Source organism: Chrysemys picta, chromosome 2 (assembly GCF_011386835.1).
Source record: "Chrysemys picta bellii isolate R12L10 chromosome 2, ASM1138683v2, whole genome shotgun sequence".
Taxonomy (NCBI): Eukaryota; Metazoa; Chordata; order Testudines; family Emydidae; genus Chrysemys; species Chrysemys picta.
The window spans coordinates 182929518-183194719 of NC_088792.1; the positions used below are offsets into that span (position 1 = coordinate 182929518).

Below are 265202 nucleotides of genomic sequence, written 5' to 3' on the forward strand. Positions count from 1 at the left end.
AAGGAAGAGGAAGACTGTGCCCTTCTCTCTCCTCTATCAAATCAGATTGGTATCCTCCACAGACACCACAGTTCTTTTTCCTACTCAGAGAAGTAACAAAGTGTCCTGACCCACAGAGGAATCCCATTGTGGCCAGCAGAATTCTTCTTATGGAGAATCCAAATCTTGTCACCCTCAGACCCCTTATTGCAGTGGTGCCCAAACTTTTCTGTCACGCCCCCACTTACCAGTAACGGAATCTGTCCGCGCCCCCCATTACTGCACTGTTGGTCAGTAGAGGAGCTTGGGCACAAGGTGCAGCTGTTCTGGGGGGGGCGGAGAAGGAATGAAGGCAGAGCTGGGCTGGGGGATGGAGTGGAGCTGCGGCTGGGACACACTCCATTCCCACCCACAGTGGGGGTTGGCCTGAGCCCCCCAACATGCCCCACCAAGCGTTCCTCTGTGCCCCCCAAGGGGGGCACGCCCCACAGTTTGGGAACCACTGCCTTAGTGTGTGGTGGGTGGGGTTGGAAAAGATCTACAGTCCAGATCTATAAAATCTCTCATATACTATAAAGTTACTCTACAACAGATCTAGTGATACCAAAGAAAAATGAATATACAGAAGTAGAATAACAGAAACCCATAATAAATAAGTGAAGAAACTTCCTGATACTGTCCAACCCCACCATTATTAATATCCTGGTATGTCATTATTCAGTAAAACTTTTTGAAAATAGCTTATTTAATGGAATTCTATCACTTTCAAACATTTTAATACAAGACAGGTACAAAGATACATTCAGTTTGAAATGAGGTGCTGAAAGTGCCGCGGTCCTGTTTAAAATAAGGATCTGTCAGTTAGGGTAGGGGTACAGTATTATCTAGTAATTATATGCTCTAAAAGTCTGATCAAGAGCCCGCTAAACTTAATGGAAAAACTCCCTCTGACTCGAAAGGGTTTTGGTTCAGAGCATGTGGAAGTACAGCATATCTTATTCACAGTCTGTGAGGCCAAATAAGAATAAAGGAAAAAAAGAGGTATTTCTACTTATATCAAAACTGCCGCCACTGTCAAACTACTTAATAATTCAAAGCTATTAAACAGCCTCTTTTTAGCAGCAGAGAAAGCCAAAAAGATTCAGTGAAGAGTCCAACTAAAGTATTATTATAATCCCTATTTAAGTCATACCAATATATCTTCAATTTTTGCTATCCAGTGAAGCAACAGAACCAGTGACAAGACACAGCCAGATTGTCTAGGATAAAATAAGAACTGACCCGAAATCTTTTTTGAAGCTTGGGGGGGGGGGGGGGGGATAAGGTTAACCTTCTCCATCCTTTCTCACCCACATCTACACTTCGTTCTGGTTAGGTCTGGAAGCAGAAGTGCTAATATTTCATTAGAAAGGCCACCCAGAATCACAAAGTACCAGAAATCTCATGAAGGTCTATTTCTGTAAGATGCCCAATTCAGTTTGCAGAGCTGCAAATAAGTTTTTGACCAGATAACTGCCTGGACCTTGGAGCCATTGGAGTTCTGCCACATCACTGTCTATATCAGGGCTAGGCAACCTATGGCATGGGTGCTGAAGGTGGCACGCGAGCTGATTTTCAGTGGCACTCACACTGCCCGGGTCCTGGCCACTGGTTCGGGGGGCTCTGCATTTTATTTAATTTTAAATGAAGCTTCTTAAACATTTTAAAAACCTTATTTACTTTACATACAACAATAGTTTAGTTATATATTATAGACTTATAGAAAGAGACCTTCTAAGAATGTTAAAATGTATTACTGGCACGCAAAACCTTAAATTAGAGTGAATGAATGAAGACTCGGCACACCACTTCTGAAAGGTTGCCAACCCCTGGTCTATATCAATGTGCAGAAGCTGTCTTATTCCACTATCATGTCACAGCTAGGGTACTGAAATGCAAGCACTCAAACTACAGTGATGAGGTTAGTGTAAGAACCTATAAGAATTCATACAAGCACGGCACACAGAAAAATGCATAACTGTGGTCAAACATTAAGACACTGTCTTTGTTACAAATTTTAGAACTTTATTTTTAGAAGTGAAGTTAGTGTTAATGAAGAAGTGGTGCATGATGGAAACCTGACCACCAGAAAATAATTCTCTTAAGAAAATGTATGGCCCAGACAGTACAAGTTTCCAAACACTGCACCATCACTATGTCTTAACTCTTCGACGGGCCTACCTCTAGGAATGAGATGGTGTGTCAGTCTCTAGGCCCATTCAGTCACTGGCCTCTCATAATAGCAGTCTTCATGGTGGTTTCTGTAATGCGGAGAAACTACACTTTGACCACCCAACTCATTTCAAACTGGCCATTGAACAATGATAATTACTTTGTCACTACTGATCTCAATTGGATTAAAGTAACCTTGAAGTGAAATGTTCTACTTCCAGTTACCAGTCCCCTGAGCTAGAGAGTCTCCCTTCTAATAGAATTTCTGAAAATTGCTGCTTCTTTCTCATGAGATTCTCTCACCTTATTAAAAAAAAAAAAACATTTTGTAAGCGAGACTTCAATTAATATAACCAAAAGGTGCAAGTCATTCTCTGCTTCATAACTGATTCCATTATCTAACACAAAACTATTGTTCATTTTAAGCACACACACAAAAAGAGTAGTAACAGTCGTATAATAGTTTAGAAGAAATGCCAGGTCATCTGGTTGAGGTCTCTTTGTCTGGTGCTATTTAGAATACACGGTTTGTCTCTCACACATACTCAGAAGTCAGAATTGATGAGCAAATTCAAAGACCATACAGCATGTCCATAAAAATGATAAATTTCACACAAAATCATGGCAGAAAAAACCCACACATGCATCTGATAAAACCATAATGACTTCTTTTAAAATTTGAAATGGAACAAAATTAGTAAGAATCCAAAACAATTCAGCTAGCAGTATATACTTTAATTGAATGATCACCACTGTCTAAGACAATCAGAGAATTGTTTGCTGTGTAAGTCAATGCCACAGGATAAGAAAGCCCTTGGGTAATTATGGGCCTTAAGACAGGAAATTCCTCAGGTTTTCCTAAGCACAATACAACTCGGTTATAGGCATCTGCTACTATTATGTGTCCCTCTCTGTCAAAGGCCAAATCAGAGGCATATATTTTGGAGGGAAACACTAGGTTTAGACCAAAACTATCCATCTGGCCAATGAGTTTCATGTCGGCACTGAATATCTTCACTCTTGTGCTGCTGTAGTTTGGTCCCTTAGCTATCAGGTGCTCTATTACAGCGATAATTCCAGAAGTCTGAGAAACTGCCACCTCTCTTGGGTTGCATAAGTTAGACTGGATCTTCTGAACCTTCTTTAGTTCTCCTTTTTTAAAATTGGCTGTCAAGCGAGAAAGAGCACCTGCTTCTGGATCAGACAGGATAATTTCATTCTCTGGGGTGGTATCCAAACCCCATGGCAAACAAAAGGATTCCCTGATAATTAGCTTGCCTCTTCCGTTAAAATCAAACACTTTCACAGAGCGATCTCCGCTGTCTGTGACAACCACGTGGCCATCCAATGTGACTGTCACGTCAAGTGGGTATTTAATATCATTGCCTGCATCTCCTCTTTCCCCAAACTGTTGTATACAGCTTCCACTCAAGCCAAACAGCTTAATCCTTTTTTTGCCATCATGTGCCACTACTACACAGTCAGACCCCCGACACATTGCAATCCCAGTCGGATTGATCAGCGTCCCCCAGCCTCCGAAAGAAAGGTTGAACGTTAAGCCAAGAGATGCTGATACAGCTGCTTCATCACCTGTCCCAGTTGTTGTTCCTGAAGCTAAAGGAATATTAGTTGCGCGGCTTAAGATCTCTATCAGGTGAAGCAATGGTAAGCAGTCACTTGTCTCTGAGGATTTGCAAGCTCTTCGACAGAAAGGGCACTCCAACCTAAAATTCCTTGGGTGTGCTAGAGAGAATACACACTCCAAGCATATAACATGTCCACAAGGCAAGTTCCTTGGCCGGTGTTTCTTCTTCTGGCTATATTTTTCAAAACACACTTTGCATTCAAGTAGACTGACCTCAGTTTCGTTGACCAGTTCTGTCATAATCTGCATTCTATCAGGGGCCCTGGCAGACATAGTTGCAGCTTTAAGAGGATTGTTGATTATACTGTGCTAGCGATGTGACGCTGCCATCTGGTCACATTGGACAGTCACAGGACTGTGTTACATCAGAGGCCTTCCCATAAATGCTGATGGTATGTTCCGTTTCAAAGCATTTGCTGTAGTCTCCTGCCCTCTAAAGGAAATTTGGGAAAATACAATGGGCTGACCAAAATGTATTTTAATATTTTCTTATTGTTATCTTCACTTTTTCCTCAAATATTTTGTTTAATTTAATTTGGCATGAAAATATATCTAAACTGTAAACTATAAATCCAGTCTCATATCATTTCAACCATGGCAATTTAGCATAGCAAGAATGGTTTCATAGTCCACATCAGTTTTCAAGAATCAATACGTGATTAAAGTCCAATAAACCTTGCAAAAGCCAGAGGAAGGGAGAGGAAGGGGGTAGTGGGCAATTGTGGGGTAGTTATTCAGGATGCAATGAATGAACAGGGTTGTGTTTATCATTTTCAGGAACCCAGGCAAGAGCAGGAATTCAATCTGTTAGAGAGGCGGTTCAGACCACTGGTTTCTTCCACCTCTTATCCTGCTTCTAGAGAGGGGTTGGGAAGTTAGACTAGATCACAAAGGCTTCCTGTTCTGACCTCCTGCTGTTTACATTCCTCCCATGCCCACATTGCCCGTCCAAGAGGGCCCTTCTCCACATGCTCAAAGAAAGTTAAAAGGTCCTTGGGGTTCTGCTGGAAGTGGACTAAAGCAATTAGAAAGTCTACCTACCTGTTCCTTTTAACACCATTTTACTGAACAATGCGATGACCAAGAAAACCATGTTTAATAAGATGTCGGATTGCATTTCTCATTGCTATTACTTGGCTAACCTGCAACTAGAGGCCAAGTCAAGATTCACTCAGTCAGGAGCAATGCAGTCACCGCTGCCTGCCTAGGGGTGTTTCTATCACAGATGTATGTGAAGTGGCTACATCATGCCCTCTGTGTGCCTTTACAAAAGTACTATTGCTTGGATTCAGCCTCCTGGGAATGCTGTTTCAGGGCTAGTCTACACTGGCAACACTAAAGCACTGCTGCGGCAGTGCTTTAATGTGGCTTCTGTGGTTGCAGCAGAGAGCAGAGAGCTCTCCCAGCACTCAAAAAAAAAAAAAAAATCACCTCAACGAGGGGTGCAGCTCCCAGCGCTGGTGCACTGTCTACACTGGCGCTTTACAGCGCTGAAACTTGCTGTGCACGGGAGGGTGTTTTTTCACACCCCTGAGCAAGAAAGTTGCAGCGCTGTAAATTGCCAGTCTAGACAAGCCCTCAGACTCACCATGTTCCAGAACTTGTTTCCAAGGTAGATGGGATCCAACTTCCCCCATGCCCATAAAGTGTTGATTTTTCTTTAGGGATGTCTCTTACATGGCTTAGACTGCCAATTTTTTGCATTGATTTTGTCCCTGATTACTGTCTTTGTTGGCAAACTTGAATGTTAGGTCCAACCCTGGACTTTTAAGGAGTAACTTGCTCCTTTTTTGTATTTATATTTTTTAAAACCTCCTTGTTCACACTGTAGGCCTTGGCCTTATTACTGCAGCTAACTTCAGCTTTACTTTAATTTTCATTTTCAAATATCCCTTGAGCATCTCATGGCCCAAGAGTGAGAATCGCACAGAGATAGTATCACTGGAGAAGAGAAAGAACTTCCTTCAACTTCTTCTCTGAAAATATCAAACTGCAGGACACTCACTTTGCTTGCCTCTCCTCAGTGCCTGGAGGTTGCTTTTTGAGAGTTGCTTTTCTCTTGATCCTTGTAGTTTATTATTCGCCAAAGCACATTGTTGATCCTCTGTAGTTGGCTTATCTTTCTGAGACGAGTGACTCTCTTGCAAGCAAAGGAACTGACTGGGATGCTGGGAGAGCAGTATTTACATAGCCAACCAGTAGGGGTCCTACTTTGCTCTCTACCCTGGGGTGGGCAAACTTTTTGGCCCGAGAACCATATCTGGGTGGGGAAATTGTATGTAGGGCCGGGGGTTGGGGTGCGGGAGGGAGTGTGGGAGGGGGTGCGGTATGCAGGTTGGGGCAGAGGAGGGGTGTGGGGTGTATGAGGGGACTCAGGGAAGGGGATTGGGGTGCAGGAGGGGTGCGGGAGAGGGCTCAGGGCAGCGGGCTGGCATGCAGGAGAGGTGCGGCAGGGGGCTCAGGGCAGGGAGTTGGGGTGGCAGTGGCGTGCACAGGGGCCAGGGCAGGCTTCCTACCTGCCTGCCTGCCCTGGCCCCATGGCCCCTGGGGGAAGAGCAGGGAGCAGAGGGCTCCACGTGCTGCCCTTGCCTGTGGGTACCTCCCCCAAAGGTCCCATTGGCCGTGGTTCCCCATTCCCGGACAATGGGAGCTGCGGGGGGAGGTACCCACAGGCGAGGGCAGTGCACGGAGCCCTCTGCTGCCCACCACCAGGTGCCACAGGGACGTGAATTGCCGTAATTTCCCGCAGGCTGTAGTTTGCCGACCCCTGCTCTACCCTGTCACCATCAACTTCAAGGGTTAAAAAAAACAACAACAAAACCTTAAAGTTTCATTAAAACGATCACTCATTACTGGCTACAACTACAAATATCCTGAAAGCATCAGACCTGAGTCTGCAGCTCTTTGAATACGTTTGCAACGAACATCAAAAGCTTGCCATAAACAGAAATGGAGGAAAACTGCCATGTATTTCAAAAGTCCTGCTAATCTGTGGATATCTGCAGACCGTGTTTGCAGAGCACTGATCGGATGTAGATACAAATACACTGAATGCACAGCTAAATCTTTTAAACTGGATAATCTCAAAATTTTCAAACAACTGTTTTAGCTATACCTGCCTCTAAAAAATAAAAATAAAAAAAATTATGAGCAAGAGACATACATACTTGATACAAGACATTGCTTCTACTTCCAACTCTAATGTTCATAACCCCTGGCTGAAGGGGCACATCCCCATCCCAATCAGGAGAAGGCTAATGAGTTCCTCTGGGCTCAATCCCTACCAAACAGACGTGCCTGCAGAGCCTACTCCAGCCGGAGGAAGCAAGCTTAAAAAGGAGAGCTGATAACGGGAAGGGGCAGCAACCAGGAGGAAAACTGCTGTGCCTCAGAAGGAGTTGATTCATGTTATGGAGTAGGTGAGAGGAAAACATCTGACTAGATTTCACCTCCCAAAGACTTTCCAAAACCCCAAAACACCCTTGAAAGGGGAAAAGGGCTTTGAAGCTGCCTGAGTGTGACCCCTGAGGAAGGCCTTACCCATCACACCCTTTAAATGTCATGTTGTAATACTGTAAATCAGCTTCGGTTTCAGAGACCCTTCTCCGCATAAGGTAATGGGGGATCGAGAAAGAACATTAGACTGTGTCAGCATCCTGGTCAATTTTAGGTGATTTAAAAAATTAATCTATTATTAGGGACTCAAAACTAAAACTCCCTTTTGCAAAGTTGTACTAGTGTCTATAAACTAGTGATGGGAGACCCTCAAAGATGTGAGTTCAGATAAATATCCTAAAGCTCATATGCTTATCCAAACCACAGAAGGGTCTCTATTAGGGCCCACAATCCACATTCTCCATACAACCCTTCTTCTTCCTGTGGCTGGACTCTTAATTGTTGTACAGAGGGGGAAGATTATCACAGTTATTGAAAATTTCAGGTGGCATCTACTCCCGGTGTCTTCTGCTCTCCTCTCAATTGATTTACTTTCCTTACCCCTCTTGCACACCTCTAGTTGCCTGTGTCCCCCTCATCCAGTCCTGGCTGCAGCTGAATATACTGCTTTGCTCTCTGCCAGCCAGTCTCTACTCTGCATAACACAGAGCAACAGAGGTAGGGAGAAAAAGACAGCAGCCACCAAGCAGCCTCCTGCCTCTTCTATTTAGCAGCCACTAGTGGCAGGAGCTCAGAATTACAAAAAACAAACAAACTTTTCAAGCTGCAGGTGTCAGCACTGCATAGTTCCTAGGTCACAGGTTGGAACTATGAACAGCTGGGATGGGACTGCAAAGCTCCAGACAGACAGACAGACATTGGTAGCTATGGAGAATGGTCATTTCTTTATATATATGACTTTTTAATTTTAATTATTTGAAATAATACAGGAGACAAAGGTACAAAGTTAAAATGATGGAAACTCTTTATAAACAATGTGGTTAAGTGCTATGCATCTTAAAATACAGATACTGTAAGTCAAATCAGATGTACAGTGTAATTGACTTTGAAACCATAAAGTCTTCAAAAGACAAAGATGTTCCATAACCCAGTTTTCATACCCTGAGGTGTTTCAGAATTTCCAAATATCCAGCTCATTTCCAAGTGAGATCAATATAATTCTTCCCGCCTTGCTAATAAATTTTGTCTCTCTTGTTTCATCAAGACTTTAAGGTAAGCAGATATGTTACCTCCAGAAAATAATCTAGTCCCCAGGCTTTGTGCTGGTCCGAGAAGTCATCGACCTTCTCAAGACACTTAATTTCACAGACTTTTCCTGAAAAGGAAGAAAAGCAAGGTACAGATATGATGAAAGATTATGATAGATTGTTTTGCTTTTTTTAATCATGAATTTTTACGCTATTAGGAAAAAATCTCGCTGACTTAACTCATTTGTAGACTAGCATAAATAAAGTGAGTAGGATTTAGCCCTCTCTCACAATTGTATGCCACTGTTAATTAAGAATAATTCATGGTGTAGACATTTCAGAGGTTTCAGGAGGGTGTAAACTACAGGAACTGTAATACCAAAGCTTAATGTAAGGCATATCAAGGATGAAATGTCAGCCTTAACTCAATTTTCTTGTTTCAGTAGCTTTAAGTTGGATCTTTAATTCCCTTAACGCAGTGTTTTCCTATCATCATACTTTTTTTTCCCTGCAAGTTAACTTTGGTTTCAAAATTATAGCAGAAAGCACACAGGTGGTGAGGAAGGTTCCTGTGTTAAATCTGGGTAAAAGGAGCAGATAATGGGAGTTGGGGGTGGTGGTGATGGGGGCAACAAACCAAAATGTTGGAACAGAAAGGACATGAGAAAGTGACTACAAGAGCAAGAGTGAGAAGCTGTGGGAATAAGAATGAAAATTGGGATCGAGTTTGAATGATTGGAGACTCAGCATGGAAAGTAACCTTGGGCCAAAAAGGGACAGTATATGTCTTACTGGTAGCATTGGTTCAAATTTCCTTTAAAATGTGTATTTAAACAATGAGCCTGTATACCTTTTAGGAAAGTGATGTTTTTCCCTGATATCAATAACCCTGGAGTGAAAAGGATATTTATTTTCGAACTATATGTCTATATTATCTCCAGATTTTGTACAAGAAGCAAACAACCTTACAGACTTCCCTATCATTTGCCTCAGGATGAGTCAAAACACTACAATATAAACACATTTGTCTGCCACATGTTTTGAGAAAAATCATAACTGCAGTGGAGATAACTTACCAAATAAACTTTTAATTTCAGAATCAGGAACATAAAATGGTGGACCTGGAAAAAAAAGGGAAAGCTGAATTGGCAAAAGTCACAATGACCCTTCTAATATAACAATGAAGCAAACACTGACCAAATACAAGGGAAAATATAAAAAAATATATATAAAATATAAAAAAAAATTATTCTAGGTTATTAATTATAAGACTTTTTCTTTCAACAACAATTACTTAGTGTAGTTAAAAAGCAGTGGAAAACTTATTTGTATTAAGTTAATAATTATCAAGGAAAACTTAAGGAGCTTCTGGGTTTAATAAAAATAATTAATCAGCCTGATGTAATGATACTTAATGCTTACATAGAGCTTTTCATCTTCAAAGCATTTACAAACATTCGTTAATGAATTATCATAACACCTGTGAGGTAGCCATGCTACAGTAAATTGGGCAATAATTCCTGATTTTAGGTCATGAGGTACTGAAAATCCTGAGTTAGCATCCATCAAAAATATAATATGATTTTCAGATAATGGGGGTGCAAGTGAGGGAGCAATGTTAGGGTAGGGGAAGGGTGCCAAGGAGGTGGACACAGCAGAAGGAGATAAACAGGACACACTATACATTATACAAAAAATAGCGAAGGCAACGTTGTTTTGCATTTTGTTTCACAATTCACCCCCACACACACCCTCAAAAAAACAAAACCCTTTGAATTGAGACCACGCATGAAAAGTGTCTGCCTTGTAGGAATTTTCCCCCCAAAACTGAGAAGCAAGTGGAAACAGGGTTATAAACAAATTTACATACTCCCCCCCCCCCCCAAATCAAATCACAAACTTTTGCTACTGTGAATGCCAAAATATAGTTAAACAGAAAAACATACTAAATCTGAGCACCAAGCCTGTTGACACGAACTGAGGCAAAATTGTTACCGTGTGTGTGTGTGTGTGTGTGTGTGTGTATAAATTCATTAGTGTAAAGGTAAAAAATTATTTTACTTAACTTCTAAACAAAATGATTCAAAGTTCTTACCTTTATGTTTATTTGAATCATATAAAACAGTAACCAAGAGATAACAACAGCTTCTCTTCATTAGAGACAACATCAAATTGGCATAGCTAAAAATAAAAAATAAATATTTGCATTTGTGATTATTTTGTAAATATATGGTACATAGAGTACTCAAAATGTTCAGCAAAAAAGAAACATAATGTATTCCTATGCAGAACAGTTCAAATGCATCTTTGAAATACACATAAACTAATTTAACTGAGGTACTTCTAATGTAAAATTCCATGCAGTAAACATGCAACATGAAATCCTAAATAAAATTAATAAAAATCTACCTTATGCACATGTACACACACACCATTTTTTAATATGAACTAACAAAAACAAGAAAATGTAAAGCTGAGATAGTATTTAAGTCTGCAATAGTCTATAGTTACTGTAGAATGGCCTATACAGTATTGATTTTGTTAATTCTTGGCTTTTTTTTTTTAAAACAAAGTAAGGGCCATGTATTCAACGTAACTTAATGTCCAGTAGTAGGGGTAGGGTGAAAAGAGAGGGTCATGGGAATGATTGGAGAAGGGAAATAAAGGGGAAAAGGAGAATAAAGAGGATGGAGTGAGGCTGAAAAGGCTGAAAATGGTAGAGGCCAAAAACAAAACAAACAAACATGGAAAGCAAAGAATAAAAGTAAAATTCAGATCTGCATCCTGCTCTGTGCAAATCTACCACTAGAAGGGAACAGCAGCTTTAGGTATAGAACACAATAAGCAACATACAGTAGAACCTCAGAGTTCTGAATGAACACCTCGGGAATGGTGGTTGTTCGTAAATCTGAAATGTTCATAATTCTGAACAAAATGTTATGGATGTTCTTTCAAAAGTTTACAGCTGAACATAACTTTACCATGCAGAAGAAAAATGCTGTTTTTAATCATCTTAATTTAAATTAAATGAGCACAGAAACAGTTTCTTTATCTTATAAAAAATGTTTTTTAAACCTTCCCTCTTTTTTAATAGTTTACATTTAACACAGTACTATACTGTATTTGCTTTTTTTTTTTTTGGGGGGGGGGGGGGTGTCGTCTCTGCTGCTGCCTGATTGCATACATCTGTTCCAAATGAGGTGTGTGGTTGACTGGTCAGTTGTAACTCTGGTGATCTTAACTCTGAAGTTCTACTATACTGTCCTTATGCCAATGGTATTATTTGCATTGGTGAGACCATTTCCGGAAGGGAGCTCTGTGATTCAGAACACAGTGTTCAGTAACTCTAGTCGCCCCACGTGGCAAAGAAGGACTGACTTGGATTACTCAGAGTTTAAGCTAAGCGAGGAATGGCTGATTAGTCAGTGCCAGGAAGATAGGCTGTACCTTTCACAACATATCAGAAAGAAAACAGTCATAAAATAAATACATTACTTACTGTTCTCTATCACATGGGTTAATGGCTACTAGAGATCCTCTGTCCCAAATCCCATCAAACCTGCCAGCAATTGTGCTACAAATAGGGGGTGGGGGGAAAAGAGATTTTATATTAAAAACTAAAATGATCTTGTTTTTTATAATTTGACTGAGACAAATTTGCAAAAGAAGTGAAAAATTTCTGATAAGCTGTGCATATACATAGAGGGCTGATATGCTCTTATTGTCTGGCCCCTTTATGCTATAAAACATTTTGAAATGGGCCTCAAGGAACATTTCCTGTGTAGAGGCCTTCTCTGGGTGCCACAGACATGGTGGAATGATTCTGTTGCCCTTTGACAAGGGGGTGCCAGGGGCAAGAAGAGATCTAGTTTGAGCACCGCTGTTCTTGGTTATGAGGCAGTTTCAGGCAGTCATAATATATAGAAACCCTGGGGATACCACTAATTTATGCCAAGGACTGCAGCAATCCTTGGGCACTTCCAGATCCAAGAGGGTCACAGAGGTGGTTCAAAGCAGTTCATGCCATTCTCCTCAATGTGCACTAAGCTCAGCTCACCTGCAACTCAGAATCAAGACCCAGACATATGCCCCAGATGTTTATTCTGAGGTATCTTTTCACTTGAGAAGAGCTAAGACTCATTGCTGCTTGCTTTAATCCAACAAATTGATCAGGACTATTTGTGTTGGCTGATGTGGCACTGGCAGCCAAATTCAGTTTGATAAAGTCTACTGCTAAAGAGAACTGTCCTCAGTAGTTGCCGGTGGGAATTAGCAGGGTGACATTAGGTAAGTTTTCCTTCAGGTAAATATGAAAATTGTGATTTAGTGTGCCGTGTAACAATGGAGTAAATGACATAATTCCAAAGAAGAGTTTAAAATAAATTTGCCTTAAAACAAAAAATATGTGATATCCTGAAATTGTGCAGCAGCTTTCCACCTGATACTGGGCTTCATTTCAGAGTCCACTAACATCAAAAATCACACTTTCTTCTGTTGTTGTTTTAAGCACAACATCATCAAGTTTTCGGCTTCTGACCTGAAACCCTGTCCTGTATTTCTCCGTCTGATGCAATGAGACATGAAAGATTTTAAAAGCTTGTTTTCTTTTAAAGGTCTGCAAGGAGAGGAGATCACACCACTTTGCCTTCTACATGCACTTACAATTGGCTTTTAAATAGAACATCTCACAACCAAGACATGATATTTAAGAGCCGGCAATGTAAGTGGGGGGGGAGGGGAAGCATAGTCCCGTGAACACAATCCTAGATTTGGATTAATGAGATTTGGGTTCCATTTCCACCTCTGCCATTGGCCTGCTGTATGGCCTTGGGGAAGCCACCTCACCTCCTTGTGCTTCTGTTTTTCCTCCCACCTCTTAACTGTACTGTCTACTTAGACAGTAAACTCTTTGGGGCAGGTGCTGTTTCCCACTGTGTTTGTACAGCACCTAGCTGTGCAAGGGCCCTGATCTTGGTTTGCAATTCTAGGCACTACTGTAATACAAATGATAATAAATAAAACAATCGTTTATATCAGGGATGTGACTCCTGGGCCATCCCTGGTTTAAATACTGTCTTTAGGCCCAATCCTGAAGATTAAATTCAAGCAAAAATCCCACTGATTTAAGGCAATATTTGCCTGAATAAGGGCTCAGGACTGGCCATAAAACCCATAAGTGTGTTTAGTAAGTACACAGATTATAGCACTCAGAATTGTTATGAGCCACAATTGATTGCTTAGTTTAACTGCTTTAGATACAACACAGAATTCCTGCAAAGAGTAATAATTCCTGTTACTTATTACCTAGCAAAAAAAAGTCTGACACAGGGCATGAACACATCTAGGTTCCCCTGCCCAAATTATGTTCTGAATTTAGAACAAAAGTGACTGATCACAGGCCAGCCAAGGCAAGCGTGAAATAAGCTTAACTGCCATAGTTACTAACCGAGTATTACCCATATTGCATGTGGACAGAAGCCACAATAGTATTGATGCATTTCTATACTCAAAGGAGTCTTCCAGTTGTTGTATTGACAGAAAGATGTTCACACTTTCATCACTCTTTTAGAACATTGCATAAGAGCATCTTATTCAAAAACAAAACAAAATGGGAATGTAGAGGAAAATTCACAACACATGCATGTGACTCCAGTTTATTTTGTCCTCTGTAGATAACAGACCACATCTCCTCACTATTTGGTCTAGTGAGTCCCACTGACAGCACTGCTAATGTGTTACATATTTTGTTTTGCTCTGAAACATAATTCCATATTGGTATGATGGAGGTTATACATTTTGCCATGTTACTTACAACTATATTTAAAAATCATTAACATTTTAAAAAATTGCTGACAATAAGCTTGAACATTTTCTGGCTGTGTATCCGACGATAGCTAGAAAGTTTTAAAGGTGCTTGTTGTGCAAGCAGCAACATTGTCTAAATCTTTTTCTACCTTGTCACTTTGGATGGAACAGAGATATTTTTTATATTAAAACTTCCATTCTTGCAAGGCCAGCTTAATCACACAAACAAAAGAGAATCAGCTAAGTCAGCAAAAGGTTTAGTGACCATCTGTTATGTTAATAACTTTGGATATTTTACCCAAAATATAAAATATCTGAGAGCCAACACCACATTCCAGTCTCCAAGTCTACAAATTATGCCTTCTCTCTACTAGCTCTGACACTCTTATCATTTACAAAGATAAATGATTGATTTCCTTAATAGTTCTGTAAAGCTATGGGTCAATACTGCTCATATTAACAGCCTGCTCCTGAGGTTCATATTGAGGCAAAACTAACCAATCCTAGAGGGAGTTTTATCTAAAGAAGAACTGCAAGACTGGAAAAAGAAGAACAGGAGTACTTGTGGCACCTTAGAGACTAACAAATTTATTAGATTTGTTAGTCTCTAAGGTGCCACAAGTACTCCTGTTCTTCTTTTTGCGGATGCAAGACTGGGACTATCCTGCAGATGCTGAGTGCCCTTAACTCCCTATGGGACAGATTTTCTGGTCGGGCTGAACTGTATTCAGCACATGATCATAGGCAAGGAAGGTGATTTAAGATTCCTTTGTATCCCTCCCTATGCTGGAGTCTGGAAAGTGGCATAGGTGGCTTTGTACCACCCAATAATTCACTGGCACAAAGGAAAGCCTCCACTGGCTGGATCTGGCAGTTTTGAGCCAGAAAACAGGTGCAAAGCCCCCTTAATGGACTGGTAAATCTGGCCCATTGACTGCTCTGGGTACTGAGAACATTTTGGCATTATGAGGGACTGAGCCCAGTCAGTAACAAGCAGGCAGGGCTTGATTCTGAGAGATGCTGAATAACTGCATCTCCCACACAGTAGCATGGTGGGGCAGATGACATGCCCCACTCCCACTGACAAAGCAAAGTTAAGGAACTCCTGTGGTCACAATCAGCCCCAACCTCTCACACCTGTGAGGTGGGTCAGCCCTGGAGGCAGGCCCTTAAAAGGGAGGAAATCAGGGTGGTAGAGGTGGCAAGCAAAGCTCCCAGACTAGGAGTCCTGTAGCACTCACTGTGGCTTTCACATGCTGTCTGCTGAGCCCTCTGGAGAAGCAGATGGCCTGGGCTGGTTATCTTTATTACAATTCTATCATGAGTAAGCCCTAACCTTTACTCATATTAAGGAACTGAGAATGCCTGTAAGGCTTGAGAAATTACTTCCTTCTCTCTTGCGCAATGAAGGGGGAGGAGGGATCAAGGAAGTATTTTCCTTTTGTATGGATTGCTTTATAGCCTCTGAAAGGGGGTAGATTCATACAAGGCACAGCTGCAGGGCTGTACTCTGTATCCCAGAAACAGACCACAGGGTTGTGGCTGTCTGTAGAACACAGGAGGTAATCAAGGTGCCTGCTCTCACCCCTAAGGGGCAACCTGGAGATATTCGCCTGCGACAGACATCAGTCAGAGTTGCAGATGCTCAGTGCTTCTTATGATTTGGTCCTTACTTCTCAAATGTTTTTGGCTAGTCCAGACAAAACATAACCTAACAATATTTGTTAAAAATGTGATTGTCAAAAAATGCTGTTCATTCCTACCTGGACAAATCATAGATACTGCAACAGTACAGAGAAATGTTCCCAGAGGTACTCTACAATGAAAAGCAGGGAAACAGCTTTTAGTGAACAACATATTTTAATATAGATATATTTTAAAATAAAAAACCTAAGTGGGGGAGGGATTAGGAGGAATGTTCTTTCACTTTTTCCTTATTGATGTATCTCAAGGCGCTGTGACTGCTGCTTCACCACTGTCATGAGGCATGGGCTTAAAGGTTCCAAGAGAGAGAAAAGGTGGGTGAGGTAATATCTTTAACTAAAGAGACTAGATTTATGGCTTATTACAACAATCTGTAATCACTAACCCCCCCCCCCCTTTTTTTTTTTGTCCTACCACTACAGGAGTGTTAACAGGCCACTTCACCTTGACTGGTCCCTTAGCATAAGTAGTTAGCACATCATCTATCTGTTTGATCTTGTATTTAGCTGTGACACTGGGAGTACCTTTCCCTGACCTGAAAAAGAGCTCTGAGTAGCTCAAAAGCTTGTCTTTCTCACCAACAGAAGTTGGTCCAATAAAAGATATTACCTCAACCACCATCTCTCTAATATCTCCTGGGATCAACATGGCTACAACACCACTGCATACAACTGATTCATTAGGGCATTTAAGCAAGTGTCTAATTTTAAGCATGTGAGTTGTCCCATTAACTTCAAAGTGTTTAAAGTTAGGCACTTAAATGTCTTGCTGAATGAGGGCCAAACTAAATAACAGCTTGAGAATAATTACCCAATACAAAATTCAACTTTGATGCTTCTCTCTCTGAATCCTCTTTAGAACAGGTGAAAGATGAAAAGCAAGGCAAAGAAGCTCTAAATGGCTAAAGAACAGTTTGGCCTGCTCAGCTATCCCTAAAATGCATCATCATGTATATAAAAATATTTGACTATGCAAGCACAAAACAAACCTTAAAAACTTTGGCTCCAGAAATCCCTGGGATTGTTTCTTCAGAATAAGAAAGATCGTGTTCTGTGAAAAATTCCTTCAGTGCACATTCGCTGAGTTCCACACCAACTACATAGTGTCCCATGTCAGCTAACCTATGCACAGCAATACAAGTTTTCATGTTTACTTGTGATTCATAGTTCTTATTACATAATTTTGATTTATACTCATCCATTCTCTACCTCAAGATGGGGCTCTGGTACATGTGTGTCTCCTACAGAACACTGGTTTATTACAGCAATTTTTTCAGAATCCCGGCTCTTGTCAGATAGGATTTATCTAGATCCTATCTGACAAGGTATTTTTAATCTTGGAGTTTTCACACTTTATTGGAAAAAAACACAGTATCTGATTTTAATGCAATTTTACATGGTTATTTTAGTAGATCTTGATATGAACTAAGGAATGCACTTTGTATGAACTTGATAAACTTTACATGCAATGGGTTATTCATTTTTACTATATTAATGGAAAATATGGGGGCCCTACAATGACCAATAATAATACTTCTCTCCCATGGTGGATGACCAAAGGATTCAGTCACCCCGTGGATAAAGTGTTTGCTTGATATTTCACATCCTGTTAAAGTTATTACAACATCAAGGTTTGAAAACCTCAAATGCTGTTGAATAGTAAGAAACTTTCTCTGGCAAGCATGAGGAGCTAGACCATCACTTTCTCAAACACTGGTTATAAAGAAAATTTTCCAAATTTGAACTGAAGATGGATGCCAACCCATGCCAAGGGACAGAAGTGAAATCTCTAGTAACCATGATCAATATTAATACATGACATGAGTTTAAAAAAAAAAAAGCAATCTTATACTGCATGCCTGAATGCAGGGCCGGCTTCAGGCACCAGGCAACCAAGCACATGCTTGGGGCGGCACTTGGTAAGAGGCGGCCAATCTTGGGGTGGCGGAGGGCAGCGCAGAGTGGCGCGGCATTCCGCGGGGGGGAGGGGCGCTTCGGCGGCGCGGTGCTCGGTGGGGGGGCGGCGCGCGACGCTCAGGGGGGGGAGGTTCCGGCGGCGCGGCGTTCAGCGGGGGGGTGGTGGAGGGAGCTCGGGGGGCGGAGGGGGCTCGGCAGGGCGGCGCTTTTTTTTGCTGCTTGGGGCAGCAAAAAAGTTAGAGCCGGCCCTGCCTGAATGACTCAGCATTACCACATTTTACACATTACTACTGTTCTCTCCTGTCTCAAGATACACAGCTCAAGACCTATGCTGCTGCCTGGCTTTGCCAAACAACAGCAGAATGAAATTAACAACACACTGGTCAGGTTCACTGTGCAGAACTCTCTGCAGCAGTTAAACTGATAAGAATCCCATTTCTTTCACACTGCTGCTGTTTGGCAAAACAGAGACCGTACTAACTAAGAGGCTATGTTGGTACAGAGTAGTAGCAGAGACACTCCACCCCCCTCCCCCAACCTTTTTTTGGGGATGGTGGGAGGGAGAAGGGGGACATGTTGGAAGGAGGCGAAGACAGAGCTTCTTCTCCCTCCTAGTCCCCAGAGATTGAAAAGCTTAAAGTTAAACAAACATTTACTAATGAGCAGATAGTACATACTATGATACTCCTGAAGTAGGGTCCTGGGAGAGCACCCTGGTAGGAATCCCAGCACCCTCCCACTTCCTAGCAGCCAGGTGTAAGGTACTGTGCTTCTTAAGAGGTCATTTTCCTTGAAGCTCATTGGTGCCCACTCTCCCTATTTCGATAATAGGTGCCTGGCAATTTTTTCTAGCTCTCAATCAACTTACCATACCAAAAGTTTTAAACAGTTTACTCTTTTGTAACCTAGCTGCTTTTGTGGACATCAAATTTTTATACAGCTGTTATTTTTCCTATACGAATGTTTGCAAACTTTGTTACTATTACCTCATCACTGGAAAACCTGGAAGAATTAAATGCTGCCTTCTTTTAAAATCTCTAGTGAGCATGTAAAAGCAAAGGAACTATATTTTATGGTGAAAATAGAGGAATGACTATTATGTTCACTTATTTACAGATATGTAAACAGGATAATGTGTTTTCCAAGAAAAATAACTTAGAAATTTCTACTCCTAAGGGCTGTGTTTTACCATTTCATTTCTACTGCTTTGCCACAAAGTGGAAAAAATATCCTTAGTCCACTCCTGCCATTAAGAAGAACATCCAGATACTTCCTTAAAATCCTGCAGAAGAAAAATAAATAATTATTTAATATTGGAATTGTTTCATGTTCATAGTTGAAAAGCCAGCGTTGCCAAGCATAAAAGGTATAAGATATTTATAGGCTATAAAGGTAAAATATAAGTATTAATTAATTATATAAACATAGGGCCTATAGGCCTTTGGCTGTAAAATATTTAGTTTAGCCAAATTAGGCTTTAGGATAAGTTATGCTAACTTACCTTTATAATAGAGCTAAGTAAGCTACTAATAAACTCGCTGAACTTGTGTCTATGTTTGTGATACACTGATTTTTTAAAAGAAGTGCTGAGTTTGGATAAAAACGTCTGAGAGCTCAGTAGACACCGCAAGATGACCATTGGCAGCCTGAGTGAAATGTTAGAGACTTTCTGTTACTATGGTGGTAAGGTGACGCAAACGTTAATGAGTAAAAGGGGAACTAACAAGTTAGCCTATGGAAAATGCCACACCCCAGAAGTAGTGAGGTATGGAAAGTCAAATAAGGAAAGGGGCTCCTAAAACCATCATAAATATGTATGAACCCCAGTGGGCATCAGCACAACTGATTATAAAAGCTGCATTGTGGCCTACGTGCCTTGGGTGGGAGGGAGAAACCAGGATGATGACCACTGGTGGTGGTGAGGATGAGGAGGATGACTAGCACTTCAGGTTTTTCCACAAGGCATGGTGTGAGTAATGCAAATACTATGTGTTTTGTATTGGTCTCTCTCTCCTTTAACAGATTGCAGTGTGTGTATTGTTGTTTGATTGCTAATAAAAGTAATTATTATAGAAAGAGCACTATGCAGTCTCTATTATTCACCTTGGGGGTCCTCTTTCTATTGATAACCTCTCTACTGTAGTCATTCTTGGAGGCTGAACTTTCAGAGATTAAGGTATAGGTGTAAACCCTCACCTTGGGATGGGTAATTGGTCAAAGTAACCCATAGCTATAGATACAGCGATGCCAGGCATAATGCAATAGCCCAGCTAAAAGCTTCCACTCAACCCCAAGTGTACTATACTTTGGTGTTTCAAACTGTCTCCATTAATTTACAATATAACATCCACTTTTTAATAGACATTTAATTAAACAAAAAAATGTAAATTCAATTACCGTTATAAATGGGCACAGCCTACTGCTCAGGCAAAAGAATTCCCCACCTCTGAAAGGGCTACTTTAGATTATTAAAATTGAACGAACCTAAAACATGTGAATTTACTCTACACTATTTACTTCTTGTATTTAACTCAACTTTGGCAATGTAACAGTGCATCATGTGGGTAAACTGCCGTGCATATGCACTACATATTGCAAGATTGGGTCTAAAACAATTCATAAATACTGCAGAAGTATTTCACATCAAAAAACACAGACCACATATAAGTTTCGGGGCCTAAAGATCTCATTTAAGATGTAAAAGTTTGACAAGCAAGGTGATCTTTCCATCTCTCCATTATCCTTCTGATGGCAGCTTAAACAACCATAATTATAGAAGCTCTGAACAAGACTAGTACAAAACACTTTGACGTTTGTACCCAGGCTACATTTTTATGATGGGCCTTATGAAAGTCAAATTATTCCATTATCGTTCATTACAGTTTAAGTAGAAGGAAGAGTTACATACGGATGTCCTTGTTCCTTATGAAATCCAATTTGTCTCATTTTCCATTTCTGCAGCCATTCCTCTTCAGTCACCACTCTGTCCTGTTGTTGCCCAATATCAGAGCTTTCTTTTATTCTTGGTACATCTGTAAAACTTTCCATAGTCTTGTATACTTATGTTGTCTGTGTAGAAGGTAAAAATATATATTCCCCAACCAATATTTTGTACCATGCACGGAAGTCCTGATCCTGCAATCAGGGAGAACTTTCATTAATTGCTATTATTAGCTTCAACTGGAATTTTGTCTGAATAAAAGCACTATTAAAAACTGGCATTTTAAAAGATCATGAAAATATTTTATTCATATCAGGTTTGCCTTTAGTTTATTAACAGAATTTAAATGTGGGTCCTAACCTATTGACAATATTTCTATCACCTCAGATCACTTTATTTTGAGCAGATATCATCTATGGGACGATCCAGAATTCCTGCATGGGTAGATGTTTAAGAAATTTTGTTCTATATTCTTAAACAAATCTTTACATACCATTTTATGCATTACCCTTGTGTTCCATTCATGCACAGTATAACACAGTAGCAATGAGATTCCAAAGAAATACACGAGGATTTAATTGGGGTTGGTTGGAATGTTTGAAGATAAATTTCCACAGCTTATTTTTAAATTGCCTTTTCACAAAGCATGGTCGGACTGAAGGGGGGCAAGAATGGTCTCCATTTTCCTGAAAGGAGGTTCAGCTTTCAGAAATGTGGAAACCACTAGGTTAAAGGAATTGATTATAAAGAATAGAAAGCATTATAGCAAGGCTGCTCTTTTCAAATTTTTCTCCTTTTTCTAGGTGTGGTCCCAGAAGTTTCTCAAACTGTACTTAATTTCAGTTTGCTGGACAGGACTCTGTAGGAAGCAGCTCTATTTAAATGGGGGGCTAATATTAAAGGGGACGTTCACCCATTTCCCCCATTGGGGAGAGAGGGAGATACTTTTACACTGAGAGCTTCCTCTCCAAAGCACAGCTACAATGCCCTTCTTCCCTGCTCTGTTCCCCAAAACAGAGATTTAACAGCTTGCTGACATCATATGCCAAATAAATCAACATGCAAAATCACATTTAATGCAATATTAATGTTGAAAGCTTAAAATTTACAAAGGTCATGAAATAAATAACATAAGGTTTCAGAGAAAAATAACATCTCATTTTTAAATTACTTTTTAGTAATTAAAACTGATTTTTTTCCTAAAAAACAAACAAAAAAACAAAACACACCAAAAACTGAACAGCAAATGATAGTTCCAGATTGTAGCAATCTTATAAAGAAGAAGTTAAATAATTAATTGCCTAAAGAGTGATCCAAAATACCACATGTGAGCAAGTGACCATCTCACAATAGGAAATTTACTAGTAATTTTTCTTGGTTTTTATTTCAGTTTGCAATTTCATTAATGTACTTTTTTTCCCCGGGAGGAGGAGGGGCAGCATCCAAGGAAATAAACTGTCAAAAAAGAACAGAAATAAAATAAAACAAAGCAGAAGGAGGAGAGACTGAGCTGAGAAACTGTGTATTGTACAACACTACGAGACTATGAGATTACACAATCAGTTAATTTGGGTCCTCTGAAGCACTCTATCCTCCTTTAACGCCTTAGAACAATGCGATTTCTCCACACTTCTGCTGGTCCCTGATGCTGCAAACATGTTCATGCTTAACTTAAAGCCCAAACAGTGCCATGATGGACAGCAAGGGCAGGAAATTTACTCTCCTGTCTAAAATAAAGCAGGCGCTCAAGCGTTTGCTGGATCAGGGCTTTAGTGGCTTGTCCGTATATTGAGGATTAAACAGCAGACCAGGAGCACCCCAGGGGACAACCAGTGCCAGGGCGATGGAGGCTGCAGAGCACCCGAGGGAACCCTAGAATCTTTTCTGTAAGAAGGGCGAGGCTGCGGAGCCGGACATGCTACCAGCGCCCCCCGTGTAAAGTCCGACCCGAGCGGTTGGCGCTCGGCCAGCCCCCTCTGGCTCCGTGGGGCAGGGACCCCGCCCCCCGCAGCGTCTTTCCGTCTCCCAACGCCAAAGCCCCGGCCCCCTTTCCCTCCGGCTCCCTGCCGAACCCCGGGCCCGGCCCCCAGCGCTGCACGCCGGGACTCCGAGCGAGCGAGCGCCCCGTCCTGACCTGGGCGCGGACCGAGAAGCCCCCGGCCAGACAAGCCGCCTCTAGTCTCCCGAGTCCAGCCAGCCCGGCCCGCCTGGCCGCGAGGGGAGGAACCCGCTGTCTCCTCCCCCTGCCCCGCACGCTACGCGCCGAGCAGAGCGGAAGCAGCAGCGGAGGGAGGCGGGCGGGGGTGAGAGGTGAGCTGCAGCCGCCCCGGGAGGAGGATGGTGGGAGCGGCGGCGCCCTGCGGTGAGTGCCCCTGGCCGGTTGCCGCCGGGGACGGGGTCGGGCGCTTGGCCGCGGCAGCTGCCGCCTTTCCCTGGGGAAGGCGGCACTGCTGGTGCTGGTACTGCTGCCGCCTGGGGCGGGGATGTGGTGACAGCGCCGCACAAAGCGGACCCAGCAACCCCCGAGCGGGTCTTTCTTTTGGGGGGTCCCTAACGAATCTTTTCCTTTGGGGGGAGGGTCTGTGGGTGTGGGAGCTTAGGCGCGCTCTTGGAATCAGGGATTTGGGGCTCCCTGGGGGTTATTTTGGGGGTAGGATCTCTGGGATTTTTATATGGTTGGTGAGGGGGAGGGTAAGGAGAGGGGTGTATCGGGAGTCTGGTGTCTTCCTACCTGGCAGGCCGTGGGAAGGAGTGTCTCTGTGGGGAGTAGGGAGTGTCTGGGTCGGAGCACCGCGCTAGGGGTGAGCAGGTGTCCGCGGGTTTGTCTCCAGAGTGCAGCTGGGATTATTTCCAGGGAGAGTCTATCGCTTGACCTTACCATAGTTTCTCTTTATTGCAGCTCTGGTTGGAAGTGCTTCGGACACATTAATTTAATATCCAGCTCCTGGGTGATTTGGATCCAAGGTGAGCAGAAACCAGCTCCTGCAGAGCATAGATAGATTTCTCTTCTTGAAGTTCCCACCTGTGCTCTGTAGCTTCGGGATTCTTTTGGAGCCTGCGGGACCCCAATATTTAGAAGAGGAACCTCAACCTGGCTATCCCCAGCTGCGGTGGTGACCCTTGACACATTGCCTTACAGCTGCTTATGTTGTCCTGTGTCTAAAAGGGGACTTTTCTTGCAAGGTACTTGCAGATAATGACATAAAATGTTAAATATGCTAATTTTATGTGATTTTTACCATTTTATGGTTAATGGGTTGAAATATTCTGTTAAATGGTTTTGTTGACATGTTTTAGTTAAAACTCCATTTGAATGTTTTCCCTAAATAGTTTATTTTAAAATGGATACATTTAAATATGTACATGTATGTAAAATTTTTGATTATCCAAAATCTTACCATATTAATGTCATTCAGATGACTTAGTTGTCACTGTATGTTTAAACTCTGAAATATTTTCCCATGTAGTAATATGTAACACATTTTGTCACATCATGTGACATTTTTAATGTATCATAAATGTCTCCCTTTCAGGGTTACTTTAGCAGCCAAAAAGCTACTATTAATAATAATAAGATACATGTAAAGTCTAGCATAGAATAATAGAACAACTTGCTACTGGAAATGAAGATTTTGTTTTTTTTGGGGTGGGGGATTTTCCCCCCATCCCTCCCGGATCCAGTAGTGTAGCTGAGGGTAAATGTGGGTAAACAGAGTTTACCCACTTCTCATTGGGGAATAGGAGTTTAGGATAGCTTACTCACTTAAAAAAAAATAAAAATTCACCACTGGCAGGATCCAATAAGCAGACTGTTTAACCAGAAATGCAAGTTCTCTATACATCTAAACAGATAAATATGCCAGCCATTCTGTAACAGTGACCTTGTACTCTTCAGGTGTGAAGGGTTATCTGTGCCCTAAATGGCAGAGGATAACTGCATCCTTCTTCTCCATGTCTGTGACCCTGTATACAGAAATAATTACCTTCTTTTCTCTTTGTCTCTTCTGGTCCACTAGTCAGCAGTTGTCCAGCTGGTAATAGTCAAATACCCAATTCAAGTCAGGTTCACCAAACTCAATATATATTGGTAATTTTTCTTCTGGATAATATAGTTTATAAACAGACATGTCTAGCCACGTACGGCAAAAGCTGCTCTGCTAAGGAATTACACTTTGTTACCAAGTAAGACTTACAAAGGATATACAAGTTACACCCCACTCCTGAAAGCAGGTTGCAGGAAAAAATAGCACCATGTCACAGAGAGGTGTGTGCATCCCTAGGAAAAGCCCCATACAATACAGACTGTGTTTTTCTATATGCAGGTGAGATGTTACCCAGTTCAGTACATCTGTGGTGTGGTGACATTGTTCTTTATTCAATACACTACAGATCACCATGCTTCTATTGATCTTATTCTAATTAATTAGGTTAGCTACATAAACAAAAGGAGGTAATATGTTGGTTTGTCTAAACTCCGTTCCCTTTCCGTTTTCATTTACACAGATATCTTAGTGTGATTTTTTTTCCCCCACTTCAGTCTAATCCTTTCACCTCAGGGTGAGGTCACTGTGTTGGTTTAGTTGATCACATCACGTCCACTTGGTAATAAATAAATCTCATTGTATGAACACCTATTATCTCTTCCTGTTGTCTAACTAAACTTTCTATTCTGCTACTTTCAGTGCTAAAATTTTAGTTGTTCAGGGGTGTGAAAAAACACCCCCCGAGTGACAAAAGTTTTAGGGCTGAAAAGCGCCAGTATACACAGCGCTTACCCAGCGATAAAGCTACCACCCCCATTTGGTTTTTGTTTTGTTTTTTATCGCCAGGAGAGCGGCAGCACTGTAACATGGGCAGTGTAGACATACCTACGCCTTAAATGCCTTCCCAAAAGGAAATTGCTATGAGCATTTCAGTGGCAATTAGTGCCTCATAATAATAAGATATAACATAAAAAGGGTAGATGTAGAAATGGCAGTGATTGATTATTGGAAAGGCTCACAAGTATATATATTATGAACTGCATAGGATTATAGTTGATTGTCACTTTTATATCTCAATAATACAGACTGAGTTCTCGGTTCAGTGGATTAATATAGATATCTTTCTGTGGTATCGCTTCCCCTTTGTATCTTTTTCTTTTTCTGTGTTCTCTCATGTTTGTACTTCACTCACTGGAGAAAAAGACATAGCATATTTTTAAATCTTTTGCAGCATGTTTTTATACACCAAGATCTGCTCACCTTATAACGTGTGCAATAAATGGTGGTTTCTTCCCCACTTCCAATCAAAGATTTAATCAGGGAGAATTATAGTGAAGCCTCAAGTTACTAAGACTATTATTTTTATAATGTATGCTACAATACATTTACTGGTAACTTATGAAGTATCATAACTACATATAATTACAATGCAACTACAATTGTCTAGACTCCAAATGAACAAGTACGTTCATATGTATGCAAGGTGGGCAAGTCTCGGAATACGTTTAATTTGTCCTTGACTTTAGATTAAATAAGAGTTCAAATACATTATGTTAAAAGTTGCTATACAATCCAAATTCCTCAGCCCTCCCCATAAATCAATAGGTCGGACCAGTGTCACTGAGAGTAACAGTGTAAGGCTTGCATTATGAGCTTATGCTTATTCACTTTTTGAACTATAATTATCAGCTAAGTCTTCAGGTGGTGCAAATCAGATTAAGTCCAATGAAATCAATACAGCTATAGAAATGAAGGTCTGGAAGTGACCTCAACAGGTCATCTAGTCAATCCCCCTGTGCTGAGGTAGGATTAAGTAATGCCTAAGTAAGACCATCCCTCTGCTGAATTACACTATTTGAGGATCTGCTCTTATATGTTCACATTGAGCTTAGTTTAAAATAAAGGTACTGTTCCTCTTTCCTGCCCACCCACTTTTTCTTTTCTTTTTTCATTAATGGATATGACTGAACGTAGCTTGACTAACTAGCTCTGACCAATGTGGTGGTGGTGGTGAAGGTTCATGTAATATCAAATTAGTTCACTCTCTCAAACCAAACCATTTTGTAATATTACTTAACAATCTTCTAACTTCATTTTGCAGATCCTATAAGACAATGTCAACTGGAAGGGTACGAACAAAAAAAAAGTCATCTTCTTTGGACCAGTCTCCAGATAACCTTCCTTTGAGGAGTTCTGGGAGACAGGTACTTAAGTGTTAAAAATGATATATTTAAAGCTACATAGAAATTATTATTGGAGTATGTATTTGTTTAAACATTTATTATAAAAGGACTCCGCTGTACTGTCCAAAAGGGTTACACCCAGTTACCACAAACAGAGGAGAAGTATTTGGAATTGTCCAAAGAGAAGGTGAGAGCATTTTACAACTCCAGAAAAAGACAGGAAGGGGGCACTTATAAAGTATTGGACAAGACAGAGATGTAAATTTAGGCAAAGGCCCTGATGTTGCAATGGGCTCCACCTCCATGGGGGTGGGGTGGGGTGGGTCAGACCATTTGGAATTCTTCCACTTGTAGTAGTAAAACTGTTTGAATAATTACTGGCTGTATTTTGAAAATAAAGTAAATGGGTCTTTGGGGTACATCCATACAGAGTAGTTGGCAGGATTGAGGCCTAGATAGACCATACAAATTGGACACACAATGCCCAGAATGACCAGGAGGATGGTTCTGTATTGGAGTTTTGTTATTTTAAAAATTAATTGATAAATTTTAGGAGCCGATGACAATATCTTTATTAATGTATATTAACATTGATTGGTTCTGTGCAATAACGGAATTTTAATGAGAGATTGGAGTGATGGTGCTAGAAACACTGGGATCCATTAATTTAAACTGGAAGTCCTGCTTTATAAATTCTTTAAGAGTGTCAGTTAAAAGACTAAATCAAGAGTCCTTTAACTTAAATGGACATTGCTAAGATTGTTGGATCTTTAAAAGTGACCTTCCTTGACAGTTGTCAAGTTGTCCCATGCTGCTATGGATTCCAAAGATCTGATTTATATTATTTTAGCCAGTCATTGCTGTGCTCTGAATTATGAACCAAAGGAACCTTTGGGTGTTGCACTGTAGAAAATTCAGCGCCATTGTCATTTCCAGTCACAGATCCCATGAGAGTTCAATTCTAACTATGCTTTATTAGGTGAAGAAGAAGGCAGCTGAAGCAGCAGAGGATGATGATGACGCATCAGAGAAGAAATATAGAAAATGTGAAAAAGCAGGGTGCACTGCAACATGTCCTGTTTGCTTTGCAAGTGCTGCTGAAAGGTTTGTCTTTCTGTACTTACATACCTATGTTTTTGACAAAATCTCTTAAATCTACAGGCAAAACTGAGAGGTACTAGTGTAATGCTGGTTGTAGTACTTGTGAATCATCACAAACAGCATCTCTTGCAGATGACTTTTTGCAGTGTTTTGCCAATAATGTTTCTCAAAGATAAGCGTTGTCAATGCAGCATGTCTGTTGTGCCAGAAAACAAATTTTGTTTTTGTGGAATTAATGGCGTATTTATGAAACATACACAGAAGAGCTTCCCTATCAAAACACAAAATGAAACCATCATATACTATCCTATACTACTTCTGTATTGTTACAGTGTTCTGTAATCTCTCGTTAATGTGCTGAGTCTGCGGGATTGGCTCCGAAGCCTTACAAAACTATTTTCTTAATAACATCCTGTTTTCACTCAGGACTAACTTCCTGTTCAGCTTTTATATGAGTACTTTTTTATTTTAACATTCTGAATTTAGAGGTATGCGGAAGTAAAGCATTACTATATCGGCAGGGTTTATAATATGCAGCCATGTTACTCTAAATGTATGTGGCAATGTCCCCTCCCAGTATAATGTTGTGCTATTAATTTGACCATGATATACAATTATTTTATGCTGCCTCCAAGTTTTAAATTGTGTATGTATTGCATCGTTTTATATTGAGAGGGAATTTCTGCATTATAAAAGTTGTCACAGGAAAGCTGGAAGTTTTGGCAACTGAGTACGTGGCATATGGGACTTTTGATACCCAGGAAGCCATGGAAAGTGATTTCAAATGTTGGTATTCAGGAGGCAATTAAGGCATTTTAATCATTTTTAAGTCTTATTTTGTTGGTGTTATTTTTTAAAAATACTTCCATATGATCACTTATTGGAAATTAGGCCATTTCATGGCTAGCCAGCTCAGACACCATTGTGCTTTGCCACCACATAATTTTAATTTTAGAGGAATATTTAATTGACTTTATTGGGATTGTTGCTTGAATAAGGAGTACAGGATTAATTGCTTTGTCAAATAAATGTAATCCTTATATATATGTGACAATAAAAGAGAATGAACACTTGCAATGTGTAATTATATAGATTTTTTGTCTTAGGTTAAAATAGCAACCAAGTCAGTAATTTTATATAATTGAAAATAATTGGACAATAGATATTTCATATACACAGACCTAGACCTAGCAGCAAGTCATTCTATATTTATGGTTTAATCAACCTATGAATTTGGGCTTTGAGAAGAAAATGTCCCATGCTTGCTTTTTTTTTTTTTTTTTTTAATTGTAAGCTCCTTGAGACTGGGACTGAGTTTTCCTGTGTGTAGGTAAACGGGTGTTGCTACAGTATAAATAAGAGTCATAATTATCAATATTCAGCAACCTCCTCTGAGATCTGGCTCAGGGCATGCCCAATTGACCATACTAAAGAGAAGCTGCTGCAATCTCAGAGCAGTTATAAAACTGTACATGACATACATTTTGCCACCTTTGCATCTTGTATTGCTCGCGATGAAATATGAGATCTTTGATACAGTTAAAACTATTTTTTAATGATTATTTTTATTACTACTTTTGTTACTGTAGTGCTTAGAGACCAGTGCCCATTGTGCAAAGCACTGTACAAACATAAAAAGAAACAGCAGAGTATCAAACTCTCTTCTCCAATGCCCTGGTCTTAACATTTCTTTAAATTCTAAAATGAAGCCGAGTCCATGGGATTTTTTTTTTAAGTGTCATAATGCAATCTACATGTTTTCTTGTGTCCTAGGTGTGCTAAAAATGGCTACACATCTAGATGGTATCATCTCTCCTGTGGGGAACATTTCTGCAATGAGTGTTTTGATCACTATTATCGAAGGTATACTTACTGAGACCATGTCTTGTTTACAGAAGTCCTGGAGAGATTGACTGGATATTAAAAATGTGAAGTCTCATTTATTGAAACAAATATTTTAAACTTTCTCCTCTCTACTGACTTTATTTTGAAGTGAGACTTGGAGACTGCTGAGTGTAAGTTACACAAACTGCAGCTGATGTGTGGGCCATCCATCAACCAAAAAGTGGCAATCTGAGCTGCATGTCAGTTCTTCTGTGACTTGTTAAAAAAATGTTCAGGGCTTTTTGAAAAGAGTGTAAATAAACAGAACAAAACCAACAAGTAATGAGTTGTGAAGCTGTTCTTTTGGAAAATAATTCAAAAACTTCTTTATTTTTAAAGATACACTGTAGTCTTAGAAGAATTAGATTTTTATTGGTAAATGTTAGTAAATATCAATTTCACCATGCCCACACAAATCGATGAAAAACTGTTTCCGTCAATGAGCATCAGAATTTACAGATAGGCAAAGTAAGACACATGCTGCTTGAGAACTTGTTAGAGTTTGATTTAAAGGATATTTACTTTGTATATTTTGACATGAGATGTTAAAACACAAATTGTCAAGTTATAAAGCTTTAACTTTTTTGAATCTCAGTGTCTGCTGGCATTAATTAATTATTGTCGGACCCTCCTATAATTTCCCACAACTGTGAAAATTTAAACTAATACAAATAGAAAAAAGTACTTAATAAACATTGATATTATTTGTCAAAATTACAAAAAAAAAAAAGACTTGAATTCTACCAAGCCTAATTATAAGCAAGCCCAATTTTTACTTAAGTAAGTGCACTTGGAGTAAATCAAATGAGGGTGGTAGGAATTTGGTTTTACAAAGTGCCTTTCAGATTCAAAGTATCCCAAATCAGTGAAATAATTTGACGCTCAAAGTTAACTGCCATGTTAGTCCTTCTAGTCAGTAATGTGCTGAGCTGTAGTTCACCTCGACCTTGCATATTAGCCCCGGTATTTATTATCGAAAGGAAATGTAGGCCTACACACTTCCCTGATTGCTATCACATTTGTTTCTTTAAAGAAGTGCTATCCTCAGCCTTGTGTGTGTCTGTCTGTCTGTCTCTCTCTTTTTAAACATGATTTTTTGGAATAAGTATTGTTCTTTAAAATAGACTGGACCAGCTCACCTGCTAACTGCTTGCCATTTACTTTAACTTTCTTCTTAGTCATAAAGATGGTTATGAGAAATACACTGCTTGGAAAAGGATTTGGACCAGTAATGGTAAAAGTGAGCCCAGTCCTAAAGCTTTCATGGCTGATCAACAGCTTCCTTACTGGGTAAGGAATATAGTGGGGTTTGTTTGTTTGTTTGTTTGTTTGTTTGTAGATCAAGTAGCAGGTTCTGCTCTGGGACTCTAGGAGGATTTCTGGTATTAGGAAGACGGGATAAGGCAGACTCCGGATAATAATCCTGATCAGTTTCTCCACTGTCAGAAATCTTTCCCAATCCTTGGCTAAGTGCTCTCTCTGCAATACTCTATTTCTCAGTCTAATTATTGAGGCAGCAGGAAGCATTTAGGATGTAGTTCAGATGGAAGCAGATGTCAGGAGTGGACAGGTGGTGATGGTGAAGAGGATGGTAACACTAGGGAAAATGGAGAGAGAGGGAGAAAACCAGCCATAAGGGAACAGAGGGTGAGTAAAATGAATGGGAAGGGAGTATACCTTCACTGGATGGGGGTGGAACGGAAGGGAGAGTTCAGGCAGCAATGGACAATATAGATTTAATCCTGAGACGTACCGCATACTTTCAAACCCCAATGAAATAAGTGGGAATTGTGTGCTCAATACATCATAGAATTAAGTCCTATGAGTGAAATTCATCCTCATGCAGATGACCAGCACAAAGTCTATGCGCAGCTTAAGTCTTATTTACACCCTTTGGGCTTAGGTGGCTCATAGGCCTTGTCCTGGCCATCTGCATAAACCCATAGGGAGTAAGTAGGCTTAAACTGTGCATAACCCTTGTACTGGTCCTCTGCATGAGGATGAATTTCACCTTATGTGAATAATGTATTTAACAACTCCCTCGCATCTTCCTTCTTACCTACCCATTAGTTATGGTCCCAAAGTAGATTTCCTATCACGTTCCTTTGCTGGTGTTTGTTGCATCATGTAATTGACTCAGATTATAGATCAAGCTCAAGTTAAAACATGTTTGTTTTTTACTTCTAGGTGCAGTGCACAAAACCAGAGTGTGGGAAATGGCGTCAGCTGACAAAGGAAATCCAACTGACATCGCAAATAGCAAAAACGTACCGATGTGGTATGAAACTAAACAATTCTACTAAGGTAACAGCAACACTGTTTGTCCCTACTTAAGCTGCAGCTAAGGTGGTTCTTTTGTTATAGTCATTAACTTTGCTTATTTTTTTATTTTAACATTTATATTTGTTAGAATGATGAGTTGAATATCTTAGGAGCTGTATAGTTTGTATTCTACAGCAATTTAAATGTTTCCCTCATGAGAGTGAAAGTGCAATATCCAAAACATCATTTGTTGAAACGCCCATGCAATTAGTTGTAAAATCATGTTTCAAAATGCTAAGAGATCAGTCTCCATGAAAGTTGCTGCTTCCAAAATATATGTGTCTTTCCAATATCCTTTTTCGGTTTGATTTTTTTTTTTTTTTTTTTTTACTAGTCAAAACATCTGAAAATGTCCAATAGCTCTTTTTTTAGTTTTTTAATGTGCATCTGAGCTTGACAACTGAAATGAAAGGATTCAGATTTAATAGGAAGATAGTAAACTCCTAAAAGTCATTGCAGTATCTTACTAGCAGTACTACAGTTATGGTTGAGGAAGGACTTTTGTCGCGAGTCTGCTTTCAAACATTTAAGGTGAAATTCTGGCGCTATTGATGTCAGTGGGGCCAGTAGTTCATCCTTTAATTCTTTGGTCAAGAGAATTTTCTCATGGAATCTTCCTGGAATATCTGATAAAATTACATCTGGCTGTTTTTTGTTTTGTGGAATTTTAACATGAAACACTTTTTTCACCTGCTGAGACCCTTTTAGATATTTCTGAAATTGCTATTCAAACAAACAGTTAACTTGCTATTGACATAGTTCTCATTGAGGACAGGTGCCTTTAGTATGCATATGAAAGTAGTATACTGTGCATGCACAGGAAGTGATTTTATTGAATGTTTGTACAATGCTGCAGATACATGCATATGTGAAGAGGCAAGTATCTGGATTGCTGAGCACTGAAATGCAGTGTAAGCCGAAATGCCTTTCTGTTTCCACTCAACCCCCCAGCTATGTATATGTTAATGTGAGATCATTAGATAGCCAAGGCCATTCAGTTCAATCAGCAGTAACTTTATCTGTGGTGTTTGGCTTTTTAGTATTTTTTAATATGTACTGTTTAAAAAAAAAAAAAAAAAAAAAAAAAAAAAACTAAAATACTACCATATGGTAATTATCTGTGCTATGAAAGATTAAAATAGAGCACTCTCTTTTTTTTTTTTTTAAATACATTTTTAAATCTAAAGGAGTTGTACCAGAGTCTGATTGCTTCTTTTATGTAATATTCTTGTGTGGCTTTAGATAGTTAAATTTCTCTTTCAGATTGAGGGCTCGGACCAGTGTTCGATGCCTGAGGATCTGGTGAGTTGCCTGTACATGGCTGTTCATTTGCTGTATAGTGTAAAAATGGGATTAAAACATGGGAATGGGGTAGGTGTGTTTTTTCCCCTTTCTTGGCCAGAGATCACAACTGCAGCGTCGTCTTTTGGCATGTGTGCGTTTCAGCCTCAGGAATTGAGATTGCATATGCCTCATCTGGAGGAGGATCTATTTTAATAATGGGGAAGGGCTGGCCCTTCAACCTTCTAATCTTTCTTCCCTCTTAGTATAAATGTTCATGTGGTTCTCATAGTCTCTGACTTAAGGCCCTGATTCTAGGTCTACTCCTGATTCTAGGGTCTGATTGGGCAAAAATGGCATACAGTGCCTGCACTAACCATCCAGATTTGGGCAGAAAATTCCCTGGGGGGTTTTTGGGATCTCCATTTTCTTTCAGGCTGGTGTCCTGTTTCGTAAACTGTCTTCCTAAGTATGTGAAAAAATAAACTGTAATTTTTCCCAATTATTACAAAGGTTTGACTGTTTTGAAGTGTGGCATTAGATTTTGGTTAGATGGGATGCCATCATGAATGGCATGGTGACAGTGCATTGCAGTTTCTCTGCAAAACATCATGTGCAATAAACCAAAGTTGGCAGGTGTATGAACAGTTCCTTTATGCCACACAATTTGTTTAGGTTAATTCTTGTTAACACTTGTATGAGCTTGCCTATATATTTAAGCTTTTTGATATGTATTTGTTTTGCATTTTAACTATAGATCTGCAAGACAAGGTTCATTGTCGCAGGGAGGGAAGAATGTAAATGAAACTGATCAATTATGTATTGCCATAAGCCTCTTAAGACAGCTAAATTCAGCTGTTTTGAATCAGAAACAATTAAAAATGCCTAATCTGGATGAGTATTTCTCATTTTTTTTTTTTTTAGCTTGCAAAATGGATGCTGTGTTTGTGACTCTTGGCAGCTTCATTTCTGCTGTACATGGCAACAGTTCAGGCTTTCTAAGTCAGGCACAGGAGAGAGAGAAAGGGAAGAAAACTGTCTTGTCTCTGGGGCTGGTGCTTTTAGTGCTCTCAGATCTGAGTTTTGAGGGGTAAAATGGAAAAATGTGTTCAGAGTATTGATGCTTGTTCTCTTCTGCCTTCTCTCCTCCATCCAGAGAGTTGCTGAGGTTTCAGACCATTGGTGGTACTCCATGCTCATCCTCCCTCCTTTGCTTAAAGACAGTGTGGCAGCTCCTTTGCTCTCTGCGTACTATCCAGACTGCGTAGGCATGAGTCCCTCCTGTACCAGCACTAACCGATTACTTGGTGAATCCAACCCTGTGAAGTTAGAGCACATAAAGAGTGCACCTAATGTAGCTGGTAAGGGCTGTTTCTGTGTCTGTTTCAGGGATTCTCAAACTTCATTTCAGAGTAGCAGCCGTGTTAGTCTGTATCCGTAAAAAGAACAGGAGTACTTAAATTTGTTAGTCTCTAAGGTGCCACAAGTACTCCTGTTCTTCAAACTTCATTGTACTGCGATCCCCTTCTGACAATAAAAATTACTACAGGACCCCAGGAGGGGGGACCAAAGCCTGAACCCGCCCCAGGTGAGGGGGCTAAGGCCCGAGCCCTCTCACCCCAGGCAGGGGGACCAAAGCCGAAGCCCAAGGGCTACAGCCCCAGACAGGGGCTGATGTCAGAGACTGTCTAGCAACTTACTCTTCTTCAATGTATTCTGCATTTCAAGGTGATGTTTTATTTCAGAGAGAACAAAGAATTATATGAATGTCAGACTAGAACATCTATTGGTCTTGATTCCTTCTACTGCATCCATTTGTCCCATCTGGGTGTGTTACCCAGAAAGCCAAAAAACCCCTCTAACCTGGATAGATCCAGATCTCTTCAGCTGGAAGGATGATGTCTGCATTGCAGGACTTGGAGAGTGGAGGAGGGAATAAAGCAGTGAAAACTTGAGACAATCCTTAGAGTTGTCAGAGGTTTGAGGACTTCCTCATTACCACCCAGAGGATGGTCATTGGGCATGCTCAGTGTATGATCTTAGAGTGGCCAGGAACGGACTAGTCGATACAGCAGAGTACAACTGATTCATGGCCTGTCTTTATTCCATTTCAGGGATGAACAGATACTTCCAGCCCTTCTACCAGCCCAATGAATGTGGTAAAGCACTTTGTGTGAGACCAGATGTCATGGAATTAGATGAGCTCTATGAGTTCCCAGAATATTCACGAGATCCTACCATGTACCTAGCTTTGAGAAACCTCATCCTGTCTTTGTGGTACACAAATTGCAAAGTAAGCAAGGCTGAGAGTTAATGGTATACTTTTATATTTTCAAATAATGTGCTCTTAGGCACTGCCTCCAAGAAGTATGGGCAGAAGAGCCCTCACGGAGTCTGTGTTCTATGAAGAATCTTCATTAGACAAAGTAATTGCACTTTAAAAAATTGTAAGTAAATAAATAAATAAAAAACAGCACTAAACAAAAAAATTGCTTATACTTAATAATGCCAAGAAACTTCCTTTAAAGTGATCTGCAAATGTTTTTGAAACATTCCAACTTTAAGATGAAAGCCCTGTACAAGCTTGGTAAAGGGCAAGTTCAGAATATTTCTAAATGGCTTTTTAGAGCAGTTCAGTACTTTTTGTTTATGTGAATGTTAGGTAACTACTGATACCTGGGTAAGCATGAGAACAGGCTCATGACAAAACTATAGCTGAGGATGACTAAGGAGGAAAAGTAGAACATCAAAGCTAGCATTTTAGAAATGTAGTCCAGATTGACCATGTTATTTGCAACACAAACACTATGTAGAGAATAGGAGTCTCCCAGTCACCTTCTAGTGTATCTGCAGGGGCACAAGTGACCCCAGACATGGTTGTGGGTTTGAGTCTCTCTTTGTTTGTACTGATTTAACTCAGTTATCTTCACTGGAGTTACTCCTGATTTATAGGAATATAAATGAGAGCAGAAGCCCTATTGGTTTTCTCAAAACTAAGACTTCTCGATTTAGGTCTCTTAATACAAGATTTTTGAATATGATCCTCTTTTTACTTTGGCTGGAGTAGCGTACAACTTGCACAGGCCTCTACTGGATGGATCCAAAGGCATTCAGTGGAAAAGCTTGAATATCTAGCATCGCTGCAATATCTAAATGTACTTGACAGGCATCATGGATGTAGCTGAGGTCCATTGTACTCTTATCTCATTTGTTCTGTGTTAATTCGCTCTGTTTGGTTATGGGAGAATTGGAAGAATCAAATGGTCTAGAGATTCTCTTCCTGCAGTTGGCTGGCATACAAAATTGAACTTTACTCTTTGTTAATCTCTCTTAGAAACCTGTTTGATTAGAGGTTAGACTTCAGCATCTGAATTACAGTTGAAATATGTTTTAAGCCTGGGAAAGCATGGAACACTTTGTATGAACATGTCTTTATTTTATTTTTGTTTTCCAAAATGCAGGAAGCTCTTACCCCTCACAAATGTACTCATCGCATCATTGTGCGGGGGCTTGTGCGTATTCGCTGTGTGCAAGAGATGGAGAGGATACTTTATTTTATGGCAAGAAAAGGGCTGATTAATACAGGGATTTTGTCAGTCAGTCCTGACCAACATCTTCTTCCCAAAGAATATCACAATGTAGGTAGCCATAATATTAATTAGTAGATAGAATATGCTGCTGCTTAATTTCTGTTTTCATGTTTGGGCTCTTGTTTCAATCTGTAATTCCAACCATATTAACAAGGATCATGTTTAAACCTAGCTTAGCTCTTGCTAGCAAAGTGTTAACTCCCATTGACTTCAGTGGGCGCATCAGGCCTATGGTTTCCGTGGCCATTGTAGACAGGGATGAACTACGTTGTAACCTGTTTTATAAACCCATGGTATACACTCTGCTTTCCTCCACGTCCTAGCATAGTAATTCACCCCCGTTTACCCAGGCTAGAAAACATGGCTTTCAAGAACTGTCTTCTTCTTAGTGTATGCACAACATGCCTCAGGTGGCACATGACCAGGATTCATCACCGAATTTGGTCTGCTGGTTGGATCATTAGCTTCCCCGGCCCGGCCCAGGTACTGACAAGGAGCGTGACATGGACGCTGATCCATTTCCCCCCTTCAAGAACTGTGATCAATGGGTACTTGTATATGACTGTCAATTTGTGTGACACAACACTGAAATGTATTTCAAAAATGAATATGTGCTGTAAGGGCATATCTCCTAGAAATACAAACAAGTACAATTTTATGCTACATGTAAATGAAAAGTGTGTGTGTGTATTTTAAACTAGTTTTCATTATTTAACGGCTTTTGTGACCAAAGATTCGTACAAGATACATGGTACGTTTGATCTATGTCATTTAACTTGCTTGACTTTTTATCAGCACTGTTTTAGTCGAAGTAAATTGAGACATCTGCTTTTAAAGGCCTCAAATAAACCAGTTAGTATCCCCAAAGCAGTAACTGGCCTTCCGTGGACTCTAAATGAACCCTAACAAATCATGCCTTTCAAAGTTATCATTGACTATTTTAGAGGACACAGGCCTTATCCCACACCACTGAAATCAGTGGGAGCACAGATGTCACCCATAATGTGCAATGATTGATTTTTGGTTTTGCATCGACTGATTTCTTCTATAAGAACATTTGCTACTTTCCTTCTCTCTCTCTTTTTTAAAACAAAAAAGAAATCTGTCATTATTGTTGGGGCTGGTCCAGCAGGATTAGCAGCTGCAAGACAACTGCACAACTTTGGAATTAAGGTAAGAAGTTTTAGAATCAATTAATTTTTTTTCAACACATACAAATAGCAGACCTCCTACTTCATAGGATTTAGAAACCTGTCCTCAGTAGTGGAAAAATAATATTTCTAATACAGATGCCTCCATAGAAGAGCCCAATAAATGTACAAAATCTAGGGTTTAATTAGGTTAGGTAATATCTGTTGGTTGTTTTAGTTCAGGTCAAACAATAAAGCAAAACAGCAGTACATTTAGTATGTATTTTACATACTATTTTTAAAAATGACATATGAGAACAGTGTCCAGGACAGAGGGCCCCTGATCCTTGACTGTGGTTCTTAGGCGCTATCACAATGTAAATAATAAGGAAAAATTAACTTTACCAGAATTAAAAATAATTGACCCAATCTATTTCTAATAAACAAGTGTACATAAATTACATATATTTAATTGTATCCCTCTTCCCGCATTCATCTTGATTCTGCAATACTTTGCACACATGAGTAGTCCCATTAAAATCAGTGGAAATACTTCCATGTCTAAATGTTTGCAGGATTGGAGATTGAGTGGGAGTTGAGCACCTAGTTCCTTGATTTCTTTTGAAAATCCTTGTGACCAGATGCCTGGATGGGCCACACTGAGAAGGCCACACTCAGGGCAGACCCCAAGAAATAAGGCAGACAATCCCCAAAGCTGGTGGTTTACTCTATAATTAGATTCCCCAAGCCAGTAACAAAAAAGCTTCTGCAGTACCACACTGGTTAACCGGAAGCCAAACAGTCTCCTTTGGGCATTCCAGTCCTTGGCTCCCATCCAGACAACAAAGTCTAATATAGTGAGAGATTATTGAAAACCTATTTCAGCATATGTGAGGTTCTTACTGATCCCAAAGGATCAGATACTTACCCCAGATCAGGATGTATCTGAGATCCTACCCAAATATCATGCTGTTAGTCAATCCTTAGTAAACAAACTAAGGATTTATTAATAGAAGAAAAGAGAGTTATAAAGGTTAATAGATCATATACATACAAACGATTGCAAAGTCCTTATATCAAGTTTGTAGCAGTGATGGAATAGATTGCTGGCTTGCAAAAGTCTCTCTGGTAACTTCCAAAAGATTGGAAGGGCCTCAATCCAGAGTTCAAGATACTCCTTTTAGTTATAAATCCACAGTCCAAGGAATTAGAGCAGGAAAGAGGCAACATGGAGGTGTCTCAGGTGTCTTATATCCTTTGCCATGTGCATGGAAATTTTCTGTCCCAAGATGGAGTCCAGGGTCACATGTTCTCACATGATTTGCTGACTCATGCAGCTATTTGCCATATTCTTTCCAAGATGTCCACAGGAAAGGCTTACTGGGCAGGATGAATTTCTTCAATGACCCATTGTGAGCTGTGTCCTTAATGGGCCATCAACACATAGCTGTCTAACCCTGATGTAAATCTATCTGGAGGGTGTCACCCAGGAACAATACACATATTGGAGATACAAATACATGACCAATATTCGTAATTTTGGATACAAAGATCCTAAGTGGATTTAATCAGGATAATCATATGTGACAGATTGTAACTTTTTTCCATTGACACCTTATATAATACACTTTGTGCAAGACTTATGGAAATTGTGTAACAGAGTAACAACAGTGATATAAATGGTCACCTTTCTTATGCACAGCGTCACAATCCAGAAGGCTGGAATTCTGCCCCATTTTCAGCCCATTCCATGATTGCTGAATCAGGAATGCATGTTGTCCTCCATGTGCATTGTGTCAGTCATGCAGAAATGTATTTTGCAATGAATTATATTAATATCAAACAGCAAAAACAGTTTTAATTGAAAATATTGCTTATCCCTTTAGAAAATATGTATTTTCAGTATAGGAAATGTACATTAAATGTATTTTAAAAGAAGCAGCAAAAGGTCAACATATATTGACTTGGACAACTGGAGCACCTTTCCCTAAACCTGAAAAATTGGAAGTTTTTTCACCTTGTAGATGTTGAAAAAAGGAAATGATAATATGCGCAAGCCTAATTTTATTAAGGTATTAATTTTGGCTAAAGTTTAAATGAGCCTTTGTTTTATAACTGTGTGTAACTTTAAAGTAACTTTAAAATTACAATATGAGAAACATGAATAGAAGGTCTGCTCCATTAGTGTCCATTTATCAACAAAGTAAAGTATTAAGCTCAATAACATAACTAAGCAGCTTAATTTTGTCTTTATCCTGGAGCCTAGATAAGTGTTTTTAAAATATCTTCTCTGACAACTTCCTAAGCTATATTTGTGTTACAGGTCATTGTGCTAGAAGCGAAAGACAGAATTGGCGGGCGTGTGTGGGACGATAGGACTTTCAAAGGAGTCACTGTAGGAAAAGGAGCACAGATTGTGAATGGCTGTGTCAACAACCCGATAGCACTAATGTGTGAGCAAGTGGGTTTCTTCCCTGCAATTGTTATGCATTATTGTCAGTGAAAGTGGTCTAATTACAAAGCCATATAGACATGTGTATATATATGTGAGTGCCATGATTTTGCTCCACATGAGTTCATATTTCTGAATATAAAAGTTTCTTTCCAAGAATTAGGTGGGTCAGCCTCTTATAATCAGAGCAATGATTGAGCTAACCTTAAAATAATTTGTTTCTTTAAAATATCTCCATTTTAACATTAGTCATCTTAAAAAAAAAAAAAACAAAAAAAACCCAACACAAACCCCAATCAAACCAAATGATCCCTCACAATAGAATTCCTTGTGGTAAGGCTGCTCTTATTTATGATTGTAATTATTTCCCTGATACATTTAAGCCCTTTATGAATTCTAAAGAATAGAAAAAAATTCTTGGTTTCGACTACTACCTTTCAGATAGAGTACTATATATATATTTATTCTCTTGAATAGCTCTTTAAATACAGTTAAGTTTGATCTATGCCATGTTTTAACTATAAATAAAGCAAAAGACAAAGTGTTTTCTGAGTGCAAATTTTTAATTGAAGATCTTGCAGCACACAATTCAAATGAAATTATCGTCCACTTTGATTCAGGAAAGGAGGTGAAAAAATAACTAGCTCAGATATATTCTGCTCAAAGTATCTGTAGTCCCACCTCTTAGGTGAACCAAGTTAATAGAGAAAGTTCTCAACTTAATGGGTGAGAACAAGAGATTCTGATGAAATGCTATTCTAACTCGTAGCAACCAAATTGACCTCCATAGAAAAACATCACTTTCATAACCATTCTTAGTAGTACTAATACATATATGGAGAAATGGTCAGTCTGTAAAGCATAAGAGTTTATCAAGTTTGAGAACTTTAGGGCCCATCTGTATTGCAATAACAACCACATCTGGTGATGCAATTTATGACCTGGTTGAAGTGATTTAAAACATAATTCTGCCTTTTAAGTGACATCTGTGTGATAACCATGTCTTTGATTAGTGCTACAGCCTTGGACACAGCAGGGTTTTAGCACAGTGTCAGGCACATTGCTAAAATAAAAATGGCTAGGCACCAGCTGCAAGAAGAAGCCATGTTTTTGCCTGTAACTGCAGATAATGTTGTAACGGTCCCCAGCAGCTTGGTGGTTGTAGTATAGATACTCCCTTAAACTGGAGTTGGCAGTAGTTTTCAACTGTAAGCTCCAACTGACCTTAATGTGTGGTTTTGTGGCATTGTGGGGATTCATGTATATTTTCTCTCATTGACTTCCAGATGAAATTCACATAGGCTACCGTAAAAAGGTGTTTTTTAACTGCTAACATTGCAAACTGCAAAGCAGCTTTATGTTCAGATCCCAGGCTGAGTTTTTGCAAGTGGAACTTAGCTAACTAGTCTGCTGGAGACCAGGGGAAAATCCAGGTCATTTTCCTGTAATTGTCCAATGCTCTATGCCACTGGGAAGAATAACGGGGAAAAATAGCAAAACCTTATTTTAATCAGAAAAGTGAGAATGGCTTCTGAATACCCAGAGGGAGCTCATATGTTGAGTAATAGCGTGTGATCATTTATTGAGGGTATTTTTTACTTTTTTAAAAATAGAACTGTATTTTGAAAAGAGACCTGCAGTGGGAAGCAGCCCAGGGTCTCACAGAATAAGTGGGTAGAATGGGGAAATCTTAGGCCATATCTTTGACTAGGTAAAAGTGCACTGAAAAGAATTTGTGCTACATCTCCAAGTAACTGTTTCACTTGGACTCTTTGAAACATGTCAACTCTTTGTGTGACTTTTTAAAAAAAAATATTGACAGCTGGCCAGGTTTAACACTCAACTCAATGGCATCCCTCTGTCTGTCTTTCTGTCTATAATGCAATAATTATTGAATTATTGAACATCTGATCAATTCCAGAACATTTGGGGAATGTTTTAGTCCTCTATGGGCAGAACTATATTGATATTGGTGAAAACTGGAAGGGGCAAATGGTGGACACACAGAGCTCCTGGCTTCTGGTTGGCAGACTCAGCAGCATGGAGGATACACAAAGCCCCTGGCATGAGGGAAGGGGCCAAGAGGTTGCAGTTAGTCTCTGAAATAGACTGGGATGGAAGGGTGGGACACAGAGTTTGTGGGATATATGTGGAGGAAGGGAAGGAGCTCCTGCTGTGTGCAATGCACTCTGCCTACAGAAGCAACAAAGTGTGCGACTTTCTAGTTTTACCATTTCCTAATCCTTGGATTTTTGTACTGCCTTTGATGTATTGTTTCTTAAAAGTCATAGGCTTGGTTTAACTGCTGAGTTTCAGGTTCCATTCGGAACTAAATTTTTGTATTATTTTAAGAGGTTGAGATTCATGGCTAACCTGACCAGTTGTTTAAAGTGTGCAAAATCTCCATATTAGCAACAGTGCCTTATTCCTAAGGATTTACCCGTCTTTTTTAAATGTACTTGAGCAGCTTAGAAAGTGAAGTTTTCCCCATAGAAATTTTACTCATATTCATTTTTAACTTTCTTTTGAAGCTTGGCATTAAAATGCACAAACTAGGGGAGAGATGTGATTTGATCCAAGAAGGTGGAAGGATAACTGACCCCACTATAGATAAGCGCATGGACTTTCATTTCAATGCCATCCTAGATGTTGTCTCAGAATGGAGAAAAGATAAGACCCAACATCAAGATGTCCCTCTTGGAGGTAAGAGAGGAGTTGTCCTGGACACCAGATATGTTGACAGTGTTCATAACCATAAGAATAAGGGGGCTTTTATGCCAATTTGCCTTTCATTTTGTACATAATTTGGGGATTCTGAATATTTGTATGTATGGTTGGCCTTAAACTTCTAGGCTCCATTGAAGTCAATGGGAACTTTGCCACTGAATTCAGTGGAGCCAGAATTTCACCCCTCGATTTGTAGGCCATACCATATCTCATTTGAAGAATAATTTTTTCCTACATTGATAGTAACATAGGAGATTGGCGTGACGAAGTGGGAATGTTCTTAATGTTTTCTCTGAATACTGTGTGGGTGCCTCAGTTTCCCCTATGCATTTCTTAAGTATCAGGGTGGTGGGATAAGGGTGTGCGATTGTTGCAGAGCCCTAGAGGGCAGGGGTGTGCAAGGGTCTGCACAGAGAATGGCCGACACCCTGTCTCCTGGCAACTAATGGCCTGGGCCCTCCTCTGCAAAGGTGCCAATTGAAGGTGTTGGAGAACAAAGAGATCAGGTGACCTCCTGGCCTGGAAAAGAAACAAAGGGAGAGGAGGGGTTGAAGAGTTTCAGTTTGCAGCTGGCTGGGAAAATGGAGGGGAGGCCAGACGGACCTCCTGGCCTCCCCTGGCCCCCCAAGATGGACCTGACTAAGGGGGTCCTGTTGTCTGTACCTGCAAGACCTGTCTTGGACTGTTCCTGTCGTCTAAATAAACCTGCTTTACTGGCCAGCTAAGAGTCATGGTGAAATGCAGGAAGCCATGTTATACAGACAAAACTACACAGGATCTTTTTAGGGAGCAAGACAAAGATGCCACATTTATTATGATAACAGTTTGATTTATGACCAATAACATCTTAATTCTTATACACACACAGTATACCTAATATCTACACACACACCCTCATCCGATGTTCTGCAGCTGCTGCATAGTTACCAGTCCTGAACGTAGCTTGAGTCTGTGGCTTGGGTTTGTAGCTTATGGCAACTAACTGGCCAGGAAAGCCGGGCACAAGGACGAGCTGGGTCTCTGTTGGGCGTGCACCGATGCCCTTCCATGTTGGCAGCAGAATGTTACCCTCCTCCAAAGTTTTCCATCTCACCCATCCTTTTTGTAGGCTTTAGTTTGAATCCAGAGTCTATAGGTCTTGCTGTGTCACCCTGCCTCTGGGTTTGGTGATTGATCACGCGTCAATTGCAGATGGGACTTTCAGCCTGGGACCTGGTGTTGATCTTACTTCTATTGTACCTTTGTTCTTCTCTTTTTGGGGTGGACTCTTTTTACTTTGTTAGGGCTCTTGTCTGCATCTTCAGCCTTTGGTGTTTGAACTCTATTTCATCAGGACAGGCTGGGGCTGGAGGTTGATTCCATCATCCATATATACCTCATTCACACATCTAAACTAAACTAATAAGATTACAGCAGGGTTTGCAAAAAGGTTACAGCAAGCCCTTACAAAATGGAGTAAGCGTTTTAAAATGGGGTTTGAATTACAATATGGCAAACAGTGAACAGAAGTTACAATATAGACAAGTGTAATGAATGGTGAACAGAAGTTACAATACTGAAACAGTGCAAGTCTTTGGGTACGTCTATACTTACCTCTGGGTTCGGCGGTAAACAATCGATCTTCTGGGATTGATTTATTGCGTCTTGTCTAGACACGATAAATCGATCCCGGAAGTGCTCACCGTCGACACTGGTACTCCTGCTCCGCGAGAGGAGAACGCGGAGTCAACGGGGGAGCCTGCCTGCCGCGTGTGGACCCGCGGTAAATACCTTAAAAAGAAGAACAGGAGGACTTGTGGCACCTTAGAGACTAACAAATTTATTAGAGCATAAGCTTTCGTGGACTACAGCCCACTTCTTCGGATGCATATAGAATGGAACATATATTGAGGAGATATATATACACACATACAGAGAGCATAAACAGGTGGGAGTTGTCTTACCACCTCTGAGAGGCCAATTAATTAAGAGAAAAAAAAAAAAAAAAAAACTTTTGAAGTGATAATCAAGCTAGCCTAGTACAGACAGACAGAAGAACAGGAGGACTTGTGGCACCTTAGAGACTAACAAATTTATTAGAGCATAAGCTTTCGTGGACTATAGCCCACTTCTTCGGATGCATATAGAATGGAACATATATTGAGGAGATATATATACACACATACAGAGAGCATAAACAGGTGGGAGTTGTCTTACCACCTCTGAGAGGCCAATTAATTAAGAGAAAAAAACTTTTGAAGTGATAATCAAGCTAGCCCAGCACAGACAGACAGTTAGATAACAAGTGTGAGAATACTTACAAGGGGAGATAGATTTCAATGTTTGTAATGGCCCAACCATTCCCAGTCCTTATTTAAACCGGAGTTGATTGTGTCTAGTTTGCATATCAATTCTAGCTCAGCAGTTTCTCGTTGGAGTCTGTTTTTGAAGTTTTTCTGTTGAAATCTATCTCCCCTTGTAAGTATTCTCACACTTGTTATCTAACTGTCTGTCTGTGCTGGGCTAGCTTGATTATCACTTCAAAAGTTTTTTTCTCTTAATTAATTGGCCTCTCAGAGGTGGTAAGACAACTCCCACCTGTTTATGCTCTCTGTATGTGTGTATATATATCTCCTCAATATATGTTCCATTCTATATGCATCCGAAGAAGTGGGCTATAGTCCACGAAAGCTTATGCTCTAATAAATTTGTTAGTCTCTAAGGTGCCACAAGTCCTCCTGTTCTTCTTTTTGCGGATACAGACTAACACGGCTGCTACTCTGAAACCTACAGACAGACAGTTAGATAACAAGTGTGAGAATACTAACAAGGGGAGACAGATTCAATGTCTGTAATGGCTCAGCCATTCCCAGTCCTTATTCAAACCGGAGTTGATTGTGTCTAGTTTGCATATCAATTCTAGCTCAGCAGTTTCTCGTTGGAGTCTGTTTTTGAAGTTTTTCTGTTGTAATATAGCCACCCGCAGGTCTGTCACTGAATGACCAGACAGGTTAAAGTGTTCTCCCACTGGTTTTTGAGTATTTTGATTCCTGATGTCAGATTTGTGTCCATTAATTCTTTTGCGTAGAGACTGTCCGGTTTGGCCAATGTACATGGCAGAGGGGCATTGCTGGCACATGATGGCATATATCACATTGGTAGATGTGCAGGTGAACGAGCCCCTGATGGTATGGCTGATGTGATTAGGTAAATACCTTGTAGTTCGAAGCAAGATACTTCGACTTCAGCTACATTATTCATGTAGCTGAAGTTGGGTATCTTAGTTCGAACTGGGGGGTTAGTGTGGACCAGCCCTTAGTGATTTAAGCAGGAATTGGATTGACAGTGAAATTTACAAGAGCAACTGGCTGAACAGCTATGGATCTTAACAAGCATCTTAATTGTCAATTAGCCAGTTATTGGGGTAACCGGTTTAGAAACGAATGTTGTTTCATTCATAAAACTTTACTTATGAAGTTACGTTAATAAAGTGAACAATTAAAAACAATTTCATTTATCAGTTCTTGTTTCCCCCAACTCCATGACAATTGGATCAGTTGTTTTCATAGTTTGGCCATTTTTAATATACCTGTCCTTGACTTTGGTACTACCAATAGTTTGTCTCTAAGGGTATGTCTACACTGCAGTTACACACCCTCGACTGGTCCATGCCACTGACTTGGGCTCAGGTTAAGGGGATTTTTAATTGTGGTATAGACGTTCAGCCAACCTCTGGGATCTTCCTACATCATGGGGTCCTAGAGTACGGTCTCCAGCCTGATCCTGAATGTCTACACTGCAGCTAAACAGCCCCTTAGCGCGAGCCTAAGACAGCTGGCATAGACCAGCCGCAGGTGTCTAATTGCAATGTAGACATACCCTAAGTAGCTGATGCAGTTTTGGTTGGATAGAGATGGTCAGGGCAGCTGTGATTTAATTTTTTAAATTACATTTTCAGAATATAGTTCTGCTTTTTTTTTTTTTTTTTTTTTTTCTATGATGAGTACACACAGAGTAAGGGCCTGATCCAAAGCCCACTGGAAAACAATGAAGAGAATCCTTTGTTGAATTGGGTCCCAAGTCGCTCAAATCTTTTGCTTTTGTGAAAATTACACAGAATTCTATAGAAGGTGGCATTCGGAGTAGTATTCATAAGTTGTTTTCTGTTTGTTTTTTTTGTTTTTTGTTTTTGTTTTAATATTTTTTTTAATGAATTAGCCTTGGGGAATGAGCATGCTGCAGCATGATGTACTGATGGTAGCTGAACAATGAATTTTTTTGCTGTCTATGTTGGTTATCCCATATAGCTCCTTTTTTTTTTAACCAGACTTTTTTTTCTGCGGTTGACAGTAATATCTACTCTCTTTTTGAGGGCAGTTCTTGGGAAACATACACTGCCTTATCTGTATCTGAAATCAAATTATTTTAATCCTAAACCAAATTAGGGTTTCATCTGATCGTATGTGAGAGATCTTGCTATCATATATTCTGTAGCAGCTTTTTCACTACATAAGAAATAAATTTGAATGAGTATTAATAGCTAACTTGCAAACTTGTGAGATTCAGAGAACAATGAACTACGATCACCTATTTCTACATTTTTATTGTAAATCTGTTTCTGTACAGAGAAGATACAGGAGATCTATAAGGCTTTTATTCAGGAGTCAGGTATCCAGTTCAGTGATCTGGAGGAAAAGGTACTACAGTTCCACCTCAGTAACTTGGAGTACGCCTGTGGCAGTGACCTCCATCAGGTGAGTGCATGATTGATTAAATACACCTCTACCCCGATATAACACGACCCGATATAACATGAATTTGGATATAACGTGGTAAAGCAGTGCTCCGGGGGGGCAGGGCTGCGCTTTCCGGTGGATCAAGCAAGTTCAATATAATGCGGTTTCACCTATAACGCAGTAAGATTTTTTTGGCTCCCGAGGACAGCATTATATCGAGGTCGAGATGTATGTGATGTAACTTAGAAACAGAGAGAGGGGAAGGATAATCTAGTGTCTAGGGCACTATTCTGGAATTTAGGAAACAGGAGTTCAGTCCCTGCTCCACCTCAGACCTCCTGGGTTACCTCTCTGTGCCTCAGTTCTCATCACTAAAACTGAGATAACAACTCCCCTCTCAAAGAAATTCACCTCCAGTTTGAACCTTACACCCAAGTGCTCACTGCAAAATATGAGGTAAATTCCTCTGCTCTAGTGGAAACTGGGTTTTGCAAAGTAGCTTTTGATCCACATACCCAAATGATTACTGCAAGTGGTGATCACAGAATGCAAATGTCACTGTGTTGCTAAGTTTCCTCTAAGCCATGTGTCCGCACAGCTGCCTATTAAGCCCTGTGCAGGGTGTCAAGGCTGTGGTGGGGAGAGACACCCCTCCCCGCTGGCCACAGTGTGGACCTGCCCCGGACTTGCTGCTGCTGGAGGAGCCCCTCCCTCGGCCCAGCCCAGCCGCGCCAGAGCTGCTGCAGCTGGGGAGAGGCGCCTCTCCCCTGGCCCTGAGGTGCTGCGGCGAGAGAGGGCTGGGGGGAGTCTTTTCTCTCCCCACTGCAACCTGGGGCAGTCTGCACCCCGAACCCCTCATCCCCAGCCAGCGCCCTCATCCTCCCACACCCCAACCCTCTGCCCTAGCCCTGAGCCTCCTCCCACACGCCGAACCCCTCGGCCCCACCCCCACCACATGAATTCTGTTATGTGCACCAGTATGAAGGTGATGTCACACATCACCTCCATATTGGTACACCTAACAAAATTCATTCCTCACATGGATGTAAAAAATTAGAGGGAACGCTGCAGTGTTGTACTGGCAATATAGTGTATGTGAGTGCACGTATGTATTTACATGTATCATTTTACCTGCAGTAGTCAGTTTTCTAGTGCTGTATTTCTAAGAAAACTAGAACATTCCACGGAGATGGGGGTGAGGGGAAGGTGGGTGTGTGTGTGTGTGTGTGTGTGTGTGTAAAATCTGATGCAACTCTTTATATTCTGTTATCTGAGTACTAATGCTTAAAAACCCTTATTGGTATAACAACACTGTAGCATCTAATCATTTGAGAGATTGGATAGCTGTATACCCTTGTTTCGGTCGGAAAACACCTTTTACTGGTACCTAAAATGTTTTATGCCTATACACCAATCTTTTTCACTGTGCTCTTCTTGCACTGTGCCAAATGATGCTCTCAGTAGGGTATCACCTAGTAACCTATCCAGATTGTGTTATTTTGCTTAATTAGACAATTTGCATAGTGTAGCCTGTTGTATTCTTTCCCCAGGTATCTGCACGCTCATGGGACCACAATGAATTTTTTGCCCAGTTTGCTGGAGATCACACCCTTTTAACACCAGGGTATTCTACCATCATAGATAAACTGGCTGAAGGGGTTGATGTTCGACTTAAGCTTCCGGTGAGTTGTAAAATGGTGGTGTCAGGAGATCGGTCAAACTCATAGCATCATAAGAGGCACAGCTCCTAAGCTACAACCAAGGAGAGGAAGGGAAGGAGGGAGGGGAAAGCAGCTAACTGGAGAGAGATTTCAGAGTGCTAGCTGTGTTAGTCTGTATCAGCAAAAGAACAGGAGTACTTGTGGCACCTTAGAGACTAACAAATTGATTTGGGCATAAGCTTTCATGGGCTAAAACCCACTTCACTGGATGCATGCAGTGGAAAATACAGTAGAAAGATATATATATATAGAGGGAACGCTGCAGTGTTGTACTGGCAATATAGTGTATGTGAGTGCACGTATGTATTTACATGTATCATTTTACCTGCAGTAGTCAGTTTTCTAGTGCTGTATTTCTAAGAAAACTAGAACATTCCACGGAGATGGGGGTGAGGGGAAGGGGTGTGTGTGTGTGTGTGTGTGTAATCTGATGCAACTCTTTATATTCTGTTATCTGAGTACTAATGCTTAAAAACCCTTATTGGTATAACAACACTGTAGCATCTAATCATTTGAGAGATTGGATATATATATATATATATATATATATATATATATATACACACACACACACAGAAATACAGTAGGAAGATATATATACACAGAGAACATGAAAAAATGGGTGTTGCCATACTAACAAGACTAATCAATTAAGGTGGGCTATTATCAGCAGGAGAAAAAAACTTCTGTAGTGATAATCAGGATGGCCCATTTCAAACAGTTGACAAGAAGGTGTGAGTAACAATATGGGGACAATTAGAATGGGGAAATAGTTTTTACTTTGTGTAATGACCCATCCACTCCCAGTCTTTATTCAAGCCTAATTTACGGTGTCCAGTTTGCAAATTAATTCCAATTCTGCAGTTTCTTATTGGAATCTGTTTTTGAAGTTTTTTTTGTTGGAGAATTGTGACTTTTAGGTCTGCTTCTTGTTCTTTTTGGAGAGAAAGAGGCTTTTGGAATGCCTGTGCTAGCTTAAATGGGGGAAGAGGAGCATCTGACAATCAATCAGCTGGCTTTGCCCAGCCAGTGGCTAAGCAGAGGACTGAAGAGGGTATTGAAGGGAGGCACCTCACATCCTGCTATACATATGCTCTGGGTTTCTCTCATTCCCTGCTGCCCAGTCAAGGTTGTCCCCCAGTGAAGATAATGAGAGGGTATTAGCTTTGAAGCATACAGACACTCCCTCGGTTACGCAAACCCTGACTTACACAAATTTGCATGGAAAAAGTTCCATAAGCCAGAAATAGGATTTTCGAGTTGCGAAAAATTTTGTGTAACGTACGGGTATACGTTTCCAACTTACGTAAAATTCGAGTTACGCAAGGCTTTCCGGAACGGAATGATTGCGTAAGTCGGGGAGTGTCTGTACAAGCATCTCTTCATATTCCACAAACAAATCTGAGTTTGAGATAACTATAACTAGTTTTGATGTGACGGAAGAGGAGGAAGCTTTGTTTTTTAATTATTTCTGTATAATTTCAGTGTTTAGATTTCATCTCAATTGTCAGCAAGTGATTCTATTTATAGCAAACCTGTGATACTGGAAATGTAGGTGGATATCTGCATCCTAGAGGCATAGTCTAAAATTTATGACTAACTTAATCATAATATTTAGCAAGTACATAAAATTCAGTCTTGAAAAAGTCACTTTTGTAACTAACTTAACTTTAAAAAACATATATTTTCCCTTCTTTCATGTGTCAGACTCCTTAGCTTTAGCATCCTTACTAATGCACTGTTTGACTTCTAGCCTTACCATTTCTGGGAACTCGGGGATAATCTTGAGAGAACTGTCTATAACAGGGGTAGGCAACCTATGGCACGTGCGCCGAAGGCGGCACACGAGCTGATTTTCAGTGGCACTCACACTGCCCGGGTCCTGGCCACTGGTCCGGGGGACTCTGCATTTTAATTTAAATGAAGCTTCTTAAACATTTTAAAAACCTTATTTACTTTACATACAACAATAGTTTAGTTATATATTATAGACTTATGGAAAGAGACCTTCTAAAAACGTTAAAATGTATTACTGGCACGCGAAACCTTAAATTAGAGTGAATAAATGAAGACTCGGCACACCACTTCCAAAAGGTTGCCGACTCTTGGTCTATAACATCGTTATCCTCCTCATCATATGATGAGTTGCTTCATTTTAACAGTGAACTTTTGTTTCAGGTTCCCTTTTTCCACCATGGCTAGTTTTTCTGATGTAACGTGCCCTTCTGCATCAAATATGGGAGCTAACGTATCGGGAAGTGAAGTTTATAGACTTGTAATAATTTGCTGTCCTTTGAATGTGGATTGTATTATTTCATAGAATTTTTGGTGTATCACTATTACTTTCCCTTTGTAAATCAGGTACACAGTATAGACTATTCTGGGGAAGAAGTCCAGGTCACTACAGCAGATGGAACTGTGTGGACAGCACAAAAGGTAACCAGTATGTTTCAAGTTATCTATATTTAGATCATAGCTTCTTTAGAGGTTTAAAAAAAACTGTATATTTTTACAACTTAATTGTTCAGTGACCCATGTTTGGTTGATATAGTGACCGTTTTTCACTGGGCATGTTTGAGTTTGGAATGCTAATTTATATATACTGTGGAAACTTGCTCATTTGAACTAATGACCTCTTCAGAATCATCTGAATTTTGCAAGTAAGTGAAACAAACACAGTTTTAAAAATATCTAAGATTAACGGATGATGAAGTGTCCTCTGCTTATTTTGATGATGGTTTTAAAATTATAATGATATTTCATAATACACTAGTAAGACTAGTATATTTTTATTTAGCCTTAAACAACTATTTGTAAGAGTCTATCCAATATTCTGATGTCAGTATTAGGACAATATAAACGAGACAAGATGAAAAGCTGTTTGGTTACAATCCCCTATATCTAGCCTATTTACTCCCTTTCTCTGGGAGTAGGTCTTTACCCTTTACTACTGAATCTCCCCTCATTTCCTATCACTCCAACTACTCTAATCTGCCCAGTCTTGCTTCTTCTCAAATTTTGAGGCCGTGTGCAGCTTTGATCAAGGCTGAATTTACACCAAAGAAAAACCAAGCAGAATAAGAAATGAAGCTGTTGTGCAGGGTGTAGAGAAAAGTAATAAAAAAGCCACTTAGAAACTCTAGAACTATAACGAGCAGGAAGCATTACTACTGTTAGCATCGTTCATCACTGTGATGTAACTGTAAGTCACTCTACAGACCACATCTTGAGAACCACTGTATGGAGGAGTCTGTTCTCCCCTGAATGTGTGATATGGCTGCCATTAACGTGTAGTGACAGTAGACACCAAGTTGCCCTGGGAGAATTGTGCCTCCTCATCTTTGTTCTATTACAAGAACAATGGGTACTTACAATGAGAGATTAGTCTTAATTGCTTTGTTAAAGCTTTTGCTATTGTTGTGATCAGGATTCTTTATTCTTCCATAGGTTTTAGTTACCGTGCCACTGGCCCTTCTTCAGAAAAATGCCATTCATTTTAATCCACCACTGCCAGAGAGAAAAATGAAAGCCATTAACAGTTTGGGAGCAGGAGTCATTGAGAAGGTACATAATTAAAGTTACTTTTTAGTTATGGGAAAGAAAATGAGCATCAAGTGCTTTGAGCCTCTTAGTAGGATGATTCTGACTTGCATCCTGTAGCATAATTTCCTTTCATGCTATAAGCATAAAGCTGCTGTGGTATGCCTGGGTATGTATATTGTGAAATTTGCTTTCATAATTTTTTTTAACCTGCACAACATACATTTAAATAAATAAAAAAGCATAGAAGAGCAAAATGGTATCTGGATCCTGTATATTCATTTTTCTTCCCCTTTCTTTTTCCACCCTAATTTAACTACGTTTTTTGAAACAAATTATTTTGTAGAAAATCACTGCTGGTCTTTAAACTTTGTGCCCACATTTGAACAATGTGTATGGTAGAGTACTAAATCTAACAGCCATAAGGGGTGGAATCCACCCACTCCAATTCCTTTGTCAGATAAAAGGGCCAGAGTGGCATAAAGGGACACTGAAAGACCCATATTTGCCCTGGGGATGATTCTCCCTTCCCCCACTAGTGCGTAAGTCACACATAAGACTCTCTCTGAGGTTCCCGTCACATTGACAATCCTTGTGTGCTGGGGGTGGGGCTGGCAGGAGGACTGTGCCGAGGGCACACAGCATTGCAGAAATTCCAGGTATTGCTGCACCCTATAGGGCAACTGTCCCTCTGGGCTATGAGTTCTGTGTAGTGCCTCATAAGAGGTACAGCACAGTATCTTGCCCAAGGTTTTCTGTAGCTAAATTGATTGCCAACATTACTCAGATTAAAAAAAGCACAATCTGAGAGACTGCAACAGTTTTATACCACTCTTCTTTCTTGATAAAAAGACCCAAATATCCTACACTGAGAAACCTCTAGCATATTTGAGTACCTGAGGTTGAGGGGAAAGACAGAGATACATTTTAAATACAGAGGTACAAGGCAGGTTGCAAATTTCACATTACAAAATTATCTCTGACTGAATCTTTTCTCTCTCTCTAGGTTGCTTTGCAGTTTCCTTATAGATTTTGGGACAGCAAAATTCAAGGAGCTGATTTTTTTGGTCACGTTCCACCTAGTTCCAGCAAACGTGGGCTCTTCAGTGTGTTCTATGACATGGATCCACAGGTACCATATGCTGTATATGGTAGAATGTCAGTATTTTCAATTGACTCTTAACAAATTTCAGTTTGAAACCCAAGTGCAAGAATTACTGAACAATGGAGGTTTTCTTTGCTGTTTGCTCCCTGGCTGTTAGAAAAATGGCACCAGTATTTTTCTGTAGGAAAAGAACAGATTGTGAATTGACAACACTCTTTTTAAAGCATTGTTTTGTAGTAAGTAGGAGACATTTTTCAAGACTGGATGCAGAGCGATCCTTATGCAACTAGGATGTCCTTGTTTTAGGTCTGAAAGATTTGGGCTTCTGGGGTCAGATAAAGGCACTGGGGTGATATTACTGGCTGAAGTGCCGTAGAAAGAATGAGGAATTCAGTTTTCATCTTAGGAATTTAAGTCTTGGTTCTCTGTTTTCCCTACACCTTGTGTAATCTTTTTAAACCAGTAAGGGAGATAGAGAATCGGGCTCATAGATTGGACCCATAGACTGGCACCACTGCAGTCAAATTGGCTTTGCCCATAACAATAATAAGGCTGTAAGGTCAGTTCAAAAGCTATGGATTTTAATACCAACTCCAACCTGTGGATTGTCAGCAAGTCTTCCCCCACTCACCTTTACTCTCAGTGTACCTTGCCCTGTTATCTATTACTTTTTGTGAACAAGTAAAGAGCTTTCTGTAACTTGCTGGCTTTTCCAGGAGACCCTATGAAGACAATGTCCTGTAATCCTGTGTTCCTGGCTGACCAGTACTTGAACAGTTACTCCTGCAGAAAGATTCAGTGTGCTCGTGGTGGGAGCTCTTGAGGATAACTGGGGGCTTCTGGTGTGATTCTTAGGTAGCAGATTGTTCTGTAGCTTAGTAATGATGGTAGATTAATTGCCCCATAAAGAGGAGAGGGAGGAATGGCATACTGTGAGCAAGATGAGGCCTTTTGCGATATTCTGTAGCCACTGCTCTTTCACTTTTGAAACTCCTAACTGATAGCTGAGTTTTGTGGTAACAGAGGTAAGCAGGACCACAGCAGGTTTAGAGCAGAGCACTTGGTGCCTGAGCCAAAACCCAATGAAGTCAATATAAAGACTTTCATTGACTTCAGTGGGCTTTGTCTCAGGCCCATAATGACTAGAATCCTAGTTTCAGAGTAGCAGCCGTGTTAGTCTGTATCCGCAAAAAGAAGAACATCCGAAGAAGTGGGCTGTAGTCCACGAAAGCTTATGCTCTAATAAATTTGTTAGTCTCTAAGGTGCCACAAGTACTCCTGTTCTTCTTTTTGTAGAATCCTAGTGGGGCCTCTTCTTGTTTCCGTCTCTTGAAGTTAGCAGTGGAGCTTTAGCATTGAACAGGAGATTAGATCTGGCACTGAGAATGTGACTTGTATGCATGAATGCAAGCATGTTAACATCCTTTGTGTGTTTAGGCTGACACATATATGGGTTCCAGTAAATTCTGCACAGTTATAAAAAGGACTAAATCTACCTAATGAGGTTCTGTATTGTCCTCTAACTTTCTTCTAGTTTTTTCACATCTGAGAGTAAAAACTACAGAGGATAAACTTTCTTAGGGATCATAACTGACTTGGTCCAAAAAAAAAAAGTGAATTTCCCCTACGGATGTCTATTGGGGACAGTAGTAATTTAAGTAATTTCCAGACATTCTTAGTATTTCTGAAATGATATCAAATGTTAATGTTTTGATTCTAGGGTAAATATAGTGTTCTAATGTCAGTAGTTACCGGAGATGCTGTGACAACCATTAAGAATTTAGATGACAAACAAGTACTACAGCTGTGCATGACTGTACTTCGGGAGCTGTTTAAGGAGCAGGTAAGAGAAGTGTTTTTCTGTCAAAGAAGAATTAACTTGCCACAGATTTAAAGAGGGACCGGCAAAGAAACAAAAAGTTTGTGCCCTTTTATTATTTCACTATGATGTAGAAATAAGACCTGAAACGAGGTTTTTTTGAAGTGTGTGTGGGTTTTTCTGCCTTTTGTCTGAGAAATATCAGGAATGTCAAGTCTGATCTTCTGTGATCACAAAAATGGGAAGTGGGAGCTATCTTGGGCCTGAATTGAAGAAATAGGGATGTTAATTTGTAAACCAAATGGGAGTTTTTCTTATAAAATCTTCTTTTGGTTTGAGGCGTTAACAAAAAGCAAAGTTTAAACAGTCTCAGTAAAAATCACTTCCCAGTTAATCAGGTGTCATGTCCTTGATCTTTCTGATGTCATCATCCCACTAGTTCTCCATCCATACAGAAAGTTGTATAGGCTAGACAAGAGCTGGCTTTCTAATGTGAAAACCAAGCAGACTAAAAACTTTTGTCTCCCCCTTCTTTCCCCCGCCCCCTCCCCAAAAAAAGGCAAGCCTTCCTTGTATATCTGTTGGATACAAATCCTCTTCCCCCTCTTTCTTGGCAGGTCACCTTTGAGATAATAACTAATATCAAAGTTTATTCTAAACACTATTTGCCAATTCTGGAGAAGCAGGAGATCATTACTTAGCAGTACCATTTGCACCCAACCCGGGAGGCTGAACTTTTCTCTCATGATATTCTAGAGCGGCTCTGATTTTTAACAGCTGGACGCTAAAGAAGACTTAGTAGCTATACTGACCTCTGGATTCTTTGAGTTGATGCATAAAATAAATGTTGCCGCTGTTATGTCATATTATTTTGAAATTTGGATCTTGTTTGGAGCTTTCTATTCTGAATTAGCCATATGCAATTCCAGGAGTTATGTAATGCAGGATATACATTGGTGGCTCTAATGCTTTGAGTGAGCCCTGCCTAACAGTTGGTGCATACAGAGTCCATGCTCACTTCCAGCCCCCACCCCTTAGAGGGGAGAGATTTTAATGAAGCAGGCAGAAACCAGCAAGGATGAGGCTAATGGCCTCAACAGAATTAACTCTAATAGCTAACTTTTAAGTGACTCACCCAAAGGAATCCTGAGTTTCCAGTTGTTCCTCAGAAAATATACTTGCGTGAGCAGCTGTTAGATATAACAAACTATATTCATATTAAAAGTTCACCTACTTGCTATTCTGACCTCTCAAGAACTTACAGATGGCAAATTGATATTTGGTCTCCATGCCAGTCTGATTGTTTTTTCCCCATCTTTTACAACCAGAAAAAGAACCTCCTACAAAAAAAAAAAAATTATCTGTAAAACTTCTTTCAGGGTGGACCAGTTACTACAGTTTGTAAAGGCACGATGTACCAGGAGTCCTTTCTAAGATGTACCCCACTATTGTAGAAATCTCAGCATTATTTCACAAAGTTGATCTTTAGTCTCTTGGTTGTGGAAACTTTTGTGCATAATAACGTTGACCCTGAGGTTATCGCTGGTAAACTGATGCTTCTTGTACCTGTTCAGAAGAATATACAAAGCATATAGTCTGAGGGAAGAAGAGTTTCTTCTTCTCCAAATATAGCTGTATGCAGCATTACAACCCTTGTATTATGCAGACAAATTTGCTAAATTCAAAGCTGCATAAGTATATCCTGAATATTTCAAACATTAGGTTAAACATTTTAACAAATATAATTCTTCACTGGAGGTTCCTATAAACTCTTTTTTTTGGGAGGGGGGAGGGGTGGTAATATGTTTCACATTAGAAAAAATTACCAGGAATTTAGGCAAATGTGCACATCTCCTGAAAACGTAGTAATAAGAGGTTATTGTGTACACTCTAAACAGGAAACATTTAATCTTGTACAAGAAAACTAGAAGAAGCTGTGTTAATGGAGGAAAATTATCAAAAATGTGTTCTCTTCATTATACTGCATAATTTATTTCCTTGATAATTCAGGAAGTTCCAGACCCAGTTAAGTACTTTGTTACACGATGGAACAAAGATCCCTGGATCCAGATGGCATATAGTTTTGTAAAGACAGGTGGCAGTGGTGAGGCTTATGATGTTATAGCTGAAGACATACAAGGAACAATCTTCTTTGCTGGTGAGGTAAATGTCTTCATTATTGTCATTCTAAAATTGGTTCAAGAACTTAGTTTTTGTTTGTTGTAAAAAAGAGATTAAGTGCTGGGTAGAGTGGACAGACATTTTGTAAATACCCCTTTTCCAATGCACCTTGATTCTGACCTGCAGCACTTCCTGGCTTGTTTTGAGCTGGCACTGCCAGTTGTACCAAATTGCGGGGTGGCTTTGTGGAGTGGGTGGCTTTGTGGAGTGGATAAATGCAAACGAGGATGAGGCCACAAAATCTACTTACGTTTTTGATCTAATTGCAATTTGAACTTCTCTCTGCAGAAGTGTGTGTAGTTTTAATCTGTCTAGCCATATGAGCCAGAGCCTCTAGTTTTGACAATCTGCACCAAAATTTATACCCAAAACAAGATGCAAAATGGAAAACTGGGGGGAGGGATAGCTCAGTGGTTTGAGCATTGGCCTGCTAAACCCAGGGTTGTGAGTTCAATCCTTGAGGGGGCCACTTAGGGATCTGGGGCAAAATCAGTACTTGGTCCTGCTAGTGAAGGCAGGGGGCTGGACTTGATGACCTTTCAAGGTCCCTTCCAGTTCTAGGAGATGGGATATCTCCATTAATTAATTAATTTATGCTGGCGTGGCTATAACTGATTTCAGTCCCTGGGGACATGTTTTTAGGGATGTACAGTAACTATCATCTTGCCCTATGGAATACATAAGAACAATAGGCTCTTTAAAAGACAAGTCCCTGCCTATGTATGGAGGAATGTCTCACAAGTGGGTAATAATGATAAATTGTAGTTCTTCAAAAATAAGTCTTCAGGCATGCCCTTTGTTGTAGTTCTGTTTTGCTGGTTTTGCATAATTGTATTTGGATACATATGGTCAGTTGCTGATTTTATAAACAAGACAAAATGCATGTTCATATTGTAGATTGAGACTCATAATTGCCCACTGCATTTCAGATGAACTGCATAGTTGACTCACTACTTCTCCATTGGTCACTAATGCAGCTGTAAGAAACTCCTGCCATTGATACTATTGTTTGATATATGAAAGTGAATGAACAATCTCTCTGAAGTATTGTTCAAACTAGCAAAAATGACTACCTCTGCCAAGAGTCAAATTTCTTAGCTTTAATGGATGTATGACAACTTCAGAGCTTACCTTTTTGCTAAATTCAATACTTTAAAAAAAAAAAAGGCTTTTCTTTGGTTCATCTTTTTAACAAGCTATTTTTAAAATTTGAGAGTATTTAATAGTTTGAAAATTGGTATCTGCTTTAGAAAATATCTGTGTAAAAGCATATATCAAATACTCTTGCACTACACAGAACTTTTGTTTTGGAGCAGAATTTTATTTTTGTTCTTCTATAGCTGTTTCAGAAATTATGCAATTTTTATTTTATTATAGGCCACAAACAGGCACTTTCCACAGACGGTTACAGGAGCCTACTTGAGCGGCGTTCGAGAAGCAAGCAAAATAGCAGCATTTTGAATACTGACATTTGTGTCTATATATTTTTTAATTGTTTTCTGTGGGTAAGACTTTCTTCAATTTCCCCTTTGCTATCATTCCCCCAAGTGGTACTAAAAACAGTATATGGTATCTGAAGATAAAATCTTCATCTTTGTTTAATTTTTTTTCTTTCAAACCCCTGGTGCTACATGAAGTCATAGTTTTTCCTAATGTCATTTTTCCAACAAAGATATTAGTAACGTGTCAGCACTGACATTGGAGTCTCTTGCTACTGTGGCACACACAGGTCTACTAACAGAGCCTGTGTGAGGCCTTTTTCTATATGGTTCAGCCCACGCTATTGTAGTAACCCACCTGCATTGAAGTTCAGAATAAGAGAGCAATTGATTTCTATACAGTATTAAAACATGGTGAATTATTTGGTGGTGGGACTTCTAAATTCATTTGGATTCATTCAGGTTGATCATGATCAGAGTAGCACTTGAACAAACAAGCCAAATCATGGAATGATAATGGAGATGGTTGTAAGAGAGAACAAAATCAGTTACATCTCCCCACCCTACCCCCAATAACCTCTTCTGACATTTTTTCAATGTACTTACTGTCCACCAGTCAGGCTTTGGCAATGTGTTCTTTTTCAATAAAAACTGCTGGAAGTTTATAGTGCAATCATCAAAGGGTTATTGAAGCTAAAGGATTTTTCAAAAGGAAAAAAGCTTTTATGTTGCAGTAAAAATGTCTCTGAAATGTTCTCTGTGCTGCATATTCAGCATTGTACATGTAGAGGAATGATCTTTATGATAAGAGTAAGTTTAGGTTTGCTCAGTGTTGCTCATCATGTAAGTAGGGTAGCGAAAAAAAATTGTATGGGTTTAGATGTTTTTCCTTTGAAAGTGAACTTCCAAATTCATTTGAGCTGAGTAGGTGAATCACTTACACGTATAATTATGAGAGCTTAATTGGGGATAAAGAGGGTGTAAGTTATTAGTGGCTCATTCAGCTTTTGTATTTAAAATAGGTGAAGATGAATGAGGTAAAATATTCATGCTTTTTATGAAGGGCTGAAATAAGGTGGCTTGCACTTTGATTTAGTTTATTATTATTTGAAGGTATTATTAAAAAAAAGACTCTGGAGTAATTCAGTAAAGGATAAGCAGATACTTAAGAAGTTTTTCACACAGGGGAAGGCAGCAAGAAATAAAATACACAGCATCCACACCTGCCTTAATAACATCCCACAGAACAGGGTAAATGGAAAATGTTTTAAAATAAAATTAAAAATATACATATTTTTCCTCCTGTGATGTTACTGCAGAGTTCTGTGTGATTCTGGAAGGAAAATAAGCACTTAATTATTTTTCTTAGTCTCAAGTATGCACTCTTTTTAGAATGCTGTGTGTGTGACAAAGCAAGCCTTCTTGAGTTACAGTGCTTAACTCTAGAAAGGTTACCTTTAGAAAAGAAGCCTGCTGAAGAAAAGCAATTTTTTTACTCTTCTTCAATACCTAATTTGTTTTCTAGGGTAGAAGTGATGTTCAGATGTTAAATATTTTTATTTAATCTTTAATTTACAAGGTTGAAGATGTTTATACATGTAACTAGATCTGTTTTTCAGCTAAATATTCAGCTTTTTAAAATTGAATTGAGAATGTGACTGAAAGTGTAAGTGTTCCTAATTTTTTTTTGCTCTAAAGAATGCTAATATTTACAGTTCTGAAATACTTTCAAGTACTAAATTGTAACTGGCTTAAAGTTTATATAGAGCAAGGCTTGAAATCCTTTGCTTATAGAAGAAATGGTAATCACGGTTTGTTAAATCACTGCTACTTTGATAATTCCATGTTTGATAGACCAGTTTATAATGGAAGTGAGAGAGATTTCAATGGAAAATGAAAAGTATCCATGGTGGGTAAAAGTGAAAGGAAGCGCTCCCTTCCTCTCTCAACATACTATACAAGATAGGAAAGCAGCTTAGAAACGGAGTTAAATAAAAGAATCATTGGTACAAGCTTAGACTATAAACTCTATTTACAGGCCTTGGTCAAAGCTCCAATCAGCTTCATAATAGCATGGAAACAGTTAAGAGCCTGACCTTTCAGTTAATCCTTAATGTCTTCGATCCCAATTCAGCAGTCTATCCCTCTTCAGCAAAGCATTTCTGTACATGCTGAACTTTAAGTATGGGCCCAAGTCCTGTTGACAGCTGCATTGGAATTTATATACATTCTTAATAGGCACGTTTAAATGCTTTGCTGAATTAAGGCCTTATTAAAAAGGCAAGAATGAGGGATAATAAATGCAGACCATTCTTTATAATGGACTAAACAGTTTACCAAAGTAATAACAGACATGGTCAATTTTAATCAGGCATTTAGACTGTATTATGCTGCATTCAGTTGTGGAGAAACAAGCATAAAGTGAGTGTTTCATTTTGTTTATACTCATTAAAGAGCCTTAGAATTGGCCTGACTTAAGTGTTGGAGAAGTTCTTGGACTAATAATTATGTCAAATTTAATTAAGCATGACAGTTTTTCTAACTTGTGTACAGTTTATTCCCTGTAAATAAACAACTGGAGAATGGCTTTAAGTAAATTTGTTTAAAATATGACCAAAATGTCTGAAGGCAGAGCATGATCTGTTACACTTCAACTCTTCTGTGTGACTGTTATGACAGCAGAATAAAACTGGAAAGTGTCCACTGGATGTTGCACACTGTTTTTGAAACAGATGCTAAGCATGTACTAAACATGACAAAACTGAAACACACTTATTCTACCTCTAGATGTTAGTACTTATACACCTCTACCCTGATATAATGCTGTCCTCGGGAGCCAAAAAAATCTTACCGTGTTATAGGTGAAACGGTGTTATATTGAACTTGTTTTGATCTGCCAGAGTGCGCAGCACCCCCTCTCCCCCCGGAGCACTGCTTTACCGCGTTATATCATAAAATGCAACCCAATGTAACAAATTCAGAGGGTAGAGGTGTAGTTACTGTTCTAGAACTGTCTTTCAATTGCAAGTCCTGATTCTATTATCTATACAGTAATGGATCCAGTACTGGGTCTTTCAAAGGATCACAGAACACTTCACAAACCGACAGATTATTTCCTCACCAAGCAGTGACTGTAGTGGGGACAAGAGATGATACTCTACACACAAGCTTCACCCATAGACCATACCCCTAGTTAAGAACCAGTGGGGTAGAGTTAGATCATAGCATTAACACTTATGCACTCCAGCTTTCATTAGCTTTTTCCTACACAAGGATGAGGAAAAGCATTAGAGAAGAAATTCAGTAACTTCTATCTTGTCCACCTCATTCAACTAAGGTGGTGACTTGGCCATGAGTGTTATACATAAGGTTTAGAAGTACAATTTAAAAATAACCTATTGTAGTACTACCCAAGGACAAAACAAGATTCAGTGACTAGTAACTTACTGCTTTACCAGGATTTTGAAATTGTCTGAATGCCTTTGTTAAAGCTCGTAAGATTGTTCAAAGCAATTGCACAAGGGTCATTTATTGTAGTCATATTTTGATAGCAGGACATTATGGCACCGCTAAAGCAGAGAAACCTTTTCCAGAGTTTTGAATAGCTTCCTCTAGATGACTAGGTATACATCTGAGGCTGTAAAATTTTAACTGTACAGGTAAGTGAATATCAAAATTGATCTAAGTTTTTCTGAAAGACATTTATTGAGTACAAAACTGAAACATTCAGCCTTTTTTTTTAAAAAAAAAAGAAGGATTACATGCAAAGACGTCAAAGGTAAAGGTTCATTAACATCATGACTGGCTGAACATTCAGAATTTAAATTCTGACTCCTAATTTTGCAAATATAGAATACTAAATTTTAAAAATGTTTTGCTCTTGAATACTGGAGTCATTACAGGATTTGTTTTTCATAGCATTGATAGCAATACTTTGTTTGGCCTCTATAATAGCACAAAAGTATATGGTGCACAAAAACAATTTACATGAAAATTTCCACTTTGAACCAAAAGCAGTTGGCCAAAGTTTGAGATGTGATTCCAGAGTGGTAGCCTGTATCAGCAAAAACAACAAGGAGTCCTTGTGGCACTTTAGAGACTAACAAATTTATCTGGGCATAAGCCTTTGTGGGCTAAAACCCACTTCATCGGCTGTATGGAGTGGAACATACAGTAGGGAGGTATAAATACATAGCATATGAAAAGATAACTCTCTCCACTCCTTGAGAATGGCCTACTTCCAACTTAAATTGAATTGGTTCATTGGCACTGACCCCCCACTTGGTAAGGCAACTCCCATCTTTTCATATTCTGTGTATTTCTACCTCTCTACTGTATGTTCCACTCCATGCATCTGATGAAGTCGGTTTTAGCCCACAAAAGCTTATGCCCAAATAAATTTGTTAGTCTCTAAAGTGCCACAAGGACTTAAAAAAAAAAAAAAAAAAAAAAAAAAAACCAGAGGAGTACCATAGACCATATTTAAGCTCAGATTTAGAAAAGCATTCCGATTTGGAATAGCACTTAATCATTTACTTAAGTACTGTCCTGCTTGGGCTCCTAAATTTGGGGCATGATTTTCAGTTGTTAAGCCTGCAGGTGTTCATCACTTTAGGCACCTACTTCTGAAAGCTTTGGCCATAGAGTCCAAATTAGTATTATCAAGTCAGTTACTTTTTTCCCTTATCGCCTTCACTTTGAACTTTATTAATGTATTAGGTCAAGCCATTGGAACAAATACATCTGTAGCCTTTTATATAAAGTTAAACACTGAAAAGCTTAAGTATAAAATTACAGGTGAATCTTCCTTACAAGGCAAGATTAGACAAACAGTAAAACTTCAACTCTTTTGTATAAACTTTTATGGCGCTTCCCACTTTTCATCCCAGCATCACTGCTGAACACTGACATGTCATAAGTCTTAAGATAACTAGAGATTTAAAAAACTGATTTGCACAACAGAAATCTCCAATAACTTTATATACAGAGTCTTTAAAAGTACAAAAATAATATCTGCCAATTAGTTACCATGCTTTGATGGTTCTCAGTGCACACATGCAAGACAGTAATGTAGATTGAGTATTCTGAATTTATAGCATGTAAATCAGAATATAAACACTAGCATGAGTGATTTTCAGAATGATATGTATTCAATATTTGTATAACCCAATACTGCAATATTCCAGACAATCTCTGCATGTATGTGCAAACACTTAGACAACCTTTATCCTACTTGATTCTTAAAAAAAATTTATGCAAGGTATTAAAGCACATTAAAAGCTATGATGTCTTAATGAATCTACTACTACAAAGCAATTCAAAATGTACAAAACTATAAAAAGGGAACATTTATTGCCATGCACAAAAAAATGTAAGCAAGTTAACTAAAACCTGCATCAAATGCAATTATTAAAAAGGTACACAAAGCAATTTACACTGATACTCTGTCCGCAGAATCAGCACTGACTAAACATAATCACAAATATTCTTTTTGCTGGTGTCTATCATCTTCAAATCCATGGGACGATAAGTCAGCAGTTTTCATTTCCTCCAGTCAAATTAGATCATGAAATCAACTGAAATGAGACAGTTTCTCCTTTAGCCTTAATCAATTCCACACCAGTCTAATATTAAGATAAAGGCTGTTCAAGAACATGCACAAAAATGCTAGTTAAGAAATGATTATGCTCTTCTCTCAACCATCCCATTTACATGGAAGTGCCACCACAAATAAAATTCTTCAGTGCCATCTTGTGATAGGATATTCCACTGTGTTTTAGCTGGCATACATGACTGAGGTGTATGCATTATTTTGATTCATCTGTAATTTGGATTAGAGGGTTTGAATCTCTTATTTCACTTACAATTTTTCTGCATTCTTATTAACGGAAGTACTGATTCCCTTACTTCATCCCATTTTTATTTTAGGGAGAAACAAAATGAATGCACTTGAAATTATTCTTAAGCATTACTAGCTATGGACTAGATCGTGAGCTCTGCATTAAGGGTGGCATATTGCTTTAGCAGCTAAAGAAAGCAAAATTGCAATTCAGGGAGTCAGTTTCCTTCCTGTTTCCACTACTGCTGTGGGGCGGGAGTATGGGGTCTATATCAGATGCAGTATACTCTTCAAGACAGCATCATAACTCTCCCCACACAGCTGCATGGAGAGGGGACGTGAGGCTTGTGTTCTCTCCTGTGATGCAAGTAGCCAGTGCTTTGCATCCCTAAATTGCTGTGTAGCCTAGGCCACGATTTGGCCCTTTCGGATCTGTGTATTATTAATTATGCTAGTTAGATTAATAGAGGCCAGAGTAGTTTTACTATTTTAGTTCTTCCTCAGTAGTAACTCATATTTCCTAAAGATAAAGAAATTATTGAATCCACATGTGAGTGAAGTTCAGGTTTGACTGTTAAGAAAAAAAACAACAGACTGTACCAGCTTTTAGATGAAGAGCACATAGGGCAAAGATCCAGCTCTTGAATCAAGGTTGGCCTGAAAAATGTTTTTGGTCACTTCCCATACTAAAAACCAAGCTTTTTGAAACTCATACTATATAGTGTCCCAACCTCTGATAGATGTTTAAAAAAATACCATTGACTTTTTTCAGATAAGTTTTTACCTCTTTAACTGTCTTTTTGATGAAATCTTTCCTTTCAGACAAGTCATAACTGGGATAACTTTCATATACCTAAAGCAAACAATACAAAAGAGCTAGTGTGAGTGAGAAGTCTGTTACTTTTAGAACATATTAGCTTCATTATTTTAGTGCAGAATTGTATAAATCCAAATGTAAGCTGTACAATGTCATTTGAAGTGTCAAGCCTTTTATTTCCCACATTTTGCCTAAACTCAGTTTTTGAAAGTTTGTGTAGCAGTTTTTAATCACAACAGGGGTTACAGTTTTCATATTAATAAAGCACAATGTGTGGGTGACACAATACCCTGGGTCAAGCAACTCAGGCTGTTTTCCAGTGGGTGTGTTGTATCCTCTAGATCAGTAGTTCTCAACCTTTTCTCTTTGTAGACCCCCAAGAAACTTTGAATAGAGATGCAGACCCCTATTGTCATATTATATACATTTTACACACACACACACACACACACACACACACACACACACACAGCGCGCGCTGAAGTCTGTTCAGTCAGTTTTCAGTCTAAGTCTTTCATGGACCACACATTGAGAACCACTGCTTTAAGCTGTCAGCTGCATTCCCCATAAGTATGAAAGATACTAAAAGAACAAAGACCAGGTCCACAGTAAATACAGTTTTGGGTCCTTTAAATCAAGGACATAGTGCTGTTATTAAAAACAGATACTGTTTTAACACCATCAGTAGTCAAATTGTGGGGAAAAATAATCACTAAACTGGCAAATAATGGATTTTTCGACTTGCTGGCAATTCTGAAAAATTGAAAAAAGTTTCGTTTCAGGTCAGCTGAAAACAAAATTTTGGGCAAGTCAAAAAATACTTTGACTCAATTTTTTTGTTTTATTTTGGGTATTTTGACAAAAAGCAACAAGGACTAAATTCACAAAAGGGCCAGGGGCGGGACAGGTGAGACTGAGGGGAAAGAGGCACCCTCTGTTAACCGATAGCACCCTGAATTTTTCCTTGAGGCTTTCCAGTCAAGTGCTGACAAGATTCAATGCAGCCTAGTTCAAGATCAAAGTCTTAAGTAGTACAGCTTTAGACATTCACACATTTCTTTGAGTGTAATTAGTATACGAAATATTTCTATTTACACACAATACATTTACAATTTACAAAACAAAATGAGGCATATCAAAGTTAGTTTATAAATAGGCTTACATGCTTTAAACCATGGGGTACAGAACCCCTCAGGGGGTTGTGAGGTTATTACATAGGGGGGTCGCGAGCTGTCAGCCTCCGCCCCACACCATGCTTCACCTCCAGCATTTAAAATAGTGTTAAATATAAAAAAGTGTTTTTAATTTATAAGGGGTCACACTCAGAGGCTTGCTGTGTGAAAGGGGTCACCAGTACAAAGGTTTGAGAACCACTGCTTTAAATAAAGCTGTAGAATTATTATACATACCTCTTTGCAAATCTGTTTCATTGTTACTTCCTCCAAATTTGCATTGGCCAATAACTTCTTGACAGTTTCCTTAAGATCTTCATCTGTAGGTGGTTTCTTCAACTTTTTAATTAAAGGTTCGTCATCTGAACTATCCTCAGATTCACTTTCTAAATCTGGAAGATTTACTTTATTAGAATTCAAATGTTTGACATCTCCCTGCTGCTTCCTTCCTCCAGAAAAAAAAACACGGGACAGTCATCTCCCACAGAACACCATATGCCTCCACCCTGTTCCACATTATTCCTTGACAGTCTGCCAGATCATGTTTTGCTGATTTAGTTTTAAACACTTTGTTTATAAAATACCATCTAGTATTAATTTCTACCCTAACCCAGAGTACTGCAATTCAGCTTCTCCCATCAATCAGGCTGAAGAATGGCTGCAGACCAGATGACAAGATTCTGTTAAACAACTCTACAGGTCCTGTTAAAGACCTTGCCAAGGCCCCCCAGTAGAGAGGGGGTCTCATCCTGATATTAGCGAAACAAACTTGTGATTTCTACATCAGAGAAGCAGTAAAAAGTATGCAATGTTTTGCTGGACAGTTAACCTTAAGACTCCTCTTCTAAATTAAGCAACACAGTGAAAACAAGACTAAAACCTTTACCTTTTTTCGAACTGTTCTGATTCTTCTTTGTAGTGCTGCTATCTGCTTTCTTGACATTAGCACTTTTCACAGCTTTCTTGTTTTTCGAAGTCATCTTTTGCTTAGGTTTTTCTTTTTTAGATGCTTTCTTAGGTTGCTGTAGGAGGGAAAAGAATGGATTGAATCCTGACTTCTAGCACAACAGCTCTCACTCCCCACCAATATGCTACATGGGTGCGAGAAACATGTAATTGCAAACTGAATTATTACATTCAGATGTGAAATACTGGCAACTTATAGCTATGTACCATAGTTGATGGTAGTGAGGAAAATGCATAGGTACTGTGAAGTTAATCTGGACTCTTCAAGATTAGATTTTAATTTTGCATAAACTCTGGAGCTCAAACCAAGATAATCAAATTCTTGACTGTTTTAACAAACAGCTAGAACTTTTTCTAGCCTTATGGGTGATTGTACTAAGTATCTCCATTCATAATTATGTCTGATGCTACTAGAGAGCATAGGCCTGGTTAAAGTGCAATTCTACTCTGAAAAGGGACTACAATGGCAGAGGGTTCAATGGTTATTGTAACCTGAATTTATCTGTGAAGCAAGATGCATTTTCTAACAGCCAATCCTACAAACATACCCAGGAGTCATTCCACCTTAGAAAATCATGAAAGCTACATTTTTCCTGCTCACACAGCATCACCAGTAATAAAGCTTTTGCCAGCAAAATTTCAACCCCCCATACCTGGACAACCGCATTAGTCTTAAACAAGATGGTATGGGTGTAATGGAGGATCTGATTTGATATACAAAATATTTTATTGGTGACAAATCACCAGAAGGAAAAAATCCTGATTACATTTGTAGGTCTGGCAGTTAAAGTGTGACATATGGGATCAGTTCACAATAAATGATAGACACTGGGATTAAACGTGCCTTTTTTAATAATTTTAGAGTAGAATTACACTTAGTACAATAGTGTCCCATCAATGAATATTCCAAAGCAGATTCTATTTTTCCTATAAGTAGTGACTATCCTTTAAGACAAAGCAAGAAGTATGCATAATTGCTCCAGTCTGCCAAAAATAAGCAGAGGTGTTGCACTTAGAAAGCAACCCACGACTAACAGAATGCCAACTCCTATCCCTTCCACAAGGTTATACTTACCTTCCTTTTACTTTGTCAGTTTTATCATCCCAAAACTTTAGTCAATTCCTTTTAGAGGAGCACCAATACCTGAATGCTATGTCATCTGAATTCTAGAACACCCTAGGCACCATCTGCCCTACAACAGACTCCTTGAGAGTCTGATTAAAACTAAACAAGCAAACCATGGTATTCGATAAACAATTTAGTTTTAGTTTCCATCCTTGCCCACAATACTGCAACTTAGCATCCCTTCTCCCTTCAATCAGGCAGAAGTATGGCTGCATGGCCTCTATTATACATGGGTGAATTTTTACTAGTAGAAGTGAACTACATTAATGAATGCACACAACTGGCTCAGTTATGATGCTTTAAAAATAGACAAACTACAACATGTTTGCTGAAGTCAAAATCAACTGAGTGAATAGAAGATACACGATACACAAACTAGATGTGTTTGCTTTCTTTACACAAGTTAAAGATGTATTTAGGTCTACAGGATCAGAGTCTGTTTTACGGCCAGCCCTAGAAACTTCCTCTGGAAGTTACTGAGACAAGCATGGAACCCCACAACACTGTTTAGCATCAAATGATACTGCAAAAAGAAATAAGAACTTGGGAATTTCTCAAAGTCAAAAAGGTTAAGCATGTGCTGAAGTCCTGTAAATTGTAACTAGTAAATAGTGCAAAACAATTTGACATGAAAAAAACCAAACTGAATTTTGACTCGCATTACCAGTAACTACTTTCATTTACACCTGTGCAACCCATAAAACTTCGTTAATTGTGTTGGTCCCCCAGTCAGACTAGAATCCAGCTCACTGCTTCAGAGCTGTTGGCTTTGCAGAGGCAACAGAAGCACTGAGAACTTTGTCACTGCAGTCAGCAGGAAATACACACAGATCATATCCTTAAGTGGTTATTTTTCAAACTAGAATGCTTTGGTGTTTTAAGTGTTTGGCTACAGAGCAAGGTTAGAAGTTTAAATGGAACTCAGTCTGCCTTATAACGTATTGGAAGCGTTCTTTCCTCAGAATCTCGATTGTTTTCTAGAAATTGTCTTTGAATCCTGATAATTCTAAGAAGCTGTCTTTTTGGAATCTCAATCAAGAGAAGTATGCAGGTGTCTCCATCTGTCCCAACCACTCCTCACCTATGACTCCAACAGTTAGGCTATTCTGCTCTCTGTTGAGCTAACTAAATGAGGGCCATCTAGCTAGTTTTTATTGTGCTGTTAAGCACACAGCAAAAACAAACACAAAAAACAACCCACATTTTTTGTTGTTTTAAATATATAGGCAGTTTTTTTCCTACCTTTTGCCACAACTGAGCTAGAGAGACATCCAGTTTCAGTTGTCAATAAGCTTCTATTCCAAGCAGGTTCATCATTTCAATTTATTTTCAGTAACTTCATACATTTATAGCCTCATTCATCTATAGATTGTGAAAATTTACAATCAACTTGAAGATCAAACTAAGTGTCTGACTTCTCACTGTTTGGACAACTCTGGTTTGAATCTCATGGAATTTGGGGTAACTTGGATCTGGTCTACATTATGAAAGTATGTCGGTATAACATTGCTCAGGGGTGTGAAAAATCCAGGTACACCGATCTAACCCCCAGTGTAGACAGCCTGTCGGGGAGGTGGATTACCTGTGCTGACAGGAGAACCCCCCTGTCAGCATTTTAAATGTACACAAGCCCTTGGTTTGATGAAACTTCTCCTTTAAGACCCTCAATCAGGAGAGTTGCCCATGCAGGGCATAAGAGGTAGAATGTTTTAAGAGCAGAGTAGTTTTTCCATGAGCTAATCAAGTTTCCTTTGAAGTTCTCTAACATAATCCCTCGGAGGTGGGTCTGTAAACACTCCTTAGGAGTGTCAGCCATCTAAAAGTTTTCAGGTTTTGTCTGACAGCTCAGAAGGAACAGAGGGTTTAACTCCTACCTCTTGAAGAAAGGCAAAAAACTGAGGTGAGTGGGGCTTACCTATCTTTTATAGGCAGCTGAGCTCTCGGAAAAAGGATTTCTAAAGACTCCTGCCACAGAGAGCCAGATTCCTCTCCTCACAGCAGAAAGACTGTACTGGTGAACAGATGAACAAAATATAAAATTAGCTTTTAATACTCTAGCCCTCTCAACTCACCAGCTGGGAGTACCACCAAAAAAATGGCAAGTTAAGAATTAAGAATGTGTGGTTCCAATCTTGTTTTATGGAGAATGGTGGTGGAATATCATTTCCCATTTTATGACATTTTCATTTTGAAGTTATATGAATTTGCCTTCCAACAAAAAGTTTTCATGATTAACTACCTTCCATAGCTCAGACAATTCAAATATATGGCCTACCACACTTGTAAATCATAAATTTGGGTCAGTAGTGGCTGAAGTTCTATCATCCCCTGTAGTTCAGTGGCTTATATGAAATGCTGGTCTCAGTCCTGTAATTAGTGAATTGGTGTCCACATCACAAAACCCATAGCCATAACTGCCAGTAATAAATGATCTCATCTAAGAAATCAAGATGTCAAAGGATACAAAGCCTGAAGTCTCTTCACTGGTATACTGTAGGGTTGAGTCAATGTGAAGATGCTTGTATTGCCACTCCACATTTTGTACCTTTTCTGAGAATAGGTGGAAGAAAGGGATGAGGGGAAGCTCAAGCTGTGAATGTATGAGGAAAAATGCTAGTGTTTGAAGAAAACAATTATGTTTATGGAAAACTAAGGTTCTGAAAAGAATAAACAAAAGAGTAGAAAATTGAGTGTAGTGGGACTATCACCTTTTGAAATTTTGAAGAAAACCATTTAAGGTTGCTTAGTTTTGTACTAAAATATTTCAGGGACCACTACAGAACTACACAAGAATCTGGGAATTGATGTCCCAAGACCAATGCTAGATAGGTAGGAGTGACTTTACTTACTGAATTCTACAATGCTTACTTCAACTGTAGCTCACTAACAGTAATCCCCAGTCAAAAAGCAATGGTGTTTCCACTAGAAACGTCACCAGGAGAAACAAGAAAGGCAACGCTTAAATTTCTACCCTGGGCCGCACTGCTTGTTAGAGTCATCACATGCAGCAACCGATTTTACAAGACCCACATAAGCATCTGAGATCAGAACCAGGTCCTCTGATTTCTGTTTCTTCATCCCTCAAAGTTTTAGTTCTTGGATCACACCATATTTCTGACAGTGGAAGAAGTCAGCTTTTCCTGACATATAGTACCTTATGAACTTTTGTCTCAAGTTGTCCATATGGGAAGCAATCCTTTCAATTAACTATAGCTTACTTTCCACCTTAAAAAAACAAAGCCACCACCAAAACATTAACACGATATTGAAACCCCCTGCCAGTAATGTAACCAGTTAGTTACAAACTAAGCAAGACAAACTCATTAATTTTTTCTTGAAAAAGGAAGTTTTGTTATATTTACCTCCTCTTCACTCTCTTTATCTTCTTCAGAAGATTCAGCCTTCTCTTTCTTTTCATCCTCCTCCTCACTACTAGATTCATCCGACAAAATCTCAGGACATTTGGTGCGTTTTACTTTTCGTGCAGTTCCTGAGCTACTGCGTTCTTTTTTGCCGCCTTTGCTGGGAGTTTTTTTGGACTTTGGCAATGGCTGTTTAAGATAAAAGTATGGGTTAAAAAAGTAATAAAATTTAATTCAAATTTTTTAAATTTCCATTTCTGTCAAGTCATATGAATCAAGAATAAGCAAAGCTAGAGCCACCACTGACCCATAAAATGTAAAAGGATGTGCTTTTGGCAACCCCAGATGCCCGTTACCAGGTACCATCATTTTAAAGTGAACAGTTTACACTACTTAAAAAAATTCAAGGGATTGGTTTTATTTAAGTTCATGACAAAACCACAATTTAGAGCATAATGAAACACAATTACATTAAAATTGTAGCCACATAGTTGTCGGTGCCTGTGGTTTGGGGGAATCAGGTGGACACTGAATTTATAGTTTGTTGTGTCTATTTCCTCCCTGTCCCCCCCAAAAAAGACGGTCATTCATTGTGGATGAACATCTTGCCCTCCAATCACTTCAACCCATTATCTCAAAAATGGACTCAAGTTAAATTTTCAGTTTTAAAAAGCTGAGACTCTTAATCTTAAGTATTGCTCCATTATTTAGAAATACAACATTTTTGACAAGGACACCCTGGATTCTTCCAGAGTCTCCACCCCTACTAAAATGTCTAGATGGCTATGGTCTAATTTTTTTCTGCCAATCATATTAAAAAAATGCTACATCTTTTTCTTGCCAATAGAGACATTACCAAGCATACTTGCTCATTCTGGAGATAAGAAAGGTATATACTGTACTGTATTTTCTTATAAATTGGCATTAAAGACTGCCTCTCCCTTTGAGTCACAAAAATAACAGAGAACCCTGTAAGTTAAATGCTATCAGCAGAACGCTAACACTGACAACATTTTCCAGACTTGAAGAAGAGCTCTGTGTAAGCTCAAAACCTTGTCTCTCGCACTAACAGGAGTTGGTCCAATGCAAAATTACCACCTCACCTGACTTGTCTCTTTAAGTGCTCATATAAGGATTCTTGAAAACCAGAGATGAACATTTTCAGTAGATGGTCCCCTAATTGTACAATTCTCCCTCTGGCAGTCTGGTCAGCATTTAATAGCTTTCAGAGCATTGTGTAATCCTCATTTTTAGACAGAGCTTTGCCTGATAGGTTTAGGTTGGGGTGGGCAAACTACAGCCCGCAGACTGGATCCGGCCCATCAGGGCTTTGGATCCGGCCCACGGGATTGCCACCCCAGTGTGGCCGCGGGGCTAAGGCAGGCTCCCTGCCTGCCCTGACCATGCGCTGCAGCCAGCACCACAATCCTGTGGCCCCGGGGGGAGGACGGGGGGGGAGGAGGAGGCGGCGGCGGCGGGGGCAGAGGGCTCCACGTGCTGCCCTCGCCTGCAGGCATCGCCCCCTAGAGATCCCATTGGCTGGGAGCTGGGAACAGGGAACCGCAGCCAATGGGAGCTTCAGGGGAGGTACCCGCAGGTGAGGGCAGCACGCGGAGTCTCTCCCCCCTCCCCCCCCAGGGGCCACAGGGACATGGTGCTGGCCGCTTCCGGGAGCAGCGCGAGGCCAGGGCAGGCAGGGAGCCTGCCTTAGCCCCACTGCCACCCCGGAGCCGCTCAAGGTAAGCGGCGCCAGGCTGGAGACTGCACCCCAAACTCCCGCATCCCAACTCTGAGCCCCCTGCTGAACCCCTCCTGCACCCCAACCCCCTGCCCTGAGCCCCTGCCGCACCCTGTATCCCTCCCTGCACCCCAACCCCCTGCCCTGAGCCCCCTTGTACACCCTGCACCTCTCCTGTGCCCCAATCCCTTGCCCTGAGTCCCTTCCTGCACACCGCACCTCCTCCAGCACCCCAACCCCCTGCCCCAGCCCTACATTCATGGCCCTGCATGCAATTTCTCTATCCAGATGTGTCCCTCAGGCCAAAAACTTTGCCCACCCCTGTTTAGGTAAACATTTGTATTCCGTAAGAATGGGTTACTGTTGCTGCCTAACATGAACGGTTTTAGAGCTTACGTTTGGTGAAGCTACTTTGATGGGTGTTGCTGTAAATTATTTTACCACCTACACATTTCTCCAAATATGTCCATCCAATAATCTATGTTAGTGTTTCTCAACCAGGGATACGTGTACCCATGGGGGTATGCTGAAGTCTTCCAGGGGATACATCAACTCATCTAGATATTTGCCTAGTTTTACAACAGGCTACATGAAAAGCACTACTGAAGTCAGTACAAACTAAAATTTCATACAGAAAATGACTTGTTTGTACTGCTTTACATTCTATATCTGTTTCTCAACCTGGGGGTCATGATTTATTTTATAATTATATAGTAAAAATGAGAAAGTAAGCAATTTTTCAGTAATAGTGTGCTGTGACACTTTTGTATTTTTATGTCTGATTTTGTAAACCAGTAGCTTTTAAGTAAGGTGAAACTTGGGGGTATGCAAGACATATCAGCCTCCTGAAAGGGGTACAGTAGTCTGGAAAGGTTGAGAACCACTGATCTACATTGTAGAATCACATGCAAACAGCAGTATGTGTTGGCTATATAATGGAAGTTCCTCAAGTTGGACAAAACTCCAGATACATATTCCTCCCCTTGCAAACTGAGGCAAAGTTAATTTAATTCCTCAGCCATAATTCTACAAAAGCCCAACTTCAATTATTGTTGAATTTTTGTTCTCACTGTTAAGACTAACACCAAACTTCACAATGCCTGCCAACACAATGACACAAACCAGCTCATTTAACAGGTGATTATGTGTGTAGAAATATGTCAACAGGGGAGGGGAAGAATTTTGATCTCCGTTAATATGCAGACCTCTAAAGTTAAGCATTATGAGGCTGAAAGTACACAGTAAATTTTAGTGATGTCTGCTTCATTTTAGATTAACCTCTTCAATGTGTCAAAAGACACTTGTCTTTGAAGACTATGAACGTGGTCATTTAAAGTTTATTAGGAAGAGCTCCATATTTTCTGCTTTAAATAACAAATATCTCTGTATGGGGCACTCAAGTATTCTCTCCTTATTTAATTTGTAATCCCTCCTAGTGTGGTTCTACCCTGGAAAAGCAACTTTGAAAATGGCATTGGGGCATTCCATGTTTCTTTTAAAAGCCTTCAGTGTAACTGCACAAAAGTAATTCAAAGCAGATTTTTTTAATTATTATTCTTACTGGAGATGATGCACAAGAAGGAAAGAACCTAGACTGACTTGTAGGTCTGGAAGCTGTTAGAAGATGGTTTAATTTGCTCAGTTTATGAAGAAGAGTGGAAAACTATTGACAAACAAACATTAACTCCCCAGTGAAGATAACTTTCCAGGATAGAACAACACTTCAATAAGTTAACTGTTGACAGAAATGGAACCGTCTGGGTTGCTTCTCAAACAAACAAACAAAAAAAAAGCAGCAGAGAGAGAGATTCCTTATTCACTTCTGTATAAGACTTCACATTTGTAGCAATTATGATAAAAGGAATTTTGATAAGCAATGACAGCCTTTGACTATTTCTGTATTGCTTAGGTTAAAAAAAAAGTAAGGTGGAATAACAGGAGGCTAATTAAAGTATTTTGTGCAGCTGGTTTTAGTGCATTGTTACACACTCCAGTTCCAATAGAGCCGTGATCTGGTGATCCCCCCTTCCCCTCCTGCTTTGTGATGAATGGGCTGAAGGGTGTTTCCACCTTCAACGAGCTCTCACATCATCCCCTGATACAGTTGCCACCCTTTTTCTGTCCATTCTCATCTTGCTCCCTTCCCCCACCTCATTTCTATTTTTTTTTTTTTTTTGCTCACATTTCACAGCTCCCTTTCTGTTCCTCAAAGCAAAAAGGCTATATGCTGCTTGGGTAGGGATGTCCAATGGTAACTCCATGAGCTGGATACATATGCTTTTGCAGCCTAGCCAAGCATGATGGGAAAAGAGAACAGAAGCTTGTGGCTTCTGCTTAAGTCTGCGGCCCTATACATGTGATCTGCTATGGTCAGCTACACTGAGTCACTGTGGGAGCAGATTTAGAAAGACATTCACTTTCGAGGAGCCACTCACTTCTTTAGCTATGGTAGCAGAAGCACATTTAGGAGGAGGAGCATACGGCATAAGGCAACCTTGTAGGTCCCCATTGTTTTTTTCTGCCCACATCCCACCCCAAGTTGGAATCATAACAACGAATAAGCATAATAAAATTGTGCCTCACCTTGCCAGAAGGTTTTGGATGCATTAAGAAGTTTAAGATTCTGGTAACCAGTTCATTATTAACTCCCGATCTTTCCAAATCAAGAACCTCACAGATACTTTTCAACATGGCATTCCTGAATCTGAACAGAAACAAAATTTAATTATCTTAAACAGGTTATTAAAAAAAAGTCAATATTTAAGTATTGTGAGTTTGAGACACTTTTGATTAGATGTTGATCCTACAAACACATGCAGGTGTAGGCAACTTAAGTACTCCTATTTGCATCTATACTTATCTGTTACATACATAGGTCAGCATCAAGAATAAATGAAAGTAAGTCTCCCTTCTCAACAATTTCCTTAAACCCAACTCAGAGCTATATACTGTGGGATATAAATATACCTACATATAAGCAGCAGTTCCCTCAGAAAAGTCTCCCTAGTTACAATGTAAAGAACTTTTTTTTCCAGATTTGAAGTTATCCACTCCAGGACAAGTCTGATGAACATGACTTCTTAAAAAAACAAAAAACAAAAAAAAAAACAAAAAAAACCCACCCACTTGCAGGCAAGCCCCATCAAAAATGCCTCTACTATTTCTTCTGATTGCTTCTGCCTTTCCATTCAGCCATCTAGTAGTTATCTATGCCCCAAATATACAGTAGACACTGGAACACGTAGTCTACTTAATCAGCAGTTTTGGATAAAGAGAAAATAGAACTGGGTGTCATGTTACAATTTAGCGTTTGCAGGATCAGAAACTAAATGTTTTGCCTTTTTTAAACATAGTGGTCAATGAAATTTTCTATCCAGAAATTGCAACTAGATTTATGCAAAATAACCAGAAAGTGAAACTCATTGTTCTAGCTTCATTGTACAAGATGAGCGAAGAGAAGAGTAATAACCAAGGAAGATAGGTTCAAAGAAATTCTCGGCTCAAATCTAACAGGGTCCCTTTAATTTGGCTCCCGAAGTCCTTAAGGTAACAGGAAAAACAGTATTATTTCCCACTATACTTACTGAGTTTTGAATGACAGCCAAGAACAAATGATGGCTAGATCATATTGGGAGAGACAACAGAAAGTGTCTGTTTCTACCTTTGCAACATTCATTCCAAATCTTTCACCCACCAGACAAGATGGTAAGTAGACACACATATGCACCTAACTACTAGTGCTGACAGCATTCCAAGAATTTAGATTATCTCTGGTTTAGAAGTATTGATAGTTGCCCCAACAGCTATTTTTTTTTTTGGTCAGGGTCCACATTTTTTGGTGAAGGTATAGTCAAGGTCCAGACTCCAGAGAAAACAATACAAAAAACTACAACAAGATTTTTTTGGTCCATTCAAAAGCCTCTGGTGGTTTGGATTTGGCCCCTGGTCCGCCCAGTGACTACACCTGTTCTAAGCTATCAATACAGAGCTAAAGATAAGTATATTTATGAAAGGGTTGACTTAAGTTCTCGAGTTGATATGCTGTACTGATAAGGAAAACATGAGTAGATACGGCTTAAATACACTTCTTGTTGCATTAGTGTTGATTTTTTTAGCCTCACAAAAGTTAGAAAACTGATGAAGGCTTCTATGGCAATGAGCAACGTTACTGTTGGTATGCATTATGTTAGAGTCTTTTGTGATATGATCAAAAACCTCAACAACATATTGCCAAATATTTCATCAACATGGGTTTAAATGGTCTGCTATGAAATTATTCTGAATAAGTGTAAACACTGTTTTTTTAAATGCAAAGCTTCCACATTACTTATGAATTACATAACTCTATATAAGTGTTTATACTGTACTGGAAGAGGTATCTATGGATAAAATAATGATGTTTGGCAGGGTGCAAGCCAGTAAGTATTAAAGTGCAGCTGTATTATGAAGAGTGTTGAAGAGGTCACTGAGGGATTCTATGCTCATTTGTGTCAATACCTTCCAGACCAAGTCCAGCTTAGAAGTAAAAATGCCAGGTGCCTGTACTGTCAAACCCAATGTTCTGTTTGAAGCTCAAGCTCATTCTTTCTCCTTTGCTTTACCCTTCTTCACCATAAGAAATTCTGCAGACCAAATATTGTACTCGGTTATGCTTGTCCAACCCTGTTGAAAATAGTGAGGTTGCAAAGGTGTACAGAAGGCAGAGTTTGGTCCTGCAGTCAGAATGTAATACATACTACAGAAGAATTTCCCCACACATTTGTATATATAGACTCTTCAGTGCTGAAGGGGGTAAAAACTTGTCAGTAAAGCAAGCAGATAATCAGATGTACTAGGACCTAAAATAACAACACATGTGCAACTGCTTTTTCAGAGAAAGAGGATTTTAAGAATTAACATGGAAATTTTGTTGAAGAGGATTAGCACAGCAGATCAAATGTACATCAGCTGCTTTTCATATTAGTCACGAGTGTGAATATGCAAAAGTGTTTAAATATACCCTATAATATTTTGCATATCAAGGGTAATGCAAATGTTCTTCAAATCAACCTGTTAAAGATTAAGATTTTCATCTTTAGATAGGTTGCCATGATTTGTTATGTAGGTCTATGAATATTTGATAAGCACTAACTTTTAAAATTAAACTCCTGGAAAACTGCATGTCCTAGGGAACTAGAAATAGAGAGAGAACAAAAAACTCTACAAAGTTATGGGAGTCCTTTCACTGATTTTCAGCAGACCAAAGAAAGTAAAGGGCAAAATTTTCAATTTAAAAAGTCTGCTTGCTCTTTCCACTTACCAGAACTAACTTCAAAATGTAAGTCAGTAAATTGTCTTGAATTTGAAGCCAGACTGAAATAGCAGCACAAAGTAGGTGTGAACTTCTCCCATTCGTAACAGAGGAGTTAATTACAAATTTAAGTGCTAAAAATCAATCATTTTACAGTTACATTTCCAGCAGAAACATGCAGCTACTGTTCTTATTTGCACATATTTCCAGGTCTTGGCATACATTTGAAAGGAATAAGGCTGCAATTAAATATGCAAATAATCAGAAATGTTTTTTAGCCCTGAAAAGGGCTTCCTCAATCAGACGCAGAAGGATGAATGGGGATCCCTTTGGAGCCAAAGGAGTTCCTTGCTCAACTATAAGGACCAGTGCACAATATAGGTGTACCCCTTGTCACGAGTTGCATGTGGTGCCCTCAAAGCATTTTGCTTAACCTTGGGAATTAAACCCGAGTCGCTCACTGGTCAGACCAACATGCTACCCACAGCAGTCTTGCCATTCCTCGTGAAATAATTAGGTGGAGTGGAGAGCATTGGGGCCAACTACACCTAGAAATGTGGGGACTGCATTGTCCAAACCCAACATTTACAAGTGGTATAGCAAAAGAAAGATCAGAGGTACAGAAAACTAAGATGGCAGTTCTGCTTCTTGGTAGACATTTGCCAACATCCAGAGATTACATAAAATACAAGAGGAAATTATTTAAAGCCTTCTACATGAAGTTCAAGCCACTCTGGTGTTGAAACTTCATTAAATATGTTTTTTCTAATCTCTAGGAAAAAATTACAATACATAACAATTGCTTTCCAGTACAATCCTACACCATTAAGATTAAACCTGCATCAGAAGTTAAAGAGCGCATGTCTAATGAAACTACTTCTTTAGAAATGTTTAAATGTGATTTGAAACAATATTTAGAATCTATTAAGAAATCAAATTGTTTAAGCTGAGCTCAAGGACAAAAAGCAGAGCTCTAGAAAACAATCCCTCATCCTAAAACGTAGATTACTTGGAGCAAACCTTAGAAAATAAGAGTAACCAGCATGATTTAGCTATATTAAGTAGTTATAGAAGTCATTACTTTTTTAACATTTCTTCCTTTTTTTTATATTGATCACTTCCTTTTTCAAATGGAAACCCGCTGAACTGACCCACGTTCTTCTTTAGTGAGGTAACCTAAAAAACAGAACACATTGATTACGTCTCATTGGAAACTGTTTAATAGATTACATCCAGCAATGTTTATTCAACTAATTGTTATTACTATATGAGAAAGTTTGTTCAGATGCTTACATTCAAAAAGGCATACAGAATTAGGCATACAGAATTAGGCCATTATGATCAGCCATTGTATAGTGTGGTAAAATATATGAAAATACTCGAGTATTCATGTACACCGCTACCTTGATATAACGCAACGGTGGATCAAAGCAAGTTCAATATAACGGGGTTTCACCTATAACCCGGTAAGATTTTTTGGCTCCCGAGGACAGCGTTATATCGAGGTAGAGGTGTATTTGAGACAATGTGGGTAAGGTAATATATTTTATTGGACCAACTCCCGTTACTGAGACTATAAGCTTGAAAGCTTATAAAAAGCTCTTCTTCAGGTCTGGGAAATGTACTCAGGCCAGGTCTACACTACACACTTATATCACTATAACATCGCTCAGAGGTGTGAAAACCCAAGTTATGCTATGGCTTATGTTAGAGGAGGTCAGATGGTCACTTCAGCTCTATGAAGTACTAATGTAGTGGTTCCACCCCCAACATCTACAGCCTTTTGCTGGTCTGGTTTATTGCATAAGTTGAGTAAGCAGCATAAAAAGTAAAGAACAGAATGGTTTTGATTGTGCTGTTTTACTTTTTTTTTTTTTTTTTTTTTATTAAATATCACCTTACCTCTGCCCTATTTGAGCAATGCCGCAATATGCGCACACACACACTGGCCCTTGGCACCATAATATTCAGGAGTTTCTAGATCCTGGTGTATCTATACCAGGGGTGGCCAACCTGTGGCTCCGGAGCCACATGCAGCTCTTCAGAAGTTAATATGCATCTCCTTGTATAGGCACCAACTCCGGGGCTGGAGCTACAGGCACCAACTTTCCAATGTGCCGAGGGGTGCTCACTGCTCAACCCCTGGCTCTGCCACAGGCCAGCCCCCACTTCACCCCTTCCCACGCCCCCTCCTGAGCCTGCCGTGCCCTCGCTCCTCCCCCCACCCCGAGCCTCCTGCACACCACGAAACAGCTGATCGGGAGGTGCGGGGAGGGAGGGGGAGGCACTGATCGGCAGGGCTGCCGGTGGATGGGAGGCGCTGGAAGTGGGGTGGAGGGAGCTGATGGGGAGGCTGCTGACGGATTACTGTGGCTCTTTGGCAACGTACATTGGTAAATTCTGCCTCCTTCTCAAGCTCAGGTTGGCCACCCCTACTTTACACTCACACACTTAGACAACTACCTAGAAAGAATACATGTACAATTTACATATTGTACAATGCACATAAAATGTACAACCATTTTACAGACTGGGTGGTGTGATTCTGCTTGAGCTAGCATGCTAAAGATCAGTACATCAAGGATAGCACAGGCAGTGGCTTGTGGTAGCCACCTGAGTACAAACCCATCCAGAACTCCTGGATACGTACTTGGGCGGCTATTCTGATCAGCTGCCTCTGCTATTGCGGTTATACTGATATTTTTAGCATGCTAGCTTGCGTACATCTACGCGAGCTAGGAATCAGATCTCCCACTTCAAATGTAGACACACCATTACTGACAGGATACCATCTCAACCTACACTTTCACTTAACCATCATGACTCAATTGCCATCACAAAGATTTGGTGGGATGAATCTCATATTGGAATATTGGTATAGAGGGGTACGTATTGCTCAGGAAGAACAGGCAGATAAAGAGAGGTTCTGTTACATTATACATCAAGTATAGATATACTTGTTCTGATATCCAGAAGGTGAGAGGAAAACCAGTTGAAAGTCTCTGGGTAAAGATAAATGGGGAAAAAACAGAGGTGACATCATAGTAGACATCTGCAGACCCTCAGAACAGGAAGAGGAGTTGGACAAGGCATTTCTAGAACACACAACAGAAATATCCAAAACACAAGATCAGGTAGCAATAGGGAACGTTAACTACCCCAGACATCTTTTGGAAAAGGAATACAGAAAAAACACAAAATGGCCAATAAGTTCTTGTAATGTACTGGGGACAACTTCTGGTCTCAGAAGGTGGACCAAGTAACCAGGGGAACTGCAATTTTAGACTTGAATCTGACCAACAGGGAGGAATAGCTTGCAAGCCTGATGCTGGAAGGTAATTTGGGTGAAAGTGATAACGAAATGATAGATTTCCTGAGTCTAAGGAAAGGAAGGAGTGAGAGCAACAAAATAAGGACAATGGACTCCAGAAAAGCAGACTTGAACAAACTCCGAGAACTAGTAGGTAAGGTCTGTAGGAAGATGATCTAAGAGTTAAGGAGAGCTGGCAGTTTTTCAGGAGACCATATTAAATGCAAAACTGTCAACTGTTCCAGTGCTAAAGAAAGAGAGCAGGGTGGATAAAAAAATAAATAAAATCTGATTTTTTAAATTTAAATAGATTTTTTCCTCAAAAGAATCCGATCTAAAGATATCTTATCCTGGAATGGGGCTTATAAATTCTATTTCTATAGTATGAGACAATAGTCATGTAATGTTTAAGAAAAGTTTTGTAAATGAGTTCCAATAGTTTGTGAATTAGGAACCCAATCTTATGAGGTTCCAGGGGCTTCTGTATAGATTATTTAGGTTAATCTTTCTATCTACCCAATGGGACTCAGTGCACAGTCTAGAAGATACCATCAGAGGTGCTTAGTTTTGCAGTTCTCAAACTGTGGATTTGTGTCTCCAGAGATAGCATGCTTGTTAACAGCAAAAATGCTTTTAAATAAATAAATAAATAAATAATATAGAGGTGAGAAATAACAGACCTCAACCCTATTGTACCTCTGTAAATTTGTGTACACAGAGTCAATCCCTCTCTCTCTAAAAGTGCAAAGTTTCAAAAAGTTCAACGAATAGAAGAGTGGAATAGATCTGGACAGGGAGAAGAAGTCTGGAGATAAATGTGAGAAGGGAGGGACAGGCAGTAGAAACAAAAGTGAAACTGTTTGAGCAGCATATTCCAGAAGTCTTGAGGTCTTTCTGAGTGTAGCCTTGATTTGAGATCTACCATACCATTCTCTCACTAGAAGGGAAAACCTATAATGGCAGCAGGCTGTAAGAGACCCAGTTTGGGAATATTTTAATGAAGTTCCTCTACTTGTGGGTAAGACAGGCACGTGTGCAAAATGCAAACAGTGCAACAAAGAAATGCAAGACCTGGTTGCCCGAATGAAACATCATGAGGCGTGTTCCTTCTTAGGAGGAAGCTGCGTTGGGATGATGAAAGGAACATGTCTGAACATGCAGGATCTTCAGGTTGGTAAACTTTTTTATTTCATACTTAAGAACTGCCTGTCTTCCTTCTGGACTATTCTTGAATTCTCATGTTTGAGCAAAAAATACAGTTGTTACTCTATGGTACTATCATTTTAGATACAGTTGAGATAAGAATCCATCCTCAACATACAAGATTCTGAAGACTATCCACCTTCAAGATCATTTTCTATAGTTTCATAGTTATCTGCCAATGATAGTGTTTCAGTCACATCATGTATGTCACATAGCCACAGTATATCACTTATAGCAAAAAGAAAAAAAATCTCCATCATCTAGAAACAACCTTAGATAAGTCTGTGATAAGAACCAGCAGATTACAAAAAGAGGTCATTGATGAAAAAATTGCCCGATTTGTTTATTCAACAAACTCTCCTTTCTGTATGATTGAGAACACACACTTCATTAACATGGTTCAGTCATTAAGACCAGGATATAGTCCACCCAACAGAGCAGATGTCGCAGGCAATTGCTGGATAAAGCGTATGAAAGAGAAATTGAGCAGTGTGCAAAAGGTCTAGAGGGTGAAATTGTTAAGCTGAGTCTTGATGGGTGGAGCAATGTCCACAATGGTCCTGTTGCATGTGTTTGTGTGGAATGTCTTCCTTACAGAAACAACTGATACATCAGGAAATGCACACACAGCAGAATACTTACAAGAAGTAGCAGTAAAAACTATCACAAACTGAACAAAAATTCAAATGTCTAGTATGCAGCTTGGTTACGGACAATGCTGCAAATGTATCCAAGATTAGAAGAAATTATTTAGGAGGGAGTGAAGAGAGTCCCAAGCTAATAACATACGGTTGCAGTGCTCATTTGATGCACCTCCTAGCCAAAGACTTCAGTGTTCCAGAAATAAAGGCTAATGTTGTTAAAATTGCAAAATACTTCCGTAACAACCACTTTGCAGCTGCTGCTCTGAAAAAAGTGGGAGGAACCAAGCTAACTTTCCCACAAGACACGTGATGGAACTCAGTAGTGGACTGTTTTGACCACTATATCAAGAACCGACCTAATCGGATGATAGTTTGTGAACAAAATCGTGAAAAAAATAGATGGCACTGTCACAGCCAAAGTTCTCAACATTGGGCTTAAGAGAAATATTGAACACATGCTGAGTACCCTGAAGCCTATTTCTGTAGCCTTGAACAAAATGCAGGGAAATAGCTGTTTTATTGCTGATGCTGTTGAAGTAACTGAGGGCTTGGCTACACTTGCGAGTTACAGCACATTAAAGGAGCCCCGGGCACACTAGCTCACTACCTGTCCACACTGGCAAGGCACGTAGCGCGCTCCTCGTACTCCATCTCAGCGAGTAGAATAACGTTTGATGTGTCCCCGCTGGAGCGCCCCAGCGTCAGTGTGAACCAGGTGTTGCATTACTGCCTCTGGAAACGTCCCATAATCCCCTTAAGGCAAGTGGCCACTCTTGTCATTGTTTTGAATATGCCCTTTGAAAGCTCCGTTTGACAGCCAGCATGCTTATCTGCTCCGAGACAAAGCAACCATTACTGTGGAATGCTCTGTGTGAGAGAGAGGAGGGGGGGCCTGCTGCTGTCTGAACTTAAAAGACAGCATGCTGACATGCTCTCAGCCCCCCCACAAACCCATTCTCTCTCCCAACATACAGACAACACACTCCCTGTCACACTCCACCCCAGCCCCCCATTTGAAAAGCACCTTGCAGCCACCTGCATGCATTACTCTCTATGGCCGTTGCAAGAGCTGCTAATGTGGCCACGCCAATGCACTAGCAGCTGTCAATATGGACAGACTACAGAACTTTCCCTACTGCACTCTATGAAAGCTGGTTTAACTCAAAGCGCTCTACATCTGCAAGTGTAGCCATGCCCTGAGTGAGATCTTAAAAAGAAATATGCAATGACAGAGTTAAAATACAAGCATTAAAAAAACGAATGGGACAAGCACTATCTCCAGCTCATTTTCTTGTAAATATTCTCAATACTCAATACCAGGGTCAAACCTTAACTGCTGAAGAAGAGGAGTTGGCTATGACATGGACATCCAGCAATCATCCCTCCATAATGCCAACTATAATAAACTTCAGAGCTAAGGATGAACCATTCAAGAAATAGGTTTGCTGATGATGTTTTAAAGAAAGTCACACCAGTGAACTGGTGGAAGTCACTTAAGCACTTGGATTCAGAGACTAGTGAAGTGATGATCTCACTTTTAACAGCAGTAGCTTCTTCTACCGGTGTAGAAAGAATATTTTCTTCCTTTGGACTAATTCATTCCAAATTGAGAAATCATTTGGGACCTGAAAAAGCAGGAAAGCTTGTTTTTCCTTTTCCAGATTATGAACAAACAGGAAAATGAAGGTGAAGATGACTGAGTTAGCTGCAGAAGCCAATATTTTAAGTTTCTCACGTTGACCTGGCTGACAGTCTATTTAATTTTTTTTTAATATTTCATTTAACTATTTTAGTTAAAACAAATTTTAACAAAAACAAATCTGATTTTAAAAAAACTTGAATGTTTAACTAAATTCAAAAATTCATATGCTCGTTTTGTTAAAATATTATGTTTGCTGTTGAAGGCTAATCAGGAGTTTGCGATTTCAATAAGATATGAAAACTACAGGAAAAAACAACTGGGGGCAGGGGCATCCTATTTATGAATAAGGACAATGGATTGTTCTGATATATCTTGGGGTACATACCCCCAGAATATTTCACCTAGCAGGCAAGCTGACATCATGTTTGTCTCATGAATGGAAGGACCTGGCTGTAAAATGCTAGGACTTTGGGATGAGCATTGCTCTAAGACACAAAAGTATATAGTTATCATTCGAATCTCTATATTTTGTTAAGTAAACTTTACTTGTTTTCACTACAGAATTATCTAAGTCCTGTGTGTGTAAAACAGAGCAGTGATCAAAGATGTAACTGGTAAGTTGGGTTGTACTATTCCCCTGGGAGCTGCAAATCTGTAAATATTAGGACTGTCCAGTGGATCAGGGGCTGGATACTCAAGAGAGACATTTGGAGGCTGCCTATTGCTAACTTGTAAAGGGCAGTGGGGTCTCTGTAGGCCTAGATGGAAGTGCTTGTGTTGCCTGTGGCTGATGGGAGTTGGGGAACTGATACCCAGCAGGCAGAGACAAGGCTTCCTCATGCTAAGGGTAGGTGCTGGGTACCCCCCAGGAAGCGTCACAGAAAGGAACACAAGCCAAAATAGGGAAAGAGCAAGTTTAAAATGATATTTAGATAAATTAGATGTATTCAAGTTGGCAGGACTGGATGAAAATTTATCCTAGAGTACTTAAGGAACTAGCTGAAGCAATCATCTTCGAGAACTCATGGAAGCTGGGTGAGATCCCAGAGAACTTGAGAAGGGCAAACATCATACCTACCTATCTTTAAAAGGGGGAAACAAAGAGGACTCTGGGAATTATTGAGCAGTCCGCGTAACTTCAATACCTTGATTTTTTTTTAGTAGCTTTCAATCAATCAATTTGTAAGCACCTAGAGCAGGAGTTCTCAAACTGGGGGTCGGGACCCCTCCAGGGGTCGTGAGGTTATTACATGGGGGGGGGTGTTCACCAGCTGCCAACCTCCACCCCAAACCCTGCTTTGCCGCCAGCATTTATTATGGTGTTAAATATATAAAAAAGTGTTTTTAATTTATGGGGGGGAGGGGGAATTGCATTCAAAGATTTGCTATGTGAAAGGGGTAACCAGTAAAAAAGTTTGAGAGCCTCTGACCTAGAGGATAATACAGTTATAAGATCTGCCTAGAAAAAATCATGCCAAACCAACCTAATTAACTATTTAGCAGATTACTGGCCTAATGGATGGGGGAGGGAAATGTGGTTTAGACCAAATAACTAAGATGGGTGCACAACTGGTTGAAAGACCAAACTCAGAGTAATTATCAATAGTTCACTATCAAACTAGAAGCATCTAGTGGAGTCCCACAGGGCCAGTCCTAGGTCTGATACTATTCAATATTTTAATTAATGGATTTAGATAATGCAATGAAGTGTATGGTTATAAAATGTAGTAATGACACCAAGCTCGGAGGGATTGCTAGCACTTTGGCACACAGGACCAGAATTCAAAACAACCTTGACAAATTAGAGAAATGGTCTGAAATCAACAAAATAAAATTCAATAAAGGCAAGTGCAGAGTACTTCACGTGGGAAGAAAAAAAAAAATCAAATGCATAATTACAAAATGAGGAATAACTGACTAGGTGGTAGTACTGTTGAAAAGGATTTGAGATTATAGTGGATCACAAATTGAATACAAGTCAACAGTCTGATACAGTTGGGAAAAACACTAATATTCTTCAGTTTATTAACAGGAATGTCGTATGTTACACACAAGAGAAAATTGTCCTGCTCTACTTGGCACTGGTGAGGCCTCAGCTGGATTACTGTGCCCAATTTTGGGCTCCACACCTTAGGAAATACGATGGCCTCTAGAGGAGAGCAACAAAAACGATTACAAAGTTTAGAAAACATGATCGATGAAGAAAGAAAAAAATTAGGCATGTTTAATCTTGAGAAAAGCCGACTGAGGGGGACTTTCAAAGGGCTATTATAAAGAGGACGGATCAATTGTTCTCTATGTCCACTGAAGGTAGGACAAGAAGTAATGGGCTTAATCTGCAGCTAGAAAATTTAGGTTACGGGAGGTTCTGGAATCTCCATCAGAGGGTTTTTAAGAATAGATTGTCCAAACACCTGTTAGGGATGGCCTAGGGTTTACTTGGTCCTGCCTCAGCACAATGGGCTGCACTTGATAACCTCTCAAGGTCTACTCCAGCCCTACATTTCTATGATCATTAAAGCATTAGAATCCTTTCATATTCCACCAAACTGCTGACAATATCCTTTGTAATAAGAGATTTATGCCCTACTACGGATATAACGCACAATTCTTTACTGAAATTATGCATACTGGATCCTAAAGGTACACATAACAGCTCTTCTCTCGGAGGGTGCAAAACACAGATTTCCTCATATAATCACAATTCTGTCAAACACCTCAAAGTAATCCACAAATGTCCTTGTATCAAACACACTTTTACCAAGCAGGCCCAACTAATGCCTCCATCATTTACTGTTGGTACTCCTAACACATTGACTGCACCTGTAGTGTATGCAAATAAATCCCATTGGCTACTGCCAGCTCAGGGGACCAGAGGAAAGGTGGTGTGGGCAACCTCTTCCCCCACCCACGTTTTGTGCTTTAATGATGTTAGATGGAATCCTGTGGGTGAAAGTGAATGGGATATAAAAGGCAGTGAAGGACTTGCACGTTTCAGCAACTCTGGAGTCATTGCTAACACCAGTTCAGCTACACCATTGGTTACAGCATTGAGAGCTCTACTTTAGACCAGAAGCTGGTCTTTTAAACATTGGGTCATCTACAATTGCTTCAAGCAAATGTAGTCAACAGGATGCTTAAAACTACAGCATCTTGTCCACACTAGGGCTCCTTCAACATTGCTACCATCAATGAAGCTGACCCCAGTGTTGGCAACAATAAGAAATTTTTGCAAACATTTCCCTAATGCATGAGGCTTAAGAATAAGTGCCTCTTCCATATTTCAAAACATCTCCTTTAGAAATAAAGTCTAAAGTATTAGATTGATCTCCCTTCTCATGGGTGATGCACCCCACAACATGAGCCATGACCCAACCCTCTTCCACCCCCACATCAAAACTGAATGTATTATCATTAGCACATAAATAGTTCAGAAACAAATTTGCAATTGATGAAAGTTAAGATCATTTGGAACATTTTCTGCACTAGCAAATTATTTTTCAAATTTCAAGTTTATTTTACTTTTGTATTTTATCCCTTTAAAGAGATTAATCATGTGAATTATATTAGTTTAAAGGGGTAACACATCAGCTTGAAGTGTGATCAGCCTCAAAAGGCAAGTTAAGTTGTTTCAGTTACTTCATCTACCCAAGTCCTGCAAGTTTTTGTGGTTTTTCAAACATATTTGAGGGGGGAAAAAAGACTAGGGTTTTGTTTTGTTTTAAATAAAAAAGTGTCCTCTTTCCCTCAGTTGCTGTATGAAAGGGTCACAAATATGCAGAGACCACAGTGAAACCAACTATCATGTAGTGCTCTCAAACACACAGGTAAACAATTAGAAGAATTGAGAAAAAATTATTTTCTGTGTTCGTAATCTTAGATGTTGTTATAACAATGATAGATAAAGGATTTCACATGTAATTATAATTAAGTGACTATGTACCTTAATGCTAACATTCTGTGGGCAGGCATTGTAACGATGTAGCTTTTAAAAAGACACATGTCCACTTGGAAAAGCTAGGATACACTATACATGTTTTACTCTACCAAAAGAGCGTTAATATCATGCAAAAGATTGACTTAAGGGACTTACTGTGCCTGGCCTGTTGTAAAGGAGTTTGTGTAGATTTCTGAGTTCATCTGTTTTCTTCTTACTCAAAAAAAACTGTATCCTTTCAATTTCGCAAAGCTTTTGTCCCTTTCCTGAAAGAGTTAAAGTTATGTTGCGTCTCTCATTCATGTTCTTCAAAATTACACATTTGTTTATAACTTGTAGTATCTGTTTTAAATATAGCAAGTGTTTAAAACTGAAATATTTTTGAGGTAGAGGAGGAAAGTTATTTTACTACTAGACCAAAAACTTCAGATGGCAGATGACTGCCTGTTTACTGTGTCCATCATAATTAAATACTTGCTAGCCATCTTTATATTATTCCTTTGTTACCTGATGCTCTGTGTCCAAATAGATGTTACACACACTTGCACATTTATTCCTAGCAGCTCTTGCATTCACAACTGGTGTCTATATATCATGTGCCTGCCTGAGATCAGGTAAAAATGTACTTTGTTCAAGTATTTCAACATTGTTGATGGACAGTTACACAAACCTCTCCACATTTGTAATTTTAATAGCCACTCTTTCTGTAAAAAGAAATCAACACCCTATTTTAAGATTTATGGTGGCTCAGTTATCTTATCTAGGATTCATAATTTAGTCAACTTAAGAAATTTCACTATTCACTACTAGTTAGAACAATTATAGTTCTGAAATAAGTGAACAAACTTGCCTGGTGCAATTGTAAAAGGTTCCCTTTGTAACGAGGATACCTGCATGGTCAATCTCTCTACTTTTTTCTTCTCTCTCTTCCCTTCAACAATGAGACTCTTTTCTGCAAAAGACAGTTTCCCTTAAGTATAACATTTCACAAATAGTGAGACAAACACTGCAACTGCACTGCTATCATATGGAGAGAAGGGGGAGAATTTCAATATATCTCAAGGTATCAGCTATAGTATCCTAACCTGCAGTAGAAGTACCTAATTAACTTAAAAGAGACATTGTACAAAATTTTAGTGTAAAATGCTAGTCTGAACTAACAAGAAGAGCCCCAAATAACATCTTATAATTTACGTAACCAAGAGACTTACAGAACTGATTTACAACTAACTGGAGCCACACCTGCTGAAAACTGAGCTGAACTATACATACAAATATGATAAAAGTAGGTTTGGATATAATCTCTATACAAGCCTATTGATGAGATCTTATTTTAATTAAGTTGTAGCATCCCAGCCACACCCCAGGATTTAGACTCCATCTTGTACAGTAATTCCTCACTTAATGTCAACCCGGTTAACCTTGTTACGTTGCTGATCAATTAGAGAACATGCTCGTTAAAAGTTGCGCAATGATCCCTTATAACGCTGTTTGGCAGCTGCCTGCTTTGTCCACTGCTTGCAGAAAGAGCAGCTCATTGGAGCTAGCTGGTGGGAGCTGGGAACCAGGGTGGGCCAGCAGCCCCCTTAAGTTCCCTGTGCGGCAACCGCCCAGCAGGCTATTAATTGCCCGGCAGATCAGGTGTCCCTCCCCCCACTGCCGTGTGCTGCTCCTGCCCTCTGCTTTGGAGCTGCTCCCGGGAGCCTCCTGCTTGCTGTGCAGGGGGTGGAGGAAGGAGGGGTGCTAATGTCAGGGTGTCCCCCTCCCCTGTACCCCTTCTCCACAGAGCAGGGAGGGATGGATACGACAAGGCTCAGGACAGAGGGAGCTTGCTGGCAGCAGCAGCTGCTGCTGTCTCAACTTGCTGATCTATTTAAAAAGGCAGTGTACTTAGAGTGGGGTCAGCATACTTAAAGGGGCAATGTGCGTGTCTCTGTCCCACACACCTTGTGTGTGTCTCCTCCCTCCATTCGTGCTGCCTTTTAAAGTGTGAGGCTACATTAACAACAATGTGTTAACCCTTGAGGGCTCAGCCGACTACTAGATCATTTAGCAGGAAGGCATTCCCTGGGAAATATCCCACCCTCTGACTCCACCACCTCAAACAAGCTTCACAATCATCATTGCTGTGTACAGTATTAAATTGTTTCTTTAAAAAACTTATACTGTGAGTATATATTAGTCTTTTCTCTGGCAAAAAAAGTTTCCCTGGAACCTAAACCCCACCCCCATTTACATTAATTCTTATGGAGAAATTGGATTCACTTAACATCGTTTTGCTTAAAGCAGCATTTTTCAGGAACATAACTACAATGTTAAGTGAGGAGTTACTGTACATCCTCTTGGGATATGGAGCCCTATAGCGCCAGACCCCATAGAACCAGTGCTGACCTTCCAAGTCTCTCCCCAAAGGTCCACACATAATGGGCACTACAGTTTACAGTTGAACTGTTCAGAGATCACATGATAGTCAAAGCAAGGAATTCATAGGCAAAGGAAATTAACAATATACACTTTGTTCATAGATTTATGGATAAACAAGTATCTGAATGGAAATCCTTCCCTCTAGTGTCCTCACCACTCCCAAGTCTTTTGGGTTTTTGGTCAGTGTCCTCAAGGGGGTCCAGCACCATTCTCTTTTCTGGCAATGGTGTCTCTCCGCTTAGAAAGCCTCTCTCTTAAAGCCTACCTGAAACAGCTTTTACTTTCTCATGCAGTGATTTTCCATTATCCAGCCCTTGAGTAGAACTTACACATTCAACCCTGCGTGGGCTGCTGGTTTAACAGTTAGTCTCTGCTGGTAGTCTCCATTGTCCTGCCAGGGTAATGCCATTGAATAGTTAATGGCCAGTGATGACTCTCTCATTCAGGGTCAAACTCAGAGGTACCACGCTCTGCCTAACACAAGAGGACTGATGCAGTCCCACATGACAGTTACATTATACAGTGAAGCACATAATCAAGCTGACACTCAAAATGAAGGCTGAAATATAACATGGTATTCACAAAATCGGACTGGAGACCCACAGAACCTCCAAACTGTCAGATTTCAGATGCCAGCATAGTCTGACACGTTTATGTCATTTCAGTTACTGCTCCTGCTGTTAATTCCCCATGCTAATTTATGATTCTGCAACATACTGAAGAACTATTCCACTTAGAATTATCAGTCCTTGTAGAAGGCTTCTAAGATGCAAAGAGGATATAAGCTAACTCCTCAGTGACCTCGTGCTTACAGAGTTCCACCTTGTCAGGAAACAAGAAGGTAAAATGCGCTTCAGTTTGGGATGGAGTGAGGTGCCCTGGTTCTGAAAGATTATCTGAGGCTAGATTTCCAGTTTGACTGTATCAATATTGGCCATTTACAACAGAGTTGAGGACCACATCGGTCCAGAGCAGTGTGAAACTATTAGGATTGACCCTTAGTCAATACCTATAATACCGTAGGCAGTAATGGTGGGTAGACACAGATGAACTTTCCTTCTCGGCAGATGAAGAAGGCATCCCCTATTAATGTGGTCTTCTCTTGACAACAAAGAAGTAGCTTTTTGTTCAGGTGAGCTGCTCCTTATAGCTTCCACTGGATTCCCAGAATAGAAACTACTTGTAAAACTCTATCATGGAAAGACTCATTCTGTCTTCAACTGTAATCTCCCTCTCTGCCAAGTACATAGCAACCAGGAATTTCTTATCCCTGGACTGCCCACCACAATAACATCCATTACATGGATACAATGTAAGAGTCCATGTGATGCTTGCTTCCACTGCAACAACAGGGTCCACTGAGGCTCCTCTCATGTGGGGATGTGCCACAGGTATTACAAATACAGTTAGTCACATTAAAAAAGGAAATTGTTTCCTAAAATTAAGTTCTAGGGAAGCTTCATAAAATAAACTTAGATGTTCATATGTTAGACATTAGGAAATATCTGCACATAGAGCCATGCCCCCTTTTTCATTCCCAAAGCTATTCTACTTTGTTCCATTTCACTCATCCTTGAACACTGACTACTCCAAAGAATTATTGCTGAATATAATCTGATACTTTGACCCCTAATTCAGCCCTTTCTTTGCATGTATACCTACCTTTTTCTTCTTCCTCCTCCTCCTCATCACTTTCTTCAACTTTGTTTTCAGTTTCAGGTTCTCTCTCATCTGTTTGTTCAGCAGACATTGTATCTTCTTTTGAGGAAGACATAGTGAGTGAATCTGTGGAACACAAGGGAACTGTCATTGCTATTACAACATCTAAGAAAAATTCTTGAATCTATATAGGCATGGCAGAACTCAGATTTTTTATATAATTTTGATGGATAATATTGGGTTTTAAGCTTTATTTTAAACATTTTCAGTTGTAGAAAATTATGGAGGGTCAGACAATTATTTAATGACAAATTCAAAAAGTTAAAGCTTTGTAACCATTAAAATACAAACTGTCAACATTATGTCAAAATATACACAGTAAATATCCTTAAATCAAACTCTAGTACATTTTCAAGCAACATTTTTCTTACTTTGCCTATCTGTAAATTTATTATTATTATTATTGATGGAAATATTTTTTCATCCCTGTGTGTTTGTACAGTGCAACTGATGTTTACTGACATTTACCAATAAAAACCTAATTTGTCCAAGTCTAAGTCTACCAGACATCTTTGTTGGATAAAAGTCCTGTCACAATATTACTGGGATGTTTGAGTACTTTAGACTGACTATTTGATGCTATAAACACAAATTCAAGTAACCTAAAGAGGAATATGAACAATTTTTCACATCCTCCTAATGCAAGTCTGGTCATTTTTTGTGACTCTTCAAATACCCCACTAAAGAACAGCTCATTTTAAAGTAAAAGTTTTAGTTATAACAAATGGCAATGTTATCAAATCCTTCCAGACATGAAGGTCTCAGTCTGCATCCTGAACTATACAGCCATACCTACTGAAAGCAATAACAGTGCATTAACATAGCTTAAAGCTGCTGACAAAATATCAAGAGTTAGAAAATACAAATGCTTAAAAAAAACCACAATCTTCATTATGCCACACTTCAGATAGGGAATATTTACTTCTGCTTTTGGTTAAACATGAATATTGACCTACATTTATGTTGTCATATAGTAAGTACACACTCACATAATGTACGAACAACAAACAACTTAGAGGAGTACATGCTGCTTTTGGAACAATGATAACTGGGTGAAATTCTAGGTTGCATGTGTTATATACAAAAGATCAGATAAGATGATCTAGTCTGATCCTTCTGGAGATAAAAATCTATGGAACAACAATCACGTATTAGTGCGGAGATGGCCAACCTGAGCCTGAGAAGGAGCCAGAATTTACCAATGTACATTACCAAAGAGCCACAGTAATACGTCAGCAGCCCCCCATCAGCTCCCCCACCCACTGGCAGCCAATTAGCATCTCCCCATCCCTCCTGGTTCCTGGCATGCAGGAGGCTGGGAGGAGGAGGGGAGTAGCCAGGGCATGGCAGGGTCAGGGAGGGAAGGGGTAGAGTGGGAGCAGGGCCTGAGGCAGAGCCAGGGGTTGAGCAGTGAGCACCCCTCGGCACATTGGAAAGTTGGCGCCTGTAGCTCCAGCCCTGGAATCAGTGCCTGAGCTTTTAAAGTGAGGACAAACTTGCGGGTATAGAAGTCTGGAAAGGTTGAGAACCATTGGTACTCAGGGATGTGGCCTGCGATTTCAGGAGAGGAAGGGAAGTAGGAGGAGAGAAGGGTTTTCACACAGTTTGCCAAACGAGATGCCTAATGAGCAAATTGAGAAGTAACTTTTCAATCATTTGTGCTGTTACTCCAATACTAAACAGTAAAAAAAATCGAACTTGGCCCTGGAGGAACCCCTCAGGGCATTTCCAACTGTTCAGTTTGTTCACACAACTCAAAAGTAGCAACACTTTTAAAGACGTAGCCAAGCCTCCCCTTTGTAATAAGCAAGTCACTGAAGGTTACGTTGCTTAACCGACGGGACCCAGCTTTGGACAGCGCCCAGTGTCTGGGGATGGAGAATGACCTACACGAACTGAGAAGGCGGGGGCGGCGTTGCAGCGTGTGCGCGGCGCAGCCGGACTGATGACCCTGGCTCACGGGGATGCATCCGCTCGGCAGGGCTGGGACAGGACGGGAGGGCTCAGGGCACCCGGACGCTGCAGGGAAGCGCAGGTCGCCCCGCGCTGTGGCTGGGGAAGCAGCGACCCCGAGCGGGCGGGGACCGGGCCAGGACTGGGGTCCCCAGGAAACCCTTCAGACGGGAAACACAACCCGCCGCGGGGAGAAGTGAGAGCGGCCAGGCCCGGCCCGGCGAGCCGGAGGATCGGAGACCCTGGAGCGGGGGAAGGGCCCGGCTCCTCTCCCCGCGGGGCCTGGCTCCCGCGCAGGCCTGGCCGGGCTAGGTCCCTGCAGGGCCGGACAGTCGGAGTGACTCCGCCCACGCTAGGGATCCGGGGCTCCCACAGGCCTCTCGCCCCAGAGCCCCTGCGCCCTGTGATCCTAGCGGCCGCGGTCCCTTGTCGGAGCCGCGATTCACCCACCTCGGCTCGGCGCTGCCTGGCGGGGTCCGGCTCCTCTCGCCCGTGTGGGCGGCGGCTGGAGGCGACAGTTCACAATTACCGGGATGGGGGCGGGGACAGGCGCGCGCTTCACGTCTCGCGCTCACACTGTCCCCGGGCCGGAATCAACAAGGTTTTCAAAATGGCGGGTTCTCGGTAGGGGGGAAGGAAGCGGGAAGGCGGCAGCCAATCAGCGCCCAGAACCCAAGTCGCGGCTGGAGGGCGTGAAGCGAACGAAAGGCGAGCGCGCGCAGGTGGGCGGGACGATGGCTGTTCGTGAGCGCGCGGGCGCCTGCCGCTTGCTGTAGAGGGGGGTCGGGAGCAGCGCAGCGTGTCTGATGCTTCCCCCCCATTAACATCCGGGGGGATTTGTCACTAGCTTAATGGAAGCAATGAAATTGTGACTGTCTGTGTAGAGCCTGTGGAGATTCTCAGCGAAAGGAATGATGTGGGTGCTCAGTACGAGGGGGGTGTATCAAGGGTGCACACTTCCCCCTCTAATAGTTACTCACTCTAATACTCCTATCCCAGGACTTGTGAGGTGGGGCAATATTTTCATCCCCCTTTTAAGTCCGGATAAACCCTGACATAGAAAGAGGTAGTGCTTTTCCTAAGATCCCGCAGCCAGTCAGTGCAGAGCCGGGAACAGAAGCTGTGCTCACAGTCCTATACGTTAGCCACAAACAAATCCAGCCTTTCTTTACTGGTATCTGTAGTTTTCAAACTGTTTTCTTTCCTCTCTCTCTTTCCCAATCTCTTTTGTCTTTACATTCCACTTGCTTGTTTCCCCTCTTTTCAACTGGCCTTTTTTCCTACAATGATTCTGTTTCCTATCCACCATGGTTGCTTCCTTGAGATAGACTGTGCTGCTACTCAAAGCCAAGAAGCAGTCCTATTTTATCTCCTAGTTTCTTCCCTAAATGTGCTGTATTGTTGGCTCACGTGACCAGGCAACATGTGCAGTATCCTGGGGGTGGGACCTACTTCATGTCAGCCCTCTTGACATGAGGTAGGTGCTTTGCGCTCTTGCACCTTTCTCTGTCTCCCTCCTTCTTATAAGAGGGAGGCAGAGAAAGGTGCAAGAGCAAAGCACCTACCTCATGTCCAGAGGGCTGTGGGGAAGAAGTGCTCCACAGCAGCCAGAGGGAAAGACCTGGCTCTACCTGTAGCCAAGGGTAGGATCAAGCTCCTTAAGAAGCAACAGAGGGTCCTGTGGCACCTTTGAGACTAACAGAAGTATTGGGAGCATAAGCTTTCGTCGGTAGCCTGGACAGGACAGTGAAAGTGCTACTCCTGAGGGCATTCTGTGACAAAAAATTAAAAATTCTGCGCACATTATAAAATTCTGCAAGATTCTGCACATTTTATTTGTCAAATAAATGTGAAGGCTCCAGCATGGCATTGGGGAGCACAGAGCACTGGCTGCACAGAGGTGGGAGATCACTGTGCAGCTCCCCCTCTCCTCCCCGGGGCATGGACCCAGCAAAAAGGTTGCACCCAACCCTGACAGAGCGCAAGGATTGGGCCTGCCCCAGAAACACCCCAGTGCCCTGCCCCCCTGTGCCAGGTACATCAGGTGTGGGCAGGCAGGCTCAGCAAGACAGGATCCAATGTGGAGGGGCTTAGTGTGTGGGGAATCCAGGTGTGGGTTGAGAGGGTTCTCTGTGGGGCAATGTGGGTGTGGGCAGCTCAGTGGAGGATGCACAGGGGCTTGAGAGGTTCTGGGTGCAGCCGTAATGGGACTCTGCAGGGGGGTCCAGGTGAAGGTAGTGGGGGTCTGAGTACAGCTCAGCTCCCTGTACAGTGATCCCTCCCCCTGCAGCCGAGGAGCGATGTGTGCAGGAAGTGCTGGGATGGGGTGGGGAAAGTTTGCAGAGCTTCCTACAGCCTGGGGAGAAATCTGGAGGTGGGTCTGACCCAGCCCCAGATGCCATGCTGGGGAAGAGAAAGTCCTGTCTTCCCTAGCCCCAGGACTAGCAGCTGAGCCCGGTGCAAGGTAGGAGCCACCAGCCATGTCTTCCCCAGTCCTGCCCCCGCTCCACAGTTATTTACCTCTCTGCTGGCTGTCCTGGGTACCTGAAACATACTGCTGGGAAGGGCTGCATGACCCTTTTTGTGGCTTCCCTTTGCTTCCCTGTCAGAAAGTCATTTTTCTGCAGGAAAACAAAGAAATCTGCGGGGGGGGGGGGGACGGGGACATAAATTGTGCGCATGTGCAGTGGTGCAGAATTCCCCCAGGAGTAAAGTGCTAATGAGTGTCAAAGCAAACTGACATTTGTGCTTGCTTAGGGTTAGAAGGAAGTTGGCTTTCCATTGCCGTGCTCCAACAGGGCAGACTGCTGAGACCCACAGGATCTTAATGAGCTGTTGAGGCCAAATTACTAGGGGAGCAGGAATGTATAGCATTAAGTTAAACTATTTCTATGTTAATAAACCAGATCCCCAAAGGGGTGTTATTGACTCACATGAGAGTGTGGATGCAGTTATTGGGAAGACCAGAATAGGAAAACTGAGGCAGGAGTTGTGACAGATATTGCAACCCATGAAGCATCTTTGGGGGGCCATCATGTTACATTTATAAATAAGACAGTAAGAAAGTTGTGATTGTTGTTAATCTGAAAGTTGTGGCCAGTCTGTTCAAGTTGCGCTTGGGTTGAAGGTGCATATTGGCAGCTGGAGGGACAGGTTGCAGAGGATGGTGCAGGACCTAAACTCTTGTTTTGTAACTGAATAGATGTCAAGTTGGTAGCGGGTCCTTTACCCTCCCACAGGGGCTACATAATCCTGGCCAAACGTTCAACACTCAAGGCAGAATGTGAGCCCCAACACCCCTGAACCCTAGAGGCAGCCCCAGCTCAGAGACTGGAGAGGGCTGGCACTACCTTGGTTCCCCTATCCCAGTCCCACTCTGTATGGGAGGCATAAGCCACAGGTTGTGCCCAGCCCCACTCACTGGGGCCTCCCTGAACCTGTGCACTAGCACAGCCAGACAGCCGCAAAAGATGAAGTCCTCAAAGTTGCACAGGAGCCACTGCTCTTCAGTGGCCCAGCCCACACAATCTGAAGGAGATGGAATTGCACCTGGGCAAAGGCAGTAGCAGATTTGCCATGGCACCACTGGGCCCACATTCCAGGGGGGCAGAAGCTTGGTGCTCCTGGCACTGAGGCTCCTGCTGCAGTAGGGCAGCCAAACTCCCCCACCCCTGCCTCCTCTCACAGCTTGCTCTGTTCCCGCCCTCCCCCTCCCTGCTGCTGATCAGTTTGCCAGCAGGAGGGGTAGGCCACAGCATGCTCACCTGGGGAGAGGAGGCAGAGAAGGGGTGGGAGCTTGGGGAGGAGGGGGTGGAATGAGGATACCTACTCTGACTGCAGAGCTGCACAGCCAGGCTGAAAAAAGAAGGTGCTGCTCAGCTCTGGGGACTTTGCAGCTGGACACCACCTTCTGGGTTCTAGTGCTGGTTGAGCTCCCTTCTGTGTGCTGGGAGCCACCCTTCATCTTGTACAACAGTGAGTGCCCGTGGTGGGGCAGGCAGGGCAGGGGTCAGAGGCAAGGGGAAGGAAGGGGGTGGGATGGGGAAGAGAAGGGCATAGGTGAAGCGGGGGCAGAGAGAAAGAGGCAGTGGGGAAGGAAGGGGGTGGGATGGGGAGGAGATGGAGTGATGGGGAAGGGGCATGGGATGGGGAAGAGAAGGGGATAGGGCAGGGATCGGCAACCTTCGGCCTGCGGCCTGCCGGGGTAAGCCCCCTGGCGAGCCGGGCCGGTTTGTTTACTTGCCACGTCCGCAGGTTCGGCTGATCGCGGCTCCCACTGGCCACGGTTTGCCGCTCCAGGCCAATGGGGGGCTGCAGGATGAGGGATGTGCTGGCTGTGGCTTCTCGCAGCCCCCCATTGGGCTGGAGCGGCAAATCAAGGCCAGTGGGAGCTGCGATCGGCCGAACCTGCGGACGCGGCAAGTAAACAAACCGGCCTGGCCCACCAGGGGGCTTACCCTGGTGGGCCGCGTGCCGATGGTTGCCGATCCCTGGGATAGGGGAAACAGGGGCCCAGCATGCGGATTCCCTTGGCAGCAGCTGGGGCTCATCTGTTAAGCGGGCCCATCAAACCTTCACTCTGACAAACCCCACCTCCCCTACATCTGTACCCCCCGATGACCCCATCCCAGACACCCTCCCCACTGAGCCTGAACCACCTACACCTAGATCCCCACCCAAATGAACCCTGTAGATAAATCTCTTTCTTTTGGAAACACTCTCTTTGAACAGCAGTGGGACAACACCCAGAAGGAAGCAGCACAAAGGACCAACTGACACAGACACAGATTTTGAATCTGGTACAGATTTGCATGAGAGGGAAGCTGCTATAAATGTGAGGTGTCTTGCACAGGACCCTGGGTCTCGTCTTGTCAACATCGGAGCAACGATCCGGATCGGCAGAAGCCCGGCTCCACCCCTCTCCTGTCTAACTCACCTGGCCAGTGAAGTTAAGGGGAGCAATTAGTTGATAACAACAAGAAGACAGAGTGTGTTTGTGTGTGTGTATGTGAGTGCATGAGTGTAATATAGATGATATGCATATGATACAGTGTTGATTGATTCATGTATTACCAATGAATGTGGCGTTTGCCTTATTCCCCCTGAAAAGATTCTGTGCAGTACTTTAAATACAACAACCCCACCTCCCCTGCACCCAGACTCTCTGTCCCCCTGCTGAGCTCCAACCACTTTCACTTGGTCCCCCCTGCAGACTCCCATTGCCCATGCACCTGGCACCTCCCTGTGCATCCAGATCCCCCATTGAGCTGCCTGCACCCAGACTGCCCCCCACAGAACCCTCTTACCCCCATCTAGATACCCCCACACTAAGTCCCTCTGCACTTGGATCTTGCTGCCGGGCTGAGCCTCCCTGCCCACATCTGGTGTGCCTGTCACAAAAGGGGCAGGGTCCCCGGGTGTTTCTGTGGCAGGCCTGGCCCTTGTGCTGTGTCAAGGTCAGGTTCAGTCTCATCGCCAAGTCTCTGTCCCAGGGAGGCGGGGGAGGCTGCAGGGTATTCTCCCACCTCCATGCAGCCAGTGGCCTGTGCTCCCCACTGCCGTGGTGGAGCTTCCACATTTATTGATTATAAAACAAATTCAGAATTTTAAAATATTATGCACAGAATTTGATGCAGAATTCCCTCAGGAATATGGGGCACTGTACAGCTGTGATGGTGGGACTGTGAAGGGGGTGCTGGACAGTAGGGATCTGTGGGTGGGGGAGCTGGGTAGGGGCTGTGGTGTGCAGAGTGCTGTGTAATTGTGGTGGGAGGTCAGTGGGAGGGGTCTCTAGGCAGGGGGTGCTGGGCATAGGGATCTGTGGGGGAAGTCTCTGGGTGAGGGGGCGCTGGCATAAGGGGGCAGTGTGGGCAGTGTGGAAGGGGCACGCTGGCAGCGCAGGGCTGGGCGGGCCAGTGTGTGTCTAACAGTTTTGGGTTTGTAAACAGTGCCCTTATGCTGGGCTGAGTGGGGCCACTCCCACTGTGCCTCATTGCCCCCAATCGGCCCCTCGGTCTGCGGACCACCCGCCATCACATGCCCTATTTCCCCAATGGGGGACCACAAATATGTTTAGCGCCGGGCCACAAAAATTTAATCCGGCCTTGGGCAAAGGGTGAGGCCAGCACCAGCAGGGCTAAGTGCAGATGGTGGCAGTTGGTGCAGAGTCGGGGCAGCAAGTGGGACAAGCCCGCTGTGAGGCTGGGCACAACCCACATATGTCCTGGCCCCATCATCCTCCTGGATTATGTCAGATGGTTGGCCAGGCCAAATTTGACTGAATGGCATTGTGAAAAATTTGCAGTGAATGTTGAAAGTTCTGGTTTCTGCAGCAAAATCATGCCCCACAATTTTCTTACAGCCTTATTTATTAATGGTTTATGTATGATTATGTTCTTCTCCATGAAGAAAACCTACTGCAGTGGGCAGTGTGATATTACTTTTTAATAATATACATACAATAAATACCTTTACTCCTTAGTCTGACACTGATCCCCTTCGTGTCCTTGTGTGAGTCACTTAATCTCCCCTCCGTCAGTTTCCCCATCTGTATAACAGGAATACAAAAACTTGCTCATTTACCTCACAGAGGTTTTAAGAGAATTAATTAGTTAATGTCTGTAAAGTGTTGTTAAGCACTGAAAAAAATTAAAGACTCATATAAATGCTAAGAATTATTAACATTAGAAGCTTTATACAGCTTTTATACCTAAATGTCACATAATTGTTGTCAAAATAGAAATCTAAACATCAAAACAGTAGAAAATAGAAAATTATTGAAACACTAGCCAGTTACTTTATATCATGATTACTCAATAATTGCCTAATCTAGTAGCACAACTCCTCACTGCAGGCTTATACAGGATAATTTAAACTTGTTTTGGTTGTCAAGAATAATTGATTTGTGAAGTGTTTCCTCATGAGATTCTCCTGAACTCTAACAATGTCCTGAGAATGCGCTGTGTTTTTTCTCCTACATCTATTGTATATTTGTACAATAGCAGAATATAGTTGCATTCAAACTGTTCATGTGTATTTAGGTATTATCATTTACACGAAATAAGTAGTAAAACATAAACTGATGCAAGTAGTTCCAGCTGCAGCTGCTCCTCCTACTGCAAAGGACAAAACATAGATATGTACCATGTTTCAAGATAATCACATGCAAAGATCAAACTAGATCCTAAAGTGGTAAGAAACCCCAGATATAGATAATGAATCAAAACTGTAATTGAACTGGACATTTTCTAAGTAGATGCTACAAACCTTTCATTAGATTATATGATACATACATTGAAAATGAATGACAACACTAATTCCGGCAACCTGAGCTATCTGTGCTTGGGTGGTACCAGAAAGTGGCTATATATAACGTAATTGGCTCTTGCAGGATAAAGTGAAATTCAATCATATACTCTGAAGTTTGGAGATTACTGCAGAGTGTGTATTTCAAAATGTACACAAATTAAAGTAAAAACTCTGAAACTGTGTATTCAGGGAAAGCATATAAAAGTGTTATGCAGTAGGTCTGAGATTTAGAGCTAAATCTACTGTCAGAGAGCTCTGCACACAGATCTCAGTACAGCGCTCTTAAGAAATGCAGAGCAGTGGAAATTATTCTGAATCCCTCTTTGTTTGCTGCAAAGATCTGGGTGATGTGGATAAGGCTGAGAAATTGGTTTCTAGATCTGCATGGTTCAACACACGGGATCAAATTCTGTTCTCAGGTGCATTGTTTGCAATGATGTTGCACCAATGAGGTTTGGTTAATGCAACTATGGTAGGAGCAGAATGCTGCCCAGGATGAGCGTTCAGCCAATTGCTAGCCCCTTGTCACCTTTGGCATAGTTTTTGTAATGAATAGTGTGTTTGTATGTGTGAGTCACTTGTGCAAACATTATGTAACCTGTATTTAAGATAAAGGGAAACGGTTAATTTACATTTCTCCCTTCATTTAGGGGTATTTGCCCTGATTCTGCAAATCTTTATTCACAGATACTAGGCCTTTAGATTTTCTTACATAATTATAATTAAAAAAAGGTTTTACTACATCTAACATCAGGTGCCACAGGACCCTCTGTTGCTTTTTACAGATTCAGACTAACACGGCTACCCCTCTGATACTTGACATCAATAGAAAAGTTTCCATTATTATTATTATTATTGCAATCAAACAATTCAGTGCTGAGAATCATTACACCAGCTGTAATTCAAAGTGAAATTAACCAAAAACTGATTTTCATTGTCCAAAATGAAAGACATATATGAAGTATCAGGGGGTAGCTGTGTTAGTCTGAAGAAGTGAGGTTTTTACCCACGAAAGCTTATGCCCAAATAAATCTGTTAGTCTTTAAGGTGCCACCAGACTCCTTGTTGTTTTTATACATGAAGTAAACAGTGTAAAGAATGACAATCTGGATTTTAAAAAGTCTTTAGCATTTATAATCTAAGGTATGATTAGTAACAGGGACAATAATAAATGGTTTGCTGACAATACGTGATTTAAGCTGACATTCTCCAGAACACAAAAGGCTTTTCTTTTCAGAGTGAGCTTCTTTCTTTCTGCTCCCCCTCAAACATTCAGTAGCTGTGGGAATCCTCAGACACTGACCCCTGGCCTGGTTTCTATACTGTACTCATGAAATGTAAAAAATGAATTTTCCCTTTGTAAGAAGAGAAGGAGGAGGAGGAGGCGGTGCTTTCAGACACACACCGCATGTATGAATTGCAATGAGCAGACCTTGGTGGTTGTGTATCCCTTCCCCAGACTTGCTCAGGGCACAACTTTAGTCCGAGCCGGAGAGATGTATGTGGGCAGAGGTGGTCCTACAGCCGCCCACCCCAGCTCTTGTCAACTGAGATCCTGAACTTGCTGCTAACATCCTCCTCAGGAGAGGAGAAGAGAGAGAGCTGAGTTAGGGAATGATAGAGGAAAGAAAGAAGTGAACAGAGTAGAGGAGTGAGGAAGTGGAGAGAGAGGAAGGGGTATCTGCAAGAGAAAGGTTTTTCTTTTATTACCTGAAGCTGTTGTCAGTTCTCTCGCTGTTGTTACGCACCAAGAAACTATTGAAATTACAAGATAACAGGAGCTGGGTTAAGGAAGAAACAGCCTCAAAGCTTAAAACTTCATGCCATCCCCTAACTGCTGGGGCAGAGGAAGAAAGGTAAGAAACTAACCAGGGTTATCTCTATGCAGCTGGGCATTTCGTTCTAATCTAGACCTTTAAACAGGCTTTTCTAGAGCTGCTGTAGTATGAACCCACCCCCCTCTCGTCTGTAAAGCTCCCTTTTGCAGCATGTCAGCTTCACACGGCATCGGAAGACATTGCATTCATACTTGTGGCGAAGTGAGTTCGTGTGGCGGAGGGGTGCAGAGGCTTGTTACTGTTACACCACTGGCTTAGTGCTGCAGCTGCGCCCACAAGCTTGCTGCCTCTGGTGTCAGCGTTTCCATTATAGACCATGCTACTCGGCACACACACAGCGTCAAGCCAGCATTTTCTCATGAATTGGTTGAAGGTAGGTAGGAAGCCAAGGAAATTTCTCTCTTCCTTCTTCCCCGCAACAAACAAACCACTTTCCCCAGGCTTGTAAGTAAATAGTCAATGATTTCCTATTTAAGGAACGTAACCCCCCCACAGATTTTTCCGTGGTTTGCATTATTATTTGCAAAATATGTGCCTTTACTATGGCCTGCAGCTTGGGGATCTTTGCACAGCTTCCCCCTACTCTAGGAATTTTGCAAATAAAAGATGGATTTTCCTTATTTATCTTATGAATACATCTATAGACTCTTTCTTTTTTAAAACAATATACTGATTTGGAGATTTTATTCAGTTGGGAATTTTATTTTACATATTTATAATAAAGTATTAACATTTTACATGTAAGTTCCGTTTAAAAATAGCTTTGATTAAAAGTCCAGTTACATTTTGAAATACATAGTTAAAAATATAGATGACAGATATTTTAAATGTGTTTTGCATGTGCACTCCCTGCCTTTTCAGTATGCTTTTGTTATTGCATGTGCAGTGCCAAGTTAGGACCTAATCCTGCAAATGCTTCCTATCTGGGGCGAGCAGCAGACACCACTGTTTTGGTCTGCTTAATGATCCTCTCTACACATATGCGCGCCATATATAATTTGAAAGCTTATTATGTCTATTTTAAGATGACTGTGGAGTTGTTAAGTGGTGCTGCTACCATGGAAACGGGGGTAAATAATGAAACCGTCAACATGTTAAAAATGACCATTTTGAAATATTTGCATTCGTTTCTGTTAGATTAATGACTATATATTATTTCAAGACATAAAATTGGATTTCTTTGTGACCCTAAATATCACAACGATCTAAAGGTTAAAACAAAGTTAAATAATACATTTGTATTGGTATCATTGAATGTATTAGTGCTGGTAACATTACTAGTCAACATCATTATCATCTAGTTCATCATTATGATCTCTGTCAAGAGTGCCTGGGTTATCATTGCCTTGGCATGTACAGAGTTCTGTGCAGAGAAGATTGAACTGACTACAGCAACAGTTGATTGTGCAGTGATCCCTACTTGCAGAGGCAGAAAAAAGGTCTTGTAGAGGCTCAGAAGCCGTTGGGCCCTTGAAGAATACAGGAAGTAGCTCATCATCCACATTTTTCCATCCAATATCTGGCTTACCTATGGCAAGAACATCCAAATCTTTGTTTGCCAAGATACTCGTTTGACATGCTTTTCAAAACTGTCCTCACATGGTGGGTGTTTGGCCACTGTCTTGTCCTTTTTGATAGTTAGATTGAGATGCAAGCAATTCAGGTCTCTGTGGGGCTCCTTTTTTTCTCATTCTGGACATACAGCATTGCTACCAACTTCCTTGCTGGAGAAATTGCAGTTTGTCAGTTACCTTCTCCCAATTTGGTAAGTTCCCTTCATTGTGACAACATTAAACACACATTTTTTCCAGTACCAAATAGGGATGACACAGAGTCAAATGCTGTTAATGCATGTACAGCAGGAAGTATGTTATAGTAGTCAAGAGTGAATGCATCACAAATTGCATGCACAGGTATGAAGCAATGCTTGTCAGTTGTGCTGGTAATGGTGCCTGTTTTAGTCCACATGTTATCCAAATGTTCCATATGTGAAAAATAGTGAACAACAAGGACCAAACCATCTGTCTAAAGCGATCTAATTATAGGGTGACCAGATAGCAAGTGTGAAAAATGGGGACGGGGTGGGGATGTAATAGGTGCCTGTATAAGACAAAGCCCTGAATATTGGGACTGTCCCTATAAAATTGGGTCATTTGTTCACCCTACCTAATTACTATGGTTCCTTTGACACCAACAGCCCCAAAAGCCATATCGGCACATCCAGCATGCAGAAGCATCCTTATGTCTGCTTTCTCTTGAGTACTATACAAGTCTTGGGCTTCTTCAGCATCTCTGCTGGTGATGGACTTTGCTACTTCACCATTAGAAAAGCCTCCAGCAAGGAGTGTTTATGTTGGGAGTGCTCCCACATGCTCAGATGCATTTAGAACCAAATATTTACAGAAGAATTTTACAATTGACTGCTTATTGGATGTCAAGTTTAGAAACTTTTCCCATGGAGACACAGGGTGTCTGCCAATCACCTGACATTCCTTCCATCCAACCTTAGATCCTGTCTTTCTTCAGTTTTCACTGAGTAACTGTTGTCATATCTGTCAAAGACTTCAGTTACACAATGAGCTTTGTGAAATCCTTTAGGACCTGCCTCAGGTACTCAGCAGCCAAATTCAAATGTGTGGAATTTGTTTCCAGCCATCATCATGGCACCTCTGAGTGATGTACACTATGGTTTCTTTGTTACATACTGTTAGCTCATGGATTCTTTCAGCTTGAGCTTCCAGCTGATGCCCTAATTCAGCTTTGTCTGTTCCTCTCATTGTTCTATCAGCATGGAAGAGGGACATAGGCACAGGTCCTGTTGGGTGACTAATAACAGTTATCACTAAAACATCATTTCTGCATCTTGCGAAGGAAAACAGTTTCTGGAGTGATAGGTGCTGTGATTGTCCTTCCCTTGTCAGACTTAAATTTGGTCATCATGGCCATGTCAGCAAATGTTTTTAGGCCAGATTTTGTGAGTGGGCTGAAGAAGCTGCATATCCTATCAGAATCAAGTGCACCACTCACAAATCTCTCCATTTGCTCTTCACCAACATCTGCTATTTTCACTACACACTCTTGTACATCTTATGTTACATGCAGTCCAGTAGATATGTTGACAAGTACCTCTGGATGTGATTCAGGGTCTCGGTTTGTCCAGTGGTGGGTTAATGCATGGGCCCATGGGCCGTGCCCAGAGGCCCCGGCCAATTTGAGGGCCCCTGCAGGACTGCCAGAACCTATGTAGAAGTGTGTGTGTGGGGTCACTGGCACAAGAGCTTTGGCCGCGGCTGCACTCCTGGACTGCTTCTTCCCCCAAGACCCTGCCCCGAGTTGGGCAGGGGGGCTGGGGTGCCTGAGAGCAGCCCCTGGCCTGTATCCCTGCCTCCTGGGGCATGCCGTCCAGGACAGGTGGAGGGTCCGGGGTCCCTGGGTGGCTCTTAACACACAGCCTTGCTCCGGCTTCCAGTCTGGCCGGGGAGTGGCGCTTCAGGAGGAAGAAGAGGAGCAGTGGGTGGGGTCCCATGTGAAGAGCGGTGTGGGGGACCCAATAGTTCTTTAAGCCTAGGGCCCCAATAAATCTTAACTTGCCTTTGGGTTTGTCATATTGTTGATGAGATCTGTAACATGCTCCTCATCCCTTTTCAGTGCACAGGCAAGGAATTGCTTGTTGACTTTGTCTTTGTTACTTCTTGTTAGGCCACGGCTGTCTCTCATAGCTTTTTTTCATATTCATAATGCGAAGCTGTGTATTCCCATCTCTAACACTAATACTGACCTGTGCATAAGTGTCACTGAATTAAAAAACTAGTTTCTAGAATATTTCAAAGGCTAGTACTGCATGCATAGGCAATTACAAATGAAAACAGTGTATGTACAAAAGCTTACAAATGGAGAAGCATTACATTAAGAATTCACATATATTTATATCTACCCACTATGCAGTATAAACTATGGGCATGCAGTCTCTGCTGCTGGTACACAACCTTCAGCGTGAGCCTGATCTGATCAGCAAATTTCAGTTGAAAATGTAGAAAACTATTGTAATCACTTGTGAGATACTTTAACATTTAAGAAAATGTGATGTGAAAACATTTAATGGTAGTATTTTGCAAAATGTGGATCTGCACCATTTTTGCCACATGCTAAAAAGCTTAATCATTCCTGAAAAAAATACCTGCCCATGCAAATCCAACCCATTTTTTTAATATATAATTAAACACCATATTAAGGTATTGAAATGAACTTAAACTCTAGTCATAGTGATGTTGCAGTATTTCTGGAACTGTGCAACAATTGACATTTTCTCATTTTGGGTTCCATTGTTTCACCTCTCCTACAGGCTTACAGCACCATTTGACAGCTCCACCTCATACCTCATCTAAACATACGTAAAATAAGCTTTCAAATGATCTATGATGTAGATGTGCATAAGGTGCATACATTAAACTCCAAAAATATGGCCCTTTTTGGAGAATTGCCACACGTCTACTCAGGCAAAGAGTTTACTGCTATGACTAGTTCCAATGATTTTGCAGGACTCCATTCTTCGTGTGCATTCAGAAATACATAAACAATAGATGGTGACAGATGTCAACATTCTGAATAATAAATGCTTGCTAAGATTGTCTAAAGTCATACAGTATGTATATGATAGAGTGTACATGCTTCTTTAGTAATGTCATGGCCTGTCATATACATGTTTTCATCTGAGTCTTTTTTTTTTGTTGAATTAATGCAATTTCTCAATGGATCTGTGTTCACACACATATTAGAGTAATTTTAATGGTTTGGCTTAAACCAACAAAATCCAGAAAATTCAGCAAAGAAGCCAAAACAGTATCCTTAACTTACCTTTTTGTACTATGTATTATGTAAAGTTATCCATTGTTTGATGACCCTTGCAGTACTTAGATTCAGTGAAGTAAGCTAAGGGTAGTCAGACAAATTCTGCTCTCACTTACCATGGTATAAATCTGAAATATTGTAACTCCATTGGTTTCAGAGGAATAACTCTGGATTTACATTGATGTAACTGAGAGCAGAGTCTGGCCCAGAGCTTCAGTCATATTTTCTGGATTTTCTCAGTTTAAGCCAAACTCTTGACATTATTTTAATATAGGATTTATGTGTAAATTGAGTAATCCATGAATCGACTGGCTCTCCTCTTTGGTAGTCTGGGACTTAAATAATTGTGAGTACACATGTAACATATGTTTTTAATAGGGACAAAAAACCACAGTATTGTTTTGTGTGGCTAAAAGCTACAAGCATTCTTTTCTGAATACTTTTCTTCAATGGAAACTCTGATATGACAGGACTAAACGCTTTAGGGAAACTATTATATATATTTTTGTCTGAAGAAAAAAAGCCTTGGCAAAAAAAAAAAAAAGCCACATCTAGCAAATCAAGATAAGATGGACTCTTAAAATATAAGAGGTTTTTGGAGAATTATTATAATAAGATCCTAGAGTTGAGAAGTACCTGAATATAAAGATGGCCAAATTTGCCTTGGTAATTGCTGTACCTCAAAAGTTTCACAAATTTCTGACATCTAGCTGCCCTGTGGGCCTCTCTGTATTCTGCAAGCGGTAGAGTTTCTCAAACAGTGGATCACCATCCCCAAAGGTGTTATGGTGGGTCTTCAGGGACCTGGATCGTGAGATAAAGTTGTGACGTTGTGCAGTCTATATGGTTTTATAAAAACTTGATAATAAGTCAATATAATGTAACTGAGATAGTTTTAGAGAAAATACGGTAATAAGTGAATGTAACGTAACTGGGATATGCTTCATGCAAAAGGTCTTTTGTAAGGTATCATTACAAAGCTTATAATCTACTGAGTGTGATCATCTGATTTGTATAAATGTACCACTCTTGTATCTAAAACTAGAAATATAAAATGCAACTCTGAGGGCCTATTGTAATTGTGTAAAGTGTGGACCATTAATGATGGTTTGGAATCTTGATGACTCCCATTGTCTGCAGATGGCTGTATTACCTGTGAGTCTTCCTGTATATGTGTGTGCTGGCAAGTGAGTAATGAAGTCTTGCAGGGACATGTGATCATGTCACCTGAACTGGAATCCATCTTTAACCTGGTGCTTTTCCAGTGAGGGGGGGTGGAAACCCAGAGAGACAAAGAGTTCCCGCCTTATGCAAAAGATATATAAAGGGGGGAAGAGAACAGAGAAGGAGAGGAGCCATCATGAAGAATCCCCTAGCTACCACCTGAGCTGCAACAAGAGCTGTACCAGGGGAAAGAATTGTGCCCAGGCCTGGAAGATGTCCAGTCTGAGAAAAACTTACTGAAGCATCTCTGAGGGTGAGATTATCTGTATTTAGTTTGATTAGGCATAGATTTGTGCATTTTATTTTATTTTGCTTGGTGACTTACTTTGTTCTGTCTGTTACTACTTGGAACCACTTAAATCCTACTGTCTGTATTTAATAAAATCACTTCTTATTTAGTATTTACTCAGAGTATGTATTAATACCTGGGGGAGCAAACAACTGTGCATATCTCTCTATCAGTGTTATAGAGGGCGAACAATTTATGAGTTTGCCCTGCATAAGCTTTATGCAGGGTAAAACGGATTTATCTGGGTTTAGACCCCATTGGGAGTTGGGCATCTGAGTGCTAAAGACAAGCACACTACTGTGAGCTGTTTTCAGGTAAACTTGCAGCTTTGGGACAAGTGATTCAGACCCTGGGTCTGTGTCTGGAGCCAGACGGGAGTGTCTGGCTCAGCAAGACAGGGTGCTGGAGTCCTGAGCTGGCAGGGAAAACAGGAGCAGGGGTAGTCTTTGCACATCGGGTGGCAGCTCCCAAGGGGGTTTCTGTGATCCAACCCGTCACAAAAGTCACAGAGTTCAGAGTCTTAGAAATCAGATCCACTTTTTGGTTCCTGTTCTATACTAGTTCATCTTTAAGAAGTGCTCAGATAAGAACCTACATAGGATGTAGGACTAGAAAGGATTTACTGGGTCATCAAGTCCAGTCAGCTGCTATCACAGGCAACCCTGCCATATGATCCTGTTTGAAAATTTATCAGGATCCATCTTAAAACTAGTTAGGTTGTTTGCCCCTACTATGCCTATTTGGAGGCTGTTCCAGAATCTCATTCCTATGATGGTTAGAAACCTTCTTCTAATTTCCAGCCTAAATTTATTCATGGCCAGTTTCTACTTGTTCCTGTGTGAATATTGTTCTTAAGCTTAAATAGCTCTTCTGCATTCCTGGTGTTTATTCTCCTGATGTATATAAAGAGAGCAATCATATCCCCTCTCAACCTTCATTCTGGTAGGCTAAACAAGCCAAGCTCTTTTAGTCTCTTCTTGTAAGATCTCCATTCCCCTGATCATCCTAGTACCCTATCTCTGCACCTGTTCCAATGTGAAATAAACTCTCTTGAACATGGGTCACCAGAACTGTACACAGAATTCCAGATGAGGTTTTTACCAGTGCCTTGTACAATGGTAGTAATACTTCCCTATCTCTATTGGAAATACCTCTGATGATACCTCCTAGGATCACATTTGCTCTTTTAAAGCCACCTTACAGTGGTGGCTCATAGGTATCTTGTGTTCGACTAATGCATCCAGGTCACTCTCTTCCTCTGTCGTTTCCAGTTGATAAGTTCCCAGTTTATAGCAAAAATCTTATTGGTCGCTAGGTGCATGACCTTGCACATTGTACCATTACATTTGATCCCATTTCTATTATTCCATTTCTCTAGGTCATCCAGTTCTTCCTGTATAATATTCCAATTCTTCTCTGAGTAAATAATGCCTTCCAACTTTGTGACATCAGCAAATTTCATGAGCGCACGCCTATTTTTTGTGCAAATGTCATTAAAGGAAATATTAAGTAAGATTGGTCCCAAGACCAATCCTCGAGGAACTCCACTAGTAACTTCCCTCCAGTTTATTTTTCTTTTTTAAAGGAGAATCTAATTTATACTCTATTTAGAAAACAAGATATGTGACCTTACTTGGCACAGAAGATCACAGATCTTGTCTCTTCATCAGGGCAAATAATTCATCTGAAAAATGGGCCAAGTGATGGAAGTGTCTTTGTCATTGCTATGAGCTCTGTGCAAAAACATTAGCCTGGAAATGCAGTCATTGTACACTTCTTCATAAGACCCTTCCTGCCTGATGGATTAGTGCTAAAAAATGGTTCTCTGTCTTCACTGAACTTTATATCTATTAGGGAACTCAGAGAAAAACTGGATTAACTGCAATTTCTGTCTGCAGATTGAGAAACAATGGACTGTTCTCACCTGGAAAACACACAAACTATAAGTTTCATTATTTAAAATAAAAATAAAAAATTAAGTACATGTTTTCCTGACACAGAGAATCCTTCTCTATTCATTCAGGGGCAATATGCCCTTGAATATCATTACACACTTTCTAAATACTTTGAAAGCCCTTTAAGAAGGATGCTGATTAGCTGACTTGCTATCAGCCTTAGGATACTCTTCTTCCCAGTGTTGATATCATTGAGGTCATCAAAGGTGTTCATTTGGGGAGGCTGTTCTGCAGGTATTTTCTGAATAGTGACAGTAGTGCATAGAAGATGGAATCCCAAATGCAGTTGATGGTGTAGTAAAGGGAAACACTTTTCCTCTCTGACACTGTGATTAAGTTCCATGCCTGCTGATTTGGGGAAAACTATGGAGCTTCCATGGCCAGAACCCACACAACTATAAACATTTTGTACTTTTCAAAATCAGTATGTATTACCGCTACCTCAAAATCCTTCATAACCTTGATGTAAGTGGATATAATCTTACTGTCTTTTAGCATTCTATTTGAATCCAACCCTAATCTTCTGGAATTGGTCACAGCCTTTGTCAGCTTTGAGAGCTATAAAATAAACTGCAAAAAGTCCAAAGTTATGCCACTTCAAGAATTTCTGACTCTTCTCAAATAAAATGCTTTCTTTGAATTAACCAAACAGATCACATTCTTTGGCATGGAACTTATTCCTCACCTCAAAAAACCTTCTTTCCACCAACATCAACTCTCACTTAAAAATAAAGCAGTATGTCCTGGGGCTGATGTGGGCTCTGTAGTTGTGCCAGAAGATGTTGGTTTCCACCTTCTTCAGATTGTGCCTGGCTTTTCTGCAGCAGGTAGTTTTTGTGTTCATCTAGAAGAACCACATGCATTAATCAGAATTATTTTTGTTCCTGTAAATAACATTTCTCAACCTTTCAATAGGAATGAACTTTTATTTCAAATCAACTTTTTTTTTAAATCACTCTGGTACCCATTAGGCCATACTCTGCCTTCATTTACATCCTATGCAGCCTAAAGAGAGAGGAGAATTTGGCCCATTTTCTCTTTCTACAGACTATTTGTCAATAATTTTGTATACTTAAATAACTGTAGATTGTAGTTTTCTTATTATTTGAAAAATACTTGTTTCATGTATAGGTTATTTTAAAATACATGTACTGTTGTTCTTTTTGTTCTTTTTTATTATTTGTATTACAGTAGGACCTGGAGGCCCTAGCCAAGAATAGAGACCCATTGTGTTAGGCCCTGTATATATACAGAGCGAGAGGCAACTGATGCTCTAAAGAGCTTACTGTCTAAACAGAGAGACAAAGTTGGGAGAGGAAGCAGGCACAGAGACGTGAAATGATTTGCCCAAGATCACGTAGTACCAGATCCAGGAAAATAACTCAGGTCTCCTAACCCCTCGTCTAGTGCCCTGTCCACTGGATTAGGATTTTCCTTTACATTTTTAATGAAAAGTATGAGTAATATTAAACTGTCCCCAAAGTGGGAGAAGTTTAAAATATAAAAACAAAAATATACAGCGGAGGTTCACATCTAGCTGACTGCTAATCCACTGCAAAAATCCACTTAGCTACATTTTTCTGACGACTAGCACATTATCTGAACTTGTCGTATGCAAGACAAGTCTTGCTGATTTTACTAGATGAAGCTATTCTCCTTCATTGCTCATATTTACCAGTCCACTTAGGCACTTATCTGTCTCTGCCGCCTTCATGACTGGAGTATCTGAGTAGCTCCCAAATACTTAAAAATAAAAATAACAATTAATATGAGTAAAATGGCAGTTAAAATGGGCCTTTTCCCCCCTCACAATTGGAATTACTTGATTATAAAGTAGCGTTCTTTCTCCCCACATACTGGGTGGCCTAAATAGCCTAAATAAAATGCAGATGTTTTTAATTAATGCACGTCACAAAGAGGTATAAATGCTTGTGTGATTTTGCTTGTACTTTGGAGAAACTGAGGCAGAGATGCTCTCTGTCAGCTGTGTTCTTCCCTTGCAACTGCATGTCCTGAATAAAGCTGTCTCTGATTTTGTTGCTTCCAACCTAAGAGTGGAGTTCGCTTCTTCCACAACATTCCACAATCTGCTCGGTGTACCCATCCGGTACCCTTGTTTTGAACCTATGACCTTCACCTCAGTCCCTGTTTTTCTCGTTAGTTGTCCCCCGCATTCATTTGGTCCCTGGGTCCAGTGGTCCCTCCCGCTAGGCTGGGGGAGGGGCCTTTAGAAGTGGGCGGGCTTGTGCCCGCCCACCTCCTGGGTTTCCAATAAGACATACTAGTAAATGAGAAACAGAGTGAAAAATCAGAGCTCTGAAGCAAACATTAATAATATAAAAATGATAAAACATGCTCTTTGGAGCTATTCAACCATTTGATGATTCAATTTTTTACCTCTGTTATGAAATGTTTCCTTTTATTCTCTGTAAAATCGAGGTTTGTGCCTGAAATGTTAGGAGTACAACATTTTGCAATATGCAAACAGATTTTAAAATGCATTATGGCTCTCTGGGCTGACTTTTCAGGGCTTCACAGTGAATCTGAATAAAATAATTCTGATTTCTATTTTGTTCATTCAGATTCTGAAATGACATATTTGAGACTTTTTTTTATTACTTTGCCTTTTTTTAAAAGACAGCTGATTTTTAATGCAAATCATAATAACACTTATGATTTTTGAATAGGTTTATATTACACTTTAACTGATTCATAGGCTTATCAAACTTAGTCACTATCCCTGCTGAGTAGTGTTAAGTAAACAAAATCACAATTGCAAAATACTACAAAATATGTGTATTTAAAAAATAAATTCAGTAAAAATGTAAAAACTTGCAGTGTGTGCTCAACTTCACCATTGATTTGGATTGCTTTATTCATCATCTCTCAATTCTCTTGTTTTGTTTGTATGCAAGGACCCTCTCCTGCAAAGACTTATGCATATGAAGCAGTGGAATTACTCACAGGCCCATATGCACTTAAGCATTTGCTTAAATCCATCCCTATTTGGAAAGGCATTTATGCTGAAGAGTTTTTCTAAATGTGGATGCTTTGCTGAATTAGGGAGCTAGGATGTGAAGTTAAGCCTAGGCGTAAGTTTTTTGCATGGTCTTTGTCAACTCTTTAGAGTACGGCTCTTGTCTTCATACCTTCTGTAAAACACCTAGCATTACATGAACATAAAGTATCCAATTTCTGATTTACCTGCCTGTTCACAGTTTTGCATACATTTGGGTCTATTTCAACATCACTGAAAAACCCTCCAGAAGGAATGAACATTCCCTTTTTGGAGACTTTTTAGAGAAAATGTTCACTTTTAAATTCTTAACTAAAGTATTCCTTTTGAACCAATAGGAAAATTACAGTTCCCCAAATTCTCAGCACACCAACATAACTCACTGTAAAAACTGATTAAAAAACAAAACAAATTTGTTCAAGAAGATATCAGGTTGCAAGTGTGTTCCAAGGGAGTCCTGTTAACACCCCAAAAAAGTATGCATTCTTTATAAAAATTTTACTCCTTTTAGAAAAACCCCATACACTAGAATGTCTGGAAATGAAGAGTTAAGGGATCCAGCCTGGTCCCCACTGTCATATAATCCACATCACTCACTGTCACCCAACTTGAAGAATAATAAGGTACTGATAGGCCTTTGTTCTCCCTTGGTACTGATAGGCCTTTGTTCTCCCTTACGTAGCCTCATGATTCTGGTCTTCATCCTCTGGTTTTTCAATATATATATGAGGTCGCTAGAGCACAAGATATGTGTGTGTGTGTGTGTGTGCGTGTGTGTGTGCGCGCGCGCATACGTGCGCATGGAGTAGGGTGACCAGACAGCAAATGTGAAAAATTGGGACAGGGGGTGGGGGGTAATAGAAGCCTATATAAGAAAAGGACCCAAAAATCGGGACTGTTCCTATAAAATCAGGACATCTGGTCACCCTAGCATGGAGTTACCATTAGTAAGCTGATAATTCTATGCCTTCATTAGTAGCAGTTTGTTGTGTATCTCTTCCTGGTTCTCTGACAGGGTAGCAGACATTTTTGCTTGAATGTAGAACAGTTGGCTCCTGCTCAACTCAGATAAATCTGAATTAATGGTTGGGAAAAGTGTTCTGAGGAACTAAAGAGTACCTTGTTCACTACCATTATTCAGGGGCTGGCGCTAATTCTAGTACAATGTATTAGTACCAGTGTAGGGAGGGCCAGTGTCGTTTTTAGCACAATTTTTTGAGCCCGGTGTTTTTCGCTGTGCTGGGGGAAAAGGGGCAGTAGCTTCCCTAATATATTACTGCTACAGAAAACTGAGGGATATATGTTATGATTCAGTAATGAATAGCTCTGTTAAAAAAAAAATCACCATAGCAAGTCAGCCTGGGATACAGAAATACACAAAGAAGTTAGTGTGAAACTAGACAACTTTTCAGACCACTTATTTCACTTTTCATTTGAGCAGAGAAATTTTGAGCAGAGAAAGCCAATCTGTATCAAGAATACTTTAACAAATAACATTATTAATAGAAAATGTCACTTGCTGAGTGTTGAGAGCCACTATAGCTGGCACAGAACAGCAGTCATGAGTGAAAGAAGAAAATGCCCCTCTGGGGCAGCATTCAGAAAAAGAAAGAAAGCAAATGAAGCTTTTCTATCTAAGCTGGAAGAAGCTCTCCTGAGATACATAGACACAAATGTTCACGGTGAGCCTTTTGGCCCCAGTGAGGATGAGAGTGGTGAGGAGATGCCTGATCTTCTAGTTAGTCAGAGTGCAGGTGACCTGGCAGCTACTGCAGCATCCATATCTCTATCTCAAATGGATGTAACCATGCACATTCCTGAAGAAAAGTGTAGATCAGAGAAGAGTGTGGTGGAGGCGCAAGAAACAGCTACTGCTGAGTTTAATTCCTTAAGTCTAGATGATCCAGGACTGTGGACCCACTTGAGCAGTAGGCTGGGGACTTCCTTGTACTGCATGGGCCACAGCAAGTGTAAAACTTCATGTTCCCCAAAGACAATGAAAATAGAAGTTTCCATCCAACACATTACTGGTGTGAAATCCCCAATGGTGACAAAGTGGAGAGGCCATGGCTTATGTACTCAGAAATCCAGAATGTTGGGTTTTGTTGCAAACTCTTCCAGTCTAATGTTCCAGCCACATTGGGTTCTACAGGAACAAAGGACTGGAAAAATCTGGCTAGAAATCTGGCATGCCATGAGAAGGCAGCAAATCACCAGAGACATTCCATTGGTGGAAAGAGCTTGAAATGAGACTAAGGTTAAAGTCCACCATAGATGATCAGCATCAAGAGAAGATTGCATCAGAGTCTCTTTACTGGCAAAATGTTCTGAAAAGGCTCACTGCCATTGTGAAAATGCTTGCTATCCAAAACCTAGCACTGTGTGGCACTTCAGATCAGCTGTATGTGCCAAACAATGGAAACGTCCTTAAAATTGTGGCGCTGATAGCTGAATTTGATGCTGTACTCCAGGAGCATCTAAGAAGAGTCACCACCCAAGAAATGTATACACACCACTACCTTGGAAAAACAATTCAAGATGAGATCATACAGTTACTGGCAACAACAGTCAAACAGAAGATTGTGGCAGATCTGAAGTCAGCAAGATATTTAATGTAATTCAAATCATCTAAGTATATTTCTCTGCATCAACTCATCAATGGCAAATTTTGAAGCAACATCTGGGAATATCCTCTCTGACACTGAAACCACTGAGTGCCACACGATGGGAAAGTTGAGTGGAGGCGATAAAACCTATCAAACACCAAATTGGGAAGATAGATGATGCCATAGTTGCCATTATGGAGGATAATGCTATGACAGGAACTGTTCTTGGGAGAACAGTGGCAGAGGGAAATGGAATCATCAGAAACATACATAACTTCAAATTTCTGTGTGGCTTAGTGTTGTGGCATGACATATTGTTTGAAATAAATGTTGTAAGCAAGAGACTCCAAGGTGTTGACCTTGATATATCTGGAGCAATGGAACAACTGATCAAAGCCAAGTCAAAACTACAATCTTACCGGTCAGATGAGGGATTTCAAAACGTTCTGAAGAGTACACAGAAGTTGGCAGAGGAACTTCACACTGAAGCTATTTTCCCACCCATTCAAGAATACAAGAGTCACCGAAGAAGAAGACATTTTGATTACGAGGCACGGGATAATCTCATAAGAGACCCCAAACAACAATTCAAAGTTGAATTCTTTAACCAGGTGCTAGATTGTGCAATACAGTCAGTTGAAGAACATTTCATGCAGCTCAAGGAACACAGCAGTATATTTGGGATGTTGTATGATATTCCAAAACTCCTCACTATACCTGAAGAAGTCCTACACCAGCAATGCAGGGCACTAGAGAGTGTTGACACATGATGACATGTGCGATATTGATACGAGTAATTTAGGTGATGAACTGAAAGCCCTTTCAAGATACATTTCAGCAGGATCAACTCCAAAGGCTGTTCTGGAATATATGTGCACAAATAAAATGACGACCACTCTCTTTCCAAATGCTTTTGTTGCTCTGCACATACTTCTAACACTTCCTGTAACAGTTGCCAGTGGAGAACGCAGCTTCTCCAAGCTGAAGTTAATAAAAACACATCTACGCTCCACTATGACACAGGAGAGGCTGGTCGGCCTTGCAACCATCTCAATAGAGCGTGAGCTGGCCCAGACTGTGGACCTTCTGCAGGAAGCAGTTCAAATCTTTGCAACCAAGAAAGCACAGAAAGCACCACTTTGATTATTCAAACAGATAAAAATGCTGGTGTTTACGATGCAGACAAGAAAAGTTACATTCGCTGTTCAGGCATTTGAAAGTTGTGTTACTTAAAATTTCTGAACAAGGCATTTTAAGTTGTTAGTTCTCCTTTATTGGGGTAGGTAGCAGAGCAGTACTATGAAAGGAGTAGAACAGGAAGAAGGCAGAATTGAGACCTTTCAAAGTTTTGGCCCAAGCGAGGGGGCATGGCTTCCCGCCTCAGGTGCCAAAATGTTGTGGGCCGGCCCTGATGAGGAGGAACATTGTGTATGAAGAGAATGAAAATTGCACTGATCTGAAATCTGTGCCCTGCTCTAGTCAGCCTCTGGACCAGTGCTAAAAACCACTGCTAGACCAAGAAGCAGGGACCATTTAGAAGACTGATACCACACGCACACCTTCTGAGACAAAAGGCTTTGATTTATAGATTCCCAGTGGCATATGATTATTATTATAAGCCCTAGAAGATCATGAGATGTTAAGTTTTAAAATCACATATTTCATTCCTATTTCAGTGTAGTATTGCTGGATTCCTACTTGAATTCTGCTAAGGGTTAGTGGCTGCTGCTTAAAGAGCTGCTGTGAATAGAAATGAATGCTCTGTATCATTGGAAAGCTAATAGCTGGAGTTTCTCACGATATCAAACGTTTCATAAGATATCTGTTGCTAGAATTATGTTTCAACTGAAATGGGAAGAACTCCCCCACACCCCAAGCTGGTAATCAGAATAACATGCTTTTAAAATACTATGTGGTCTTCAAGGGGTAGGAACATAGGACCAGTACACTTTTTCTAGCATTGGTCCTGGATCAGTGATAGGAAAGAAAATATTCTGATCTTGAAATGTCTTTTGGAAAGAGGGGAATGAAAAACACAGTATTGCTCATGTAGTATTTGGGGTTTGAAACAGATAGTGGGTTTAGATCTGGACAATGACTTCTACTTAAAGAAATTTATTTTAAAATAATTAAAGAGCGGAGCACTATTTATCTTTGTAGTACTCATATTACTACTGATTTTCTCTTTACATTTTACTTAATAAACAAATTACTTACACTATTCATCCTAAATTGATTTTACTTTTAAGATGAAAGAAATCTGCTTGCTCACTTTATTTGCTGGTTCAACAAACACCTTGCACAGTTCTCTAAAGCATGTATTTCTGTCTTTTCCCAGTCTGTTGTATTTGAGAGGAGAATAGCATCATGTATTTATTTAAAATTCTTGATATCCCAGGGTACAAACTTGGTGATAATTCTGGGCTATGTCAAATTTAAAATGAAACCTGCATTTGTGATATGTGACTTGATAACAGCTGTATGATATCAAGTCATAGAAGGTATTTGAAAATGTTCCTTTCAAATATTATCTTGCAGAGTTCATTCCTGACCTTAGAGAATAGTATGTATTTTAACAGCATATGCATCTTGCTTCTATAACCTCGAGAAGGAGGACCAATATAACCTTTCAAAGTCAATCTGTGAAACCCTTCTAAATTTTCTTTTTAGACAGGATTAATCATAACTTAAAAAAAAAACCTCTTTAAAGTTCCTTAGTATTTCAAGGAGGTGGGGGTGTTGATATATAAAAATTCTGTTTCTTTCCTCCTACAATTTTGTAATTTACTCAATCTTTTGTTAATTTTGTGTAAACTCTCTTAATTTCACAGCAGCTGTTTGATCCTATGATTTGCGATATTTGCTATATTTATAGCATAAAACAAATGTATAAGAGCTCGATCTTTTCTTTCCTGGGTAATCTATGAAATGTTTGGTTTCACAATCAACAAGAGATGATCTTGGAACTAGAAGGTAACGATTTTGACCCTTCTTCACTGATTTACTTAATATCTATCTTCACTAACTGGTAATGTCTTAAGCCCCTATTCACCAAGCAGTTAAACCTAGGCTTAGAGGTCGGGCCCATGGAACAATGTAAGCATGTGCCTAAGTACTATGCTGAATAAGGATGGATTGCTGAACTGGGACCTTGCGAAATAAAGTATTTTATTAATTAATTGTGGCAGTAGTTGTTTAATGATTTTGTCACTGCTTCAAGTTTTCATTTGCTTAAGATCCAACTGGTGGTTGCACAAAAGTACAGCTGAGGCTCTGGAATCTTTATAGTTTCTTTTAGCACTATAGTCACCTCTATTAAATATGCATCTCCATGGTATGGGTTTAGCCGTACATTTCCACTGAAGCTACTTGATTTTACCAGCTTGGAAGCACTCAGCTGAGCTATACTAACATCTCCATGGCACTACATAGGCAATTCACTTGAATGGGGCAGCAGCCCAGGGTAAAAAAAGTGTCTGTGAAAATGGACCACTCATTTTTGAAGGGTCTCTGTGGCTTTCCACCCTCAGACTATTTTTTCTCCTATAGGACTTCTTTCAAATAGTGAATACTTTAAATACACTTATATTTTTCTTCATCTGTGGAACAATAAATATTAAAAAGCAATTCTTGTAAATTATTTTCTACTAATTCTTGTAAATTATTCTCTCCTTCTGAAAAGCAACTGCTAATCCTTGTTTAAATATGTAATATATAAGTGGAATGTTAGCTATTACATTTTTTCACCATAAAAGAGTTATTTTCCTCCTTCTATATCATGATCTTTAGAGAATTAAAAGCTAATAGAAAGTAATAATTCATATAATAAAACAGAAATCCTGATCTATCATGTGGAAACATCATAATTCTTTTGTTCTAGCATCAGTCTACATTCTCCCATGCTCATACTAATCTTTCATTTTCCAACAGAGATTTCAGGAATAGGAGAAGTGCCTGAGAATCATAACATGAATCTGTGAGCTCTACCATATTTTACATTGTAAAAATATAATAGTTATAAAGTAGAACTGAATTTCCTCTGGGTATACGAGATTCCTTTTTTGGTTCTATAGCCATTCATAAATTTTGTGAGCTCTGACCTCGTGGTTAATGACCACAGCAGAGCCCTATCAGACTTGTAATCACTCCAGGGCTATATATATTATTCTTGCATGTTATGCCATGATAAATATTTTTATATTATGGGAAACATAAATTTAGTTTACATTTTGATAACAAACTTGCATTAAATCTAGGAAGATGAAAGTCTGAAAGCTATTGTAGAAGTGCTACATAATCCAGGTAATTGAATTCCCATTTTCCACACTAAAATGAGTCAAATCCTACTTAAAGCACAAGCAACACACATGTAGCCTCCCAGATCCCTGCAGTTAGAATCCTTTAAATAAATGCCTGGGTGCTAAGATAGCGTCTCTCTTTTTCACTCTCCCGATGGAAGAATGAGAAAGTAGTTATTTAAATACCCTTTCATGTCTCTGGTTTACTGAACAGGAACAAGATGAAGGCTCATGTTATGTTACTAATCCCATGATTTTAGCTATATTGCTGGTCATGCATAATGTATCATTTGACTATACTGAATTCTAAAGGATATTTGCTCCCAAGCAGTAATCTTCAATATACTATAAAGCATCCTGGAAGGAAATATCATTCTTGTCACAGGGGATATCTTTGTCATCAGACTTTTAGACTCAAAACCTCTTACCATGGTAAAAAAAAAAGTAGTTAGAATAACCTATCATCAGTCTTTATACCACTATTAAAGGTGTGAAATTTTAATTCACTGCAAGGTCACAATTCTTATTCATTCACAGCTGCGATTAGCATGCAATGGGTGTTAAGAAACAGTAAGCATTATAAGGAAGAGCGGAAAAATGAGTTGAAAAGCCACCCTTGCTAGTTCCTGAATTATCTTATTAAAGAACAACCTTTGATGCATCCAGAGAAATGACCCTTGTGCTGGGAAGCCACAAGGACACAGAGAGAGTGATTAAGTTCAGCGTAGGTGAGGATTCCAAGTAAAGGCATTACATCATACTCATAGATAAGAATCCTACAGGGAAAAAAAAGGTTAATGCAAAGTTAAGGTTGAGAATTTAAATTTAAATCTGCACTAGTGAATTTGAACTGTTCCTTAAACTGGAGGGATAGTACCGGTGTGTAAGCATAGTGTCCATACTGGCTATGCTGTTCCAGGACACTACAGTTTTTGACCTCTGCAAAGTTTCTCTTCACTGTTTCAGCTGCCATGCCCTCTAAGTACAAACATGCTACAGTTCCAGGCACAGCTCCCGAAGCAATGGCTTCTTGGAGGTTTCAAAATGAACTGTGGAATACCTCATGGCACCCAGGGGAATTGTGACAGAAGAGGTAAAACTCCCATGTTCTCCTGGGAAACTTCCATAATTCCCCTGCTGATGCTACTTCCAAGCCTTTTTCTCAGAATGAAGGCCAAGGTGAATGTTCAGCTCATGCTTCTTTCTCAGTAAGAAAACTTTCTTCTGGAGTTTTTGAAAAGCTATTAAAACAACAAAGAGTCTGGTGGCACCTTAAAGACTAACAGATTTATTTGGGCATAAGCTTTCGTGAGTAAAAACCTCACTTCTTCGGATGCATAGAGTGAAAGCTACAGATGCAGGCATTATATACAGACACATGGAGAGCAGGGAGTTACTTCACAAGTGGCGAACCAGTGTTGACAAGGCCAATTCAATCAGGGTGGATGTAGTCCACTCCCAATAATAGATGAGGAGGTGTCAATTCCAGGAGAGGAAAAGCTGCTTCTGTAGTGAGCCAGCCACTCCCAATCCCTATTCAAGCCCAGATTAATGGTGTTGAATTTGCAAATGAATTTTAGTTCTGCTGTTTCTCTTTGAAGTCTGTTTCTGAAGTTTTTTTGTTCAATGACAGTGACTTTTAAATCTGTGATAGAATGACCAGGGAGATTGAAGTGTTCACTTACTGGCTTGTGTATGTTACCATTCCTGATGTCCGATTTGTGTCCATTTATTCTTTTGCGGAGGGACTGTCCGGTTTGGCCAATGTACATGGCAGAGGGGCATTGCTGGCACATGATGGCATATATGACATTAGTGGATGTGCAGGTGAATGAGCCCCTGATGGTGTGGCTGATGTGGTTGGGTCCTCTGATGCTGTTGCCAGAGTAGATATGGGGACAGAGTAGGCAACGAGGTTTGCTACAGGGATAGGTTCCTGGGTTGGTGTTTCTGTGGTGTGGTGTGTAGTTGCTGGTGAGTATTTGCTTCAGGTTGGGGGGTTGTCTGTAAGCAAGGACTGGCCTGCCTCCCAAGGTCTGTGAGAGTGAGGGATCATTTTCCAGGATAGGTTGTAGGTCGTGGATAATGCGCTGGAGAGGTTTTAGCTGGGGGCTGTATGTGATGGCCAGTGGTGTTCTGTTATTGTCCTTGTTGGGCCTGTCCTGTAGTAGGTGATTTCTGGGTACCCGTCTTGCTCTGTCAATCTGTTTCCTCACTTCCCCAGGTGGGTATTGTAGTTTTACGAATGCTTGATAAAGATCTTGTAGGTGTTTGTCTCTGTCTGAGGGGTTGGAGCAAATTCGGTTGTATCTTAGGGCTTGGCTGTAGACAATGGATCGTATGATGTGTCTTGGATGGAAGCTGGAGGCATGTAGGTACGTATAGCGGTCAGTAGGTTTCCGGTATAGGGTGGTGTTTATGTGACCATCACTTATTTGTACTGTAGTGTCCAGGAAGTGGATCTCTTGTGTGGACTGGTCCAGGCTGAGGTTGATGGTGGGGTGGAAATTGTTGAAGTCCAGGTGGAATTCTTCAAGGGCCTCCTTTCCGTGGGTCCATATGATGAAGATGTCATCAATGTAGCGCAAGTAGAGGAGGGGCACTAGGGGACGAGAGCTGAGGAAGCGTTGTTCTAAGTCAGCCATAAAAATGTTGGCATACTGTGGGGCCATGCGGGTACCCATAGCAGTGCCACTGACTTGAAGGTATAAGTTGTCCCCAAATCTGAAGTGGTTGTGGGTGAGGACAAAGTCACAAAGCTCAGCCACCAGGCTTGCTGTGGCCTCATCAGGGATACTGTTCCTGACAGCTTGTAGTCCATCCTCATGTGGAATATTGGTATAAAGTGCTTCTACATCCATGGTGGCCAGGATGGTGTTTTCAGGAAGAACGTCAATGCACTGTAGTTTCCTCAGGAAGTCGGTGGTGTCTCGAAGATAGCTGGGAGTGCTGGTAGCATAGGGTCTGAGGAGAGTGTCCAAATAGCCAGATAGTCCTGCTGTCAGAGTACCAATGCCTGAGATGATGGGGCGTCCAGGGTTTCCGGGTTTATGGATCTTGGGTAGCAGATAGAATACCCCTGGTCGGGGTTCTGGGGGTGTGTCCATGTAGATTTGTTCCCGTACTGTAGCTGGGAGTTTCTTGAGCAGATGGTGTAGTTTCTTTTGGTATTCTTCAGTAGGATCAGAGGATAGTGGCCTGTAGAATGTGGTCTTGGAGAGTTGCCTGGCAGCCTCCTGTTCATAATCTGACCTGTTCATTATGACTACAGCACCTCCTTTGTCAGCCCCTTTGATGATAATGTCAGAGTTGTTTCTGAGGCTGTGGATGGCATTGCGTTCTGTACGGCTGAGGTTATGGGACAAGTGATGTTGTTTGTCCACAATTTCAGCCTGTGCACGTCTGCGGAAACACTCTATGTAGAGGTCCAGTCTGTCATTTCGACCATCAGGAGGAGTCCACGCAGAGTTCCTCTTCTTGTAGTGTTGGTAGGAAGGTTCCTGTGGGTCAGTGCACTGTTCAGTGGTGCGTTGAAAATATTCCTTGAGTCGGGGACGACGAAAGTAGGCTTCCAAATCACCGCAGAACTGTATCATGTTCGTGGGGATGGTGGGACAGAAAGAGAGTCCCCGAGATAGGACAGACTCTTCTGCTGGGCTAAGTGTGTGGTTGGAAAGATTGACAATGTTGTTAGATGAGTTGAGGGTACCATTGTTATAGCCCCCAGTGGCAGGTATTAGTTTAGATAGCTTACAGTCCTTTTTCCTCTGTAGAGAAGTGAAATGTGCATTGTAAATGGCTTGTCTCATTTTTGTAAAGTCCAGCCACGTGGAAGTTTGTGTAGAAGGCTGGTATTGTATGAGAGTCTCCAGTTCTGAGAGCTCATTCTTGATCTTCTCCTGTCTGCTGTACAGGATGCTGATCAGGTGGTTCCTCAGTTTCTTTGAGAGTGTGTGGCACAGTCTCTCACCATACTCAGTGTAGTATGTTGATTGCAATGGATTTTTTACCTTCAGTCCTTTTGGTATGATGTCCATCTGTTTGCATTTGGAGAGGAAGATGATGTCTGTCTGTATCTGTGCAAGTTTTTTGTTGAGGTTGATGGATTTCCACTCCATACGGCTAAATTTAGTGCCTTGCATGTTGTCAAGTATCAGGGGGTAGCCGTGTTAGTCTGTATCTACAAAAACAACAAAGAGTCTGGTGGCACCTTAAAGACTAACAGATTTATTTGGGCATAAGCTTTCGTGAGTAAAAACCTCACTTCTTCGGATGCATAGAGTGAAAGCTACAGATGCAGGCATTATATACAGACACATGGAGAGCAGGGAGTTACTTCACAAGTGGCGAACCAGTGTTGACAAGGCCAATTCAATCAGGGTGGATGTAGTCCACTCCCAATAATAGATGAGGAGGTGTCAATTCCAGGAGAGGAAAAGCTGCTTCTGTAGTGAGCCAGCCACTCCCAATCCCTATTCAAGCCCAGATTAATGGTGTTGAATTTGCAAATGAATTTTAGTTCTGCTGTTTCTCTTTGAAGTCTGTTTCTGAAGTTTTTTTGTTCAATGACAGTGACTTTTAAATCTGTGATAGAATGACCAGGGAGATTGAAGTGTTCACTTACTGGCTTGTGTATGTTACCATTCCTGATGTCCGATTTGTGTCCATTTATTCTTTTGCGGAGGGACTGTCCGGTTTGGCCAATGTACATGGCAGAGGGGCATTGCTGGCACATGATGGCATATATGACATTAGTGGATGTGCAGGTGAATGAGCCCCTGATGGTGTGGCTGATGTGGTTGGGTCCTCTGATGCTGTTGCCAGAGTAGATATGGGGACAGAGTAGGCAACGAGGTTTGCTACAGGGATAGGTTCCTGGGTTGGTGTTTCTGTGGTGTGGTGTGTAGTTGCTGGTGAGTATTTGCTTCAGGTTGGGGGGTTGTCTGTAAGCAAGGACTGGCCTGCCTCCCAAGGTCTGTGAGAGTGAGGGATCATTTTCCAGGATAGGTTGTAGGTCGTGGATAATGCGCTGGAGAGGTTTTAGCTGGGGGCTGTATGTGATGGCCACTTCAATCTCCCTGGTCATTCTATCACAGATTTAAAAGTCACTGTCATTGAACAAAAAAACTTCAGAAACAGACTTCAAAGAGAAACAGCAGAACTAAAATTCATTTGCAAATTCAACACCATTAATCTGGGCTTGAATAGGGATTGGGAGTGGCTGGCTCACTACAGAAGCAGCTTTTCCTCTCCTGGAATTGACACCTCCTCATCTATTATTGGGAGTGGACTACATCCACCCTGATTGAATTGGCCTTGTCAACACTGGTTCGCCACTTGTGAAGTAACTCCCTGCTCTCCATGTGTCTGTATATAATGCCTGCATCTGTAGCTTTCACTCTATGCATCCGAAGAAGTGAGGTTTTTACTCACGAAAGCTTATGCCCAAATAAATCTGTTAGTCTTTAAGGTGCCACCAGACTCTTTGTTGTTTTTGTAGATACAGACTAACACGGCTACCCCCTGATACTTGAAAAGCTATTGTGAGGCATTTGTGCAGCCAGGCAGTGGAATGTTCCACAGTGCCTGTGGAGAGTTAGAAAATAAGGTGACCTCATCAGGGCTGTATTTGTAAGTCAAGTGCACCAAATGGACCATTACCGCAGACTAGGCATCTACTGCCTCTCGGGTGAGTGCTCTAACCAGTGGGCTACAGAATCTCTCTAACAGTGTGTCTGGCTCAACTAATATTTAATTAGTCAAGTATGTAATTAAAGTGGAACAACTTCAACAGGAAACACTGAGAGAGACTCACATCAGAATATTCCATACCTGAGTGGTTAAGGCACTTGCCTGGGAGATGGCAGAGCCTAGGGGAAATCCTTTCTTCTCATCAGCTAGAGGGAGGCATTAACTGGCAGGGGCTGTCTCCCACATCTCAGGTGAGTTCCCTAACCACTGAGCTAAAGGTTTTAAGGGAGGTCCTCCTTGAACAGCTCTTAAGTGGAGTTAGGAGGCCTCTGATTACACCCACTGGATTGGGCCCCACATGGAATTAAGGTGGCCAAACCCTTATCTTCCCCCAGTTCATGGATTGCTAGCAGAGAGAGATACTGAACTCGGAGGGGGCGGCCCTCTCACCAGCAGAGCTGGCTTTAGGAAGTGCGGGGCCCAATTCGAACATTTTTGGCGGGGTCGCAGCAGGGATGACTAACAAAAAAAAAAAAAAAAAAAAAACCCCATAAAAAAAAGCCTTTCATTTCTTCCATGTATTATTTACTTTCCATAACTATATAAATAATAAAATTATATATTATGTACATTGCGTCATATATGCTGTTGATCGGTTATTAATGAGCTCTGTTTCACATGTGTGGATCCCCGCCACTTTCTGGGGGTGTGCTAGGGTGAGCAGATGTCCCGATTTTATAGGGACAGTCCCAATTTTTGGATCTTTTTCTTATATAGGAACCTATTATCCCCCACCCCCTGTCCCAATTTTTCACACTTGCTGTCTGGTCACCTTAGTGGTGTGCACATGTGTGGGTCCCAGGTGCTCCCTGCCCCCCTCATTGAAGCAGGTGTGCAGGGTTACTGCCCTGGGAACTGCAGGGCACCAGTGGACATGGGGCTGGCTGGAGGCAGGACAGGGGCTGACTCGAGGTAGGGTCTGGCTGCAGGCAGGGCAAGGGGTGCGGGGCTGGCTGGAGACAGGGGTGTGTGGGGTGGGCTGGCTGGCTTCAGGCAGAGTTGTAGGGGGGTGTGGCAGGGGTTGGCAGGGCTGGAGACAGAGGAGTGCAGGACTGGCTGGCTTCAGGCAGGGGGTGCGGCAGGGGTTGGCTGGAGACTGGGCAGGGGGTGCGGGGCTGGTGCGGGCAGCCCTGCACCCCCTGGCTGTGCGGCTGGCTGGCTTCAGGCAGGGCCGCACGGGGGTGCGGCAGGAGTTGGCTGGAGACAGGGCACGGGGTGCGGCAGGGGCTGGCTGTGGGCAGGGGGTGCAGGGCTGGCTGCAGGCAGGGCAGGGGGGCGGGGCTGGTGCGGGCAGGACAGGGGGTGCAGGGCTGGTGCGGGCAGGGCAGGGGGTACAGGGCTGGTGCAGGCAGGGTTGTGGGGCTGGAGGCAGGGCAGGGGGTGCAGCAGGGGCTGGCTGTGGGCAGGGGGTGCAGCAGGGGCTGGCTGCGGGCAGGGGGTGCAGGGCTGGCTGGAGACAGGCTGGCTGCGGGCAGGGCAGGGGGTGGTGGGGCTGGTGTGGGCAGGGAGTGCAGCAGAGGCAGCTGGAGTCCCTGTCCTTTAAATAGCCCCCAGAGCCCCCCGCTACCCCAGGGCTCTGGGGGCTATTTAAGGGGCCCAGGGCTACCCTGCTTCTACCGCCCCGGCCCTTTAAATAGCTGAGGAAGCCCTGGGAAAGCGGTGGGGCTCCAGCGGCTATTTAAAGGGCCGGGGCGGTAGAGGCAGTGGGAGCCCTGGACTTTTTAAATAGCCCCCAGAGCCCTGCAGCCCTACCCCAGGGCTCCAGCAGTGGGGCTCTGGTGGCAATTTAAAGCCCCTGCTGGGAGCCCCAGGCCCTTTAAATTACCCCCTGGGGAAGCCAGGCCACGCCGGTATGCCGTACCGGGGCTTGGGCGCAGGGCCCTCTTAGGTGCGGGGCCCGATTCAGAGGAATTGGTTGAATTGGCCTAAAGCCAGCCCTGCTCACCAGCAGGGCTGGGTTTACACCTTACACGTCTCTAGGCACAGCATCTTCAGTGCCCCATTGCCTACAGCTGACCTTCATGTTGCACACAGTTTTAGAGAGGTAAGGCTGGCACCCTAGGCACGTGCCTACAGTGCCTAAATGGAACTCTGGCCCTGCTCACCAGCATCTTCCATTGGGTAGCTCCCTGCCTGGTGTGCTGGCTTTGTGGATCACAGTGTAGGCAATATCTCTTCTCGTTCATTGTACAGGGAGCCTAGGGTGGCCAGGTGTCTGTTTTTCAGTGTCTGGTCAGATCAACCGACTGGACACACAAAGTTCGGTTACTGCGAGCAGGAGAGATGGGAGGCGCCGGGTCATCACCCATGGCAGCCCCTAATCATCTGGGGCCGCCTTCTGCCTTGGTTGGGCAGCTGCAGCTCCCAGCCCCGGCTCCGCAGGAAAATCTCTCCTGACCCAGGTGGGAGGGGAAAAGCAGTGAGCGACGGAGGCAGAGGGGAAGAGGAATGGATGGGGGTGGGACATCAGGGGAAGAGGCAGGGCCAGGCTACAGGCTCAGGGGAAAAGGTGGGGCAGGGGAGGTTCCAGTTTTTAAATAATACCAAGTTTGCAACCCTAAAAGAGCTTAGGCAATGAACTCAGGCTTTGTGGATCACTTAGGGTTGCCAACCTCCAGGATTGTCCTGGAGTCTCCAGAAATTAAAGATTAATCTTTCATTAAATATTATGTCATGTGATGAAACCTCCAGGAATATGTCCAACCAAAAATTGGCAACCCTAGCGTTGTTCCTGTGATTTTCTAGGTGCCTAAAAATTAGGTGTTGCAAGACATTCAGTGTCAAAACACCTAAGTTCCTTTTGTGGATCTGGGCCCTAGTGACTAGGACAGAGAAAGGCCTACAGAGAAGTCTTAGGAATAACCAAGCTTGTGGGAGAGAAAGCTTAGGTTGAGGTTTATGTTTTGTTATACTGTCTGTATGTATTTATATTATACAGTCTGTATATATATATTATATATTTTAAGACCTTTCCTTTCATGAACACTAAAGCACTTGGTGTGGCTACTTTTGTTGTCAGAGGGCTTCCCCTGGTCCTCTGTACAAGTACTCTTTGAAAGAGACTTATTAGGCCTCTTTCTCCCTGCCACCTTAGGGATTCTTGTTGGGAAGTGACTGCCTTTTCCCTCTTAAGAGAGTTTATGTGGTAAGCCCTGAAAATCAGCATTATTTGTTCTAAATTTGTCCTGGTAGGAGACCTCTCAAGTGGTCACTCTAACTACTAGGGTTCAGGGATATTCTGATGTGGGACTTCCCAATCGCTCTTGTTCAAGATGTTCCACTTTGTATAAATCATTAATATGCATTGGGCCAGACAAAAAGTAAAAATGACTGTATCAGTGGTGTAGCCAGCGTGGGACATTTGCGTGGGCCCCAACTTTAGGTGGGTAGGCAATGACAGGGAGGCAGAAAGGATCAGGGTGCCAGGATGGATCAGGGGGCCCACCTCCCCCTCAACACCTGCCAGCTGGCTTTGCAGGGGGCAATGGATGTGTTGGCTAGGGGCCTCCCATGGCCCTGCATGCACACCCAGCTCCGGGAGGAGACGCCACTCTCCAGGGCGCATGGCTCCTGGCACCCGTCCTCGTTTCACCGTCCCACGCTGGGCCCGGCTCCTCCCTCAATGTCTACAATCTACTTTCCCAACCTTAAACTAAGGATACTTTCCTCATTTCAAGAGAGTGAGTAAGTACAAATTTGCAAGGAGGTTGTAGTTTACCACTCAAAATAGTTGATAAAGAACTCTATGTATGACCACTAGAGGGCTCTTTAGACTAATATAAAGTACAATAGTAGAATGCAGTGTTTGCATGTAAAAATCTAACACTCAGGTGACACTCTGGGTACTGTACTTTTCCCAGACCTGAAGAAACCCTCTGCGTAAGTTCAAAAGCTTGGCTCTTTTTCAGCAACAGAAGTTGGTCCAATAAAAGATATCATATTATCCAGTATTTTTATGCCATTTGCTGATCAGTGTTCGTTCAAATTTCCTTCATGTCCCAATTTCAAGCAACTTAGCCTAAGGCAGGTACACTTTTACATCTCATTCTGTTTGTCTGTTCTACCCCATCTGATTTCTTTTCCCATATAGTGGTTGTATTTTCAGTAAAGCATAGATTCTGAGGCCTGAATCTCCATTGCTTTACACCGGCCTGCACAACTCGTAAAGCGGCGAGGGCCATATTACTCCAAAGAAAACAGCTGAGGGCCGAAACCCCCCAAGCGCTGCCAACCCCCCGAAACACAACCCCCCCCAGCGCCACCCGCCCACCCCACGGAAACAACCCCCCCAGCGCTGCCGAAACACCCTCCCCCCGCAGCGCCATCTGCCCCGTGGAAACAAACCCTCCTTCCCCAGCGCCGCCCCACCGAAGCAGCAGTACTGAACCTCGGTAATTTGTTATAGTGGGCCCTTAAGGTAGTATAAGGTAAAAGAAAAATGTCTTTTGCTAGAAGTAGAATAAGATCTTCCTCCCACTTTGTAATCAATTGCCCTGTTGAATGAATGAGGTGTGAATGAGGAAGGCGTGGAAGGCAGGCACCTCCAGACAGCTGCAACCCTTGGAGAGGGCAGGGCTGGCTCTAGGATTTTTGCCGCCCCAAGCAAAAAAGAATTTGGCTGCCCCCACCCCCTTTTTTTTCGTGCCCCTCTCCCCCTGGCCCTGCCCCAACTCAATCCCTTCCGAACCCCTTCCCCAAATCACCAGCCCTGCTTCCTCCCCCGGCGTGCTGCATTTCCCCCCACCCCTTGCTTCCTGCGGGCCCCCTGCGACCTCCCGCCCTAGCTCACCTCTGCTCTGCCTGCTCCCCCGGGCATGCCGCCGCTCCGCTTCTCTCCCCTCCCTCTCAGGCGAGGGAGGGCGGAGAAGCGGAGCAGCAGCGCGTTCAGGGGAGCAGGCAGAGCAGAGATGAGCTAGGGTGGCAGGACACAGGAAGTAATGGAGGGGTAGAGGAACTGCTCCCCGCTCCAGCTCACCTCCGCTCCGCTGCCACCGCCTCCCCCAAGCACCCGCCGCTCGACTTCTCCCTCCCAGCCTTGCTGCGCAAAATAGTGGTTTTGTGCGCGGTAAGCCTGGGAGGGATGGGGGAGAAACGGAGCGGTGGCACGTTCAGGGGAACAGGCGCAGCGGAGGTGAGCTAGGGTGGGGTTGCACAGGAAGTTACGGGGGGGGTAGAGGAATCATTCCCCACTCCAGCTCACCTCCGCCGCCTTCCCCGAGCGCCCCGCCGCTCAGCTTCTCCTCCCTCCCAGCCTTGCTGAGCGAAACAGCGGTTTCACGCGCGGCAAGCCTGGGAGGGAGGGGGGAGAAGCAGTGGTGGCGGCGCGCTCAGGGGAGTAGGCGGAGCGGAGGCGAGCTGGGGTGGCAAACTGGGGTGGCGGGGGCACTTTTTCCCCATGCTCCGGGGTCGGCGCCAGAATTCCGCCCCTAGAAATGTGCTGCCCCAAGCACCTGCTTGTTTTGCTGGTGCCTGGAGCTGGCCCTGGGAGAGGGGATGGGAGCCAGACCAGATCAGTAGAACAGGTCAGCCACCGATTCGCCGCTCGCCTCCTTGGCTCCCCTCCCCCGGCTCGTCTAGTCAGTCCCCCTCCCCTGGCTCGCCTCCTCAGCCCCCGCCACTGCCCACTTGCTTGCCTCCTCAGCCCCCCACCCCTCCAGCTCACCTGCTCCCCCGCCACTGCCTCCCTGCTCGCCTCCTCAGCCCCCCTCCCTCACCCACCGCTTGCCTACTTACCCCCCCGTGGACCGCACAGTGAACCCACCTACTCAACCCCTGTGGGCCGCACAGTGAGCCCACGTGGGCCGCATGTTGTGCAGGCCTGCTTTACACCATAGGTAGTCATTGGCACACCTATACAAAGGGGGTTTAAAATATTACTACTCCGATTTGGTAGTATTTTATACTCACTTTACAGGTGTCAATCATTATTCAAGATGCAAGGCAGTGGAGAATGATCCTCAGCTATATAAATTGACATACTGTAGCTTCATTGAAGTGAGATATGTTACTTTAGCTAAGAATTTCATCTATTGTGTTTATTTCAGTCTTAACTGATACTTTTGTGTGTGAAGCTAAAATAAAAAGCACTGTTTTGGTAGGAAAATTCATGAGACCAGAGCTGCTGTTGTACAAGTTTTAGCAGAACATTGTTCTCATTGCCACAGTTTAAATAGTGCTTGGCATCAGAGAATATTTGCAACTGTATTATTATTTATATGTCCTCTTGGGGTTTTTCCGTGCTTGCTATACATCAGTTGTCCTAATGTTGCTTCACGGATACGGATGTACTTAGGAAATGATTAATGTTAGAGAGATGTGTTACAAGTTGAAACTAGATATTGTAATATCACTAAATTACATTCATTGTAGGAAACAGATTTAATTGCTCACCACTGCTTTACTCCTTCAGAGGAGGGAGGCCTAAGACTATGCACCAGAACTAATAAACTATCATTTGAAGTCTGAAACTTGTTAATAAGTTTAAGGAAAAGCTTGCGGAGAACAGCATATAGACTACTGAGCTGTATAAAAGACTAAGGGCCATATTTTGCCTGCATAAGAGATAAAAACAGTGAAAAACCTAATGAAATTGAAGGGCTGGTCACGAAATAGTCACTCTATGGTACCAGCCCCCTACAAACCAATGGAGATTTCCTTGCATTAAATAATGGTTGCCAATCGCAGAATTATCTTACATGGGATCTGACTACATGCTATCAAACAGTCCCCAATCAAGAGTTACTTGATTCTTCTGTAGTATTTTCCCACAGAGGGCATGACTTATCCCTACCTGTTTGTAAGATTGTTCTGTACCATAAATTTAGTCTCCAAGCTGAATATTTTGGGTTGTGAAGAAATGTAACATGAAATTGAGTATACATTTAGGGAATCTATTTGAACTATTTTAATGTCAGAAGATGTATGCTTCTATATGGAACTTGAAAACTTGCTTATTCAAAATACCTATTATCCAAAAGAGGGTTGTATCTTACCACAAAAAACGACACATTTTAGCTAGGTATTGGGCATAATATTCATAGATTCTAGGACTGGAAGGGACCTCGAGAGGTCATCGAGTCCAGTCCCCTGCCCTCATGGCAGGACCAAATACTGTCTAGACCATCCCTGATAGACATTTATCTAACCTACTCTTAAATATCTCCAGAGATGGAGATTCCACAACCTCCCTAGGCAGTTTATTCCAGTGTTTAACCACCCTGACAGTTAGGAACTTTTTCCTAAAGTCCAACCTAAACCTCCCTTGCTGCAGTTTAAGCCCATTGCTTCTTGTTATATCCTTAGAGGCTAAGGTGAACAAGTTTTCTCCCTCCTCCTTATGACACCCTTTTAGATACCTGAAAACTGCTATCATGTCCCCTCTCAGTCTTCTCTTTTCCAAACTAAACAAACCCAATTCTTTCAGCCTTCCTTCATAGGTCATGTTCTCAAGACCTTTAATCATTCTTGTTGCTCTTCTCTGGACCCTCTCCAATTTTTCCACATCTTTCTTGAAATGCGGTGCCCAGAACTGGACACAATACTCCAGTTGGGGCCTAACCAGCGCAGAGTAGAGCGGAAGAATGACTTCTCGTGTCTTGCTCACAACACACCTGTTAATACATCCCAGAATCATGTTTGCTTTTTTTGCAACAGCATCACACTGTCGACTCATATTTAGCTTGTGGTCAACATTAACCCCTAGATCCCTTTCTGCCGTACTCCTTCCTAGACAGTCTCTTCCCATTCTGTATGTGTGAAACTGATTGTTCCTTCCTAAGTGGAGCACTTTGCATTTGTCTTTGTTAAACTTCATCCTGTTTAACTCAGACCATTTCTCCAATTTGTCCAGATCATTTTGAATTATGACCCTGTCCTCCAAAGCAGTTGCAATCCCTCCCAGTTTGGTATCATCTGCAAACTTAATAAGCGTACTTTCTATGCCAATATCTAAGTCGTTAATGAAGATATTGAACAGAGCCGGTCCCAAAACAGACCCCTGAGGTACCCCGCTCGTTATGCCTTTCCAGCAGGATTGGGAACCATTAATAACAACTCTCTGAGTACGGTTATCCAGCCAGTTATGCACCCACCTTATAGTAGCCCCATCTAAATTGTATTTGACTAGTTTATCGATAAGAATATCATGCGAGACCGTATCAAATACCTTACTAAAGTCTAGGTATACCACATCCACAGCTTCTCCCTTATCCACAAGGCTCGTTATCCTATCAAAGAAAGCTATCGGATTGGTTTGACACGATTTGTTCTTTACAAATCCATGCTGGCTATTCCCTATCACCTTACCACCTTCCAAGTGTTTGCAGATGATTTCCTTAATTACTTGCTCCATTATCTTCCCTGGCACAGAAGTTAAACTAACTGGTCTGTAGTTTCCTGGGTTGTTTTTATTTCCCTTTTTATAGATGGGCACTATATTTGCCCTTTTCCAGTCTTCTGGAATCTCTCCCGTCTCCCATGATTTTCCAAAGATAATAGCTAGAGGCTCAGATACCTCCTCTATTAGCTTCTTGAGTATTCTAGGATGCATTTAATCAGGCCCTGGTGACTTGCAGGCATCTAACTTTTCTAAGTGATTTTTAACTTGTTCTTTTTTTATTTTATCTGCTAAACCTACCCCCTAGCATTCACTAGGTGAGGCATTCCTTCAGACTTCTTGGTGAAGACCGAAACAAAGAAGTCATTAAGCATTTCTGCCATTTCCAAGTTTCCTGTTACTGTTTCTCCCTCTTCACTGAGCAATGGGCCTACCCTGTCTTTGGTCTTCCTCTTGCTTCTAATGTATTGATAAAAAGTCTTCTTGTTTCCCTTTATTCCCGTAGCTAGTTTGAGCTCATTTTGTGCCTTTGCCTTTCTAATCATGCCCCTGCATTCCTGTGTTGTTTGCCTATATTCATTCTTTGTAATCTGTCCTAGTTTCCATTTTTTATATGACTCCTTTTTATTTTTTAGATCATGCAAGATCTCGTGGTTAAGCCAAGGTGGTCTTTTGCCACATTTTCTATCTTTCCTAATCAGCGGAATAGCTTGCTTTAACTCTCCTCAGTTGTTTCCCCCCTCAGTCTTGAGTCCCATGGGACTTATCTATCAGCTCTCTGAGCTTAACAAAATCTGCCTTCCTGAAATCCATTGTCTCTATTTTGCTGTTCTCCCTTCTACCCTTCTTTAGAATTTCAAACTCTATGATTTCATGATCACTTTCACCCAGGCTGCCTTCTACTTTCAAATTCTCAATGAGTTCCTCCCTATTTGTTAAAATCAAGTCTAGAACAGCTTCCCCCTAGTAGCTTTTTCAACCTTCTGAAATAAAAAGTTGTCTGCAATGCAGTCCAAGAATTTGTTGGATAGTCTGTGCCCCGTTGTGTTATTTTCCCAACATATATTTGGATAGTTGAAGTCCCCCATCACTACCAAATCTTGGGCTTTGGATGATTTTGTTAGTTGTTTAAAAAAAGCCTCATCCACCTGGTTAGGTGGCCTGTAGTAGAGTCCTAGCATGACATCACCCTTGTTTTTTTACCCCTTTTAGCCTAACCCAGAGACTCTCAACACTTCCGTCTTCTATGTCCATCTCTACTTCAGTCCAAGTGTGTACATTTTTAATATATAAGGCAACACCTCCTCCCTTTTTCCCCTGTCTATCCTTCCTGAGCAAGCTGTACCCATCCACACCAACATTCCAATCATGTGTATTATCCCACCAAATTTCAGTGATGCCAACAATGTCATAGTTGTATTTATTTATTAGCCCTTCCAGTTCTTCCTGCTTATTACCCATACTTCTCGCATTTGTATATAGGCATTTAAGATACTGGTTCGATCTTGCCTCCCAGTTTTGCCCGGACCTTCCTGTCTCTCTGCCATTATAGCCCACACTCCCTCTTGTTTCCGAACCATCTCCCAGGTCTCCATGTTCCCCACTTACCTGTGGGCTTTGCTCACCTGTCCCCGTCGAACCTAGTTTAAAGCCCTCCTCACTAGGTTAGCCAGTCTGTGTCCAAATAGGGTCTTTCCCCTCCTCGAAAGGTGAACGCCATCTCTGCCTAGCAGTCCTTCCTCGAATAGCATCCCGTGGTCTAGGACGCCAAAGCCCTCCTGGCGACACCATCTTCACAGCCAGGCATTCACCTCCATGATGCATCTGTCTCTGCCCGGGCCCCTACCTTTGACAGGAAGAATTGAAGAGAATACCACCTGCGCTCCAAACTCCTTCACCCGTACTCCCAGAGCCCTGTAGTCACTCTTGATCCGCTCAGTGTCACACCTCGCAGTATCATTTGTGCCCACATGGATGAGTAGCATGGGGTAGTAGTCAGAGGGCTGGATAATCCTCGACAGTGCCTCCATAACATTTCGGATATGGGCCCCCGGCAGGCAGCATACCTCCCAAGATGAAATGTCAGGGCGACAGATGGGCGCCTCCGTCCCCCTCAGCCCACCAGAATAGCCAGCAATGGGAGCATGGTGAGAAAGTTGTCCATCCCTTTTGTGGCTCCTCCCAAGTCCCACCAAGGTCACATTATAGGTCCTACATGATAGGAGCTGTAGAGGATCATTTTGCATTGAGGCCATGGACATGTTTATTTGTGTACACATCTAACCTGCAAATGGCCCCATTCAGAATCTACCATAAAAATTATTCCTGCTGGTGTGTGTATGTAGCAGATTAGTGTCAGACTGTACTGCTTTTGCAGTGTAAATCTGAGTTCATTTAGGGATGTGGCTAAACCCTTTTCCTTGCATTGGCTGACATTTTTCTTTAAATCCGACTAGCATTCTTATACAGGCCTTTTTTGTAGCAGTCTGACAAATCGCATCCATCCATTCTGTAACTGAGTGGTCAAAGGGTAGCATCAGTTTAGATTGTTAACAGTATTTTTCCTCACAGTGCTAGAATTGCAGTAAAAGCTGTGATTATTGAGATCTGCTTACAGCAGCGGGTTTCCTTGTTTCACATTTATAACAGTAAATAGATGATTACCGAGGACATTACAATTTCTCTTTCCCTATATACAATTGAGGTCATGCCTGACAATTTCCACCAGCAAAGCACGTTCAATTTTCTTCAACAACTAGTGCAGGGGTTGTGGGTATGTGTAAAATACACTTTGCTGGAACCAAAAGAATTTGAGATATTGCTCTTTGTTTTTTGGTTATGAAGTCATCTGAAAACTGTAGGATCACAAATTTGATTCAGCCTGTACTAAGAGAAGGGCAACTGTTATATTTCTACTTGTCCCCAAATGATTAAATGTGGTGCAAGTGATGACTTAGATTAGAAAATAACAGGCTCGGGTCTGTCTCAGATGGTGGTTCTAGCCGTCACAGAATAGTATGCATTGTGGTACACACAAAATAGTATGCATTGTGGTACAGTTCATAAAGCTGTAAAAAACCCAAACAACAAACAAACAAAAACTTGTCCAGTAAAAATGCCAATCAGGTATCAAATCATCTGGCAAGTAGAGGGCTCTGTGGCATAATCAATGGTTAGTCCCATGAATGTTTAGGCCAGGATTTAGAGAGACCCTGTGTGTAGAGCCCTGTGAGGATACAAAATTTGTAACCACATCTAATCTGCGATCCGCAAACATGGTCTGCAGATATCTGCAGATGTAAAGCAGGTATCCACAGATTTGCAGGGATGCTCTACCTGTGTGGTAATATTAGACAGGAAAAAACAACCAGCAGGGGTCTGACATGCTGTACCTCGGGGGAAAACCCTACACCCCCCATGTTCATCCTTATGATTGTGTGGTATCCAACGCAAAGTTTGTCATGTCGGGTGTCTTCGGAAGGCTCATGATGCACTGAGCATTGTTGTTATAGTAACATTATAGGTTGTAATTTCATGTATGTAGTTATGAGGCTGAAAATGTGTCCTAATGGCTTAAAACAAGCTCAGGCAAAAACTCTCCAAGAGCAGAGGGGCAGTTCACACCTCATCAGGGCATGTATGGGACAAACCCAGCCCAGCCTCACAGGAACAAAGGACACTGGCCTAGGCAGCAATAAAGGATCTGTTGGACTCTCGAGAGAGTCACCCCCCTTCCTTTGGTCAGTTTGGGACTATGATGAAGTAATGCTCACCTACTCTGCTTTTATTTCATTTGACCAAATCCAACTTGTTGTGCTTTGACTTAGGTTTTAAGTGATTATATCTTTGTAGTTAATAAATCTGTTTGTTTATTCTACCTGAAGCAGTGCGTTTGGTTTGAAGCGTGTCAGAGACTCCCCTTGGGATAACAAGCCTGGTACATATCAATTTCTTTGTTAAATTGACCAACTCATATAAGCTTGCAGCATCCAGCGGGCATAACTGGTCACTGCAAGACGGAGGTTCCTAGGGTTGTGTCTGGGACTGGAGATATTGGTTAGTGTAATTTGGCTGCACAATCCAAGCAGCTTACATGTCAGAGGCTGTGCGTAAACAGCCCACGAGTGGGGTGGGTTCTCACAGCAGAGCAGAGTAAGGTTGGCTCCCAGAGTCAAGGATTGGAGTGACCTAGCAGGTCACCGGTCCAGATAACACCAGGGTAACATCACAAGGGGGCATCCTGTTTATGAGTGAAGATAATGGATGTGGGGGTATTACTGGAGGTACTGAGGTACACTCTGGATCCTTCACCTAGGGGACAAGCTGCCAACATACTTTTCTTAGGATTGGATGTCACAGCCGGTGGCCCATGGACTTGGGGAGCTGACCTAGCTCTATTTGATTAGCTTTAGATTGAATACAATTGGTAGAGGTTTTGGAAAGCTTGAGCTCAGAGAATTTAACCCTTTTCAAGTTTTGCTAATGTCAGCTAAAATACACACTCCCCGTTTGAAATATTTAAATAACTTTATTTTTTGCATTTGTATAACTGGCTGCAGGAATAGATTTTAAAATTGGCAGGAATTGTATTTCTCCAGGACGAATGTAAATCAAGACATGAGAGGAAAAAAAGTTTGTTTAGAATTTTTTAAATGATCAGTGATTCAAATTACATGGTCAGAATGAATAACCATGTAATTATAATCTGCTAATTTGTTCCAGGATTAGTTAACAAACCTACTGTGCATCATGATTTGGCACAAATTACTTACAATACATTAAGTAATGCACAGTCTCCCTTCATGGAGGAAGTGGAGTCACTGCACTGCTTCTTCCATACCTGGGATCACACCTCAAAGGTTAAAAATATTTTTTTAAAAAAGCACCTCTCCACCAACTATCACAATTCCCCATCTAGGGAATTCACCCCCACTTGTCGGGAATGGAAGAAAAGCCCCTCTGGGATAGTTTTCCTAACCAGTGACATGAGTGGTGTGAACATACAGAATATAGAGGGATGGTAGTGGGGTGCATGTGTCCCGCCCACATAAATAGGATAGTAAGAAGCTACCCTTATTCTCCCAAGAGGTTGTAACTATAAGTGAGCTAATCATCTGGCTGGGACCAATATGTTTGGCTCAATCATCACCACAAGGAAAAATGACAACCATTTTAGGAGGTCTGTGAAATTCTTTAGGAACCTTTTTTTTTTCTTTTTTTAAAGTTCGGGAATCTCTGTTTTTTTCCTGTCTAAATTGTAACACAACTTAACGTTTAATCTCTTGATTTTTAGGACAATTATTATTACTGTTGTCCTTTGAGAACATGTCTTTCTTGAGCAGGCAAGATAATGTGTTCTACAATTGCAAAAAATGAGTCAGGAAGACAGTTTGTGTCTTGGCTTTGATGCGTGTATGGTACAAAGTAATGTGTTCAAATTGGACCCTGACTGCATGCCAATAAAACTGGAGGTAGCTGTCAAAAAAGATTTCCTATTACTTTCAGATTTACTAGTGGGAATGGAAAGGCTAAATGAGTTCTGTGGTTTTGTCAAATCAATCAGTATCCACTGGGTCATATGAACAGCAATGATTAGCACTAACCCTTCACCACTCAAATGCAGCTTTTTCAGGCTCTAAAGAAGTGAGTGTTGGCTTCTTTATGTGGGAGCGAGCCACAAAGGTATCTAGGTGCTCAAGTCCCCTTTTTAGGCACCACTGTGATCTACAAAAATTCCACTCAGCTGCTGCCTAACCCTGTAGGCACCTAGCCTCCTAAGGCTATGTCTACACTGCAGTTAGACATCCATGGTTGGCCTGTAGCAGCTGACTTGGGCTCCCGGGGCTTGGGCTAAGGTGCTGCTTAATTACAATGTAGATGTTCGGGCTTGGGCTGCAGCCTCAGCTTTGAGACCCTCTCACCTCACCTGGGCCCCAACCTGACCCTGAATTTTTGCCTCTGTTGTGTGCAAGAGGTGCAGGGATGGAGGGGGAAGACCAGGGACAGGACGCACTCAGGGGAGGGGGCGGAACTGGGTGGGAAGAGGCAGGGCAGGGGTGGAGTGGGAGTGGGAAGAAGTGGGGCGGGGGTGGGACCTTAGCGGAGGGAGTGGAGTGGGGGTGGGGCCTGGGACTGAGGTGAGGTTGAGCACCCCCGGGGAAAGTTGAAAGCCTGTGATCCCCTCAATGCAAAGCTGTGCAAGCACTTGTCCTATCTAAGGCTGGGAATGGCCTCTGTGGCCATTTCTCTGCTCTTGCCTTCTCCCACCCCCTACTTCCTCTTTGAGGGATGAGTTGGCCAAGCAATCCAAGTAATGCTGGATCCTCTGATCTCTTCCCCCAAGTGGCCATTATATATGACTGTGCCAAAAACTCATGTTTTTTTTTATTTTGATTTATATTCTCATTCCACAGAGAAGCCGGCATCCTTTGCCCTAGGCATTCCTTGGTCCAGTTTAAAAATGCAAATCTAAAACCTGACTATTCCAAGAACCCCTTTGATAGTTAACAGATATCACAATGCAGCAGCCAAAAATGTGTTAAAGATCTTTACAACCTCCATGCACCATTCTCCCAATCCCTCAGAGCCCTGGGGGGGAAAAAACAGGCTTTGCAGGAAGCCTTGAATTCTGGAGGAATTGTGCACTGCTTGCAAAGGCTCCTAACACCTTCCTTCTCCCATGCAACCACAGCTATTCCATCATGCTGGGGCCATTCTGTATCCGAAGCCAATATACAAAAAACTCACCTCCACATTCTCAGTTATTGACGACATCTGTTATATGATTCAGGAATCTGATCATCTTATTGGTTATCCAGACAAGTACACAAACAAAAACATGTTCTTTATCCTCCTGTTCTGACTCACTGGTTACCCTGTAACTCACTCCTGAACAACTAGACAGTGTTATTAAACTGTTATCAGGTTCCAAGGATTTTAAACCTGAAGTTCCTCTTCTCTAGGATGAAAAGAGTTATTTACTTTAGTCAACAGAAGTCAGAAGATCTTACTTCAAACACAACATTTATGTATTAATTCTCAAATATCTATTTAGGAATAGTTATAACATGCTCAAATGTGTTTGATCTTCTTGCCTGACAGACTTCCCAGTGTTATGTGTTTGATCATCATTTCCCCCCCATACAGTAAATACATACTGTATATTTATATGATCACTGGTTTTACTGGCAATATAATATGCATGGCTGAAATATGTTCCTGTTAGTCATTACTGTATATGTGGGGGATTATTTGAAATTATCTCCATTAGCTAATACCTTTTTGTCAAACTTTTCTTATCTGTTGAATTTCGTGCTGAAACTCCTACTATAAGAATGGAACCAGTGATATGGTACATAGCCAATTATGAAGTTGTGAGAAAGTAAATGAAATAGGACATGTATACTGGTGATGGTTATTACCATTATTTATTATTTTGTATTTACCTTAAGGGTTTTCTTTGTGCAAGGGTTCATACAAACATACAAGAAGTCATGATCTTTGTCCTGAAGAGCTTGCAGTCTAAATTGCAAGCAGAGGCAACAAGGGAATTTAACAAACAACAGGAGACCAAGAGGATGGGAGGAAAAGTGTAACAGTAATAAGATTTGTATGTTTCCATAGACTAGTTTTGTGAAGAGAGTAATGGTTCAAATGATTTGGAATTTGTCACACACTAAAAAATGAATAGCCTGTCTCTTTGATTGCTGCTCAACCTAGTTAGTGTTGTTGGCTGACTTTTTTTAGGCATCACACTAACACTGAAGGATTTAATGGAGGCGATGGTATTGGCCTTACGAATTAGTATTGAGAGGGTGCTTGTGTATAAGGGGCGGTTTAGAAAAAGCATGTAATCATGGGAAAGGTGGACAAATGGGAGTTCAAGGCAGGCATCACTGGTGAAGTGGAGAGGTCTGAGGGCAGCAATGAGTTGTGAAGGACCTTAAAAATGACAACAAGAAGCACAAATTCAATGCAGTAGAAAACAGGAGGCCAATGGAGGGATTCAAAGATTGTGTTTGTATGGGTGTGTCATGAGGTCAGAGCGACAGACGAAGTGTAGGTTTCTCTGCTGAGCGTTACCTGTAAGCTGATGGAAAGACTAATCCTGATGCTGATGAATGAGGTAGTTGAACCTCAGCTGCCTTGTGTTCAGATTGGATTCAGGTGGGGTTGTTGCACCCAAGATCAGGAATGTTGCCTGACTTAAGACATAGAAGATGTATTTGAGTGAGGAAATAAAGTTGCCATGGTCTTTATTGATCTGACAGCATCTTCTGACACCGTGTGGCACATCAGGCTGACTGCCAAGATGCTGCAAGTTATTCTTTGTAGGCTGGTGATGCAGTTCATCCAAGAAATGATTAGCAACCAAAGTTTCATCCTGCAAGTCAGGGAGAAAATCAGTCATCTTAAATGTCCCCACAGCGGCCCTCTATAAGGATTGGTTTTGGCTCCCCTTTTGTTCCATATATACACAAATGACCTTCCTGAAATGCAGACCAAGAAGTATGTGTATGCTGATGACATTGGAATTGTATTGTTGACAATGGAAACAACATTCACAGGATCAAAGGGAATCTTAGCCAAGACATGGCTACTTTGATCACTTACTTCCACCAATGGAGACTAATTCTCAATGAAACTGAAACAGTGGCAACTGGTTACCAGCAAAACAATCATCTTGCCCATGAGCCCATCTCAATCCGTGTCCAAGGATGGCTACTGCCATTCCATCAAGTTTTGTTACATACTTGGAAGGAAAACTCAACTGTAGCCTGACATACCAGCCTCACCTGGAACACCTGAAAATGAAGATCTCCTTCCGTACCACCTTGCTTCAAAAACTACCTGGAACCTCCTAGGAAACAGACCCTTCAGTGCTTCGTACACCTGAATTGGCCCTGGTTTTTGCTTCAGCTTAATACTGGTCTGGGGATGCAGCTGCTATAGTTAGCTTGTTGACCTGGAGCTCAATTTGGCTGCTTGTCTTATTAGTGGCTGTTTGAATTATATACCAACTTCTACATGTGCCAGCACATGTAGCTCCACCATATCTTTGATGAGATGCCATTGCTGTTAAGTCTGTCTTGGAGAGCTGTGACAAATTAAACCAACCTGTTGCATCTCCCTATTTGATTTATTAACGTCTCTGATGGGATTATGTGTTATGATGGCAGCAGTACAATTGCAGGGGTGAAGTTCAAGTGGTTGATGCCTGAGGGAATCTTGCTAGCATAAGATGATGTTTTTCAATGGTGGTTGTGGTTGATGCATAAAAAAGAAAATCAATCACAAACTAACTATTAAAGTAACATTAAAGGTCTTACTTATAAACACCTGTCCCCCCCCCCCCCCAAACTTGGAAAGTTTGAGTTTAATGTACATTTCTGTACACAAGTAATATTTTCAAAAGTGATTAATGATTTTGGAGGCCTCCATTTTTTGTGTGTTCCCAGCCTGAAATACCTTTAAAAAGGTGTAATTTTTAGAGGTTGAGTGCTGAGCACTTTGTGAAAATCCAGGCCCCTTTTAAGGCATCTCAAGTACCTTTTCACGGGTCTCTTGGTACTTTCAGGCTCTTGGACTCTCCCACAAGCCCCAATGTGGGATACTCCTTCCCAGAGGCGTGCGCAAGGGGTGTGCCACGTGTGCCCGTGCACACCCTAATGCAGGGCAGTCAAAGCTGTGGGGGGCGGGGCTGCGTGCTCCCTCGGGGCTGTGTGTATGGCTCCGCACTGAGCCAGACGCTGCTAGGAGCCTGAGGGGGGTTGGACAAGGGGCGGGGGCAGTCGGGGGACAGGGAGCAGGGTGGGTTGGGCCGGGGGGCAGGGTGCTCTCACCTCGGGGGCAGCTCCCCCCTCCCCAGCGTCCCTGCGTGCAGGGAGAGTCTCGGCAGAGGCAACGCTGCCCGCTGCCTCCCTCCCAGCGCTGACCCGGTTCCCAGCCCATTGGCCAGGAACCCCGGCCAATGGGAGCTGTGCGGGGGCAGTGCTAGAGCTCCCTGACTGCGCCTCCCCAGCAGGGAAGGGGAGGGAGCTGCTCCAGCTCCTCTTGCTCAGCCTGCCACCTCCCGGGGCTGAGCCGCCTGGGACCAGTGCAGGGGCTGGGTCATTCTCAGCCAGCATGGGGGGGAGGGCTTGTCTGGGCCCCAGGCAGGGGAGTTATGAGGGGGGCAGGCCCCCTCCCACTCTGATTCCCCCACCAACCCCAGCTGTGATGCAGTCAGGGGACAGGGAGCGGTTGGATAGGCATGGGAGTCCTGGGGGTCTGTCTGGGGGTAGGGGTGTGGTTAAGGGTCAGGGCAGTCAGGGGACAGGTAGGGGGTAGGGTCCTAGGAAGGCAGTTACAGTGGGGGGGGTCTCAGGAGGGGGTAGTCAGGGGACAAGGAGCAGGGGGGGTTGGGGGTTCTGAGGGCGGCAGTCGGGGGCGGGAAGTAGGAGGGAGTGGATGGGGGCGGGGCTAGGGCAGGGCGGGGAAGGGGCTAGGGTGGGGCTCCCTGGGTGCACACCCTAATGAAATGTGCTACGCACGCCTATGCTCCTTCCCACCTAACTAGAGATCCCACTGTCAGCTTCATCCGAAAAGCCATATTTCCTGCTTTCCCATCCTGTCTCACTGAGACACACCCTTCTTACAACCCTCACTCCTTTCCACCAATCCAAAGACCTATAGAAACAAAGCCAAATTACTGAATAGTTCAGATATGGAACACTCTTTTTTTAAAAAACAAACAAACCTTGTTTTAAATAACAAATATAGTATTGCTTTGCATTTGTTCATTGTCTTCCGGTGGTGGGGTGTATGAACCCAGCACTGGTGACGCAGGGGTTGGCAAACTGCTTTGGGCCAAAGAGGTCACACCCCCTTGCCCTGGCTGGGCATGCTCCCAGTGAAGGGAGCATATAAAAGGAAGCTGCTCAGTCTGAGGAGGGAAGTGGACATGTGCTGCAGGCTCCTGCTGAGAAGCCGTTGGAACTCCAAACCATTGAGGCTGAGCACCCTGACTAGGCTGCAGGAACCCAGTCAACCGCGGCAACTGAAGAGGATGATGAGCTGCTACCAGCCGAGGGGATTCCAGAGCAAAGACTAAGGGTAGGAAGCCACCAAAGGGACACGTTTGGGGATACGGAGCCCTGCAATGGGGTAACTGGTTTTGAAGGGCCCTGGGTTGGAACCTGGTGGAGTAGGGTGGGTCAGGGTTCCCCTACCTTCCCTGCTATTGCCATCAGGCACTACTGCCATTAGAGAGGGCAGCTCTTTGGACTAATGCTATGAGGCACTAATGCCACTAGAGAGGGCGGCTTCTTGGACTATTGCCATCAGGCACTACTGCCGTTAGGGAAGGTGGATTTTTGGACTTTTGCCAGTAGGCACTGCTGCTGCCAGAGAGAAGGCGGCTCCTTGGACTCTCACCACTAGGCACTGCTGCCACCAGAGAGAGCGCGGCTCCAGAGACCTTCGCTACTTACACCTGACAGAAAAGGTGCCCTCTTAGATTCCCACTGCTGTCCTGAAGCCACTCAGCGTCTCGGACCCCCACTGACCCCCTGACACTTCCAGAAAGAATTTCAGAGTAATCTACAATCATTAGTTAAATAAGCTTCACAATGCCCTTGTGTGGCAGGTGAGTATTATTATAACCATTTATAGGTAAGAAAATTGAGTCAGGCCGAGATTAAGTGACTTGCTCAAGGTCACACAGGAATTCTGTGGAAAAGCTGAGACTAGAACCTAGAATAAAATCTCCTGCGTCTTATGCAGTTGCATTTCCCTTGATGATCTGGTTTTGGTCAGGGTGCCTTTTATGCAAGCGCTGCTTCTTTTCTTATTATACCGCAACTGTATGTGACAAAACCCAAGTACAAATACACAACATAATAGCTATGTGCATAAATAGCTACAAGTCTAATCAGCACTCCCTTGACTTCTGTAAAGATTACTACATTATTATGAAATCACTTGGCTTTTTCATCATTATTAACAATGCCAAATCATTTGCTTAAATCAACATTAGGATCAAGCCCTTAAAAATTGTGAAACTGTATTGTTTTTTATATTTAGTTTTATATAAAAATAACTATATCATTAATAAATCTTCAAGCCTGAGGGAAATACCTTCTGAATGAGGAAACTCTTGTTCGTTTCTTTTACTGCCACATTTCCAAAAATGCTTGGATGCAAAAATATTAAAGGGTTTGATTCTAATTTTGTTAGCATTTTGTACCATTTTTTAACTTGGAACTTTAAACCTGAAAGATAAAAATGCTGAGCCACCCTCTCCGAAGATGGTGCAAAGGAAGCAGAAACTCTCTGTAGTTCTCTAGCTGGGGATAACCCACATGAGGAAGTTCTCAGCAGGTTTAGAGCCACTGAGGATGCCAGGTGGCATAGTCTGGGACAGGGAAAACTAGTGGCTGGAGTGGAATCTGGTATCACCAGCTGGCAGATGGTTTTTTAGGGACTGTTGCCAGTTGAAGCAAGTTAGAATAGTCCCAAGGCTGTTCTAACCTGCACTAGGGCTGGGGGTGGGACAGAGAATCAAAGAGCTGTAAGTAGTTTCCTCCAGTCACCCCACGTTCTGCTGTGTTCAGTGGAAATTGACTGCTGTCCTTTAAAACATACATTTTATTTGTTCTCCCTACTATATTCTTCAATTCCCTTCCTCTTTACCAATCTCATTCATATCAACTTGAGTGACACAAATAATTGACTTTTTTATGTATGTTATGTACAACATTACATCAAAATGGTGAGTCCCTAGCAATTAATGGGATTTCCACAATAAACATACAAAAAATATCCACCCAGGTTCTAAAAACAAAAGTGTATGACAGTAAGCACAAAGGAAATTATGTCAGTATTCAAGTGGTTTTGTTCCCCCCCCCCCACCCCTGTCATTTTGCTTCAAAGAAGAGAAATGTATGTTTTCTCCTAAAAGAGAAAAGAATGAATTGAGGAAATTCAAAAGTTGTGCTGTACCTCCCAACCACCAAACCTGTTAGAGGATATGATTAAGAAAAGCACAAATAAATTGGTTCAATTTAAAAAAAACCAAACTGGTTTTTATGTAATTGCATAGTATTCAGTCACTAAATAACTAATCATACAACATTGTTCTTTTAGCCTGAAGAAAATAATTCAGTACTGCAATTAATACCATTTCTATGGTACGTTCTGATCTAAAGCATGATTGGAAAGGGTCTAGGATATTTGCAGAGGCTGGCTGTTGCTAGAGAACACCGTTCAACAAATAGTAGACAGTAGTTTGCAATGTTATCTGTAGAATGGTCAAAAATGGAAAAACACTTAGCAAAACAATTGAAATGTCAAAGTTGTTTCCATTTTACAGGGATTGAAATAGAACAATTTTTCATTGTGGGTAATTTTTCACAAAATATTAATTCAAAATTTTTTGAAAATTTGAATGTATCATTTCCCTCCCTTGTCTTCCTCTCTTTTCCCCCCACCTTTGACAAATATCAGAGTTTAATTTTTCCTTTTGCCATTTTGCATCTTTTCCAGAGTGTGTGTGCGTGTGGGGGGAAATACATCATTCATTTTATTGCATTAAGAGGTAGAAGGGAATAAAGGAAAAAGGAAAAATGAGGGGGAAGAAGGAAAAAGACCTTGAATATTCGAAATTTTAAAAATATCAAAATTTGAAATGTTTTAATTTTGGGTTCTGATGAGAAACAGTAAAGAGTGAAAATTCTGCTTAAAAAAGGCCATTTTTCATCAAAAAATTTAAAAGAAAAATTTCAACCAGCTCTAGTTATTTGTATCAGGAAACAGTGCCTTGAGTGCTGGACAGATAATTGCATATTTCAGGGGGTTTCTACTGTAAAATCTTCTGTTGAGCCATATCTCCCATAGAAAAGTAGAGAAGAGTTAGACATAGCCAGCATGGATTTTCAAAAGTGAAGTCATGCTTCACCAACAGATTAATTCCCAAGTCACTTCCTCAATGACATCAGACAGTTGTGATGCAGAAACATTATTTGCTTGGACTTAAGCAGTGCTTGAACAGGAAAAGTAAATGTTATGCCTCCTGCCCTTTTGTTCCACTGGGCCTCCTACAGCTCCAGCCCTGCTCATTGCACCTTTGCTTAGCTTCAAGAACCTCTCTCTGCCCACTAGGACAGCCACTGAGGAAGAAATTTGCTAAAATACCATGTAAAGACTGGTATTTTTCATGAAATCCAGTGGATTGAACTCAATGATAGCTAGACTCTATTTAGCGTGAAGTGAAACTCCCACATTGCTTCAGTGCAATTAAAAGAAGTCCTCACTCAACTTACAGCGAAGCTTCCATCTGCTTGATTGTGAGCTTCCACTGTGGTAGTTTTAGGAATGCAGCATGTACCGCCCACCTGCCAGGTGGTGGGTGTTAAGTGTCTCATTTCAAGGAGATGTAGCATAATTTCCCCCTCCTCTGAGCAGGGCAGAGAAGAGATGTTACCACTACCCAGCAGGGGACAAGGTAATGATAAATTCCTGGATCCTGTTCTTGCGACAGTTACTCCCATAGGGGAGTGAAGAGTAGCTGCATTAATCTTGTCACACCTGTTTTCAGTATAACCAAGTAGAGGGAAATTGGGGGACTGGGGAAGGAGGACTGAGGGAGCTCAGTGAGAGAGAGGGCAAGTGTGGGCGAGACAAAATGGGAATCAAATGAGAAGAGGAAGCTTGGGTGAGAGGGGGGAAATCCTCAGTTTTCTGCCGGGGTGAATCCTCAGCCCCAGCTCTTTAAGCCAAACTCACTTCTGTGACAAATGTAATTCAAGGAGCTCCTCAGAACTTGGCAGCTATGTCCAATAATAATGATTTACAGGTTCGGTCCCTGTTGAGAACTGGACACCAGAGAAACAGCATCACTCATAGGTGACTCAAAGATTTGTTATGTCCTGGTCCTGCCCCAATGAAGTTAGTGGGGGATCTGCAACTGGTTTTAATGAACACAGAATCAGGTCTCTAATTTCTGCTATAGGTAACCTGCTCCCCCCTGGAGGTATTGATGTGGACACAGTGGCAAAATGAAGAGAGACATACATGGAATTAAGCGGCAGGCTTCAACTTTTATTAAACTTTAACACAGGGGAAGGGTGCTACCAACCCATCACCCATACTTTTATACTAAGCATTTAATTGATTCCAGTGTGGGGGTTACTGGGCTCCTTACCATTTGACCTGTTAACTGATGCCAGGGCTCCGTACCATATAATCCATATTACCCAGGCTCTCCTCAGCATACCCCGCCCCCCAGGACTCAGCTCTCTCCGAGGGACAGAGGGTGCAGCAGTGTGGGGACTTTGGCCTTCGAGGGACACAAGGTCTGACCTCACCCTGCAAAGGCCACAAGGTCTCACGCTATCACATGTGCCAAAGGCCCATCACCAAAATCCCAGGTCTTTTACCTCTGGGAATTGTTCATTTTATTCTCTTAACTGCACTGGAAACGGTCCACAAGTTGTGACGAATAAACACCACCTGCAGTACGTTAATTAAGTACTAAATGTGTTCCTACTGTGGCTTGAAGGTGCTACAAAGAAGGCAAAAAAAACCCAACCCCTCCCTGGTCTTCTGTAAATTGGCCCATGGGAGAAAAAATAGCATCCTGACCACCTATACAGGTGTTGGCTAGATCTGCAGGATTTGTCAGGCTGGGTTCCCATTCCTAATTTGGGTGGATAGAGTGACCTGCTGGAACGGAGCCGAAAGAGGATCCACATGGGCCCTTCATTTGCCTAAATCCTGGGAGCTGGGGAGTGCTGGCCAATCAGCATCCCTCTCTACCAGGTGGCCAATGGATGTCAGAGACTCCTAGAGGGAGGAGCTACTTATTATCCCTTGGCAAGTGTTTCCCTCACTTGCTATTGGGACTGGCCACCTTTCTCTGCTGTCCTCATCAATTTCCCCACCTACTGAGTGGGTGGGTGGCATTTATTTCTGACAGGTGAGTACTCAAAACAACAAGGTCTGGGCTGAAATGTATCACTAAGCTGCCCTCCACCTCCTAACTACCTTCTAAATTCCAAAATATGGCCCCATCAGGCTGAGATAAGACAACCGTCCTATGAAATTGACTTGGTTTAAAATAAAGCTATATTTTCATAAAAAAAGGTCAGTGAAGAACATCAGACAGATAGAAAAACAGAGACACAGGGACAGAAGGCCATGATTCAAGATTATTTTCTGATTACAGTGTTAGTTATTTGACTGTCTTTATTACAGGTGAAGCTAGCTGTCTCCCTAAGCTACCTATATATTTTGCTCTTCCAGTTTTTAAATGTAATTTAACTTCACTGTTTGCAATCACTACAACTCTAGATAGGCCACCAAATCACTTAATTAACAGTCAACAGCTTCTATTACTTTGGGAGCATAATCAGAACGAGAAGACAAAAAATAGATAAATTAAGGCCCAAGCTCTGAATTTAGCTGTGAACACAGTTAATAGGCAATAACAATTCCTATTGCCCAACCTGGAATCTCCATTGTGCTGGTTTGTTACCAGTGCACACTTGTTGGCCTTAGGTTTCTTTTTTTAAAGGGCAGAAAAACTTTAGTGACTCCTTATTGTGAGAATGGGTGTGATACCCTGAATGCTAGGGTTTACAAATTGTTCTTTCCATCTGCCTTAAGCTTGTAGATACATGTTCTTATAGTAGATTTCATTTATGTTTACTGTACAGTTACAGCTCTGTGATCTGATATGGATGAATACGTGTCTATAAACAGGTCACATTTCCACTCCAGAACAAACTATACACACTGTGCAGAGTCAACACTCACCCCTTTCCTTGTATTTGGCTTTATTAACGTGGCAACACAAAACCAACAACTTAAACTCCAGCCCAAGCCTTTTTCCCAGGCTTGGTTGTCTGTAGGGTTCCTGTCATGTGACATATCAGCACTACTGCCTAGAGGACCAATCCCTTCTCTTCAGAACTATTGTAGAATTACATATCGACAAGCCAAAGTGAGTCAACAGGGCTCAGTCAGCAACTCCCTTCAGGGTTTCAACACCTGCTCTTAGGGTGAGTCCACAGAAGAACGCAGCAACTCCATAACAGTGCGTATTACATGTTTGTGTTAGAGCTGAAAAAAAAATTGATTCTAGCCCAATTTTCTGTTGGCAAACTATTCATGAAAAACATCTGATTTTCAGGAAATAATGTTTAGTTATTAACTGAAAACTCATTAGTATTTTATTTATGGCGGTTACATCCCAACTTGGTTTGTTTTCCCCTCTTGCTAATTCTTCATACTGCTGAACAGCCATTAAGAGGAGCTAGGTTAAAAATCCCAGAGGGATGTTACAGAGCTGATGAGTTGCTGAGGACAAAAAGCCCAAACCTGCAAATACCTCCTACATAAGTATTCCCAAGGGGACTTCTAATGGAAGTTAGTACTCTTGTGAGTAAGTCCCTGCAGGATCCGGCCCCAAAATTGTAATGGATCCCTGTATTGTGGTTTCAGTCTCTACACTGGATGCCAAGATCTCTGTGAATCTGTCTCTGAAGCAAGCATTCCACATACAGGTGTCCCTATTTGCTGATGGAGGTATTACCCTTTACATATGCTAACTCTTGCCACTTTCTAGCGAGACCTCTCACTGGCTTCTTCTTTGGCTACATCTCTTCTCTATTTGCAAATACCAATAGTTAGTATCTTCTGTGTGAGAAAGTTCTCAAAGTTGTATTTGTCACATCCTTAGGAGAAATACTGGCTCTTGTGGGAATTACACAACTATGTTATGTTTGCATGGGGCCCCACATACCAACATCTCATAACAAATAATGCTTTTTGGTTTATTTATAGAGCTGGGGTGATTTACAATCACTTCTTCCTATTTTTCATTGTGTCCATGTGAGGCACATCCACATATTTTTGAGGTCCTCTGGATCATAAAGGTTCAGAAGGAAACTTCAGTCATTTTTTTAATCAGATGAGGAATAACCATGCTGTCAATGGCAGTATGCCATGCCCTTTCACTCACATTTTCACTGTAGGTATGTTTCTTTCCCTGTTTTTTTTTACCAGTGCTTTAAAAGAAATGTTGACTTGATTATATTATACTTCACCACAAAACATTTTTATAATAAAGTTTGATTATGTTTTAGCTAAAGAGAATTATTAATATTTCAAGCCTTGTATATCAGTGAGTGACCTGCATACCAACTCAGAGTTGTAGAACAATATAACAGGAAAGGCAAAATCTCGATTTTTCTTGTAACAAATCAAAATAAACCTTGGTATGCAAAAAATGTTTACAAAATATACCATGTAGCTTTGCATTTTTTTGTGCTGTCATCTGATTTCTAGCACCACCTGCATGATACATATAGCATAGAACCTCATGGAGAGGTGAATAAAGCCACTGCTATTACACAATAACTATTAGGATGAAGTATCAGAGGGGTAGCCGTGTTAGTCTGGATCTGTAAAAAGCAACAGAGAGTCCTGTGGCATCTTTAAGACTAACATCTGTTAACAGTTAACTGTTAACTTAACTAACAGATGTTAATCTTAAAGGTGCCACAGGACTCTCTGTTGCTATTAGGATGAAATCTCTCTTCTGAAAACTATTTTCTGTTGCTATTTTGCAAAGGGCCATTATTATCCCATGACACTATAAGCATTGCTCTTGCAACTACATCAAATGCACATTACCCATTTCGCACACAAAAGGCATTTGTTTTCTTAAAAAATTGATAGTCACACATAAGCACCCCTTGTGAAATTGCCCCTTTTGAATATATAAATACTTTTTGTGCATGCAAATGTGAGATTTACACATTCAGTGGGTGAAATACATGAAGACAGTTTTTTGTGTGTGTGTGTAAGTGAGAGTTAGGTTCTGGCATTAAAAAACTTGTCCCACAACATGACATTGTTTTTTATAACATGAGTGGTAAGCCATGATTTTTTTTTGCCATTCTTAACTTATTGGTTGTACAATTCTCAATCAGGCTGAGAACTGGAAGCAACATTTATTTTTGCAGGCTGATCCTGGCTCTTTATGCAGAGTTATAATAAGGCCTTTAGTATTACACTAACTTGACATATTCATTTGCTCTTAATGGGATTGTTTTGAGATGCAATTCTGGTTATGGTACTTGAAAAATGATCAGTGGTCATGTTATTGCTTTATTGCTAGGCTACCTCATAAATTAATAATTAGTAATTGCAGTGACATATTTGTGCACCGATAGTTCAGTGATGGACATGTTGGAAATACTTACAGTAGATGGAAAGAGCTGTTTATAGTTCAACTGTGTTAACATTTACTCTTCTAGAAGTTTCAAACTCATCTAAAATTTCACTTGGAGGCTGCCTCTTGGCTTATAACATCTCAGTCAAGACGCTTTTTTCTTTTCAAATTTAAAAGGTTAGTGTGACACTCCATGCTTGTGTGACTCCATCACCATAATTTTAAAAGAAATCTAATTTGGGAAGCGTTTAGTTTGTGAGAGCTGACATATGACATGACATGCCTTTGTGATTTTTTTCTTTTTCAATGAACAAATAAAAAAAAATACTGAAAGCATTTGGGTTGCTGTGGGAGACGGGAATCCAGCTGGGTAGCAATTTTAGCATGACTTATAACACTTCACAAAATTAGCTTGACCTAGAAGATGGGTTTCTGTACAGTTCTTATGTACTGTGCTAGCAGGCTTGAGGAATAGCTGGCAGGGACTGTAATTCTATAAAAGAGACCACAGGTATTTGAGAAGGATGGTACAGTGGGATAGATTTGGACTTTAACTGGTGGCATTTGAAAGAGTCACCATGATAGCTCAAAAATTCAGTGCCTGAGCAAATACACTAAGATGCTGTATTTGAGCATCTCTCACATTCATGTGGACCACTTCCTCTTTATGCAGCTATGCAAAAAGTAATATTAGGAAAGTATTTATGTGTGTTAGCTGTCTTTTATGCTTTTTTCCTTTTGGAAAAATGTAATCACATTGTCTCCTTTTGCTCTTTATTTAATATTTTCCTTTTCTATTCATCATATACAATAGTCTGATGGCCACAATTTTAGCTGACATACACCACAGATTGAACCAAGAACCTCTAGATCTAAAAGCACGAGCAGTTACACTTGAGCTAAGGCTCCTTAGCTAGGGCTGTAACAGACTTACATCCTCTGTGAAGCAGACACAGAGATACATACACTCAGGGCCGATTGGGGGGGGGGGGGGGAAGCCGGTACAAATTACCGGAGCCCGGCGGTCCGGAAGGAGGCCAGGGGCCCGGCTCCCTCCCCCCTCTCGTCGGCCCTGTTTAGCCGGTCCGTCCTTGCTGGAGGGACCGGAAATTTTTTTTCACCGGGGCCCGAACCCGCTCTCGGTGGCCCTGCATACACTTATCAGGCTATGGGGGCTTATGTGTATGTTATATGTATACATGTGATGCTAGGGCCTGACAGAGTTGCTAACTGAGTCGTGTGTGTGGGTACGTCTACACTTACCGGAGGGTCCGGCGGCAGGCAATTGATGTTCTGGGATTGATTTATCACGTCTGGTTAAGATGCGATAAATCGATCCCGGAAGTGCTCGCCGTCGACGCTGGTACTCCAGCTCGGCGAGAGGAGTACGCGGCATCGACGGGGGAGACTCGCTGCCGCGTCTGGACCCGCGGTTAGTTCGGACTAAGGTACTTCGAATTCAGCTACGTTATTAACGTAGCTGAATTTGCGTACCTTAGTCCGAAGTGGGGAGCATAAGCTTTCGTGGGCTCACTTAATCAGATGTAGTGATAATCAAGGTGGCCCATTTCAGACAGTTGACAAAAAGGTGTGAGGATACTTGTTAAGCAAAAGTTTTTCTCCTGCTGATAATAGCTCATCTTAATTAATTAGCCTCTTAGAGTTGGTATGGCAACTTCCACCTTTTCATGTTCTCTGTATGTGTGTATATATATATATCTTCTTACCATATGTTCCATTCTATGCATCTGATGAAGTGGGCTGTAGCCCACGAAAGCTTATGCTCAAATAAATGTGTTAGTCTCAAAGGTGCCACAAGTACTCCTGTTCTTTTTGCGGATACAGACTAACACGGCTGCTATTCTGAAACCGGTACCAGATGACTGGAGAATAGCTAATGTGACACCAGTTTTTAGAAAGGCTGCAGAGATGATCCTGGCAATTACAGACCAGTATGCCTAACTTCAGTACCAGGCAAATGGGTTGAAACTATAGTAAAGAACAGAATTATCAAACACATAGATGAACATGATTTGTGGGGAATAGTCAACATGGCTTTTGTAAAAGTAAATCATGCCTCACCAATGTATTAAAGTTCTTTGAGGGGGTCAACAAACATTTGAACAAGGGTGACCCAGTAGATATAGTGTACTTTGACTTTCAAAAAGCTTTTTGCATGATCCCTGACCAAAGCTCCTAGGCAAGTAAGCAGTCATGGGAGAAGAGGGAAAGTCCTCTCCTGGTTCAGTGACTGATTAAAAGACAGGAAACAAAGGGTAGGAATAAACGGTCAGTTTTTAGAATGGAGAAAGGTAAATAGTGGTGTCTCCCAGGGATTGGTACTGGGATTAGTGCTTTGCAACATATTCATAAATGATCTGGAAAAACGGGTAAACAGGGAGGTGGCAAAGTTTCCAGACAATACATAATTACTCAAGATAGTTAAGTCCAAAGCAGACTGTGAAGAGTTACAAAAAGATTTCACAAAACTGGGTGGTGGGGCAACAAAATGGCAGATGACATTCAATGTTGATAAATGCAAAGTAATGCACATTGTAAAACATAATCCCACCTATGCATACAAAATAATGGGGTCTAAATTAACTGTTACTATTCAAGAAAGAGATCTTGAAGTCACTGTGGGATAATTCTCCGAAAACATCTGCTCAATATGCAGCGGCAATCAAAAAAGCTAACAGAATGCTGGAAACCATTAGGAAGGGGATAGATAATGAGACAGTAATATCATAATACTATTATATAAATCCATGGTGTGCCTACAGCTTGAATACTGCATGCAGTTCTGGTTGCCCCATCTCAAAAAAGATATATTAGAATTGGAAAAGATACAGAGAGGGGCAACAAAAATGATTAAGGATATGGAACAGCTTCCATATGAGGAGAGATTAAAAAGACTTGGACTTTTCAGCTTGGAAAAGAGAAAACTAATAGGGATATGACAGAGGTTTATAAACTCATGAATGGAGTGGAGAAAGTGAATAAGGAAGTCTTATTTACACTTTCACATAACACAAGAACCAGGGGTCACCCAATGAAATTAATAGGCAAAAGGAAATACTTAACACGACACACAGTCAACTTGTGGAACTCATTGCCAGGGGATGTTGTGAAGGCCAAAATTATAACTGGGTTCAAAAAAGATTTAGATATGTTACTGGAGGATGGATTCATCAATTGCTATTAATCCATCCATCAATGGTCAGGCATGCAACCCCATGCTCTGGGTGTCCTTAAGCCTCTGACTGTCTTTGCAACTTTAATAATGTAATTTTAACATGGTTTTTTTGTATGCATAGGTATACATTTACAAATGTATGCAAACCCACAACTGTATTAACGCTTAAAATTTGAAAGTTAATCTTTATCAATTTTTATAAAAATTCATAGGATGAAGTATAACTCTGAAAAACAACTCTGAAAAGTCTAGCAATGAGAGAGATACACAAAAGGAGAATGAGCATACATTCAACAGTCCTCCCAAATAAGTATGAAGGCATATTGCCAACCTGAATTACATGATGTACAACACATTTCATCATAAAGAGAAGATTGCAGATTAACTTTGATAATGTCCCTAGCTTGTTTCTGTCTCATTTTTTTCCCACACCCATTAAGACATATAGAAATACCATACCAGATCTCATCTGTGGTCTGGCACTTTTCCTGCAGCAAGGCGGAGAAGAGTACTAGCTGGCTCTATGTGGCAAACACCTCTCAGGGATGGTCTAGATCAGTGGTTCCCAAACTTGTTCCGCCGCTTGTACAGGGAAAGCCCCTGGCAGTCCGGGTTGGTTTGTTTACCTGCCACGTCTGTAGGTTCGGCTGATTGTGGCTCCCACTGGCCGTGGTTCGCTGCTCCAGGCCAATGGGAGCTGCTGGAAGCGGCGCGGGCCGAGGGACGTATCGCCAGGGGCTTTCCCTGCACAAGCGGTGGAACAAATTTGGGAACCACTGGTCTAGATAATACTTAGTCCTGCCATGAGTGCAGGGGACTGGACTAGATGACCTCTCGAGGTCCCTTCCAGTCCTATGATTCTATATGGTATAATATGTACCACTGCTGGTTCATTGGATGAACAGAGCACTTGTGCAGGGAGTATGGATCCTCTGAATTCATCACCTCTGTTGCATACAATCTCAGGTTCAGGAGTTAGAATCTAGTTTGCAGCCTTCTTTTCTGCAGCACTGTCATGCCCTTAGTTGCCCTAATTAAGCAAGCTGAATAAAATTAACAGCGTAATAAGATTCAGATTTGAAGTTGCACCTGCAATTTCTATTTGTAATTTCAGATATTTTTCTTCATGGGGAAATCACTTCATATTCAAAACATTTCATTCATGTGAGGGGATGAGCAGAAGGCAGTAACATTTCAGGAAACATGTGCCAACAGGTCAGCTGCTATACAATCCACTATCCTAAAGCTGGTTAAGTGGCAACTGGAGGACTGTGTATGAGTATCACATACACCGTTATATCCCTCTTACTTTTATCTTGTCAGGAATCAGATGGGAATTATAATTACAAATAGCAGAGATGTCAAAATAAGAAGGTTGGGATATGTATTGGTTGGAATTTGACAGGGTTAAAGTAATCACCTGCAGTTCAACTGAGACTCAGATGGGAAGTAGGAAGTGCTGTGCTCAAGCTTCCTGTATAAATAAATGCAGCTTTCCCACAGCTACTGCATACAAGCTCTGACGTGCTTTTTAAGATATAATGGCAACATGCTCTTAATAGCAGGGAGGAGATTGTTCATCAGAGTGGCGAAAGGGCTGGGAGACAAGTCCTGTTACAGTCCTAACAAAGTGTAAAGCTGTCAGCTGCACGGAGAAAGAGAGGAAGGGTGAGGGAGAGAAATCTGTTTTTGCTTCAAATTGTAAATCTACAGTGATTGTGATATTATGAATCTTAGGAGCACTGAAGTGTGAGTGAAGGTATTGAAAAGTCAAACAGCTGGGAGTGAACAGTACTCTCCTTGCAAGGTATGTTGGAAGATAGCTCTCTTGCTCTCTCTTTTTTAACCTACTTTTCCTTACAGTGAGAGATTGAAAAGTCTAAATGATTCTGTATATAATGCTTGTCAAACAAGAAAGAGGAAAGAAAAGGGAAAGGTTAAATAACTAGAAAACATTTATGCATGATTTTAACTGAAATCTGTAACCATATGGTGCATAGAACTATCTGAGGCAAAGAGAATTCTTGGATGCTTGGCTATTACAAGCATAGAAAATTAAATATGCATTTGGTTTGCTACAAAAGAATGAAATTAGTTTTGACAGTGTAACTTTTTAAAGCATCTGCATGATGGGTTTGTTTGAAAATGCTGCAGTATTAGGATGTATTTGTGTATGTGAAAGCAGTGGAGAAAATTGCATGATATCATTTAGGCTTATCTACAATAGCTTACATACAATAACTTGTTTCACATTGAAAACATACATGTGAATGAACTGAAGGGAGACTGGGCTTGAAATGCACAGATTTCCTGCTGTTTTAAAAACATTCCATATATCACAGCATCATGTAGCTCCTACCGGGAAAACAGACTATAGACCTGAATGCTAAGTATTGGTGTAGTCTTCTAATTCCATTCAGAGTTTAAGGATACCAAGATTAGGCACGTAAATGCTAAATGAACAGTACATGTGGATCAAGTTTTTTACACCAAACAGAAAGGAAAACTGTATGTTTACCAATATAAAAATATAGTGTTCTCCTTTTCTCAGTACAAGGGTTTCTTAGTACAAGGCTACCTCAAAAATAAGGCTGCTGCACTCTAACTTCTCATTATAAAGCTCTGGATTATAAAAAAAATATGAAGGCATTCTGCCTTCTTACTGTGTGTATAACCTTTATAGCAAACCCTTCACTGTAGAATGCAAAAATCCACCTCCAGGGAGCACTATAGGTAGTTAAATATTTAGAAGGACTATAATTAAGGAAATAGTGTAACATGGCTTGCCATTCTTTTGGTAAATAGACACTGAATATTTTTGAAGAAATGGATTTAGCCTAGACACAGGGTAGGACTGAAACACCTACATGTACCAAAATAACCTACCAGGAGTAGGTGCAGTAACATGACCTGTCAGGTAACTCTCAAGCTGAAGGTGAGTGCTTTGGTTGGGGCTGGCTTGCCTTAGAAGTCTAAGCATTAGGTTTGGAGTATCTAGATACCTTGAAACAAAAGTTTCAAAATCTGGCTGAGTTGGTGCAGCCCTTTATCTCTTCTGAGCTAGATACATTGGCCTGATTCTTCTCTCACATAGGGTTTGCCTACATAGGAAACTGTATAACCCCCTCCCCGACTGTCTGGACACTCTTATTCCGGTGTAACTATGGCTTTTTTGGTACAGCTTAATCTCCTTAACCCCCCCCAAACGACATAAGCTAAACAAAAAAATAAAGCACTTTTATATTGTAATTAGAGTGCCCATATGTGGAGGCTAGGAGGGAGTGTGTATGTGTGGGGTTATACTGATGTAACTATAGTGATTTTAATTCACAACTTGGATTATACTGAATCTTTTTTCCCATGTAGACAATGCCTAAAACTGTTGTAATTTTATAACTATAATTAAAAATAAAACATGTACTCCATGAAAGTAATTGGAATTATACCAACGTCAAACCAGTGTGCGAGACAAATCAGGCTCATTTTGTTCCATGCAGTTTACTATTGGTAGGATATTAAAAAACAAGACCCTGTCTACTCTGCATGAATGTTAGTGTCTATGGTACTTTCTATATGACTAGAGTTTGGCTGGTGGCTAAAATTTCTATTCTGCCCCTTGTTGAACAGCATATTGTGTGCTGGTTATCGCCCACAACTCATTCTCCATAGCAGAGACAGCTGTATTTCAGTAATATAGTGATATAGCGTGTGTGTGTGTGTGTATACAGCTGTGAAATGTTCTGGGTGAAAGGTGTAAGTATAAAACACTGGTATTGTTGTTTATTGTTGGTTCTCTCTCTAGTCAGGTTCTTGTATTGTTCCCAGTGCCACAGCATATAAGGCCCAGATCCTTAAAGGTATTTAGGCTCCCAATGTCTATTGATTTTATAGACGTTTGGAGCCTAAATACCTTTAAGGATCTTGCCTGAGTGCCTCACAAGTATTAGAAAAATGAAAGAGCAGTTTATCAGTGTTTTCCCTCCTGTTGGGAGAAGTAATTTCTCCTTATTATGATCCTAATACATTCAAAATAGTCCCATGGCAAGAAGTGAGTTACTTCATAAAGAAACAGAAAGAGCTATAAGAACAGGAGTACTTGTGGCACCTTAGAGACTTTTGTGGATACAGACTAACACGGCTGCTACTCTGAAACCAGAAAGAGCTATCATTTTAAACACGACTCCCAGTTCAATAGAACACCTCAGGCAATACCCATAACACGAATCCTTGTGGCTTCTTCCTGTGAGTATCCATGGAGGGAACTGCCATTGATTTCAGTGGGAGTCCCAAACACAGAGTGCCTAGAAGAGCAAGCCTGTGGAGTGAGGCCTCAATCGTCCTTAGAGCTTTAACTTCCCCCCTTTTATGTTCTTTTGGGGTCGGGGGAATGGAATGTGGGGGATAAAGTTTTACTTAAATATGTCTAAAACTACATAATGTCTAGATACGATCAGATCAGATACACAAATACCTCCTGAGCTGGTAGCATAATGAAACCTAAGCCATTATTGCAGCCTCACGCTCCTATTTAGTTCACCTGTTCTTGTGGCATCCATCTACAATGTTGAGTCATCTCCGATGTGGAGCTGGCCTGCGTTCAAAGGGGCTCCCCTGCACAAATCAAAACAGAGGCTACCTTACCTTTCACAAGATTGTGAAAATGGCATCCACTGTACTCCCTCCTCTCATTGAGGAACCTCTGAGGAATGGGGACAACTTGTGCTTGCAGGCTCCATGCTTGCCTAAGCCTGACTGGGCAGCGCACTTTGCTATGGTGAGGAAAACCTGTAGGGCTAGGAACCTAGTTTAAAAATAAGCTGCTTTTTGCAAATAAAGGGAAACATCAAGCTAAACAAAACAGAATAGGTCATATAAGAAAAAAATAACCAGTGACATTGGACGCAGCCTGTATAAATATGTTTTCTATTGCAGCATAACTGAGCACCAGCACTGGATTTATGAGCCTCCACACCACACAGAGGGAAGTACAAGCTTGAGGGCCATCATACACTGCAAATTTACCCACTGTTTCACAAATATTTGCAGAGTTGCCTGTGCCAAATAATTTTGTGCTGATCCACGAAGAAAATTCAGTGTTCAGTTTTCCCTCTCTACTTCTCTCTCAGATAACTGGATTCAGTTCAGAGGGAACAGAGTGCTGGCAGACATTAAAACACTTGTTAAAAATAATAAACTATATGATCTCAAATCATAAAGGACCGGATCCGGCAGTCCTTAGTCTGGCAAGACTTCTGTTCATCTAAGGTAAAACTCTCATCAACGTCAATGGGAACAGAGTTAACCAGACCTGAGTGCTTCTGAATATTCCACCCCAAAGTGTAAATTTAAACTCATTAAGGAATGTGGGCTCAGACCAAACACAATTACATTCTAAATTAAAATTTCTGAATACCCATTCCTGCTTTGCTTAGATTATTTCCTTAATATATAAGTATCTGCACATGCAAATACACAGTGTTCTACTTCTGGTTTCTTTAATTGTATTGTATTTTCTTAATGATAACAGACTAGGCTTATTGAAGGAGCAGGTAGACTGTATTGTACCTCTGTTAAACAAACAAACACAAACCAACCACCACCACCTCTGCTGAACAAATGGTTAGATAAGCACTGTAATTAGAAAGCAATTCCGACTTTAGACGTGATTCTTTAAAAGTACTGTGAGCCTATGTGTGCTACTAATCCTTGCTGTTTTCATTCATGTACAGTTTTGTGTATAGAATTGTTAACATCCCCAAAGCATGCTGTAATCTAGGGGCTGTATTTTTATATAAACCTAACTATAGACTTCAGCATTGCTCTGACTCACTGTGCCTTTCAAATAAGATTTTGGGACTGATCCCGCAGTGTTTACTTATGATGTTAGTGGGATCACTCATGTGAGGGCTCCGGGGGTAGGATTTTCAGAAAAACTCAGCGTTGCTCTAATTCTACTCTCATTGAAGTTAATGGTAAAACTCTTATTGATTTTAGTGGGAGCAGAGTTGGGCCACAATGCTGAGCATATTGGAAAACCCAAACTTTTGTGTGTTTATACCCTGCTATTTGTTAAAGTACATCAGTGTGATGCTGTAACTAAGTAGACTTCCTTCCTGGAGGGATCTCTGACATGCCAGGCAGAGGGAGTTGTTCTGCAGGCTGTCTCTGAGGGAGACATGATCAGAGTATACAATTACTTTTGCAAGGAAAAAAAAATCATTGAGCTGTCATGCCCACATTCACTCCTACTTACACTGAAAGTCAATCCTGGTAGAAAAGCTCACAACAGATTTAATTGCACCCTTATCAATCTGCACTAGTAATGAGAATAAACTGGGGAAAGCATCTAGGAGTACAAGACATGAGCCATTAATAAAAGAGAGAATTTTCTCTGGATGGGTGACAGAAGCTTTTATATTGATGGTGGGTGATTTTTATTGTAATACAGATTATTATTTCATGACTTGAAGTACCTAACTTTAGAAGCTTGAAAACCCTGTGTTTATGACATGATATGATGCATTATTACATGTTTGCAATGACTTCTCCTTTTAAAACCAAAGAGCTGTACCCAGTTTTGTCAGGGCTGAATTTTGTCCTGTGAGGCTGTCTCTATTTATGCTTTAATATGGTGCCTATCACCATGGCTAAGGGGTAAAATTCTTTGTTCTTGTAATTATGGTTGCAGATCATGAAAAGACTGTTAAAGCAATCACATTAAATTATCTTTGCAGTTTCCAAGACCCTATATGTATACATTAAAACAAAAATACAAATTTTGAAACAATTAGGGTAGATGCTAATCATTTTTGGACAAAATAAATTCCCAGGCTATTTTAAAATGATAAATTTAGGGACAGACCATCAATGACACAGGTTACTCCTAAATAGGGGATGGGAAATTCCATGAGATTGCACTTGTGGAAACTTGGAAACATTCTCATGGTGGGGGGAGGATGTGGTTTACCCCCTGCAGAAGTGGCAGGGGGTTAAACTGGGGCAAAATGAGCAAATCCTGGGGACCATTTACCTTTACACTCCCTTCCAGACCCTTCCCAGCACAGCCCCATTCTGCTAAAGTATTCCCTGCTAGCCACTGACTCTGGAACCTTCCACAGTGGATTTCCACAATATGGAGGAAGACAGGGTAAGATAACACTAACAGAATGCCAGTCATAGTCAGACAGTTGCAAAGAAAGGTGTTTCTGTGGAAAGAGATGGATACTCAACTTTCTGACGATCAGGGATTTAGGGTTGGAGCCTTGAAATGTGCATGCTCCTTTAACTTTGTTCTCCCATGGAAGCCAATGGGAATACTTGCATGAGCAAAGTAAACATTGTGCACAAAAGCTTGCAGAAGCTGGCTCTTAGTTAACAAACACTGTGAGGCTTTCAAAGATGGAACCTAGCATGTGCAAATATGTACCATACATCTTTCTGTTTTCCTTTGATACTAGGTTTCTAGTGTACCCACGACTTGTTATTTATTTGCATTGTGGTAGCACCTTGGAGCCCAAATCATGGACCAGGATCCTATTGTGCTAAGCACTGTACAAACCCAGAACAGAAAGACTGTCCCTGTCCCAAAGAACTTGCAACCTAAGTACAAGACAGGAGACAACAGCTGGATACAGACCCAGATGGGGAGCACAAGGAAACAATGAGACAATGTTGGTTGCATGTTCAGCAATGGTCTCAGCACACCAGCTTCCTAATCATTGTCAAGTTCTTTAGATGAAGTGTGATAGGAAACTGTCAGGCCTTTCTGTATAGCTGATAAAATGCAGAGCAAAGTGTGTCTTGCTCTGTAAAAGTAAATACAGTAACTCCTCGCTTAACGTTGTAGTTATGTTCCTGAAAAATGCGACTTTAAGCGAAATGATGTTAAGCGAATCCAATTTCCCCATAAGAATTAATGTAAATGGCGGGGGTTAGGTTCCAGGGAAATTTTTTTCACCAGATAAAAGTCTATATTCTATCCTATCTATCTATCTGCACACAGTATAAGGTTTAAACAAACAGTTTAATACTGCTCACAGCAATGATGATTGTGAAGCTTGGTTGAGGTGGTGGAGTCAGAGGGTGGAAGAGGGAGGGATATTTCCTAGGGAATGCCTTGCTGCTAAATGATGAACTAGTACTTGGCTGAGCCCTCAAGGGTTAACACATTGTTGTTAATGTAGCCTCACACACTACAAGGCAGAAGGCAGCACAAATGGAGGGAGGGGAGACAGCATGGCAGACAGAGATAGAGGCACACACCCTGTGTGTGTGTGTGTGTGTGTGTGTGTGAGAGAAAGAGAGAGAGATGTGCATTGCCTCTTTAAGTATGTTGACCCCACTCTAAGTATATTGCCTTTTTAAGTAGATCAGCAAGTTGAGACAGCAGCTGCTGTCAGCAAGCTCCTTCTGTCCTGAGCCCTGTCCTGTCCCCCCATGCTCTATGGAGATGGAATAAGAGGGGGGCAGGAGCAGGGGGGAGGGGGACACCCTGACATTGGCCCCCCTCTTTTCCTTCCCCCCTGCACTGTAAGCAGGAGGCACCCTGGAGCAGCTCCAAGGCAGAGGGCAGGAGCAGCACATGGCAGTGGGGGGAGGGACAGCTGAACTGCAAACAATTGATAGACTGCTGGGTGGCTGCCGCACAGGGAACTTAGGGGAGTGGGGAGCTGATAGGGGGGCTGCCGGTCCACCCTGGTTCCAAGCCCCCACCAACTAGCTCCAACGGGCTGCTCTTTCTGCAAGCAGTGGACAAAGCAGGCAGTGCCAAACAACTTTATGAGGGAGCATTGCGCAACTTTAAACGAGCATGTTCTCTAATTGAACAGCAACGTAACAATGAAACAACGACTTTAAGTGAGGAGTTACTGTATATAAAAAAGGCAAGAAATTACTATGTTACCGTAGTACAACAGTACAGTATTTATCATACTTACCAAAGAATAATTGCTGTTAGAATATGAATATTTAATCTACCAGCTAACATCTCTCTTTAGACATTCTGTGTTTTTTCAGAATCACAGCGTCCTTCCACCAATGGACTGCATATGCAGCTCCTGCCAGAGATTAAAGATGCCTTGCCTTGGCAGAACCACTGAGGGAGGGTGATGGATGGAACCATGCTCTTAGGAAGCCAGTGTGCTGGAACAATTTGTATGGTGGGGGTGGCTGAGAGCCATTGAACCAAACTGTAAACCTGGTCTATGATGGAAACCACTTCAAGCCAGGGGGTGTGGCAGCACCCCCGAACCCGTAGTTTTGGCACCCCAGTTCCCATGCTAGGAAGCTAGGGTCTCAGAATTGATGCACAATTGATGCCTCTAGCAGAACCATCTCCTTCCCTCTCCCTAGGATCCATGGTGTTTGAGGTCTGGACCTATGGTTCATTCCACAGGCAGGCTGGAAGGGAAAGGGAGAAAACTGCAACTCAAACACCTGACAGAACAATGAGAGGGAAGCCTTAGGCCTAGTCTTCACTTACCGGCTGGTCCGGCGGCACGCCATTGATGTTCTGGGATCGATTTATCGCGTCTGGTTAAGATGCGATAAATCGATCCCGGATCGATCCCGGAAGTGCTCACAGTCGGCGCCGGTACTCCAGCTCGCCGAGAGGAGTACGCGGCGTCGACGGGGGGAGACTTCCGGCCGCGTCTGGACCGCGGTAAGTTCGGACTAAGGTACTTCGAATTCAGCTACGTTATTAACGTAGCTGAATTTGCGTACCTTAGTCCGAAGTCCGGACTAAGTGGGGACCAGGCCTTAGTGAGGAGATCCTTACTGAATTTTTCTCCTCTTATCCCTTCCTGCAGATTTTACCATAGAAGGGACTGATCCCTCCCTCTCTCTCATCCTTTATTTTTTACTCAGGCAAATTCCTGATGAAATTGGTAAGAGATTGACTGAGGAAAGATTTCAGGATTTCCTAAGAGCAGTTACAAGAATCGTGGGGGGTGACACTGGTTATTTCCATAAATGTTCAAACATTTAATAGAAATGTATCATTTTGTAGCTATCTCAGGGCCAAAGCTTACAATATCAACTGTTTTTAATGGGCTAAATTCATTCCCAGTCAAATTCCACTGTGGTGAATGGAGTTACCCCAAATTTTTGGTATAACATTTTCAAAAGTGCTTAAGTGATTTAGATCCCTATCTTCCATTTTCAAAAGTGAATTAGGCACTTAGGAGCCAAAGTTTCATTGAATGGCAATAAGACTTAAGCTCCTAAGTGTCTAAGAGTATTTTTGCACTTCAATTAAATACTGCACCCCGTGAGGGGGAAGGGTCCCAGAGCTTGGGCTCCAGCCTGGGCCCGAAAGTGTGCACTGCAATTAAACAGCCCCTTAGCCCAAGATCCACAAGCCTGAGTCAGCTGACATGGGTCAACTGTGGGTTTTGAATTGCAGTGTAGACATAGCATAAGTCACTTTGTCACTCTTGAAAATGTTGCCCTTGATCCAATCTGTTTAAAAATAAATTAAAACTTCCTAAATTACCTTGAACAGCATCCTTTTGTCTAAAATGATGAGTGGTCTATTTTAATATATTATGGAAAACTATCATTTGCTTTTGTTAATTATAAAAACGTAAGTCTGACTGGTGAGTTCTTTGGGTAGTGAAGTGTTTTTTGTTTTGTTTTGTTCTTAACACTCTGAGTACATTAAAATAATTGTTTGGGAAGTCGTAGTTTAGCATTAACAAATATTATATGGTGTCAGTCTGGATTCATTTAGCTCTAATTTTTAGATTTGAATCATATTCCTATGAGCAATTCTTAGAATTCCTGTTATTGTGAATTTGTTGGTACTTCATATTTAGAAAATACTTGGAAATGTTATGTGTATATATTAGTTTTTCCTGTTTGCTGCATATCCTTCTGGCCTTGCTTCTTAGTCACTGAAATACAGGCAGTAGGAATAGCATGAAATATGATGGACTTGCTCCTATTTCCACGGAAGTCTCTGGGAATTTTACCATTGATTTCAGTGTTAGTAGGATCGGGCCCATAGAGACCTGCCACATGCTGCTTTCACTGCAGTGCATTATGAATATATAGATATGCTCTAATTCAGTGGTTTTCAAACTTTTTCTCTGGTGACCCAGTTGAAGAAAATTGCTAATGCCCGCAACCCAACAGAGCTGGGGATGAGGGGTTTGGGGTGTGGGAGGGGCTCAGGGCTGGGGCAGAGGGTTGGGGTGCAGGAATGAGGCCTGCAGGGTGGGGCCAGGAATGAGGGGTTCACGGTGTGGGAAGTGGCTCTGGGCTGGGGTAGGAGGTTGGAGTGTGGGAGGGGGTCAGGGCTCGGGCTGGGGGCTCGGGCTCTGGGGTGGGGCCAAAGATGAGGGGTTTGGGGTGCAGGAAAGGGCTCCGGGTTGGGGGGGGCTCATGGCTGGGGCAGGGGATTGGGGCACGGGCTTACCTCGGGCGGCTCCCGGTCAGCGGGGTTGCTAAGGCAGGCCTTCCTGCCTCTCCTGGCATCGTGGACTGCGCTGCGCCCCGGAAGCAGCCAGCAGCAGATCTGGCTTCTAGGTGGAGGTGCGCAAGTGGCTCCGCATGGCTCTCGCCTGCAGGCACTGCTCCCCGCCCCAGCTCGCATTGGCTGGTTCCTGGCTAATGGGAGTGCAGAGCCGGTGCTTGGGGCGGTCGCAGCACGCAGAGCCCCGTGGCCTCCCTGCCTAGGAGCAGGACCTGCTGCTGGCTGCTTCCGGGGTGCAGCGCGGTGTCAGAACAGGTAGGAACTAGCCTGCCTTAGCTGGGCAGCACCGCCGATGGGACTTTTAATGGCCCGGTCAGCGGTGCAGACCAGAGCCACCACGACCCAGTGCCTTCCATTCCGCAACCCAGTACCGGGTCGTGACCCACAGTTTGAAAACAACTGCTTTAAATCAACCACAAGGTTATTGGTCTCCATTCAGGAATTACTGGATGAAATTCAATGGCCTTTGTGTTGGATGAGATGATTGTAATGCTCCCTTCTGGGCTTAAAAATCTGTGAAGAATGCTGTTTGGTGACTGTCCAGTAGGGAGATGTCAGAAAGACCATTTCCAAGATATGCAATTCAGTTTAGTAATAAAAAGAAGCCTCATTTTCTTCTGGCCAATTACCGACGCTGTGGGGCAGTGATCTGGAGGAGCTTCTCTTAGCTTTCTCTCTCAATTGCATAGCGGCAGCTCTCTTTTAATGATAGGCTACTGATTAGTTTTTAAAATCTTAAATAAAAATAGGAACAATAAAACCCAACTGCCTAGGTTTTCCCTCTGATTCCTAGTGGCAGGTATAATAAAAGACACCCTCCCCATCATTATAATGAGCATTAATTGGTACCCATGCGGTTGCATCTGTTCTATGAATGCTGAATTTAATTCATTATGTTCAGTCAAGATCAATTATCCCCTTCTCTAAGTAGGTCTTGAAATGATAAGGAGTTGTTACAAGTTACTATGAAGAATCAGTGTTCTAAAATGTCCTATGTTATGGACACCCTTATAGAAATGCTATAGTACACTACAGTTATGCCCACAAACACTGCAGCAACACCGTGATTTGGATAAATACTGTATTACTCTTCTATTTTAATTAAAGTATATCTACTTGTTTGCAAGGAGGCCACATCCCATTGGGATTTGCCATGATGAGGGTGATGATATTTATTTGTTCACAAGGGCTCTGAAACTAGGAAGCTGTTAAAATGTATGCTTCAGGTATCCTAAAATGCTAATAGAACAATAGAAGAATTGATTATCTATCTATCTATCTAATATTGATTTTATATTTTATACCTAGTAGGAAGCTAGTTAATGTAACAGACTGTCAGTGAACTAATTCAAAACACTTTCAGTGTCAGAGCATTCCCACCCACTGCATTCTTTTTAAAGTATTTTATTTATTTTTGGTTGCCAGCACGAAATGAAAATACTTTGTATATCTAGTGCCTCTTGAACAGCAGCTGAAGTGCTTAATTTTTCAACCATTCCCAATGGAAACAAATTAGATAAATTGCTTTTGTTTATTATTTTATACCAGACAGCATGTTTTTGCAAGCTCCTTGATCTTTAAACATCTTTTCTTAAAATAAAATTTTTACAGAGCAAAAGACCCATCATGAAAGAGATTACAGATCTGCTAGCTTTGATTTCCTAGCACTGCATAATAAGAAGAGGTTTAGAACGAATTCTTTTCCTCTTTTTTTTTTTTTAATATTACTACGGTCTTAGCGGCATTTTACAGGATCCAGAAAAGGAGCTGTTATGTATCAATGCTTGCTGTATTCCCAAGACACAGATTTAAGATGCTAAATCCGTCTGAATGCAATAGTTTACAGTTTAAATCAGACCTTCAATCTGCGGTGTCAATTGTCTTTTTTGAGCCCCCCCATTCAGCAAAGCAGCAAAGCACTTATTTAACTTTAAGTAGGTGAGAGCATGTCTACCCTTGAAAGCTGTTGCAGGTTCTGTGAATCTGAGTTGTATGAGCAGTGCACCCACACCACATAGTTATCCCTGGTTAAGCTACTTCCCTTGGTGATCATTGCAGCCACAAAGGTCTGTGTTGTTTCAGATTAAGTGCTCAGCATTCTGGGCAGTCATTCCATGGTGCATTGCTCTGGAGCTAGGCTGTATGGGTTACCTACTGGAATGCACCGGACTAGAATTATGGGACTTGGGGTCAAAGTAAATAGTTCCCATGATTACTCTTGTTTCAGCTCAGCATCCTTATTGTTACAAGCCAGCACCATTTTCAAAGCGCTGTCACGCAGCATGGAGGAAACATTGCTGAGTGTTCTGATCTTTATGGTGCTGAATACAAAAAGGCTGCTGCCATATATCAAGTCATACAATGACTTTAGAACCAGGGTGATACAGCACCTGAAAGGTGGTGGCTGAAATTAAGCAGACACTTTTGCGTGAACTTTTCCTGGAGCAGCTTCACTCTTTGGACCATTGCTTTTGATTTCAGACAACTAGCAGTGACCGGTGGGACACGGTAGTGCTGCAGACCTGGGATGATCCGCATCAGAACTACAATGTCAAAAGCAACTTTCCTAGAAATTTGTGCAGAGCTTGCCCTGGAACTGCAGTGGTGGAACAGTTACATGAGAGCTCCCCTCAATGTAGAGAAGTGTGTGGCCTTTGCAATCTGGAAGCTTGCTAGTAGAAGCTAGTGTCTAACCAGTTTGGTGTTGGTAGATCAACCATTGGGGTTGTTGTAATGGAGGTGTGCACTTTGCTATCAAGAAGGTGCTGTCTCCCTGGCTCATAAGTCATGATAATGAATAGAATATTATTGATAGATTTGCATTGTTGAGGTTCCTGAATTGCAGTGGAGCCCTTGATGTGACCCACATGCCTTTTCTTTGCTCCCCCACCAGGCTCAGGGTTCATCAACAGAAAGGGCTATTTCTGTAGGGTGCTGCAAGGCCTGGCTGATCACCATGGAAGGTTCACCAATACTAATATGGGATAGTCTGGAAAGGTTCTTGATGCCAGGATCTTTAGAAACTGTAGACTGTTTTCTGCAATGAAAAATGGAATTCTTTCTCCGAGGATCACTATGGACATTAGGGTGTTGCTCTTCTTCCTGTCATTCTGGGAGATGTAGGTGCCTGATGTCAAGACTGGAGACTGATGAACAATATCTGCCTTGTATGTTAGGTTGCGCAAAACACAGTAGGAAGCAGCTATGTGAGAGCGAAGAAGAGAGCCTTGCTGATGTGTGGGAGGAGATGCTGAATGTTTTGAACACCTAGAGAGGTGGCCTTTACGAAACACCGCAATTCGTCAGGGACACAGGTTCAGGGATGTATTAGGGTCCTACTTTGAGGAGCAAACTAGTGAAGAATGTATATGTCTGATTAGTGCATGTCTTGACATTTTATATATAGTGGTGGAAGGGTTTTAGTAGAGTCCAGATGGGGATTTCAGTACACTGTGCAAAGTATGAAAGTAATGACATTTTCAATGACTTTTAAATAAATAAAAATGACAGCAAGCTGAACAATGTTCAATAAAGGTTTTTACAATTCACAAACATAACATGATGCAAAATAATAAAAAACCCCGTGCAAAAATGAAAAAAGGAGAGAGAGAGTCCTAAGAACTCTGAAACATGTGCTTTTGAGGTCACAGATTTGTGCACCTGGGAAGGTCCAAAATGTTCTCTACGTCTTGTGGTATGCAATGGTGGTAGAAGGGCCTTTCCTTTGTGGATGTGGGGGATAAAAGGTTCTCCCAGCATATGTTTTTCTCCTTGTTGCCTTGTGGCTTGGAGGTAGTAAAGTGAAAGGGGATCCCAGTGAGCAGAGTTATCAGAGGAAGAGGGAATCAGGAGACACCTAGGATGTGGCACTATCCTTGAACATGGTGCTACTGTGTTCTCCATCCCAGTAGGGTTCTCCATCATCCCCAGCAGGTGTTCCTAACAAGTCCTGGCCTTCTCTCACTCCTCTTTATCAGGCTTAATGCAACTTACTCTCCTCTCCCTGATCTTTTTATCCCACTTCTGGATTGTGGATGCTAGGTTGGTAAACACTTCATCTCTTGACTTCCTTTTCCTCTTGCATAGATTGGACAGGCTTTCACTCAGTATTAGCACACCTGTCCATGTTTGCTGAAATGTGTCAGGTGCTATGGGGGAGAAGGGGAGAGGAAGAGAAAAAGAAAAAGTAGTTATTGTCCAAATTCTAGTCTTTGTGTCAACAATGTTTTTTCCTTGATTTTTGGAATATCATTCTCATAGGCTCTTCCCAGTCTTGGGTGAGCCTGGAGATGGTAAGACACTTTCTAAAGCTCTTCCCTGTTTGTAGAGGAACTCTGGGTCTGTGGTGGGATGGAGGCAGGCATTGGGGCACCTGAATGGATTGTTAATAATTCCATGAGCAGGCTACAGGTGGCTGATGGGTGGGAGGAGGAAGGGTGACCAGCAGAAACAGGCCTTTAGTTGCATGTGTAATTTCAGGTTGACAGTGGGATGGGTGTTTATGGTGGGTGGGCAGCAGAGGCAGGCTAGTAACTGCATGTCCTCCTCTGTGGGCCATTGTTATGTCAGAGGATGTTATCCTGAAGTACATCCCCAAAAGGCAGAGAAGGATTGGCAATGGGCAAATTGGGAAGATATGCCACATTTCCATTTGCCAGGGTGGTGCCCCCAGAGCTGGTGCAGGAGTGGAAGGGAAACACAAACTATACAGGTAGTGCCAAGAGAGCTGCATTGCTGTGCAATCTTCATGCCCAATTAGAACACTATCTTTGGCTTAAGTTCTCTTGTTTTAACACTGGTGGGTTAGCATGAAATGCACAGTAAAATAAATAGAATTCTGCAGTAACCTGAAAGGGAGAGTGAATGCTTTAAAATGTCTTTGCTATTTGAAATGTTGCTGTCAGTTGAGATGGGTGATTTTTTTTACCTCATAATAACTGGATTGGCTCAAAGCTGAGGTCATTAATGCAACTGTGAGCTGAAAATATCTAGAGCTTTTTCTTTCTCTATTTACTGCTACACTAAATGTGCCTTCCATTCAATCCATCTAATGTTTAACCCATATGGTTCCACCATCTTGAACAGGGGGGAGGCTTGGGCCATGTGGTCGACCGGCAGGAAAAGAAGCAATAACCACTATGGTAGAGGGGTTATGAGTGGCACATGGCACGTTTCAGCTGGAGGTAGACATAAATGGGACTGATATATTTAAACTGTCCAGCACAGCTGCCATTTTAAGCAAAGGTGTGGAGTATTAAAAGCAGAGGAGGTGGAGGGAGGGCAGACCAACATGGCGCTGCCCTGACGATACCCGGAACTGTGTTGTTCATTTTCCCCTCCCACAGTTTTAAGGTAACAAATAATACCTCCTGGAAGAAGTCCCCTCCACTGTTTGGTCCTCTGCCTGTGATTCAGGAGAGTCTGGGGTCTCCAGCACTGTGTCTGCCTCAGACTTCAGTAAGGTGTGCAGGTCTACAAGATCCTGGGTTTCAGGATCAACCTTCTTTGGCTCGGTCCTGGTCGGCATCTATGGAGGTGTCCTTGGTTGTGTCCACAAAATACCATGATTTAGTGGTGACATCTCTGCCAAAAATAGAGTCCAGCTTCTCCTCATAGTGAAGACCATGCTGAAAAAAACATGACTATCACTTTCTGTGTAGTTAACAGTTCCTGGAGCCTCATTTCTCCTGTTTCCTTGTTCCCCTTTCTTGACACCCTTTAACTGCAACCCTGGGTAAACACGTACAGCTCTACTGACTTTAGTGGAATAATGTTTGTAAATACAAGGGCTGACTTAGGTCCTGTTTTTGGACATTGAATGTAAAAGATGGACAAATGACTTGTATACATGAGTATAATACATTTATGCATTCAGCATCAAGGCAGAAGGTTTTCACAGTTCTCCATGATGTCCTTAAGTGCTGGAGGTTTCATTTGGATCTCTGATGTAGTGGAAAGATGTATAAAATCACATGTCTGGAGGCAACTCCCTATTGACAATGCATTTGAGGAGACTTTTTGTCAATTTTTTTATTTCATGATGCATATGGAATACGATACACTCAAGAAATTTGGAGTCTGAAGGTTCTGGTTTGCGATAGCAGACTCTGAACGTTTGGGATGTATGATTAAGGTTGCTCATGTGAAGTCAAACACATTATTTGGGGTGGATCTTTATTCTAATGTACAATTTTTAGGAGTTGAGGACCCCTCAGTTGAGTGTGTTCATCTGTATGGCTCTTTCAAAACACTGATTATTCCACTTTCTGTTGATATCCACGTGCATATCCAAACCCAGGATTTGGACTGATAAATAAATACTTGACTATTAACGTAATATGCTTATATAGTCTTTAAAAATGGAATACCGCCATATATACTCGATCATAAGCTGGTTCGTTTATAAGCCAACCCTCCCCCCCGAAGATGGATAAGTAAAAATGGAAAATTTTTATGACACATTCATAAGCCGACCCTATAATTCAGGGGTCAGCAAACTTTGGCTCCCGGGTCATCAGGATAAGCCACTGGTGGGCCAAGATGGTTTGTTTACCTCGAGCGTCCGCAGGCACGGGGGTAAACCTGAGTAAATAAAGTGTTCCGGCGCGCCAGCTGCTTACCCTAATGAGCGGGGACAGCAACTGGTGGGGAAATTTTTTTTGGGGGGAGAAGCTGGGAGTCAGGAGAGTAACCCCTTTGACCACCCCCTAAATGACCCCACCCCTAGCCCAGGACCCCCACACTCTCCCCATTCCATCTCTTCCCACCTTACCTGGAGGGCCAGGGGAGGATGTCTCTGGCCTGGCTGGAGCTGCTCCGGCAGGCGGGGCAGCGCGGCCGCAGCCTGCTCCGGTGGTCCTGACCGGGCAGTGCGGCCACAGCATGTTCCAGTGGGCTGGGCTGGGCGGCACAGCTGCAGCGTGCTCCAGCGGGCCGGGCGATGCGGCCATAGCCTGCTCTGGGGGGCGCGGCCAAGCAGCACGGCTGCAGCCTGCCAGCCCCGGGGCTGCAGCTGCTTCAGAGGCTGCGGGGAGAGCAGTGTGGCCAGAAGCGGAGAGACCGTGGCTCCGCCTCTTCCCTTCTGGCTCTGCTGGCTGTGCTGCCTTTCCTTGCTCCCTATGTTGGGGGGAGGGGCTGTGTCCCACCTCTCCCTCTCTATACCCGTTCATAAACCGACTCTCTTCTCTGGTGCTTCCCTTTTTTTACTAAAAAAATTCGGCTTATGAATGAGTATATACAGCATATTGATTTTATTTTTTATAATTTCAATGAATATTGATGTTTATTTTCAGCTTTTTTTCAATTTGTATTGATTTAAATTTTCACAGTTGCAGGAAATTAGAACATAAGAATGACCATACTGGGTCAGATCAATGGTCCATCTAGCTAGTATCCCATCTCTGACAGTGGCCAGCGCCAGATGCTTCAGAGGGAATGAACAGAACAGGGCAATTTCAAATAATCCATCTCCTGTTGTACAGTCTCAGCTCCTGGCAGTTGGACGTTTAGGGACACCTGAAGCATGGGGTTGCATCTTGGCTAATAGCCATTGATGACCTATCTTTTAAATTATGGGGAGTCAGATAATGGAGGGGTGGGCAGCGGAGCTCAGACAATAATTATTTAATAACTGCAGATGTTGAGATGAAAAAAGTCAAAGCTTTATAATGGTTAAACCACAAATTGTTAACCTCACATGTCAAATACATACAATCCTTAAATCAAACTCTAATTTCTTATGCAGCATTTTTCTTACTTTGCCTATCTGTAATTTTTGACCTATCAATGGACATATTTTTTTATCTGTTTGTTTGCGTACAGTGAAATCAACCTTTATCAACACTTACCAATAAAAATAGAATTAAATCCTGTGAACATGGACTGCATATGTTATGGTGAATCAGATGATGAAATGTGACATCATATTTGTTGTTCCTACCTTTTCATCTGAGAAATAGAAGCTTCTGTTCTTTTCTGTAGTTTGGATCAGATGTCTTTTTCAAATTTATATTGATTCCAGAATAGAGTGTTTGAAAATAATTATTATTGATAATACTTTTTAGCTTTATATAGTGAAATTCAGAGGGATGCATTATTGGTTGTGATAACAATGAAGTTGGTCCAATAAAAGATATTACCTCACCTACCTGGTTATGACAAGTCAAGCAATAGATGTTTCTGACATATTAATATAGAGCCAGATTCGCCCCTGGACTACACCAACTTTAGCCTCTAATTGTGGAGTTCCTACGAACACAGTTTGAAGCTTCTATCCTGTAACCCTACAGGGTAAAAACCTTGAGGGAGGGCAGTAGTGCAAATGTTATCTGTCCTCCCCTCGTGGTGAATTCTTGATGTGAAGTGACATTAGTAGCAGATGATGTAATTTGCACTGCTTTGTGCCCAGAGGGGTGACTAGAGCCCATAGAGTATGCCTCCAGTGATTATTCCCCCCTCCAAACACTAATATCAAGATTTGCCACTGGCAACTAAGTCAGGAAACAGACACCAGGCAGGCTAGGTAAATTCCTGAGAGCAGTTAGTGGATTTAAAATTATTTTTTCCTTGAAATTATTTTTTCCAACAAACTCAGGCAGTTTTCTAAGAACAGGACCCCCCATTGCCAGAAAATCCCCAGGACAAACAACAACTATACACCCCTCGAATGCTTCTGTTGTTTGTTTATTTGTTTTTATTAATATCTTCCACTATTTTTTGTCTGTATTCATTCATTCATTTACCTCCAGGCCATCTTTGTTCTGCTTTGAGGATGCCTTTATATTTTCTTGCTTATGGGTTGTGTTGAGACATTTCAGTGTTGCTGTGGAGCACAAAGCTCTGTCACAGCCCCAGAGACAAGTGCAAGTGTCTGCAGGCAATTGAATGAAGCAGACAAAAACATTGACTGTACTGAGCACTCAGCGAATTGCACTCCTGGTGACTGTGCAGTTTACCCTCCCCTGAGCTGACCTTTTTTATAGGCCCTCCATTCAGATTCATTGCATTTGCAGGACATACCTGGTCAGAGTAGCAGCTGTGTTAGTCTGTATCCGCAAAAAGAACAGGAGTACTTGTGGCACCTTTGAGACGAACATATTTATTTGAGCATAAGCTTTTGTGGGCTACAGCCCACTTCATCAGATGCATAGACTGGAACATATAGTAAGGATATATATATATATAAAACATGAAAAGGTGGAAGTTGCCATACCAACTCTAAGAGGCTAATTAATTAAGATGAGCTATTATCAGCAGGAGAAAAAAAAAACTTTTGTAGTGATAATCAAGATGGCCCATTTCAGACAGTTGACAAAAAGGTGTGAGGATACTTAACATGGGGAAATAGATTCAATTTGTGTAATGACCCAGCCACTCCCAGTCTCTATTCAAGCCAAAGTTATCTAGTTTGCATATTAATTCAAATTCAGCAGTTTCTCGTTGGAGTCTGTTTTTGAAGCTTTTCTGTTGCAAAATTGCCACCTTTAAGTCTGTTACTGAGGGTATGTCTACACTACGAAATTAGGTCGAATTTATAGAAGCCGGTTTTATAGAAATCGTTTTTATACAGTCAATTGTGTGTGTCCCCACATAAAATGCTCTAAGTGCATTAAGTCGGCGGACCGTGTCCACAGTACCGAGGCTAGCATCGACTTCCGGAGTGTTGCACTGTGGGTAGCTATCCCACAGTTCCCGCAGTCTCTGCCGCCCATTGGAATTCTGTGTTGAGATCCCAATGCCTGATGATGCAAAAACAGTGTCGCGAGGGGTTCTGGGTACATGTCGTCAGGCCACTCCCCCTCCGTCAGAGCAACGGCAGACAATCGATTCGCGCCTTTTTACCTGGGTTACCTGTGCAAACGACATACCACAGCAAGCATGGAGCCTGCTCAGCTCAGCTCACCGTCACCATATGTCATCTGGGTGCTGGCAGACGTGGTACTGCATAGCTACACAGCAGCAGCTAATTGCCTTTTGGCAGTAGATGGTGCAGTATGACTGGTAGCCGTCATCGGCTATCTGGGGGCTGGCAGACGTGGGGCTGCATTGCTATACAGCAGCAGCTCCTTGCCTTTTGGCAGTAGATGGTGTATTACGATTGGTATCCATCATCGTCGTATTCCTCAGTGAGATCGGTCAGAGGCACCTGGGAAGACATGTTTTGTTTCCTGGAGACTCAGTCCTGCCGGCAGTCCTATTGAACCGTCTTGACGATGATGGCTAGCAGTCGTAATGCAGCATTTTCTGCCAAGCACCCAGAAGATGCCGATGGCTATCAGTCATGCTGCACCGTCTGCTGCCAGCCTAAGATGTAAAAGATAGATGGACCAGATTTGTTCTGTATTCATTTGCTTCCCCCTCCCTCCATGAAATTAACGGCCTGCTAAACCCAGAGTTTTGAGTTCAATCTTTTGGGGGTGGGTGGGGGGGCATTCTGTGTGACAGTTGTTTGTGTTTCTCCCTGATGCACAGCCACCTTTGATTTTAATTCCCTGTAAGCCATGTCATCACTCGCCCCTCCCTCCCTCCATCAGACAATAGTTTCGCACCTTTTTTCAGCCCAGACGCCATAGCACTGGGATCATGGAGCCTGCTCAGATCACCGCAGCAATTATGAGCACTATGAACACCACGCGCATTGTCCTGGAGTATATGCAGAGCCAGAACATGCCAAAGCAAAACCAGGCGAGGAGGCGATTGCAGCGAAGCGACGAGAGTGATGAAGAAATTGACATGGACATAGACCTCTCACTAAGTACGGGCCCCAGCAATGTGCAAATCATGGTGTTACTGGGGCAGGTTCATGCCGTGGAACACCGATTCTGGGCCTGGGAAACAAGCACAGACTGGTGGGACCGCATCGTGTTGCAGGTGTGGGATGATTCCCAGTGGCTGCGGAACTTTCGCATGCGTAAGGGCACTTTCATGGAACTTTGTGACTTGCTTTCCCCTGCCCTGAAGCGCCAGAATACCAGGATGAGAGCAGCCCTCACAGTTGAGAAGTGAGTGGTGATAGCCCTGTGGAAGCTTGGGAACGCCAGACAGCTACCGGTCAGTCAGGAATCAATTTGGAGTGGGCAAATTTACTGTGGGGGCTGCTGTGATCCAAGTAGCCAATGCAATCAAAGACCAGCTGATATCAATGGTAGTGACTCTGGGAAACGTGCAGGTCATAGTGGATGGCTTTGCTGCAATGGGATTCCCAAACTGTGGTGGGGCGATAGATAGAACCCATATCCCTATCTTGTCACCGGAGCACCAAGCCACTGAGTACATAAACCGCAAGGTGTACTTTTCAATTCTGCTGCAAGCCCTGGTGGATCACAAGGGATGTTTCACTAATATCAACGTGGGATGGCCGGGAAAGGTACATGATGCTCGCGTCTTCAGGAACTCTGGTCTGATTCAAAAGCTGGAGGAAGGGACTTTCTTCCTGGACCAGAAAATAACCGTTGGGGATGTTGAAATGCCTATAGTTCTCCTTGATGAACCCTCCTCCTCCCCCACCCCCCCGGTTCACTCTACTTCCCTGTAAGCTAACCACCCTCCTCTCCCCCCCTTCGAGCACTGCTTGCAGAGGCAATAAAGTCATTGTTACTTCACATTCATGCATTCTTTATTAATTCATCACACAACTAGGGGGATAACTGCCAAGGTAGCCCGGGAGGGGTGGGGGAGGAGGGAAGGACAAGGACACACTGCAGTTTAAAACTTTAACTCTTATTGAAGGCCAGTCTTCTGATGCTAGGGCAAACATCTGGGGTGGAGTGGCTGGAGGCCCCCCCCACCGTGTTCTTGGGCATCTGGGTGAGGAGGCTATGGAACTTGGGGAGGAGGGCTGTTGGTTACACAGGGGCTGTAGTGGCGGCCTCTGCTCCTGCTGCCTTTCCTGCAGCTCAACCATACGCTGGAGCATATCAGTTTGATGCTCCATCAGTTCAGCCCGCCACCTCTCCTCTCGTTCATATTGTGCTTTTTTGCACTCTGACATTGACTGCCTCCACGCATTCTGCTGTGCTCTGTCAGCGTGGGAGGACATCTGGAGCTCCGAGAATATATCATCCCAAGTCCGCCGTTTTCTCCTTCTAATCTTCACTAGCATCTGCGAAGGAGAAACATTTGCAGCTGGTGGAGAAGGGAGAGGTGGTTAAAAAAGACACATTTTTGAGAACAATGGGTACACACTTTCACGTTAAATTTTGCTGTTCACATTACACAGCACATGTGCTTTCGTTACAAGGTCGCATTTTTCCTCTTATATTGAGGGCCTGCCAGTTTGGTGTGAGAGATCACTCAGGCAGTGCCAGGCAACAGAATTTGGCTTGCAGGCAGCCATGGTAAGCCACAGTCTTTTGGCTTTTTTAACCTTCATAACATGTGGGAATGGTTTCAAATAGCAGCGCCCTCATTTCCCATATCAAGCACCCGTTGGGTTGACCATTTAAAATGGGTTTGCAATGTAAAAGGAGGGGCTGCGGTTTCCGGGTTAACATGCAGCACAAACCCAACTACTCCCCCCACCCAATTCTCTGGGATGATCACTTCAGCCCTCCCCCCACCACGTGGCTAACAGCGGGGAACATTTCTGTTCAGCAGAGCAGAAACGGGTAGCTCTGAATGTCCCCTTAATAAAATCACCCCATTTCAACCAGGTGAACTTGAATGATACCACTCTCCTGAGGATAACAAAGAGATAAGGAATGGATGTTGTCTGCATGCCAGCAAACACCGGGACCATATGCTGCCATGCTTTGTTATGCAATGATTCCAGACTACGTGCTACTGGCCTGGCGTGGTAAAAGTGTCCTACCATAGCGGACAGGATAAGGCAGCCCTCCCCAGAAACCTTTTGCTTTGGGAGTACATCAAGGAGAGCTTTCTGGAGATGTCCCTGGAGGATTTCCGCTCCATCCCCATACACATTAACAGACTTTTCCAGTAGCTGTACTGGCTGCGATTGCCAGGGCAAATTAATCATTAAACATGCTTGCTTTTAAACCATGTGTAATATTGACAAAGGTACACTCACCAGCGGTCCCTTGTGCACCCTCAGGGTCTGGGAGCACGCCTTGGATGAGTTCGGGGGTTACTGGTTCCAGGTCCAGGGTGATAAACATATCCTGGCTGTTGGGGAAACCGGTTTCTCCGCTTCCTTGCTGTGAGCTATCTTCATTGTCTTCATCATCATCTTCCTCGTATTCCGAACCCGCTTCCCTGTTGCGTGATTCTCCATTGATGGAGTCAAAGCACAGGGTTGGGGTAGTGGTGGTTGCACCCCCTAGCATGGCATGCAGCTCCGCTTAGAAGCGGCATGTCTACGGTTCTGCCCCGGACCTTCCGTTTGCCTCTCTGGCTTTGTGGTAGGCTTGCCTTAGCTCCTTAATTTTCATGCAGCACTGTTATGTGCTCTATCCTTCATGGCCTTTGAGACTTTTTCCTAATATTTTGCCATTTCGTTTACTGCTACGGAGTTCAGCTAGCACTGATTTGTCTCCCCATATGGCGAGCAGATCCCGTACCTCCTGTTCAGTCCATGCTGGAGCTCTTTTGCGATCCTGGGACTCCATCATGATTACCTGTGCGCTCCACGCTGGGCAAACAGGAAATGAAATTCAAAAGTTCGCGGGGCTTTTCCTGTCTACCTGGTCAGTGCATCTGAGTTGAGAGCGCTGTCCAGAGCGGTCACAATGAAGCATTGTGGGATAGCTCCCGGAGGCCAATAATGTCTAATTCCGTCCACACTACCCCAAATCCGACCCGGAAAGGCTGATTTCAGCGCTATTCCCCTCATCGGAGGTGGAGTAAAGAAACCGGTTTAAAGGGCCCTTTAAGTCGAAAAAAGGGCTTTGCTGTGTGGATGTGTCCAGGCTTAATTCGATTTAACGCTGCTAAATTCGACCTAAACTCATAGTGTAGACCAGTCCTGAGTGACCAGAGAGGTTGAAGTGTTCTTCTACTGGTTTTTGAATATGATTCCTGATGTCAGATTTGTGTCCATTTATTCTTTTGCATAGAGACTGTCCGGTTTGGCCAATGTACATGGCAGAGGGGCATTCTTGGCATACCTGGTCATACTTGGTCACGTGGCACCAAAGCTGTTACTCTTAGGGTACGTCTACACTACGAGAGTAGTTCGATTTTACTTAAAGCGAATTTGTGGAACCAATATTACAAAGTTGAACATGTGTATCCACACTAAGGACAGTAATTCGACTTTGTGAGTCCACACTAACGGGGCAAGCGTCGACATTGGAAGCGGTGCACTGTGGGCAGCTATTCCACAGTTCCCGCAGTCCCCGCTGCCCATTGGAATTCTGGGTCGAGCCCCCAATGCCAGCTGGGGCAAAAAATGTGTCGAGGGTGGTTTTGGGTAACTGTCGTCATTCAACCCTCCCTCCCGCCCTCCCTCCGTGAAAGCGCTGGCGGGCAATCAGTTCGCGCACTTTTCTGGTGATTGACAGCGCGGACGCCACAGCACTGCGAGCATGGAGCCCGCTGTGATCATCGCTGCAGTTATGGCCATTGTGAAACACCTCGCACCTTATCATCCACCTTTTTCAGAGGCAGATGCTGAGAAATCGGGCGAGGAGGCTACGGCAGCGCTGTGAGGACATTAAGTCTGAGAGGGGCACAGACCTCTCACAAAGCACGGGACCCCGCGCCGTGAACATCATGGTGGCAATGGGTCATGTTGTTGCTGTGGAACGGCGATTCTGGGCCCAGGAAACAAGCACGGATTGGTGGGACCGCATAGTGCTGCAGGTCTGGGATGAATCACAGTGGCTGCGAAACTTTTGGATGTGTAAGGGAACTTTCCTTGAACTTTGTGAGTTGCTGTCCCCTGCCCTGAAGCGCAAGGACACCCGGATGCGAGCAGCCCTGACTGTCCAGAAGTGAGTGTCCATAGCCCTCTGGAAGCTTGCAACGCCAGACAGCTACCGGTCAGTCGTGAACCAATTTGGAGTGGGCAAATCTACCGTGGGGGTTGCTGTGATGCAAGTAGCCAATGCAATTGTTGAGCTACTGCTCTCCAAGATAGTGACCCTGGGAAATGTGCAGGTGATCATAGATGGCTTCGCTGCGATGGGATTCCCAAACTGCAGTGGGGCTATAGACGGAACTCACATCCCTATCCTGGGACCGGACCACCAGACCAGCCAGTACATTAACCGAAAGGGCTACTTTTCAATGGTGCTGCAAGCACTGGTGGACCATAGGGGACGTTTTACCAACATCAACGTCGGATGGCCGGGCAAGGTTCATGATGCTCGTGTTTTCAGGAACTCTGGTCTGTTTAGACGGCTGCAGGAAGGTATTTACTTCCCGGACCACAAAATAACTGTTGGGGATGTGGAGATGCCTATAGTGATTCTCGGGGACCCAGCCTACCCACTAATGCCCTGGTTCATGAAGCCCTATACAGGCACCCTGGACAGTGAAAAAGAACTCTTCAACTACCGTCTGAGCAAGTGCAGAATGGTGGTGGAGTGCGCTTTTGGATGTCTGAAATGGAGAAGCTTACTTACTCGCTCTGATCTCAGCGAAACCAATATCCCCATTGTTATTGCAGCTTGCTGTGTGCTCCACAATCTCTGTGAGAGCAAGGGAGAGACCTTTATGGCGGGGTGGAAGGTTGAGGCAAATCGCCTGGCTGCTGATTACGCCCAGCCAGACAGCCAGGCGATTAGAAGAGCCCAGCGGGACGCGCTGTGCATCCGGGAAGCTTTGAAAGCTAGGTTCCAGAGTGAGCAGGGTAACCTGTGACTATTAAGTTTGTTTGTTTAAACAGAAGCTGAACCTGCCCCCGTTTCTTTACCCAGTTAATGTTGACTATCCTCTCCAGTTACCAACCCCCTTCTATCCCTTCCAACACACCTTTAAAAATAAAATAAATGAAACTTTGTTCATTAACACCGTTTTCTTTATTAAGGATTTCATGGTAAAGTGTTGAAACTGGGACGCAGACTGTGGTGGGGAGCGGGTGTAGTGATGGAAAGGACGCTTCTAAACTCGAGGAATGACAGGCTCCTGCTCCTAGAGCGGTCCGCAGTGGTGGACTGGTTGTTTCAACGGAGCCTGCCACCCCTCTTTTTCGGGACTCTGTGTGTGGGGGCTATGTGAGTTTGTGGCGGGGGAGGGCGGTTACAGATCCCCTGCTGCGTGGCTCTGTCATCCAGGCTAAGGACCGCTGCATAAGATCTGTAACCGCCCTCCCCCGCCACAAACTCACATAGCTTCCCCCCCACAGAACAGGAAAACCACCTCCCAGACTGACCAGGGTGCCTAGTGACTGCAATGTGTGTGTGACCTTCTGCTGAACCTGCCCCCGTGTCTGTACCCTGGTAAAGGTGACTGTCCTCTCCAATTACCAACCCCCTTTCCCCCTTCAAACACACTCTCCTCTAAAAGAACATGACGGAAACAGTAATTAACAGAAACGTATTTTTTATTAACAACTACACAGTTAGGGGATGAAACTGGGACGGGGGCTTGGGTGAGGTGCTTTTGGAGTGAAGGAAAGGACTTATCAAATCTTTGGGAATGAGAGCCTTCTGCAATTTGAGCAGTCTGCAGGGGTGGAGTGACTGTTTTCACGGCCCCTACCACCCCTCCTTCTTGGGACTTTGGGTGGGGGGGGGATGGGACTTTGTGGTGGGGGAGGGCAGTTAGAGATAGAATGCAGCAGGGCTCTGTCCTCCTGCCTCCGGTCCTGCAGAACATCTACAAGGCGCCGGAGCATGTCCGTTTGCTCCCTCATTAGTCCAAGCAGCGTTTGAGTTGCCTGCTGGTCTTCCTGCCGCCACCTGTCCTCCCGTTCACTGTGTGATCGCGGTATTGCGACATGTTCTCCCTCCACTGGGTCTGCTGTGCCGCCTCGGCTCGGGAGCAGCCCATAAGTTCTGAGAACATCTCGTCCCATGTCCTTTTTTTTTGTCGCCTGATCTGTGCCAGCCTCTGGGAGGGGGATGCCGGGGTAGCTCGGGAGACACTCGCAGCTGTGGGATAGGAAAAAGGGAGTGGGTTTTTTGTTTTTTTTTTAATGGAGATAACCTATCTCCTCGAACTGGAAGGGCCATTGAAAGGTCATCGAGTCCAGCCCCCTGCCTTCACTAGCAGGACCAAGTACTGATTTTGCCCTAGATCCCTAAGTGGCCCCCCCAAGGATTGAACTCACAACCCTGGGTTTAGCAGGCCAATGCTCAAACCACTGAGCTATCCCTCCCTTCCTCAGAAAGATACAGTTTTGCGAACAATGAATATAGTCTTTCTCTGTGAACAAGACCATGCACAGTACCTATCACATGCGCACTCAGTACAAGGTCGAATTTTCGGCCTTCCCATTGAGTGCCTGGGGTCTTGCTGTACAGATCACACAAGCGGGGCCGGACAACGGAATTCGGCTAGCAGGCAGACATGGTAAGCCGTAGACTTTTGGCTGCTTAAAGCTTAATTTATAGCAGTGCCCTCCTTTCACGGTCCAAGCAATGCTCCTAGCGTTGGCCAGTTCCTGCTGCTGGCAATCCGGCCAGCATGAACTCTGCCCCTATCCCACCCCCCTCGCGGCTGTCCCCGGGAAAGATCCCTGCATGCTGCCCCTGTCCCGCCTCCACCGCATGGCTGTAAACCGCTGGTTACAGTTATGTAAAGGAACAGGCAAGCAGTCCCAATACTAACATTCCCCTAATTCAAAGCAGGTCACCATGAGTGATATCACTCTGATGAGGATTTCGGAGACAGAGAAAGACCGCATGCTGCGTGAATGCCAGCAAACACCAGGGCCGTATGCCGCCATGCTTTGCGAGGCAATGATCCCCGAGTACTTGCTGCTAACCTGGTGCGGAAAAGTTTCCTACCATGGAGGACTCAATAAGGCCGCTCTCCCCAGGAACCTGATGCAAAGGCTTTCACAATACCTCCAGGAGAGCTTCCTGGAGATGTCCCAGGAGGATTTCTGCTCTATCCCCGGACATATTGACAGAATTTTCCAGTAGCTGCACTGGCAAGGACTAAAAACTAAAGCGCCTAGGGCAAACTAATCATGAAAAACCCATTGTTAAGATACCATTCCTATTCTGTTCAAAATAAATGTTTAAAACACTTACCTACTGATCCTTCCCCTGATTCACGGTCCGGGTTACCGCCTTGGGAGGGTTGGTAGGGGATCTCCGTGAGGGTGATGAAGAGATCCTGGCTGTCAGGGAAATCAGCGTTGAAAGCGCTGTCGACTGCCTTGTCCTCCTCATCTCCTTCCTCATCTTCCCCGTCCGCGGACATCTCCAAGGAAGCGGCCGTCGACAATACCCCATCGTCAGAGTCCATGGACAGTGGTGGGGTAGTGGTGGCGGCCGCACCTAGAATGGAATGCAATGCCTCGTAGAAATGCTGGGGCTGGGATCCAGAGCGTCCATTTGACTCTTTGGTCTTCTGGTACCCTTATCTCAGCTCCTTGATTTTCACGTGGCACTGCGTTGCATCCCGGCTGTATCCTCTCTCCGTCATGGCTTTGGAGATCTTCTCGTAGATCTTCGCATTCCGTTTTTTCGATCGCAGCTCCGAAAGCACGGACTCATCGCCCCACACAGCGATCAGATCCAAGACTTCCCGATCAGTCCATGCTGGGGCCCTCTTTCTATTCTGCGATTGCATGGTCACCTGTGCTGGAGAGCTCTGCATCGTTGCCAGTGCTGCTGAGCTCACCACGATGTCCAAACAGGAAATGAGATTCAAACTGGCCAGACAGGAAAAGGAATTCAAATTTTCCCGGGGCTTTTCCTGTGTGGCTGGTGGCTGGTCAGAGCATCCGAGCTCGGACTGCTGTCCAGAGCGTCAACAGAGTGGTGCACTGTGGGATAGCTCCCAGAGCTATTAGCGTTGAATTCCATCCACACCTACCCTAATTCGACATGGCCATGTCGAATTTAGCGCTACTCCCCTCGTCGGGAAGGAGTACAGAAATCGATTTAAAGAAACCTCTATGTCAAAATAAATAGCTTCGTTGTGTGGACGGGTGCAGGGTTAATTCGAGTTAACGCTGCTAAATTCGACATAACCTCCTAGTGTAGACCAGGCCTTAGAGACGTGCTCACATTTCCATAACCATACATCTGACAAAGCTGGTGCAATTTAAGTAAACACACCATACTTCTTGAAAAGTACATACAGTGTAAAGAGAATAGACAATGACTTTAAAAAAATAGTCTACATCTCTTGCCTTTTCCACTTGTGAGGCAGCCATTGCATATAGCAGCTCAGATACATCCCTGGCATAATGCCTCTGATTTACATCAAGGAAGAATTTAATGTAGAATCTCTCTTGGGGTTAGAGCATTTCTGGAATACTGTAACTGTTCAGAAAACAGCTGATAGTCTTTATTGTTCAGTGAAGCAGTTTATTGAACAGTTATGCCCCGTACTCTAGTCCACTCAGCTTTCAATGATACTGTTATGAGCTGGGTGAAACCTTGTAATGGGATTGATTTAAGATTGGCAGGTGTGAACATACTCTTCAATTAACATAACTCTAAGTATAAGCCCCACCTAAAACAAAAGGGTGTGTGAACCCACACAGGAGTTTTTGGCTGAGTATTGTTTTCAGTAGGTGTGTATGTGTGTGGGAAGAGATCTCACAGAAACTGAGGTCAGACAAGAACAGATGAAGTGAGAGAGACAGCCGGAAGGAACAGCTAAAAGCAGGTGGCTGACTCTGGAAGAAACCTGGGGAGAGGGTTTTTTTGAGTCAGGGGTTCAAGCTGAAAAGAGTGTTTTTGGTGCTGTGAGCAAAATAAACTGTTTCCTGCTACTTTATTCCTTCTGTGTTCAGTGAATACATTCTTTGTAAATAAACAAAATTGCATCAAAGAATTACCTGACTACCACCAATTTGTACTCCCAACTGGAACACCACCTACAGGTCCCCAAACTTTGACTAGGCCTCCAGTAAAAAGGGGCAACAATACATTTCATATTGACGTGGGTATCCTATTTTAAATGGGTTAAAGCATTGTGTAAGAAAAAGGCAAGAAAGAATGGATCACAGTGCTTACAGATTTGTTAAATATAAATATGTCTTGTAAAATCAGTTTTCAAATACATTGTTTGGGTGAATGACATTGAATTGGTGACATCAGGTCTTCTGAATTTCTTCAGAGAGCTATATTTAAAATTTTTATTGACCAAAACATGGGGCACCTTCTTTTTCTTCCATCGACTTTTTTTCATTCCAGATATGTGTAGCTGTTGGTTAATTTATTTGTGTTGAATTTGAATTTTTGGCATGTGCTTAGTAGACTTGGGGGCAGTCTACTTATTGATTATAATGTGAATTTTAATCTTTTGTAAAGGCACTTTGATGGTCCTCTGTTATTGTTAACTAAAATAATAAAATAAGCCTACAAAACTTTCAGTGTTTCCAGTTTACCTCTGTGCCAATTAGAAGATTGTTTATGGATTGACTGCTCTGAGGAGGCCTGAATGTTGCATAGCAGGAATGTTGTAGGTCAGGATTGAAGTGTATCGTCAGGGCTGTCTGAGGAAAGCTTGCACAGTGTGGGTGTGGACATTGGATGAAATCCTGCTTCCTTTACTCACTTGCAGAGTCCCACTGCAGTGGGACTATGTGCTAGGTAAAGTAAGCTGGATTTGACATCATTATGAGCCAGATTCTCTAGTCCACCTCCAAGTTCACTTTGCGTCACTGGCCGGAAATCCTCACAGGAGAATTCCCCCATGTATTGGGAATCTTTGCCACAGCTGCCTCCTGCATCAGCTGCTGCTCTACCCCTGGTGTAAGGAGAGGCATGGGGTGGAGTAGGAGGGGGCAGTAGTAGAGCCAAGGTCTACCAAGCCTTATCTGCAAATGGCAGAGTAGCTCCCATTCTACTTGAGTGCCCACCTGGGCGAGGCAGCTGGGAACCAGGGAGCCACAACCAGCTCACTGTGGCTGCAATTCTCTACTACATCCGAGCCCAGCTCAGACATAGAGGAGAATCAGGACTGGTGTGTTTGCAGTTGCTAGTGCTACTTGTCTGTCACTTTGCCAAATTTTGACCATCTTTAAAATTAATAAATAATCTGTTAACTCCATGACCCACATTGAGTCTCATTAACCTCTTTTCTATTTCATTCCTACGCAGTGCAAATCCAGCGTCACAGCCCACTTAGAGCTAGTTGGAAATCTGACCCTGGAAAAGATGAACAACCATTTCTGTCTTGCAATCCCAAATCTAAAATATTCCCCCTCTTCTTTTCCCCTTCTAGTTCCTATTTCCAGCCACATATTTCACTATAGGTACCAAAAAAGCTGGAAATTCTGCATGGTACTGAAGTGAATAACATTGTGCTTAATAGCGTATGGTAAGAGTGTAATACTGTGAAGGTACAGCTGCAGTAGAAGTGTCTGTGTATCTGTGTAAACATATTTTGTAATTCTTTATATATTGGGTTAAGATCTAAAATGTAGAACTAAGTAACAGGTAGGTAGTTCTTGATCCACTATCACAGTTCCAGTGACTCACTGACACAGCAATTACAGAACAGCGTATTATAGATTCTGACTCAGCGAGGTGTTTTGTTCCAAAGGCTTCCAGCAATGGCTATAGTTCTAGCTCTACCGTTATGAGGGACTCATTGTTTATATATGGAGATATACCTATCTCATAGAACTGGAAGGGACTTTGAAAGGTCAAGTCCAGTCCCCTGCCTTGACAGGTTTTTTTGTTTGTTTTTTTTTTTTTGTGTGCCCCAGATCCCTAAATGGCCCCCTCAAGGACTGATCTCGCAGCCCTGGGTTTAGCAGGCTCCAGGGCCGGCTCCAGGCACCAGCCGAGCAAGCTGGTGCTTGAGGCGGCAGATTGTTTGAGTCGGCATTCTGCCCAATCCTAGGGCGGCACGGCCGCTTTTTTTGTTTTTGTTTTGTTTTGTTTTGTTTGTTGTGCTGCTCCGGCCGCCCTGTAGGGGGCGGCGGCACGGAGGACGGGAGTGCCCTGCAGCAAGCCCGGCAGGGCAGTCCGCGTCCTTCCCTCCCAGACGACCGGAGCGGCGCGGAGCCTCCTGGCAGGTGGCGCACCGGTCGGGTCCGTGTGATAGCGCCCCGCTGAAGCCCTGGCCGCCCCCCTTCTCTATCTCTCCCCCCCCCCGCTCCCACCCCCTCCCCCCTGCTAGCTGGGGCACGTCTGCAGCGCAGGGAGTCCCCCTGCACCCTGGCTCCGGCCGCGCCGTTCTGGCCGCCCCGGGTTTTTCTTGGTTTTTTTCGCTTGGGGCAGCCAAAAAGCCAGAGCCGGCCCTGGCAGGCTAATGCTCAAACCACTGAGCTAGATTGTTATGGACGGCATGGTAGCATAAAGAGACTGAGCTAAGGATAATGGAATGAGGATTGGACTTGGTGAACCTTTAAAGGAGAGCTTTGCTTTGGATAAGCACCCAGAAGTCTGGATGCATGAACCGTAGCCCATTGCTTGGGTCTGCAAAATTGGGCTCAAAATCTAACAAGAAAGGCTCTTCTTATGGTATTTCAGGACGTCACTGTCAGACACAACCAGGAAGTATAGAGGAGTCTAGAAATTAAAAATAATTTATAAAATAACCTAGTCTTTTTATATCTCCAAAAAGGTTTTGAATGGGCTCAGTTCCATTTTTCTGGAGAAAATTATATTTTTTTCTCATTCACACATGCACGCATGAATACTGGACCTGATTCTCCATTACCATAGTGATTTACACCTGTGTAAAGTGAGTGCATAATGCTGTCATTCTGATTTGCCAACGTTTTACCATTGTTTTTCTCTGGTGAAAATAACTACACACATTGCAGGCCAACAGAGAATCAGGCATCTAGTGCTGGGAACACTCTCTAATGTGTACTGTGGCTAGTCCTGCACCCAGGGTTGTATAACAAATCAGTTCAGAACTCTGAATAGATTCCAGACCGTCTGACTCTCTGTCCTGCGCTTTCATCGCTGCACCCCATTTTTTCTGTTTAGGAAATGGTAAGAAGCTCTGAATAAAATCAGTATATTTACTTTCCACCATTTCACATTTCAGAATTTGAAATGCTCCATTTAAGTTAATGTGAGGATCATGCAACAGAATAGTCAAATGAAATTATCCCCAGTATTGTGCAGTATTTTTTAAATGTACCAGTCAGAAAACAAGCACAGAAGAAGGTTTTTGATCAACATCTAGCAGTTCAGCCGACAAGGGTTTTCATCCAGATATACAATACACAACTCTAAAATGAATTAGGAACTACAGGTAGGTTAGAGGAAGCTCACTTAACCAAACCTCTTAGATAGCTTTACATTGGATTATTATGTAAACTTTTTTGCTACTGGCATTGCTTTTGGGGAGTTTCAGCTGTTTTCTTTCTGCAGGTTGACTGGATCAGAGTAAGATATTAATGAACGGATGGACTCTGCTGGTAAGATCGGCCATCACACCATGACAGCTGACATGTCAGAAGCTGGGGGATTGTCTCTGGAACCTCTAGTCACTTGCAAGCTATGTCTCTGTGAACATTCTCTTGATAAAATGACTACTCTTCAAGAATGCAGCTGCATCTTCTGTACAGCGGTAAGCAGAGGCAGCACCTTAACTAAGAAATAGAGTAATAGATTGTGGGGGTACAAGGGACCTATTATATTGTTATGGCAGGAGTCAGGCAATGATGTCATTTAAGTCCATCCATGCCAATACAGTCCTGGAGTATTCTTGCTACTGCTTTGTCCAGTCTTGCTTAAAAGAATGTTGATATTAATGAGGCTTTCATCAGCTTGGAATTCTAACAAAGATACACTCATAGCCAATAAAATGCATATTGGTGGAATCATAAATTACAGTAGGCCACCTTCTCTTTTTATGGTTAGCTGAGCAAGTAAACAATTCATATTCAATCAGCATCTTTATTTTTCCTGAAGAAAAATATTAATACCACCAGAGAGTTCTCTTTTTTAAATGCTTCTTCCCCATAAATATTTTATAGATGGTGTAAAGAAAATAGGCCCCAAACTCTTCAGGTGCAGTCATATGTGGAGGTCCCTGGTAGCATTTTTTGTCAACTAAGTGTTGTTGTTTTAAAAATCTAATTTGTCAGTAAGGCTGATTGAGGTATAAGAACATAAGGTTAAGTGGTTAAGAGGTACAAGATTAAATGACTTGATAAAGGTCATACAGTGGTCTACCCAAAATTAGACCTCAGTATTCTACTGGCTTCTTTGCCACTAGGCTAAACAAGACCTTTTATACATGTATAAACTGTAGAGCATGCGTAGAGAACATTGGACGATATTTTTTTAACAAATGTCTTTATTGATTTAAAATCAAAGATACAAATCTATTCAGAAGAATAACTAATTATGGGTAATTACGAAAGAAACACTTTACTAAAATAAAGATCTGTACTACTATATCATTTCACCTCATAAACCAGATTCTGATCTCTGTTTTGTTGTATGAATCCAGAATAACTCTAATAATTTCAACTGAGCTAGTCTACATTTATGTCAGGGTAAATAAGATCAGCATCTAGCTGCATGTTTTATAATGGACAGTATTCAATGGACTGAAATAGAATCTGTGAATGTGGTTTTTAATTACCAAAAGTCCAACTGCACTGGGCTCATAAAGAACTATAGAAACTTCTAAAAATGACCATTGCTGTATCTCAAAATGTTACTGCAAATTCCAATGTCAGATGTTTCAAGGACTAGAAATGATTTCCACGTCCAGTTGGGAATGTGGGATTGCCCCTTCCCAGGGCTATAAAACTCCTGTGTCTAGTCCTGCAGGGATCTGAGATACCAGATTTCAAAATAGAGTTTTCTCTTTTAGATGTAGAAAAGCTGCTAGTAGCCAAGTACCAACAAAGTCATCCTACAATGCTACACATAAAACCTATTTTGAAATTGTATTAGAATTCTAAACATTTTAATGAGCCAGTTGGAGGAGTGGGTGACAATGACTATTCCCATTAAAAGGGTTTGAAGCCAGGCTGCCTTTGAACAATGACTAAAATTGCCCAATATAGCTTTTCTCTCTATAAAATATACCTCTTGAAAGGGTTAATAAAGAGCACCGTGTATACCAAGTTTGGCTATCTGGAAACAGCTGAAGCCTTACAGAAAATTATGGAAGAGTTTGTAGCCTAGTAGTGGTCTCGGAGATGGGTTTTTTCTCTGCTATCTGGTAAGGTCCATGTTGCACTGGTGGAAATGATGACAGCTGAAAGCAATTACTGTTAGGGAGGATGCAGGCTTTGTGGGGAATCTAATAAGCAGTGGTGCAAGTAGAAATCATTTCTTGCCAGTATTGCACTCATGGGAGGGACACAAGGGGGGGAGCACGTGACCTCCCCATGTGATGCTCCATGTAACTCCTCCCCACCCTCAGCCCAGGGTCCCCACGCTCTCCCTGTCCCCTCCGACACCCCCCCTTTCTATTTACAAATATCAACATGCTTAACTTCTCACTTTCCCCCCACATATGTAGTATTCAGTCTGTTTATATGGAATATGGGAGTTGGGTGAGGAGCCATTTCAGCATATGTATGACTTATTAAAAGACAAATTTTAAGTAGAACTGTATCTTAAACTGCTTTATGGTATTGTACCCAAACATTGCATTTCAATGGGGGATTCAACTTCCTTTATAGGAACAGACTTCTGAAACTCTTACCAGTCCACAAAAGTGGTCCATAGTCATGCAAATAGTCCCATTGTCTTCAATGGGATTGATCAAATGATTAAGGGTTTCCAGGATTAGGTTCCAAGTTTGTAAATTGTTCTGGATGAAACTGACAATGCCTGAGCTGTCATATTAGAAGGAGCTTCATTTGAATAAAGGTGGGCAGATGTATGATAAGTCATAGCTCTGTTGCTAAGATGAGGAACATATTTTCAGCAAAGTTCTTGGCAGATTCCTGAGGCAGCTGGTTTAAGGCCATCAGTGTCCGGCATTATAATCTTCATTTATAGTTCTCTCACCCACAAAGATGGAAAATGAGGCACTTGTTTTCTTTGTTTTGCTGCTCCAGTTAACAAAATGCATGTTAGACTAGATTGGGTGCAAAGAAGAATTCTGTGTACACTGGGGACAATACCTGATTCTTGTAAGGCTGCAGAACAGGGCTGACATCAGAATCCAAACATCCTCTGGTCAGTGCAAACAGAGGCATTCTTCTAATGATTTGGACTTGATGTGATGCAGTATGGATGTCATGGACAATTCAGACCAATGAGGAGAAACAGAATAAAAAACATGGTTTAAACACCTTCCGCCCCCCCCCCCACCTCTTCCCTCTTGAGGACTCCTGACCAACATAACAGCACAATACATATGCTAACAAACTTAAACAAAGCCTTTGTTTAAGTTTGTTAGCATATGTATTGTGCTGTTAAAACCATTTAAAGAATTAATGCCCTCCCTAGCAGCGTTCTGCTCCTTTAAGGAGCAGATTGCAGTCCCTCCCCTGCTACAGAGGATGGGGGGGACTAGCCCCGAGTCTTTCCAATACCCTGTACCCACTAAAAATCTCTTGCCGGTAATGCGTACTGGTGGGTACCACTGTACTTGCACTCCTGCTAATAAGAATGTCAGAATATCAATGCCAAATCCTGCTTCAATCCCCTCTTCAATTTTTTTTCCAAATACTCTGATCTTCGGTATTATATGAATGAGTTTAACTGCAAATGACATGCCTGCTAAAGTCACCAACCAGCTATTAATTTCAAGTTGTATGCTACTCACCAGAAAAAGGTTTGAGCTGTCTAATATCATGCACAATAACAGACCAATCTTGCAAAAACAAAAGATAATTTCACATCCTAGCTTCTGGGTGTTGGCACATGTTTATGCAGCAATGGTATGACTCATCATTCATGTGATCTTATGTTTTTGAGAAGTGTGTGAATTAACTAAAATGGAAAATGAGAGAAACAACTGCTACTATAACAATCCATGTGTGATGACACACATACTGGTACAATAGTTCTGTGTAAAGGAGAATAAGATTTCCCCTTCTAAGGTCTGGGTGACTTTAATAGACAAAGCCATGCAAGTGAGAGTACATTTAACCTCTCATCTATTTTGAACTATGGTGAGAAGAATCTTCTACTTTGGGTTTCATTTCAAAGGGTGTCGTGAGAGCCCAGCTTGAGATGGGCCCTGAAGCCATTCTATCCTGTTGTCTTTCCCCGATCTCAGTTTCCTCCACTATACTGCTGCTGTGTGCCACTGAGCGCGTGCGAATTATTGCAGAGACAAAGGGGCTAGTCATTTTCCCAGGACTCAGCCCACAGACATGGAGACATCTTGATTTATGAAACACTCTGTGCATCTGTTGCTTGATCTGCAGGTGTTTGAGAGAGGAGAATTTTCAGCTGTAGCTAGTGCATCCCGGGCAGCACTGAGCAGTACAATGGAGGAAACGGATGTGAAAAGACAGCATTGTGCAGCAGTGTGTGTGTGTGTGTGTGTGTGTCTCTCTCACACACACACACACACTCTCACACGCGCACACACACACGCACACACACACAACTTAAAAACAGGCGAGAGACAACCAAAAGGTGGAGGTGGAGAATGAAGAGGAGGAAAGAGACAACACAGGGCGAGGGAAGATTTCTACCTGGATCAGTGTTGACCTTCAGTCACACTCTCTTTTCCACACATTGTTTCTCTTTCACACAAGAAAATAATGGCCCATCTCCAAAATCCACACACCTGTGCCCCACTGAGATAATAGTTTTCAGTTCATAGCAGTAGTTAAGGGTCTGATTTCCTCTTGCACCAGTGTAAATCTGGAATAATTCCATTAAAGTTAATGGAGTTTACATGATGTAAAACCAGTGTAAGATGCCAATTAGATTAAAAAAATCCAAATATTAAAGGCCATCCTCTTTCCTCTTGCTAATTTCAAGAAAAGATTCATTCCTTCTCCCCACGCACCACTTTCTTATACTCCTCTCTTTAGGTATAGGCAGATCAAACATTCAGTCCCTGTGCCGCAATGCCCCAATGATTTTAAATAAAGCTCACCTCAGATTGTTTTCCATGTCTAACCACCAACTGTCATGTTGTGGCATTTGGGTTTCTTTCCAAGCTTGAAATGCCTCTGAATAGCTAGTACATAAAAAACGTGATAAAATTGGCATATATAAAATAATACTGAGCACATGTTCAAAGCACTTTATATGTTCAAAGAACTTCGCATACCACCCCTTTGAAGTAGGTATTATCCATTTTATAGATGGTGAAACTGAGACAGAGACATAAGTAAATTGCCCAATACCCAGCAGTAAATCAGTAGAGGAGCCAGGCCTAATAGAACAAAGGTGTCTGGACTCAGTCCTTAGTCCAGAAAACACTGGGACCAGCTCTAATATGACATGTCACTTTGTTCATGACCTCAGGTATATTCACTCTCTGGCACTTAATGATAGCGATCCCACCACATTTGGGGTACCAGAAGCCAATATGTATTTTTACAGTATGGCTCTCCAGACTTTGATAGCATAAACAAATCAATTTAAAATTGCATGTAAGAATGGTGGTTACTATAAGCAGATCCAATGAAGGAACAAATCCCAATAACTGCATTTATCATGTTGGGGGTAAGAAAGAGCCACTACATGAAATACTTGTTGTTATGGAATGATGAGCTAGAAAGCAGCATATACTGGCCTGTGGTCACACTTGCCTGTTGATACTCAATTGCTTTCAACGTTGGTGTGCCATTTGTGGCCAGATGGTCACCAAAAAAATTTACACAGCCACTGATTTTTCTGACCACAAGACCACAACGTGCTCATCAAACTATAAAAGGATTTTTCACTCTTTTTGCATGTGTCTTACTCCGTAAGAGTCTCTTATAGGGCCTCATCCATTGTCCACTGGTGTCAATGGAAATGTCACCAGCAACTTGAATGAGCATTGCATCAGGCCCTTAAATGTTAAGCTACAGAGGTGGAAAATAAAATGGTGCTGATTTTTTAACCGCACTTGTTAAATCTATTTTGACAAATTCTTTAAATTGTGTATTTTATAATAGCTGACCATATATATACCAGGCACTTGAATAACATGATAAGCACATTATAAAACCTTAGATAAATATACCTATTATTCCACACACTGCAAGTACTTTTGAATGTAAGTGTATATGCACTGGCACTGACCAGGCACATCTGGTGCCAGGCTGCAAATCCTTATTCACTGTAGTGAATATTCATAGGGCTCATCTGAGTAGACCCATTGACGTCAATTGCACTGCACATGGGTATGCATTGAACAACTGGGTTCTTTATGAATGGAAAGAATTAAAGAAATAAGCATTATATCCTACATGATAAAAATAGATAGTGAGTACAATGGAGCCTTGCTCCCTGATTAAAGCCTCTGCATGCTACCACAATACAAATAGTAAATAAATTGTAACTTGTGGAGCTGGTTGGGAAGTTACTCCCCCCCCCTTTTTTTTGTTTTGTTTTTGTTGAAAACTTTCTTTGACTTTTTTTGGTTTTAATCAAAAGACTAAAAACTAAAATAATAATAATAATTAAAAAATCAGTTTTTGGCATATAAACATTGAAACATTTTAGTTTAAAATGAAAAATGTCAGTTTTGTGGGTTTTTGATGAAAAATTGATATTTTTTTCATGAAAATGTAAGTTTAGTTGAAAAATCATTTTCGGTCTAAATTGTTCTGGCAGAGCATGTTCAGTGAGTTCTCCTAATTATTTTGCATTTCCACTACCTTACTGTAATGTTAAGCACTGATCATACCGTGATCCCAATCACAATCTTTTAAATGATATAATAATTGCAGTGAAATTTTGTAAAATTACATAATCCAAACTCACTACCCAATGTTAACTAGACACAGGGGTCAACAGTACTGCCTATAGGCCATGATATTGAAAAGGCTGTACTGATTTCCTTCCCACCCTCATCCTTTAACTGATGTCTCCTTTATTTTCCTTAATCCCAAACTAGATATTAAAATTTGTCACGTCAGGTTTGTGGTTTCCTTTCCTGTTTTCTATCAAAAGCAATAAAGGTTACAATTAGTGAGCTGGAAAGCTTTGTACAAATTGGAGTTGAGAAAGTTAATAAAACACATTGAATGTGCTTGATGTACTTGAAAAAGCAATATGCAGTAATGACTGGGACCAGTCTTTTGTCTGTGGCAAGGAGAAGATTATTTGAAAGTGGCCTTGAATAGAAATATGGATTCGTAGTGAGAGGAGTACAAGTGCCCTTGTCGTGTCATTGCCTAGCAACGTGAGATTTAAATACATTGCCTGAACTAATTTAAAAATCTAGAGGTAAAAATGTGCAACTGTGCTAATGCCCTATATAGACTAAAGCCCACACTAAAAACCTTTATCTCTGGAAATATTTTGTTTAATCCTGAAGCTAGAACAGTTCCTATGGGAAGTGCTGTACTTATTCATAGTTACTATATAAGCACCTATTTCCAGAGGTAGATTGAGAATGTTATCATAACAACTCCCTCTAGGCTGAAATTTGCATGAAATATTTTACTGCAAATGAAATTTTGTATGTTGTTAGTCCAGGTTATAGGACAGATCTTTCCAGTGCATCTCTTAACAGTTTCTTCGTTTCTGAAAACGAAACGTCATATTGTCATATTGTCTCCACTTGAGCTGTATGTATATAATGAGTATGTATCTCCCTATGTATCCATATGCTCCCTCTCTCTCCTTATATTTACGTATATATATAATAGAATATAGTGGAGTGTTTATATTAGACATATATACCATAATATAATCTCTCTCTCTCTCTCTCTGTATATATGTACATAAAACAATATATTTAATCAAAGCACTCTTATAAACTTTAACTAATTAAGCTTCACAACATCCTGGGAGGTAGGTAAGTATTTATTATCCCCATTTTATAGATAAGAAATCTGAGGGAATGAGAGGCTGAAATGCACTTATGGGCAGAAAAGTGGATCTGCAAAAATGGCACATCTTGCTCAACAGATTTGCTTGGTCTTTGTGTGTCTTTTGAGCCATAGCTGTTGCTTTAATGAGAAAATATTTTGTCCCCTTCTTTTTTGGGAAAGATTTTTCCAAAGCACTAAGCATTGGCCTAACTCTGTTTCCACTGAACTTAATGGAAGTGCCTCTGACTTCAGTGGAAGCAGTTAGGTTAGCAGCAAACTCTTTCAATAATCCCCCTCTTAAAATGTATCTTACGTCTGTCACCACTGCAAAATTATGGGAGAGGGAACTACATTTTATTCTAGCTCATGTATCATGAACATACATCTCTAAATTCCATTTTCTGATGATAATATGCAAGCCAAGAAGAACACAACTTGACCAGGATGAATTTGCAGGTCTGGCAGTTCACATTTTTTCATTAAATTGTCTCTTGCTGAGAAACAATGCTATTCTTAGGAAGTTACTTTCAGAATAGAGGGTAAACATGTTTTGTGACTTGCTAATGTCACACACAGGGAGAAAGTGGCAGAGCCATGAATACAACCCAGAACTCTTGACTAGCTGTCATGTGCACATTTCTAACCACTGTTTCCTGTGTTTCTGCAATGATCCTATCTTTAAAGAACTGTATTTACCTGTACACGTGCGCGCGCTCTCTCTCTCTCTCTTTGTAAGATGCCTTAAAGGGTTCTAATTTTCAAAAGGGGTTGGATGTCCACTGCCCACTTCTGAAAATCTTGGCCATAGTTTCCATACACAGGAAATTGTATGTTTAATGTATATGTATCAATAGATTTTCATAACTGTGGTGTTTGTCTAAGCAAAAAGTACACATTTTCAATGGTTTTGTCAACTTTTGATGTGTTTCTGGAAATGTTTGTATGATGCTGCAAATGCAAATACGTATTTTACTGTATACATTTATAATTCTCTTTGCCCTGTCTTCACCACTGTCATGGCTTGCATCAGTGCTTCATTTTCAGCTATTTTTATAATTAAACTAAATTAGCGGTTGATTTTTTTTAAATAAATAATAATAAAAGCTTAAAGCAGTTCTGCTGTGCTAAAAGTTACAGTACATTTTAAAAAATTTCTTTACTGCTAATTTTGGGAAGAGGAGAAGTGAGGTTCTATTCCTGGTTCCCAGACAGACTGATGTGTGATCTCTAGGCAAGTCACTTAAGGATTTGTACTGGAATGTGCTGGGTGCCACCTGGGTAGCACTCAGCACCTTCAACTCCCCATAGCAACTGACTGGATCGGGCCCAGGGTCCCTCAGCCTCAGTTCTGTGATCTGTAAAAGATTTAATGTTTGTAAAAGTTATGTCACAGGGCTATTATTTGTAAAGTACTTTTGAGATCCTCAGCTATTGGCTTCGGATCCAAAGCCTGTTGAACTCAGTCTGTGAAACTACAACATAAGACACACTAGCCTTGGTTGACCTAATCTGGATTTGAACCAGCAAACTAGAGGAGAAAGATTTCATATCATGTTATCAAGCTTTTGAACTATGTAGTCCCTTGAAGGTGTATCCCTAAAGGTATATTGTGTACAGAAATGAAATACAAAGTCTATACATGTATAAAACTGTTGCCCAGCTACATAAGAGCTGCACGCACATTCTTCCACAGGAAAATAATTGTTAGTGCTGAGGTCAACTGGCCCTAGCAGTCTAAATTAAGAAAAAGCCGTTGGGCTTCCATGAGTCCTGCAGTAACTTCTCAGCCTTTGTCCTCTCTTCTTTATGGGGTGGCCTGAACTGACCCTAGAATCTGAGTCTACTGTATCTTACTGTCAAAGTAAATTACTAAACAGAGTCACCCATCCCAGAAGGGACAGGAGCTGGGGTTACAGTCAAAGAAAAGGATTGTTTTCCAACACTAACTGAGAGACACACTGAGGAGAGTTCAACTCCTACCCTGAAAGGGGAGAGATGAAAATCTACACTCCCCATAGGTAGGCTCTGAACAATGGGAGCAGGATGCAGGGACCATGTGATGGGCCCACGGGCACCATCATCTTCCTTTCCCCAGGAGTGCTCAACCCCTGCTCAACCCCAGGCCCCACCCCCACTCCACCTCTTCCCCCAATGCCCTATCCTACCCTGCCCTGCCTCTTCCTGCCCAGTTCCGGCCCCTCCCCCGAGCACGCCCCATCCCTGTTCCTCTCCTTCCCCCCAGCACCTCCTGCACGCTGTGGAACAGCTAATTCACGGCAGGTGGGAGGTGCTGGGAGGGGGAGGAGTTGATCGGTGGGGACATCGGCAGGTGGGAGGTGTTGGGGGAGAGGTGGGGAGCTGGCTGCAGGTGAATGCTAAGCACCCACTAATTTTTTTCCGTGGGTGCTCCAGGCCTGGAGCACCCACGGAGTTGGCACCTATTGCTGGGCCGTCTTATCCTCATGAGCTATGCAGCCTTCCTCCACCTCACTGCATGTGGATTTTTGGGGGCAGACTTTGAAGTAGAGAGTTTCCTGTTGGGATCAATGATGACTGTGTTACTCCCTCTGTTTCCATCTTCTTTTCTATGCAGATGGGAGGTGTCTTTTGTAGCTAGGCCATTAAACCCACTTTATGTTTCAATTACTGACTCTTTATGGTGTTGTTTCTAGGTGCCTTTTGGCAAGGAGCATTGACTATATTATTTGAATGAATAAAGGGACAGTGTCTGGTTAAGTCTAATTAAATTCCTCGTGTTACTAATAACACTTTAAGTTATTAAAATTGTTAGAAGTGTTATATTGCTTATTTACTTTTTGCCCTTTGCTCACCTTGGAGTGTGAAAATTAGAACTGGCTAGTCTTTCTTATATCTACTAGTATCACTTTCTAGCTCTCATGCAGGGGACTGTTTAAATTTAAACAAATAAAAGTTGATTGAAATTTAAAACAAAAGTCATAAACATATGGGGCTGGATTGAAACCCGGGAGCAGGGCAGGAACCAGAGTGTGTCTCCCAGGGTCACATCTAGTCCCTTCTTCCCCCTTGATCGGGGGGCAACCTATTGCTGGCACAGATTACTTCATCCTCTGTACCCGCTCAGTTGTGCTTACCAGCGCATTGGGGAGGGGGAGAGCTAAGACTCCCACCTGATGGGCGGGGCAGTAACAGTCCAGTGGCGGCCTAACCTTCAGGCTCTGGAAATGCAGGTAGTCCATGCAGGGACTTAAAGGGGTTCCTTATACCTTATTACACTCCTGCAGGGGCATGTAGCAGGGCTTATAATTTGACCTGTTGCTATTAAAATTAGGCTTTTGAAACTCTTAAAAAATTAAATCCCTAAATTCTGGTAATAAATTACCTGATGATCTCCCTTTAAATACAAATAAAAAAAAAAAATTAAACATCTCATTGGAAATCAGATGTTATTTTAAATGCCATGCCATTTGGTGGAAGATATATATTCATTTTCATTTAAAATAAACTGTTTAAGTGACTACAAGGATTTGGCAAGTGTACATTTTGCTGGCATGCAGGGTAGAGTTGAAATTGCATCATTTTGAAGTATACATTGTTACATCACTTTTACCTGGAACATTGGTCAATGTTTTTTTACAGGACATTTAGGGTTAGCTACTTCCTGTGTATTTTGGAATTAGAAAACTCCGTTACACCAGTTTCATACAGGTTTAAATTCTTTGACTTCAGAGCAGTTGCACTGGCATAAAACTAGTGTAACGGACTGGAGAATAGGGCCCTTAAAATCCAAATTGGATATGTCATAATGGGGACAAAACAGTCATGATCTTCCTCATCCCAAGAAAAAATACCACAATTATTTTTGTGCAGCGAAGTGATGTGGACACATGCAGGAGGGCCTCTCTGTTGGAAACGGACTTTGAACACTTGCTCAATAGGCGGGTAGTTGATGGCAATTTATGGAAATGACCTAATCTATTTAGAGGAAAGTTGATAGCCTCACTATTTCCAGATCCGTGCTCTGCTAGCCAATCTATAAACTGCCTTCATTGCAGATTGCTGAGAAAGCAACTCTCCTGCTTGTAAATGAGGCTCTATAATGGTGGCCACTAGGTGAGAGACTGAATTAAGAATACATGAAAGGAAAATAGAAGAGCAAAACCTGTTTTAATTAGAGTGAAATATAGCCTGTTCTTTTCCAAGTCTAGGCTTAATATAGAGAAAATGTATTAGCACAGAAGGACTTGATTTGCTGACTTGAGTAAACTCAATATGTGATGGATGAAGTCATACATAATTAATTGTTCTTTGCTGCATTCTTCCCAAAGTAATGGTTCTTAGCATTCACATGTATGATAATTTATGTTTTCTCTATACTAGTGCTCTAGGACAGCCAATTAAGGAAGCGGAGGTGGCACCTGTGTAGTGCAGTGTTAACATCTACGTGTTACTATCATGTGGGTTGCAACTTTCCATCATTTTTTTTCTTTTCTCCTTTCTAGTGCCTAAAGCAGTATATGCAGCTGGCAATTCGAGAAGGCTGTGGTTCTCCCATCACTTGTCCAGACATGGTGTGCTTGAACCATGGGACCCTACAAGAAGCAGAGGTAGTGACACTTGTCTTCTCTCCTCTTTTTATTTCCACCTTCATTTACATAATAAATACAATATTATTCGGTTTCCTCCTCTTAATTACCTTTCATGAGTCTGTGACAGGAAGCCTGCCTGATCGTAGGAACTAGAGACAAATAGATGTTTTTCTTTTCTTTTCTGTCTTGAGGAAATGCTTACTTGGGATCCAGACAATTTCTGAATTACCCATGCAGGTGATTTAACCAAAATATCCTGCATCCAGGAACCACTAAACATTCACTAGCAATGACTGTTGGAACGGCTTTGATATGGATACCTACTGTGGGTGAAATCCTGTTTCAACTGAAGCAAATGGCAAATCTCCTACTGGTTTAAGTGGGGTAAGGATTTAACCCAGTGTGTTTATATTGGGGTGAAGCAGGAAAAATGAGGACACTTTCTTGTGTGTCAATCTTTCTATAAATTGTGAGGGAAAGCTGGGTGGGAGTTGGATTTGACAAATGAGAAGAGTGAACAGAGAACTTTCTAAGAGATGAGACTTTGGGAGCCCTGAGGCTAAACAAGGAGGTTACACTAGTGTGTGCACACACATACACACGTGTGTGTATACACCCACAAATACGTATGACACACATGCAGAGGAACATGCATATACACTTCTAAGGTTTGAGATAAAGAAACCGAGGTAGCATCCAATTCTCAGTTATATGATGTCTCCTTTATGCCATTCTGTCTGTGTAAAGTGGTCAGAAATGGCTCCTGGTCAAATGGCCTGCTTGGCTATTATAGAAATGATGTAAGGTTCCTAGACTAGCCCCACTCCCAATCCATGGCACAAGAGATGGGTCGGTAGTATGGCTGGAGTGTACTACACTGCAGTAATTCTCTGCTTCCCAGAGGCCATGGGAAACAGTGTCAGAAAGAGCAGCCCCAAGGCTGTTCTTGCTTACATGGCGAATACAGGGAATGCAAACGTGGCTAAAAGCTTTAAAATACCTTTGCTCACACCATCCCCATCCCTTCCCCAAGTGCAGGAATGGAATAAATGAGACCCAAGCCCTGAATTTTCTTCCCCTGAATTGCACAAAAGCAAATACTTATTTGTTATCCTGTGGGCATCCTACAGCCCTATATGCAAAGATGGCATAGCTGTGCTCGCTGTAACCCAGCTCAAACATGGGCATTGCCAGCGGAATTCTGTCATGGATCCCCCAGTGAATGTGACCCGTGAGTGCCTTTGTTCAGAGTGTTTGCACTGTACAATAGCCAAGGTAGTGAACCCTGCTTCCTAAGCTAAGCCATTTTGACATCTGTTTTAAATGTGGTTTATTTTGTAATGTAGACAAGGCATTAAAGTAAACTTCACTCCACCTGTGGTAAAATGTCATTCTCCAGTAAGCTGCTATTCTAGACCTCCTGGAATGCAGAAACTATAACTTAGTATGAGAATGGCAGTGGCACCCTCCCCCCGCACCTATTTGGAGTGAGCAAAGGAAGCAGAAGAGAAGGCTTGGGACTATGGGGCAATATGAAGAAGACCCAACTCTTTGATGTTGCTTCCCTGATGAGGGAGGTGTGGAGAGCATAGGCGTGCGCAGCACATTTCATTAGGGTGTGCACCCAGGGAGCCCCACCCTAGCCCTGCCCCCACCCTGCCCCCAGCCACTCCCTCCTACTTCCCGCACCCCTGACTGCCCCCCTCAGAACTCCCAACCGCCCCTGCTCCTTGTCCCCTGACTAGCCCCTCCTGGGACCCCTGCCCCTAACTGCCCCCCAGGACCCCACCCCCTATCTAAGCCTCCCTGCTCCTTGTCCCCTAACTGCCCTCCTAGGACCCTACCCCCTATCCAGGGCCAGCTCCAGGGTTTTTGCCGCCCCAAGCGGCAGAAAAAAAAAAAAAAGCTGCGATCGCGATCAGCGGCAGCTCCACCGCGCCGCTTTCTTCTTCGGCGGCAATTCGGCGGCCGGGCCTTCCCTCCGAGAGGGACTGAGGGACCTGCCGCCGAAGAGCCCGACGTGCCGCCCCTTCCCCTTGGCCGCTCCAAGCACCTGCTTGCTGAGCTGGTGCCTGGAGCTGGCCCTGCCCCTACCTGTCCCCTGACTGCCCCGACCCTTATCTACACCCCCACCCCCAGACAGGCCCCCGGGACTCCCATGCCTATCCAACCGCTCCCCACCCCCTGACAGGACCCCCAGAACTCCCGACCCATACAACCCCCCCGCTCCCTGCCTGCCCCAACCCCTCTCCACACCCCTGCCTCCTGACAGGCTCCCCCTCGAACTCCTGACTCATCCAACCTCCCCCCCAGCTCCTTGTCCCCTGACCACCCCCTCCAGAGACCCCCCCCACCCTAACTGCCCCCCCGGGACCCTTCTTGCTCCCTGTCCCCTGACTGTCCTGACCCCTATCCAACCCCCGCCCCCTCCATGCCCCATCCAACCCCCCTGCTCCCTGACTGCCCCCTCCAGAGATCCCCCACCCCTAACCATCCCCCTGGGATCCCACCCCCTATACAACCTACCCTGCTCCCTGTCCCCTGACTGCCCCCATCCTTTATCCAATCTTCCCCCCCCCCCCCCAAGCCCCAGACCCCTTACCATGAGGCTCCTAGCAGCATGTTTTGCTCCGCGCAGAGCCAGACACTCTGCCCCAGCCCTGTGGGTGGCAGGTTTGTAGAAATTTTGGTGGTGCCCAGAACCCGCCTCCCCAACTCCACCCCCCCACCTGCCTAAGGCTCTGGGAGGGAGTGTGGGTGGGGGGGAGGAGGTCTGGGGTGCAGGTCATGGGCTGGGGATTAGGGTGCAGAAGGGGTGCAGAGTGCAGGCTCTGGGATGGAGTTTGGGTGCTGGGTGCAGGCTCTGGGGGATGAGGGTTGGGGCTGAGGATGAGGGCTTCATGATGCAGGAGGGGGCTCAGGACTGGGGCAGAGGATTAGGGTGCGGGGGGATGAGGGGTTCATGATGCAGGGGGGGCTCAGGGCTGGGGCAGAGGATTAGGGTGCGGGGGGGATGAGGGCTCTGGCTGGGGCTGGGGTTGAGGGGTTTGGGGTGTTGGAGAGGCTCAGGGCTAGGGCGGAAGGGCAGGGTAAGGGCAGCCTGCTCTGCCAGTAGGGGTTGGGGGGCACTAGGACCCTGGGGAAGCAGACAGCAGTTGCTGCCGGGAGCCTCTCCACATAGGAATGTGTTACACCGGCAGCACAAGCAGGCATGGGAGAGGTGTGCGCCGCTTTCTTCCAGGCAGGGACGCGGCAGGGTAGCGGGGGGGGAGAGCCGCGGGGGGTAGTGGTGGCAGGTGGGAGCTGGGGGAGAGACCCAGCTCCAGATATTGGTGGAGCAGGGCCCCCAGCCCTGAATATTCCTGGATCATGGCTCCAGGGGAGGGGAGAAGCCAGGGGAGGGGCCAGCGACTTGCTGTGCCGGGAGAGTGGAGCCATTTGCCCACCCCTGCATTAGGGTGTGCCTGGGCACACCCGACACACCCTGTGCGCATGCCTATGGTGGAGAGGAGCCTGCACCCAGTAGATGAGAGAAAAGGAGCTGTGCTCATAGCTGAGGAGTGAAGAAAAGACGCAGGGGGTGTTGCTCTCCCATAACTCATCCTCACTCATCCTATAGGAAATGAGGATGAGCCAACCTAGTTCTGTGACTGTCCTCTCCTACTAGCAGACTGGAGATGGTATCCCAAGGCTGCTTTCCTCTCCTTTGAAAAGCCAGCATGTGCATATTGTAATAGGAGCATGTTGCAAGGCCCCAGTTCAGCAAAGCACTTAAGCACCTGGTAAAATCCCAATACATGCTTAAATTAAGCATGTGCTTAAGTGCTTTGCTGAACTGGGGCCTGAGAACCACATCTGGGGTTCTTACAGCATATGGGCATATGATGGAGTTGTTCTTTACCTTCCACAATAGCTGGGAGCAGCCAGTCAGCATCTTCCCTTCTCCTCCTTTCCTCTGCATGGAAATAGGTGGGAAACTAGTGGGCCTTCTCTCATCTTGGGAAGTAGGCAACCAGCCTTGAACAGAAAAGAATGTTTGCTTTAAAGTTGTATCAAAACACTTAACAAATGTTACAAAGAGTTTTATTCTATTAAGCTATGTTTGTGGAGCTGCAGAAATTCTAAAGACTTATTTCCCATTAGCTAATCAAGAGGCCACTCCAGGGTATGCATTAACGGCCATTAATGTATTCCTTGGGCGCTTTGTGCGGCTAAAGGCTGAGTGACTAAACAACCCAAGAAGTGCATTAATGATCCATGAATGAAAGAATGATCTGAAACTCCCTGTTGGCATTGCTACTAGAAAAATGAACCTTTTGCATTTTAAAAGTCTGTTAAAATGAAATGTTTTATGGGTTTCATTGAATATATCTTTCTGCTATGAAAAATAGTTCATAACAGATAGGAGAAAATAGTAAAACCATTCTCCTGTTTTCTTTAGTGATCTAAAAAGTTATTTTGTAAAACTTGTAGGTTATATGTGGAACCTTTTATTTCTGTTTTTCTTTCTCATCTACAGTGACTGCACCACTTAACTATTTTATATATTTTTTAAAGTTAATTTGGATAGTATAGAATGCTTTTATTCCAAACTGCATGCTATCATAGAATCATAGAATATCAGGGTTGGAAGGGACCTCAGGAGGTCATCTAGTCCAACCCCCTGCTCAAAGCAGGACCAATCCCCAACTAAATCATCCCAGCCAGGGCTTTGTCAAGCCTAACCTTAAAAACCTCTAAGGAAGGAGATTCTACCACCTCTCTAGGTAACCCATTCCAGTGCTTCACCACCCTCCTAGTGAAAAAGTTTTTCCTAATATCCAATCTAAACCTCCCCCACTGCAACTTGAGACCATTACTCCTTGTTCTGTCATCAGGTACCACTGAGAACAGTCTAGATCCATCCTCTTTGGAACCCCCTTTCAGGTAGTTGAAAGCAGCTATCAAATCCCCCGTCATTCTTCTCTTCTGCAGACTAAACAATCCCAGTTCCCTCAGCCTCTCCTCATAAATCATGTGCTCTAGCCCCCTAATAATTTTTGTTGTCCTCCGCTGGACTCTTTCCAATTTTTCTACATCCTTCTTGTAGTGTGGGGCCCAAAACTGGACACAGTACTCTAGATGAGGCCTCACCAATGTCGAATAGAGGGGAATGATCACGTCCCTCGATCTGCTGGCAATGCCCCTACTTATACAACCCAAAATGCCGTTAGCCTTCTTGGCAACAAGGGCACACTGTTGATTCATATCCAGCTTCTCGTCCACTGTAACCCCTAAGTCCTTTTCTGTAGAACTGCTTCCTAGCCATTCGGTCCCTAGTCTGTAACAGTGAATGGGATTCTTCCGTCCCAAGGACTCTGCACTTGTCCTTGTTGAACCTCATCAGATTTCTTTTGGCCCAGTTCTCTAATTTGTCTAGGTCCCTCTGTATCCTATCCCTACCCTCCAGCGTATCTACCACTCCTCCCAGTTTAGTGTCATCTGCAAACTTGCTGAGAGTGCAGTCCACGCCATCCTCCAGATCATTAATGAAGATATTGAACAAAACCGGCCCCAGGACTGACCCTTGGGGCACTCCGCTTGAAACTGGCTGCCAACTAGACATGGAGCCATTGATCACTACCCGTTGAGCCCGACAATCTAGCCACCTTTCTATCCAAAATAGATGACAGTACAAGTGCATTGTACAAACAAGCATATTGAAGGTGTTTGGCATGGAAATATGAATCAAACATTACACATGATTCAATACAGAATCTAAAATGCAAGTTCCCATTTCAGGCAGAAAAATGATAACATTCATGAATTCACAAAGTGGAATATTCTAGACAGTTGATATCCAACTTTTGCCTATAAAGACTCAACCCTGACATAACTTCATTATGTGAGACCATGTGACTCAGTTGGCCACACCCTCTCCGCCATTTGGTGGAATAGACCTTAATATGATTTATTTCTCATTTGAGTATATGCTTCTTTAAAAGCACCAATAAAAGACAAATGAAAACAAAACATATTTTTATTTTATTGAACACTTGAATAGCCTTTGTCTAAACCAGGAAAAAGGATTTAAAACAAATCCTGGTAGTGGACATTTGAAACACCATTTAATATCTAATCTAAACACAGGTTTAACCTCACAATCATCTAACATGGTTTTAAACATGTTAAACTGTGTCTACACTAGAGGCTAAGTGAGATTTCTATAGCTAACAATTAACCCCCCACCCCACCTTTTATTATAGACAAGGTCATGGGGTGTATTTAGGACTCAATCCAAAGCCAACTGAAAAATTGATGGGAGTCTTTCCATTGACTTCAGTGAGTGTTGAATGAAGCCCTGAATGCTCATGAAATGGAGGGACTCCATAAAACAAGCTATAACTTGGCATAATGCAGGCTAGTGTTATGAATGTGTCCCACACCCCTCTGTCAAGGTACTTTATCTTCATGGTGTGCAGCATTTATTCCACTCCATAGCCTATTCTGTTTTCAGTATAAATAAGATATCTGTTTTATATTTCAGTAAAACTCTCCAGGGTGTGTAACTGTATTTTTAGATGCATTTACAGCCTTAATCTTTGTTCTGAGCTGCATTCTGAAGCCTACGCCCTGTTGTGTTTTGTTGCTTTCTATTCCAGCAAAAGCTAAAAGTTGCATTCAAGTAAAGCGTTAAACAATGTTGCATTACTTGTTGCTCAAGGACTGTATATGTGCCATACTAGCTTAAAAACAAACAAATGAAAATAGGAACATGTCTTTTTATTAAAGCACAGCTGAGCATTTCAGGTATGTTTGGGTAGAATGTTCCCAGCCTGAGGGAGGTGTTGGGAATTAGATGTAGAGTGAAATGGAGCTCATTGGGAGGACATCAGGGAAGAGTAGTTTTCATACAGGAAGGAGGTGTAGCCGTGAGGATTCATTACAGATCCATCCCCACCTCCCCTTTGACCAAAAGCCGTATTTCTTCTCTGACACAGCATCCCCTATTGCCCCAAATCTGGAAATTCACCTAATAATCCTCAGTATTAACTGCTTTCCAAAGGGTTGACATCAATATAGGGTTTACAGTTAATTGATATGCTGACAAAAATGTTCAAATTTCCTAGAGAATGATTTTTATTCATTCCAGCCTAAGTGGCATGGGAAGTATGCAGTTTATAGAAATGATATCAAGCACTGTTTTGCTGATGGGTCAGGGATACTAAATCCAAAACGGAGCGGAAGTGAATCATTTTTCAAGATAAATAGTGTTGTGTGAATTGTTACTCTGGATGAATACTTAAAAAGATTGTTCAAAAGTTTTACCAGTAGTTTATCACACAAGAAGGCCATTGGCAGCCTGGAATTACAGGCCACAGAATCCAAAAAATAATCCTGATGGCTATTTAATATGTTGTCATACTATAGTCAGCAAGCAGGACAATTGCAATTTGAAATGTTACTTTTAGGCAGCTTGCTCCCTGCTCTCATTGGTATAATGGTGGTTGTACTGGTGCTCTGGAAAAAACAATTTTAATTTTCTTAGCCAAATAACCAATTTTCACCAAGACATAAAGTATATAAATAGTTGGCCATATTTTGTCATAAGGTATGTCCTGGGTATATCTGTGCTGGAACAGGAATTTTTATCCATGAAAAATGTCAAGACATTTGAATTTTGTTTGTTTTGATTTGGAAACTTGAAATTTTCTGCAAAACAAAATTTAAAAATGTTTTTTGTTTTGGGTTGATTGGAACATTCTAATTCAATAAAATAGAAATACTTCAATCTGACTTTCTAAAAAACTTTGAAATGAAAAGTAACTTCAAAATAAAAAAATTATATGTTTAGTTTTGACCTTATTTAACCCCGTTTAAAAAGATTCCCCCCCCCAAATTAAAATTCATGTAAATCAACACATTCTCTCATCAAGTTTTGATTTTGATGAAATGGCACATTCTGACAGAATAGAATAATGTTCTGTTGGAAAATTTTCTACCAGCTCTAGTCCTAGGTCAGATCCCGGGTATTGTATTAAGTCAACAGTTGCTTGTAGTGTAGCCATTTTAAAAGCATATGTAGACAAAAAAGCAATATTTGATAAAGGAAGGGTCTGTTTCAAAATAAATAAAAATCATTTAAAAAAGCAAACCAGTTGTCTTCTAAAACAAGAGGTTTTATTCTTTAAGAACCAATTTCGAAAACTGCTTGGATTCATAGGTGTTAGAGATGGAAAGGAACTAGTATGTATCCAATTCTTCTCTCTGATGATGCAGAATTGTCCCATACAGGATGGCCTTGTCTATGTTGGGGATTTGCCCTGAAATACACCAGTGAGTGACTGAACTGTATTAGTGCACAACCTCCAGTGTAGACATGATAAGCCACAGTTTGCATTTGTGCAGCTTACTCCGGTTTCAAACAAAGGTAAATTCTGATGGTGCTGATCACAGCTTGCACTGATGACTAGAATCAGAGCAAATCCCCAGGCCTATATTTCCTAGTGCAGGAGCTCTCCAACTACTAGAGTGGGGGATTGCCCCCTCCCCTCCCAGCCCCTCGCCCTGCTGCCTTCTCTTCCATTTGTACTCATGTAGCATTCCTCTGCCAACGACAGCAATCACTTATGTTGAAAAGTAATATTAGGATAGTACTTATGGTATCATTAGCTGTCTATTAATGCAGTTTAGCAGCTGGAAACAAGGAGGTGAGCCAGCATCATAGGACCAGCTAGCTCTGCACAGACTGCTAGCGAGTGGTCAACGGGCCACGATTAGTCCATAGTCTACAGTGTGAGACCCTCTGTTCATGATTTGCCTGTTACTTCTGATTCCTATATAGTATGAAGTTTGTAGAACTTGGTATCTGTAGGCCTCATGTATATATGATTAGATCTGTAAGTGTCCTGTTTTCACTGTGGACATAAATATAAATCTGGCCTGACTCACCTCTCACTCACTCCAGTTTTGCACCACAGTCGCTCCATTGATTTCAGTAGAGTTACTTCTGATTTACATGATTGACACCAGTATAACTGAGAGCTGACTCAGGCCCATCATCTATCTTTTTGTAAAGAGATACAGGGATGGGCTGAATGATTTTTAGTAACATTGGCCCAAATCTTTAAAGTTCTTATTGATCACATATCAGTTCTTATTTGGGCAAAAATCCAATTAGCATCCACTTAAAAAAGGTTAATTATTTTCTTTCATTTTAATTTGGAAACTGTTTTGTCATTCACCACCCGTGAAGTGTAAGAAGGTAGGGAACCACTGCCATCAGATCTTTGTTTTCCAGCATCCAAATTATTTTATTTTCCACTTTGTCATCCACTGGTGCTTTCAATAAGCCCAAAGGGAGCAAGTGAGCAAGTCCTGTTTTAAATGAGCGAGCTTGTTAATGGAGAAGATTAATATTTTATGATGAAACTAGTGTACACGGCATCTGGTGGGGGGAGGAGTGAGGTTAGTCTCAGACACTGAGGAGACTGAAACCTCCCTCTGCCCATGAAAACCCAACCCAAGCTACGCTGCTTGGTCTTGACTTATCAAAGTGTTTTCTGTAGCTGTGGTGTCAATAACGGTCTGCCATAAATGCAAGGCCATACAATGTGTGCTTTTAAATATTTAAGGTGTGGCCTTTTTAGGTGAATTCTCTGTAGAAGTGACGTTTGCAGGCTGGAAGGCTATGAAGAATTATTTTGAACTTCTCTCCTATACAAAAGTATATGTTGCTTCCAGGCATGGATTTAGGGGTTTTGGCAGAGGAGGTTACTTGCTGGCACAGCTCCCTGTGGTAGTCTGGTTCACGGTGTTTGTGGTAGTGTTCTCACTTATTCAAACATCCATTTTACTAGAACATCATCTGTTGTGAGGAACCTCTCTCTATGGGCAAGATTGTGGCATGGTCCACATGGCTGCTCAGGGACATAAATGGAAGTAAGATCCATTCCCCTCTGTGACCTCCCTGAGTCTCCATTGCAAGCATGAGGGTTTAAGCAGCGGCTGTGTGTCCGGTACACTTCCTATCCGGGGCATCTCTTGGGAGCATAGATGGAGCTTTGGCTCTGCCTCCTCCAATGTGCTAGCCCACTGGAGTAGTGGGTGGGGAAGTGGGGGAGGGCACAAGAAAGGACTAATTCCCAGCTGTTTCCAGGTGCTGCCCTGTGCTCAGGGCTGTAAATAAATGGACAGTCTAGCCTTGTGTGCATTGAACCTCATTCCTATCATCCTCCTTTCTTCGTTTCTTTGCCTCAGGGACCTTTGGGGTCTCCCAGTTACTGTAACCTTTATAGAACTCATTAAGAATCCTATTGTTGGACACTGTGCAAGGGTGTCACTGGGCGTTTTGAGTTACAGCATCTTCATGTGTTTACTGAGATTTCCTATAAATCTTTCTGCTTTGTGAGAAAGGCACTATCCCAACTACAGTTGTATTTTTATAACAGTATCGTATAAGTGCACAAGAGCCTAATATGCATAGAAAATCTAAAACTTACTTAAAAGCCAGAACGTATGATAAATCTCAAATGTAATGCTTGACAGCTTTTCAGAAGAGAAGAGCATTTGGCCTCTTGTTATCCATTTACATTTTCACTAGACCTTTAACATAATTAAAAACAGCCCTGAAATATTTCCTTTGGCATTTCTCAACCAGCCTCCTTAAATTGGACAATTTCTTAGCCTGGAACAAGCTTTGGTATTTTCCTTCCTGTCACATACCTGCTCTCCTTCCTTTGTCACTTTTTAATCAACCTTGTTACAGCTTTGATTCCCAATGGCTTTGGAAGTTCTGGGTGTGTATAGATGTGCATGAGTGTGGTGTTTGGATGTAGTGGATGGGCTTATTGGGAGAGTGGAGGGTGTAGAAATGTAACAGACATGTAGGGGAGCAGTTAAAAGTCAGCCTGAAAAAATGCCAGGATAGGAGGAGATGAACATTTCATCTCACAATGATCCCATCCAATGCTTGTCATCTTTGCTTTATTAAATGTAACTGAGTTTAAAAACTTCTTGTGTCAGGGATGTGCCACTTTTATTTCCCTATGAAGTGCCAAGGGCTGAATAAATAATAATTATGATTTCGTTACTCTCTTTTTAATTCACTGCACGAGCAGCTATTAAGGTGTCATATACACCAGCAATGATGATATTTCTTAAAAGAATCTATTTGGGTGTTTCTTAAAGGCACCTGGAAATCTGGGGAAATTGTGGGATAGATCCTTGGTCCTATTTTGCCAGCTTTGTGCTCCAGTGGTGCATAAGTGCCAGAAACTTGGTGGGTCTGTCTGAGTGAGGATTCCTATGGAATGGGGAATTGGCTGTATGCCACCTTCTTTCCAGGCCAGTTCTGAAATCCCCAGTTGCTAGAAAGGCCCATTGAACTAGTCAGCTGGATGTAATTAAGTTATCTGAAGGGCTGGGCTGGAACTAACCAGCCCCAGGCTCAGGGTGTTATAAAGTAGATATAAAGACACCCTTGCTACTCCCCTGCCCGTTAAATGTATCTTAGTCACAGCTGAGGATCTAGCCCTGTTTACATAACCAATAGGATTGTGGTTTTGGTTGCAAAGTAAAGAGTGAATTTTTCTTATGTATGGAAATTTCCAAAGGTCAATGTGCAGAAACTTTTTTATTTTGTACTTCTATATCACATTTCATTTAAATGCATTTTACAAACACTGAGTCTCACAAGACTCCTGAGAAAATAATATTATCTCCATTTTAAAGATGACAAAACTGGTAGAGGTTACGTGAGTTGCCCAAGATCTGAGTGAGCCAGTGACAGAGCTGGAAATGTAATTCAGGCTTTCTGACTCCTTAACCCATCATCTAGCTACAAGATTTCTCTCTCTTCCCCTCTCATAACATAGGGCATGAGTCAAACCCATTGAAACCAATAGGATCAGGCCCGCATTGCAATTTTTCTCTGAATTTACTCTATAAAGAAATTTCTTGTACTTTGTATTTTCTACAGGATGAACCTTTTAACTATAGTATCCGTTAAAGTTTTAGCACATTTTCTTCTCAGAGTTAGGATTTTTTTTCAAAAGAGTAAATATTTATGTATTTACACAGAAGGAGTAAAGTCTACAATGAACTTTGGCCCATTGTGCACTTCACTGTACATTCATTAACTTTAAGTAGAGCTATTAAAAGAGCTTTTTTTTTGGTTCACCGAGGTTCTTGTGAACGGGGGCAGCTGGTCTTTAAAGCGAGTAGGGATAATCCCCTCAAATATTGCCATCCCTATCAGCTGTAGATATTGGGTTGTGTAGCTGATGCAATACCATCTGCTGCCATTGTGGGACTCCTGGGGCTAATGCTGCTACAGTCCCTGAAGTAGGCAGAACCCGCCCTGCATTGCCACTGGTGACAGGGCCGGCTCTGGCTTTTTTGCCGCCCCAGGCAAAAAAGCCTCCGGCCGCCCCCCCCCCCCCAGCGCGGCAGGGGAGGGCGCGGGGGGGGCGTGAGCCCTGGGGGGAGGGCGGCCAGCCCCGTCCGAGGCTCCGCTCTCCCCGGCGGCCAGAGCGCCGGGGGGAGGGCAGCGAGCCCCAGCCGGGGCTCCGCTCTCCCCGGCGGCCGGAGCTGGAGCACCACACCACGCGGCCCCCCTCCAGGTGCCGACCCAAGCACAAGCTTGGTGGGCTGGTGCCTGGAGCCGGCCTTGACTGGTGTCTTCTAGTCCTGCAATCCTGGAAATCCCTGCAACGTATAGACTGCAGGCAGCAAGGCAGCAGAGGGAGGAGGCACAAAACCAGGATTACAGGCTTGTATGGGGCTATTTCCTGCTAACTCCATAGAGGCAGATGAGGTTCCCTGAATACATTCCCTGAAGTCATCATCTGTCCTGGTTACCTCTGCTCCTACTTCTCCAGGACCAGCAATTTATGAGCTTAGTGGTGGTAGATATCAGAGATGAGGGGGAAGGGTTAGCCATGGTTCTTTAGCTCAGACTGTAGCAGTTCATGTCTTTCCTACCTCACAGGGGTGTATTGAGGACAAATACATAGAAAGACTGTGAGCTGCTCAGATACTGTGACAACAGGGGTCATATTAGTACCTAAGATCTGAAGGATTCCAAGCCTGGAGGTGGGTTTTCAAAGTCCTGACGGGTTTGTGTGTACTGGGGTGTGTGCTACTAGGGGTTCTGAGCTGGGAAGTGATGGGAGGGAGAGATTTCAGAGCTGAGAGAGGTGGTTCTGAGCCATGGAGAGGTAGGAAAAGACAGGCTGATTAGATGGAAGTGAGGCAGGCTGCGTTTGTGGGTGCATATATTTAAACTGTCAGCTCTCAGCTTTGATGTAACTCTGCTCCTGCTGAAATCAGCAGTAAAATTCTCATTGATTTCAACAGATGCAGCGTTAGGCCAATGTTGAACGCATTTGAAAATCCCAACCTCAATAAAATTGCGCACTCAAGAAACTATTTGTCAAAAATCCTCAGTGCTAGTGTAGTAAAGGCCATGTTTAGGAATCACTGATTAATGCATTAGTGATGGCACACATTTTAAAATACAGTAGTTGTCAGAGCCCGAATGACTAGAGAGGAGCAGCTGGACTAACACTTAATTTCTCCAAACTCTGTTCAGATTTCAAGGCAACCAGGAGGAATATGGACAATGCTGAAATTGCACCTTTCTTTTTTCACTCTTTGGCTTCATTCTTTACTGAAATTTCTCAGCTACATTTTTTTTTAGTTCAAACTAGTTATGTTGTGTTCCTAAGAATGTTTCAGCTAATTTTTAATGAACAGATGAAAAATGTCTTGGGAAGCTCATATTACCCCAGAGAGCTGTCAGAGGAAAAAGGTTTGTCCCTTGAAAAGACAGTGTATATTAATTTCTGTTTAATCAATCTCTGAATTAGAAAGAAAAAATATTTTGAACCTTAAGACTGTGACTGATTAAGCTAAGAATGTGTCCTGTAAAAACTTGCTAATGTTTCTAAGTCTGACATCAAATCCTTTGATTTCCTCGGTTTTAAATCTTTTAAGCATCTTTAAAACACGTAAATCCTGATGTCAGTGGCATTATTTTTTGTATAACATGGGTTAGATCAAATAAGTGATCCAAACATCTGCCTTTGAAACGCAACTTTATATTCCAGACTGATTGATTCGTACCTTGAGTAAAAAGACAATTGTTATGTACAAATGAACACATTCTTTGCTCCTTCCCAGTGGCAAAAACAATCCACATTACAACCAGGATAATTTGTATTGTATTTTTGTCTGTATTATATAGCTTTTCACACTGTTGCAACAGAGGGCAAAGCAACCCAAGAGTTTGTTACTGCTTCAGTGAGGACAAGAGACGGCTCACTGCTAGATTCTGGGGGGATAATGCTGTAGGGCCTCATGTGACGTGCAGAGAGCCTTCAACTCCCTCTGAAGCTGTTCATTTGTATCAGTGGGAGCTGAGGCACCTCAGAAATCAGGTCCTAATTTAACAGGAAAATTAAGGAAGGTGGGTTTATTCTCAGGAGAAAAGAGAAGACACTGAGGTGGACTAATGCCATTTTTCAGAATGATGGAAGACAATTTACAGTGGTGGATAAATACAGCGGATGGGTTCAAAATCTAAGATCCAAAGGCCATATCCTCAGCTGGTATAAATCAATGTAACTTCATTGACTCAAATGAACCATGCTGATTTGGATCCAGTTGAGGATCTGGCTAATAATCTTAAAAATTAGGGTGACTGAATGTCTTTATAGGGGTTAATAATGGAGGATACAGCCCTTCACCTCTAGGTCACCAGCTCAAATCCAGACATGGTTGGTAGTGACTCAAACATGCTAGCTAACGTCTATGTAGTTGCCTATATGAAATGAGTTGGTAATTTCAGTCCAGTTCCCAGTGGACAAGGGTGCACATCACAAAATCCAGCAACACTGTTGTCATCAATCTTAGCCCAAATGACAACGAATGGAGACTAAACTCCCCTCTCAGTACCCTAGAGGTGACTCCTGTCACCAAGATTGAAGGACTCTGGCAGAGGGAAGCTTCCATTGTTGATGTACTTCTGTACATAAATAAAACAGGGCTGGCAATCTATCACCTTTTATTAATAATAAATCCACATGAAATAAATGGGGAAGCTAGAAGTAAATAAAGCACCCATGAAGAACTATTTCTTGTGAAGGGTAATAAACATACGGACTACGTTACTGGAATGTATGACCTGAAATACAGGTGGTCTAGAATTACCTAGACTTACATCTGGAGAAGGAAGGGATTGAGGAAAATGGTGGTGGTGGTGGGGGGGAACTAGTAAAGGAAGGTTGGTTGAGATCAGACTCAAAAGAGCAGGCATGTGGGGCTGGCTGGCTTTTTCTTTTCCTAACATTTCTTCTATTCTTATGTTTCATTTCAGATTGCCTCTTTGGTACCTGTTGATCAGTTTCAGTTATACCAGCGACTGAAATTTGAACGAGGTATGAACCATTTATTTTATATTTATCTTACCATGGCTTAAAATATGGGGCGATGGGGTTCTACTGATTACTAGAAGGCTATCCCGTAGGGTGGGAAAGGGCCTTCATTTTGACATAATTTAACTACAAGGAGTCGGCTGGGTTCTACTCCTACTCAAGTCAGTAACAAAATTCCCGTGGACATCAACAGGAGCAGGACCAACAGGGCAATTTTTTTGATTACACTTATTAGTGAAAATATTCAAACTTGTGTGCAAGAGATTGGATTATCTTGCTTGCAGAATCCTCCATCCTGGGTCCTCGGGACAGCTGCACAGAGGGGGCATCCATGATAGAATGGGTGCAGTGGAGCTGTGCTGCAAGGGATCAGGTTGCATTTGCATTAGGTTAGGACTCCAGGGGCTGCGGTTGGTATGGAGGCATGGAGCGTCCAAGTGGATGTCCTTGGCCTTCCATGGATCCTAGAGGATCTGCAATACTTTTCCATGTGAGCAAACCCAGTTTGTATGATAGGACAATAAAGGGAATGTGGGGAAATCTCTGCAACGGAACCCTCACAAAGATTTTCTCCCATGGTTTTTACAATGGGAGGGGATCTGGCTCATTATTATTGACTACGGCAGAGGTCCCCAAACTGTGGGGCACACCTCCCTAGGGGGGTGCAGAGGAACATTTGGGGGGCACGGGTAGGGCCTGGGCCAGTCCCTGTGGGGGGTGGGGTGGGAGTGCCACCCAGCTCCGCTGCTGGACCTGGCCGTCAGCCCCATGCCCGGGGCCCCGGCTGCTGGCCTCGGCTGCTGGCCTCGGCCCCCAGCCTCGGTTCTGCTCCCACCCCCAGCTTTGGTCCCATTCTCAGCTCCCTTAACCCTGTCTGCATACCCCCCACTCCCGGAGCCATGACCCCACTCCTGGCTCCAGCTCGGGGAGGAGAGACAGGGGTAAGGGGGGGCACAAGGTAAAAAGTTTTGGGACCACTGGACTACAGCTTTGTCATAAAGACGCCGATGACATTAAGAACATAAGAATGACATACTGGGTGAGACCCGTGGTCCAGCTAGCCTACTATCCTGTCTTCCAACAGTGCCAGTGCCAGGTGCCCCAGAGGGAATAGATAGTACAGGGCAATTGTCAAGTGATCCATCCCCTGTCATCCAGTCCCAGCTTCTGGCAGTTGGTGGTTTAGAGACACCTGGAGCTAAGGGGCTAATAGCCATTGATGGACCTATCCTCCATGGTTTCTTGAACACCGTTATACTTTTGGCCTTCACAACATCCCTTGGCAATGAGCTCTGCAGGTTGACTGTGCATTGTGTTAAGAAGTACTTCCTTATGTTTGTTTTAAATCTGCTGCCTATTAATTTCATTGGGTGACCCCTAGTTTGTGTGTTATATGAAGGGGTAAATAATACATCCCTATTCACTTTCTCTATACCATAATTTTATAGACCACTATAATATCTCCCCTCAGTCATCTCTTTTCTAAACTGAACAGTTCCAGCCTTTTTAATCTCTTCCTGTACAGAATCTGTTCCATACCCCAAATCATTTTTATTAGAGCATAAGCTTTTGTGGACTACAGCCCACTTCTTTGGATGCATAATCATTTTGTTGCCCTTCTCTGAACCTTTTCCAATTCTAATATATCTTTTTTGAGATGAGGCAACCAGATCTGCATGCAGTATTCAAGATGTGGGTGTACCACAGATTTATGTAGTGGCATTATTTTATTATCTATCCTTTTTCTAATGGATCCTAACATTGTTAGCTTTTTTGACTGCCGCTGCACATTGAGCGATTGCTTTCAGAGAACAATGACTCCAAGATCTTTCTTGAGTGGTAACAGCTAATTTAGACCCATCATTTTGTATGTATAGTCAAGATTATAGTCTCAAATGTGTACGACTTTGCACTGATCAACACTGAATTTCATCTGCCGTGATGTTGCCCCGGGTATACCTGTACCACAGGATAAAGGCCAACTGAATTTTTGGGAGATCTTTTTGTGTTTTCTTTTATCACTTAACCAAGGAGGAGAGTAGTTCAGGTAATCATTCCCAAACTAGTTAATTTTAACCTCATCTATTCTGTATCCTCTGAAACAATAGGGACTTGTTTTCACAACCAGGGAGATCGATGCTGCTGCAATCGATGCAGCGGGTGTCGATTTAGCGGGTCTAAAGCAGACCCAATAAATCTAGTAAAGACTCCGGTACTCCACTGGACTGAGTAGAGTAAGGGAAGTTGACCGGAGAGCATCTCCTGTCGATGCAGCACAGTGAAGACACTGGGGTAAGTCGACCTAAGCTACATCGACTCCAGCTACGTTATTCATGTAACTGGAGTAGCATAACTTAGGTCGACTTACTCCAGTAGTGAAGAAAAGCCCTCCATTCCCCAGATATTCTTAACTGCCCACCAGTTTTTAAATGCTACCAGCACACATTCTTGTTGATCTAGGTTACAGTCTTTTATCCACAGATCTGATCGTAAAGGTTAAAGTATACAATGCTGCTCTCTCAGTATGTAAATCTGTTGTCACAAATGAGCCAGAGTCTCTGCCCTTTCTGTAGGAATATTTTTGAAAATACTATTAGTCAAAACTCCTACGCTAGAACCACTGCACTGCACTGATTACGTGCAGGGAGCAGGCAGGAAATCCAGCCCTCTTTTCAGCTTTATAGCTACTGAAGATGCACAATTTTGCCTAGTTAAACAATTTTCTTTAGAGTCTAAACTCTTGCCATATCTGCCATTGGCTGCCCAGAGTGATATGTAAATCAAAGAAAGATTATTTTATTTCAGAAATGTCTAAACATTTTACCAGTAAGCTTTCCCAATCTTATACAGTGATCACAACCAGGGGCAGGGTCTGATGAAAAATTCATAGAAAAGATTGTGTTTGATTCTGTAGATACATTTGAAATCTACCAAGATTTTCAAGGAGAATTCAAAAGTCTGGCCAAGTAATTGTCCTGTGAAAACCATCCTGGGTCTGATTCCTGTCGGGCACCAGTCTTTGTATAAGAGTTGGAACATAGTCCCAAAGGGCCTAGACCAGAAGCAGGCTGGTCACCAAACTCCATTTCCACTGAAGATAATGTCCACGCCCCCCCCCTCCCCAAAGCCATCCTTTTCCCTGGCCAGGGGGTTATAAAGTCTGTAGTTTTAGAATGAGCAAAGGAACAGGTAGGAGCAATTGTGGTAGAGGCAGAGGTGCTGCATAACCAAGATTTATGGGCTTGCTGACGTGCTGATGGGTTTTAACTGTTGCTAGGAAATTTAGTTAATTCAGCCCAGCTCCTTCTGCCCTCAAGCCACTCTTTCAGCCTATGACCTTTTGCTGTAACCAGAATTTGCTCATGAGTAAGGATACAATTTAGTCACGGATTCCATGACTTTAACACTCCGCTGTGACTTCTTCGGATTTGGTCCCTGCAGCTGCGGCTGGAATCCCACACCCAGGCAGCAGGCCTCGGGCTTCACCCCCCATTCACCTTCCCATGGGGCTCTGGTTTCAGTCTTCTGCAGAGGTCAGCTCACCCCCAGTTATTTTTAGTAAAAGTCGTAGACAGGTTGCAGGCTTCCGTGACTTTTTGTTTATTGCCCACGACCTGTCCGTGACTTTTACTAAATATAACCGTGATAAAATCTTAACCTTACTCGTGAGCAGTCACCCATTACCTAGGCTCCTACCCTTATACCAGGCACAAACACTTTAACTCCCACACTCCCAATCAAATCTGTATCTCTCCAACCAGGAACAAACAGATCCTCTGCTGCCACCAGCAGGACCCAGGCTCAGAGAAGAGGAACCACAATCTTGCCCTGAGGACTGCATCCCATTCCTCTGGCACAAGGACCCACAACCTCCTTCTGGGGGCCCACTTCACTGCTCAGTGGGCCCAGGAGCTCACAGGCGCTGGTCCTGTGCAATCTGCCAGTGCCACTCCACTGGTCCTGGCCAGGGGTTCTTCTCTCCCATTGGTTGCACCAAGCAGGGGTCTGGCTCCCTTCATGGCACCAGGAAGCTTCCCTGCTCATTGGACCTGCTCCCAGTGCTGCTGTTGCCTCAGTTTCATCCCTTCCCAGGTTGCAGCCGTGCTCTCCAAGCTCCTTCTCTGCAACAGCCAAGGATCTGATTTTTTACCTTGTAAGAGAAAAAAACTTTTGAAGTGATAATCAAGATAGCCCAGTACAGACAGTTTGATAAGAAGTGTGAGAATACTTACAAGGGGAGAGTTACTCAAGGCTGCCCCATGCTGTTGCCTCCTTCTTGCACTGCTCCTATTTCTGGTGCTGCTTTATATGAATATCATATTTTTGATTGTATCCCTATCACTCTACTCTTCCTCCTAGATTGTCTTCTTATTATTGTAAGGTTTTCATGGCTGTGAGCAGGTCATCATATATATTTGTACAACACCTAGGAGAGTGAGCTCCCAGTCTTGATCCAGGCACTACTAAATATTTAATAATATATGGAGATATACCTATCTCATAGAGCTGGAAAGGACCCTGAAAGGTCATTGAGTCCAGCCATCTGCCTTCACTAGGCAGGACCAAGTACTGATTTTTGCCCCAGATCCCTAAGTGGCCCCCTCAAGGATTGAACTCACAACCCTGGGTTTAGCAGGCCAATGCTCAAACCACTGAGCTATCCCTCCCCCCATAATAATGATATTAAAAAAACAAATCCACCACTTGAGTGCAGCCGCCTTTGCAGTGAAAGTCAGCTGCTATTTTATAGTGCATAGTAACACTATGCAACAGCTTAGGACATGAATTAAAGAATATTGTATCCCAACTGAGGTAGGCAGAATGCAATTGGCTGAATGGAATTTGGCCAGGACAAATGGGTTATGCTTCTATTTCTGTGAAAACTGCCATGGGATCTTTAATGACCACAAGTGACCAGAACCTCCATTTTATGTCTAATCCAAAGCATGGGACTTTTAACAGTACACTGTCCCCTAACACCATGTGAAAGGCATTGGTTTAGTACCAATTCAAAGGAAAAAGTATTACCCACAGAATCAAAAACACCATTCTGCATTTTCCTAGGCTGTCTTCCAGATCACACCTGACTGTTTGTATTGTGAGAACTGACCAGAGCACAGCCTCTGGTGGTATGGCTGGTATGTGGTTTAGGGAAACCTCCCTGCTTAGAGCTGAATCTAGTTGGCTGCCTAGGTTGTGGCAAGTCAGAGGAAAGGTGGAGGAGACCAGGAGAGGAACCACTTTCTCACTAGAAGTATTCATCAACTTTTTAGAGTTGTGTTTGCTTCGTATTTTTAGCTGCAACTTTCTAGGCTTGGTGGGCTTTTCTGGTTTCATTGTGCTCTGTGCTCAAGCAAATAGCACATCACAGCAATGACTGCAAAGTACCATCTGTATGTTCTTTGTATACTGGGTGGGCAGGGAGTTTCATTTCATGCATCATTTATATCTTGCTGCAAAGATTCCACAATTCCAATAAGCTTTAAAAACAGCGAATGCCAAAGACAGACATTCTTCTCTCTCTTTCTCCCATCTTATTTTCGAAAGAACTCAAGTTTCCAGAGCTGGGCATAGTAGACACTGCAACTTGTTTTGCTTTCTCTGCACTACAGTGCTAGAAGAAAACACTTTTGTGTTACATTTCTGTAGTTGCAAAGGCTAGACACATTGGACAATAGGCTAGTATCTACTGGGGACTGATCTTATCCTGTGCTGAGCCGCTCTTATGAAATGCTGAGCACTCAGCTGCCAACACAGACTGCAAGTTGCCCACCACTGTATCAGAAGCTCCCAGTGGAACAGGAATTGCAGGTGACTGGCAGGTTACCTGCTCCCAATAGACTTTTTCATAGATTTTGGTGGTTTGCAGCCTGGCTTTCTCCAGTTTGTGCTGGAAAGCAGTGAAATCAAATCTATCACTAGCAGTGAAACTCTGTCATCATGGTAATATTTTAGCTGGGTTCTCCTTGAAATGTCTCTAGGCAACACGGGGGCACAGTAGCAAAAGTCAACATTTGTCACTCATTTCCAAATGATAGTGTGTATAAGATACCACATCGATGCCCGGGGGATAATGACGATAGCACAAAAGCTATTGTGTGGTAACAGCTGACCAATGTTGTTTTTTTTTTTAATGATGACCACTTAGGGAGGAGAATAAGTATCACTATTCTTAGTTTATAGATGGGGAAAATGAGGTCCAGAGAAATGACTTTACTCAGACTTGAGTGGAGCTACTCCTGATATAAGTGCAAGATCATAATTGCTTATATTTTTAGAGGGATATTAGGTAATATTAGGTATATATTCATGTTGACATGTAAAAATGTCCCGCTTTTAACAGACCTATTAGCTAGCTGTATTTATTCCTATTTTTGTAATTCAGTCCTGTTGCCTAAGACTTCAAGGACATGTCTAACAAGCAGTTTAAGTTTAGAATTGCAGCAGTACAAATGTAGCTAAGTATTTATTTTTTGAAGGAGTATCATTCCAGCCCTTAAGGAAGAACAGTTTTTCATTTAATTTGCTTTTCCAGAGTGTACCTTAAATGGATAAGCCAGCTATGCAGCAGGGCCTGTAACAGTGCAACAGAGACAAATGTTGTTCTAGGCAGAGATGTGCATGCTCTTCTAGAGAGAGATGGGGAGACTATCTAACATTCACTCATTAACTTATCACCAACTTCTCATAGCGAAAGACTGAAGTTTGTCTGATGGTGTCTGACAAATTCTCATCATCTTAATTATGTGTTCAGTGCAACACTGCTTGCACTGTGGCCATAGTTTTAGCAATACAGAATCCTTTAAAGAACTAAGTGGGCATCGGCTCAGGCCTTGTATGACTAGAGAAATGGTAATTGGAGTGAAAAAAGGAGTATATAATGAACGCAGATTTAAACAGTTTTGTTTCCATATTTATGTTTCAGAAGTCCACTTGGACCCATGCAGAACGTGGTGCCCTGCTGCTGACTGCCAGACCATGTGCCATGTTGAACTGAGTGACTCAGGACAACCAGTGCCTGTGGAATGCCCAGCTTGTCATCTGAAATTCTGTTCATCCTGCAAAGAAGTATGGCACCCAGAGCGCTTGTGCCAGGAAAACCAACCCATTGTAATACCAACTGAGCAGGGGTAAGAGCAGAATTCAGCTAGGCTGTGCCATCTTTCAGCTCTGCTAGTGGTACAAAATGGATGTCCAATGCCACATATACTTCATGGACCTGCCTTCTCCATATTTTAGACTTATTTCTAATACATCATTACAGATGTGGTTTCTAAATATAATTCACATGCTGCTGTTACTCCTGCATTAAGCAGCTACTTATGGAGTTGGAAATTCCAGTCTGGGTTATCCAGTGCTTTGCACCTTTGTGTGTGTCATTCAGATCTAGTCTACACACACAAATTATACTGCTTTAACTATATCAGTGTAGTTAAAGTGATGCAACCTCCCTAGTGTGGGAGCAGTTACTGTATACTAATATAGCTATTTCCACAGGGAAGGGTTTCACAACTCCGCTCACCAGTAGTGCGCCTCCTCTTGGTCACTCTGGGGATTAACTGATTCCAGGTCCAATGCCTCCTTTTCACTTCTCATTGCACATCCTACCTTCTCTTCCTAGCTCTCAGTGAGGCAAGATGCTCTGTGTTCATGGCTTAGTCTTCCAGACAAGTCATGTTTGTCAGGCAGTCTTCCCATTCACTGCCTAGCTAGTGCCACTTCCCCAGTGACTGGTGGGGGAACCTGGGCCCACCCTCTACTCAAAGTGCCACCTCAGGGACCCTCTGATCAGTAGCTAAGGTCTATTTCACTTCAGATTTTACCGCCTTTCCCCTCAGCCTTTCCTAACCTTCTGGCTCCCCCACTTCTCTGGGTTTGCCCACCCCAAAACTCCCTTCTCTCAGAAAGCAACTGCAGTTACTCTTCTCTATTGCCAACTTCCTGCCTTTATAAAATCCTGCCCAGCTCATTCCTCCTCAGATGGGCTCCTTCGTTATTCAGTCAAGGGATTACTTAAGCCACCTGATTCCCCTCAGCCGTGGCCTGTCTGGTTAATTGGCCCCCTTCTTAGCCTACAGTAACCCCTTCAGGGCCAGTGTTGGGATGAACAACCCGTCACAAAGGGGAATAAACTAAACCATCATAAGTTTTAAAACGACATAACTGCGTCTATACTAGCTGTTACACCAATTTTACTCTAGAGAAATCATACCTCTTAACATAATAGTTGAACTGGTATAAAAACTGTACATAGACTAGGCCTAACTCTTGTGCTAAGTAGGTGCCAAATTCTTTCACTGGTGTGAGTGGAGAATTCTGATTTGGTAGCCCTGTACACTCACTTTGCACAGATGCAAATGACTGCACTAGCTGTGTCCTTATAGCAGTCTATTAGTGAGGATGCATGGTTCTGGCAATGGCTGAATGTCTCTGAATTCTGTAAATACTCTTATGTTTACATTATACCAGGTCTCTGGCTAACCTGTACTCACAGAAACAGAACAGCATTCACTGGCATGCACAGAGTAATCTTTAAACTCTCTGTTGTGCTCTGTAGTTTCCACCACTGTGAATATTTTTGCAAGAGTTCAAAGAGTTAAAACTAAGCATTTTGGTCAGCAGGGTTTCATCAAACAGGAATTGCCTGTGAGATCTTCATATGATTTTTGATCTTAGTATATGTTTTAATGCATTCCCATGAATACGAGATTTTACACTTCCAGTACATTAAGAAGCTAACATCAGGCAATCTTGAAATTCATGGCGCATGCCAGACCATGGAGTTGAGTGTGAACTAGGGGCCCTAAAGAACATAATGAGGCATAAACAACTTGACATTAGTACTCCAGTCAGACAGCCACAAATTTTGCACTGAAATTTCATCTTTCATATATTTCCCTACCCTTCTAGAGCACTTACCAGGACTGACACAGAGGCTCCAATTAAACAGTGCCCAGTGTGCCGGATCTATATTGAACGAAATGAAGGCTGCGCTCAAATGATGTGTAAGAACTGCAAGCATACATTTTGCTGGTACTGCCTACAGAACTTGGATGTAAGTGCCATGGGACGAAGGTTCTAGAGCGAGGCTAGTTAAGGATTTGGGGGATAAGTCCCATATGTCATAACCGGAATCATGTATGTTCTAGTTCTGTCCCTTTATGCTAAGGATAAAAGGACCTTTACTTGAGTGAATGCCATTATATTTAAATGGAGCCTCATGGTGGCCAAAGCTTAAAAGTTACTTCTGCCTCCAATGAGCCTCAAAGAGATTTCTTTCTTTTTTTCCTAAATTGAAGTGGATTGTAGCCAAATCTCTTGATCCAATGCTAATTCTCTTGGAGAAGATGGATTTTCCAATACTATTGCTAAAGATAGGTGGGTTGAGAGCTATTTAGTTGTGTTCCCCCTTCCTTTCCCCTCCCCCCAATTCATTGGATTCCAACCTGTTAAAAATGTTCAGATTTGGTCTGGTACAGATAAAGGCTACCGTTTCAAATTGGGGTCAATTCAGAGCTCATTTAAACTAGGCCACTTCTCCATAGTCAGTCTCTAGTGCTGTTATAGCAGACGAGAATGATCCAGTTAATAAGTTTGAGGAGGAAAGTGTTTTGGAAACTACTTTTCATGTTCAGAATCTTATTAGGGATACAAAGAGCTCAAGAGGAAGGGAAAACAGGAAGTCTGAACTTGGAGGACACTATCATCATAAAAAGTGCCCAAATCTGCAAGTTGCCAAGCACTACCACCAAAACATCAAATATTCTCCACTTGCACTGACTTTGAATTCTAAAGGAAGGTCCAAAAGAAGGAACATACGGGTGTACAATGATAACATCAGTTTTTGGCACAGTCGGTAGTAATATTTGTGGGAGGTGAGGAAAAGAACTCTTTGTTCCAGCACTTGAGGTAAAATAAAGTTAAATAGGTTTTTGCTACACAGTTTGGAAATGACGAAACTTCCTTGTTCCTCTTTATTCTCTATATGTTAAACAGGGTGTGCTCAACTTTCTATCCAGGCTGTTTATTGGTGCTGTTTTTTCAAGTCTGTTTTGGAGTACGTAGTGTACACAATCATTGTGTAACACTATGAAAAATTGGAGCGGTGTCAAGTTTCCATAATAGTCTAAACACGTGAAGCTGTGATAGTTGTCTGTAGATATGCCTTTAGCTGATTTTAATCAGTTAAAGATAAGTCAATTAAATGATTTCTTTGACGAGGTGTAGTCATTGCATGGTTACAATATAGCTCTTATAAACCCACTCAGGTTTCAGGTATTCAAAATTTACTGCAAGGTAATACTTGTATAACAATAAAGTTAAGTTGAAGAATGAATGGAAAAAGCAGAGCTCAAGCTACAGGGGAACTGTCGGGGGAGGGTGTTTGGAAACTGAGTGCCACTCATCTTGTTGAGATAAAGTAATTAGTTTGATGGGGGAGAAAAGGAAAGTGGGGACTTTCCATTTTAAAGAGCAGCCTGTTAAGCCTATGGAAGAACTGACTAGAGAACAGAGAAATATTAGGAATACAGAAGATAAATATTAGGGATATGAAATATCTTAGTGTGTCTTATAGATCTAAAGTTTCCCATTTAATTTCTCAAAGTAATTAAGTAACAGGCAGGCAAACTTCTCTGCCAGAACAGTTAATTTTACTGCACTGTCAGGAATGTGGTAGTTCTACTCCTGTCTTGTTAATCTCCCCACATTAACGTGACCTGCTCAGTACAGTTTTTCTTTTATCTTTCAGAATGATATCTTCTTAAGACATTATGACAAAGGCCCCTGCAGAAACAAACTGGGCCATTCTCGAGCCTCGGTTATGTGGAACAGAACACAGGTATGCTGATAACCAGCTCAAACAGAGCAATGACAAACATCACACACACACACACACACACACACACACACACACACACACACACACACACACACACACACACACACACTTTATTTTCTTGTTGGTTAATTTTTCTTTTCTTTAAATTTTGCAGGTTGTGGGGATCCTGGTGGGATTGGGTATCATAGCGCTGGTGACTTCTCCCTTACTGCTTGTGGCATCTCCATGCATTATCTGCTGTGTCTGCAAATCCTGCAGAGGCAAAAAGAAAAAGCATGACCCACCGACAACCTAAAACTCTGTGTCTGTTTCTGCCTCTGTCTATACAGTAGATGTACGTGAGAAAGCACAAAGATTGGGTTTTGGTGTCATACCTACCAAATAATTCTCCCTCTACTTGCCAACTTTGAGGATAAGTGCCTATTGTTTTCAGGCCACTATATTGCTTGCAAGTCACAGTTCAGGAAATGACTGAGGGATTGTAGTGTGTATATATAATTAAAAAAGGTCACTGTCAAGTAATTCAGCCACAAATATGATCCACCTTTAAAACTGTTAGAATCTTGTAGAGAGAGGGATCTTCCAGAACCTGAACATGTATTTATCCTGCAATATTGTTCTTCTGCTTCTGCAGAACCAGTCATGCAGCCAGTGGAGGGAGTACAGGTAAATGAACAAGCCCACTTCTTAGTACTCTGCTGATTATAAAGTAAAAGAAGAAGAAGCCGCATGTTGCTATTATCTGCTGGCTTGTGACCTATTAAAAATAACAAATATATATTTACATATATTTGATAATTTCCCTTCAACCAGATGCCACAGCATTTTGTGTTGAAGGGGTAAGGTGGGGGAGGGGAATACTAGAGAAATAATGAAGAGGATATTTACCAAGAATGGATTCTGGTAATTATCATTTTGTAACTATACCATTGTGTTGAATTGTATGGATTGTACTTCAGTGAACACACGCACAGTCACTTATACCACACTAGTGATTTTTGGTGTATGACACCATTACCAATGATCTACACCACACTATAAACTATCTTTAAATTATATTATTTAGGTGTATTACCTAACAACTGTGAAAATACCATGTGCATCTCACAGTCGGCACAAATATAATACCAGATGGTATAGCTATTGCAAACTCTGATCTTAATTGGATATTCATTACTATGAAAAACAGGGCCAAACTAGCTGCTGTTGATGTCAGTGGTATTTTTACTATTGATCTCAGTGGGAGCAGTAGCAACCAATAAAATATTCTTTCCTATAAAAAAAATCTCATTTGCCAATGCCTCAGTGGAAATCACTGTCGTGTATATGCTGTGTTAAAAGGTGATGTTACAAGTCAACCATGGCACATCTTTCTTGAAATGTTAGGTTTTTATACGTGGCTGCTACATTCTTGGGCTGACCGCTCTACCTACTTGTGGCTCCATTTCCCTCTGCCTTTTGTGAGTACCGTGGATGTTGTAAACTCGTGGAAACAAATCTAATGTTTTAGTGAAGGCCATGCTACATCTCCCATAGAATATCCAGTAAACCATATAAAACGCATGTATGTATATGTATGGTGTGTGTATGTATGTATCCATACAAAGTACATAATATTTAATATATTTTGTGTATATATACACACTCAGAGAGTTCTTTATACATTTTTAACAGTTTATACAGGGTAGCAACAAGAACCTTGTAAAAATTACTCAGTACAGGTTAGAGATGTGGCCAACGCATCCCACCAAGTAACCCTTTTAGAATTGTGGCAACTAACACAAATTCCTGGATAAAAATTAACTGTATTCATTGGTAATTATTATTTCTATCCCCCAAAAGGGTAAAGAGCCCTGTTATTAATGATTTATTGGTAGTTACTTTATGTCTCTAAACGGCTGTCATTTAATGCTCTAGTTTAATTTGGTTCTTCACTGCAAGCATGATTCAGATTCTGATCTCAACTATGCCAATGTAAATTCAGAATAACTCTTCTGAAGCTAATGGACTTCACTCTGGATTTGCATGGGAATAAACTGAGATCAAATTCTGATCCATGGTGTTTATACTACCATTAGTTGGTGCTTACTTGTGTTCTGGGCTCCTGTTTGTGCATTTGATATTTGTGGGAATTTACATGAGTTTTCTCTACAATCAGTAGTAATTCCAACCCCAGTTGGCAAGGGCTGGAAGGAGAATGAAATGTGGTGCAAAGTCAGAAAAAGATATCTAGCCTACCCTCCCTTCCAGGCTACAAAGAGAAAACTAAAGTGAACATCAATTTTATTTTGTTTGGCTAAGCCTCAGGAACTTTGCCTTCTTGGCAGCTGTAAATGTGACCTTTTCGTTCAACTTCTCTCTCTGGCTGCTGAAACAGTAGTAAACATCTTATTTTAAGGAAGCATAGTCTGCAGAGCAGACTAACAGGGACAAAGGCCTTAAATAATAGTGTCTGCTTCTCTTTGAACAAAATTAATGTTGAATGAATTTGCTACCAGTAATGACTGGAAGATAGACAGTGTACTAGTCTGAAAGACTGTATTTCTTCTCCATCCAGAGCTTCTAAGTGAAGCAGGAAGGTGGTCAGTACATTCTAAATATAGAGTACAATGCAGGCCAATGTGATTTATGATAAGCTGAGAGTATTTTATGTATGTGTTTTCTTTAGGAGCGGTAATGGTCGTGTTGGGGGTTACTCATGACAAATTAAAATGTTCGGCCTTTGGCCTTGCACTGTTTTTCTACCTACACTTTTACAGCACCACTGTCATTTCCAGTTTATCCGTGATCTTCTAGTAGAGAAACTCACTTGAACAAACTCCCAAGGACAAATTGCTGTAAAGTCTTTTTAATCAGTGCTATGATATTCAATATCCCTCACCTATTAAACCTCATGGTGTTTTTCATATTTTGTATGTATTCATTCTGTCCAAACAACTGTTCACTCAGTGGGATTGGTACAATTCTTCCCCTCTTGTTATGCTGGAAGTCAGTGTTGCCTATCAAATGAGGAAGTTCCTTTCTTAATTACAAAAGTTTTGTCATTAACGCTGCAGTTACAAACCAGAGGCTAAATTCTGCTCTCAGTTATACAGTAACTGAGGGCAGAATTTTGCCCAATGTACACTGATGGCTATAATGTAATTGCATTCCTCAATTATGTTAACAGAATGCAAATTCTGTCCCTTTTCAGTGTTATAGAATTATCTAAATTTAATGTGAATCTCTGGTTATTTAACAAACATCAGATTTTTATAAAATGGTTCAGAATCTGAAGTTTGATTTCCTTATGATGCAAATTCAGAATACTAGTTTTGTTAATTTAAATAAACACACACACGTGCCACAGCACTGAAAAAACAGATGATAGAATATCCTTTTACTTTGGGTCTATTAATTTAGAATCAAGGTAGTTTATTTCTGAAGCAATATTTTACACAGTACTCTAATTACTCTAGAACAGCATTTTCAAACTTAAAACTATGAACCTTACCAGCCTGGTTTCCCTTAAAAAGGGGGTGTGTGCTGCATCAACCCATCTTGGTTTTTGAAAGCAGTTTATCTGAGACTGTGGAACAACCTAAGCACTGATTCTGCCAGCTGTTAGCCCATGTGCTAACTTTGTGGGAGTAAAGTTACATAAATGCTTAAGTACTGGTAGCATTGGGGCTCTTTTGGTTGATATAGCTGTTGCTTAGTTATTCTGCAGACTGGCCAGATAATCAAGCAGTCACAGTGAATCTGTTCTGGGATTCCAAAGAAATAACTTTAGGCAGATTTTTAAAGTGTTTGTTTATGAATAAGCATACACTAAATGGCAAATACAGCAAGTTATATAAGCAAGATAGTAGTGCCAAAGTCCAAAGGGTCCTGGGACACAGGTACATATGACTTCTTTAAGTAATGCCACCGTGAATCTCGTACAACCTCTTACAACTCCAAAAACTCTCAATGAGTGTTGGATGCCAGAACCAGATTTGATTCATACTGTGCCAGAATTTACTTCTCCTATTATTGTCAATCTACAGTTTTTCCCCAGTGCTTTTGATCTTGTAGTGACTAACATGAAGGCTAGCATATTCAGAGGCATTATGGATTAGAAGACTGAGCCTGGGATTTATGGGATGAGCTTTTCTACATTCAAATCTCAACTCTAACACTGACTTGCTTTGTGGCCTTGGGAAAATCAGTGTAGTTTACAGTGTAATTTCACTTAAAATTACTTGTCAATTCTGAGAACATAGGCCCTGGAGCCTTGTTTTCAAAGGTGCCAACCATGGAGTTGGGTTTAAATTTTGGTTGCTCAGCATCTCTGAAATTAGGCTCTAGATGTCTGAAGAGTGGCACCTAAAATTAGAGGCCACTTTCAGAGAATTGGCTCTTAACTTCAATGGGCCAAATCTTCAGCTCATGTAAATTTTCATAGTTCCACTGCAGTCAATCGAGCTATGCCAAATACCTCAGATGAGAATCTGCCCCTGTGTCTCTCAGGTCCCAATTATAAAATAAGGATAATGCCTGCTTACAATGAGCACCGTTAAATGGTAAATATTTACCATGTTTATGGTATAAATGCTTCTCTGCAGTATCTATTTTAACTTTAGAAGATACATAGTCAATGCTGCAGTAACTGATTATTTTTAATGGTGCATGTTTTATTTACCTCACAGAAGGGGATGAGGATTAACAGTAGTTAGTTAGTACAGTGCTTTGAGGACGTTAAGTGCTATGTACTGCTATTTGTCCAGTAACATAACATAAAATAAGAAGTCCAAAGAAAATCTAAAGTGTAGATAATGTTTACATGATTAAATTAAAATGAATGTTAAACCATATTTTCTTATTGTATGTGAAAATATGTAAATTAGCAAAGATCAGTTTCACCTCTCAGTTGTCACAAAGAGGTGGTGATAATATGAACGTTTGGCTGACGTATTTGGGTATCAGTGGGTGACTGCATGGTAGTGTCTGTTACTTTTTGTTAAGCTTGAGTGCCAGCTTCCATTGTAGTCCTTCCTTTTCAGTTGCTCTTATCTTTTTCAGATTTCTTTTTCATGTTTTTCACACTTTGAGGCCAGATATTTTAGAACAATATAAGTGGAGCTGTTTAGCTACATGAGGATGAAAACCCCCAGCATGTTATCGTAAGTTATAATCAGAATTTCTATATTCAGGTAACGATTGAAGCTAGAAATTTCATACTTGGGTTGTTTTGTAAATCTTATTAAGACTTAAAATTTGGTAATGGAATGTATAGACTAACTGCTGTGGTAGAGGTATCAGGGCTAGAAGCCCCTGGCGCTTATGAGCTTCAGATGAGAGACAGTTGTCTTTAGTCTTTGGGGATTATGATGAAAAAAATCCAGATAGATAGATATTCATTTTAAATACATGCAAACATGATTATACTCCACTGCTGAACATCCTAGGATTCCAAATCCCTATAAATATACTTGGAGTCCTGGTACACTTACACAGAAGATTGAAGTCTGAGCCTGCATATACTCACACCTGCAAGTGACATTACTCACAAGTAGCACTATAAAATTCTTTAATAACTTAGTGTCTTATTAGAATTTTAAAAATAAGCAGCTTGTGATGGACATAAAAATACCTCTCTTGGAAGTGTCAGCTCTCACACCATTCCAAACACTGCTGTATGATAAACTTACTGCTAAGATTTTGGAGAACTTCAGTATACATTTAATTTTTAAATAACTCTAGTCTTGAATCAGCAAAATATTTAGGCATATGCTTAAGTGCTTTGCTGAACAGGGATAGACTGCTGAATTGAGGCCTCTAAGATTTATTGAATTATGGCATGGAGCTCAGTTATTCATGATGAACACAAACTAAAGGTCTGATTCCACAAACACTTACACTCATAATAATCTCATACATACATCATACAGGAAGCGCCTTACTCTAATCGATCATCATGGGACAACTATTTTATTTTCTGTGTAAATGGTCTTTAGCTTGGGTACATTTAGTAAAAAGTTAAAACATGTAAACATGTTTTGTTTAGGGCTGTCAAGCAATTAAAAAATTAATCTCAATTAATCGCGCCATTAAAAAAATTGAGATTAATCATGTTGTTAAACAATAATAGAATACCATTTATTTAAATATTTTTGGATGTTTTCTACATTTTCAAATATATTCATTTCAATTACAACATAGAACACAAAGTGTACAGTGCTCACTTTATTTTTGATTACAAATATTTGCACTGAAAAATGATAAACAAAAGAAATTGTATTTTTCAATTCACCTAATACAGGTACTGTAGTGCAATATCTTTATCATGAAAGTTGAACCTACAAATGTAGAATTATGTACATAAAATAACTGCATTCAAAAATAAAACAATGTAAAACTTTAGAGCCTACAAGTTCACTCAGTCCTACTTCTTGTTCAGCCAATTGCTCAGACAAACAAGTTTGTTTACATTTGCAGGAGATAATGCTGCACCCTTCTTATTTACAATGACACTTGAAAGTAAGAACAGGCGTTTGCATGGCACTGTTATAGCCGGCGTCGCAAGATATTTACGTGCAGATGTGCTAAAGATTCACATGTCCATTCATGCTTCAGTCACCATTCCAGAGGACATGCATCCATGCTGATGATGGGTTCTGCTTGATAACAATCCAAAGCTGTGTGGACTGATGCATGTTCATTTTCATCATCTGAGTCAGATGCCACCAACAGAAGGTTGATTTTCTTTTTTTTGGTGGTTCGGGTTCTGTAGTTTCTGCATCGGAGTGTTGCTCTTTTAAGACTTCTGAAAGCATGCTCCAGTCTTTGTCCCTCTCAGAGTTTGGAAGACACTTCAGATTCTTAAACCTTGGGTTGAGTCCTGTAGCTATCTTTAGAAATCTCACATTGGTACCTTCTTTGCTGGGTCATCATCCAAGACTGCTATAACATGAAATATATGGCAGAATGCGGGTAAAACAGAGCAGGGGACATACAATTCTCCCGCAAGGAGTTCAGTGTCAAATTTAATTAACGCATTCTTTTTTTAACAAGTGTCATCAGCATGGAAGCATGTCCTTTGGAACGGTGGCCAAAGTATGAAGGGACATATGAATGTTTAGCATATCTGGCATGTAAATACCTTGCAATGCCAGATACAAAAGTGCTACATGAACTCATGTTCTCATTTTCAGGTGACATTGTAAATAAGAAGCGGGCAGCATTATCTCCCATAAATGTAAATTAACTTGTTTATCTTACCAATTGGCTGAACAAGAAGTAGGTCTGAGTGGGCTTGTAGGCTCTAAAGTTTTGCATTGTTTTGTTTTTGAGTGCAGATATGTAACAAATAAACTCTATATTTGTAAGTTACACTTTCACAATAAAGAGATTGCACTACAGTACTTGTATGAGGTGAATTGAAAAAGACTATTTCTTTTGTTTATCATTTTTACAGTGCAAATATTTGTAAGAAACAAAGTATAAAGTGAGCACTGTACACTTTGTATTCTGTGTTGTAAGTGATATCAATATATTTGAAAATGTATAAAAACATCTAAAATATTTAATACATTTCTATTGGTATTCTATTGTTTAACAGTGTGATTAAACTGCGATTAATCACAATAAATTTTTTTAATCGCGATTAATTTTTTTGGCGTTAATCGCGTGAGTTAACTGCGATTAATCATCAGCCCTAGTTTTGTTGTATTCCCCAAAGTAGGTGTGCAGCAAGCCCACATCACTGACTTCTATAGTTAGACAAATTTACTTTCTTATCAATAACTTTTTTGCCAGCCACAAAATCTGACTATTCGTGATACAGTTGGCTCATGCAGTGCCAGCAGCTTTTAAGCAGAACTTTGAGTAGATGTCAATAGGGAGTTCTGCTTAAAAACCAATGGCATCATTTAACTCTCTCGGCCACTTCCATAAGAAATGAGAGAGCCAAAGTTCACAACAAGTATCTTATCCCTTCACTTTGAATTCTACTGATGGCTACTGGCCCATTCGCTTAAAAAAACCCAACAGATTCAATTATTTGAAATGTGAATAGTTGTTTAAGCATGCTATATTTTAAATGAACAAATTAGAAAGAAAAAAGTATACAAAGCAGTTATTAGCATTGCAAATACCACGCATGACATTTATACTGTGAGAACTGGTATTGAGATGCCCCATAGTATTAGGTATCTTTTTTTTTTAAATAAAGATTTTATTTTAAATGTGTAATTAAATTAAACATACAAATAAAAAAAGGGTGTAGCTCTACCAGTAATGTGAATTGACACCAGTCATGTGTCCCAGTCCTGCAATGATTTATGCATGTAATTAACTTTAGACAATGTGAATAGTATCATTGACTTTGACGGGGCTGTTCACAATGCATAAAGCTAATTCTGCAAAACTCTTTGCAGGATTGAGGTCTCATATTGGGACATAAGGCACAACACTTTATTTTCATATCCATCGTCCTGTAAATTAAAACATCTTAAAAATCTGTTGGATAAGGGTAGGAAATGGGGCACTGAATTATTGTATCTGATAACTAGTATGTTAAAGAGGAGTAGTTTCTGAAATTAGGGGTAAAATTCAGCCCTTTGCAGAGGGCCAACAGTAGCCCACCCACTACTTAAGTCCACTGAAGTCTTAGCCTTTTGCTGGCCTTCTGCCTAGGGCTGAATTTCACCGAAGATGACTAGATATTGTTTCTTTGGTACCTGTTTGAAGTTGTATTTTGTTTTTGTTTTTCTAATTAATACACTTTCTTCACCATCCTTAACCTGGTGAAGGGCGAAAGGCTTTGATCTTTGTAAGATTCACTAAACTATTTTTATGTTTAAAAGAAGGTCCACGTGTATAAAGAAATTATAAATGCTTTTGTAAATTTTGTTTATGATTCAGCATTTAAACGTTTTACAAATGCAATTTGCTGCACTCTGTGCATATATTCATACAGTCTGTATTTATTTTCTGCCTCTGAGGCTTACTTCTTTGTTTCCCCACCTCCTTCTAATGTCATAAAATGCAACATTAAAAATGTAATGTACAGACATTTGGCTCACTTTGTTTGACTCCTCAGCTAACTGTTTTTTAACAGATTCTATGAACGTTTGGTTAAAAAAATGGAAACAGTTTAAACACATCTGTGGTATTTATTGGGCATTGTGGGATGTGGATAACAGACTATGGATAAAAGAGGGAGGCTCAGATATAGTTCTTGAATCTTAGCTGGCTTCTTTAACAGAAAATAAACAAAAATATATGCATTACCACCGAGTCTTCTACTGGACTTTGATATAACAAACTCTATAACAGAAAAGGGCAGGTTCTGTTTCCTATACATGTTGCAGTGGTGTACAAAACTGGGGACTATGGTGCAAGAATTCCCTGTACAGGCAGAGCATAGACTTGCAGGGGGTTTGCTGGGGCAGGGACGTATCAGGAGCCGAGGCGATGATTCTGGGTTACTCCAGACAGTGGAGCAGCTCAAGGAGTCCATGGGAGGTTGCTATAAATTAGCACAACTGGTTTAAATCCACGTTTACACCCACTTCTCCTGGAGCTGCGTACTGTGGCTCCTGGAGGCACAGTACAGCACTTCAACCAATCTGTGTCAAGGGAGGACCTTACTTGCACCGGGTTATGTAATCTCAAGTCTGTGTGTCTGTGACAGTGAGAGTGGCCTTAGGCTAACTCATCACTCTGTGTGCTTTGGAAGTCTCCCCACATGAGGTAAATTGCTGAGGTAATAGTTTAAATATTAGGTGATTAGCCAATTAACAAGGTGGCTCAGCTCATCCACTGAGGACAGCTAAAAGAGAGACACGAGGAGGAGGAGAGGATGGGTAGTTTGGAAGAAGGGACTAGTGAAGATCTGGATTTCAGAGAGATGAGACTCCCGCCACCCCCCTGGGAGAATGTAACTATGGGGAACTGCTATTATAGTCACACATGGTATTAAGTTTGTCGTGAGGATTGTGCAGTAAGGAATCCAGGGAATCCTGCCTTGTGACAGTGCCTTTTAACTCAGATCTCATATAGCACAGTGAGATATACACTAGATTTTCAAAGTCATTCATAAATACATTGATGATCAGACACTAGAACATATTAACTTTTATGCGTTTTTGTAACTATGGCTATACAAGTCTCTCCCAACATCACAACATAGGATTTGTCATAAAAGCTATTGAGCCTGGTGAAGTTAACTTGTAAATTCAACATGTTTGAGTCTTTTCCTCTCTGTGTGAAACCTGACAGGGCTTATGCTCAAATAAATTTGTTAGTCTCTAAGGTGCCACAAGTACTCCTGTTCTTTTTGCGGATACAGACTAACACGGCTGCTACTCTGAAACCTGACAGGGCTTCTAGCTGTTGGAAACACATGCAACAAATCTGCCCCCTGTGTGTGTTCAGCACCACATCTTCTTAGTTTAGTGATAATATACATTTCACACAAAAAATGCTTAAAACAGTGGCAAAGTTGAGCACTCAAAAGTTATGAAGTGCCCAAATTAAGGTAATCCAGGGATAGCTTCCCAAGAAGCCCCTCTACAAGAGGATACTGAGGCAGCAGGCACAGCGCCATGTTGCAGGTGGAAGAGAGCTGTTATAGAAAGGATTAGGAAACCTTAACTATTGGCATTGCATCAGCTTTGCATATACTGTTAATTCTGTTAGCAGTGCAGAGGAAACTGCTATGAGAAAGTGAGGGATATTTTATTCCTTCTTACTAGGGCAAACAAACAAAAATGCCTTCTTTTGTAATGGGAAAATGTTTTTTGAAGTTTAGGTTTTTTTACACAAACAAAACACAAACAACAACAAAAAAGAACCCCAAACCGCCAAAACATTCGGGCTTTTGAAAAACTGAAATCAACTGAAAACCAGATTTTTTTTTTCTGTGAATACTTTAAAAAAAATTGTCATTAAAAAAAAAACTCATAGAAAATACTAGTTCTACATCTCACACATCAACAGCATTGTTAACTATCACAGGACTGAATTCTATCCTCACTTACTTGCATAACCCCATTGAAGACAATTTATTACACCTACACAGCCCAACTGAATGCAATGGGTGAAACTGAGAGCATAATTTTAAGTACTGGGGTTGCACAGATGTAATTAAAAGCAAAATTAGGCCTACAGCACCTTTATTACGGTTGCTGATGTAGGACAAGGAAAGATCCTGCCCTCACATCTTGACTTTGCTAGGTTGAGTTTTGGCAGGGCTAGCAATTAGGATAGGGTTTTGTTTGTTTTTGGTAAGTAAGCAGATATGATTGACTATATACAGGTAGTTGATCTGATGAGTAAAAATCCTATTTTTACTTCTACCCATAGATATGTGTCCTTATTTTATCTCAAAGGTGAAAACATTAGTAATTCTGCCTTCTAAAACTCACCCTTCAGATTGCTTTTTCTGGACAGGGATTAAGTGAAACCTCTTAGCAAAAGTATTTGCCCTTTTCACCCTCTGCAGAAGATTTCATTTTCCTTAATACTGTCATGTAACCCTTAAAGAAAAACTCATTCTTTATGCCAAATTCATGTACAATCAATACCAGGAGTGCGGCTCCTTGGCAGGCATACTATGATTTGACAGTCTCACTCTCTGACATCCAGGGAGTGACAAAACACGAGACTTGGGGAAAGCTTTGAGAACTGATCAATTAGTGAGCAATACAATAAATATCTCAAAGTAGGGTGCATGGGCCTGTGTAACAATGTGTGCTGGCCTTTTTAAGCTAGGCCTAGTGTTTTACTTTACCTCATTGCTGCAGCCGGGCATCCTGGAAAATAGTTCCAAGGGATGCGTAGGAGTTCTAGGCCTCACACCAGGAAGTATTTCAAGGTACCCCTTTGTGCAGATGATTGGTGGACCAGGATTTGCAGGTGAGGCTCACCACGAAGGGCTGTGGGTAGTGTTTGTAGAGACACCAGAGAAGAAAAAATCCCCGCAAGGAAATGTGGTTCATTTTTGGACTTTGTTTAGGAATAGAGTTGGCTGAAAAATGGGAACGTGTTTTAAAATGTCTTTTTTTCCCCCATTGAAAAATGCTGAATTTCAAAAATTTCCGATCAGCTCTATTTGGGAACCCCAGCAAGGGGGAAATACATCTAGGTGAGGTCAGGGACCTTACCTGGGGAAACTGTGGGCTGAAAGGGTTGTCAATTGCTTCCTTTCAGGGGCCCAAGGTTGCAGCCTCTAGAAGAGGCTAGGTTGAAATTCTTTCATCTGCTTCCTCCACTGCAGCAGGAAGGGAGTTCATTAAACCTCTTGGTGGAGAGCCTTGTTTGTTCTTCTTCCATTACATGAAGGGAGGGGAACATCTGATCCCTAGTGACTAAAGTAGATGGAGAGAGGTGTCAATTTTTTCCACTGGGCTCCCAGGCTCAGGGGCCCAAATGGCTTGACTTGTAATTTGCAAGTGACCTGAACCATAGGTCTCAGTTTTCTGAATCCTTTGATTTGGTGTTTTCTTCATTGTTTCATGTGGTCACTGTAAACTGCTAAGTGTATGTACACAATCTATAAACCATCATTTAGCTTCCACCTCCCAAGTCCTTGATTAAAGTCAACCAGATAAACTCTTGCCACAAAAAAACCTGACACACAGCTCTTCTCATCACCTAATTCACACCAGGAAAAGCCTGAGTAAAAACATTGACTCTTTTTGGAAAATGTGGAAAGGGAATTCCTTCAAGGTCATTTCACTGACATCCTGCTTCCAATTCCCAATGAACTGGTTCATCTTGCTTCCTTCACTGAAGAGCTAAGGTGGTGCAGCTGCAGCGTTTTAAGTGTAGACCTGCTCTCAGTGTGCTCTCCAGTGAAGACTTTTGTTCTATTTCTTCAAAATTTAAAGTAATGGTCATTCCAACTGAACATATAAGGCTGCTGTGTGTGTGTTAGGACATGTGACCATGAGACCAGCCTCTCTTGTAGTACTTCAGCAATTCTGGCTTGAACTGAAGAGGTGTAGGGTATGTTTTTGTTTTTTTTTCATAGTGTGCCTGCCTGCTATAAGGCAAGCATGCCCCAAACTGGAAACATTAATAATGCTAATCAAAGAATTGTGTGAGGTGATGTTTTAAATGTACAGCAATATCACCCCTGATAGATAATACAAAAATAGTGTTAGACTGGCCATCTAAGATACTGAAAGATTATCTGAGGCTATATTACAGAGTCAAAAACAATGGGGCACTCTGCATTAGCAGACTGAAAAAAAATGTTACAACTACAGTTTAAACTAGTCTTTTATAGAACAAAGAATCTAAGAGCTGAAGAAGAAACCTGGGGTGAAATCCTCGCCACAGTAAAATCAATGAGAGCTTTGCCATTGACTTTGCTGGGGCCAGAATTACAGCCTTAGAGCACAGGGGAGGCAGCTTGCACTTCTCTACTTAGGGACGGCCTCAGCTTGGGCACCCCTCAGATGCACCTCTCCTCCTATGTGGCTTCTCAGGGGCACCGGGCTTTACAGTTGTTTTAACCTTTGTTTGGGATCATACAGGAATATGTTTTCTGCCACATTTACCTTGGTGTTCTCACACTGCTGAAAAAAATTAAACCTGCATCAATGACTTCTTCCATTCCAGTGTTCAGCTGGGCTAAGTTAGCTGTTCGGTGCTTTCAGAAGATGTACAGAGGCATTAAAACGGCATTGGTTGCACAAAAGGTGAACTGTTCATTTAGTGCTCCTTGGAAATGGCATACTGCAGTAGTTCTCAACCAGAGGCTATGTGTGCCCCTGGGGGTACACTGAGGTCTTCCAGGGGTACATCAATTCATCCAGATATTGCCTGGTTTTACAACCGGCAACATAAAAAGGTCTAGCAAAGTCAGTACAAATTAAAATTTCATACACACAATGATTTGTTTATACTGCTCTATATACTATACACTGAAATAAAGTACAATATTTATATTCCAATTGATTTATTTTATAATTATATGGTAAAAATGAGAAAGTCAGCAATTTTTCAGTAACAGCGTGCTGCGACACTTTTGTATTTTTTATGTCTGATTTTGTAAGCAAGTAGTTTTTAAGTGATGTGAAACTTGGGGGTATGTGAGACAAATCAGACTCCTGAAAGGGGTATAGTAGTCTGGAAAGGTTGAGAGCCACTGGAGTACTGCATTTCTGACTGGGCATAGTGCCCCATAAAGGTAGTCATGCAAGAGAGTTAGATAGCGTCAAGCTTGAGTATTAAGGGAAGGATTACCTGCAAAGCTTCCATGCCTCTGGTTAAGGAGACATGCCTGGGAGACTTCAGAGCTGAATTAATTTGGAAATAATTATAAAACTAGCTTTGCAGGCTTGCTACTGTATTTTTTTTTTTTTTAATCTCTGGTGAATCAGGAGCAGTTTCTCTTATGTGGGGGAGGTGACATGATAGGTAGAAACTGCATAATGAAGTTCTTTCTCCTTTTGGTTCTCAGTGGGAGGCACCCCCAGAACACTGTAAAAATGATACACAGCTGAGCTCTTGCGTAACAGCATGACCAAGTGTGGAAGGCGTATTTACGACCTTTTGTGGTGCTTATGCAGATCGGACCTCTTAAGTAATGCACTAACTGGGCTGTGTGCCAAACCTAAATAATCTTGAAGTATTGCAAATCTGAAACTCTTCACAGATGGCATCTCTCCAGCCCCAATCACATTTAAGTTCAGTGCTCCCCTCCCCCTGACTTGCTTCCACAGAACATCAAAGGGCAGAATAATCCACAAATAGCTGAACAAGGGGTTGCTGGAGATGCTTTCTTTCTATTTTTTTTCCCCTAAAAGATTAACATACCGAACCATGCATTCAGGGCTGGCTCTAACTTTTTTGCTGGCCCAAGCAGCAAAAAAAAGCGCCGCCCCGCCGTAACACCCCCCCCCCCGAGTGCCGCGCCGCCGAAACCCCCCCCGCCGAGCACTGCGCCGCCAAACAACCGCCGCTCCCCGCCGCGCTGCCGAACACCCCCACCCCCCTGCTGCGCTGCTGAACCCCCCTGCACGGAGCGCCGCCGAACAACCCCGTCGAGCACCGCACCGTCAAAACCCCTGCCAAGCACCGCGCCGCCAAACAGCCCCCGCTCCCCGCCGCGCTGCCGAACACCCCCCGCACCGCGCTGCTGAACCCCCCCCACGCAGAGCGCCACCGAACAGCCCCTGCCGTGCTGCCGAACACCCCTCGCCTCCCGCCAAGTGCTGTGCTGCCGAACACCCCTGCCCCCCGCGGAGCGCCACACCGCCGAAACCCCCGCCGAGCGCTGTGCCGCCGAACAACCCCCGCCCCCCTGCCGCACTGCCGAACACCCCCACCCCACTGCCGAACACCCCCGCCCCCCGTGGAGTGCCACGCCGCCGAAACCCCTGCCGAGCGCCACGCCGCCGAACACCTCTGCCCCCCGCAGAGCGCTGCACTGCTGAAGCCCCCCCCGCGTGGAGCACCGCCAAACACCCCCCGCTGAGCGCCGCACCACCGAACACCCCCCGCCCCCCGCGGAGCATCGCGCCGCCAAACGCCGACCGCCGCGCTGCCGGAACCCCCCACCCCCAGCCGAGCGCCGCGCCGCACTGCCCCCCGCCACTCCAAGATTGGCCGCCCCTTACCAGGAGCCGCCCCAAGCACATGCTTGGTTGCCTGGTGCCTGGAGCCGGCCCTGATGGCATTAACTTCATTACTCTGCATAAACAGTCCTAGTCTGCAGATTTATTAAATGAATTTTGGTAGTCACAAAAAAAAAGAAAAAAAAAGAATATCCCTATCTGCTCCTATCTGCTTATGGAGTATACAGGTCTGTCTCATCTTACACGGGGGTTCCGTTCCGCGGTTAGCGTGTAAAGCGAAAACCACGTATAGCCAAAACCCCATTGAGTTCAATGGCGGGCGAAATTGCTGACCGCGTAAAGTTGAAATCGTGCATGTTAAATGCGCGTAAGATGCGACAGACCTGTATATCTTTAATCCTGCTCTCAAAAAGCAATTAATTGAATTGAGAAATTTAAACTGGGGGAGAATGAGTGAGGTAGAATGATTAAAAATAATAGCGCAGGAGAATGTTTTGTAACAAACCGGCCTGAAACAATCCCAAATCTTGGGAGCACTGGAAATTTTAACAACGCTGAGCTGTATGCCCTTGACCCGTGAGGGTATGTCTACACTGAACTAAAACGCCCATGGCTGGCCCATGTCAGCTGACTCAGGCTTGTGGGGCTTGGGCTGCAGGGCTATACATTTGCAATGTAGACTTTCAGGTTTGGGCTGGAGCCTAGGCTCCAGGACTCTTCCCCCTTTGCAGGGTAGAACGCACCAGCAGAGTGAACAGTGTGATGGCAGCAAACAGCATGTTAGTTCCAGGATTTCTGGGGGAAGGTTTTATGACATTGTCTCTTCCTTGTTCCCTAAGTCCCAGACGTTGGTACTGTCATCATTTTCTCTTAAGGCAGCCATGGGAGCCCTACTGGCAGAGGCTGCTGAGGGGATACTTTGAATCATTGCATTCCACCAGCTCCCCTGGCAATGCCTTTTAGCCTGAAAGCGGGTGCTGCCAGCAATCTTGGCCTCCTATGGTCCTTTGTGGGAGGTGAGAGATCGTGGACACCTCCTCCTGCATTGCTAGCGTCCTGTGCCCTGTCTACATTGTCTGCCTCTATTTGGGATGTTAGGCAGTCTGAGCTTTGGCAATGCCTTGGAATAGTACACATACCATTTGCTAGCACTGAGGGGAGTTTACACGGATGCATCATGGCATGCCAGATCAGGAGTCTGGCAGGGTGGAGGCAGAGGGGAATTGATTCAGCAATTCCCTCCCTGCTAGAGCCTATCCTCATTGCAGTGAATGGCCCTGTTGCTGGAGCCTTTCCCCCGCCTCACGACTGCCAAAGCCTTTCACTGACCCATGTAGCTACACACAGCAGTGAGGATGCAATCTGCTTTCGACTCTGGTGTGTAGCTACACATACCCTACATGCAACCATCACTCATGTAAACTGTGGATGTAGCCTAAAAGAGTTTGTTTCAGTGAAACCATCTTTAATATAGATCAAGTCCTCAGTGGGCATAAACTGGCACAAGCCCTATTTGAAGTCAATGAAGATATCTGATTTACACCAGCTAAGGTCCTGGCCCATTTTCTCTAGAGCATTAGTGTTTCACAGGGGCACTGAAGAGAAACAACACAATGGTGGAGCATGGATAGGTGCATGAATCAAAGAACCCTCCAGCAACTCAAGCTTGTTAAAACCATTGCCAGGGTGGAGCCAGGCTGATTTCATCTTCTGGGTCTTCTCTTCGTTTTATTCTCCCTCCTATTCTAGTTCTGCTGCCAAAACACATCCTACATGGCAAAACCACAGACTATGCCTAAAATATAATCCCTTTTTTAAGTGGCTTTGTTCAAATGAAACTGAAATTAAAAAAGTTGTTAAATGTAAACAAAAATGGTATAAGGCAATGGGTTAAAGATAAAAATATACAGAGGATAAAAAGGGTAACAAAAATTAAGTTTAAAATATCAAAGATTAGGGTTAGATGTGGTTTATAAAAAGCAAGGTTTACATATTTTTTTTAAAAGACACATGAAAAATTACAATTAAGCATAATTTTTTTTTTAAAGTCCAGGGTTAAAATACCAAAAAAGAAATATTAGCCTGGGTTCATTAATATAAATGAGGGTGGCAGAAAAATGGAGGTGGGAAGGACTTAGTACCAAAGGTGACAATTCAGCATGGTCACTTATGCATTTTGCTTAATTAAAATCAAAACCAGAACATAGGACTGAGCAGCTGGGTCCCCATTAGTCCCATTCAGCACTTGGCTCATTTTTCCCCACTCTTGATCTGTTTTATTTTCTTTTTAGGCCCTGATCCTACAACGATTTGTGCATGTGCTTAACTTTACACACATGTATAATCCCAGTGAAATCAATGGGAATACTCACCTGTGTAAATTTTAAGTCTCTGTAAACTTTTGAAGGATTAGTACTGTAGAGTGCAAGCTCTTTGGTGAAGAACTGTCTTCCTACATGATGGTACAGCACCAAGAACATTTTGGACTCTAGTGGCATAGATATAAGGGCCTGATCTTATTCCCATTAAAAGCAAAGGAAAGGTTACCATTAACTTTAATTGGAATTAGATGAGGCCTTAACTAATAATAATGAATCAATTAAAGCAGGAAAAAAAATTCCCTTTACTCCCCATCAGAATCAAACTATTTCTTCTACCACAGGCTGGGAAGGAAGAAAGAGTTAGAGAGTATTATTATTAGTTTGGTTTTAACTCCTTAGGGCACATTGAGATATTATGTAAGGGGGAGCCATAAAACTACCTAGAAAGAGAGAACAGGATACATTATTATGCAAGTATCTATACAACCCCAAAGGAAATTATGGCATATGCAAGACATAAATATGAAGAGGCTTTTGCATTCTAAACTGATTTGTATAGTAGCAATAAAATATTGTGACCTCTCACCTATCTTTTAGTGTAATAGAAAAATAGAGATGTAGGTTCAAATGACCGAAGGAATTAATGTCAAACGTGCTTGGAAGAATCAGGAGAACACCACAGTCTTCCTTGTCATGTGGAAAATATTATCTTCGTTTCCTTTTTTTCCCCACAGTCCAAAGCTGAAGACTATTGTCTAAGTTCTGTCCCAGTGATGCATGTGCAACTTGAGTGAAGTCAAAATAGTTGGAAGGGTGTAGCTGAGAAGTGAACAGGAGTCTATATATTTATTAAACTATTTATGTTTGTTTACAGGTGCTTCCAAATCGAAATAAAGAAAAGCACTGAATTAAGAATATGACACAGACTTGTAACCTTCACTAACCTAATGAAAAACACTAACAGGGCAGCGTTTACTTACATTTTCAGGTGACTTATAAATAATTATTTATATACATCTGTAAATGGTGCTTCCAAAATATCTGAGATGACACGGTCCCTTCCCTGAAGAGGTTATAATGTAACAAACCCCCCCCCCCCCCCAAAACCCACAGGACAACAGTTCAATGGGGGTGGAGACAATAAAATATTCTTTCTATATTGTAATTACACACACACACATACACACACACAAACCAGTTAAAAACATTACTAAGGTTGCAAAGTCAAGCACACAAAAGTTAGGAAATGCCAGAATGAATGTTGACTGTGCAACCTTAATTTGGCCCCTTCATGTGACTGCATTATGAGAGTCTTGAAAAGTTAGCTTTCCAAAGAAACATCACCAGAATTTATTTAACATTGTAAAAACACAATGTATTTTTCCCAAGCCTTGTTCTAGGAAATGGCTGAACCATTTTGGCTGACATTTTCCAAAAATCCCCCTTTCTATATCTGATACATATATTCTACTAGGTTGAACACAGTTCAGAGTGCCTGTAAATCGGCCAGATAAGATTCAGGAAATTGTCTTGCAGCGGATGAACCACAGCATTCCCAGGGAAGATTAAATGAGAGAAAAAGCTGCTTTATATTTTGTGTGGCCAGCATGCAATAGTGTTTAATTTTCCAACAACATTTGTTTTAGAAGGTGGAAGCCGTTAAACAGAGGTGGACAGACTGTTTATTTTTAAACAGAGTTTTTACCAGAAATGATTCGCTTTGTCTCCCAAAGCATTCTTTTTATCTGTCATCTCACATGCTACAGTGAAGTAACCACTAAAAGAAATATTAAGTGTAAGTAAAATATGGCAAAACATTGCATCTGATATAAATAACAGTATAATAAATCTGTGGCCACTGAGGACTTCACAGCTGGCACTATGTTGCATATTATGGTCCTTTTCATGGTGACATTGAGGATAGAATTCAGATTCTCCTCTTCCAAAAGGCACAGACCCCCAACCATCTGAGCTGAAGGAGAATCTTAGCATCCTTCAGCAGCCTGAGGCCTATGACACACAGTTGAGCAGTTCTGATTCTGTCCAGTGGAGGCATAGGCAGGCACACTGGTTAGCTCAGTGCAATGGAAAATAGTGGCTACTGGGGTGTGTGTGTGTGTGTGAGATTTCAGATTCCGAGCTCTAAAAACTCGTCTACACACACACTACTGATATAATGCCTCAAAACCCTTTGATTGTTCTACTAGAGGCAGTCCAGCACAGAACAGTGCTTCCGCACATATAGGTATAAGTTCAGTGACCTGCATAATGTCACAGCACTTTGTGATATTGCAAGTCATCCTAAAGCATCCATGCTTCTGGAAGATGGTTGGATTCCCAGAAATGTTTCAAACCAGGGGTTATTGATTGTTGGACAAGCTTAGTTCCAAGAACTGCTCCCTACATCACCATATGAAATCAGCTTTTGGGTGAATGAACAGAAGACTGATGACTGGACAAGGGACAAAGAAATGAAATTGCATTGAAATAAAAAAAAGCAATCTGAATCTATAGAGCTGATTTCATGAGGTAAATTAGCAGTTTAGTTTTTTTTGTTTTTGTTTTGGTCCTGGAAGTTGCACAGCCTCTTCTGGGACACAATGAAGCTGATTTGTCATTCTTGTTCCAGGACAGAACGGAGATGTTCTTTGGAGAGTCTGCAGAGATGTTGTGGGGAGAGGGATGGAGGGACATGCTGCATTATATGTGCCTGACAATGAACTGGAGTAGGGATTGTGTGAAAATGGACTATGCACCAACCTGGGTGACAGAACAGACTTTATAGAATGGGAGATAATTGTAAGCAGAGTCTGAAGGAGCTCTCCCCTGACATCTAGTGGTGAGCTGTGGAAAAAGACTTCAGAAGCTGATATAGTTTGCATGGACACACCCACCCTGCCTAGGTGCTCTGCATGATGGGATTGTTTGTCCAAATGATCACTTGTGGCTGGTGTTGGGTTCCCAGTCTCCTTGTTATTGGGGCAGGAGTAATAAACGGTTGTTATCCTTGTTGTGTGAACCGAGGGCAGCAGAACGGTACCTGGCATATCTCGATGTAGGGACTCACCCTCAATTAAACAGCATTCGTTAGGCAGGGAATGTGGGTTCTAAAGCCCAATGAGTTGGGGTGGGGATTTGGATGGGGTTTGTTTAAGGGTGGTAGCCATCATTTGATCCTTTTTCTCTCCATGGTTTAATAAAAGAGCTAATTTAGAGTCTTATTATATGCTGCAGAGCTGAAATCACTGGTACCTAGGTTTAAGTATTAGACTTACTTTGGGATAGTGTCTCTATTGCAAGAGACTGCCCAGTGTGCACCAGCAGTGAGGCTCCCCCACTAATAGCTGAAATCACTGAGAGCTGTGTTAAATGTGTGTGTGGAGCCCTGAAGATACCTTGGTGAGTGGTCAGCAGGGTGGCTGGTGGAGAGGTGTGGCAAGTGGCCAGCAGGGAGGCTGGTGAAGAGGGCCAGAGCAGAGCCCCCCAGAGGCATGGCAATCAGCTGTTGGGTCGACAAGCGAGTGCCCGAGCAGTGCAGTATGTAAGGTGCCTCCTTACCCTCCCCCCAGCCCCCAGGGTGGGAGGTGAACTCTGTGGATGAACCTCTGAACTCTGGGGCTGCACTGGCCAAGGACAGCAACTGTGAGTGGGGCACAGAGAAGGGATGGGCACGTTAAAGGGACTCTTGGGTTTATGGACTTAAGAAACTGAGGGGGAAAGGAGACTTCCCAAGTTACTTGGGTGTTTCTTTTGCTCATGGTTTATGTTTATGAACCCTAGTTGTGGTGTTTTCCCAAATTAATGCTGAGTTATTTCCCTCCTTTTATTACAAGTTTTTGCTACACTTAGACTCTGTGCTTGCGAGAGGGGCATTATTGCCTCTTAGCGGCACCCAGGAGGTGGAGTGTAATTGTCCCAGGTCACTGGGTGGGGGCTTGAGCTGATTTTGTGTTGTACTGGTGAAAAGGAACCCCTAGATACTGAACCCGGCCCTTGTTGCTGCTGGCGCCATGTGGCAGAAGGGTTACATAATTATAACGTTCTTCCCAGGCCCTTCATGTTTCGGACAGTTGCTGCTCTGTATCCAGTGGATTCAAGCTGTTGGGTTCTTTCCCTTTCCCCCTATTTGTAGCTCTGGCAAAGTAATAGAACAAAGAGCCTGGAATTGAAACACTTATGTGTGTTGGACACAGCTGCCCCAGAGTATGTTGTTTTTTCTCTTGGCTCTTTTAAGGTTAATTTGCAGAGTTGCATGAGGTACAGTGCCCCCAGCCACCCTCTTTAAGGAGGATGCCTGCAACAGCGTAGGTTCCACAGAAACAGTATTACAGCTTGTGGCTGTATTTTATTTTGTTTTGAATCCTTGCAGAGCTGTGGATATTAATCTGTTCCTACCCCTTCTCTAGACTACTCCGTCCTCCTTTGTCCCACACAGCCCCCACTTCCTTGGGTCCCCCCTCCCACAAATCACCTTCTTCTGGTAGTGAGGGAAGTGTGGGGCTGGTGCAGTAGAACTGTGCCCCAACTTCCATGAAGTGTGTGTGGGGGGGGAGGGGGGGGAGGGATTGGTACATGGAGGGTTCTCTTTGCAGGCAGATGGGTGGATGGATGGACTTTAGAGAACATTTGCTTTCATTGTAAGGCAGCCAATAAGCATCACACTCTCTCTCCTCAAGTCCTCAGCACATGCTGTGGTGGAAATGACAACAGAGACCCATGAGGCTTGTGCATATATTGACTCAGCAACAGCAGAGTACCCTACCACCAAAGAAAAGGGAAGAATAAAAGCTAGGTCACTGTGGAGCTGAAGTTCCTTCCCAGCTCACCTCACCAATTTCATTAGGATGGTAGATTCATCACAGACAGTGAATTTGTATACAGCTAATGAGAATAGGTTGCAGTCTCCAAGTCATTTATTTTTGTACAGTGCATAAACACTTTCAGTTAATATAGTTATTGTCACACACCTCTTGAGCTTTACCTATTGCAAAATATTTACCTCTCCACATGCAAAGCATGTTTCATTCTTATTTTTTTCATAATTAAAGGGAGACTCTCAAGAACATTTAATATATTATTTCACTTTTGTACTCCCTCCATTGTTCACAGGAATGAGCCCTTTAGAAAATAACATTCCTTTCCCATCTTTTTTCCTTCTGCATTCGGAGGCTGCTCTTAGTCCGCTCCCCCCATCTCTGTTTTTATGGAGCATAAGACAGCCTGGAAGCATTGATTAGCCAAAGATCTTGACACTTGCAAACCTCATCCACACAGGGCACACAGCCAAGACTATATAACCCATATTTTAATAATGGAGCGTTTTAGTTAAACAGAGATTTACAGAGTGTGGAACATCCCAAATACCACCTGAAGTCCAGGAGGGTCACCTGTACTAAGGGGCTGGTTTTCAGAAGTGCTAAAGGGTCTCAAGCTGAGCACCTAAAATCTGTTTTTATTTCCTTGTTTGATTGGGCTCTCAGAACCTGGTAATGGCAGTGACTTGCTCCCCTAGGTGATGGGGGTGGGTCTCCTTTGGCCTGTCATAATATTAAAAAGGAGGGAGAGGTACAACAGAACTATTCTCACTGTCAAGAAACACATGACAAATATCACTCAAGCTGCAGCAGGGAATATTTAGGTAACCTAATAGGGTAGAAAAACCCTGAAGGGTGAAATCCTGGCCCCATTGTAGTCAATGGGAATTTTGTCATTGACTTCAACAAAGCCAAGATTTCACCCACCATTTTAAGTCAATGGCAAAATTTCTATCCACTTCAGTGGGGTGAGGATTTCACCCGATAACTATATGAGCCATTAAGACAAAGGAACACGCTGCCAATGAAAATATGAAATTGTTGCCAATACCTATGATTGCACTCTCAATCTTCCACTGAGAATGCTTTTGGGCTAATTAATTTTATCCTGCAGCAGTAATGGACTAAATGGCTCAAATTAGAGGTCCCTTGCAACCCAAATTATTCTGCAGTAAAAAGACATGCTGTTATTGGGAGACCTTTACTTTATTTTGTTTCAGTTCCTTGAGTCCACAATATCCTAAATACTCTTTGGGGCCCAAAGGAGCTATAGCTCCTACATTCAGGTATAAGTCCCAGGGCCTGAAAACTGAGATGGGTGGTGTGACGTTGTGCAGTCTATATGGTTTTATAAAAACATGATAATAAGTGAATATAATGTAATTGGGATAGTTTTAGAAAAATATGGTAAAAAGTGAATATAACGTAACTGGGATATGCTTCATGCAAAAGGTTTCTTGTAAGGTATCATTACAAAGCTTAAATCTACTGAGTGTGATCATCCGATTTGTATAAATGTACCACTCTTGTATCTAAAACTAGAAATATAAAATATAACTCTGAGGGCCTATTGTAATTATGTAAAGTGTGGGCCATTAATGATGGTTTGGAATCTTGATGACTCCCATTGTCTGCAGATGGCTGTGTTTACCTGTGAGTCTTCCTGTATATGTGTGTGTTGGCAAGTGAGTAATGAAGTCTTGCAGTGACATGTGATCATGTCACCTGAACTGGAATCCATCTTTAACCTGGTGCTTTTCCAGTGAGGAGGGGTGGAAACCCAGAGGGACAAAGGGTTCCCGCCTTATGCAAAAGATATATAAAGGGGTGGAAGAGAACAAAGGAGGGAGAGGAGCCATCATGAAGAATCCCCTAGCTATCACCTGAGCTGCAACAAGAGTTGTACCAGGGGAAAGAATTGTGCCCAGGCCTGGAAGGTGTCCAGTCTGAGAAAAAACTTACTGAAGCATCTCTGAGGGTGAGATTATCTGTATTCAGTTTGATTAGGCATAGATTTGTGCATTTTATTTTATTTTGCTTGGTGACTTACTTTGTTCTGTCTGTTACTACTTGGAACCACTTAAATCCTATTTTCTGTATTTAATAAAATCACTTTTTATTTAGTAATTTACTCAGAGTATGTATTAATACCTGGGGGAGCAAACAACTATGCATATCTCTCTATCAGTGTTATAGAGGGCAAACAATTTCTGCGTAAAACGGATTTATTTGGGTTTAGACCCCATTGGGAGTTGGGCATCTGAGTGCTAGAGACAAGCACACTTCTGTGAGCTGTTTTCAGGTAAACTTGCAGCTTTGGGACAAGTGATTCAGACCCTGGGTCTGTGTTGCAGCAGACGGGAGTGTCTGGCTCAGCAAGACAGGGTGCTGGAGTCCTGTGCTGGCAGGGAAAACAGGAGCAGAGGTAGTCTTTTGCACATCAGGTGGCAGCTCCCAAGGGGGTTTCTGTGATCCAACCCGTCACAGGTGGACCTCTCTGCTCCCTCTTTAAGGAAGAAATAGAAAAGATAGCTTTGGCCAGATTCATTTACGTGTATTATAACTAGGGCCAGTCAAAATTTTTCCAATGGAATGTTTTTCTGACCAAAAATGCTGATTCGTCAAAATTCTGCAGGAATGTGTTCATAGAATCGTAGCATATCAGGGTTGGAAGGGACCTCAGGAGGTCATCTAGTCCAACCCCCTGCTCAAAGCAGGACCAATCCCCAACTAAATCATCCCAGCCAGGGCTTTGTCAAGGTGAGCCTTAAAAACCTCTAAGAAAGGAGATTCCGCCACCTCCCTAGGTAACCCATTCCAGTGCTTCACCACCCTCCTTGTGAAATAGTGTTTCCTAATATCCAACCTAGACCTCCCCCACTGCAATTTGAAACCATTGCTCCTTGTTCTGTCATCTTCCACCACTGAAAACAGTCTAGATCCATCGTCTTTGGAACCCTCCTTCAGGTAGTTGAAAGCAGCTATCAAATCCCCCCTCATTCTTCTCTTCTGCAGACTAAACAATTCCAGTTCCCTCAGCCTCTCCTCATAAGTCATGTGCTCCAGCCCCTAACCATTTTTGTTGCCCTCCGCTGGACTCTTTCCAATTTTTCCACATCCTTTTCCACATGTTGATTTTGAACAAAATTAATTGGAAATTTTTTTGAAATGAAGCATTTTGATAAAGTCGATACATTCTTTGTTGAACTGATTGGAACAGAATAGTTTGATTATTTTTCATTTTGAAATGTATTTTATGTTGTATTATAAATTACAATATACCATGGAAAAACAAGTAAAACTTGACTAAGCTGCAGGCAAACTTAGTTCTAGCACATCCTGACTTTTGAGAGCTTGACCTTTCAACCGTAATAATGTTCCTTTAATGTAGGGGTTTCTCTGTGTGTAATTTCCTAGGGTTTAAAAAAAATAAATTGAACAAACAAAATCTATGATGTGGCATCCCATGGTTCATCAGCAGAATTAGAACCTTTAGATCCACATTGACTTCTGCCCCTTGAGCTAAAAAGTAACTGTTAGCAGTAGTAGGCGGTTATCCTCTAAGTGGGCCAGCACTAAGGGGGGATGAGAAAGTTTGCCAGTGGATTTCACAAATATTTGCTGATAGCAGAGGTGAGACTCAGGAATCTTGGATTCCTATTCCATGCTCTCTGCTTTAGTGGGCATAGAGTTTTCAGATCATTTCCCCCCAAGTGTGGCCTCCTTCTGCCTTGTTCCCTCCAACCTGGCCCAGTCCTGTCTCTTCCCTATCCCTTGGTTCCTCATCCCAGTTCCATTCTCCTCACCTAGCCATTCTCAATCTCGTCTCTTTAGATTTCTGATCCAGGTCCCAGTCTCCTTGCCCAGCAAATTCTAGTTTCATCCCTGCAGACTCCCCATCCCAGTCTCCCCCTCACTCCCAATCCCAGACGCTTTGCCCAGCCAGTCACAGTTCTCTCCCACTCCCCCACCACCTGGTTCCCAGTCTCCTTTTCCAGTGAGTCCCAATTTCACCCTTTCTGGCTCCTTATACAATCTGTCTTTGTCCCCACACTGGCCTCCAGTCATCTACCCCACCCATGTTCCTCATTCCCATTGGCTCCCAGTCTCTTTGCTCAGCCAGTCACTGTTCTTCCCCTTGCCAGATCTGTCTCCTCTTCCCCCTTCCTACTGGTTCCCAGTTTGTCTCCTTGCACAGCTAGGCCTAGTCTCCTCCCCCTGGCTCCTCATCTGATCTCAGTCTTGCTCCCCACCACTGTCTCTCATTCTCCCCAACCTATTTACTTCCCAGCTTCCCAGTCCCAGTTTCCTTGCACAGCCCATCCAACTCTTCCCTCCCCAGCTCCCAGTTTTCCTTGCCACACCCTGCCAGCTTCCAGGCCCAGTTTACACCTGTCTGCACCTCAGATTTCTTGTCCCAATCTACTCCTGTCACTTCCCTCTGCAGGTCTAGATCTTGTCCTCTCTGCTTTTGACTCAGGCAGTTTCCTCCTTCACGTTGCCTGCGTACCAGCCGTGGCAGGGATGGGAGGCACTGAGAGCACAGGAGTGACAGGATTCTTGCTGTAAGTCCAGGTGCCCAGACCTGGCACAGTCCAAAGCAATTGCAGGGAAAGGCTCACTCAGCCACAGCCTGACCATGCTCAGTGAAGACAGAATCTTTAGGGGATTTGCCTGCTAAAGTCTACTGAGCATGTGCAAAGAAGTTTTCCAAAGGCGAAATTTGGCCGGATTTTCATGGGGATGTCAAAAGGTGCATCCTTGACACAAATGCCACCTTCCTGGCTCCAAAGCATGGGGGTGGGGGATGCTAATGGTCTTCAAAGCGAAGGTTATCAGAATTTTTTAACCCGGGCAAAAAACTTATTTCTCCTGAGCTTCATTCTCAGTTGCGGCTAAACCTTTTTTGCTGAATTTTTCCAAAAGAAAAAGGACCCCCTATACAGACTGAAACTGGCCCTTGTTGCTTCCATTGTCACCTGGCAGTAGTGTTACACATGGAAATCCCAGTGAAGAAGATGGGAGTTATGGGCCCATGGACAGCACTGAATGTACTGCCTTATTGGTGAGCTAGTTGAGGCAAACCTCTTGTTTTGTATGCTCTCTTATATTAATGGCTTTATTCTGATAGTAACAGAGCTGTGCTAGACTCTCTTCAGACATACGGGAGGCACAGTCCCAAAGAGCTTATATTCTAAGCGCAGATGTAATACAATGAACAGGTGAGAGCTACAACAATGTATAGGATGGGACAGACAAGGGTACCAAGACTAAGATTACGTGATTATTTAGTTGTTTTGGCACCGCCAACTCTTGCAATTTTGTCACAAGTGTTGCAATATATATATATATATATTTTTTTTTTGTAAAGCCTCAGCTCCCAGGGGCATGTGATTACATGAGACTCACAGCTTGCATTTAAAATAATGTAAATTTATAACCCTCATTGTTGCAGAGAAAACCTTGAAAATTTAGTCTTCAGGATGCACTCAGGTTAAAAAACCCAAAGGCAAGGAAACAGAACCTAATATTTATTTGATCACTGATTATAATTATGATTATGATTATAAAGCCAATCTTCTGATTTTTTCAGGGCCTGACTCATAACACTGGTCTACAATTTTTGAGAAGTCGTCTGCTTCAGAGATAAAATGTGCAATTTATTATGTATTTTGATGTGCTGAATTCAAATATGACAATTAAAACAACTGATTGGCTACTGTTTCTAAGATATTTAAGTTTTTACATTTTATGTCTATGTATATTGTGTAGATAGTAGTTTTAATCATAAATTGTAAACCTAGGTCTTTTCATGTGTTTATGGTTGCTTTACATGATAATATTTCACCTGTCCTGTTTATGTAACACTTTAAACATCAGCAAAAGGGTTATATAAATAAAATTTATTATGAAACAAAAGGCAAAAAACTATTATGTACATAGTTAGTCCTATTCAGTGTCTACTCGGCGCTTCTTGGCTTGTCTCTTGTATTCATTAAATGGAGCATCTCTTGTCACTGTCCAGCAATAGTCTGCAAGCATTGATGGGCTCCATTTGCCCTGATAGCATTTCTCCATTGTTGCAATGTCCTGGTGAAATCGCTCGCCGTGCTCGTCGCTCACTGCTCCGCAGTTCGGTGGAAAAAAATCTAGATGAGAGTACAAAAAATGTATCTTTAGTGACATGTTGCAACCAAGGCTTTTGTATGCCTTGAGGAGGTTTTCCACCAACAACCTGTAGTTGTCTGCCTTGTTGTTTCTGATAAAATTTATTGCCACTAACTGGAAGGATTTCCATGCCGTCTTTTCCTTGCCACGCAGTGCATGGTCAAATGCATCATCTCTAAGAAGTTCATGAATCTGAGGACCAACAAAGACACCTTCCTTTATCTTAGCTTCACTTAGCCTTGGAAATTTTCCACGGAGGTACTTGAAAGCTGCTTGTGTTTTGTCAATGGCCTTGACAAAGTTCTTCATCAGACCCAGCTTGATGTGTAAGGGTGGTAACAAAATCTTCCTTGATTCAACAAGTGGTGGATGCTGAACACTTTTCCTCCCAGACTCCAATGACTGTCGGAGTGGCCAATCTTTCTTGATGTAGTGGGAATCTCTTGCACGACTATCCCATTCGCAGAGAAAACAGCAGTACTTTGTGTATCCAGTCTGCAGACCAAGCAAGAGAGCAACAACTTTCAAATCGCCACAAACTGCCACTGATGTTGGTCATAGTTTATGCACCTCAAAAGTTGTTTCATGTTGTCATAGGTTTCCTTCATATGGACTGCATGACCAACTGGAATTGATGGCAAAACATTGCCATTATGCAGTAAAACAGCTTTAAGACTCATCTTCGATGAATCAATGAACAGTCTCCACTCATCTGGATCGTGAACGATGTTGAGGGCTGCCATCACACCATCGATGTTGTTGCAGGCTACAAGATCACCTTCCATGAAGAAGAATGGGACAAGATCCTTTTGACGGTCACGGAACATGGTCCTTTTGACGGTCACGGAACCCTAACATCACCGGCCAGGAGATTCCACTGCTGTAGTCTGGAGCCCAACAGCTCTGCCTTACTCTTGGGTAGTTCCAAATCCCTGACAAGGTCATTCAGTTCACCTTGTGTTATGAGATGTGATTCAGAGGAGGAGGAGGGGAGAATATGTGGGTCCTGTGACATTGATGGTTCAGGACCAAAAGTTTCTTCCTGTTCCTCTTCCTCGTCTGATTCAAGTGAGAATGATTCTGGTGCATCAGGAACTGGCAGTCCTTCTCCGTGGGGTACTGGGCGTACAGCTGATGGACTGTTTGGATAATGCACAGTCCACTTTTTCTTCTTTGACACGCTTTTCCCAACTGGAGGCACCATACAGAAGTAACAATTGCTGGTATGATCTGTTGACTCTCTCCAAATCATTGGCACTGCAAAAGGCATAGATTTCCTTTTCCTGTTCAACCACTGGTGAAGATTTGTTGCACAAGTGTTGCAGCATATGTGTGGGGCCCATATCTTGTCCTGATCTCCAATTTTGCAGCCAAAATAAAGGTGATAGGCTTTCTTAACCATAGTGCTTATACTGCGCTTTTGTGATGCAAAAGTCACTTCACCACAAGTTATCTGCACTGGTCACAGAAGTACGAGACATCTCTGCTCACTTTGGCTAAACAGAAATGTGTCCCTTTGCAAAATCAAACACTGACATATAAGAGAGCACGAAACTTGTATGATTTCTAGAGCTGATATAGGGCAATTTGTTCAGCAGAGTGATGTAAGCTTTGTTATGATTGCATCATCCATGACTTCTAGGAATAACATGACGCAATTCATATCATGGATGATGCAATACCAGCTTCAGATTGCATCATTCATTGTTTTGCCTAAAAAGCAAGTACTGTCCAAACCCAGTCATAGATTTATTTATAGATCCAGTCAAAGATGTATTTTAGTCATTTCTGGTTTAAATTGAGATCCCTTCCCTTTATAACTCACTTATCCTCCGCCATTCCCAAGTCAAGGATCGTATATACTGACCCAATAGCATATCTTGAAAACTAGAGCCAATCAACAATTTTAAGCATCATTTTCATTCTCAGTGACCCAGAATTAGTAAAGTTTGACTACATTTATTTCAGAAGCATTTTGGCTGTAGAGCAAATTTGTCTATGCTGGGGGTTGGCAATACTGGGTTTTGCCCATGTTGACTTACAAAGTACAGGTCTATCTGGCCTCCTCTTCCTGATTAAAATCAGCTTCTGGGGAAAGTGCA

General features: G+C 42.1%; 5 protein-coding genes and 1 long non-coding RNA gene across 18 annotated transcripts; 2 read left to right on the forward strand and 4 right to left on the reverse strand.

Annotated features, from left to right (window-relative positions):
• Positions 1-706: 706 nt before the first annotated feature.
• NHLRC1 (NHL repeat containing E3 ubiquitin protein ligase 1) lies at positions 707-4249 on the reverse strand. The gene has a single exon (XM_005302870.5). It carries the CDS (start codon positions 4106-4108, stop codon positions 2906-2908), a length of 1203 nt encoding a protein of 400 aa, XP_005302927.2. The 5' UTR covers positions 4109-4249; the 3' UTR covers positions 707-2905.
• A 3983-nt stretch (positions 4250-8232) lies between these two features.
• TPMT (thiopurine S-methyltransferase) lies at positions 8233-23118 on the reverse strand. The gene is made up of 9 exons (XM_024107838.3): positions 22979-23118; positions 20812-21038; positions 19093-19185; positions 16976-17108; positions 16047-16099; positions 11978-12052; positions 10574-10659; positions 9555-9599; positions 8233-8606 (listed from the first exon to the last, which is right to left on the reverse strand). The coding sequence occupies exons 2-9, from the start codon at positions 20949-20951 to the stop codon at positions 8491-8493; spliced, it is 741 nt and encodes a 246-aa protein (XP_023963606.1). The 5' UTR covers positions 20952-21038; positions 22979-23118; the 3' UTR covers positions 8233-8490.
• KDM1B (lysine demethylase 1B) lies at positions 23032-62718 on the forward strand. Of its 4 annotated transcripts, none has more exons than XM_042860498.2 (22): positions 23032-23154; positions 23744-24027; positions 26929-27031; positions 27990-28114; positions 29885-29974; positions 31174-31285; positions 32183-32299; positions 33581-33619; positions 34755-34959; positions 35713-35891; positions 37060-37236; positions 38287-38361; positions 40642-40779; positions 43302-43473; positions 48103-48230; positions 49763-49894; positions 52295-52369; positions 53381-53497; positions 54480-54605; positions 56299-56421; positions 58408-58560; positions 59956-62718. In XM_042860498.2, the coding sequence occupies exons 3-22, from the start codon at positions 26942-26944 to the stop codon at positions 60037-60039; spliced, it is 2457 nt and encodes an 818-aa protein (XP_042716432.2). In that variant the 5' UTR covers positions 23032-23154; positions 23744-24027; positions 26929-26941; the 3' UTR covers positions 60040-62718. The 4 variants fall into 4 exon arrangements, with proteins under 4 accessions (XP_042716432.2, XP_042716434.2, XP_005302923.2 ...); XM_042860500.2 differs by having other exon boundaries at positions 23744-23808; XM_005302866.4 differs by having other exon boundaries at positions 23067-23206.
• Positions 62719-63703: 985 nt separating this feature from the next.
• On the reverse strand, positions 63704-97833 carry DEK (DEK proto-oncogene). 2 transcript variants are annotated; one of them, XM_005302871.5, is made up of 11 exons: positions 97610-97833; positions 95150-95272; positions 91914-92015; positions 91220-91329; positions 81409-81503; positions 77621-77741; positions 73300-73488; positions 68732-68867; positions 68083-68237; positions 66641-66709; positions 63704-65593 (listed from the first exon to the last, which is right to left on the reverse strand). In XM_005302871.5, exons 2-11 carry the CDS (start codon positions 95259-95261, stop codon positions 65582-65584), a joined length of 1101 nt encoding a protein of 366 aa, XP_005302928.2. In that variant the 5' UTR covers positions 95262-95272; positions 97610-97833; the 3' UTR covers positions 63704-65581. The 2 variants fall into 2 exon arrangements, with proteins under 2 accessions (XP_005302928.2, XP_065441160.1); XM_065585088.1 differs by lacking the exon at positions 91914-92015.
• On the reverse strand, positions 89117-90069 carry LOC122174712 (uncharacterized). The gene is made up of 2 exons (XR_006176900.2): positions 89950-90069; positions 89117-89275 (listed from the first exon to the last, which is right to left on the reverse strand). It is a non-coding gene; the product is annotated as an uncharacterized LOC122174712 (long non-coding RNA).
• An 8353-nt stretch (positions 97834-106186) lies between the features above and the next one.
• On the forward strand, positions 106187-237147 carry RNF144B (ring finger protein 144B). Of its 9 annotated transcripts, none has more exons than XM_005302873.5 (8): positions 106187-106323; positions 195882-196080; positions 207901-208005; positions 223346-223406; positions 230329-230533; positions 232314-232458; positions 234154-234243; positions 234398-234685. In XM_005302873.5, the coding sequence occupies exons 2-8, from the start codon at positions 195916-195918 to the stop codon at positions 234536-234538; spliced, it is 912 nt and encodes a 303-aa protein (XP_005302930.1). In that variant the 5' UTR covers positions 106187-106323; positions 195882-195915; the 3' UTR covers positions 234539-234685. The 9 variants fall into 9 exon arrangements, with proteins under 9 accessions (XP_005302930.1, XP_065441165.1, XP_065441162.1 ...); XM_065585093.1 differs by lacking the exon at positions 106187-106323 and adding an exon at positions 106546-106678; XM_065585090.1 differs by lacking the exon at positions 106187-106323 and adding an exon at positions 162417-162707 and having other exon boundaries at positions 234398-237147.
• The last annotated feature ends 28055 nt before the right edge of the window (positions 237148-265202 follow it).

Bases quoted from the DNA above. Each gene is read 5' to 3' on its own strand.
- NHLRC1 (XM_005302870.5), bottom strand. From the start codon at position 4,108: ATGTCTGCCAGGGCCCCTGATAGAATGCAGATTATGACAGAACTGGTC.
- TPMT (XM_024107838.3), bottom strand. From the start codon at position 20,951: ATGGAAAGTTTTACAGATGTACCAAGAATAAAAGAAAGCTCTGATATT. The intron at 10,660-11,977 runs GTAAGTAATGTA...TTTTATTTTTAG, and splicing joins AACCCATGTGATAGAGAACA to CTATGCCAATTTGATGTTGT. The intron at 9,600-10,573 runs GTAAGAACTTTG...TTTTTTTTCCAG, and splicing joins TGATTCAAATAAACATAAAG to GTCCACCATTTTATGTTCCT.
- KDM1B (XM_042860498.2), top strand. From the start codon at position 26,942: ATGTCAACTGGAAGGGTACGAACAAAAAAAAAGTCATCTTCTTTGGAC. The intron at 31,286-32,182 runs GTAAGGAATATA...TTTTACTTCTAG, and splicing joins ATCAACAGCTTCCTTACTGG to GTGCAGTGCACAAAACCAGA. The intron at 35,892-37,059 runs GTAAGCAAGGCT...TCCAAAATGCAG, and splicing joins TGTGGTACACAAATTGCAAA to GAAGCTCTTACCCCTCACAA.
- DEK (XM_005302871.5), bottom strand. From the start codon at position 95,261: ATGTCTTCCTCAAAAGAAGATACAATGTCTGCTGAACAAACAGATGAG. The intron at 81,504-91,219 runs GTAAGTCCCTTA...TCTGTTTTTTAG, and splicing joins TTTACAACAGGCCAGGCACA to GTTACCTCACTAAAGAAGAA. The intron at 73,489-77,620 runs GTGAGGCACAAT...TATCTTAAACAG, and splicing joins ATCCAAAACCTTCTGGCAAG to CCATTGCCAAAGTCCAAAAA.
- RNF144B (XM_005302873.5), top strand. From the start codon at position 195,916: ATGGACTCTGCTGGTAAGATCGGCCATCACACCATGACAGCTGACATG. The intron at 223,407-230,328 runs GTATGAACCATT...TTTATGTTTCAG, and splicing joins GCGACTGAAATTTGAACGAG to AAGTCCACTTGGACCCATGC. The intron at 232,459-234,153 runs GTAAGTGCCATG...TTTATCTTTCAG, and splicing joins ACTGCCTACAGAACTTGGAT to AATGATATCTTCTTAAGACA.